The sequence below is a fragment of the Phodopus roborovskii genome, unplaced genomic scaffold (assembly GCF_943737965.1).
Source record: "Phodopus roborovskii unplaced genomic scaffold, PHOROB, whole genome shotgun sequence".
NCBI lineage: Eukaryota > Metazoa > Chordata > Mammalia > Rodentia > Cricetidae > Phodopus > Phodopus roborovskii.
Window position 1 is genome coordinate 6,647,080 of NW_026125444.1, and position 288,358 is coordinate 6,935,437.

At 39.7% G+C, this 288,358-nt stretch overlaps 1 protein-coding gene and 1 pseudogene across 3 annotated transcripts; one reads left to right on the forward strand and one right to left on the reverse strand.

Moving 5' to 3' along the window:
- The first annotated feature begins 5,739 nt into the window (after nucleotides 1-5,739).
- On the forward strand, nucleotides 5,740-6,544 carry LOC127215444 (60S ribosomal protein L7a-like; annotated as a pseudogene).
- An 18,209-nt stretch (nucleotides 6,545-24,753) lies between these two features.
- On the reverse strand, nucleotides 24,754-166,941 carry Cttnbp2 (cortactin binding protein 2). Of its 3 annotated transcripts, XM_051175729.1 has the most exons (24): nucleotides 166,762-166,941; nucleotides 154,219-154,326; nucleotides 104,155-104,376; nucleotides 92,920-94,389; nucleotides 88,370-88,409; nucleotides 86,770-86,973; nucleotides 85,257-85,356; nucleotides 83,183-83,333; nucleotides 79,826-80,077; nucleotides 70,040-70,157; nucleotides 65,451-65,726; nucleotides 63,419-63,514; nucleotides 62,190-62,269; nucleotides 56,979-57,065; nucleotides 56,797-56,896; nucleotides 48,168-48,320; nucleotides 46,984-47,171; nucleotides 41,233-41,411; nucleotides 37,881-38,086; nucleotides 37,375-37,551; nucleotides 35,121-35,184; nucleotides 33,313-33,445; nucleotides 31,908-32,006; nucleotides 24,754-25,875 (listed from the first exon to the last, which is right to left on the reverse strand). In XM_051175729.1, exons 1-24 carry the CDS (start codon nucleotides 166,840-166,842, stop codon nucleotides 25,630-25,632), a joined length of 4,830 nt encoding a protein of 1,609 aa, XP_051031686.1. In that variant the 5' UTR covers nucleotides 166,843-166,941; the 3' UTR covers nucleotides 24,754-25,629. The 3 variants fall into 3 exon arrangements, with proteins under 3 accessions (XP_051031686.1, XP_051031685.1, XP_051031687.1); XM_051175728.1 differs by lacking the exon at nucleotides 88,370-88,409 and having other exon boundaries at nucleotides 92,757-94,389; XM_051175730.1 differs by lacking the exons at nucleotides 24,754-25,875; nucleotides 31,908-32,006; nucleotides 33,313-33,445; ... (2 more) ...; nucleotides 37,881-38,086; nucleotides 88,370-88,409 and having other exon boundaries at nucleotides 41,239-41,406; nucleotides 92,757-94,389.
- Between the last annotated feature and the right edge of the window lie 121,417 nt (nucleotides 166,942-288,358).

The following is a 288,358-nucleotide window of genomic DNA, read 5'->3' on the forward strand; positions in this document are numbered from 1 at the left end:
GTAGATGACGCAGCAAATCTATAGAGTACATGGCTATGGAAGGGTACTAGCAGAATGTGATGATAGAGTGTGGTGTAAGAACTTTGAAGGGCATTTTTGAGGGGGCTTGAATGTGTGGAAATGATACTGAGGAGCACGGAAGACTATTACCCTCCACCTCCAGGTTTTGGTGGTTCAGGATGTGTGGGAAGGAAGCAGCCCACTTGAGAAGGCCTCGGGAAGAAATTGTCCTCATGGGAGTAAAATTTTTATTAACAGGATGTAACAGAGGAAGGAGTCAGCCATTATTGATGTTCTTATGGTTAGTGGTGCATGCACAACTCCAGACAAACCTGGCTGCTATCAGACACCAGCTTTCAAAGAACCCACTTCATTAGAAACAGAAAGTATTTTCTCAATAATCTAGCCAACAAAACTCCTTGACCTCTCTTCAGCTATTTATTGAAACTTTCTGCAAAATGATCACATTAAGAAATGAAATGAGAGACTCTGGTTTTAATCCTCCCAGTTGAGATAAGTTATCCTGGTGAAATGATTGACTATTTCCTGCAAGACACTCCCATCAAAAGCCACCCATCAAAGCTTTCTTTCTGATCATAAGATTGATCTAAATAACAAAAAGTCCTCATTCCATCTTAATCTTCCATGCCAGGACATGAGCTTTTGGTATGGATATAAGTATTTTAAACTACATATGTGTGAGGGAATGGGCTGGTGGCCTCCTAAATGCTCTTTCAATACGTTTGGATTATTTTTATGGATCTAGAAAATATTCTATTTTCAGTGGCTTATATGATTTCATTTGTAACTCCTCTTGACAAATATTTTTTCCAAAAATGTTGAGGGCCATAAAACAGCTAAAAATGTTCAGGATTCTACCCAAGTTCTACTTGAGGTCAGAATTTAATGCTCTCCACTCATGCTATGTCTTGTTTTTGAGTAATTGTCTCATGTATCTGAGGCTTGCCTCATCCTACGTAGCCAACAATTACCTTAATTGTCTGATCCTTTTGTCTCCTCCCAAATGCTAGACTTATAAGCAGTCACTGTCACGCCTGCTATATGTGACACTTGGGACTTCATTTATGCTAGGCAAGTACTCTGTCAACATAGCTAACCTCCATTTTCTTCTTCAGGTTTCCCATTGCTCCCAAAGGTTACTCAATCCTAATCAACAGCAAAATTACAAGTGAACACCAACTCTGAGAAGATTTCCAGTCACTAAAGTAAAACAGGAGACATAAATGTATTTCTCTCATTAAAAGTTAATCTAAATCAAACCCCTGGCTTTTCTGTATAAATCAATGACCTTCATAACTCGAGGGATGCCAGGGGCTTAAGGTGCTGAGCTGGAGGAAACAAAGGAGGTTGATGGGTTGTTTGCAATATGAGGTTCAAATTGAACCCAATGTGATTAATGGAACGATATAGCAATACCCTAGCCAAATCAATAGGCAAGGAAATAGCATTTTTTGTTTAGTTAACAAAGAAAAGTTTCAGAGACTTCGATGAACATATATCATAAGAGTCTTACAACTTTGAAGACAAAGATTTTAAGAATAGAGGTGATCATTGCTCAAGTCTACTGGAATCTAGAACTATTCCTTATTCTCCAAGAGCCTAGCTCATGCTTAAGAGCAATGTGGTTTGTAAGAAATTATCAGGTTCATCTAGAAAACCAAACTCTTTATTTAAAGAAAATAAATGTTATCCTTTTCTCTTTAAGCTGAGAAGGCCTTTAGGACATTTATTTGCATTATGTGCATTTCTAGGATCCAAGTCTTGTAATACAATTTTTAAAAATCCTTTGAAGTTAAAAGAAGCCAATATCCTGTAACATGCTGATATAAATCTTAATGTTCTCATATAAACATGGACTAGAATTGAGTAAAGATGCATGATGCCTGATGATTATACTTCACTGTGGGGTTGGAAGAGGCTCAAATGATGTGTAAATTGAAACAAGATGAGAGGACTGGTATGAAGGGGTAAGTCAAACACAACCAGCTGGCATAAGAACTACTTTAGCCTTTTAAAGAGACTTCGACTCTTATTTAAGTCTTGTCTTTTAGATTGCTATCCACTTTGTTCTCAGAGAGGCTTGGCTTTTCTATTTTATTTGAATACACACCTATTTTGATCGAAGAGCTTTCATTAAATTATCTTGTTACAACCTATTTTATAATGTCTTTCTGTGGCTCTTGATTGATGAAAGATCATTGCCCTGGGTAGAGTGCATCATTGCCCAAGAAAAACATCAAATAGTAGGTCAATTGACTTGAGTAAGGTCCTGTAGAATGACTTGTATTTTCTTTAGAGGACAGTGCACAGTAGCTCAGGGTTTGGGTAATACTAGGTTAAGGAGTATCATTAGCTAATGTGAATGAGCAAAGCACCTCTGCTGTGTGGCTGCTGCCTAGATGTTAGTCATCCACATAATTGTCATCCTCATTCTTTTGGAATGTGGGGAGTTGCCTTCTTTTTCCCTTACATCAAACAGGTCACTGCTATCAATACTTGGATATGAAGACAAGAGTGAACAATAATAACAACAAAAAGCTAGCTATGTCAACCACATTCTATTTCCACATCAAGTTTTCCTTCCTCTAGTGAACATAACCAATGCTACTTTGCCTTGCTAGGTTAGAGTAGTGTGGATTATCCAGATGTCTGAAACAATGAGATTTCTTATGTGCCAGGTAGATGGTGGGTATCTCTTTGCATTTACCTTTAGTGGAAGAAGAGTTTGAGAAAAAAACAAAACAAAACAAAAAACCTGTCATGCTCCTAAGATTGCAAATGGCATCGTAATAAAAATGATAAGTAAACTAGCAAGTACATTAAAAACAAAATCATATGGAACTGGAGAGGTGGCTCAGTGATTAAGAGCACTGGCTGTTATGCTTTTCCAAGTTACATTCCCAATGTCCACTTGTCAGCTCATAATCATATGTAACTCCAGTCCAAATTGACCGCATGTACTCTCCTGGCCTGGTGCACAGACATATATGCAGACAAAAGTACACACATGCAATAAAAATAAAGATTTAAAACATCTTTTAAGAAAGACAAAGTCATATACCCTGTTATGTTAATACCTTTGTGACACTATACCTGTCATACCCTAAGGTAGGAGGGATGTGCCTTGGTCCATGGTTCTAGAGCTTTCAGTTTATAGTACTCAATTCTGCCGATGCTAGCTTGTAGTGAGTGAGGCAGAATATCCTAGCAGTGGGAGCATGTGGTAGAGGTAACTCACCTTATGTCCAAGAGGGAGCAGGGTATGTATATGTAGTTAGATATAGCTCACAAAGACATGTTTGCAGTGACATACATCCTTCAATGAGACCTACTTCCGAAAGTTTCTAGAACCTCCAAAAGTAGTGCCACCGTTTTGGAGGGCTATATCATATCAACCATAACATGAGTTAGAGAAAACAGAAGTAGGAGTATCATCACTTTAGTTTGTTGTAACTGTTACCTTGTCACACTATTGTGTCCCTGATCAAGGACACTGTGGAAAGGGGTAAGGGTTACCCTCTTGCTAAAACTTAGCATACTAAGAAAATCCTCATCTTGTATTTAATGTGGAAGTTAATTCTTTTGTTGGAAAAGGAACAATGCAGAAAGCCACTCCCCTAAAATTTTCAAGCAGACTGTGTAAGGCTGAATACAACCCTGATACCTGATAATTGTTGCTAGACAAAGACATTTATTTCATTCTACATGTATAAATTAGTTTTACATAGTCTTGATGTAGTTGTTCTCAATTCTTTATTTATGGTGCCTTGAACTGAAGAACTCCTTCAGTTCTTTTAGTGATACCTATGTTTTCAACTGATTATTGCAGTTAAGATCATCCCTCAGAGAAAGCTATGTAATGTGTTATACCTGTGTGGGTATGTTATGCGTCACCCTAAAATAAATGCTAACTCTTTTAAAGCCTGCCTCTCAATATGTAGGTCAATTACTTGTGGACAATTGGCTTCCTGTCAGTTGAGGTAATAGCAGGATGTTTTCTCAATTATTTGCTCTTAAAATATCCTCTTAATCCTTGAAATGGGAAATGACTTCTAATTTCTTCAGGCAAAGGGCCAAGAAGCCAGGCCAGGTCAGGTTAGTTCCTTACCCTGAACCCTCTTGTCTCTTATGAAATTCCCAACATTCTCAATGTAGGGTGAGTTTTCATATTACCCTGACATGCCTTTAGCATACATTTTTTTTACAGTGATATGATTATATCTTTGTGTGTGACTGTACATGTAAGTTTGTGTTTAGGTGCTTATTGGTATAGGTGCACCTGTGTGTGCATGTAGAATTTTGACACAGGGTTTCTTGATGGCCCTTGGACTAGACTGGCTGGCCAGCAAGCTCCAGGTAACTGCCTGCCTCCATGTTACCAGCACTGGGATTCCAAACATGTGTCACTATGACCAGATTTATTTTTCTCTGTGGGGTCTTAAGAGCAAATCCTAGTTCCTAAGCTTGCCCAGTGTAGGTACTTTATTTACTGAACTATCTTCCCCGCATTACCCAATCAAGAGACATTTTTAGTTTTCTAGTGTTAGGAATATTCACAGTGTAGTAGACCACTTGACAAACATGCCCAAGGTCATGGAGTTGATCCTCAGGTTAAAAATAATGGCTTGTTGTTGTTGTTGTTAAGAGCGGCATGTGGGCTTTACTAAGCCAGCACAGTTCCTCACACATTCTAAATATTCATCTTTATACCCACATATAAACGGAGTCCTCACCCTCCTCAAGGAGACTTCTCTTTGCCACAGACAGAGACACATCTAGAAAACCGTGACCAATCAAAACGCACAGTTGTGGAGTCCATACAACCATGCCATGACTCTTGCTTAGGGATCATTTCAAAAGAAGGGGATGGAATATTGCAAGAGCCAGAGGAATAGGGAAGTTGCTGAGATTATGTCTGCTGCAAATGATAGAAGCTATATTCAAAAAGTCTCTCTTGACTGCCTAAACGTGAGATGAACAAAAAGACACCAATGGCCATGCTAAGATGGAGGAGGAAAGGCCCTAAGAGAATGGTGTGGTGCTTTCCTAGGGGTATGTGCTCCATGGTTTAAACCAATGGTTCTCAACCTTCCTAATGCTGTGACCCTTTAATACAATTCCATGTTGTGGTGCCTCCTAACCATAAAATTGCTACTGCTATGAGTCCCGACACAAATATCTGTCATGCAGGGTATCTTATAAGTGTCTCCAATGAAAGGGTCATTTTACCCCCTAAAGGGGGTCACAGTCCATGCGTTGAAAAATCACTGATCTAGAAAATGATCTATAATAGCCAACATTTTTGCTTGATTTGGTGTGTTAATGATATAGAACACAAAAGTAAAAGAAGACGTGACTGGATAGCCTGAGAGCAGACAAATTGGGTGTTTACAAGCATCCTACAGGAACTGCCTGGGAATGCTAGGCTGAGACCACCATGCTGGACTTCCTGGCATACAAAAAATTCTTTCCACAAATAAGCCTCTCAAGGCTAAACTTCTAACTAACTTCCCATTCCTACTGTGGCCATTTCTATATCATGGGATAAATAATAATAAGGTCTGTGGGAAATGGCCTATTTTCTGTCCTAAAGGTCACTGTGTTTTTTTAATTGGGTTGTTTTACGTGCTCCTCCCTCCCTCCCAGTCACTAAGTTAGGCTTGTCCATTCCCAGACAAAGAATCCTGGCGGACACTCTCTTTTGTCCAGCCTAGCAAGATGCTCAAGGGGAAGAAGGTGACCCCGGCCTCGGCCCCTGCTGTCGTGAAGAAACAGGAGGCCAGAAAGGTGGTGAATCCTCTGTTTGAGAAAAGGCCTAAGAACTTCGGCATTGGGCAGGGCATCCAGTCCAAAAGAGATCTCACTTGCTTCATCAAATGGCCTTGTTACATCTGCCTGCAGCAGCAAGTGCCATCCTCTATAAGCGTCTGTCTCAATGTACCTCCTGCCATTAACCAGTTCACCCAGGCCCTGGACCAGCAAACAGCTTCCCAGATGCTTAAGCTTACCCACAAGTACAGGCCAGAGACAAAGCAGAAGCAAAGACTGTTGGCCCATGCTAAGAAAGCTGCTGGCAAAGGGGATGTCCCAACTAAGAGGCTCCCTGTCCTTCGAGCAGGGGTCAATACAGTTGCCACCTTGGTGGAGAACAAGAAGGCTCAACTGGTGGTGATTGTCCACGATGTAGACCCCATTGAGCTGGTGGTCTTCCTGCCTGCCTTGTGTCAGAAGATGGGGGCCCCCTACTGCATCATCAAGGCGGTTGGTCCACAGGAACAAGGGAAAGGCCAGGCTGGGGCGGCTGGTCCACAGGAAGGCATGTACCACTGTTGCCTTCACACAGGTTAACTCAGAAGACAAGGGTTCTCTGGCTAAGCTGGTGGCAGCTATTAGGACCAATTACGACAGATATGATAAGATACGCTGCCACTGGGGAGGCAATGTCCTGGGTCCTAAATCTGTGGCTCGAATTGCCGAGCTGGAAAAGGCAAAAGCCAAAGAACTCGCCACTAAACTGGGTTAAATATATACTCACTGCTAAATTTTCTGTACATAAATAGAAACTTATCTTCAAAAAAAAAAAAAAAAAGAATCCTGGAGGACACTTTGAGACAAGCATGCTTGGAGGAGAGTGCGACATGCCACTTTCAGTGTTAGCTTCATAGTGACTTCAGATAGCACATGGTAGCTTTTCACTGTCATGCACACTACGGGCCACGATAACACAGTAACACAGTACCACAAACTAAGTCAGCCGAAGTATCAGAAATGTTTTCTGTCATAGATCTGACAGAACTAAATTCAGTACCAGCAGGACCAAGCCTCCTTCCGTCATCACGAGGTGTTTGCATTCTGCGCTGCTCTGGGTCAAAGTTTCCTGCTCATCTTTCAGGACTTTCACATCTTTATCCTAAAGTGCCTTCCGTGACTAGCAGAAAAATGCAGTGTTATTTTCAAGACTTGCCTAGCTCCACTTCCAAACTATGTGGCATTTCCACTTTTCAACACTGTTGTGATTTGATAAGCTTTTAAAACTTGAATCTGTTAATGACTTCAGCACACTGTCTCGTCTCCAGTGTCCTAGTAGACTCGCCATATGCTATCTGATTGTGTGCAATTCACTGAGCTTTGCAAAGCCAAGTCAAAGCAGCAAGCAAGCCCTCGACCAGTTTTCCTGAAGCGATGAAGTAGCCAGCCCTGGTGTAGAAACTCATAAATGCTTGTGGATGTTAGGAGAATGACTCACCACAGACGGCCTGCCACACTGAGGACAGTGGAGTCGGGTGTCCCGGGAGACAACATTCTTTCAGGGGATGAGTGGAAAGGTTAAGTTACACTCTGGTGTGTCTACGCAGATGTTGTGCTGTCAGAGACATTGAGGCAGGCCCTATGAGAGCTACATGGGGTAAGAAGGAACTCTTCCAATAGTCTGTGTTTCACTGATGCAGGCCAGCCTCCCGTGCAAGACATGAGCTCCCTGGCGTTTACTGGTTCTCCATGTAGCAGGAGGTAGTAGCACAAATCAAGCACTTCCCCTCCCTAACAGCATTATTTGGCAGCCGTGAGTTAACCGCTCCAGGTGGAAGCTATGCACCTCTAAATTGGAGATAAAGATACTATTTCCACACTGCCCAAAGGTGGAAGAGGGACTAGATGGCCCTTTCACTTTTAAGTTTAAGCACATATATGTACTTTATTTGTTAATAGTGTTCCCAGAGTACACTTTATTATTGTGGAATAATATGGATTGGGAAAAAAAGATAGGCTGAATAGATAGATGTTTATTCAGGGAGCAATAACTTACAACAAAGACAGATGAATGCCAGCAGGTTCCAATCCCAAGGATGCCTCCCGGTGCTCTCTGTCTCCATCTAGCAAGCAAGAGAGTGCTCCAGTGTCCCTACCCCAGATCTAGTTCCCCCAGGTCAAATCAGCACCTATCCCCACCCATAATGGGCGTGGTCAATGCAACAGGTGAGGATGGAGTGACTATCTCACTACAATTCCCCTTTTAGTCTAAAGAAAAGATTTAGGCTTGATACAACACTATATACAAAAACAGTGAACAACAAGTATGCTCTAAGAAAAGGAAAATCAAGAACATACAAACTTAAGACCTACATATCTAGTCCTAGGATGAAGGCATAACGGAGTTTACAATAGAGTTGTCCTAAGCTGGAAAGCTTAAGTCTAGTACCTAATATATCTAACTAGGAAGAGAAAATAATAATTGTGATAGTCTAATATTCAACCTTATCAAAGACCTGATAAGGAAGATAACAATACTAGGGGAGGCAGAAAGTGCAGATGGGCAACTTCCAAATGGTACAGCAAGGACAGAAACAGCAGTCTACCTGAACAGTCACCCAAAGTCTCACAGAAACATTGGTGCAACCAGTTTTGGCTAAGGCCTAGAGCATGTGACAGACCACTATAGAAGCAGTGAGGTAGAAAGACTGTCTTACTCTGACTTGGCAAGGTTCAGCAGTCTTCTGTATTTGTCTCCTGCAAGCACATAGGACAGTATGCTCAAATCAGTGGTCAAAGTGGGGGCAGTTCTTTGCCCAAGAGGCCATTAGCCGAGGAGAGGATGGACTCGAAAAGGAGTGACAACAGTGCCCAACATATTTTCGGGAAATGCACGGTGCTGTCAGGAACAAAAGTGCCTCATGCCAACAGAGTACTAATATTAAAACATTTAAATGCCATGTTCTGCAGGTCTATGAAGTGTGTGAAGCTTAAGCAACTATGTCTGACTAATCTCATAGGTATAAGAAACATGGGTGAAGATAATCTGAATACTCACGAACCCAGCTATAAAACTGGTTGAAACTTCCTTGAGTAAAGCAGGGACAAAATCTTAAACAATATAACCATGTACTTATATATACATGTAAATCTCTAAACAAATGTCTTGACGGGAGTTAGAACTGTATAGTACAGCATGACAAAATATCCTAAATTGTATCGATATGCAAACTGTCTTGAACATAAGTAAAAGTATACATACATAGAGTATGGTAAGGATATTACATTGTAAATGGAAAGATTTTACACAATATGACAAAATACAGTATACAAATCATCTAGGAAGGGAATATAAATTTAATTTTACATAGGTTATCACATATAAGAATCTATAACAATGTAAGCTGTATATAGCTAATAATTAATAAGATAATTCATAAGAAGATAGGCTAATCTACCTATATCCTATCTAAACTATACCTTTCCCAATCATATTCTATACCTGTCTAAAGAGACTGAGCATCACCTTCCATACCCAACCCTAAATAACTAAAACCAACCCTAAGAAGATAATATTATCCCTAAGAGCCAAGAGTAGGGAAAGGGGGCATTGTTATTTTAGGATTACTTCCTGCTGAAATGGAACATGGGAAGATGATTGCTCCATGTGATCCTGTAGGAAGAAAAGTTTTAGCAACAAAATTTCTCGATGGGACTGGCTATAACATTTGTAGTTAGTCTCTATGTGGCAGGAAATGCATGACTGAAGTTCTATCTAAAACTCTGGTCAGGGTGTAATAAGAAGGTGCATGATTTCAGTTAGCTAGTCAGGAGTTGTCTTGAGCATAATAGTCCCAAATCAGTTTAAGGGTGATGTTTGTAGTCCAGATGCATCAGATTGAGTCAAGTGGAAATGATGAAGTAGGGCCCCAATTTTTTTCTGGAGAGTTCAAAGATTGCTGTTAGGAATGTTATTATTCCTTGTGGAAAATTTAAATAACAACATCAACTTAAAATTTTCAACCTTTAAGGTGTGCATATTGGAAAAGGCAACAATAATCATGAAAATGTATATGAGGAAAATTAGGATTTCAGAGAGAAAACTGAGTATAGGCAAATAACAGTCCCCAGATTTTCTTTTCTTCTACCTTACACCAATCGGCTTCTTGATATAAGTCAGGAACTATGAATTTAATCTTAACAACATGCTTGAATTTAGAGAAGGAAAGTCAAATCCAACTCCAAAGCCAGCACTTGTTTATATGAAGTGAGACTAAAAGAATACTAGGGTAGTAAAGAGAAATAGATTCCTGTATAGAAATAGTTCACTAGAATTAAATATTTTTACCATATATCAGATTCCTCTCCATTAATTGTTTTTTTTATGGAGAGCTATCTTCTCTTCTGTAGGTATCTACACATTCAGTGCCTTTTGCCTATTTGAAGATGGGTGTTTTCTGTTTTTCTGTAAAGACAAGAACAGGACACTTTCCCTACCTTTGAGAGGTCTCCACACACCTCATGGGAACTACTTTGTTGGATGACTTGTCATTTCTCTTCATTAAGATGTTTCTCTTATTCAACTCAGATCTTTAGCAACTTAGATAGTATCCACAGCTTTTCTTCTCCTGTAGATACAAAGGTGAAAACCCTATCCCAATGTAACACATACCCTGGTATCCATACTGAGGTCAATACATCCTTGAAATACACTGGCTAATTTAGTTCAGAAGTTTTTTTCTATTGTTCAGTGTCTTTTTGCAGCTGTTTTTCCTTTCTCATTAGCATTAAGAAAGTTTAATGCTAATAAAGCATTATGTAATATGTGTCTTGGTTCCCCCTGCCTGTTTATAGACCCTTTCTTTTAAAGTAAGATTATATCTCTCAACTACTGATATCCTATAGATTGTGTGGTATATCGGATATGTGTTTTATGTTATAATATTCAAAAAACTGTTCCAATTTGCTGGAGACATATGCTGGGGGCATTATCAGTTTTTATTTGTTCAGGTAGTGAAATGTCTCTGTCATTTCTAGAGTTTATATACTATCCTTTTGTGGTCTTTGAAGACAGATAGTTATGGTTATAGTTTTCCTTAGTTAGGATTAAAAACTTTAGACTCACAAAGATGGGATAGATGATGGAATATTTTCTTTAAATCTTGCTAAATATTAATGGACTACATATTGTTAACTATAGTTCTTATTTGATAACTGTTTTGTTATTTTACTATGTTATAGTTAAAACCCTTCTTTTTATTTAGACAGAAAGGAGGAGATGATGGGAGATGTCATTCTATAAATACGTTTCTTTTATTGGTTACTGAATAAAGCTCTGTTGGTAAATAAGAAAGCAAGATAGGCGGGACTAGGAGACAAGGAGGAGTCTGGAAGGTGTAGTAGAGGGAGTCAAGATGTAGGGACTTGATAAGAAGGTCTGGACCCTCTCTCTGGTAAAATAAGACCAAGTGAAAACACTTAGATTGATAGAAATGAGTTAATGTTTAAGACAGAGCCAGCCAATAAGAAACACTAGTAACAGGCCAACAGCTTTATATCTAATACAGCGTCTCTGTGTGTTATTTGAGGCTGACACAACTCTGGGACCAGACTGGCGGGAAAACTGCTCATAACACTTTATGAATTAAGGAATAAAGGAGTGGAAAAAATGACTATATAAAGTGACATGGGAAGAAACACCCTTCATAGAAGGTTGGGATCCTTTTAATGTTGTTTTCATAGAGACTTTATAAGTTTACATGTAGGCTTAATGTAAAGAATCAAAGTGAAGGGAGGGGAAAGGGCAAAGTCCTATAGCAATTAAACAGATGGGGAAGTCAGATCTTGGATGACAAGAAGGTTTTGTGTGATTGCAATTGTTTTTATTTTTTTATTTTTGAAACAAGATATTTCCATAGAGTTGACAGTGGACTGGAACTTGATGGTGTAACCCAGCCTGACCTTGATCTTTTGATCTCTCTGTCATATCCTCATGAAGGGATTATTAGCTGGTGCCATCAAGCCTGGCAAGCATTGAAATCTGTGAGTTCCAGAAGCAGACACAACATCTTGCTGGATGTGTTAGAGATTTCTTGGGGAAGAACATTTGTGAAGGGCAAGGAGGCATAACAAGGGACAGCAATCGTGGTGGTGGTGTCGATCCTTCAGATCTTGGTGCAAGATAGAAAGAAACCTGTGAAGCAAGCAGGGGTAAGGAGGGCCAGGTACATATATTTGGATGATTAATGAAGTTCTAAGGAAGTTTTGGCAAGGCCTATGGAGTGCTGAAGTCTGGTTAAAAATGTCTCCTGACTTACTCACAGTCCATGCAAGTGTCACAATGCATGCTCAGTCATTAGCTGACAACAGGAAGCAGAGACTCAAACCTGACCTGGAAGGGAATAGCTGGAATCATCAACTTTGTTTGAGTGGTACTTTTCCCGAAAATGCTGTTATAACCGTGACTATATTTTCACATCAAGGAAGAAACACAAAGGAAAATAAGTTTGTCTAGGGAATGGTCACCTTTATGTTGGAAGTAAGAAGCATGATGGCTTAGTCTGGGTAGTGTAAGAGAACAACAACAGAAAGACAACATGAAACAGAGTAAGGAATGCCTTGAGTGATGAAAGCTTGGGACAGCAAAGGCAAAAGAAAAGGCTTTGTGTTGCACGAGGTGTCCTTGAGAACAGAAGCTGTGATGGAATGTGATAGGTAGTGGCAAAGTATGGGTGTCCTCCAGATGGACATTCAGGAATGCAGAAGATGCATTTTACAAACATTGCCTTATTATCCCCACCTTCCAAGGTTGCCACAGTTGTATAATCCGGAAGCCTCAATAAACTGTCCCTCCTTTAATTAAACACACATGCAAAAGACATTTATTGCAATCAGAAGGATGAGTATCTGAGGCCATACCCATGCTGCAAGGGAAACAGATAGGCAGTATCAGAGATGTCTATAGGACCTAAAAGAAAGTACCTAAGTAGATGGAGGAGAGGGGAGAGCCACTGAGGTGAGTCTGCCTTACAGGGAAGGGGGAGGGGGTGTATGTGACTGTGGCAGGTCTGTTTTCTCCCCTGTATAATAGAATATCAGGCAGTGCTGCTTCTTTTCCCTCTCTGTTCTCCCTGTTTAGGGTCTTCCTTTGAGCTGGATGGTGAAAAACTTCCTCTATACACTGTTAACGAGCTGCTCATTTTGCTTTCTGAATCTGCTTTGTCACATGCTTGATTATAAACACAGCTGAGTAAATCTCAATGTGCATAGGAGACAATTCCAGGAATCTCTCTGCTGAGGTATAACCAATACTACTGCGTTTGTTCTTTTGGTACGTCCCCAAAGTTAACACACTTGCATAACACCTATTGCAGTGAAGGGTTTCCTTCTGATCAAATGTGATATCCTTACCCAGTTATAATCTTGGACATAAATGTACATTTGCCTGTACATAGTAATATTAGTGTATGGTGGTATTAGGTACTCAGTCTGGGGCTTGGAAGGGACAGAGCCCTGCTGTGTTAAGTAATCCTCTTTCACCAGTAAGCAATTGATTCTAAGTACTCACTCTTCACTTTAATGCCTGTATTGGTTTCCAAGGAGTTATTTGAATGATGCTTTTACTTCTCAGTAATCTATAATGAGTTCATCTTCTATCATTGCAATAATAGGTAAAAATATCCTTGGGAATATAAGGCAAATTGCATAGTCAGGGCCTCATCTCATAAAATAAAAATGATTTGCAATGTGTGTGTGTCCATGTGTGTGCATGAGTATGCATGCATGCATGTGTGTGTGTGAGTGTGTGTGTGTGTGTGTGTGTGTGTGTGTATGTGTGTGTGTGGTATATAGATGCACTGCATGCATGTAGATTTCTGTGAGGACAGAAGAAGGCCTCAGAAACCGGGAAGTGGAGTTAAAGGTGGTGCTGAATTATCCAATGTAGGTGTTTGGAACAAACCTCAGATCCTCTGCAACAGCAACTAGTTTTCTTAATCACTGAGCCATTTCTCCAGCCCTCTATTTTGTATTTAGAGCCAATGTTGCTTAACTGGATGTGAAAGTTACCGATTGCCTAGACTGACTGGCCAGTAAGTTCAAGAGACCTGCCTGTGTCTGTATCTCCAGTGCTTTAATAACAGACCTATGGTGCCATGCCCTGTTGTTTTGTTTTATGAGTACAGGGGATTCTATCTCATTCTTTCATGTTTATACAGTGAGCACTTTCTCTGATTTCTTAATCTAGGAAATGTGCCTATTGTATTGTATAATGAGGTTATTCCAATAAGTCATAAGTTCTTTATATAAATTCTACATAATCCATTATTTAACTGTTCCTGGTGTTGTTGTCGTCATTGACTGTGTTAAACAGCAAATGTAAGTCTAGATAAGGCATGTAAAACCTTCCATGGTCAACTGATTTACTTCAGGAGTTCAATGTTCTATTAAAGATACCAATAAATGTGTGAATGAAACATCATAGAGCCCTTATCCAATAGGATTGAGTGCTCCTAGGGGACCTTAATGATAAAGTCTTCTCAACCAGTACTTAGATATTTTGTAATTAATGGCTTTCCCTCTTTACTGGTTTCTATCTAGAAGTAATTTGAGGGAACAGGAACACCAAAGCCAACACTTGCTTGAGGCTCTCCCATTGCTCTATTAAGGGAGCTCTTTTAAAGGAGAGGTATCATCTTTAGGAAATCTTCTCAAGGTGAACAGAATGGAACAGATTTACTTTAGTGTAATCCTTTTGTATTAATAATATTTATCTTTAGGATTATGAAGATGTATCTTCTTTAGACAACAGGCAAGAATGTTGCTACTTGAAAAACAAGTACATGGTGTGTTAGGGTTGGGCAGGAAAATTTCTGTCATAAAGGAAGATTTGCAAGGATGTGAGGGTGCTGAGGGAGGTGTTTTCTCTTTTTTAATATTCTGGAAACTTCCAGGTGAGAATACTCATGAGAAAACTTTTTCTATTCTTATAAGATCAAATTCAGAGCATTGACTTTGCACTTCAGTTTTTTTTTTTTTTTTTTTTTTTTTGATTTTGTTTTTGTTTTTTGTTTTCCCTGAGGGCTTGAGAAGGGGGCTTTCTGTAGAGTTAAGGCTTCAGGTTTTAAGTTCAAAATTCCCAGTCTCTGGCCATTGAATCTGTAGGTAGTAACAATTCAGATGCCTATTTCATCAAACAATTACACTTTTTATTCGATAATACTCTAGAACAACAATTTGGCAGTCCTTTCCAAAATATTTTCCAAACAGTGCTTACAACCATTAGGAAGTGCCAGATGAAAACACAGAACCAGGTGCCTTCTGTCTTCTTTGGCAAGGAAACATTCAAGACTGGAGTAATTGAATGCCCTCATGATGTAGGAAGTTCACATTGCAATCATCTCAAAGGTTTGCTTGTGATCACCAAATCAGTTGTGACATCGAGATGATGTTTTACTTTCAGGTGTAGGCGTCCATCTCACCTACAAAAGATAGAAGGACCACTTGACTGGTGACTTGAACTCATTAGTTGGAGTCACTGAAGCATACTAGCTGCTTCATCTCCAGATTTAATTGTGACCTTTCTCAAGACAAGTTCTTGAGTAATTTAATCTCTTCTTTCCCTTCACTTCTGGGGAGACCTTAAATAGTTCAGTGCCCAGAGTTAGGAACCTGTCAAAGGAATTTACCATGAATCTAATTTAGTTAGATAATTTAGTTGTTTTGACTCTCTTCTCAAAGTTTGCAAGAGGAGGCAGCAGCCCCAGCAACATGCTAGAGAGATAGGACATTTCTCTCCAAGCCCTGATGCACTGGACCAGTCCTACTCCTAAAGATTTCAACTTGGCCCTGGTATACCTCATCTAGAATCAAGCTGTGTCTTCTAACCCACAGAGTAAAAGTTGAATGAATTAGATTTTACACTTACATCAAAACTACATGATGGCACCATTATCATGGACAACTGGGCCTCTTAGTCAATACTGTGTTAGATTGACATTTGGTGATGAAATGTTAACAAGAAGCTAAAAACATCTTTTCATTATGATTGGTGATCAAAAGTTAAATACCTCTGTCAAAGGTAAGATTGCACAATCCTATTTTCTATAAAACATATTATCATCACCATGATGAGAATAAAATAATTGCAAGTGGTTTGTTTTGAAGACACCAAGTATCTGGGTTGCCCCCCCCACTTTTTTGTTAGTGGATTTAGTTTTATTTTTAAAATAATTTATTAAAATGGTTTATTCTCATATGGGAAGAATAGTTTTGAATGTTTTCCTATAAGGTATGTAATTCAATAGTTTAAAAAAATATAGTTAGAGTAATATAGTTATCTTTACAATTAATTGGAGAGCAGCTTTTATTAAGCTGTTTTAATTATAAACAAAATACTAGGTTTTATTATGGCATTTTTATATATGTGTATCATTATAATTTGTCAATATTCACCCCATTACCTTCTCATTTCCATTCTCCTTTCATGTTGATTCTCTTCCCATCTTCAAATAGTCTTCTATTTTCATGTCATGATACAGTTAGTTTACCTATATGCATTCATATTCTTACTGAATTCTAAAATAAAACAAAATATTTGTATATTTTTATCACTTAAAAAGGAAACTTCATATTTCTTAACTCTCAAACTCATATTCTATGTCCTCAAGACTTAAGAAACACCCAACCTACTTCTATCTCTACCTACATATGATGTGTTATGGAATTTTGTATTCAATTGGAAGTTTTTAAAATACTATTTTCCTAGCTTAGATTTTCTCCTTCCCAGTTCCGTGGGGTGAAGAAACAGATATGGGTTTGTCCTTTGATTTTCATATGAGTAAAATAGCTATAGTTAAACACAACTTAGGCAAAACAAACCATAATGTCCAAAGCTTTATCCCATATCAAAGGACAACACAGAGAAGGACAGTAGATCCCTGCAGTGTGGTTAGAGGACTTGTCTGGGCTTATTACAGACTTATTTTTATTTTCAAATCTACATCAAATATGTCATAGGCTGGTAGAGCTGTTTTCTCGTTACTTCTGTTATGAGAGACAAAAGACTAACCAAATTAAAGCAAAGAGAATAGCAAGGCTCATGTGATGATCTTACAGGGTCCTTCACATCATTCTATCTCAGTACTGAAATTAATAATGATGACATCCTTTCCCAGTCTGTCAGTAAGGTTATGTCTTCATATTGACTTGCCTTTCCATGTGAAACTCCATTTAAGGAAGGTTTTCTGTTGAGCCGGAAAAATGCATCATGTTTACCAATTATCCATTTGACATCAGCAATGGAGATGACTTTAACTGAATTAAAACTCTGTCCTAGAATTGTTTGCCTTTGGCTCTGACTGGCCTCACTACATGCAAACTCTTTATATTCGGGAAACCACTGTCTACCTGGGACACTTGAAGAAGAAGGAAAGAAATCATTTCCCAAGGGAAATCTTCATATGTTTCCAGAAGTAATCTAAAGGGTAGATGAGGGACAGGCAAAAGCACTGTGTGATTGAAGAGTGGTTTGATTATGTTATGAACAGGAGTTGCCACCGATCAGTTTTATTACTTTAAGCAAATCACCTAATCTTATTAGGTCTTGATTACCGATTCAGGACAGTTATAGAATTGCAGAAGAAGTCCTGAATGACCTCTAGTTTAAAAGTCCAATCCATTGATGAATTACCTGGACAGTTTGGTATTAAGGAGACATGAGTAAGCTGGGCTCTCTTTACTGAAATTAGTATACTTTTCACCAAAGAGAACGGTATCCTCCAGCAAATTAATCCTCTCTGGAGTCTGTGAAGTTGTATACTGTATAACAGTGAATTTTACCAACCACATAGATGCAAGCTTTCTAATTCATCTTTGAACTATCCCAGCTGCACACAGATGTTTAAAGGTTTTAGAAATTTTAGCTTCTTTATTTTTACAAAATGCCATGCTAGATATCAAGATGTTTCTAACACTTTCTTAATGCTTATACTAATCTTTGAAACTGTCAGAGAACCAATGGATTACTAGAATTACCAAGGACCAATAGGACATGAGCAGGAACAACTGGCCCTTTTGATATTCTCTACAATGTGATGGGGTGTTGGGGGGGGGTGCATGCTATCATCTTGAATTAGGAACTGCAGACTTGAATGGGAAGTGAGTGAGTCCCAAATACTGGATTTTAAGGTACTTGGTTCCTGTCCTCACAAATTAACAGGCGGTTTGGTTAGCTCGTGGTATTATTAAAATGACAGGGACTAACCAGGAATTTTCTGGTTGTTATGCCACATGAACTGCTCTGGGTACAGTTGTATGGCATTAAAGGCTTTTTGTCTTCTAAGTTTTCAATTAAAATTCAAATACATCAACACCTCACAGGTTATGGAGACAAATCTGAAATCAAGAATTTCAACTGTTTTATAAATCCCACGCAAACTTACAAACTGCATTTAAGATTTTGGTGACACAAATTGGACTTTTGACTTTGAGGTTTCTTTGATGTGGGTGAATCATTCATGTAGGGGTTTAATGCAAAGTCTCTTACATTTATGGCATGCTCTATCAGTTTGGATTTGAATTACAGATATCTTGGGAAAGGCAGGAGTTCTTACCCAACCCAAAGTAAATACCAGTCACGTCCAATTCTATGTAAGTGGTGACTCCCAAAGCATACACCTGTCTATGTTCAGAAGCGTTGTGGTTTAGACTCTACTACACATAACTGTGCTAATTCTCAATGGGAGGTGTATTTAGATTAGAAATTATATGGAAAACATTCAAATTACTAATTGCAGGCTTTTTTCTCAACGATCTAAAGGAGGTGATGAAACATACCTGTCAAGTTAGGCATGAGAAGCAAGACGTTAATAATGGATTTCAGCCATCAAAGCTCTAATAGATAGGAGAGCTAGTATATTTCAGTTGAGCAGGGTGTAGGCTTACTCAAAAATAAATAACACAAATCACAAGACTTCTATGACTGACTTGACCTTCCAGTCATGAACATTGAGAAAAGATTAGTTGGTATGCAAGGCTCAAGTACTTTGGGTAAATATTAAGTTTAAAGACAAAGATACTTCATAAGTGTTGGTAGGATTAAGTGAGATATAACCAATATTTAGCACCTCAAATAATGGCAAAGGAGAAAGCATTGCAATTTCACAGAGGAACCTGGAACTTTTCACCCAAAATTTAGTTCAGATATCAAAACTGATGAGCATAATACCAAGAAGGTATGGAATGGTTTACTCAAGTTTTATAAGGTCTTCTGAGGGGAACAGGACAGAAACCTAACTAAATCTAGAATGGATTGAGACAGATGGAAATTGTTGTTTTAAGTTTCTAATTCCTATGTGTGGGTTTGGCTCTCATAACCTGTATGACTATTCACAATCACCTGGAACTCCAGTTTCAGTGGATCTGATGCCATCTTTTGGTTTCTGTAGGTACTACAGGCATGTATGTGGTACACATAAATGCAGATAAAAAATACGCACATTAAAAACAAAAGAGAGTATGTTTTCTGGTCTTTCCCTCATTCTTTAGGAAAGAAGAAAAAAAAATGTGTCTGTCTGAGGGTATCTGGTGAAAGATAGACACAAAGATCATATTAAAAATCTAAGCCCAAGAAGCTAAGCGTCACATGATCAATGACAGATCATTGAAGGGGGAAACAAGGAGTTTTGTTACACCAGTTGCTACGCTCTATTTACTGTATCACAAAATACCACAACATATCACATTTTATTGAGATGATTCAGAAATAAGGAAGAGAAAGACACTGGGGCCGGAACATCTCACTTCTCAAGTTACACCACACAGGTGCCATGCTCACTCCTATTTCATTACGTACAAGGTCAGTCTTCAAATTTCCAGAAGAAATTGTCAGATTGTCAGAAAGACATTTTAGATCTGAACAGCAAACTGGCTTGACTAGTGCACACTGCTTTCACATAAAACGTATTAGTTGGAATAGTAATATGTTTGTATTTAAATACCCTAAGAAGATTTGTCATGGAGAAAATATTGTCTCAGCCCTGCCTCAGAGAGCTAAGAATTAAATGAAGTTAGTCTGTTTTCTGAGGAGGAGAAATAGGAAGGGGAGGAGGAGAAAACCCCAATTAAAGTACAGAAATCAGTGGATGATCAGTACAGGGGAAAAAAAAATTCAATTCTAAGTAAGAGACGAGCACCTGCTGTATCCATTTCAGGGTCAAGCAGATGCTCCATTGTTTCCCATTTAAAGAGAGACATCATGCATTTGTGCAGTTGTTTCTTTCTTTCTTCTTTGTAAAGAAAGTGATTTGGATTGTGGCTAGGACTTTTTTAAATTCAAGGTTTGAGGATTTTTCAGTAACATAATTCACTATTACTACCTACTGACACCATGCTATACAAAAAGTCCCCTGAACTAACTCTTCCTAATTGAAATGCTTCAACCCTTCAACCAGCCTCTTCCCAAACATGCTCCACTCTCTGCTTTTGTGAGCCCCTTTATTCACTTTATAACACTCCATTCCACATAGAACTGTGTGCACATGCAATGTATTTATCTTCTTTGGTTTGGCTTTGTTCCACTTAACATAATGTCCTCTAGGTTCATCCACATTGTTACTAATGACAGGCCTTCCTTTTCTTTTAAGACTGGCTCAGCTGCTGTTGTATATCTGTACCATGTTTTCTTTATCAATTTACTAGTTAATTTCAGATTTTATCTATCACAAGTAATGCTACAGTGGGCAGATTGTTTCTTCAGAAGATGTATGTCATTTCCTTGGAGTGGCATTTCTGGATAATGTGTAATCTGTATTTCAAATTTTGTGGGGTGCCTGTGTACACATGCAGAGGTCAAAAGACTACACCGAGTGTCTTCCTCTGTCACTCTGTCTTATTTTTGGAGGCTCTCAATGAACCTGAAGATTGGCATTTCAGCTTGATTTGGGGGGGGGGGCGGTGGGCAACAAACTTCTGAAATGTCTCTATTCTCTAACAGTGTTTTTACAGTGGCATGCAAGTTTTCCTTCCACTGGAGATTTGAACTCGGATTTTTCCTAGTTTTTCAGGAAGCAGTCTTAGCACACTGAGCCATCTCCTAAGCCCCTGTACTTTTAATTTACTGTACTGTTAATGTACTTTTAATGTACTGTAATTTAATCCACAGTGTTTTCCATAATGGCCATAAACAAACAGCATGGTTTTCAGTGTTCTGCACCTTCAACAGTGCACAAAGATTCTTTTCTTCCCTGTGTTATTTTCAACATTTGATATCTTTTGCTTTCTTGAAGACAGCTGTTCTAAACAGTGTAAGTTAATGTTTCATTGTGGGTTTATTTGCATTTCAATGAACAGTAGTGGTACTGAGTATTTTCCCCCATATGGCATACACTTTCTTTTTCAAAACCCTTCTTTGGGCCCTTTCCCACATTTTTAATTTGACTATTTGTTTTCTTCCTATTAAGTTGCTAATGTATTTTGGATATCATTAAATGTATGATTCATGAAGATTCTCTTCATTCCACAAGTTATGTCTTCACTCTGTTGATGTATTCTTTTGCCATGAAGTAGCTTTTACACTGAATGGACGCTCATTTGTCTCTGCATATGAACAGCAGTTGACACTGCTACTTCTGTTACCACAAATGTGCCTTGATAAATTGAATCCTCCAGATGTGAGAATCAACATCGGGTCCCTGGAGGCATTTCTATCCTAAATTCCCTCTCCATGATCTTTACTAGATTCCATCACACAGCTCTACTGATTTCCTTTATTTGAACATACATAATGAGAAATAATCTTTATTCACTGTTTTGCTCTAGTAGGCTGTAAAGTCAGGATTGGAGGAGCTTGGTGAGTCCTGAAGTTCTCAGTTCCTGGTACAAAAGTGCTTTAAAGAGTGAACAATAAAGCTTGAAGCCACTTGGAATAGATGTAAGAATCTGAATTACCTCAGAAGAAATACATTCTTGATTACCCTTAAATACAACCTAAATAAACTTTTCTGTTTGTCTAGTTGATTGCCTTCATATCACTAGGATTAAGGGATAGAGCAACTGCCAGGGTTTTCTTCTGTTAGCACAGGAAAACCCTGAGCTGTTAGAAGTCAGTGTGTTTGATTACAGGTGAGAGACTGAATTCACAGTTCCTCATCATTAAAAGCAGGTTAGATATATCATGTAGTTGTAATTCTCTCTCTGCATTCTGTACAATGTCTTCTCAGTATTCAGCAAACATCTTATCTTTTGTCCATAGCTCATATTTATTTGATTTAATCAAAAGCAGATTATCAGAGAGTATCTAGTCATTAATTCACTCTGTTGGAACCAGTCAGGGTTTTTTTTTTTTTTTGTTTGTTTGTTTGTTTGTTTTTGTTTTTGTTGTTTGTTTTTTGTGGGGAGTACTGACCTTGCAGGGGAACAGAAATCAGACATGACTGTTGACTTCACAAGTGTACTTTTTTTGTGACTGATCATTGTCCTTAAGAATAAATGACTAAATAAAGACTAGGGCTAGTCAACCTAATTTGGTTTCCTTAAGGATCAACCTCACAGAAATTTGTGTAGTACCAACTGACCATCCAAATTAGCAACTTTCATTAGTTAACAGGTGTGGTAAATCTATTTGCTTGTTTACATAAGCAACTACAAAATGTATTGACCTATTCTGGAAAACTTGCCTTTAAGTTAAAATGAAAGTGAAAAATCACAAGTGTGTTTTGCAGTCACTGATTTCTGATTGTTTCAGAGAACTGAAGTTTAAAGATGTAAGGTTTGTAATGTAGCCGTCGGGATTTACACTTAAACTGTTACAGTTGGGGAAAATGTAGGAATTCTGTGAAGGTTGCTTTTTAAGTACTTGCTCTGATCATTATTGTGCTTTCTGCTTCCTAATCTTCTACTAATTCTGGGCTAAAGTTTGTCGAAAACTTGTTCTGCTGGTTTCTATACTGTTCATTAAGGTGTTATGTTGAGAACTTTTTTTTTTCTTTGTTTCTTTCAATCAAACTCATGATCATTCCAAGTTCTGGGATTATTGTGTGTGCCACATGCCTGGCCTTGAGAACATTCCTTATGCAGATGTAATTTCTATAAGCTGTCTTTCTGAACGAGTTTTTGTTGTGTCCCACATCTCGATATATTGTTTCTATTGTCACTTATCTCATATTTTCCCACTTCCCTTTTAGTTTCATTAGTTCATTGATTGTTCAAGAATGTTAATGAGTATGTATTTCTGAGGCTTCTTCTTTTTAATTTTCTTCACTTACTAATTTCTAGTTTCATGTCATTGGGTTGCAAAAATATTGGGATGATTTAAATTTTCTCCCATAATGACTTGTGGCTTAACAGTGATCCATCTTCAAGGATGTTTTATGGTAGGTGAAATATCCACTGTATGTATATTTGGCCTAAAGAAGAGCTTTAGTCTGGTGTCTCTGTGCTGATTTTCTGTCTTGATGATCTATTCATTATTGAACATGAGGTTTCACAATTTCAATATATAGCCTGCCTTCCCTTTTCCTTTATTTGTTGCTTTATGCATATACATAATGCCACACAAAGTTCTGAAGAAAATTTTGAAATCATCACTCTATAGCCCAAGGTGCCCTCAAATTTTAGCCTCCCCTGTGCTGAAATTATGTAAACAGTAGTTACTAAATCCAGCTAAGCCCCAAGACATTGACTCAATACTTGTTTTATGAATGAGGCCACCAAAAACAATGAAAACAAAAGCTTTACCATGCTTTGATGTAATGTTCACACAGTCTTTATGGGTGTTGTGATCCTCATTTTGCTACAGGTTACACAACCTGTTGCCTACCACAGCAGCTTTTAATGAACAGCAGTACTGAATTCCACCATAAGGTCATAGGTTTATAAGCCGATTACAAACATTCCCTTAAATATAGGTTCCACCTTGTTCTATTATATCCTATTAACATTTAAAGATTTAAGACCATGACCCACAGTTATAATTTAATTCACATGGATATGCATGCATAATCCACATACTGGAGAAATGCTCTACAGTTCTTTTATTGTGATGACCTTGACATTTTCAATTTCATCCTGTTTTTTTTTTGAGTTATGATTTATTAACTATCGTGAACTATTGGTAGGTTCCTACTTATAATTTGAAAGCACTTGATCTCAATGTTCTTTTTAGACATCATGCTGCCAGCCATGCAATTACAAAAAGTACACATCGAATCTGACAAAACAGAGCAGCGTGGATCATTTGCTCCAGGGTTACCCCAGTGTTTCTCAAATTTGATTTTCTTTTCTCACCTTTTTTCTTTGATTATGTTCTCCTCCCAAGAATAGCACCTTTTTGTGAAAATACTTGTGAGTATCAAATACTATCCGGCATGCAGAATTTAAATCCAGTTCAATATAGTTGTTTTTTTCAAGTCTAGACTACCTTCCAGTCTCTTTCCTCCAAGTCTTTGACCCTTGCTCCAATTCTCTCAGTCCACTACACTTTTTTTTTTTTTTTTAAATGTACGAGAGATCAGCACCGTATACCCCCAAAATTGCCTGGTATAGAGAAAGCCCAAACAAAAATAACACTGACACTTGTTGAACTCTAATTTCTAATGTGAGGCCTCTATTTCACCCACATGGTGCAACTGTCACAATATTGTCCCCTATCAGTTGTAGATATCTTCTAAAGCTTAAAACAGTATCTGCATATGTGTATTTAATATAAATACCTACCCTGACCCCTCAAATGGCTCTCAATACCCATAGATGAGTAAAGTGATGCTGCATTTGAAAATTGTGCTTTTTTTTTTAACAGTTGGAACTCTGTTTGTTTGCTTTTATTCCAGCCAAATATCTAATATCATATTGTAAGGGCAAGTGAGTGTGTGGATATATAGTACAATAGCAGCACACAGGATAAATTTTATGAATATCCCTAAGTGGAACATAAACCCATTGTATAAATAAGTAACCAAGTACATCTACAGATAGGAAAATACAGCAAAATAATTTCACTAATTCAAAATTTTATTTGGTGTCAAAGTATCTTTACTGTAAATTGGATAAGTAATTTTAATCATTAATTTTAGAAGACACACTTCTAGAAAATATTCGTATTTTTTAATCAGTATGCTATTAGAAATATACTGAAGGAGTTAATCTCAAATTAATTTATTGACATCTTTATGCAGGTAAGTTTTATATCCACTTAGGTACAAAAGTTTTGTAAGAAAGATAACACTTTTATTGCATTATAATTTCATATTTTACACCTCATAATGCAAACTGAGAAGCACAAATATATATACATGATGCAACCAGATGGCGATGTAACCACTAAAAGATTCAAAATGTAAAACTAGAATTTTAACAGGCAAAATACGTCATATGGCTTTTAATGGAAAATAACTTTAGAAATGTTTTGTTATTGCCCCATTCAAGTCCTTCCCTATCAGGTGAACATAAAATTACCATCTCCATTCAAAATGGTACACTTTGTCTAAGCCAACCTTGTACATGTGTATGCAACTTCTACAAATATACATATATGTACATATGTACAAATAGCAATATACAGTACACAGACATTTCTGTTTTAATACCCCTGAACATCTTCATTAAAACTAATGCAATGTTTCTATTATAAAACTACTTGGAAAGTTACTATAACTTCATGGTACTGAAGTCTGGTCCTACAGAAGTTAACAGAAAAATGTTAGGTTATAAATACATTCTTTACAAAAAATTGAATAGTGGTCCCGCACTCATCCTTTATATTACAGGAAAATGTTTTTGTGCATTGGAAGGTATTTACATCTTCTTATCCTTGGTTTCGGCATGAAATATACAAAAGAAGTTAAGGTGAACATGTTGTAGGCAGGCCTATTGGTTAGGTTTTTCTACTTGTTTGTGTTTGTCTAAGTTCCAATTCTCTTCTTTGGAGTTGTTATTGATTTCTAGTTGCCTTGTATTACTGCTGCTGCTGCTTCTCTTGGTGTTCTGGGAACACTGGGCGGCTTTACTTCTAGGAACAGGAAGAAAAGATTTAACTCTTGAGACACCCAACTCAGTCTTTGATCTACTGTTGCTGCATTCGGTGGTTTGATGGCTGCTGAGAGGACTGGCTTCCTGCAAGAGGAGAAAGCAACAGGTTTAGTAGCTCTGCCCACTTGAATCATCAGTATCACTTCCTCTCCCAGTTTCTCCCCTTGTGGGGAGATGCTACCATCCGACTACTGTAGACTTTCTATTTGATTTTCAGGTACTTGCTTCCTAGCATCACTAAATGCAGCATCAGAGAGGCCAGTGCTGAAGAGTCTTAGTGTCCATAACAATAGGAATTGCATAGAACTTCAGGCCTGAGAACTAGCTCAGTTGTCATAGTCTAGATATTATGTTTTCCCTGCCCAAGGCTCATGTGTTGAAGGCTTGGTTCCCAGCTGGTGGAGCCAATCATTGATAGGCATCAGATCACAAACATTCTGACTTAATCAGTTCACTGGGTTTGTAGTTTGAGAGAATAATTAGGAAGAGATGGGAGCTGTCAGTGGAGCCTCATTGGAGAAGTAGGCAGTTGGATGTGTGTCTTTAATGATGGTATATCTTTAAATTTTATATGGACGTGTATATGAACATGTGAGGATACCACAGCATGTGAGTGGAGGTCAGAGGACAACTTGTAAGAGTCAGTTTTCTCCTTTTACCATGTAGGTTCTAGGAATATCAGGGCCTCTGTCTCTTCCTCAGCTTCTTGACTATTATGGTGTTATGTTTCACCACAGGTCCAGAAACAATAGAACCAGCTAACCCTGGACTACAAACACTGAAATCATGAGCCAAAATATATCTTTCCCTCTTTTCAACAATTTCTCTTAATTATCTGTCATAGTAATGGAAAGCTAACACATCCACCAAGCACTAGGTAGATCTTCATATTATGTTACCCTTGGCTAAGTCATGTTTTTATTTAAAAAAATAAATAGGAATTAGGCCTTTACTAGAAGATACTTTGCCCTACTTTGTCGCATAACTAAGAACACAAGAAAAACACCCTGCTCTACTGGTGTGTACATTCTATTAAAGTAAGGCTCCTATGACCAGGTCACTCAAAATCTTCTACACACAGTCATACTCTGCTCTAATTTGTTTGTGTTGCTGAGCCACTTTAATCACTTGGCCAACATTTCCCACTTTCTCATAAGGACTATGACAGCTAGATAGACGAGAGCATCTTTATAGTCAGAACAAGGAAGTTGGAAATTCCCCAGTGTTTCCCCACTTGTATTCAAGGTCCTTTGGCCTATATTGTATTCAACTGTGCAAAGCTCTGAGACAGTGAACATCAGTTTGACAGTAGTAACGCAACTAGACAGCAATGCGATCACTGAGAGATTTAAAATTAGAAATTTAACAGGAAAAATTGAGCTGACTTGGAGTGGAAAGCAGCACTTTGCCTTAAACTGGCCATGGTGTACACTTGAAAGTCTGAAGCACTGGTTGTTCATGTTGGCCACTATACTGGAACCAGCTGGGCGGTGCTGACAGGCTGACCTCCTAAGAGTCAGATTTAATTAGACTTGGGTGGGGCATGGGTACATGGCTTTAAGACATCCCTTACATGTATAAAGTGCATTCAAAGTTAAACACTTACCTCAGTGCTTTAAGATCCCTTTTTCTGCATTGAACTCCTCAGTGGTGGCACTGAGCTGAGCCTTCTCTATTCACACAGTTGGTGATCCCTCCTTTACTGCCCATTCTGTTTGCATTGATACTAATTAGCTCCCGCTTTAGCTCTCAGTTATGCTTGAGGATTGCATTTTGACACACCAAATCAATATAACTAATCTTGCTCTTTAATCTGCATTTGGAATTTAATCTTTCTAAGATGTCTATAGCATATTACAGATCAACACTGTTCTTTCAACTGAGTAGGAGTCAGTGAGCAGTTATTATTATTATTATTTGATCTGCTTTTCTCTCTTCTACCTAGTGCAACATTGCCTGCAAAATCAGTAAATAATTATTATGGCAATGTTGGTAGAGGAAAAAAAAATGTGTGTGTGGGAGGTTGATTAAAGTTCCAAATTCTTAGGCGTGTCCTGGGTATATCACTAAAGGCCCTTCAGTCCATCTCCAATCTCCTTTTCCTTCTATTTTTGCTCTAGGACACAGTCCTAATCATTCCCCCCATATGACCACTGAACTACATCTAAGTCACTGAAGTGAAATCTACTTGTGCCAGAACTTCAGAGGCAGCTTACTGCTCGAGACAGAGGTAAGTCAGAGCTTTCAACACTTTGCTAATGAGTAAAAAGCATTGAGGGGGCACTGTGAGCTCTAAAGCACATTAATCTGTGCTGTATGTGGCCTGAGAAAGAAAAGTTTTCTTTCAGACAAATTTGTTCTTTAGGGAATCATTAAACATTTGCATTCTGTTGTTTTAGGACATCTCAGCTTGGGTACTCGATGGTGAGAGAATCATGTGCTGAGACATGACTGTAAAATCACAGTAAAGACACAATAACTGAACTCCATGGGGGCTCTTAATCATTGTCCAAGTAAGGTGTATTAGTTTTCTGGTTGTTGTGATGAATTCCAAGCAAATTTGTTGCGGGAACTCATTCCACGAATAGCCTTTGCCCATCAGCCTTGGAGCATGGCTTTTGGTTTGTGGACATGACTGCTTAGGAGTGAAGAGGTCAGGGCACTCTCTTTTGGGTTGTGTGGACTGGGCCAGGTGGTATGAAGCAGCACAAGGTAAGTTCCCAGCTTCATTGGTCAAAATGGAAGGACTGTGCAACTGGATATATCTTGTCCTGTGTCTGTGAGTTTGCGTCCTCATTGCACCCTCCTTAATAAGTGTGTGTGTGTGTGTGTGTGTGTGCGTGTGTGTGTGTGTGGGTGGGTGTAATCATACACACCTTTGTGGTTTGTGTTATAAGTGACACCCAATGTGGGCCTATGTTGAAGAGATGTAGAGTCAGGTTGTAGAGAGAGGTGACTGTGGTTCTGTGCTCACCCTCTCTATTTTATTCAGGCCAGAGCCTCAGGCCATTGGATGGTAGTTGTCCCCCTCCCATGTGTGTCTCCACACAGTTAAACCTTCCTAGAACACCTTCACAGACACAACAGAGGAATGTCTCCATGTTGATGTTAAACTCAGTGAAGACAAGAAGATTATAAGTTGGGGACGGGATTTATCTGATAATTTGGTCTAAAACATGTTAGACTACTTACATTACTTAATGGCACACCACTGTCTAGCATGGGGGAGGGCTGGGATTCCTTCCCTGGCATAACAAAAAGAGCGGACCATGATGGTATCTAGCTATAATATAGAATAAAGCCTGTAATCTCACCATTTCACCAAATTCTCTCTGGTAAAGTAATGAGTTAATACCAAGGTCCAAAACACGAAAGGAAACAACGTAGTATGTCTTTAAGTCTGTCCTTTGGTCTGCATCATGAAGACAAGCAGAATGGCTACACAAATTACTAAAAATTCTCCCATTAACAGGTAAATGTGTTTGGGGCATTCAGGTTGAGTCAGTTTCTGGAGGTATGAGGAGGGGCTAAGGATATGTAGGCTCACTTAGGCTTAGTGTGGGTCACAGAAATTCATGGTTGAAGTATGCAAAACAGAAAACATGCCTAAGGACATTAAAGGAATGATGCTCCCAATACTCTCCCAGCCAAGCATTGGTTTTAAAGTATATCTCCCATAGATCTTCAAGCAGGAGCCTTAAAAACTGTTTAATCCTTCTTGAGCTAAAACTTTGAAGTTGCCCAGTTAACCCTCTAACAAAAACTTTAATTTATTTTCCTATAGTTGTTTTAAATATTTAACCCTAGCAAAGTATTTTTAAATCGGAGCAAGCCATTCATTCAATACTATGCATTTTCTACACACTAAGAAGACATGGTTATCTCTCTAGATAATACAGGTGGGAAGAAGAGGAAACTGTGTTGCCTCCAGCATACAGGACTGTGTCCGGGAGGAAGAGAGAAAGGTCATGGTGGAGGGATACAATTCATATGTAGAAAAGTTGGCTGAAGGTATATTAGCCTCTCTAAAAATCTATTTGGAAATAAAGAAAGAGCATAGAACGTAAAGACAGGACAGAGCTACATTTCAGACCACTAGATATTATGCCTGGCTACCCATGAGATTCCAAGGTCCCATCTATATTTCAGTTTAGTCACACCAGAACATTTAGAGGACAGAGTTCAGGAAGTAAAAATTGACCAAAACCTTCAAGTAGATGTCATTTTGCCAACAAAGATTTTTGCTTTAGAAAGATTAGTCTGTGTTTACATCATTTAGGTATGAGAAAAACATTTACTATATTTTTCATTTCTATTGATGATCGACTTGTTTTTCTGTTTTGATTAAGAAACAGTTATAGTCCCTCCCTGTCAGGGAAGAAAGGCGTTTCACTAGAGCAAGAGGAGAAGGTTCTTGATGGAGTATGCCTTCTGGCCATGAAGGAGAAAGTAATTTCAGTTAATCCAGAGTGCTCTCACCTCTCAAGGGAGTTATTTCCTGATAAGAGGAGAAACTGGGCATGGAACCAAGAAATGCTAGGTGATTTGTAAATATGATAGAACGGGAAGGACTCTGCCAGCTTACAGACAGCTGTGGTGCTTTGCCCTCTGCTGGCAGCTGCTGGGAAAAGCATCTTCTAGACAGGGAGAGTCCTTCCAAGTGTCACTACAGAAACAAAGATCCTATGCAGCTACCCTGACAGACACAGCTAAGCACACATTTAAACCACCAGGTAGTTCTGAAGAGGCCAGGTAGGATAAAGGACATCTTAAGGCTCCCTTCTAACACAAAGTTGTCCTATCTGCCTGTGGCTCATAACATTCACAGTACCAGGCTCTTACGGACAAGGGCTTATTGAGGTATTGTCTAATAAAATCATAAGGGTTCTCCATCAAATATTTAAACAAAAAGCAACATTCCATAGCAAAGAATTTTTTCAGTGTAGACTTTTGAACCTAAATACTTATTATATGTGCTATGGAAGGATTCTACCATTGAGCTATAACCCCAACTATCAGACAATAATATTTTCATACAAAAAATGACTTGGCACTAGAGGGAAATTGCTCATTATTCTATTTTTCAGGGTCTTTATAGCCCTTTCAATTATGCCATTCAAGGAATCCTACGGAATTGTTCTATGGAATCAACCAAAACTCAGAGAAGCCATCACATATAGACAGTGAATTGAGGATTTCAAGACGGCAGAAGGACAACCTATGAACAAAATACTTTCAAACTCCAATGCCCAGTAATGGCACAAGGACTGTGCCACACATCTAAACTGGTCCTTGTAGCATGGTATGTATTTTATTAGGGACTTCAGCTTCCTTCTCTTCTTTCAATAAAGACACCACTAACCAGAACTAGAATCTAATGAAACAATGGAGGCAGAAGAAGTGGCAAACCCAGGACTGCCAGATAACTAGCAAAAGATTAGTTATTTAATAGTTGCACCAGGGAAACTTTATAATCCTGTTCTCTGTACCCCATCGGTCCTCACACATACAGGTCTTTGTAAGCCATTATAAGAATAGATGTGAACAGAATGGGAATGGCAATTAGACAGGGCTTGTTGAACAAACCACATATTACTAAGGGTTCTAGGTCCTATGCATCTTCACAAAGCAATGGATGGATAGAATTGCATTCTTTGGTCCTGTTCCCCAGAAGACCAAGCTCTTCTGTCTCTTTCAGGGGTTAAAAGAATGTGTATGAAGCTTGGCTCTTCTGTTTGCCTTTGTGATTTGATTTTGAAAGATTATCCCTCACTAAAACTCAAAGGAAATGAGTCATTTTTAAGTGCCTAAGATCTTTAGGTTATCATTCAGCCCTTGCTATATTTAATTCAAGGTTCACCAAAATGCAAGAAATCTTATGCCATGCGTCGAACAAAAAAGAAAACAAAGGGAAACCTTAAAAGAAGCAGTGTTTTTGAAATATCAAATGGAAAGTAAACCAGTCAGGTCTGCACATTACAGACATTGTAAAGTCTTAATTGATTCGTGAATGCTTCTTCCTATCTCTCCTTTCAATGTAAATTCCAGAGTTGAGTTGAGAATTCAGTTCTATAATAAGCACTTTCCCCTCTCATTTTGGGGAGAAAAACCTTTACCTTCTGTGGTACTGGCATCCTAAGATCAACAGGCGCTGAAGACCCAGGGTTGGTTCTTGAACTATCAAACTTCCTTAAGTCATCCCCGGAGTCAGCAATCTGCAAAACACACAACTTAGCACAATAGGTCCCCATGGCTCCACCACACCTCACCTTCAGCATAGCCACCACGGAAAAGCCTCAGAAGAGCAGTCACCCACTCGCCTCACCTCAAAAACCTCTAGAAAAGACACCTTCAGACTCTGTCCTGCCCAAGGAACAGACTTTATATTACAGACAGAGGATCTATTAACAACATCTCTTACACAAAGAGAAGAACTTTCTAGAAAAAAAAGTCACTTGGCAAGTTTTTTTTTTTTTTTTTAAAAAAAAAAAAAAAAAAAAAAAGAAGAAAAATTTAATATTTGAATCCTTACCTTGTTTTCCCAGCACGTAAGAATTTCAGTTCATTTCCAGCAAGGCCAAGAAGGGCAGTGGCTTCTACTTTTGCCTAGAGAGTTTAACTGTTCAACTAAATAGCTCAATCTTTCACTAAATCCTGGGCACGTTGTAACTATCTTTGCTCCCTTCCAAGTAAACACGTTTATGAAGGAGGCATGGTCAAATGCATTGCAGATACCAGAGTGCCAAACAGGTTCAACTTGATGCTATTATGTTTTCCTTGACATTTTGGGAAACTGGTTTCTACATTTATTCTCAAGTTTCACAGCTTAAAGACCATGACAATGCATATTATACAGGACCATTCCTTTTCTTATTTGAAAAGAATGTTGTTGTAACTCTGTGTATAACCTGAATCTGCTACGAGACTTGTCTCTTCCCAATAGGCTATGTACCAAAATTGGCAATAAAAATGTCCTAGACATTTAAATTTAGGCTTTTGCATAAAGCTACTTACATATAAAGGTACTGAGTTCAAGGGTAGCCTAAGCTACCATAGACACAGACAATCTGTATCTCAGTGGTAGGACACATGTTCAGCATGCAAAGCCATGGGTTTCATCCTCCATATCAAACACAAACCCTCCCCAAATCAATCAAAAGACTGCTCATATATATATATATATATATATATATATATATATATATGTGTGTGTGTGTGTGTGTGTGTGTGTGTGTGTGTGTGTGTGTGTGTGTGTGTGTGTGTGTGTTGGCTTGATTTGTGCTGATATGATTAACACACAATTTTAAGTCCAGGTGTTTCAGAGAAGAACAACAAAGCCTCTACTATCCAATGGCTTGGGGAAAATGGATTTTCTGAGCAAAGAATGACTTGATTTTCAGCATCAGCAATGACACACAATATGAAATTTCATTAAGGGGATGAGTTTCAGGATGTGGCTCTCCTGTTGTAAAGGTGGGTCTACTGGACAGACCCAAGCACCTAGCCCTGGGGACTACTTACCTTGCTTATATCAGACTCAGATTTGCTGGAGCACATACTCTGGAGTTCTTTGACAAGATCTGCTTCATCATCTGAACCCAAAGACAGTCTGTGGTCCAAAGCCAATGTCAGTGAGAGATCATTCTCTAAGGGCCTATTACAAAGACCAGGGGAGAGTTTTTTCAGAATGAGAACAAACCAGCTACCAAATATGGAAATCTAGACACTGTACCTTCTAAACTTTCTTTGAGACAGAGAAGAGTTTTCAGTATCCTTCCAAGTATCTCAAAAATGTCATCCAATGTAACTATAACCCCATACCAAAAGACAAGATGTCATTAACTTACAGCCAAGTAACTTAGTAGAATAGCAGTTGTTGTTCATAAAGATAGCTATATAGGTGTAAACTATTCCAATCTCCTTTCTCTCTCTCTTTCTGGCCACCAAAATGAAGCTGTACTCCTACAGGTTCATCAACATGACTGCCCATGAACAAAGAGGAAACCAACAGACATGCCAGAGTGAACACAGAAAAGTCTATTCTACAGAAAGAACTTCAGGCATAAACAATGTCCCCAGAAAAGAAAGCAATGGGTTATCCAATACCAAATGCCACCCCTGAAAACATACATACAAGTAACACCACACAGACCGAGCAGGTTATATTTAGGAATATTTACAAAAGAGAGGCCATAAATTTGAAGGAGAGTGGGAAAGGGGTATGTGGAAAAGTTTACAGCAGTAACTCTCAACCTTCCTAATGCTGTGACCCTTTAATACAGTTGTGGTAAACCCCAACCTTAAACTTATTTGTTACTTCATAATTGTAATTTTGCTACTGTTATGAATTGTAATGTAAACATCTGATATGCAGAATATCTGATATGCAATCTCCAAAGGGACCATGAGAGACAGGTTGAGAACCACTGGTTTAGAGGGAATGTGGGAAGGGAAGACAGATGTATTCATTTAAAAAATCATAAAAAAGTTTTTTTTTAAGAAAGCAGGGTTTTTATTTGGGGGGTTGAGTACACATGTCAGTGTGATACACTGGCATAAAAATACAATTCAAACTTGAATCTGCCCTGCACTGACAATATAGCCACAGCCAGCCAGATTGTTTCCCTCTTTGCAGCTCAAGCCTTAATTCTCTTTGGAAAAGAACCCTTACAGCTCTTTCTTAGGGCCACAGGGCAAATTACACAAGTTTGGTGTGCAGTTTTGATGGAAAGACAAAAGATGCAGTTCCCCTACTTCCCTTCTGTAGAGAGGTACCAACTGGGTACACGATGCATTTTATTTGCAAAGTATTTCCATCCCACGACTAACTAAATCTTTAGAGTTCAAACTATGTGTAGCTGAAATAATCAAAAATACCATAAGGCCAAATATAGCGAAATGACCGAAATAAATACAGTTATCTACAGATGTATGGGGCTACATAGGTCATGCTGTCTATATAAATCTAGCATTAAAAATTCATCCACAGATTGTTTAAATCTTCACAAATGTAAGACTCGCCTACAGATTTGATAAATGATCAAGTTTGATTTTCAGAAGTGAGACCTATTTCTCTAGCTTTATTCAACTAAATAAAAGCAAACTGTGCTTTATATTAAACTAATGGAACTTAACAGAGGATTTCATTTAAAGGTTTTTATTAATCCATTGTCTTCAGTTAAATAATATCTATTACTCCAAAATCATACTAATGGTATAACAGCTGCACAGTATAATGTTAGCAGTATATGGGATACTTTGAAATAATTAAAGTTAATTATTAAACTCAAGTTTTCTTTGATGCAAGTGAGACTTGGAAGGGAACTTACTGTTGCTTTGACAGAGAGGTGTTCCTGCTGCAGTTCAGATGTGATATAGTCTTATTTCTCAGACCTGTGAAAAACAGCCATTTCCAATAGAATGGATCATTATCCCTGTGCATTCAGAACTTTGTGTTTAACAAAACTAAACAGGTTCTAGACTCTGCAGAATAGGACACAGTTTAGCATCTACCTTGAGAGGGAATATTCTCAGGACAATGACTCCAGTGTAGTTTCCAACACAGAGGTGGCCGGGAGGTTGGGGAATAATTGATTTCCTTATAGAAGCTTATGCCAAGGTCAATAAAATTAAAGCAACCTGAGGCTCAGCTTAGGAAACTTACCATTTGTTTTTATCTATGGCTCTTTGACTCAGTAATTGGCCTATTGATTTGCTTTTGCTCCCAAAGTACCAAAAGAGGAGCTCAGCAACTGCCATTTCATGATACTGATCTATGCTGATTTTGATGTGTTACCATGTCCCATTGCATGTGACACCAGCAATGCACTTGTGAAAAAAATTAATTTTTAGTAACTACGCATCATTTAAAATTTAGGAATAGCATTTAAAGAGCCATGGTAATCAAACATTTTCCAATCTGCAAATCATGGTCCACTCAAGAAAATAGAAAATATCAGACTGTATGTATTGTTACATTTAAAAAAAAAACATTTATTTGTATCAGGTATACATTGAATACATACTGATCATGATGTGAGGTATTTCCTACTAGAAATGTCTGAGAAACAGCACTGAGCCTTTTACTACTTTTACCAACACACTAAAATGCTTAGCTACTTCTGAGTGAAATCTAAAATTGTGTGAATATCGTTGGCCCAAATTTTCTATTTAAAAAAAAAAATGGTTTTAGGCTGGATTGTAACTTCCTGATGTAATGCTTGCGACAGTAGCAAGGAAAACGTTTTTGAAAAGTAAACTAAATTGAAAATAGTTTCATTCAAAGTAGCTCCCCCAAGGTCACCAGCTCTTCACTCATCTTGTTCTCTGACTGGTGGCAGCTACCAGTGGCATTGCCCTGGTCACTGCCTAAGTACCACAGTGGGCATTGTTGAATGGAAGCCTGTGATCCAGGATCACTGATCTTCTTGTAGGTCTAGAGAGAAATGGGTGACCCTCACTACATCTTGTGAACTTCCAGTGTGATCTGGGAGGTTCTTTCATTTTCCTTTCAGCCATGGACCACTTGCCCACGGTAGGTAACACGTGTATCAAAAATCAAAATCAACTCAAGCACTGCAATTACCCAATGTAATTACTTGAGAAAGTTATTGTTATAAAACAGAACAGCCCAAGTACTTATCAATGCGCCATGTGCTTTGCAAAATTTGTTTTTAGATACTTGTGTTCTGAAATGGGTGTAAATACAATGCTAAAGAGCTGTTTCCTAATCTTTCACAAAATGTTCATGTTTTAAATATATATTTGATACCACAAACTACTCTAAATCAACAAAATTATACGATTGATATGTTTAAGTCTTATAGTATGCAGCTGGCTGGCCTGGGCCTCACTATGGAGGCCAGGTTGGACTCAGAGTCACAGAGATGCTGGGCCCTGACCTACAGCATTGGAATTGAAGACATATGCTACAAGCATGGTTTAATTAACGTCTTATCAGCAGAGCTGAATTTTCGGAGTCACTTATTTCCATAGTGTTGCATCCTTATTTCTTGTATTGACTCTGGTTGTCAACACTACAGCATATGGTGACAATGCTTATGGTTCGGGTCTTTACTTAATTCAAGCTGTTAATTTCTTTTAAAGTCTGTGAGGAGTTTCTGGCTGTTTTCCCTGCTCCATATCCAGTAGCTAAAATTTCACCTGACCCTGTACACACTGCCATGGAGGAAAACCATAGTAGAATTGATTCACTCATAAATACCTTACATTGGGATCAAATATACCTATACATGTATTCTTTTAAGGTAAGATCAACTAAGGAATGGCATGTATGTAAAAAGAGCCAGATATAGTCAAGCTGATAAATTTAATTATGGAGATCAAGAAAACTAATGAACTTTTAAAATGTCAATTAACAAACAAACTGAAGATGAAGTTTCTGTTTCTAGTATGAATGTGGCATCTTTCAGGTGGGAGGTTCCCAGTTATGTTTGGAAAATGATTATGTGGTTCATTGCATTAAGTTAACTGAATAACTCAGGGTTTTGGCAGAATTCAGTTTTAAGAATGAAAGCCCACTCATATTCAGAACCTGGTTCTTGCATGCTTCCCACCCCCTACCTTCTTGCTTCTGGTCTGGCTTGTTCCACGTGGGTGAGGAAAAGTGACCAGGTTTCTTTCGAGGACTGGTGTTCACCTTTCTCCAGGCACTAATGTCTCCTTTCTTCTTGCTGTAACTGGAAACTATGGACAAAGGGAAACTTCCCCCTTTGAAGTCTGCTATATGCTGCTCTAGCTCTGAAACAACACAAACCACATTTGTTTTTCCTAAGGGGAGATATTACTGTTTCATAATGTATCCTGAAACACATGACCAATTCTTAAACGATAGGCTTGTGACCAGTAACCAAGCTGGAGTTGCCTGGACCAGCACAAACTGTACTCAGAGGTCTAGAATTCAAATATGTGCTAGTGATTATAAACAGAAAGAGTTCTGGAACAATGCTATGAGTAGTGCATTCATTTCCCTAGTTACAAGGAGACAAAAGAATACTCCATAAAAACAAATTCTAAACACTGACTGAGAGAATGTAAAGTTCCTCCCTTTGCTGTACAGCCCTACATACCTGCCCTGGGAAGGGGACAGCCATGCAGAACGGCTTTATTGAGCAAGATGCTGAGGGCAGCCTTCACCACAGCCTGCTGTCCTTGGCTAGGGTGCTTCTTAGAAGCAGTCTGCCCAACACCAGGCTGTCTGTTCATGGAGGCTCTCGACAATATTGCTTCTTGAACTCTGGGAGCGATGACGGCATTCCACAGCTTAGACATCCACCTTGCAAGACAGGAAGAAGCAGCCTTTTATGAACTATGTGCAAGTTCACAAAAAACAAAACAAAACAAACACCTTGAGCAAAATTACCAGGCATGTTTTTGTTGGTTGGCTACCTTTGGGGTGCTAATAAATAAAATTATCCACTACCAAATAAATAAATTATCTAATACCCAAACAGTTTGAATCTGTCTCAAGAACAATGTATTTCAAATGAAACTGATTACTTGCATGTCTGCCTTAACCCTAGAATCAATAGTATCTACAGAATTAATAAATGTATTATAAAGATGAAAAAATGAAGGAAAATTGGAAGGTATCTATCCAAAAGTCATCATGTCTCGATGTCTTACATTTGTTTGACATATTACATTAATTATTATATTACATATATTTTAATATTTCAGTTGGGATATATCACTGACAAATTAAATGTCTGCCCCAATGCAGAGGATCCTCACTACACATGTACACATACATGGCTCAGCCCTGCAGAGAACTTGGCCATTCAGCTTCTGCCTCAGGAACACCTCTTATATTTTAGCTGTAAACTATAGGGACTGTGGCTGAATATGGAGCAATCAATGCTAGTAGCAAGGTCAATGTTTTTTTTTTTACAGCATTGCAAGTTACAAGTACTGGAAAACTTGCCTACTATGTATGAAGATCTAGTTTGATTCCTAGTATCAAAAGGAACAAAAGAAAACTAATTAATATAACTTTTAGGATGTAGAAACAAAACCATGTCCCTAAGACTTGAAACATTTTCAAAGCTATCAGATATTGGCATAAAATTTCAGATATTCTTAAAAGCTATTAAAACTCTGGTTTATTGTAAGAATATGTGTTTAGCTATAGATAACTCAAGAAAAATAATGAAACAATACAGACAAACCCTTCCTAGACTCTGAGCCTTGAATATGCTAGGCAAACACTCTACCTAAACAACACCCTCAGCCTCCACAATTCTAGTATTTAAAATTATAGCTATCTACAAGAGTGCTGAATGTGTAAAGATAGGTTTGAAAGCAGGCAGGGTGACAATCATTTTAGGCCTTTCTGTACATCTCAAACCATCTTTTGTTCTGTATTATCCCCCATGACTTAAAAAAATTTAGATACTGTCTCTTTTAGAGCAGAGGGCAAGAGGGGGAGAGACTGTAATGGTTTTTTCTTTCTGGGAGAAAGAGTGGACGCTGTCCAGCATTTCTCTTTGGAAGAGGAATGTTCAGAGTTATAAAGCAAACACAACAAGGCTTCAGTCACTACATGTCAGGAGAGGAGGGAAATCTCTGTAGTCACATAGCTCACTCTGCATACTGGCTATGGGTGACAACATCTCTCTCACCCCATATCCTAACCACAGTGAGGTGACATAGCATCAGATTGCTAAGGAGATGAGATCTCCATGGATACACAAGTCTTATGCAAAGACCATACTCTACATGGGAAAGGCCAAATTGATTCCTAAGAATCCCAAGGCTCTGGATGTCAATACAAAATAAAACAACAGAAAAATAGAACAACCCAGCTGTATTTGATTGTGATGATGGAATAATTATCACGTATACAAGCATATAGATATCAGTTTAATCAAGACAGTACTGTGTCTATTTTAATATCTCCTTCCTTTCCCCCAACTAACTTACTACATTAGTGGCTTTTCCTATAACAGGGTTTGTCCATGTAGACCTCCCTGTCCTAGAACTTCCTCTGAGGCAGACCAGGCTGGCCTGAAACTTAGAGATCCACCTACCTTTGCCTCCCAAGTACTTGGATTAAAGGCATATGCCATGACTGCCTGGCAGATATTGTATTTGTATATTTTGCTTTCCAAAACAGATTTTTGCTCAGCCTGCTAGACTACTCAGGAGCAAACATGCTACCAAGCTGAGCTGAATTTTCTTCCTCTTTTCCACCTCCTCCTGTTTTTCTAATTTATTAGGCTTATTTTATGTACAGCTCTTATATGTTGCGTCAATGGAAGACATGGAAAATGCCAATCAATGACGGAGGAAGTTTGTCAACTCCTCCTTTATATGTGGGTTTTAGGGCTGGTGAGATGGCTCAGGGGTTAAAAGCACTGCCTGTTCTTCCAGAGGTCCTGAGTTCAATTCCCAGCAACCACATGGTGGCTCACAAACCTCTGTAATGAATTCTGGTGTCCTCTTCTGGCCTGCAGGGATACATGCAGGCAGAACATGGTATACATAATAAATAAATAAATCTTAAAAACAAAACAAAAAACAAATGTTGGTTTTGTTTGCTTGGTGGGAGGGTATGCTTCAAATATTTGAAGTTTCTTATGTGAGACCTCACCAGAAAGCTAAATAGCAAGCAACACATGTCTTCTGTCAGGTGTGTGCTGTGTGTCAGCATGGACTCACAGAGAATAGCTATTATCATATATCATATATATATGATTGATATATCATATGTATATACGTATGTATATATATATATATATGACAAGCTGTGGTCATTCTGTGACAGGAGTCCAGAAATAGCATTCTGTGCTAATCACAGGAAATAGCAAAAGCAGTCTTGTCAATAGTCTCTGTCTCAAGCATGCTAAATTTGCCACATGTCCTATTTTTCCTATTACTAAGATAAACACCATGACCAAAGCAACTTAGGGGAAGAAAGGGTTTACTTAAATTTCTAAAGTGAAGTTAGGGCAGGAAACTGAAGCAGGAACTACAGAGAAATGCTTCTTTCTTGCTTACCCACTGTCTCGTGCTTAGCTACATTTCTTAAGATTTATTTTATTTTTATGCATCTCTGTGTACCTTGCGTGTGTGTCATGCCCCTGGAGACTGGCATTGGGTCCCTGGGAATTCAGAGTTACCTATGGCTGTGAGCTGCCATGTGGGTGCAGGGAATCAAACTCAGGTCTGGAAGATCATCAATGTTCTTAACTGCTGAGCTGTCTCTCGACCTCCACTTAGGTAGTTTACTTATACTGGTCAAGATCATCTGCCTAGGGATGGTAACATCCACAGTGGGCTGGGCCCTCCTGCAGTGGTTAGTCTAGGCCCATCTAATCTAGGCAATTCTTCAGTCATGGGTTCCCTCAGATGACTCTAGGCTGTGCCGAGTTGACAATTAAAGCCAACAAGCATAGCATGTAAATCAAAATTGGCACTTACTTCACAGTTGCTTGGGCATGTCCTGGGACTACCGGACAAGACAGGAAATACTTTGGTCCAAGAAGTGCTTCTGGTGTACCCAAGCGGGACAGGCAGGAGTTGAGCTGCCTCCAGACAGACAGGGTCCAGTCCACGATCTTACACACAGGATCACAAGGTGAGGGCGGCTGACCTCTGAACTAGAGACAGGTGGAACACAGAGCTGTGGCTTAGAAAAAGAATGTTTTTTATTTTGCATTTAAAGTTCAAAATTAAAAAGAGTATATGAACTATAAAATCCAAATTTAGCTGAATCTGACTTTGCCTTCACTTAGAGTAGATGGAAGGAAGTTATAAAAGCAAACATTGTCCATTATGTAACTAACATGTTCACCCGAGATGTGTTCACATGTCAGTGTCATAAGTGTTTTACAAGACCTTCTACTACAAGCCTTAATTTTACATATCAGGAGAATACCTTACCCAAGTTACAAAGCTAAGAGGTGTCAAAGCCAAGGCTAGAGCTTATTTACAATTTTATGTTACGGCATAACTGAAAAACAATTCTACTTATGGTATAATGTGATGTTTTGAACATATATGCATTGTGAGATAAATAGTTCATGCTGTTTATCAACCATCTCATATACATAAAATATTTTTAATGGTGAATACATTATGATCTAGTCTTAGCAACTTTCAAGTATATATTAACTATATATGTCTGTTCCTAATAAAGAGAAAAATGGTATTAGGACACAGTATTTAGCAATATTTAATATTAAAATTGTATACCACACTTAAAAGGGTGTTGATCTGGAGAGATGGCTCATGGTTATGAGTACTGGCTCACAGAAGACCTGGGTTCTATTCCTGGCTCCCACATGGGCAACTCACAACTGTATATAATTCCCGTCTCAGGGGATCCCACTTTGGACCTCCTCAGGTGCTGCATGCATGTGGTACATTGCCATATATGCAGCCCAAACCCCCACATGCATAAAAAAATTATCAAAAAATTCTTTTTAATGTTATCATTCTTGCTGATCTCCGCTCAAGCTATACTCCCTGTGTTCAACCATGAGAAGACAATAAGGGATGAGAATTAGCTGTGTGGGGAGGAGAAGGGGGGCCAGCAGCTAGCAAGTGGAGGGGTCCCTTAGCTGCCTCCTCAGAACCACACGCCAGCAAGGGGGGAGCAGGGCAGAGTCCCTACGGAAACATTCTCCACCATCACTCACACAGGGAGAATGAGGTTTTGTTTGTGTTAATGCCTTTTCAATGAACTTTGTTTCCAAGATCCCACTGTTACACATCCTCATCAAGAAGCATACTTTCCAAAAGGAGAATGGATTTTGCCTACTCCTAAGAGCTGAGGAAACAGGTCTCTCTCCAAAATATAGATGTTGCTTATAGAAAATGTCTCACTTTGCAGCATGGCCATTATGGGAAGAGATTATCACTTGATAGTACATTAAAATCTGGTGTCTCCTTCAGGGGTCTTTCTGATAAACTGGTCTCATAGTTATTGTAGATTTTTATTTCCTCAATGCATATTCATTTAGCATAAATACAACTTTGTAGAGATGCTTAGGAACTTAGATGTCATAATATGGTATGCCTTCTGTTTATAAGCACTAATTACCACCTCTAAGGAAAATAAAGCATTATAAAGTCAGGTTTCATTCCTTGTGGTGCTAGGAACCCAAGTCCCTAGACACAAACTACATACTTTCCCACTGAGCTACACCTCAGTGTACCTTGCTTGGCCAGGAACTACAGAGCATAACAAAACAAAAGGCGTGTCCAGGGCTAATGGGGAGTCAGCCCTCAGTTCCAAGGACTGGGAGGTGTGAGCTAGCCCCACAGCATACTCCAACTACCTTCCTTCTGTGGTTTACCATCTGTTAAATAAGTTATCTGGGACAGGCTCACTCACCCAAGACCCCTTCCAGACTGTAATCTTTACAGAGTCAAGCTTCACATATGGTTATTCAAAAGAAGAATCACCACATTACGGTGCAGTTAGGAAACCTAAGAAATGGGATGGAACTTAAGCCGATCTCTGGCAAGATGTAAAGGATACTCGTTAGCTAGGAGAGGCTGAAATAATATTTTATGGGGAACAGAGAAGTGGGAGAATGATTACTATATTCCCAAATAACAAGACAGGTGAAGGGCCTGGGTGACATCCGTAAAGTGCTTGCCATACAAGCACGAAGACCTCAGTTTAATCCCCAGACCCACATAAAAAGGCTAAGTGTGATGCTGTGTGCTCATAATCCCAGCACGGGGAGCTGTGGCCAGATGGACCTCTGAAGCTTGCTGTCCAGCCAGCTTAACCTACTGGGAGGGCTTAGATCACTAAGGGCTCTAGGTTTGTCTCAAAAAATGAAGTGAACACCAACCCATAGAATAGCAGCAAATCTGACCTCTGGTTTCCACATGTGCACATGTACAAATGGGTGATGGATGCCCTTCCACAAATGACCATTCTACCTGTTATTAATTCCAGCTGGCAGATTTGATGTATCTACCCAGCATGTCCCCAAGGAAACTCTCCTCTGTGCTTCAAGCCCCCACCGCATCCGTTCGTCCCTTCATTCAAGATCTGCTGCAACTGCTGTTCCTTGGCCTGAGCCCCCACCTCCCAATCTCAGCTATGGCTTCCTTGGTTAGAGCACTGATTAGCATATCCCAAAATCCTTACATGTGACCAGAAAGAGGACTTCCTCCTGCCCCACTTTCCATGCTAGCACCCACCTGGTTACTGTGACAGATATCTTAGTGCTGTGCCCTCAGATGGAGCCCAGAGTCTAACGTGGTCGTGCTCATCAGATTCATAGCCCTGCCTTTCAGGAAGTGTGACATCTTTATCTGCTGGTCTGAGTTCAGGGTAAAGTGCCAAGAGTCAGGGTTATGCAGCCAGATCCAATATGAGAGTCAGGTAAGCTCACGTCATACACATGCACTTAAGACAAGCTATGGACAGAGCAACAGCTGAAGCTCCCGCTTTATCAATAAAGATTTGAGCTCAGATCACAGACCCTTACCAGGCTCTCTGGCTGAAATGCAGGCTGTCACTTCACAGCAGCAACTTGAGCTTTTGGTGTGTGATTAAAATAGAACTTTACTGTCTATAAAAACAAGAGTACAAGAATCGGGGAAATGTCTGAATCGCAGGATTTGTAATCTTAATTCTCTGCTTTTTAAAAATAAGGCTTAAATGAGCATTTAGGAAGATTGATTTTCAAGGTAGCAAAAGTTCTTAAAGTTTTAAAGGCCAACTAAATTATTTAAGAATATTTAATTAAGTTTAAAAAAAAAAAAACAGTCCCTTAAAGCAACTGAAATCTTGCTACCTTTATAACACAGGAAGACAGGGTTTGGAGATTTAGACCTAAAGCCATCTGGTAGGTGGGGATCCCATACACTGAGTATGTTTTTAAATATATCACTTGATATTTACATCTAAAATACATCAAGTGATATATTTAAAAATCTCTCTTGAATAAAAACAACCCACCATGATTCCATCACCTGGGCAGGGTGGTGACTTGTTAAGACCTTCCTTTCTTAGGGCAGTTGAAGGAGTGTCACTGTGCTTTGGGGAGTTGGCTACTGGTAATTGTCCCTGCCCAAGTGGATGTCCCTTCCCCACCCCCCAGAACAAATGGGCAACACTGATGATGTTATTAACAATAAAAAGGACCTGAAGTTGGAAGGGAAGGCATTTTGGGAGATATTAGAGGGAGTGGTGGATGGATAAGATCAGAATACATCATTGAAATGTGTAATTTTTAAGAACAAATAAATATTATTTACAGAAGGATGAGTGCAAACATTGGTACCTGTTTGTATGGGCTACATGAAGGGGCTGGTTTGGTCAAGGAAAGCACAAAGAGCAAGTCAGGGTTAGCAGCTGTTCTGCCCTGTGTTACCTATAGTTTTGTCTCCTTTATGACTTCTATTTTCCTCAAAAGATTAAAAAAAACCTCTCACTTTCTCTGATAGTCTTCTAACAAGAAACCTCATAGTAGTGTTATAATTAGAACTAAATGTTAATTTCTCTCTAAAATATAAATTATTCTTATTAAATATTAGTAAGAAATTTAGCATCTTGAAAGATATAATTCACAGCATCTCTGAAAGAGTTGTGAGAAGAAATCACTACCAAGCATGAACATGCCTCTAAATGCCTCTTAAGAGTTTGGCTTTATGTGCTGCCAGATTTCCGCTGTTTTCTAGTGATCACTTATTCCCATTGTGTGCTCACTCCAGGGATCCTATTTTATTAGCTTTGGAAGTCATTCCTGGAAAATGAGAGGTGTCCCTTTTCTGCTACCTCGCTCCTCTCAAATGCTATGGATCAGAGCATCAAGAGCTCCTTTGCTGCCGTGTTTATCAGAGAGCTGCTAGGGGTGTGTCTAAAGAATTAAAAACACTTACTAAAACTACCTTTAGTAGTAATTAATCATACATATTAACGAAATTAATTAATTTACATAACATGGCATGTGAAATATTAGTGGTCCTAAAAATTAATGGAAGTATTAGTAACTTGAAAAACTTCTGATTGACACTTTTCTTTTGTCTTACTGGTTAAGAGAATATATTTATGACTGGGCAGTCGATTTCACTAAATAGGATTTTCAGATGCTAATTCAAATCACTGGTGGCAGACTTTATCCACTGAATTACGAAAAGCCGTTCTTACCCACATGGCTCTTCCCATCTGCCCTTCCCACATATTCACTGATGCATGCACATCCACACACTAACAGACAGAACTGTGCTAAGTACTTGATTGAGAGTCTTGGTCTTGTTCAGCTGCTCTAGTTATGGTCTAGCACTATGGGGTAGGCAGTTATCCTCATTAGAATATTAAAGAGAAACTTCTTATGATTCTGCAAGTCTCTAGACAAGATGCTTTTTTCTCCATGGTAATAAGATGTTGACACTACATGTTACTATCCCCTAGTTTCTGCCTCTACATGCCTTGAGGGGAGGACATAGTGTCAAGTATTTTCTGTAGTCTTGAAGGGACAATCAAAGGTCCACTTGAGTGAGGAGAGCTGTTTGGTTATCAGTGGCTTCGGATATGATATTGTTTAAAAAATGATGCTATTCTCTAAATGCTGCCTGTGTACAGGACAGAGACAACTTTACCAAACCAAGTTCTGTTGTATTAAATCTACTCTGATACTCAGGTATCAGTCCAATCCCAGACTATTAAATAATTATATCTTACATTTGGTCAACACAGCATAATTCTTCTATATGAAGATTGTTATTCTTAAAATGAGCATAGTAAACCATTTCCCTTCATAGTGTAGAAGGTGTCTATTTAAATGGCATAAACAGTAGGGTAATATCCTCAGGTTCTAAGACATTAGTGAGTTTTCCTTAGCAACAGTGATTCAAGTTCAAATCCACCTTTGTACAACTTTTAGAGCTTGGTGAGATTCCTTGAGAACCATTGATAATGCCAGTAAAACCTGTTAGCTTCTTCTTGTACATAATATTACCCCCAAATGATTACAACTTCCGCATGCATTCTCTGATAATGAAACCCCACACTCTTGTCCTTGGTTCCATGCAGAAGCCATTGAGAGTTCCACATCCATTGCTCTTATTCAGCCCTGGGATGCTCACAGATTATCCTAGTCAGGGGCGACATGGTAACTGGACCTCAAGCCCAGGTAGAAGCTCCCCTCCTGCCTTGGCGGGTTGTAGCTTCTGCTTTTTTTTTTTTTTTTTTTTTTTTTTTACCTTGTTCACTACTTTCCTTCTCAAGAACCTCTGCAGCAGTCCTTGAATGGGCTCGCAATCCCACCGCAGCTGAACCCAGCGGAAGTGCTGCTGTACCAGCAGGTCAGAACCCTGGAGACACGCCTTGGCAATGGTTCCCACTAGAAAGCAGTTCTCGTGGAAGTAATAGCATTCAGAAGTTCCATTTCCTAAAACAAACCAAGCCATAATTCAACCTCAGCTATTTATGTTTGGTGCAAATGCAAATCAAAACCATGAGGTATATAACTTGGGCTTTGAAGACAGAAAGATTAGAGGCATACCAAGACACGTAAACATAAGGAATAACTTAGCAGCCTGGGACTTCCTTTGGCTTGGGCTAGACACACACTCCTCTCTGAGCAATGTGCCTAGCAACCTAGAACCGGCACCTGTGTTGAGCTGTATACCTGCTTTAAAAAAATGGAAATCATGTAGTCTCCTTAGCAACCCTTGATAAGGCTCTTTTTCTGTTCAAAGACATCCTGGAATACCACCTGAGAGCTACAAGCAATGCCAGATTCAGCCTAGACTTGTTTTGGGTGTTTGCATGGTATGGAAAAAATGAATGTGTCAGGTGAACTTTGAGGGGAAATTCCCTATTTACTCTCTTGTTCCTATGCATAATTGGACCTGTAGTAAAATCAGATCTTTGGGAGGTAGAGTCAGGCGGATCCCAGTGAATTTAAAGCCAGGCTGGTCTACAAAGTGAATTCCAGGATAACTAGGACTATTGCTCAGAGAAACGTTGTCTCAAAAAACCAAACCAAACAAACAAAAAGTCATGCATTGTGGGAATGGGCCTGCAGAATGACAAAAGGCTTATATAATCCAAAACTTTTCATCAAAGTAGAGAACTACCCATGCTACACCTTTTAGCAACCAAGCTCATTCTTCTCTCGAACTTTGTAAAATTAAGTCTCAAACAAGAATCAGGACCCCCCCCCCCGAGCTTCACTCATGTGGACCACTAGAAATCTTGAGCATGTATTCTTCCTTTCTAATCTGTACTACTGCCGTTGAGTAAAGTTTCCTTGCTACTCGGTGAGTCATGGGGGCTTTTTTTTCCCCATTCCTGAATAAGAGGCTAAGAATCTTGAAAAGCATAGCCCCAACCACTGGTGACAACACCACAGCTTGCTTAGTGTGTCCTCTCCATCCTTTACCTTTCTGGAAAGTGCACGGGCTTTCAGTGTTGCGATTTTCCAAAGGTGCCAAGAAGTCCCCCAGTAACTCAGATAATGACGATTTTTCCAAGTTTTCTAAGATGATGATTATTTTCTTCTTCACAGGGGACTGCCTCACTGGGATCAGACAAGCTGCAGTCACAAGACAAACAAGGTGTTAATACTCGTGCACAGCCTACACAAACTGGCACAACATGCAAAACTAAGAAGACAAAGTATTCACAAGCAATGTTGTGTGGAGGGCATACTCTGAAAATACTGGGGTGACAGCTGCAGGTCCAAGAACTTGTGTTGTCTTAACACAGACGAAGAAGAACACAACACATCACCCCTTTTATATGGCAAATCCAGGGCATCCACCCAGCATCCATCAGCAAGGGCTCAGGCAAATAACATGAGTCTATTCCCACCCCAGAAATGACAACTCTGAGATCACAGGAAGCTGTCACAAGCAAGTTATGTACACACAAGGAATATGTATAATATGATTTCATTTTATATAATATTTGAAAAAATCAGTAAGAAATATTTAAGCTATGGATTTAAACCATAAAAACACATTAAGAACTGGAGGTGGAGCTCCACAACAAATGCTTGCCTGGTGAATGTGAAGCCCTTGATTCATCTCTTGAGACCTCCAAAGAATGCTCTATCATTATTACAAATGATAGAGATATGACTGGAAGAAATGTTTCCTGAGCAAAAGGAGACATGTGGGTAGATTCTGGAAGCTGAAGACAAGTTCTTTGCTTGTTCATAATTATTTACTTAAAATTATTCTTTTATTTTTATGTGGTACTTTTTGTATGTTTTGTAATATGAAAAGTTAAAAGCATTAAACGACCTTTACATCACACATGCATAAATGCATAAGATGTTCACAGCATTAATAGGCATGGCTTCGAGAGATGTAAGCACATCCTGGCCCTGAGAGGTGATCAGATTCAAGTTTCAGAAACAGTAAGGAGGAAGCCAAGTCCAGTGTCTCTATCCTTACCATTCCTCCCACGCAGGATGTGCACAAATGTTGCATTTCACCCCAAGCAGAAAAATGCGAGCTAAATGGGAAATTTCTACTAACAGTGAACAAATAAGCCAGGGTACGAAATATGTTCAACACCAGGCATGGAACTACCAGGCTCTCAGACATCATTACTGCTTTAGATAAAACATGAACACAACAATTCCTATATGACAATAAATAAGGAATTACTGCACTTAACTTCTTAGAAGACTATAGAAGTTTTAGTCATAGTCAAATTAAGCCTCAATGAGGAACAATCAATTAAAAGTACTTGTAGAACACTCAACTTGTCATGGATACTCATGAGGAAAAGTTCTGGATTTTCTTCTCATTACTATAGATACAATGGATTTTCAATCTCAAAAGAAGTCTTGAACAATGTAAGTGAACCCCTTCAGCTAAATATCCTTAAAAACTAGGACAGAAATAAGAGCCATCTCTCAATTTCCTGGTACCAGGGGCTGATGTGACCTTCTGTACAGCAATCTGGTAACAATGGGAAATTTTGCTTCTCAAGATTCAATCATTATCTCAGGAAAACTTGTATGTGACCAGCACTGAAGACCTAGGCAGAGTTTAAAGCAAGCCAGGGCTGCATAGCAAGAGCCTTTCTTAAATAAATAAACATATTATACAAGTATATATAAATATATATATGTATATATGTACACATATGTACATATGTGTGTATGTGTATTATAGAAGTATAAGGAATTATAATTGGCAGATGGGGCGGGATGGGGGGGTTGGTGGGAGGAATGGGAGGAGGGGAGGGAGAGGGAACTGGGATTAGTATGTAAAATAAGATTGTTTTTTGAAAATTAATTTAAAAAATTATAATTGGGCTGGGTGATGGTTGCCCAGGCCTTAATCCCAGCTCCTGGGAGGCAGAGGCAGGAGGATCTCTGTGAGTTTGAGGACAACCTAATTTACAGGAGACAATCAAGGATTCACAAAGAAATCCTGTCTTAGAGAAGGGGGGGGGGAGAGGAGGAGGAGAAGGAAGAAGTAGTTGCAATTGGTTAAAATAGTAACAATAAATAAGCCTCTTCTATGTAGTGATAAAAATAAAAAAGAACACAACCTATCTATTGTTGTGGTTTACGTTTCTTTTCCTGTAACTTAGGACTGAAGAAGTCCAGGTTCTCTGTGATTTGTGTTAGGTATATGGCTAGGCCAAGTGGCTCTGTTCGGAAAACTGAAATGCATTTCAACAGATGTTTATTAAAGTGTTTTCACACTATGGGTGCTACATGCCTAATGCTGCTTACATCCTGGGGGAAGGGGAGAAGGAATGCATTCTGGGTGAGGGCTAGTATAAGGAGTGGCGTTTTCAAAGATGCGAGAAGGCCATCTAAATTAAGAAAGGGGAGACGTGGAACTATGGAGGCTGGTTACCGCCGAGTCCCAGAAGGGACTGGTATACTGAATCAACATTGGGGGACTGTAAGAGAAAGGACATGGGTGGTGAATTCAGCGCTAAGGGGTCACACAAATTCAAAGGGCTCAAGCAGCCCCCTCACCTCCATGGTGAGCAGACACACAGCAGCGGCTGTATCTCCACTCTGTACTCATGCTAAAATCACCCGGGCTCCACTCCCTGCATTATCCATGATTTTCACGAATAGAGATGTGGTCTGCCTCGGCACTTCCTAAAAATTCCCTGTGACATGAAAGTCCTGCAGGGGCATACTTCTGCTGCACTGCCCACCAATGACGGAAATGAGACGTGGAAGACAGAGACGGTGAGGGAATCCATCCCCACTCCTGATGAAGAATGGAAGTGTTTAAGAATAAAGAAATGCTTCAGTATGGGGGTAAAGAGATTTCACTCCTGCTCAGAGGTCTCATTCAGTGTACGGAGATTTGCATGAAAAAAAAATGAAGAGGAAAGAGACAGGAGCTCTAACTGCTTATGCTGAAGGCAAGAGGTGAGGGGGGGCGCTCTACCATGGCCCATAAAAGTAGACTGGAATCATGAGCCAAACAGTAAGTCTGCATTCCACATTCAGAGGTGGGGCAGAGAGGAAAAAATGCCAAAGGCAACCTTGAACATTCCACTAAAGAAGAGGCTACAAAGTTAATGGAGGCAGTGAGCATGTGGCCATCCCTGAACTGGGAAAGGGACTGTGATGATGGTGTGTAAGGTCTGATATTTCCCAACTGGGGAGCAGTAGTATTGGAAGGGAGATAAACAAGGAACAAGGAGGTGGGATTCCATTAGCAATAAAATAACCTGAACTTATACTTGTTCAAGAATACAGGAAGATTCATGGGAGAGGATGGGTGCACTTTTGTGATCCACTAGAAGAGATTGCATTTTGACTTAATTTATACCGGACTCTGAGTTTGTGCCTAGAAGAAAGGGAAAGGCTGAGTGTTGCTGTTCATAGGTGTCTACCTCATCTGTGTTCATCATGGTGTGTCATGAGGTACCAATCAAGTTAGTGTGGATATCATTGGTGAAAAGTCTCTTTGACACTGCTGGCCTTACAGCCTCCATCTTTCAGCATCACCAGCTTCTCTCTGTGACCACTTTCCCTAGTCCAGTGTGTGCAAAGGTTAAGTTGGTTCCTTGGAGACACAGCATGTGTCTAGATCAGGTTATTTGGCATAGTTTCATATCTAAATGTTAATAAATCCCAGAAGTGAGTGAGAACTCATTACCAAATTTTGAGTTTGGAGCTTTTCCCAGTGTGGCAGATTTCTGGAGATATGAATGAAAGCCACTCACCCATTTTATTTCTGTCTATGGACTCCTTTTATCCTGCAGCTTGAAACCCGACCCTTTGAGACCCCTTCACTCTATGCTACTTCAAAGCTCAGTTCTGAAACTATTCTTTATTTCTTCCAAATGCAAAGTGTCCTGGCCATGTTCCTCTCCTGTAGAGACTGGCACTCTTAAATGGACACCGGGTTTAGATCTAAATCTCTGCTCTGGATAGCCTTCGATTAAAATCCTACATGGTCAATTCAACAGCAACACTCCTTGGTTTGAAAATAGTTAACGTATCACAGTTGAAGCTAACCCCCAAGTTTATAGTCACCCCTTGGGGACTGAAAAGAATACCTTTCATAACTGCCTGCTCCAATCTGTAAGGACAATGTTCTGGGCGTGACAAAGTGATGACTGCAGGAAAGGTCTTCAAAGAGTCTCCAGTGATGCAGGACCAAATGAGGTAAATTCAATCATAGAGACCTTAATTAGCATATTCATTTACCATTACTACAGTAATTTTATTCATTTTTTTTCTTTATTGCTGAACTGGAAAGTTCTCCAAGGAACTAAAAAGTGTTATTTGAAAATATTGATCTAGTGTTTCAATTTTTTTCCCTCCACATTGTGTCACATGTAATTTAAAATACCATTTGTCTCAATGACCCAGCTTCATGCCGTGTATTGCAGAGGAACCCGAGCCAGTTGCAATATGTATTCAAGCCCTCCTAGCCAAACAACAGAGTCATGTGATGTGACTCTCCCAAACAGTAAAATGAGAAGGAAAAGGTCATCTTGAACTACACAAAGTGATTTATGCCATTCTACAAACTCCCCCCATGCTTCCTGGAGTTCTTTGTTCTTATTCCTTTCTTCACTGACTCCATTTTACTCTCCATGTAAGCTTTGGATCCTCACAGCTAAGTGTTTCTGGCTGCCTCTCTTCCTTTATGTGCTGCTTTGCTCTTTTATTCACTTTCTGTGGCTCTCTTCACATTTTACCACCACCCCCACTTCCAGACACATAGACAAGAGCAAACATGTGCATTGCTTGGTAGAAGATAGATAAAATTCACCATTCTGATGGTGGTCAAATCCAAGGCACAGGACATACCTTTGGAGAAAATAAGATTTAGACCCATTAGCACACAGCACATCTGCGAGGAATCAGTGTGCTACTCCGTACTGATCACTTGCACTTCTTGATAAGAAGGGCTAAGTTGACAGACAAACCTTAGATCTCATTTTTCTGAAAGCTAGAGCACAACAGGGATCTGCCCTCCTTCCCCTCAAGGCCCTCCATCACCTCTTCACCAAAGGATGGTTCCTGACTATCTCCTTCTGCATGAAGAAAGCAGATACCTACAGACCCTACAAACCCTTCCTTGGGACTCACTGAACACGCCTTACACTGCTCACGAGCCATGGTATCCCTGCCTACTCCACGGAGTTACATTCCACACCACTTCTTTATTGGCCACTATTCAAAAGCAGTGGGTCCTACTGAAAGGATGAGGTGGGGAAGAGAGTTCTGGGCATCCAGAGAAGTAGGTCCAAGATGACAAGCTAGATCGCCATGTTCTTGCCATAATATTCTAAGAACTTCAACTTCTATTCTGGAGCCTTCAGAGTGTACCATCAGTAAAAACTTGTGGAATCTTTTGTCTCCCAGAGTGATCCTCCAAGAATCACCAAGGAGGACTTGCTGAAGAAGCAACAGCAGGGAAAATAAGGAGGGCAGGTGTGGTCTCAGAGCCACTCAGAGAGCAGCATCAGCATCGGTACCAGCAGTAGCAGCAGTGAGCAGGAAAGAAAGGTCACTGAGGGATCCAAAGCATTCAGGCTGATGACAGGTCACTATTCAAGAATGCAGCACACAAACACAACCATTTTGATCTTCATTTTGCTATTAAAAACCAAAGGAAACTGTTGATCCTTATAAGTCACTAAGCCAAACACAGATTTCCTTCTGTATTTAGCAATGGCACAACCTTTCTTACTCTTTCCTCTTTGAATTAGGAGTAAAGATTTCTCTCACTTACTGATTTATTCAAGTATATTGTTCAAAGTGTTCATCGTGGCCTGTGGCATAGCTCTGATCTAGCAGCCCAAGGCACTAGGTTTGATCCCAAATGCTACCATAAACAAACAAAACTTCCAAGCACTACAGTTTCCGAAGTCAAGTTACTCTCTCTTGTGGCTTATCACTTCCTGTCCAATCTGGTTTTACATCTATCTCCATTTCAAGAAAATACTCATGAACAGGAAAAATAATTGCTTTCTTTTCTTCCTCTTATCTTACCAGTGCTACCTCCTGCAGTAGGATATCCATTCAGTCACTCAAGCAAATAAGAGTAGAATCAGCAGGGCGGTGGTGGTGCACCTTTCACCCCAGCACTCCTGAGGTACATGCCAGTGGATCTCTGAGTTTGAGGCCAGCAAGGTTTACAAGAGTGAGTTTAGGGGCAGCAGTACTATACAGAGAAACCCTGTTTTAGGAAAATAAAAACAGAAAGAAAGAAGAGGAATAGAAGCTACAGAAGTAACTTTCAAGAGGCTCATGACCTGACATGATGGAGTGGAGTGCAAGGCCTCAGTCCCAAGAGTTCTTCTACTGCTTAATCTATAGTTAAGTGAGACCTTGAGATAGGAATAAACTCTGTGGATGTTTCCTGGCAGAGCATCTCACCCTAGAAGGGTCAGGGAAGCCTTCCAAGGGGATCTCAGTGTTAAGACAAGGGGCCTTTGTCCAAGTTTCCAAGCTTGGAGAGGTCTTCGTAAGAAGCTGCCAGGTACCAATTCTGCAGTACTGGGCTGGTCCCCTTTGCATCCTCCATGCCTTACTTCATTGCTTCCCAGTTTCTGTAGGTGTCTACATTTTCAGCAGAGTTCAGTCTGTACTTGACCATCTACCCTGATAGGTCAAGAATTAAACTTTTTACATTCTTAACCTTGAGATAGCACAGTCCAGAAAGCTGAAAATCTGTAGGGGACTTTTATTAAATAATTAAGGAGAAAAATAACCACTAAGCACAGGGACATTTTCAAGAGTCATGGTTGAAACTGATGAAGGCCCAGTTCCCGCCAGACTGTTTGGGTGTGAGTAAGTCTTAGTCTATGTTCTTGCTGTGGTATCTCTGGGTAGAACTTGCAACATCACCTCATGTGTGTTCAAGACTACCAAAGAGGGATACTGAGTGGTCTGTCACAGAGCTGTTAGTTACCAAGACAACTTAAGAACAAGGCATGCAAGAATAGAAGTTAACAAATGTTATCTGTGATTAAAATACCATGAAAGAAAATAGTGTTCTGCATCTATTTCCTGGTCACTAGCATGTACAGCAGCCAGTCACTAAGATTCTAGAAGATTTTCCTACTTCCAAAAGGTACTACAAGGCTTAAAGGATCCTCAGTTTTTCTTAAGAATTGATTTTAATTTATTTAATGACTTAAAATCCCAGGGTGATTGAAGCAGAAGGAGAGATTCACAGTTGAGTCACACTCCTGGAGTCCAATTGTAGAGAGGGAGGAGTGATGAGCAAAGGGGTCAAGCATGCTGGAGAAACCCACAGAAACAGCTGACCTGAGCAAGAGGGAACTCAGGGACTCTAGATTGACAGCTGGGGAACCAGCATAAGACCCAACTAGGCCCTCTGAACATGGGTGTCAGTTAGGAGGCCTGGACCATCTATGGGGCCTCTGGCAGTAGATCCATATTTATCCCTAGTGCATGAACTGGCTTTTAGAGCCCATTCCCTATGGAGAGATAGATACATTGCCCTGGCTAGATACTGTAGGGAGGGCCTTGATGATTCTCCATGTGAAGCCTCACCCTCTCTGAGGAATGGATGGGGGATCTGATGGGGAGATGGTGGGGGGGGGGAATGGAAGGATGGGAGGGAAAAGGAACTGAGACTGGTATGTAAAGTAAGATTGTTATTAATTTAAAAATTTTAAATAATAAAAATGAAGATGATTTCTATCTCCCTAGACTAAGTTAGTCTAGAGCTGAGCCCTGAGCCACAGGGTAACCTCACTCATCACAGCTCCAAAGACAAAACACAACCCTCTCTATTCATAGGCAGAGTGTCTCAACTCATCTTCTTTGAATCTTACAACTTTCCACCTAGGTATGTCTGTGGCTAGACTCCTTTGGAACTAAAGTTGAACCCATTTCAGCTTTGTGTCACAGCTGTGCCATGCAGGGTTATGACAACTGCATTTGTGGTGAAACTTGCGGTGTCAAGCTGTAAAAGGTCTCATGAATAATTTATCTTAATAAATGTTCACATGTGGTTCTGCTACCCTACTTGTGGGAACAGATGCAATGACAGCTACTTGCAGAGGACTGTTGTAGAGATGATAAGAGTTAATGGGTACATGCAATGTATTTGCCAAAATGCTAGTCAATGGCACACTAATAGTCAGCTGAAGATAGAAATTTACTCTGGGTATAGGAATAATGAGTACAGCATTATAGGCAAATTTTACTACACATCAATCTGTTCCCCTTTATCACCATGCAGCAGCAGTTCTAGGCAATGTCAAAATGCAATATGCAGTCCTACTAAGGAGACCTGCTTCTATTACCTCTTCTCTTGCTCTCTTACTGTGGACAGTCAAATTCTATGTTAGAACAATACATACACACATACACACACACATATGTGTGTGTATATGTATATATGACAATTAACATAGTGGCATTGACAGAAATATCATTTAAGTGTTCACTTGGGATTCCAATTTTCAGTTTTGCCAGTGGGAAGAAATTAAAAAGTTGCATGACTATAAATATTTCCCTGGAATGTCTTCAGTGAAGATTATGCCTTTGAGTTAACACAAGCCAGTTCTCTGAAAGATCTTACCGCTACTGATGAACATGTCTATTAGCTGTTCCTTGGAGAAACCTGGGTCCACTTCAGCTCTCACTATTTCGCAGGGGAACCCTGCCGCCATCTGTCTGTGCTGTGATAACAGAACAGGGACATTAGCTTTATAATCCTCCCAGTTTTCCAATAAAATGAAATGGTGTGAAAATACATAATACCTTCATGCAGAGGGCAAGCTGATGTGCTATGTAGTCTTGCAAGCTTCCATCTGGGCCATGGAAAATGACATTATGATATTGCTCAACCTGTTCAAACCAAGAAGAAGCCTGGGTGAAGATGCTAGTTTGACAAGGGAAAGGTGGTGTAGCAGGACAGAATTGCCAATTATCCTTAGGCATCCAAAGGAATAAAGCTACTTGAGATTAGCAGCATTTACCAGATATCTGAGGTCTTCAAAAACTTGAACTATGCCTCCCCTCCCTAGGAAACTAGGACATGATTAGAGAAGCTAAAGAATATATTCAGGGTAGAGGATGCATAAGGATTGCCTGGCAGCTGTTACACTATAAGCTAAAGAAGGTCATACTTCAGGGGTCCCTTGATGGTAAGTTTGGGACTGGGTGTTAGGGTATGGAAAGACAATGTTTATGACAGCCATGAGTGAATTTTCTCTAAAGTTAAATTCTATTCTGCTATTGGTAACCCTTCAATAAGAACTTACTAATGCCTATATAAGGAACAATAATGGCTACAGCTGCTGAGGGAATGTAAGGATCTAAAATTCACAGGAGTGGCAAGGCTGACTTCCATGGTATTGGTGGCCAGTCAAGCCAATGGCAGATGTTCAGGCAAGGGCCAAGATTGAAGCAGGGACTTCTCAAGAAACACAAGAGAATATTCTAGAAAGTACAGCTGAGGTTCAGTTTCAGGGCTCAGGTATTACCCCAATCTAAGCTGAGGATTCATAACTAATAAGAAATCTCTGTGTCATTGTTTGGGAGCTGGCTAGTGGTCCAAAAGAAAGGGGAGAGCCTGGTATAATAGAGACCTCAGTTCTGTTTTTTTTGATGTTTTGTCACTTTTCAAAAAGCACCTTAGTGAAAAACTGTGGATGAGACATTGCTATCCAGGTGTAATTCTAAACCAGAACTCTCCAGCTCTCCAAATTAATCCCAAAGTGCTATGCACAGCCGGACAGCAATTCTTTCACAAGGAATGGATTGTTTCACACAAGTGAAATGGAATCCAGATTTCTAGGATTTACTGAACATTCTACCCCTGAGATTTTCAACTGGCCTTGCGATTTCATCTTGTTTTACTTCTGAAAACAAGGGTGCTCTATTCATTACAACTCTCCTGTCAAGCTGTCTACACTTCCTGAAAACAGAGTCTGAAATCAAATAAAAGCAACAGATCCAGCTTCAGAGATAAGCTATCTTTAACATCACACCTCATCTGTTCTCACACATTCATTTCTAGGGAACAAGGAACAGGAAACACTTCAAAACATATTGAATGGGCCTTTTCCTCGAAAGGCCCTCCTCCTAAGAGTAAACTTGATATCATCCTCCATGAAGTACAATAGAATATAAACAAGCACATTTACTGTGTAGGTAAAGAGAACACACACACACAGAATTCCCACGTGTTTGCATTTTAACACATACACTCCAGTAATAATCTCTTCTCATTACAGGTATTATCAGTTCTTTTGATGATTCTTTTCTTTCATCAAATGATCTACAGGTATATCAATTATCATTTATAATCTTAAGCAGAAATTAATTACTAAAGCAAATTATAGCTAGTCAATTGAGGTTGCTATACACATGGAAAGCTTGGTCAAAGAAAAACTATTCATCCATTTTAGAGTTACCATATCAACTTTCTCCAAATGTCAAACTCTAAGGTATAATGTAAAGTTGTGTCTCATGCACCCTGCTTCCAGCAGAGGGCTCTATAGCTAGAAAGACTGAAAAGTAAGCTAATACTGTTTTGAATGGGAGAAAGGTTTTTGTGCTGAAAGGAAATCTGGTTGAAAATGAAATAAAATTCAACTTCTAAAATTATAGCCTGAGTCACAGTCACCAGAACTGTTCTGCTGCAGTATATACTTTTGCTTATTAGCAAAGGGATACTGGCCTCATTGTAACAACTGATAGTAACCCACTTTATTCTTGTTTTATCTTCACATCCTATTGGAGTAGCACATCACATGTCAAGCAGGGTTCTGTGAGGCACATCGATGCCGGAAACAAGCAATCTGGACAATGGCCCACCCATTCTGTCATGTTCCCCCCTCCACAAGGTTTTTCCACAGAATGGAGGTTAACTCAAGGGCTGTGGTCTCCATTACTGTCTCTGCAGCACTGAGAGGTGTTTGCAGATCTGTGGTATTTTAAAGCAGCAAGACCTTAACTTGTGTTTGGTGCTCCACTTGATATACATATCTGATGGGAGATGTCATTCTGTAAATATGTTTCTCTTATTGGTTAATGAATAAAGCACTGTTGGCCAATAGGAAAGCAAGGTAGGCAGGACTAGGAGACAAAGAGGATTCTGGGAGATGTATTGGAAGGAGTCAAGATGTTGGCTGTGAGAGGAATAAGTGATCCCAACTCTCTCTCTCTCCTCTCTCTCTCTCTCTCTCTGTCTCTCTGTCTCTCTCTCTCTCTCTCTCTCTCTCTCTCTCCTTCTCCAGTAAGACCATGCAAAAATACTTAGATTGATAGAAATGAGTTAATGGCTAAGACAGAGCTAGCCAATAAGAAGCTCTAGCCATTGGCCAACAGATTTATAACAGAGTCTCTGGGTGTTATTTTAGGAAGGGCTGGCGGGAAAATGCTCCTAACACATATTCTGAGTCAGAGCTGCTGCCCAGAGACAGTTTCAGGCCAGCTATGTTAAGACATTAAACATAAAAAAGAATGGAAGAATAAAAGGACTTTACTGTTTCAATAAAATTGGGATAGCTGTTACTTAAAGTTGCATGGTTTACAGCTAGAAATTTCTTTTTGGCTTGTTCTGACATACAATTTCAAAGCCATTATTTGCTGTCTTTTAGGCATGAATGGCTGTTACTGTCAGCTTAGTCACATAAATGTCCCTGGAACTTCTATCACTGGTACCAGAAGTCACTCTTAGGCATGTTTATACGGATTTGAAATAGTAGACATGCAACGATATATTATTGGATGGGAAAGTTTAAAAACTAATAACAGTAATTTGTAAGAACTGAAATGTGAGAAGACCTACCAAAGGGTTAGAATGTATGGAATGTCTATAAGTCTGTAAAACTGGCATTTGGGATATTAAAGAGACAACAAAGCTGAATTCCTTCATGTTTTGTGATTTGGGACCATTTATAGAATAGATACAAAGATGTAAAAGGAACACAAGAGAAATTACAATTTATATATGCAAAGTCAATACACACACACACACACACACACACACACACACACACGCTTATTTACTAAAACTACAAAAGCCAGTATTATCAGTAACATCAAATAAAAAAATCTCTCCTCTCTTTTTGTTGCTTTTTTTTTTTTTTTTTTTTTTTTTTTTGCTGTTTTGAAACAGGGTCTCATTTTTGTGTAACCAAGGCTACCCTTGAATTTACAGCTTTAGCTTTAGTTCTATGTTTACAAAACTGTACTCTCCTATCAGTTCCCTGGGGTGTTTATCTGTTTAATGGAATCAAGTGTGCTGGCTAGTTTTATGTCAACTTGACAGTCATTTGAGAGGAGGGAACCTCAACTAAGAAAATGTTTCCATAAGACGGGTCTATAGGCAAGCCTGTAGAACATTTTCTTAATCAGTGATTCTTGCAGGAGGGTCCAGCCCACTGCGGGCGGGGCCATTCCTGGGTTGATAGGCTGGGGTTCTAAAAGAAAGCAGGCTGAGCAAGCCAGTAAGCAGCACTCCCCCACTACAGCAAGCAGCTCCTGCATTCAGCTCCCTGTTTCTGATGATGAACTGTGTGTAAAATAAACCCTTTCCTCCCTAAATTGCTCTTGGCCACGGTTGCTCACCACAGTGCTTGTAGCCCTAACTAAGACATAAAACCTGTCAATATCTTTAAACTTGGCAGAGTTTTAGATTGAAACAACTTTGCCCTTGGTCAAAACCATGCTTAATACAGAGATGTTGGAAGGGGAGAAGGAAGTGGCTGTACTCACAGCCTTAGGCTCATATTCCTGATGAGGTCTACACCCTCATCTTTTTGAAAGTAAAGGAATAAGCTGGAGCTCTTCCTCTTGGGCACACTTGATCATGCTTGATGCTTTGTGTGTGTGTGTGTGTGTGTGTGTGTGTGTGTGTGTGTGTGTGTGTTGGGGGCAAACAAAAGCAAAGAGAGAAAAGTGAGTGTCCCATAGACAGACTTGCTATATGCCTGCTGGTACAAGGTAGCCAGACTTTATCAGTGTCTGGATTTAAGAAAACATTGAAACACTGACTTACGTCTAATGGATACAATTAGTATAAACAGTACAGTCAGACTCTTCTTAAATAGTGGAGCTTTTGTTGTCATCTTGTGCTATTCATATGCATTTCAGTAGACCTCACTTAGACACAGGGTACCTCAGACATCCATAATTTGGGTTCTATCAGTGACTACATGTATTGCTTTGATGATACGATCTGTTTAACCTCTCTTTGCCTTACTCATTTAAAAGAGAGGTAACAGTATCAATCTTGTTGAGATATTATGAATAAATAACTAAAAACACTTGGCATACTATCTACAGCTGTGAAGTATGTAATGGATACAACATATTTACTTGTCTTTTTTTGATCTAGATTTACTGCTTTCCTTACTTCTGCTAGAAACAAATGGCCTAGTTTTGGCAGGGGAGATGATTACACACAAGAGAGCACATTCACCAGCTGAGTAATGGCATGACCTAAAATTCTGGTAACATGAGGATATGGAGCTTGGATTGTGGAGCTGTTATCCTGACTGCCCCCCCTCCCCAGGCCCTCTCACCTATGGTAATGTCAGGCATGTGAAAAAAGTAAACTTCAGTCTTGTCTGAAACCAGTCTAGTCTGGATACCAATTATTTTGTTCCCAGAAAAGAAGCCAAATCAATATTCTAATTGATGTGAACTTATCCATTCAATGTTAAATCATTAAAGCTCACAATAAGCCATTTGATATACATATCTACTCCTTTCTATGTCTATGGTTTGATGGCAAATCCTTGTTAAGGGGTAGGTAATATGTTCCCACCCAAGTTAAAATGCTTTATTAATCATTCACAGTCTCCCTGGGTCAAAGAAATGGACATCTGGATCACAGTGACAGAAATCCAGGCCAGTAATGGACAGCCTACCAGGAAGAAGGGTTGGGGAAAACAACATCATAACCCAGAATGCAGGTGGGTAGGCCAAATGGACCACCTGATGGATATGCCAACCTACCAGCCTGAGGTAGTTCTGCAGCATCTGGAGTGGAATCATGGATGCATAAGTCACACTACTGAGGCAGCCTTCCTGAGGACCTGTGAGAAATATACACACAGAAGGGAAATTCACCTTTTTTTGTTAAACAGAGAGATCAAGACACCACATAAGCTACCATGAAAGAAACAGGACACTTGTGGACTTATAGGAGATGACATTTGGTCAAGAAGCATCAGAACAACTTTGACACCTCATAACTGGTTACTAAACAGCTAGTGCCCCTGGGAGCCCGAAAGCTCAGCAGTAGATTCTTGCCTCCTCCAACAAAGACCACTGACCATTTTAGTAATTATAGCCAGGACCTCTGGAGTCCAGCTGCAACCCTGGAGCTATTCCTGCTGGCTCCTGAGTGCTGTGTTTCAGTGTTTACTACCAAAGGTTGTCACAGAAAACCAGTCTTTGGAAAGCTTCAGCCTTGCCTAATATTAATGTAGAAGTCCAGGGTCTCCCTTTAGGTTTTGTTCCCATGCCAACTTCTGCCACTCTCTTAACACACTGGTGATTTTTTTTGAGGGGATACTAAACTATTAAGAAAAATTGTCATAAATATAATTCATACAACAAAAGTTTTAGTCAAGACTTATTTTTTGAAAGTTCATCCCTACATGTGGAAAATATATGAAGAAATCAGCAGCCTTTTAGAATCCAGGGCTGAGAAACAGTAAGTAGACTATATACTAATAACTAGACATCACATAAGAAAATCAGTCTGAGCCTCAGGACTGTATATAAATTAGAAGTAAGCAGAATGCAACTCAGTGGACTGCTATGATCATGAGAGACATTATACCTATAATGTGTCATAAATACAAACATAGCCTAAGAATAGTAGATTCTTTCTCAATATTAATGCATATCATTACAATAATCAGACCAGACAAATACCATAGTTGACAGTAACAATAGACATTTTTCTTTTAACACAGTCTGTCACTCCATGCAGCATGCCAGTATGCCTCTAGGCTGTTTCTAATGAGGGACACAATGGGAGCAGCAGGAATCTATGAGTCAGGAAGACATAACCGAGGGTGACAGAAACATGACTTCTGCATCTCCCCTCCCCTTAAGGAGATACTGCTAGAAGCAAGAGAACAGCATCGCTGAGGGTGAGAACCTGGCCCTCCTAGCGTCTGCTGTGAGGCACACACTCCTCAAGCATCATTCTGGTTTGCAATCTCACTCATTACCTGACAAAAGCACGGTGACCTGCTCTACCTTCTTCTTCTTCATGAAGTCCCATGGGGACTGGGGGAAGCTCTGGCCAGTTGACCATGGCATACTTCCTAGTAGAATAAAGGGAAATGGAATGTCAAGGAGAGGCCAAATGATGCTTTCATAAAGGCAATCACATTCTCCTCTGTGAGATGCTACTGAATCTAGTGCTTCCGAGGCTAAAGGTCATCCAAAGGGCAAATAACTCCACAAGGACATCTTTGTTGAAGGTCAAAGGGAAAGATGTTAACTCTCAAAAACAGTAATTTATGGAAAAATCTAAAGAACAAGAATATACCCAGGTTACTTCGGTTACTTCCAAGGTTAAGTTCTCAGAATCTCATATGCTAAACCTACCTCCTGCTCTCTAAGTCCCAGCACTTTGGAGAACATCTAATTCTTCACTATCTAGTCTCCAAAGAATGTGATCCAGTTACTGTCCAGTAAAACTTCCAGAACTTTTTGGAAGTTTCAAGAGTCTCAGATGATCTATTTCAGATTCTCTATCTCAGTGTGACCCCAATATTTGTACTGACCCCTAACCCTCTGCACCTCAGTTGACCTGAAGTTCCCAGAATCATGGACTCTGAAAATTCACATGTGAACATTAAAAATAATATCACAGCATCAATTATGATCTGGCTATAGAAAGGCACTAAGATAAGCCCTCTGGTCACTGAACTTGATGACTTTTAGGGCTAAAAGTATGCTTGGGCATGTTACAACTGTGATAAGAGTGAACCTTCAGCAATCTGGCATCTACTGTTCTGAGGCACACTCACTGGCTGCTGGGAATATCCATTTACCGCCACCAGTTTCCAGACTAGCTGGGAACACCAGGTATAGGGCCACCTCTTTCTTGTCTTCACTACAAGACTTCAGCATGGAGGCTGGCTCAGCCCAACACTGGGCTAGGTGGGTGAAATGTGTTCCCGACCATCACTCATGCCTTATTTTCTTAATGCAAATTTAAAATTCTATAACGATGGCTCCATAACAACATTTTAACTATCATGCCAAAGTTGTCATAAATAACTTGCTCTCATGCTAGTGGGAAGATATTTCAATGTAGACCTGCATCGATGAGCAAGTTTGAAAAATAACACCATATGTTTTAAATGGATACTTAAAAGCAACAGTAAAAATTTGCCTTCCCTTCACCTTGACTATTCTTTTTAAATGTGGTATTATTGGATGTGTATGTGTGTGTGTGTGTGTGTGTGTGTGTGTGTGTGTGTGTATGTGTGTGTCCTTCTCAGAGAGCCTGTGATCTGAATCCTGACTGGCTTTGCTCATTGGTCTTATACCTTTGGGCAAGACCTCTCATACCTAGTTATTGTACAGTGTGGCTTTGGTGTGGACTCTTCATAAGGTAGTGAGCACAGATCATGCAGAGGATTTCTCATAGATGTTAATCTGGATCTAAAAAGAAAGAAGCCAGCCAGGGGCAGGAAATATTTTGTACGCACTTACTGTGCACACCAGAAAAACAGGCCTCATCTCTTTAAGCTCTTTGTAATGTCTGTCAAGTAGAAATAGCCAGTTACCACTCTGACCCATCCCATGTGGGAGCTTTCAACATATCTAAATTAAAGCATCTCTTTCAATTGTAGACTTCATTGGACCCCCTTGTCATGGAGGTTAGGCATTGACATGGCACAACACAACTGTCACAGTCTGAGAGAAAATCTGGAGTTATGTTTAGAAACTACCCACAAGCAAGCTTAGTTTCTTGAATTTACCCTGAACACAAGTGTAATAACAAGGTCTCATCAAAGGCTTTCAAGTTATTTACTCTCTAATGTTACTTGAGGCATAAAAGCATTTTTATATTAACAGGCTACATTATGTAGTGGCTCGCTGTGAAGGCTCAAGGTTTCCAGTACTGGCGGCTGCCACAAGCCAAGCCTTGAGTGTATTTCATCAGTGGAGTATCAGGCTATGAAGCCTACAAGCATAAATAAACCCAGACGTTTAACTTTCTTTTCAGTTCAAGGCTGCTTATACCTAGCATGATGGATTGTATACTGCTGGTGTTGAGACCGATGCAGGAGTCGGTAGTGTTATTAAATGTCCCATCTTCCAGACTCCACCATCCATCAGAAGAGATGGCTTGGAAATGATTTGTCAGAGCTTGACTCACTGCTTTCGAAAAATCATCCCATGATGTCAGTTTGCGGACATTTAAAACGCATATTGTGTGTTCACATTCAAAGTCCTCGGTACAATTGTTGCTTGGTGGAATTTCACCCACGGAAATCCGTAAGGGTATTTTAAGAGCATCTATTAGAAGAATAAAGAAATAGAAATTTAGAAACAGCCTTGATATAAAATAAAAACAAACAAGCTATTAAATAAGCAGATATGAAGATTTTAAAGGCAAATCAAAGGATAGCTATCTTAGTCAACATTAAACTGAGCCTTCTTGTACTGGAGCAAATGCTGGTCTCCTAGACTCACCAGGGTTTCTTTGGGAGCATACAGGGTGAACTATTTATCATTCCTTGTATCTCAGCCTTTTCTACTTTATTGATTTTTTTCCCCCTTCAGCAAGATTCTCAGGCTGTTTAAAAAAAAAAAAAGTAGGGAAGACCAGAGACCTTTCATCTAGAGTTTTCTACATTGTCATCTTCATGAACAAGTTAGGATACAGTTCCAAAGGTCAGTAGGCTTACAGGAGTTCCCTAAAGTCACACAGACCCAGGTCCGCGCCTCAGAGTCTACTTTCTCCCGTATGTGAATTTGGTACATGGTCCTAGTCTTGCCGTCCCTCAATTTATTCCATGAAAAGGAAGAAAATATACAGAGAATCAGCATGGAGAGTAAATTAATTTATGACAGTAAGAGATGTAATAAATTCAACCCTGTAGGTATTACATGACGAGTACTAGTGAGTGTTTGGTAAGGGTTCAGCATTGCATCAGGAACTCTTGACTCAGAGCACAGGGATATAGCATTGCAGTACTTGACTCTACTCCAGCCCCAACAACAGCGACTTCATGTGACCTTCCAGTCTGTATGGTGCCTGGAGCTGGCACTTCTGTTCTTAAGAACTCAGTCATGTTTACTAGAAAATAACGAGTGTTTGTTCCTGAATCTTCTATAGCTGATGATCACTATAATTAAAAAAATTTGGAATATTTAGTAGACTTTGAAATACAAATACTTTAATTATGAAAGCAAATTTGAAAACTTTAGAGATATTCAGTGAAAATGCTGATAAAAAATGTTTACCCACTATGCACAAGTGAAACAAATGTATAAAATTATAAAAATGTAATAGTCTCTACACAGATATCACCCTGAGTTCACCTCCTAAGCATGTTCAGCTGCTCAAGTACTAAAGTCTTGGAAGATATATTGAAGCTGTATTTTGTTTTACTAGGAATTTATGGCATTCATTGAGCAGAATTGTATTAAAGACTTTCTCACATGGAGAAAGAATCACATAGCATGCTGCAGTACTAAAATAAAATGCGTTTAAGAGATGCCCAAATACCCATGTCTATATTGTCAGTACTTACTAGATTCAGTGTGTTATTTTTTTTTTTAAATAAAAGAGGAAATGAAGTTGGGAGGGGGTCATGAGAAAGGTTATCTAGGATGAGTTTGGAGTGGTGGTGAATATGATCAGAACACATTGTAGGCATGTGTGAAACTGAATTAACAAATTTAAAAATGATATAAGAAACAAGTAAATATTTAATTTCAATAACTAAAAATATAAAATCTAATGTGTCTTTTTCCCTTTCTTAAATGGCTTTTGAACTCATTTACCATTATTTTCCTTTCCAGGTGTCAGCTGTGTTATCTTGTCACCAGCTTATTGATGTTACCACTTCTAATGTTAGTGGCCTCTGCTCTTCTCCCTTTAATAGTCTTCCTCTGCAGGCCCCTCTGCTTTGTCAAGACTTTTTAATGACAGACTGTTTCAGAACTGTCTTCTGTTCTTAGTGTCATTCCTGCAGTGACCTCCCCTCATCTCTGTCTGGTAACTTTAAATGTTTCTGACAAATTGCTGACTGTCAAACTTACATATCCAATACCCGCTTTTCCTGAGAGTTCTGCTGACATGACACAGATAGCTCAACTGCATGCATCCAAACAACTCCTGGCCTTTATTAGCTAAGCCTGTTTCAGCCTTGACAGCTTCCCCTGGGTGGTGACAACCACATCCTGGCAGTTGCTCAGGCAGATCCCTTGAAATGAGCCACAATTTCCTTCTTTTGTACTCTACATTGTGTTCAACGTGGAGTTCTGCCCCTTCCTTCTGTATCTTTGGAACCTATGCTCTTTCTCACGTACCATCTGCTACAATCCTCAATGTGGCCCACCATTTTTCCCATTCTCCTGGAAGATTTATGTTTTCACAGCTGCCCTTGATTTTGTACATGACGTTTTACAATCTATTCCCAACCAAGTAGCTGGTGAAGGCTAAAATTCACATCACCTGTTACTCTCTGCCCAGAATAAGTTCTTGGGATGAGTGTCTGTTGCATTTCTGTTGCTGTGACAACATGAGAGGAAAGGGTTTTCTGGTTTACAATTCCTATTGCAGTTCTTCATTTCTGCTAAATCCAGGCAGAAACCCACACGCTAACATTCAGAGTCAAGAGCAAAAATAAACAAACAAACAAAAAACAAACAAACAAACGCATGGATCCTTGCTTGCTCTCTTCTTTGTACTAGCTAGAATTTTCGTATATTGTTCAGGACCTTCTGCTTAGGTAATAATGCTGCCCACAGTGGGCTGGGCCATCTTAGATCAATTAACAGCTAAGAGAATCCCCCATAGGCATGCACATAGCTCAACTCGATCTAGATAATTCCTAATATAGACTCTCTTCTGAAATCTGCTAGCTACAATAATCACCAAACTGAGAAGGTAGGCTTATTGAGTACAATAGAGGCAATGTATGATTTGAGTGTACTAGTGGATTCAGTCACATGGTTAATTAAGACTTGCACTATGGAGAAAGGGTTCACAAGCACCTACCTCTAGCTGAGGAACTCTGGTATCAAATTACTTTGTGATATGAAACCTATTCCATGGGAGAAAATACATGGCTGGTGCTGTAAATCTGACCAAGAATCCTTAAGAAACTCATAGTCTCCAAGAGTGAACCTATTATTTTGCTAAATGGGCCTTGAAATTTTTATCTCTATACTTACAAGTTAGTGTGTATCTCAAACCACAGTGGAGAATTTTCTTTATGCATAGGTCAGCACCAGTAAATGCAGAACTCACTACTAGTCTAAGTTAAAAAAAAAAAAAAAACTATTCTCTGTTGAGTGCTTTGTCATAAATGGGGCATTTTTTTTGTCACATTCCTTTCCAGAGCCCAGGAAACATCATGGAATAAGGAGGGGAAATGTAAGATCCAGAGGCCAAAGAGGACCAAGGCAAAATAGCCTTCTGGACTTGACAGGACTTTACACTCATGAATTCACGGTCACTGTGGTTGCCTAGGTAAGACCTGCATAAGAGCAAGCCAGCCAACAGTCTGCCATCCATGGAGGAGGGGCTTATGGGCACCTCCCCCTAGCTGAGGAGCTTTGGCCAGTTGAACATTGCTCTAGGAAGGGAAGTCCGTTTTATTTAAGGATGTGGTTGGTCTTTGGTAGGTCAAAATGGTCCAGTGATGTCACATGCCCATGCATATATGGGCAGCACAAATTATTCCCTGCAGGTCATTAAGTTGGGAGAGGGGTTAAGGAGTAGGGGGTGGATCTGGGATACATGTCTAACATAGCTCTGGTGGTTCACATCTATTACTACTCTGTCGGTTGAGGCAGGAGGATCACTGAATTTAAAGACAGTCTGGTATACATACTGAGTTTCAGGTGAGGGAATGCTACAGAGAGATGGTCTGGAGTGAAAGAAGAAAAGAAAGAAGGGAGAGAGGGAGGGATGGAAGAAGGGACAGGAAGAGCGAGGAAGCAAGGGAGGGAATGGATCCATATCTTAGTGTAAAATTAGAGGTTAAAGCATTATTTTGGATTTTAAATTTTTGCTTATCCTAAAGAGTAATTATTGGAAAGATTGGTTTGATGGCTGAATGGAGAAGTATTTGACATATTATAATATTTTCTGTGATCTGGCATACCATATTCATAAGCCTACATGGGAATTTTCCATAAAATATACTCAGGAGTATGTTCTTGTAGAGCTGAAGGGGCCCCATGAGATCATCAATTATCTGCAAGGATTGGTAGGTAACCAAGAGATGGGAGGCAACCCTCTTGCCAGGCTCATAGAATCAGCGATGCATAGAAACCAGCAGGGATTTCTCACCTGGCAGTCTAATGTCTCCGGAGAAAGGTGGGGGGTGGGGGTAGGGCAATCATTTAGATTGTTCTCTTGGGCTGGTCTGTAAAATCTATGAAAGAGCTAACACTATTTGTGTGGCAAAGGAGTTCTGCAAACTCTTTTCACTTGGGGGAAAGGTGATGACATATCCAGAAGTATTTTTGCGATAACTAAGCCTCAAAAGAAATAAAGAGGGTGAGTCCACGAGGGCTGCACTGATTATCTTTCCCAGTGCTCCCGAGGCCCCAGTGCTGTAGAAGGGTGAACAGGCTGGAACATCACTCACGCAGATTCTCCAGCAAATGCTTGCAGTCATCAGTGGCAACATCATGCACAGTCCGATTGCACTTGTCTCTCCTTTCCGGCTCTAGCCCTCCATGCCTACACAAGATTTCTAGGCAATTCTGTAAAAACAAGAGCACTATTATATCCATGCCCAAATCAACAAACTTGAGTGCAAAACCCAAGAAAATAAGCCAGTTAGTTGCCTGTGGCTAGCCGATCAAGAATTTGTAGTTGGAGGCTGGGCACGGTGGCACATCCCCATACCTCGGAGGTGAAGGCAGGAACATTAGGAGTTTGGGGCCTGCCTGGGATATATATGGCTTGATACGGTCTTACCCTTACCTATCATGGCACAATCCATCCTTAGCTATACAGAGAGAAAAGAAGAGGAGAAAAACAAACAGGGAAAAAATGGGAGTGAAGATGGCTCCGTCAGTTGAAGCATCAGTTGCCAAGCCTGAAAACATGAGTTCTATTCTCGAGACTTAAATGGTGGAGGTAGAGAACCAAGTCCCAAAAGCTACCCTGACCTCCACATATATATTTGCGTGCGCATGCGCGTGCACACACACACTGACCAGTTGTTTTACAGAGCGAACTAAAGAATGAAAGGACTTCAGCAGACTATATTCCTTTCATGTTAACGCGGCAATACAAACCTACAAACCACAAAGATTTTTGCTTCAATTGGCTGTTTTTTGTTGACTCCTGGTTAAGTTATTATTATTTTTTACAAGAATAATGAGAACACTAAATAGGCCAGGAACAATAAAAGGTATTGGATGCCAAACTAGGCATTGTCCTCCCTAGTATTCCCCTCAAAGACAAGCAGGCAGATATATCTCTATCTATCTCTATCTCTATCTCTATCTCTATCTATCTCTATATCTATATATCATCTCTCTCTCTCTCTCTCTATATATATATATATAGACACACACACACACACATACACACACACAAACACACACACACACACACTTAGATCTACCTGGGATAAACCTGTATATTTGAGTTGCTGGATCTGAAATATCTGTACCTGTGAAATCTTTCTTTCTGTTCCTTCTGCAGTCATTGAGGATGGAACTCTTGGGGCCTGCAGATGCCAGCAAATGTCTCCACCCACCCCCACTCCCTACCTTAGGATTTCATAGACAGCCAGGCGGTGTGCACCTGGGCACTCTGCAGCATAGTCAAGCAGACGTTCAGTGAAGCCTCCTCTACTCTTGGTGCAGAACTTAATTTTTTTTCTTTACGATAGTCTACTTGCAGTATAATATCCCCTTGAAGAACACACTGCTATACACCATGGGAACATGACTGAAGAGTGAGCCTCATTTGAAAGGAACCTTTTGCTGCCAACCTGTACCAGCCTCCACCTCCATAGCTATTTTCTGATTTTCAACATTAGTGATTGCTCCAGTTTATCTCTATACTCTGCAAAAATGGAAGCATATGGCAGGTACATTTTTACATTAGCTTCTTTACTCACTATAACATCTAATATTCAACCACGTGTTATTAGTCATAATTGAATTTGAGTTAAACGATACCACACTATGGTATTTCTGAACGTAAGCATGCCACAAATTACTCACTCATTCTCTGTTGATGCACATTTGGGTTCTCCTATGAACTTTCTAGGGTGTGTCTTGTGGTGCACAGATGCAGGTATGTGCACTAGCCCAGGACTGATGCAGAGCAGGCAAGGGTCTGTGATGTATTAGGACACAGTGCAAGCACTTTTCACAGTGGCTGTATCAACTCACACTCCCAGGAGAAGCATGTGTGAGTTCCAGCTGCTTCCTATTGCCTCCAAATTTTACTTTTAAATACAATACAATATGAGTTCATGAATTCAGGGAATTTCTAGGAACCATAAAGAAAAGCAAAAGGGAAGTTGGAACTACCAATTAAAATGAAATGTGACCAGAAGCCTTGCTGATCTGAGGGCACAGGTGATTTAGAGGGCTATTTTGAGTATGCATGGGATGCAAGACTCGACCTACTAACTGGAGGTTGAAAATCTACTTCAAAGAAACACACTGGAAATATCTGTTTCTCTCTGCTGGCTTTTGCTTAGGTCGGAGGGGCTATATCATCAAAGGTCTGTGGTCTATGGCTCAGACTTAGAAAATCACTAAGCTAAAGAATTAACTGAAAGCAACACCTATTTTATAAACTAGTTATCAAGTGGTTATTTCTGAAACTACTATGACACCAATTAAGTGAACAGGATAGCCGATAAAGAACTTGGATAACAGGAGCTGACACGGTACTCAAATAGGCTTCAATAGAATACAATATGGGAAGAAAGGTTTGCAAATTTCAGGATCACAACAGGATTTTTAAAAGCTACAATTATTCTTTCATTAGTACCTCTGCCAAAGACAGTAAAAATTGAAGCAGGCCTGGATTCAAATCATGCTAATGGAGACAGTCATATGTAAAAATATGGCGTGTGTCTTTATAACATTCCTGCTTCATTTTTTTTCTATGTGCTTCAAATAATGTCTCTCATAGGACTGCCATGTGACTTACACAAAAGCTGCAGAGTTCTCTAATGCTTGGAATGAACTAAACTCCCAGTGTTTACCAGCAGCTGCAATTTATTACAACCAAGTCATTGCCAATTAGAAAATGTCCTAGTGAGTTAACTGATAAGGTATCAGTTAACATGGCAAATATTAGTCTAAAGATAGTTTAGGCACTGTAATTTTAAATTATTTTTTTAATATAGAAAGATATAACACAGATCTGCAAGTCTCTCAATTTAAGATTCTTTGATTCCTGACCTTCAAAGTGGGTTGCTTCTAGTTGTTATTTGAAATAGGTAGGGCAGTGGGACCTAATGTGACAAGTACTACCTTTTTCTTGAAGGGAGCATGGAAGGTGTGTTCACAAGGATAAAGGCATTCAAAGACTGCCCCAAATCCAGCCCTATGGTACTGTGCAGACTTCATGGGAAACACAAACTAGAGGAGGATGCTGCATAAACATCATAGACTGCATTTCCATATACTGAGATGGCTGAATGTCACTAGGAAGTATAATCTTACTGCCATCATTATCATGTATCTTATGAACCAAGGACTGAAATACTGTTATGTGGTACAAGACTGACATGATACTAAAACATGCATATGTAAAGTGCTATCCCTGGCCACTATGTTAAGGCCACAGGTTCCGAGGATAATTAAGGGACCAGTTCCATATATCGTGGAGAAGGGTAAAGTGCCATGAAGAGTTTCATATGGGACTGGGAAATAGCTCAGGAAAAAAGGGCTTGCCTAGTAAGTGTGAGTACCTGAGTTTACATCTCTAAGAACCATGTAAAGCTGGATATGAAAGTTTGCATTCCAGCATTCGTATAGCAAGAGCAGAGGCAGAGCCAGGTACTCACTGGAATCTCAGTCAGTAGTGTAGGTAGTGATTAATAAGAGAGTATCTCTAAGAAGGTAGAAAGCTAGGCACAACACCTGAAGTTGTCCTTTGCTGCCTACGTGCATAAATGACATGTATGGATCCATACTCACACACATGAACACACACAATGCACATATACAGAAAATTTCTTCTGTTACATATGGGAAAAAGTATGAAGAAGAAAGGGCTGGCAAGATACATTACTTTAAAAAACACCCATCAACACTTAAAAAGACAAAAGGTTATGTGCAGGCTGTTTCAGAGATTCCCAACCTTAGTCAGTTGCTTGTGTTGCTGTGGGTTTTTCATTAGGTGGCAGATAAAGGCAGGGGCACGGAGAAGAACAAAACTGGGAACCTTGTGTTGACTGGGAAGCAAAGGAAAGAAACAGGAAGGGTCAGGGTCCCAATATCCCCTTCAAAATAAAGGTCCTATGTGACTACAAGATTCCTAACTGGATCCCACTTCCTAATGCCTCCACTGCCTTTGGAAAACATTCATTTAAACCACAGCAAGAAAGGTATAGATGTGATAGCAGGGAAATTTTGCTTTACAGAGAAGCAGGAAGAAAGAAAAATGGAGGGAAAAACATCTTCCTTTCCCACCTTCTGTGAGGTACTGAGGGTACTGAAGGAAGAGGAAACATGCTGTGATGAGAGTGTGTGGAAGAGAGCCTGAACAAACAGGGCATCCTAGCCAGGCATCCAGATGGATGGTTTAGACTGAAGTCTTATGGGGACACATCTGTTATCACAGAGACCTGTGCCTTGGGCTTCATCTGTCATTCACATTCTGTATGTCAGAATGTGATCTTCAGTTCTGACCATGAGCCCAGGGCAAAATGTAGGGATTCATGATCACAGAGAGCAAAGAGAAGAGATGCTGAGCATCCTCCTCCCCTGTCATTTTATTAAGGAGAGCTCCAAAGCAAGGAACCGGTGCCAAGGAGACAGAGTACAAACCCCCAAGTTCAAAGTGCTAGAGATGAAATCAAATTCCGGGCAGAGAGATGGAATTTGCAATCGGTCAGAAGGAGAGAGAGAGAAAGAAAAGTTAACAAATGCACAGAAAATGTCCAGCTACGTGCTGAGAACAGCCTTTGGGTGTGGGTGTGCCCACTGCTCTGCAGGCAGGGGAGGCAGAAGCTATTAAGATAGACACACTGGCATAAGCAAGTAGGTAGACGTAGGTGTGAATTGGTCAAAACAGAAATTGTCAGAGGGCAGCTGTAATGCTGCACGCTAAGCAGCGTGGGCGCTCTTCTGTAGACGTGGGTCTGTGTGCGGGAAGGAAGGAAACGCTATCATCAGCTCTGTTTCAGAAGCTGATGGATGCATTGAAAAAAAATATACCAGAAAGGAAGAGAGTGGGAAAACAGCACTCTAAAAGGACCACACTGTTCATTCACCTGTTGGTTCAAGAACCTACTTCTGCATCAGGGTCTCTGCTCAGAACAAAAGTGGGAAGAAACATGCAAACAATTACAGGAAAGCACAAACCAAGCGAGTGACAGGTGAAGAAGCACCCTGGAAACACTCTACTCCTATCCAGAAATGTCTACCAAGATATCTTCCAGGCAAACAGGGTCAGGACATGTGAAGAAGCCATTTGCGACTTTGGGGACAGTAGATGTGAAGCCAGGGGGCGGTCAGTCTGTCATGTGGGTTATACACAGCACACACTAGGAAAGGTGACATGTGCTTATTGTTTGAGGCCAGTAAGAAGGGGCTTAACCATTATATTAAGCAAACCCTACTCTGAGGGTGACATAGCATTAAAGGATATGTGAAGTAGGTAGGTTATATCACCAGCTAGCTGTTAGACAGGTCTCACCCATGCACAAATAAGGAGGAGACTGCAACAGAGTGGAGAATGCTCTGGGAACTTCACCATGGTGGCCATGCATGTAACCCCAGCACGTAGGAGGATATAACTTGCAGATTTCTGGGAGTTTAAGGCTAACCTGAGCTATACAGGCCATTCTAGAGCAATCTGGATTGTAGTGGAGATCATATCTCTTTGTTTTGTTTTGTTTTTGGTTTTCATGGAGACAGGGTTTCTCTGTATTGCTTTGGAGGTTGTCCTGGAACTCACTCTGTAAAACAGGCTGGCTTAGAACTCACAGAGATCTGCCTGCCTCTGCCTCCCAACTGCTGGGATTAAAGGTGTTAGCCACCAATGCCCAGAAGGAGACCATACATATCTCAAACAAACCAACACCACCAACAAAATTTGAAAAAACAAACAAACAAAAAAAACAAACCCAAAAATAAATGATAAATCAATAAACAAGTTTTGTCTGGGAAACATAAGCTTTTACCAGTGACAGAGACACTCACATACAATCTCATTTCTTCAGCAGGACCTCAACTTCTCAAAAGTCTTACAACAGGAGACGGAGCCTTACTAAGAGATTCTTACTAGGAGTTTTCCCCAGGGCCATCCCCATAGATCCCTGAGAGTTTTCATTGTACTAGGTTTCTATCTCATCCCTGAGATGCTCTCCCCCTCCCCCCTCCACAATTCAGGGCCCGAACAACCTACCTCCTGTAACCAGGCAAGAGTTCCATCAGAGGGGCTGTGACACTAACCCATCCACCATCACCTTGGACCTACAATTTGTCCTGCCTACAAGGTGTGCTGTGTTAAAGGTGGCATGCACAGAAAGTGTGAGAGTGGCCAACTATTGAGTGGTTCAGCTTGAAACCCTCGCCATGATAGGGAGCCTACCACCGACACTGCCTAGGGTGCCAGGACCCAGAGTCTGGATGACCCAGAAACTTAGGATAGAACCAAACACGACTGGCATAAAAACATAGTCACTGAAATGATTCCTGATGATATTCTGCTATACTTATAGATTATCACCTAGCCCAGTTATCATCTGAGAGGCCTCATCCAGCCAAGTGATAGAATCAGATGGAGAGACCCACAGCCAAACATTAGGCAGAGCTGGAGGTAGGCAATCCTGAGGAAGAGGAGGAGGAAGGATTGTAATAGCCAGAGAGGTCAAGGACACAAGGAAACCCACAGAACCAACTAACATGGGCTCGGAGGAGCTCACAAAGACTGAACCAATAACCAGGGAGTCTGCATAGGATTGACCTAGGCCCCCTCTGCATATATGTTACAGTTTATAGCTTGGTGTTCTTGTGGGGCTCCTAACATTGGGAACAGGGTCTATCTTTGACTCTTTTTTTTCTGGCTTTTAGGACCCCTTTCCTCATACAGGGTTGCCTTGTTCAGCCTTGATATGAGGGGAGGTGCCTAGTTTTATTGTAACTTGATATTCCATGATTGGTTGATATCCATGGAAAGTCTGCACTTTTCTGAAGAGAACTGGAGGAGGAGTGAATAGGGGCAGAGGGCAGGTGGGGGGAGTTACTAGGAGGAGGGGAGGGAAGGGAAACTAAGGTCATGATATAAATAATAATACATATATGCAAAAAGAAATTGTTTTGTTTGTTTGTTTTTCTATTTCCAGGAAGCTAGGGAGACAAAGAAGGGCTTGTCTCTGGGCCGACCTTCTCTGTGGAGCATTCAGAAGCTGGTCTGGGAGAAGACTTCCTGTGGTATGACAGTAGTGTTTCCAATTGCATAACCTATACCCACACACATGCATATATCAATAAAAAACCTAGGATCTGCGTAAGAGAGAAAATATGTGGCAGGTGTGTTTCTGCATTTGTTGAGCAACATCCATCACCAGCTTTATACAGACTAGAAAAGCATATGTGACCAACTGAGATCATTTTTAAGGACCTGTTGTGGTTGGAGTAGAATGAGTCTACTACCCACTGATGGCTGTGATTTACTGTATCTGAAAACTGGTCTTAACAATTTATTATAAATGGATAATCTGGGAAAGATATTTTAGATAGAATAGAAACATTGTTTTAGTCAAATGACACAGATATATTTTATAACTTTGACTAGAAAGGAAGAATGTAGAGTGAAAAAGAATAACAGAATCAGGAAGTCGGGGCTTCATCCCCAATGACTATTAAAGCCTCTCAGGCTTAGATGTCCTAATCATAAAATGAAGAGGTCAAAATGGAAGATTAAATGCCCACTCCAGAGCTAAACAACAACAACAAAAATCTATTATTTAAACAGCTTAGCAGTGTGTGTTGTCAATCATTCCTTAAAATCTTGCATCAAAAATTGATCTTATGCTTTTAAAAATAAGAGGATACAGAAGAGTCCTACTCTGAGATAAGGAGGTCATATTTCCTGTTACACAATGAAGGCACCATCTACTGTTGTAGGGTTGAGGGGATCAATCAAAACTCTGGGACTAAGAAGAGTTTATACTAAAGTGACCATGTAGCAGCCCCATCATTCCCCGAAGGCTAGCTTCCCAGGGGAGGAGGTTTCTTTTGGCCAAGCAAAGGAGGTATGAAAGTATGATAGGCAAACACCTTAGGACAGAGATGATCTGCTGTTCCCGTGTTGTGCCTGTGGGCTGAATGTATTCAGAACCCACTCCTACCAGCTACATCTCACATTACAGAGTTTTGTTGTTGTTGTTGAAGAAATGCTTGTGAGCAACAAACTGCCTTTCCATGAACCTTTTGTCACTGAAACTGCCAGTCTTTGAGTAGCTGCATTTTCAAATTTAAATGACTTACCCTTCCCATTAATGTCTCCTAAAATTTTTATGCTATGTGCCTTCCATTAAAATGAAACATATACACTGAGCTCTCAGAATTTTTATTCCTTTTGTGTCAGAGAGTATAGGGGGAAACCATGAAGCTAACAAGCACTGAACAAAATCATGTTTTTTTTTTCTCTTCCTATTCATTTTAGAAATCAAATTGTGATGTACATGGTGTCTGCAGCAGCTCTAACAGTTCCCTACTGGTATTTCCAAGATGGCCCCTTTGGTCTGAGGTAGCAGTAAGGCTAGTAGTTGGCCAATTTGCTTCTCTGATCTTCAGCTTTAACTGTCTCTAAGTTTGTATTATTAAGACCAACTAGAATTCACTAGGCAGATATGCATATATGTGCATACATTCTTGCCTGTGTGTGTGTGTGGTGTGTGTGTGTGTGTGTGTGTGTGTGTGTGTGTGTGGTGTGTGTGTGTGTGTGTGTGTGTGTAGGTCAAAAATTGACTTTGGGTGTCTTTTGTTGCTCTCCAACTTATTTTTTGAGACAGAATCTCTCTGTGAGCATGATATTCAATATTTTGGCTACACTGACTGGTCAGAAAGTCCCTGGGATCTGTCTGTTTCCACACCGAAGTACTGGAGTTGCAAGAGCATGCTGGCACAGCCAGCTTTCATGTAGGTACCCTTTATCAAAGTTCGGTTCGTCATGCTTGTGCAAAAAGCACTTTACCCACTAAACCATCTACAGCCCCGTCCATGACCATTACTGTCTGTAATAATTCTCATTATTACCATTGTTCTCACCACCTTCTTTCCCAAATGGTCTAAACAGTATTGCTAAATTAAACAATCCAAACTGGATAAACCACTTATCTTGTTTTCCTAAAGCCTGGCTGTTTATTCACCGGTAATTTCAGGTCAAGCCCCTTATTAAATGTTACCAAAGCCAACAATGACACTTCTAGTGTCACTTTATTTCTATTGGACCTTAGCTCAGCTGAGACTGCTAGCCACTGCTTCTATGTCTAGTCTATATCTCATTTTACCTGAATCATTCTCCCCAAAGGTCTACAGGACCCCACATGATTTCTACCTCCTTTAGAATGAACAGTCCCTGAAGTGAATATTCTTAAATCCCAACTCTTTGAAGTGCACAATCTCTGTTTTTCCACATCACTGATTGAGGGGCTGATCTGACGCCTGTTCATCACTTTGTGCTCGCTTTTGTCTCCCTATCTTACATTTGTGACTTGTACCCTTGCCACTGGTCTAAGAGCCAATTGTTTCTTCAGCTATTAGTATGCATAGTGCTCTGCACTCCAGAGTGTTCTAATACCTTATTATTGGTAAAACCTACTGTGACCAATAGGAAGAGCACAAGAAAATAGCCTACAACCTGAGACTCCCTCTAGAAACCAGTTCTTTAACTAGCATGTGGCCTTTGTTGTAAACTACCTGTGAGTTACAGTAATACTAATCTTTCCTTTCTAACATAGATGAAATAAAGCATTTGAAATTACTCTTGTGTTTCTTGTTGAAAGACTCCAAATAAGAGATTTTTTTTTTTAATGAAAAACATCTGCTGGACAGGAATGAATGTCAATTTGTACCAGCAGCAACTCATCATCTTCTGCAATGATAATTACTCCGTTTCCAATTACTCAGTCTAAACACACCAGATCAATTGCAGATGACTACGCCACTCATCAAATTTACAACTGGGTGATGAGGCCAGCTGCTAGCAGACACACCTTGAAACCTTTGGAAGCAGCGATATGGGCAGCAGTCCAACCTTCTTTGTCAGCGTGGTTAATGAGATCTGCAGGAACCACAGGCTTGGATGTACCTGTGGGGCTCTCTTCCCCATTCGAGGAGAACAAGCCTGACTTGGGCTCTTCTGCACTCAAAGAGTGTCCATGAGCTGGCACTCTATGGTACATTAGGAGCTTAAGGCTGTCCACATTACCAGTGTCCACAGCTGCGTGAATTGGTGTCCAGCCATCCTGAAAATAAAATGACCAGGGGGAGAGTGTTGATAACAACATTAGTGAGAACAGTGTTGTTTTAAAGTTCACCTCTAAATGCTCTTGGTCATGAATCACTGTACCAAAGAAAGGAGGTAGTTCACCCCTGAATACTCCTGATGAACTTAAGCTCTCTGACTTTTCCTGGTGACACTGTTTTCCATAACTGTGATTCATGTTTGCTGTTAAATCACCATTTCCACTTAATAGTCACCATTGGAATCACTTAATAGTCACCATTGGAATGAGCAGGTACTGCCTGGTCTCCTGAGTATTATGCTTGGCCAACCAGAATCTCAATGCAGTATTAAAAATGGAGTGAACTTTATCCTAATGAGTTTTTTTTTAAATTATATTCAATAATAGTGGTGTTAGTAAATTAGTAACACACTGATGAACACTACTGTAATGAGTCTTACTTCAAGGCCAGTGACCTGACTTGAATGATCTAAACATTTTTATGCCAACTATTCCAGAAGGAAAGATTCTAGGTAACAGGGAAAAAGTAGGAATGCAGGAAAAAACAAACAGATTGATCATTTCTCTGGACGTCCATACTGCCTTAAAAAACATTGCACCTAAAAATCCATTGTTCTAGAATGAATTGTGCTGACCCCCCCCCCCACCTCCCACTTAGCTGGCTTTGAGTGTACTCAGGGCGCAGCCTCAGTACCATCTGGGACTCTTGTTAAAAATGCAGACCCCCCCAAGCCTCTTTCCAGACAAGCGAATCTGTGGGGACCCTAGTGGGGGAATGCCCACCAACCTGTAAAGCATGCCCACGAGTGAATGGGACACATTTAAACCTGAGGAGGGAGCACTGTTCTAAGGTGAGGTTCTGCTCGCCTGCCATCCTGACACAGCTGGGTCCGCCCACTCACTGCACAGGAATTCTTGTCTGTCTTTAGAGATTTTTGTCAAAGATTGACTTGTCTTGGGGCTTTATTATTTTTTTTCTACCTTTACAATATAGCTTTAACATCATTTTCATATAGAATTCCATACTGGTCAGTTATGGTGGCACACACTGGAAGGATTTGCTGAAGGAGGTGGAGGCAGGAGGATCACAATTTCGAGGCCACCCTGGGCTACACATTAAAAAAAAAATAGAAAAGAATTCCATATTGTTATATTAAATATATTTCAATGAGCTACAATGCTTTCTGTTTTTTGTTTGTTTGTTTGTTTTTTAATGTGTATTTTGAGAAAGGGTCTCACTATACAGCCCTTGCTGGCCTAAAAGCTGATCCATTGCCTCTGACTGCCGAGTGCAATAAGCCTATACCACCATAGCACAATTTTTTTTATAAACTAATGTTGTAGAAGCTAAGAAAATTAGCCAGTAAGTGGGAATCATCTCAATGTACACTAAGTATTGTGATCCTTTCCCAAAGCTGACCCTTGAGGGCCCTTTTCTGTTTCTGACTCTCATGCCAGGAAAGTTTCCTTGACTCCGGCAGGACAACACAGCTAGTAACTAGAGCAGGGCATAGTCTGCATTCCAGTCAGGGAAAGCTGGTCCCTGCTTTCTTCTGCAGTGTTAGGACAGCAACCTTATGTAGGCCAGAGAGAGTCAGTGCTGATCACCTTCCTAATTAATAGAGTCCAAACAGGCCTTCTAGGAAGCAAGACCAGACAAAAACCTTTCCATAATCCACTTTCTCTTGGTACCTTAATATTAAAAGGCAAACATAAGACATCATTATTCCCGACAAGACCATCTATGAATTATACTGTGCACTTCTGTGTTTACAAAGATCCTGTTCTGACCAACAAATCTAACTAGGGGGCATGGATCTCTGTTCTCAACAGGATGGGGTTTAACCTTCCCTGTTACACTTCTTACTCAGCTTGATGATGCAAAATTCATTTCTCTTTCATCAATAAGGTAGGATTTTGTTATATATATATATATATATATATATATATATGTGTGTGTGTGTGTGTATGTATGTATATGTATATATGTATAAGTATATGTATATATATGTATGTATATAGATATATATCACATATTTTTTTGGATGAAATACATAAAATGACAAGAAAATGTGAAACTTAACTACTTTTTTTCAGACTGAAAAGAAAAACAGGATCTGGAGAGATAGTTCCATGGCTAAGAGCACTGACTATTTTAGGGGACCTGGGTTGATACCCAGAACCCACACAGCCCCTTACAACCACTGTAACTCTAATTCCATGGGGTCTATGGATTTCTTCTGGACTCTATGGGAACTGGGCATGTAAGTGATTCAGACATACCTGCATTATTATCTTTGCTTATATTGGTAATTAATGATTGGTTCTTGTCAGTGAAATTATGTAATAACATCAAAGGTCTAAGAATAGTATTTATTCAATGAATAAAACTTTCTTTTAATTTTTCTTATTTTACATATTGATCCTAGTTCCCTCTCTGTCCCTCCCTCTCTTCCACCCTCCCACACCCCCGACCACCCTCCCATCCCATTTCCCCCCAACTCCACATGTAGGGTGATGCTTTCCTTGGAGGGGTCATCCAAATCTGTCAAGTCAATAAATAAAACTTATACTTTCACTGTCTCTAATTCTGAAACACTAATAGCACTATTATCTCTTTTTTGTTGTTGTTGTTATTTCTAGCCTAAGATTTGAATGACTGATGAGGTAGAGTGGACATAATTTTTAACTAACAAGCTAGAGACTCAAAGTAAGGTCACTTTCCAATTCAATATCCTTAAAGTAAGTCAGAGCTAAGCAGTCTGTTTCAATATGCAGCTGTCCTTTAGCATTTATAGGGGAATAGTTTCAAGGCTACATCCCACCCCAGCCTGGCCTCTGGCATTCCTGGAGATGCACAAATCCCTCGTGAAAAATACTGTGGCATTTACCCACATCCTTCCCCATTCTTAAGTCCCCTCCATATTACATATAATATCATCTAATGTGCAAATGTAACCAGCTGTTAGACTGCTTTATTTAGGGAATAAAGAAAAATATCTGCATATCTGTATTAGAAAAACACAAGTTTATGATTTTTGAACCAGTACAGCAACTAGTTTTCAGACACAGTATGAATGACAAATGTCCCAGATGTGTACTTACTCTAGTTTGTATACTTGGGTCAGTGCCAGCTTCCAGCAGGAGCTTGATACATTCTTTGTTTCCATTTTTACAGGCCAGGTACAGAGGTGTCTGTCCTCCAGCAGCAGCATGGTTAACATTGGCATCATATGCAGTTAGTAATTCTACACATCTGTGCATAGGATTGCGATTAGTTACACAGAAATGAGATGTCAGCTTTGAAGTGTTCCCTGGTCACTCCCAAATCTAGATAACATGCCCAAGAAAGCCTGTATATTGACATATGTCATTTATTTTCATTTAGATCAACTTGGTTATTATGAACCTTATTGCATTGAGATCACTTTCATAAGACTAAAAAAAAACACTTTAGTCACAAATTTATCAAATCATATTTTAAGGATGCTCAAGCGTCCGTCATTTATGATACACAAGGCCAACTTTTATAGGCATTGTCCTTGGAGCAGGCTTGAGTTACAAGGTTAGATGGCCTGATTGTACTTGGTATACATACTATTCGTAATTTGAAATAGTTTGGGCCTCAAAACAAACATGGTGCTGCTGATTCATTCTGTGAATTTTCTTTCACTCCAGAAAGTGATTATAAATAGCATAGACAGCCGGGCACCATGTGTCTCTGCTATAAAAAGTAGCAGGGGGCTGCAGAAAGGGCTGCCTTGGGAGAAAGATGGAAGAGGCTATCTCTTTGGGTGGTAGCTGGCTTCTGAGGACACTGAGCTGCACAGGAAAAGGAAAGGAGGCAAACCCAAGACTGTGAGTAAGTGACTAGTTCAACACATAGAGACAGAATTTGAACAAATAGAATTAGGGGAGTTAGGGGAAGTCAGTCTTCCCACCCCCCTATATTTGGCTTACATACATTTTAAAATAAGTTACATGCTGACATATTTGTGTAACATGTTCTTTACGTTTACTGATCCCTGAATTATCCCAGGGTTCCTCCTTCAAAAGCTGTCCATGCTTCTGACCCATGACAGCAAGGAGCCTCACAGATAGCCTGGTAACACGGAGGTTGGCAAAGGCAGAAAAGCTGAGTGGGAGGAGAGATGTGCTTTGTAGGACACAGAATATAACCCAAAGAAACAAGAGAAGCAGTGTCTGTAGTTCCCAAAACTAAACTCAGGCTGATGAGATGCATGTTAGATACCCCAGCGAAAATGACACTAGACACAGAAGGGTGCATTTGGAATATTACAAAATAACTTGTAATTAATAACACCGATGTGAATTCTAAACAGCCTTATTTTAAGAATTGTGTAGTTTGAGTTGGAAGAACAGCTCAGCTGTGGAAGATTAAGACTCAAAACCAAAATGCCATGGATGTCTGCTAATTTGTTCGAGAACATTTCTCTCAGGACAGATGGGTTGTAAAGGTGGCAGCAGTATATATTTTCTTCACAATCTGCCCGCTCAGCACAGGCTGCACAGCAATTGGGCTGTATTCTATTACTAAAATATGACTTTCCATCTTGAAAAGTAATCTCTATAGTTGATGACTTCCACCTCCTTTAGAAATCATCATTGAAGCCACGTGCCTATTAATTAACTATGTCGCTTTGCGCTAGAACTACTTTCATTTGCAAAAGCCCTGCTTTGATCGTTCACTTATTTGTGAATGAAGCAAGATGAGGAGGACATGGGGCCTAACTATCAAATAAATAACTTACCGGGAGGACAACAGGGTTATAATAAGTAATACAATGCTCTGTCTTACTTTTAATGGTAGCACCAACAAACACTTCTGTATGAAAGAGGAAACAATGGCATGCTCAGCATTCCTTACTAGACCCTCTCTCCAGAGCAAGTTCACTGACATGTAGTGCAGACATGGACACATACACACGTCCTTTAGATACAATACTCAAACTTCATTACGAAGAACAAATCTATGGCTCTGCTTTGCGTTTTGAACCCTCAAATTTGTTTTGTGGACTTATTTGTCAATGGATGTTAAACACTCCTTTACATACTTAGCAGTAGTAAAATGTGTGTATGAATATAAAAAGGCGTCATTTTCAGAAGAAGAAGAAGAAAAAAAAAAAAAAAAAAAAAAACCATGAGGAGCATCACTTACTCAAAATGTCCCTGAGCAGCTGCAGCGCACAAGGGTGTGAAGCCATTTTTATCAGCAGCATCGACGCGGGCTTCTGCGTTCAGCAGCAATCGCACACAGTCTATGGGTTTTAAACAGAAAGCCACTTTAATTCTCCACCTGGTGCTATGATGAACCGATTCCCTATGAGCTGTGGAAAGATCCTAATGGCTCAAGGCCCTTCCCACTGATCTGACAGCTCTGTCCTGCTGGATGTGGCTGTCATGGAGTTTTCATATAGAATCCATCTCTTTTCCTGGAGTTGTTGGAGGCTAAAAAAGGAATACCATACACCAGAAAAGTACTTTGCTAGACTCTCCACTAGATTTTTTCAAGATAATGTTTTGGGGCAGATAGCCAGATCCATTTACCAAATTGTATTTATATAGTTATGGTCTTACTGCGTGATAGATGTTAATTTAATCATCAAAGTGCCTCTTTGTGGGTCATCCTACACACATGAAGATCAAGAAAGGCTCACAGAAAGTCAACTGAGACATAAACATCACTAACAGAAACGTATCATAAATAATATTGTACGGTCTAAATCTAATTTCTCTACAGTAAAGAAAATTCCCTAGTGCTTCTGAATTCTGACATGCTTCCAGACTACAGTCTTCTTTGCTTAGCAAACTACTGCATCTATCTGAACCATCATAGTCTATGGCTCACATACACTGTTTAAACTTAGTCAAGCCATCACTTTTTCTGTACTACCGATGATTTAGTATACTTAGCTACAAGATTTGCATTTTAAAGAGTAAAAAGAATTTAGTCTCCACTGATAGATCTTTTATAGTACCACAACTTCTCAGTTCTCAAAAAAAAAAAAAAAAAAAAAAAAAAAAACCTAAATAACTATAAATTATTCCAGGGTCTTCCTTCCTAACTAGTAAAACTTACCCATACCCTAGCCCTAACAGCCTGGATGCTCGGTTCTTCTTCTGTAGCATAAATCAGGTTTATTCTCTCCTGACAAGAGTGAGCCCAGGTAGACAGCTTGATTCTAAAGTGTGATTTATAACTGCTATGTGGGCAATACATTTTGGTGTGCACAAATGAAAATTTATTTTGCTACTAGCTCTACCTTTTACATTAAATAATTACAGAATTAGGCCCTTAAATAGCCATAAGACTTTAAAACTCATGTAAAGGACTGGAGAGATGACTCAGAGGGTAAGAGTACTGGCTGTTTTCCAGATGTCCTGCGTTCAATTCCCAGCACCCACATGGTGGCTCACAACCATCTATAGCGAGGTCTGGTGCCCTCTTCTGGCCTCCAGGCATACATACAGGCAGAACCCTGTATATATAATAAATAAATCTAAAAAACACAAGACAAAAAAAAAAACAACAACAACTCATGTAAAAAAAAAAATTAGCCATTTTACCCATTACTCCTTTTAAAAGAAAAGTGAAATTTGGGTGGATCTTTTGCAAGTATAGGGTATGGTTAAGGTTAGACCTGGTAATGTTTTATGTTTGTTTGTTTTACCTGTATGTCCATTCTTAGCAGCAGAATACAAGGCAGAATGGCCATCTTCACAGGAGTAATTTATGTCCAGTCCTTCTTCATTAAGCAGCATTGATAATAAAGTGACATTTCCCTGGGCAGCAGCTTGCTGAAGAAGGGTGGGCCTGCCAGCCAGGGAGGCAGGACCACCACTCATTAGCAAAGGGGTTAGGGAGGGTGACCAGCCTGTAGGTTAAAGTGACCCTAGTTAGAAAGTAGGAAGGGCAAGAGAAGACAGACACTACCATTCCTTTTTGAATCACACACACAGAGACATGAACAAGTATCCCTAGAAGATTAATTACAAGGTGTCTAACATTATCAATCTGTTAATACTCTTAACACAATTCCATACTGTTATTTTAGACTTTCTATCTTCTGCAAATTAACATTCATGGTGACAAGTTATGTTTAGTTGTCAGTCTTGCACAAATAAGAGTTAAGTGATTGGTTTTAGTTAAGTGATTGGCAACCAAGATGGCTGCCACACATTACAAACTTAAATTTCTATTTGGATTTTAAAAGTATTTCAATTTGTAAAATTATGTAAAGGTTACCTCAGTTCCAATATTTACATGGAAACATCAATCAAATAGGTATAACATAGCACAATAGTTAGAAACAGTTTCTTCAACTATGTTTCAAGACAACTATTTTACATAAGCTAGAAAGTGGGCCTCACTCTATCAAGAAATTTATTATGTCTCTTGAATTTACTTATTTGGGAAACAATAGATTTTAAGAGCTAACAGAAAAAATATATTTGGCTGTATTATATGACAGTACAAGGCCCAATAACAGCTTTGAAAACCACCACCTCTTGCCATCTACAGAAGAAGACTAATGGACTTTCTAACTGGCCAACAATGTAGGACACTCTACCATATACGTTCAACAAAAACTATAAGAGTTATCATGGTTAGATAGTTCTCATCAGTATTTAGCAGCTTTAGAAGACAATCTGTTAAGAGTGAGAAGTCGGCTGCATATAGCCTGGAAAATTTTCTGAATCCTTCCTTGATCAAAGGGCTGTAAAAACAGTAAAATACAAATGTTTATTTAGTTTGTATTTGTGTCTATTCAGTTTAAATACACAAGAAAGCCATGGAACTTGTAATCAGTGCTGCACATAAGTATACATACACATCCCTCAGGGTAGACTTTCTGCTCAGCAAGACGCAATGGATGGACACTTTCCTTTCCCTGTACCAAGTTACACTACTTTGAACATAATAGTCAATTCTCATGATTTAATGCCAAGTTTTTGGCCTCAAATTCTTTCAGGATATATACCAAAAGAATACATATCAGTGAAATAAGTCAGAATATTTAAAATTCTTTATAAAAAGAGGCCATTTATCAACTGAAACTATACTGAATATTAAAATCTTGAAATATAAATTCAATTTATAACCAATTATCTGAATCCATGGATAATTTATTGTCTTATCATAGCAGGACAGCAATGACTGACAAGATTAAAATTTTTATAAAATTCAGTATTTCTCAAATCTTTATAATATTTCCCCATTGATATTGATAAGGTCTTCTTAGAAAAGTAGTATTTTTACTTCATACTTACAAGAAGGCTCCTCTCTGGTACATTTTACCTTTTGTATTTTCTTTAAAACAAACAAACAAAAAAAACAGGCCCACAAAAATTAAATCAGTACTTATTAGAAATGGATGATAGACAGAAATCTATAAACACCAAGGTTGGACACCTTGACTGTAAGGCAAACACAGGCAATAGGAAGGCATCACACTACTGTCCCCAGCATGGGGGCGGGGGTCTGCTTCATGCTTTCTACACACATACACACATGTACCACACACACGTGCACTCATACACACAAGGTACTCTCTCTCTCTCTCTCTCTCTCTCTCACACACACACACACGCACACACACACACACGCACATGCACACACTCATTCTCTCGTCTCTAGATCTCATTCAAGGAATCTTGGTTCTGGATACTCTTCATGAATACCAATGTGTACATACTAAATTTTGCTATTCTTTAAAAGTTTGTTTTCATTTTTCTTTTTCTTTTTTAACCACAGTTCTAGACTTTAGACACAACAATACAAATTCATATTTCTACTTGTTTTATATGGAAACATTCAATTATATATTTAATTTTCTGGAGGACCCCACTAATGTGAAAGGGAAAAATGTTTTATTCAAAAATAATCTTCGGTCATGAAGTGTCATCATTCCTTTTGTGATATTCAGAAGCAGCTTGCTCAGCTTCCATAAAGGACTGAAAAATATACTTTTTAAATCTTCACAAAAGAAATGTGCTTTGTAAATATCATACTCTTAAACTTCAAACAAATGCTGTATTTTTAACTGTTGTTTCCAATTTTTTTTTTCCTAGCACGCTTGATCTTTTAAAGAACCCTGTTATAAATATGGGGGAGGTAAAAATAACAACCTCATCACAACACTAGTATTCATCTGAAACTCTCAACAATGAGAGAAACGGTAATATCTGGTTAACTGGATTAGTAATGACAGAATAGAGCTGAATCCATCCAGCTACTCTACGGATGTTAGAAAGTCATTCAGTTGTGCAGCATCATAGGCAAACATTAGTAAAGGTGAGGACGTTGCATGGCAGGCCACGAGACAGAGGGGACATGCAATGGCAGAAGAGGAGGAGCTGAAGACAGCTTCTGGCACCAGCTTCAGAGGGTGGAGAGGGTTAAGGTCACAGCCCAGACTAGTCTCTTTTTTTTTTTTTTTTTTTTTTTTTTGATTTAGCTTTCAAGCCAATCATACTTGAGGATACTTTAAAGAATATATTTCAGGAATGAAAAAAGTCTGAACCAAATGAGATAAAATTTATGAAATAAATAAGAGTAACAAGGAAAACAACAAGAAGAAAGAAACATGGAAAGGTGCAAGGGTTTGGGGACTCGGTTGCCCGGAGTAATGCCTGCTTCAAGCTTCCTCATCTAATCACTGACTGACTACATATGCTCATTTGACCAGTTCAGGAGGGGCAAGAACTTCTAGTTCATTTGGAATAGAAAACACAATTTTCAAAGTTCGTGGTTTGACACGAAGTTGCCTCTGCTTACTGCAAGTTACAATGCAAGCCATTAAAATGAGAACCTTCTAGCATTCCATCTATCTTCTGGGCTTTCAGGTCTTAACTGTTAGACACAGAAGATGACAGAGACACAGGCAATGTCAAGAGAAAGATCACAGGGCCCAGGGCAAGCAGGGACAGGCAGTAAACAGTCTTACCCACCAGGAAAAACCAGGACACCCTTATGTTGGGAAATAATCTTAATTTTTGCATCCAAGAGTTTAAGTTTTAGATGGCAAAGCTAATAGTGTAGAAATAATGTCTCTCTGGGATCAGAACTACAAAAGGGCAAAAATTAACTAAATTTGTCATTTGAAGTTCAGTGCTTGCTCAAGTGATCACAGAAAAGGGGATTCGAGATCTGCCGGGCACCCAGCAGACACACACTGTCCCCGGGCCTTGTTCCTACTCACTGCAGTGGAGTCGGTCAGTGGAAAGTTAATGACTTCCTATGGGCTAATGACCTGGAAAGCCCACCTAGGCACAGCCAAGTTAAGAAGCAGGATGGATGGAGCTGCGGTGCTGTCAGGCTGAGCCGGGTGTGGTAGCAGTGGAGCTCGGAGGTGGAGTGCTCACCCAGCGTGCACACAGCCCTGGCTAGGAGCCCCAGCACCACCCAAATAATCTTTACAACAGAGGAATTGGAACAAACTAAGTGCAATGCAGCTGGAACATCATTCAATCTGGGGAGTTCAGGACGGCCTACACCTGCAGTTGAATTCTATAATTACACAAAGCATGCACCAGCCAAACATGGTTGCCCTCAGAGCACATGAGGAGGCCCTTATCAAACACACCTGCTGAAGGACTAAAACCTCTGGTGCCACCCAGCTACCCTAAAAAGGCACACCTTATAATAAAATCAACGGAGGCCTACTATTCCATCGAAGGTCTTCCTACAGTTCTGAGGTGTCTATGGCTAAATCGAAAGACCGGGTAACAGAAAACAAGAAACTGATTGTATACATCTTCCATGGTGGCTGTTTTCGTCAAAATATTTATAGTCTCCTTGGCACCTCAGACATTCGCAAAAGGCATTTTGTTTTAGGGTCTTGGCTTCTCTATCTAGAGTTCCACTGAACACAAAATAGGTTCTTTGGGCAAACGTTTAATAAAGTAGGGATTAGGCAGCTTGCAAAACTTCACTCAAAACCCAGTGACCAGATTGCTCTGCGGTCACACACCCTTCCTCTGGAGCTTCTCTCGAAACCTTAGGGGTGTCTGCAGCTGGATTTGGGATCAGTGCCTACCTAGGCAGCAGCCAGCAGAGATAAGGTATCAAAGAACAGGTGGCTCTGCAGCTATAAACAAAGCCAGCTGATGACACTCATGTGCCCTGGGAAGTGCTGTCTATCATGCCATCTATACATTACACCAGAGCGCACCCAGGGCTCCAAATGACTTTGGAGCTGATGCTTTCCAGCATCCTGTGGGTCTATGTTTAGGGTCTTCTGGGTGGTACTATATTTATCCCTTCTTAGAGCAGGTTTAACCAACACAATTCTGAGCAAAACCAAGAGATACAACCATATCGGAGGGAAATAAAAGGGAATCCCAAATGCCTGTAAAAACAGTGCAAAATGACACGAAGATCAATTGTAAAGCCAATTCTCCAAAGTGCTACAGCAACACTGTTAATTATGCCATGACTGCTCAGGCTGCCCCAAGTCAGTGCCATGCCTTGATTCGTCATGGTCTCTGGGACTCCTTCCAACTATCCTCCCTCTGAGCAGTATACACTCCAGCTTCAGGAAGAGACAACCTGCTCATCATCAAAAATGCAGCTATACACCACAGAGCCTCAACTCTGACATTGATCTATAGCTCCAAAGTCCAGGGTGTTTCTGGTTCTCAGTTTTGCCATCAGCAATGAAAACAACCCCCCCCCCCAAGCTGAATTTCAACAGGGACAGCTTGTTCTACAACCACACCATCCAAAGCACTTACCCCCCTCAAGGACAGTGTTACATGCTCTAAGTTTTAAATGGATGCTCTTGAAATTTTCCTTTCCTTTTTAAGCCCCTTCTCTTCAGAGCCAAACAGATCTGCCAATCCCAACGTGTGATGACAGCACCGACTGCTTTGGGTGCTAACAGAACTCTGACACCAAGCATATCACTTTGGCCTCGTTAATAAAAAGCAATGATTCCATTAAACCACATACAACAAAAAGAAAAATATCTAGTCCTTTTGCAACCCCCACCTCCAGCAACTTCAGGATGCTCTGATGCAATGGGAACTTTAACATGACACAGAAGCCATCTGTGTGCTCAAGTCTTGGAAGACACTACCTTATCAGATTGGGTACATGGCACTCATTCATGGTCCTTTGTTGAGAGTAAGACGGGAACATTCATACCAAACCAATATTCACCCCCAATCCATTAACTACAGAAAGAACCCCTGTCGACCTGCTAAACCCCAGTGGTGTGGACAGTGACCTGAAAGGATTTTTCTTGTGCCTCCTAGAAGGAACAAACTGAATGTTTACTGAGGATGACCCATCGACACTGAGGTCTCCTGAGATAAATATTTGATAAGAAGGGATACTCTATCCTCCCCTGGAAATGTTAGTCTCTCTAAATTAATGGCCTTTGTGTGCTTCAAACCACCATTTTCAGGTTATTTTCAAGGGAAAGCACTTAGCGTGATGGAACCTCATTTCATAGAGCAAGATGAATCACCATCACCCTGGAGCCTTAAAGAAAATTAAAAAGAAAGAAGAAGAAGAAGAAGAAAACCAGAGGAAATAAATGGTGAAATGGGGAGGGGGTATTAAAAATGTTCCCAGACAACGTGAAAGGAAATAGGACAAGTGAGAGAATAGGCCACGTTCTTTCAAAAGGTGGTAAGATTTCAATCCCTTTACCTGATGCTGTTACCAGGAGGCTGTCTGAGGCACCGGGGCTACGGGATGAGGCACTAACAGGGTTTATGGAAGAGCAAAAGCCAATGGTGGTGGGAATGTCAAGGGAACTGTCTGAACATGCAGATTGGTTCAGTCCAGGGGTTTCAGCAGGCCAGGCACCCACCTGAGACGCAGCCAGGGCCGAAACGGGACAGCCCGCAGGTGCCACAGTTAAATCTATGGATGGTTTTGGTGGCAGCTGAGGGGAAGATGACTTAGGGGCGTTCTCCTCAATTATTACCTTGGTCCCTTGTGGCAAAGTGGAGGGAGGTGAAGCCACAATTTTGTTATCAACTTTGGCCCCTGCATTGGAGGCCCTCAGTTGGGGGTGGGGTGGAGAAGGAGTTTGGGAGAGCCCTGGTTTTTTGGGAGGGATAGGAGGAGGGTTTCCTCTGTCAACTCGTGCTGCCCCGGGAGTCTTTAAACCCGTTCGACTGACTGGAGGGCAGGTGCCAGCGTCCCCTCCTGGAGATGTTCCCAGGCGTGGAGAAGCACCTGCTTGAGGGCTGGTGAATCTTGACAGTGCCTGGGTCACAGTATTCCGGGCTAGCTGCTTGGCCACTAGGTTGTCACGACTTGTAGGAGAGACATCTCTCGAGGGAGGACTTTGGGTGGTATTTCCATTCTGGTCTGGGTCATTTGCATTGCCCTGAAATCTAAATCTGGCTGCTTGGATTCGTGGGTTGAGACCTGGATGCAAAGGTGTGTTGGCACATGGTGAATGTAAACTGTGCCCAGGGGGAGCCTGCGGGAGGTTCTGAGGAGCTGTGCCCGGTGTCTGGGCAGTGGCAGGGGCAGTGCCGCTGGGGGTTGTGGGTGTGCTATTTGATAGATCAGGGACAGAGCCCGTGCTTGGTCCATTTTCCTCAATTCTATTTGCACTTGGTGGCGGGGCAGTAGGTAGAGAGGTACCCAAGTCACTGTTGGAAGCCTGCCTGTCAATACCTGGTCTAATCAGTAGGGCACCGGGGCCCACATTCCCTTTTGTGTTTGCGGGAACTAGGGGGCTCCCTGTGGAAGGCTTTATGGGTACAGTCAAAGGCAACTTCTTCACAGGGTCAGTGCTTTCTGTCACTGTATCTGTCTGGCAAGCAACAGACCTTGTCACGGGCCCTTCTGTCGCCACAGATACAGAAGTCAGGCGTCTATCTTTTGTCTTCCGTGGGAGGGAGAGGCCTGGCTTGCTGTCATTTCCCTTTTTCATTTGCTCCATCATTTTCTTCATCTTGTCTATCTCCTCTTGGAGGTCAGTGGTGTGTGCCTCTTCCCGGTTCAGCTTGGCTCGCAGCTGTTCCCGTTCTGTATCGAACTCGGAGAGCTGCCTCTCCAGCTGAGCCTCCATTCCAGCGCTCCTCTGCTTCTCCGCTGAGAGCTGGCCTTCTAACTCACTAGTCTTTTTCTTTTCCTCCTCCAGTTTCACCATGACTTCCTCCAGCTTCTGGGCCTCTTCCACAACTTTGCCCGAGAGCAGCTTGCACTCCTTCACCAGCATCAGGACCACATGCTTGTTCTTGCCCCTCTCCTCCTCCAGGTGGGCAGCCAGCTTCTTGTGCTCCTGTTCAAGGGCCTGGAGCTGAAGCTTTTCCATCTCCAACTGGAAGATATTCAAAGGGAAGCCTGGGTTAATAGACACAATAGTCTTTGTATCCTAGAAGGGCTTTTTGTTAATTTCTGAACAAAGGCATGATTTGGGTTAGAAAAAGTGCCACATTTTGTTATGATTTTTTAAAAGGGTAATGTTTAAAGACTCATTACGATGAGAAGATTGCCATAAATGGCTTTATGAGAAACACCTACATTGCAACAAAAGGGAATTGTTTTAATCTATTAAAGTTAACTACAGTGCGAGAGAATAATAATAGGATGCTTCAGATCACAGCGCAGAGTTCAAAAGGGGTTGTTTTGATGAGTAGAGATCAGTGAGAGAATGGGTGCTACTTAATGAAGGTTCAATGGCTACAAATTATGAACTGATCTTTGAGCTACACAATCGGAGTGCTTAAATTCCAAGCCCCATATTTGCTAATGGTGTTCTATCGCTAAGTTATTTAACCCCTTTGAGCATCTTTTGATGGGCTGGAAGTCATATGGGATCACATGTAAAGGGATTTTTCAAATAAAATTATAAAGAGATAGCAGATTATTTCCTTATAACTGCAAGCAATGCTAGAGAGCCCAGAGCCTGACCTCAGCCTTTCCTTGGATCCCGCTTTCCAATTCAGCTATTTCATCCTTCCTGGCGTTTCTTGAACTTGGCCCTACCTCCTGTGTCAGGATCATTGACCTTGTTGTCCTGTCTGCCTACACACACGCACATGCCTTCAGGAGGATCTCCTTCATAAAGAATGCTATGCACTTTACAGAAATAACCAGCAAGCCAAACCTCCAGCTCCCCTGATCATCAAACTTCTTATGTGTGGGGTTGATCTGCCTTTTCTTCAGCTAAATGTATTGGCTGCTCATGAAGCCACAGGACCCAAATGTTTGACATGAGAGTAAGCTTATAAACTTTTATGCCTCCAGATTTGATGGGAGGGCACCGAACCCAGGGTTATACCCATGATAAAAGTGCCCCACCATTGAGACACACTTCTACCCTGAGGTAAGATTCCTTCATATTCACAAATATCACTCAGCAGCAGAAGAGGCTGGCTCCTTCAGGCTTCTGTTCAGCTGTAACCCTTATAGTGAGGCCTGTTGTGCTGGCCAGTTTTATGTCATCTTGATACAGGCCAGAATCATCTGGAAAGAGGTAGTCATAGTTGAGTAAGTACCCACATAATACTGGCCTGTAGCCTGTGGGGCATTTTCTAGATTGACGGTTGATGTTGGAGGGTCCAGGTTACTGTGGGCAGTGACAGCCCTGGGCTGGTAGAACTGAGCAAGGCAAGAAGAGCAAGTCAGAAGGCAGCAATCTTCCACAGCCTCTGCATCAATTTCTGCCTCCAGGTTCCTCCCTTGAATTCCTACAACCGACTTTTTTTTGATGGTGGACTGTGATATGGAAGTGTAAGCAAAATAAATCCTTTCCTTTCCAAACTGCTTTCTGATCATTGGTGTTTTCATTATAGCAGTAAAAACCCTAAGACACCTTCCTTCACCTCCATAGAAAAGCCCCTTTCCTGTCGCCTGTATCGTTTTTGTTTAGTAACTACCTATCTTCTTTACAATGTGATTTCATGAGGGTGAAGACAGAATCATTCACTATGTCCCTCAGACCTACAATAGGGGCTGGCACATGGATGTACTTAATAAATTGTTTAATGAAAGAATGAAGTTAGCATTTCAGCTCTATAATAATTTACTAAAACAAATAGCTTTTTTGAGTGCATGAGCAAACATTTATAACTGCATTTTTATTAATGGCTATATATTATATAAAATAACGAGCTTATGATTTTTCAAGTATGCATATTTAACACATTCAATCAAATTCATCTCCCATTATTTTCTTTTGAGCCTCCACACCAGTGGTCCTCTTCCTAAATAGTTCTTGTCATGGGGAATCTTTGTTGTTGACTTGGCTGGGTTTTGAATCAGCTAGGAGGTATGGGTACCTCTGTGCATGTCTTTGAGGGTGTTTCTAGAAAGGAAAGCTCACCGAGAGCAGGCACCACCATCCCATGGGCTGGGCTCCTAGACTGACTAAAACAGGGAAGCCAGCTGACCAGAGTCACAATGTGACCAACTGCCTCATACTCTTGCCACCTTGCCTACCAGGGCATGAGAGACACTAACCCCTCAAACCCTGAGCCCAAGTAAACCCACCCTCCTTCAAATCACTTTTGTGAAGAATTTTATCAGAGAAATGGGGAAAAGAAATAAATAATGTCTTCTTTATGATTTCATGTCATTATTAGAAATGCAGATTCTATAGGAGGGGAAACATGTAAGTTTCGTCTCCCTGGGCTGGCTTATTTGGTTTAACATCATGCTCTCCAGTTCGCTTCACTTTCCTACAAATGACATCATTCTATTCTCCTTTAAGGCTGGATAATACTATACTATGTACCTTTACCACACTTACTTTCATCCGTTCATTCATTAACAAGCACCTAGGCCAAGTCTAGTTGTCTTGAATAGTGCTGAGGTGACATGAGAATTCCAGATAAATTCTGTATGCCACCTTAGATTCTGTCAGGAATTATGTATTTAGAAGTAATAGCCAGTTACATTATTATCACAAGTCCTAGAGAGTGTTTATTTTCTACTGAGAAGTGTGTGTCATGAAACTATGAAAAATTAAGGGTATACCATGGGCTGGGATACAGCAGAAAGGTTGGCTCATCCACCTCACCTGTCCACTAAAGACTATTTTCCTGTTGGTCCGACAGTACCTCATGGCTCATAGAGGTCAAAGTGGATTTAGCTGCTTAAAGATGAAGACAGGCCATTTTATCTCCTCTAGATGTTGAAAACAAATGTGGGCATAACTTAATTGCATTTTGTATACTATGATTCATAGATATTATGGGGCTTATCATTCTATGAATGAAGCAACATTATTAAGGGAACTATTTCTTCCTCCCTCGATAGATAGTTCTAATAATAACAATTTCAAGTTGTGTACAGTGTTTTTAGATACAACACAAACTCATAGACTATAGTATAGAAAGACTTGCATGCTTTGGGAAATGAAAAAATTTCTGTTACTTCAAGATTGTCTACAGTTTAGTGGTGTAGACACAAACATGAAATATATTCTCTGTAAAGTCAATACTTGGCTCAAGTCAAATTTTAGCTATCTACAGCAGAGGAAGGCAAAGATGACCTAAGAACCAACAACTTTGAGTAACTCTACTGTGCCCCTTCTGGGAGAATCTGCTCCTCTATTGCTCTGACAGTGAAACCATAAGAAGGCCTCTGCTCAACCAGAGGTCACAGTTATTATTTAGTTTGGTTGTTTCAGATATGTGGGGTATGTGTGTCTGTGTGTTCTATGTATACATGTTTTCATGGGCGTGTGCATGTGTTCTGTGTGTGGAGGCCAGAGGTCGATGTGGGAGTTTTCTTCAACCACTCTCTCCCTTATTTTTATGACAGAGTCACCCATTAAAGCTGGCGGTCAGTGACTGGGCCAGACTGGTCAATGAGGTCCAGGGATTCATCTCCCTGCTAGTGCCGCATATCTCGACCATGCTGTCTCTTCACTATGGATTACCCCACATTATTTCTTTTGTTGCTCAGGATGAAATTTGAGAAACCTCTAAATGAAAAACATGCAACTAATCTCTGAAATTTATACCCCAAACTCCACTACTATAAAAGTATGCACAAATCTTTTGTAATTGTTTTTCTCCCATCAGTCATGCCTCTTCAGTTCTACCTAGACAGCAGGATAGCAACTCAATAGGCCCCCACGGTTACCAGCACTCACTCTTCTCCACTGTTTTTAGCTTCCTTGCCACTCACTACATTAGACGTTTCAAATCTTCACCTCTGGTGATGAAATGTTACTGATGGCTTCTCAGAGGACTCCTGGTACACCTTCACAGATTCCTTTACCAGAAAAGTCCGCTCACTGGGAGAATGGTTTCCATCTGTCCAACCTTCGGCTTTCTTTTAGTAATTAACTTGATTCTTTCCCGTCACCTCTTGGACTTGCTCCATCACTTATCACATTTCTCCTTACAAATAACAAACATCTGCTCTGGTAAATCTTCCCATTGGGACAGAACAAACTCCCATGCCTTGTGTGTGTTTCGGAGATGAGGAGATGTAGTGCCAAGTCTGATCCCAAGCTTCTGACTTGTGTGACCTTGCTAAGTTATAACTAGAAAGATTGGTTCTGTGTGGTTCCATTATTTGCACAATAGAGTACAAAAGCAAATACATATTAATCGGGAATCACATGAGACCAGTGTTATAAGCTCCTGTATATAATGGAGACACAGTACAATTCCTTATCACCAAACAGAAAACTGTTTGAGCTCACCTTCCAAAAATTCAGGCTCAAAGGAACAAAGGCCAAAGGCTCAGTGGCAGAACACATGCCTAGCATGCAGCAGACCCTGAGTTCCATCACATCACCAATGCCCATTAGGGAGGGAAAGAGGCAGAGGGTCTGACTCAGAGTGTTATCGTTCTCTGGTCCTTACCTTCCAAGGAAAGGTACCTTTGAAGTAGCCAATTGGCTTCTGTTCCCTTGCTTTTGCCCTCTACTTTTTCTCTGCCCATAAAACAACCATCAACTATTTGTCATCCATCCATCACTCATTCTATTTTTATAGAACAAACTAGAATTGAAAACAAAATTAAGGCTGGACAGTGTAGGTGCGTGATTTTAATCCCAGCACTCGGGATTAGAGGCAGGTGGATCTCTGAGTTCTAGACAAGCCTAGTCTACAGAGAAAGTTCCAGAGCTACACCCAGAGAACTACATATGTGAAATTAAGAATTTTAAATAAGTCATTATAATTTTATTGTTCCACACTTGCAAGCACTGTGCATAGTGCTGGTGGTTTAAAATAATGTTTTCAGTACATAATATGATAGTTAGTTGTGTTGTTTAGGAACTACTGTGCGTAGTTCTTTTTACTTAAACTACAAGTTGGAGAACTGACCACATTAAACACATAGATCTAGCTAAAGAAATAAATTGGACAGAGTATATTCTGACAATCACAGAATATGTCACAGGAAGTTTTACAATGAATAATGGAGAAGTAATGCTTGCTCAGATAGCTCTTCTAGAGAAATAAATAATAAATCCTTCAAAAAAAAAATGTATGGCTTGAGGGTCCCTGAGAGGAACGGAGAATACAGGCAGGAAGACAACAAAGTTCCTCCAGAAAAGAGCCACTAACACTAGCTGTGACTTCATCTTTGTATGTCCCCTCTATGGGACTACTCTCTTTCTGCTCCCACTGGAGGTACTAAACTGGGGGTACCAGAATTTGGCCATCATGATTGATGACTTGGGTTCAATTCCTAACATGACAATTAAAAAAAAAAAAAAAGCTATGCCTTTTCAATCTTAAATCTTAAGAAATGTCAGCTTAATCAAAGGGGCTGAGGAGATCCACACAGTAGCATCACCCGGCCCTTTAGCAGCCATCAGAGAATTGTGTGGAAGAGCCTGGAGGACTCAGCGAGAAAGCTGGTGGTGGCTCCAAGAATAGCACCCAGGCTGGAGCCATGAATGAAGCACCTGCGTACATAGAGGGAGTGGGGAACTCTGTAAGTGTGAGCTCAATGGCTCCATAACCGCAATTATCTCTAATTCACAGCAGAGAACAGAGGGGTAAATAACTGTGTCCATTTACAAAGGTGACTATGTGCTTTTTGCCTTACTGCTGTCTAAGTCTTCCAACCCTCATTGTATCCTAGTGTTCGTTACTTTATTACCCTGCCTATGTGCTCAGTTCTCATAGACAAATATGTAACTATATATGTGAAAAGGTCTATGATTTCCCTTTTCTAGCTCACTGAGCCTATAGCTGCCGGTGTGGAGTTTTGCAGCAGCTCTTTCATTGTAAACCTATCACAGGAGGGGAAGCAAGTCCTTGGAAGACAGGGTTTTGCTACTTTCATGTACAGAGCAAAAGCACCTCACGTAAAAATTTCAGCTCAAACCCACAGATCGGAGTCTCCTGGGTCCCCTTCATAGCTGCCTTACAATGTGCCTGGGGCATCATAGTCTATTTAAAATGCAGTAAGACATTATACAAAAAAAACCCTGGAATGAGCTACAATTATCATTCATGTGCAAAAACGTATGGTAAATACTCTTCCTAAAAATGGTGTTATGGATGGCTGTCTCCTATGTTAGTAATGGATAAACATCTACAAAGCAATTTAAAAGATAGTTATATTTGATAAGCTAGCCAATTCACAACGAAACAGCACTGAATACAAATGGCAGGATAAAATACAATTATGCAAAACAGGAAGAAAGGGCATGTAAAAAGAAAATAACCAGAATAATTTGGTTGGGGGTGGGTCTTGTTATTTCTTTGTCTACAATTAGAAATCACTTCCTATAGAAAATTCTCTGCTTTATGAATCCACTCTACAGGGACTGAATATGTCTACCAATCACTTTCCTGATCTTCCATGAGGCTGAGGAGAGAGTATGTGGCCAAGTTTGAGCATCACATGTATTTGTTTGCGGCTTCCAAGAGGAAGCATCAGGGACAGAAGGCACATTCAGAACCTTATGCAGTGAATACCCAGTGTCCTGCAGCAGCAGCAGAACCAAGGAGCAAGCCCTAGTGTCCAGGTTATCAGCAAGAGCCAGTGGCTGCCAAGTCGCTCTGCAGAGAACACTTGTCCACGATTCTGACTAGTTAGAGCCCATCCATCCCCTAACATTCCGACCATACTGAACCATGCTGTGAAATGACTGACACTTATGTAAACCAAGTAAACCATGTATGCCACACCCTGTCTGCCTCAAATCAGGGCCCACTGGTGTCACGTGGTGAAAACTAAGGCTTCTGTGATGCACACTTAATGCTACAAAACTGACCTGTTCCTTTGAGTCTGTATTTTTAGAAATTGCATCTAATATAGAACTGAATTTTCACTGGCCAAAACAGCACTTCTCTGAATTTCTGAAGATATGATTTTGGCTTGTTTTTAAAAGCCCTGCTCAAACTTTCTATTCCAGTGATAGAAATCATACTTTCAAAGTATAAATAATATATTTGAAAGTACATAGATTTATTTTCTTCCCAGATGTCCAAATGGATTAGAATGAAAGAGCTATTAAAAGAAGAACAAGATAAAAAAAAAATCCCAAATTTCATTTTACCCTGTGTTCCTGGCACAGGACAAGGAATAGATTACCCCAGGCAAAATTCCTCATGCTGGCTACTCATTAGCTTATTCAAAGTGGTTTTAAAGGCTCAGCCTATTTGCCAAATTGACTCCTGCCCAAATTTCTCTGGCACACAAAGTACCAAACAGTTAACTCTCCTATTAGTAGCCTCAGCAGGAGCCAGCACATGCATGAGCGCAGATCCCAGCAGCACACGGGCCAAATGTCTCAGAATTACCAAAGCTATGTGATGTGCCAGTGTCCTATAACAAGTACTTGAATCACAGATCATGCGGCCTTTGCCTTCATGAACTTCCACAGCGACTGCTACGAAGGCGATTTAATGAGAATAATGGCTTTCTCCAGCTACAGTTTACTTTATAAGGAGGGAGTTGAAATCATTTGGTTAAAATATTTACTTTCCAGACTAAAGGTGACATAATTTTCTTGTTACCAAAAAAAAAAAGATGACCGGAGTTTCTGGTTTTGTTAGTACCTTCTTTATAACATACAGAGGAGAATACAAAATATAAGTCTTTTCACACATTGCAACCCTACTGGAACAGAAGATTCTTTAAACATACAAAAAAAGCAGCACTGTCCACCCAAATGCCCTTCACTGAGACTTCACAGCCAATGAATCTGACCATAAAAGGACTCCTGTATCCCGTTAGACAGAGGAGGCAGACCCATACTGGCTTGTTTCATATGAGCCTCTCTGGGCCCATAGGACAGAAACTATTTCCTTTCACTCCCAGCCAGGTTGGAAATGACCCAGTCATTCAGAGACAAACAGGATATACATTGATTTAAAAAAAAAAAAAAGCCAGCTAGATAATAAAATCTTTGATTCAACTACAAATGGCTCCTTTATTTCCTCCTAAAAGTGAAATGCTAAAATCCAGACTATAAGGAGAATTTTGAAAATTATACATTTCATGTAATAAATGAAAACAAAACATTTTCTTAAGTTCTGATAATGCAGCATAAAATCCAGCAGAAATCATTTATTATTATCCAGCTCATTGGACATGTTAAGAGCATAATTGAAATGTATCCTCTCCAAGAAATATAGATGAGTTTCAGTGACATCAGCTGCAATGTGCTGGCTTTTGCTTGTGTGGTTTGTGGGGAGTTCTGAAAGCCTCCAGAGACCTCGGTGGTTATCTGAGGGATTGATAGAAGGCTTCTGAAGTCCAGAGCAAGAGTGATTTGCTTCCTACCAGGAGCATTCTGCTCTCCTCTGTTCTTTTTTTGCCAGGTGCTTTTGTTTTCTGCCATGTAACATACTGATTAAAAGATCTGCATTTATTCCACATCTATGGGAGCACACTGACATTCACATGTTAAAGAGAGATAGAATGGCAGCAAAAACACACGGCTTAAATAATAATGCCATAAACATTTACAGTAAGGCACATTCAGGCTGTTGTCTACCAGGTGTTAAATGTGGATGTAAAGAAGTCTTTGAAAAGGACAGGTGGAAAAATGATGGCAGGGAGGAACTGCCTATGTTAATTCCAGTTACAGCAGAGAGCAGCAGGTTCTCAGACTTCCTGAATGTACTCATAAAGGGAGCAATGGTTTTGGCAGTTTATTGGGACAAAATAGAAACTTCTATTTCTTTATGGCAGAGCTCAGTGTGTGTGTGTGTGTGTGTGTGTGTGTGTGTGTGTGTGTGTGTGTATGTGTATGTATATGTGTGTGTATGTGTGTGCCTGTGTGTGTGTGTGCGTGTCTGTGTGTGTATATGTGTGTGTGTGTGCGTGTCTGTGTGTGTATATGTGTGTGTGTGTGCGTGTCTGTGTGTGTATATGTGTGTGTGTGTGTATATATATGTGTGTGTGCATGTGTGTGATCAAATAAGCCTTCTTTGAAGCATACACTCAAGTGTCACAAGTGTGAGTAGGCTTGTGGAAGAGGGAGGAGACTTGTTTAAGTGAAGACATGTTCCAGTTAGAGTTCTGTGGCCATTAAACCCCAGAGGTGAGTTGGCCACCAGCCTGAGCTTTAAGAGGACATTTGGTGACAACCATGCAAGCTCTCAATCTCTTTAGCTACTTTCCATTTTGTTCAGAAAGACTAGAAAATAAAATAATGAAAAGTTCTACTTGCAAAACCATTTTTAATTTTGGTTTTTGTCTTAGATTATAGTCTCAAGTAGTAACTCAGGATAGCTTCATCTTTCCATCTTCCTGCCTCAGCTTTCCAAGTACCTGGGACTGCAGGTATGACCCACCATACCTGTCTGCAAAGAAGTATTTTAAATAGATCCTAGATCAAATGAGTTGAGGTTGCTTGCATATGACTAGAGGGTCCTGGTTTACCTGAAGGATGAAGCCACTGTGTGGCTAAGTGTATTTTACTACACTAGGGAAATGAGGCCCACTCTCACCAAATCCACATTTTAAAGAAAGTATTAAATATCCCAGGAAAATATTCATTTGCTATACTTTTATGTTTAGTTATTTTGAGTTACATTTTATACTATAAGAACTTACGCTAATCCTTCCTAAAAATGTAATAATCAATACTCAGCCACCACCTGAGATGGTTTTGCTGGTCCACTACAGGAAAAACAATCGAATGGCTCAGTACCTTTTTCTGCCTGTTCTCAGCGGCAGCCAGCTGTGTGGACATCCTTTCTTGCATTTTTCTGCAGTGGGCCATGACAGCTTCAAGGATGGAGAGTGGGTTGGTGCAGACTGGCTTCTCTTTGTCACCAGCACCTGCTTCATAGTCTCTCTGTAGCGCCAGGAAGGGGTCGTTTAGATTAAATCTCCCATACCGTTCCTGGATAAACACCTCCTTCCTGCGAGCCTACAACAGAGTTGGAGAAAGGCATTAAAGGAATAAATGAAAATAACAGAAAGAAATTTATCCAGAAGTATTAAGATGTCTTTTCCAAATGGTACTCAGAGCTACTCTAAAAGCTGACAGACAGCTTGGTGAGCCCAAGGTGAGGAGGACCCCAAGCCTGACAAGCGTGGCAAGCCATCTGGCCTGTTTCCAAAGTTTCTTTCCACTGTTACCTAGATCTTGGGTGTACCAAAAGACCCACATGAGGAAAGATCGGGGCGCAGAGTTTGATGGTACTGGGAAAATCTTTAGAACAGTGGTTTTCAACCTATGGGTTGCGATCCCTCTGCGGTCCAATGACCCTTTCACAGGTGTCACCTAAAACCATCTGAAAACACAGCTATTTACATTATGATTCCTAACAGTAGCAAAATTACAGGTATGAAGCACCAACAAAAATAATTTTATGGTTAGAGGCCACCACACACGAACTATTCTAAAGGGCTTAGCATTAGGAAGGCTGACAACCAAAGCCTTAGAAGGTGGAGGGGAATCAGACTGCTGGGAATGTGTGCTTGAGGGTGGTATTAGGACCAAGACTGCCCCTCGCCTTTTCACTTCACTGGCTGAGCTCCCACGACAAGCAAGTCTCTTGCACAGCAGAGTCCCACCTTGATGTACCACACCACTGTGACTGTGGACCGACACCTCTGAAACTGACCCACAAGTCATTGCTCTTTTTAACATGATTGTGGCAGGTATTTGCCATGGTTGCTGAAGGCATTAGCACTTCCCGTTAGAACAACGCTTACAGTGGTTGGAAGATTGCTCAGTGGGTTAACCATGCTTGTTCCTCAAACAAGGGGACCTGAGCTCAATCCTTAACATCACATTGTGAGCCGTCAGCACACAAGCCATGAATCCACCAATCTGAGGGGCTGGGACAGCTGGATCTCTGTGGTGTTTTTTGGTTTTCTTTCTTCTTTCTTTTTCTTTCTTTCTTTCTTTCTTTTTTTTTTTTTTTTTTTTTTTTTTTTTGTTCTTTTTCAGACAACCTAGCCCAAAGGGCAACAAGCTTCAAGTTCAGGCAGAGACTATGGGAATAAGGGAGAGAGCAACAGAACAGGACATGCAGTCTCCTTCTCCAGCATCTGCATATGTACACATAAACAAGCACACATACATGTGCGTGCACACACACACACACACACACACAGGGGAGAGGGGAGAAAGGGAGAAAGGGGAGGGGAAGAGATACACAGAGGGTGAGAAAGAGAGGGTGAATATGAATGCCCTTTACACTAAAATTGATATAAATAAGACTTTTCCAGAATGCTTTATTCCTTCAAGGGTCTGAATTATAGGTGTAGTCTTTTCAGTTTAACATGAAACCCATGAGGCTGGGGAGATGACTCAGTGTTTAAGAGCACAGGCTGCTCTTCCAGGAGGCCTAGTTTTAATTCCCAGCACTCACAGGGCAGCTCACGGACAGCTTTAACTTCCTGGCTTCCTAGGGATCCAATGCCCTCTTTTGGCCTCCCGAGGACCACGAAGACATGTGGTACACAGCTATACATGCAGGCAAACCACCTATACATTAAATGCATAGATATAGACAGACGGACAGACAGACGGACAGGTAATAGACAGGTAGATAGATAAAATGCTTAGAATGGTTTTTTTTTTTTTTAAAAAAAAAGGTAAGTTCATTATCATTGTCAACCACACTCATGTATCAAATTATTACTCTGTCTCCATACACTTCTATAACTAAAACAATTTTAGACCAAGTAAAATGAGAAGTTTTGATAATAAAAACCCCTTAGGAAAAATTATTTTTATACTCATAGAATTTATATTTTAAATGGTAATCAAGCTAAGTTACAGTCACAAATATGTTTGCTCATTTCTTCCTAGCCAGAAGGCATTGTAAGGATATTTGATGAACAAATGAAATAAACTATAACATTCTTGAGAGAGAGAGAACGAACATAAAAGAGGGAGCCATTATTGGACTGAAGAGAAAACTGAACCTAAAGAAAGGTCTAGAGACCTACAAGACTGCCGCCAACTAACAATTTGAGCAACCGTGGAAAGGCTACCATAAATGCCCTTCCCGGAGAGTGAGACCAACAACTAACTTATCTACCATCATGGAGCCCTCATCTAATACCTGTTGGAAACAGAACCAAACACCCATAACTAAACACTGAGTTGAACTAGATTCCAGATGCAGAGAGAGAGGACAAGACCAGGTGGCAGAAACACATAGAAACCGCTGACCTGAACAAGGAGGAGCTAACAGGCCCCCAGACTGATAGCTGGGAATCCAGCATGGGACTGACTCAGATCCCCTGAATATGGGTCTCAGCTAGAAGGACTGAGCAGTCTAAGGGGCCTCAGACAGTGGAACCAGGATGTATCCCTGGTGCACAAAAGGACCTTGCGAACACATCCCCCATGGAGGGTTACTCCCTTAACCTACAGAGAAGAGAGAAGTCCTAGTCCCTACTTCAAATGACTTGACAGATTTACATGACCCCACCTGGATGGCATCATCCTACATGTGGAATTGGGGTGGGGGGATGGGAAGGGAGGGTAGTCAGGGTGCATGTGAGGGGGGAGAGAAGGTAGGACGGAGGGAGGGAGAGAAAGGGGGAAGGAGGTGGAACTGGGATCAACATGGTAAAATAAAAAAAATAAATAAAAACAATAATGAAAAAATATTCATACTTTTTAAAAAAAAAAGTTTGACACTAAAGTCCTACAGAAAAGTTGAGAAAATAAAATTAGATCCTTATTGTTGAAAGGCAATAACATATATAGTTCACAGAATCCCAGGAAATAATGCAACCTCGTTTTACTTCAAATGTCAGCCCATCAGCGACAAAATTAATTTCACACTTATGTAATGAACACCAAATGCAATTTTCTACAAATAGTCTACAGTGGTCTTTGTATGAAATGGAAAATAGCAGTAAAAATATATCAAAGACTACCTACATCCCTGATTCAGGTCATTCTGAAATAGCTACTACAAACATTTACTGACACTGAAAAAAAAATAATAAATTACAATAAATCAAGACTAATTTTCTCAAATGTCAAAAGTTTTCTCAAGAAATATTGCACACAGTTCCCTTCTTTAGCATAGCAGCATAGAACTAAGTTTTTCCATTTTTAGGTCACTGTCAGTAAGCCCAAACCAGATAAATACGAGTGCCTTGACATGGTGGAATCTAACATGTTGTTTTCTATTACCAAATTAGACTAAAAAGTAAGAAAGCATAACAAGTTCAGTTTCCTTAAACTGCCTTTCAGTACCCTTCAGAAAATAACTTTAAATTTAAAAAAAAAAATAACAAGGTTTAGGAATTAAAAGCATTTCATGCTTCTAGGTTCTTCAAAGTCAATTACATGATCATTGCATGGGTTAAGTATCACTTCAGAGATTGAAGTTCAAAATCAAAGCCATTTTGTACTTCCTCCCCCCCCTTACTATTTATGTGATGTAACATGTATCACCCCTGGTTAAACCTGGATATGCCTGTGGTTTTCCTAATTGCTATTACTTAATGGAAACCCAATAGTCATTTTTAACTTAATGTCATGCAGCAAACCAACTGCCATTATATGGGAAGGAGGCCCTATGACAGTCTCTCTCCTTCTAGCCAAGCTGTCCCCTCTCCATTTTGCCCTCTCTGAGTTGAGAGCATTTGAGGTGGGTGTCCATGAGAGATGAGGGAGCCATAGGTGCCCTGACTGATGCTTTACCAGCCTTCACAAAGTACTTGGTCCCATTGTTGGGGCCCTTCCATCTAGTTTCCTCAATGTGTGCCATGATTTAAGACATGCTACCCAATCTCTAGGGTTCATTATGAAATGGAAGATTTTGCTCAAAGTCCATGAAATGTTTCAAGGTGGCAATGTCATAGCATTAAAGTATGTGTGGGTACGGTGGCTCTTCTAAGTGTGGGGACTGCAAGGCAGGAAGCCAGCCCTGCCTGTGTTCCTTATAGTGCAGCATTTGAGATGCAGCTTCTGTGACCGAGGCCCATGTTTTTCTCCAGGCTGCCATGGCAAAGGGACCCAGTTTCGTCCCCCACGCTGTCCTGCCCACCTGGCCTCTGAGAAAAACTCATTCATCTTTATTCAAATAAAAGATCTCAGTTTCTATAAGATGACCACACTAGCCAACTTTCCACTTCCACAAAAATAGCTGCCGACTCAACTGCACCACCTGGCCCACCAGACCTCCAGCGTCTTCAGTGAGTCATTAAGTTGTGTGGTGATAACTTGCTTATGCTTTAACAAATGAAGCTTGCCTGAAGGCCAGAGAGTGGAGCTAGCCACTAGCTAACCATAGACGTTTGGAGGTCTGCACAGGTCGACATGAAGTGAGATGGCTGGGCACAGACAGGAAATAGGTGGGAGGAGACAGGAATTCGGCCTCCTTTTAGTATGAGGATTTTGGAGAGGCTGCTCTGCTTCTCTGATCTTTCAGCTTTCACCCCCTAATATCTGACTCCGGCTTTTATTATTAAGACCTTCTAGAACTAGTGTTACAAAGTTGGAATGTTTTATATGTTACTGGAGGTTGAATCCAGGGCCATGAACATACCAGGCAAGCACTCTACTGTCATAAACTAATATCTGACTCCGGCTTTTATTATTAAGACCTTCTAGAACTAGTGTTACAAAGTTGGAATGTTTTATATGTTACTGGAGGTTGAATCCAGGGCCATGAACATACCAGGCAAGCACTCTACTGTCATAAACTAAATTCCCAGTCCTAAAAAGCGAATGAGACAAGTCCTCACTAAATTGTCCAGGCTGGCCCTGAACTTGTAATCCTTCTCGGCCTCCCAAGTACCAGTCCTGTTCCACCATAACTAGCTAAACTGTTCTCTTGAAGTCATGTTCTTTCTCTTTCATTAATCTAAATCAGGCTTTCTTTCTTCTCTCCCTTCACCCACTCCCCGAGATCTGATGGGTTCTGGTTTTCCTCAGTGCTTCCTGTCTGCTGCAAAGAGAGGTTCCCTTGATGAGTGGTGAGGACAGCATCTTATACCAAGGGAGAAGCAACTAAATGGGACAAGAACAAGAACACAATTCTCTGGAGGGAGATCCTGGGTTTAATTTTTATATAACCAAAACCAAGGAACAAAAAAAAAAAAAAAAAAAAAAAAAAAAAAAAAACCCTCTCACCCTCCCTTTTGAATCTCTTAACAACTACATCATATGATATTCTTAAAGAAAATAAAATTTAAAAAAAATCGAAACAAGATTTCAAATGTTTCTTCTGTAAACGTGCACCCTGTTCATCACTTCAGTACTTCATATTTACTGTGCACTTCCTATTCTAATTATAGACACTTTTAGGATAGCCATTGGCCTGTGTGGCAAGGACCATGTGTGCTGCGTCTGTGGAGGAGAAGTTGCAGGAGTTTGTTCTTTCTTTTTACCATTTGCATCTCAGGGAACAGAGCCTATGTCTTCAGGCTTACTTGGCAAGCATCTTTACCACTGAGGCATCTTGCAGGACTCCAGATTACATTTTAACAATCTATTCTTTTTTATTACTGGACATCTACTTTTAAAATATTGCATATTACTCATAATAGTAGCTTAAGTGATTTCTGAACACATGATCTATTTTGAAATCTGAGTGACCTTTTGATTATTGAACTAAAATTAATTTTTGAATCCTGTAAAGTATGTTCATTGACATTTGTGGCTATGTAACATGGGTGGAACTGGAAGATATTACATGAAGTGAAATGAGCCAGCAATAGAGAAATGTTCCGTATTCTCACTCGTATGCTGAAGCTAAAATAGAATGGACTAGAGTAGTGGCCACTGAGTGCTAGGAATCATGGGCCAGTGAGATATAGAAGAAAGCTGAGTAACAATGAGTACCAAAGTAGAGGGAGGCAGGCAGATCATCTCTCATGTTCGGTAGTCTAGCTGAGCACAGTTTGTAGGTATTATGCATCTCAAAATAACCAGTAGACAGAAGTTCAAAGATTCTCCCAGTACAAAGAAATAATAAACATGTAAGAGCTGAAAACATCAACAATTACCCAGATTTGAATGTTACATGCCATATAGAGGCATCAAATAAACAAAACGTCTTCCATAATGATGCACAATAATTTGCAGCAAATAAAAATGTAAAGATTTAGTGGCTTTAATGACCTAATTGTGGCATTTTAGAATGATAAAAATCTCCCTTCTGAAAATGCTGTGTAACTATTTATAAGAAAATCATAAAATAGAAGTGCTAATTATTTTGCTTTATAAATATGGATAGACACTAACCCTTACAATGAAGTGCAAGACACATATATTAGATTCCTTTCCATCCTTTAAGGATGGAAACAGCAGTTATATCATGTTGCTAAATATATCCATATTCCTGGCATCTATTGATTTTAACTTGAGAGAAATCAAGGAAGATTCACAAGTTACATAAAAATTTACCTTTAGGCACTAAACTTGATCACATTTTTTCATGTTCATAAAATCATAGACATGCCAGGTGTCTTACAGTTTTTATTGCTATGAAGAGATGCATTGACCACAGCAACTCTTTTAAAAAACATTTAATTGGGTTGGCTCACACAGTTTCAGAGGTTAAGCCCATTATAATCATGGCAGGGAACATGGCAGCATTCAGGCAAACATGGCACTAGGGAGGTAACTACAGAAGCCCACATTTTGTGGGCAATAGGAAGTCAGCTGTCACACTCAGAGTCGCTTAAGCAAAGAGACCTCAAAGACCACCTCCACAGTGACACACTTCCTCCAACAAGTGCACACCTCCTAATGGTAACATGCCTTGTGAAATTATAGGGGCCAATTACATTTAAGCCACCACACTGGGCTTCCATGAATGAACATCAAAGAGTATGTATTCTCTAAACTAACCCCTGAACTCCTGCTGGTATTTTTAGTTTTCAGGTAATAACTTCATTCTATGAACATACAAAAACATCTTTGTATGTTATACATATTCTGCATTCCTTTTAACATTGATCCAAGAGTTGGAAGTCACACATTAAATAAGAGCATGAACTGAAGAGGACAGGCTGCAATGTCTGCTACACCTGATCTTAACCAAAAGCCAGAGAAAGGATTGATGTCAACTCTTAGTGCATGCCTCCAATAATATACAGCAAAGTATCCATGCTACAATGACTTTAAAAACATCTTATATTTACTATTAGCATGCTGTGTCATGTTTTGGGGGCTTTAAAAAAATCCTGACATAAACAAGTAAATGTAGAGAGGGTTTTTTCAGGGATTCATCATTTCAGCCATAGGTTATCTGCTCTGCTCATTTTGCACTTGTGGTGAGACAGAACGACATGGTGGCCAAGCATATGGCATAGGATGATCATCTTTGGCAGACAGGAGAGAGGAAGGATGACCCAGGAAAAGATCAACCCCTAAAGAACTTGCTCTAGTGACCTACTTCCTCCAGTTGAAGTCTCAGAACCTTCCAAAATAGTTCAACGAGCTGGGGATGAACTCTTTAGTACACAAACTCTTTCCAGACTATAACAAATGTCTTTCTTTTTTTGCACTGGTTGTATAAGAGTAATGGTAAAAATATATTTCTATATCCACATGTCCTATCAAAAATGGATGAATTGTTTTTTTTTTTTTTTCTAGATGGAGTTAGAACATGGTTGATCCAATTAGATACCTTGGAAGGTTTGATAACCTAGAAACTTTGAGTTCTCACTACTAGGTTGGTAGGTATCGTTGACTACTCAAATGCCCAACAAGGTAAGCAGCAAATGTGGTATATATTTGGCATGCATGCTATTGGCCAATGTGGAATGCCAAACTACTATTGACAATGGTGTTTTAAGTTTATAAAACAAGCACAAGAAGGTGTGGTTCATTTTGCTGTATCACACACTAATTCACCTGGTTTGGTCAGTAAGATATCAGCCTTTAATGTCTAATTTCTACAAAAAAAAAAAATCTACCCACTACAAGCCTCATTGGGCTATGTCTTCCCCTAGCATTTTCCTTGGAGTTCTTCTCAAATGGATTACTTTTATTGAACTCATCCACTTAACCCAGCATAAGGAAAACAACACATTCATATGTATGTTTATTGCAAGGCTAAAAATAGCACTTAGCCAACTTAAGCAAACAGAATATGTAGCCCAAAGCCTCAGGAGTAAAGAGCTCACAAAACAGGGTCAAAGTCAGAATCGTCAGCACAGAACTATTTCTAGATGGTGGCAAGTGAGGGCATGTTTACCACTTGGCTAAGACAGAGCCAGGGGGTTGCAGGAAGGAGACAACCCTTTGATCTAATTTTGATCTGATGTCAGATAAAAACAGTTTCAGGAACACCACAGGGGGCTGAAGCAAGTGTTCCCTGTGTTACTTCTTTGTGTGTATATGATGGCTTTCTTTGTACTCTCAAAGTGGATCCAATATAATGGGGACTCTGTCAGTATAGCCTTTCTACAATAGAGTCTTGGCAGTCACTCTGCTATGAGCCTTCAACACTGGATATTCATAATTACCCTTATTCCATAAGCTGCTTGGGACAGCTCTACACCTCCAAGTATCTCCTCCTGATGGTTCCTGCCCACTGCCTTCACTCTTGCATATCTCAAAAACTCCATTTGTAGCTGAATATATGTCCCAGCCATTTAAATAAAAAGTTAACCTACTTTTCAACAAACATACTTTAACATTCTTATACAAAGTTCATCTTTCTTAAGACACTGAACTACATAATAAAGTATTTTTAATGTCTGTCTTGTTTGAGCCATAGCCTAAACTGTTCTGGAACTCTTTGCATAGCTAAGGATTATCTTCAACTTCTCCTACCTCCGACTCCCAAGTCCTGGGGTTCCAGGTGCACACCACCACAGCCAGGTTTACAGGGCTAGAGATCAAACCCAGAACTTTCTGAATGGTAAGCAAGCACTCTACCAACTGAGCTACACCCCTAGCCCACATTTCATTACCCCTAATAACAGCAAATCAACAGCTGGGTGCAGTGGCATGGTACTGACTCCCGGTGCTCAAGAGACTCAGGCTGAACTGATCGAGCTTGCGAGTTTGACCCCAACTATGGTAACATAGAAGGATCTCATTTCTTAAAAAGAGCAGTTAATAAGGGTATGTCAGCAATAAAGAATACTAAACATATGCAACAATACTGAATATATGCTTTTATGTATGAAGAGACCAAGTGACAAAAAAAAAAAAAAGAAAGAAAATTACTTGAAGAGGATTTTGCAACAGGTCAAGGAAGCCTTTTTCTAAGGAGGAACAGCTACAGGTTCTTTGATTATGCTGCAGAATTACTTGAGTGTGAAATGCATTTCAAGAAAATGAGCCATGAAGACAAAGACTAATTAGTTACTTACTTAGTCTCTTAGAGGAGCTCTTAAGTCTAGCCTGTTATTTAATTTTCTGTTGTTGTGATTAAAAACACCATGACCAAGGCAACTCAGAGAAGGAAGAGAGTTCGTTTTGGGTTTACAGTTGCAGAGAGGTAGAGTCCATCACCATCACGGTGTAGAGGCATGGCAACAGGCCCCGGGCATGGTGGCAGAGACAGCAGCTGAAAACTCCCACAAAAAAACAGCAAACAGGAAGCAGAGAGAGCATACTTGGAAACCTCAAAGCCTGCCCCAGCGACATAACTTCCTCCAGCAAAGCCACGCCTCCTAAGCCTCCACATAAAGGGAGACCAACTGGGGACCAAACATTCCTGTGCCTGAGGATATGAGAGGCATCTTATTCAGACCCCTACATCTGAAAGATAAGAAGTCTCAGAACATGAAGCTTTGTGAAATCTTGTGGAGAAATCTGCAGGCAAGAACTAAAACATAACTACTGCTATGATTGCTTTTCAACATATACTATACAGACTTCCTTTGGTTTTCATTGCGCCAACAATCAGGTAAGTTGAAACTGATTTGAAAGAAAAGAAGAAATACTTAAAATGTCCAGTTTTTTTGGTTTTTTTTTTTTTGTGCTGCCATGGTTTGAATTTAGAATGTTCACCACAACCATGTGTTAATGGCTTTGGTCTCATCTTGGTGATATAGGGAAATGATGGACACTTTAAGAGAAGGGGCTTTGTGTCAGATTTAATTAATATATCATGGCATGGCATACTTTGAAGGGACTGTGGGAACAAAATCTGTAAAGCGAGTTTCTGGTCCAGCTGCCCTTCAGCCCCAAATAAACACTTTGTATTAAGTATAAACAGGCCAGTGACTCAGGCTTCTTACTGGCTAGCTCTCTCTTAATTATTAACCTATAACTACTAATCTATGTATTTCTACATGGCCTTATCTTACTGGAGAACATTCAGCATCCTATCTTCCCAACAGCTACATGGTGTCTCTCTCGCAGTCTCTGTCTCCTCTCCCCAGAATTCTTCTCATCTGGTAGCCCTGCCTATACTTCCTGTCTGGCTACTGGACAATAGTGTTTTATTCATCAACCAATAAGAGAAACATATATAAAGAAAGACATGCCCCATCACAATTTTCTTCATCCTTTTTCTCATTTAGTCAAGAGTGAAAAGTTCGTTAGACAATACACTCCAACCACAAGGCAGTGCTCTGTGCTACTCCACATGTACACCACAGGTCTAAAAGCACTGGGTCCATTTGCCCCCTTATTGCCTGGAACCTCCAAAACCATGAACTAAAATACTCAAGCATTTCAATACAGCACTAGAAAGCTGGCATACCTGCAATCCTCCTGGGAAAAGAAACTGAAAGCTACTCTGTGATTTGTATTTATAATGTTATAAAAAATATCATTGATCCATACAAAAGCATAAACAACTTCAATTTATCTTATGAAAAGTGTACACATCATACGTAAGTAAAACAATAATTTAAAAATAATAAAAGATAATCTTGTCAAGAGCTTAATATTCCCTGTTTGTTATTTTAATTAACTTCCCCCTGATACATTGGCCTAGATGACAGCCAGTATTTTCATTCACATTTTATAGAAAGCAGACTAAGGCTTAGCACAACTCACTATCTAGCCCTAGGTCACTCATCTGGGCAGTTATAGTCAAAGCCTATACTTCTGATCACTGAAATATAATTCTGACAAGAATATTTTGGAAGACAAAAAAATGACATCAAAGACAAATACTATATAGAACTCTACTTAAACCATTACAAAAAACAAGGTTTGAAAGTCAGAAACGAGCCAGTGTTCAAGAGGTTGGAGCATTGTGTGTACTGTTATGTACACCTGCCCATCTGACCACATGGTAACAGATTTTATCAGATTTTGCTAGTTCTCTTAAGACTCTTACAGAATAAATTGTGCATGTATAAAATAAGACTTGACACATTGTAGATGTCTTCCCCCATCCAAGCCTTGATAACTTTGAAACTAAAACCACCAGACACCAGCATTAATATGCATCATATAACTTGCAGACTGCAGAGAAAATCTGTTCTCAGGTCTGGACAACCCAACATGGCTGTCATTGCCTTGGGTACCAATGTTTAACAGGCCAACAGTGATGCCTGAAATGATGAGCCCAACCTGAGAAGGTGGACGGACTTTCAGAGTCAGAAATAAGAGAAAGGTCATAATAAATAAGAAAAATAAGCAAGTGTGAACGATGGTTTTAATTAAGATCCCATCCAACACGTGAATAACTAAAAGGACACCATCACCCCACACATAAACAATACACCCTCCCCTCAACTCTGGGCTCTATTAATACCAAGTGACTGACCTGGACTCACTTTTCACTGAAGAATACAAAGAACGACCAATAGACCAAAGCAACAGTGGAGGTACTAGGGATGCCTCAAAGAGATGATTGACAGAGGCACAGTCATGCTCTTTCAATATCTGAAGGAACTTTAAAGTTGTATTTCACGAACCGCCACGGCACACCCCACAATTAAGCATTTTGATTTTCTTTATCAGTTTAAAGTTGAAAGATATTTTATCATTAGCCCATGCTGCCTAATGAAATGTATTATGGTCAATATGATAAAGAACTCAAGAGCCAATACTATTTCCAAGATACAACAAGCTGCATGAAATTGGCATCAAATTTTCATCTCTGGCTGTGCTTCAAACAGGCTGAGAAAACATGCATAAGAAATGTAACACAGGGATTTACAAGTCAGAGAGGCTCTTGGCTCCTAAACTGTTTCATTTTCAAACCCCGAGCTATTATGATTCAAAACTAAGATGGGGAAACATAGATTTCTCTTTCCAAACAACTAACATCAAAATTAAATTAAATCTGTCTTAGCAGCAAGGAGTTCGAGCGCAGAGAAATCAAACAAAAGAAAAGAATGCAGTGAAAATCTCAGTTGTAAGTGCAAGGGAAAGAAAGCCCTCGGAAATTATTCCTTCAAGAGGAGTGGAGAGCCCAGGCGTCTCTTTCCCTGCTCACCCTGGCATGTGCAGAGGGTGGTCATAGTAAACAGTGGAAGAGCAATGTAAAAAGTCACCCATATTCTAGAAAATTATAAGTGCCAGCCTCTAATGACCAGCCTCTAATGATCAGAGCACTTTAAAATTCACCAGGTAGGAATAGAAATTAAATTCTGGAGTTATGAGTAGAATGCCAATTTACCTGAGGAGTTCCTTCCTTTTGGAGACAATGCTTCCATGAATGAAGACATAGAGCAGATATAGATGTAAGGGGGGAGGGGTCATGCATCACATGATCCTCCCTGCAATGCTGGGTTATTCTAGGGAAGAGGCAATTTTTTAACTGTGGCCTCTGAGCTCCACCCTTTGCCACACAGTCTTTCTGCCACCTGCTCAGAGACATCATTGTGCATGTGCACAGACAGAAATTGTTATGGTATAAATAGCACAGTGTGTATTATAAATGAGAAATCGATACTGATTTACATGTATTTGGTTTCTAAGGCTAAACTCTGGAAGGCATGTTTCAATGAGCCTTTTATATAGCCCATTTTAACAGAACTTATAAATCAGATTGTTTTGACAGACACAATCTCCTCTTTTGACTTCTCCCAAGGCTTTCATTTTGCTATTACAGCATCTGGTACAGATTTCTCAGAGCCTGCTCATCTGTTGAAGCAATGCTCTCCCCTCTCTCCAAACTTGGTTAAGAATGGCCTACACGTACATACTCTTTTACTTTCCTACCAAGGGTCAGAATTACTAAGAACTCAGGAATTGTCCCACATCCTATCTAAATAAATCACACTAAGTAGCCACTCCCATCAGACCTGGGATGAGGGTGAGCAGATCTCCTCTACCATGAGTACGGAATCCTATGTTAACTACAGCCTTCATTCCTTCATGTCTTTATGACTTGAAGAGTCACTAGCAGGAGACTCTCCACATGGCAGTTATTTATAAGGATGGTAGAAGAATCAATCATTACCTAAAAAAAATTATCTAAATGAATATTTAATATTAGAGAACATAATCTTAAATATAACAGAAATTATTACTTGATATTAACAAAAGAAACCCAGTCTGTATTGTTTAAAACTTAAAGCATTTAAAATGTCTTTGTTTAAAATTATATGTTTACTGAATAAATTGGGAAAACACTAATAAAATGAAAACAAAATCACCCACAATTCAGTTATCAAAATATGGGAGCCTTGTATTCCTCAAGCCATTTTTTTTCCTAAGGATATATTAAAAGCCATTATTGAAGACTTCAGGAATTGTATTTTATTTCCCATCATATTATCTAAGTATGACTCATTTAAAAATTAATCTATTTCAATGTTTTAAATACAAATTAATAACATTTCTAACATATTCCATTTTTATGTATTATTTACCGTTTAGGTTGTTTTCAAACTGCTTTAACCAATCTGTGTGTAAACACGTCATTAATAGATATTCATGAAAGTGATATGACTGGAAAGGAGAACCAAAATATTTTTGAGCCTTTTCAGATGTATTACTAAGTGACTCAGATATTGCTAGTTTAGCAAATGGCTTACAGAGATTGCTAGTTTATCTAGCGACTTCCAGAGGCTGCTAGCTTATCAGCCACTACATATGTAACATTGAGTAATAACACTTCACACTTCACCTGTTCCAGCCATTATCCTCTCACCTGGTTTGTTGTCAGGGATGGTAGTGATGGTTGTTGTGGGGTATTCAGCTTTGTGTGAGTCAGTATTCCTCTGTAACCCAGAAGAGCCTCAAAGTCAGGATCCTCCTGCCTCAGCCTCTTGAGAGCTGGGACTGGAGCCTATACCACCACACTGGGCTCACCTCACCTTTGGCTATCATTGGTGAGGTATACACCCTGCTCTTTCTAACAGAGGCACCAGGGGACTATTGAGCTCTAAGAACTGTCTATGTATTCTGGACATATGTCCTTTTTCATGTGTGTCCTGGATATTTGCTTCAACTCTAGATACAACGTGTTCATTTTCTTAGCTACAACGTTTGAAGATGGTTGTTATCCATGTTTAATATTTTTAAGTTTCATGGTTTATGATGTCCTAAGAAAACTTTACTGGACGCCTGAGTATTTTCTTCTAATAGTTTTATAGGCTTTGGTCTTATACTCATCCATTGAAAACAAATAATTACAAAGTTTTTGAAATTAAATCATAATTAAATTGATTTCTCCTTTCCTTCCCAAACCCTCCCCTTAAGGCTCCCTTGCTCTCTCAAACCCACGAGGCTCAGTTTATTTGTTCTTTTACGTATGTATATGTGCATATATGTATATATGTATACACACATGCACACAATCTGCTCAGTGCACCTAAAGCACCTTTAATGTGTATGATTTCATACGCACCTATTTTGACTGAACATATGCTTATAGTTTTTCAGAGGTGGCTAAGTGGCAGAGCATGGGCTTAGCATTCACAAGGCTGTGGGTTCCATTTCAGCATCTGCTCAAACAAATCAACAAGAAGGGGATCTTGATGTCTGATTTCCCTACATGTAGATCTGGTTTTTAATCATTTGCTGAATAAGGATATCTTTTCCTTAATGTTTTTGTGCTGAAAATGCATGTGTAGATCAATTTCTGGGTTCTTTATTCACTCTGCTGATACAATGTGCATATTTACTTGATTTATAATAAATCTTGCAATCAGATAAGCTAAGTCCTTTCTTAAAAATTCTTTCAGAAATGCCTTTCTCATCCCAGGGCTATTTCTATTCATTCTATTCTAATTAAATATATCAATTTGTATTTAAAAGCCTTCTACAATATTGATTTGCTTCAGTGATGCCTTTATATTCTTGACAATTTTTTTTCTTCAGTAAAACAGCTCTGTGTCAGCAATCTTTCATTAGGTTAATTCCTATGTATTGTGTGATCTGTATCTCTGCTGCAAATAGGAATGTCCCATTTCGATTTATTTACTCTTTACTGGTATAGAAAAATACAAATAAGTTTCTAAAATGTGCTTAAGATTTTACTAACTGTGAAATTTTTCAAGAATACACAACAGCAGAGACTATAATCAATATCCATGTACCCATTACTTAGCTACAGTATATTTAAATATTAGATTTGGTACATTCCTGTAATATCAGAACTCAGGAAGTTAGGGCAAGAGGATCACAAATTTGAGGACAGCCTAGACTATATAGTGAATATCTGCATAAATAAATAAATCTTTGTATTCTGTACACTTGACACAATAATTTTAGTCAACGTTTTTGCATAATTCCTTTACAGTTTCTCATATCTGAATGTGACACACATCCTTTTATCTTATATTTCTCATTACTGCCACATTGAAATGAGGGTGATATCCAGCATATTGTTTAACAGATCTAGTATAAGTTGGCACTCTTGCCTTATTCTGCACCTCAAGAGTAAGACACTAAATTACACAGCTCAAATATCATGATGTCAGCGTACAGCTGGCTTGTGCTCAGCTGGCTAGTCTATAATGGCTTGAAGTCTTTCCATGTGCCAGTCAAGAAGAGCCATCACTACTTATGAAGCAAGATGTAATCTATTCTCCCATGGACAGACATAACCTCATAGCCTAACACTTAGAGAAGCACGCACAAATATAATACTGTGGTTAGAGAAAAACAAACAAGAAATTTATTATGAGACAATTTTGAGGGAATTAGTGGGGTCAAGAGAAGACACTTGGGGCAACCAGCAACAGAATTCTATTTCTACAGCAGCCCTTAATACATGAGATCAGTTCAAACGTGGGCAAACAATGAGTTCTAAAGCACCACATTTAGAGAAGGGAGCTATTGTGAGGCTGCTGACGTTGTAAGCCTTGCCTTAGGATTGGACGTGTTTCTCAGCTTTCAGAGTAAATTTAGAGAGAGACATAGAAGTACTGATTGTAGTCTTAAAATAACAATGGAACACAAGCTGTTCATTGTGGAAGTTCTAAATCATACTCGGTTTTCTACAGTTTTCAGATAGTGGGTAAATTGGGACAATTTTCTCACAAGTGATCCCATCATAAAACTTAGAAAAATCTTGTCATTTACTGAGCAAGTAAAATAGTACTTCTTATAAAGAGATGATTTAGTACAGCCAGAAAGTGGGTAGGCATGGATTAAAATGAGGGCCAAATCTCTGACTGCTCTTTGCATTCACAGTCAGTGCTGGGAAAATAAGACTTCTGAAGGGTGTGAAATTGTTTAAAGAAATAATCGCCACCTTTGGGGAACCGAATAGCCCTGAACGGAGCATTCAGGAAGTTAGTGGATTTTGCCGGACCAAATTCTGTTCTGAACATTTCCACACGGTTTCTGTGAGTGTTCTTCCCATTATGTCACTCCACAGAAGCATTTGTTTTTGTTTTATTATGATTTTAGCATCAAGGACATTTTCACTAATAACAACAATTACAAATGCCTTGCCCATATGAATGATCAGTGGGTATCAACATAAACAAGCAAATAAAAGGCCCCAAGGGAATACAAAGCACGGTCCTTAAAATAGCTCATTATTTTGGGAATGACATAGATAATTCTGGAAACTTCTAGTTACTATGGATTGGGGGGGGGAATGGAAATAGTGGTGGGTGTGGGAACAATATTGGGTTAAACATCCCCACAAGAAAAACATGTTCTAAAAGTGAAAATTTCAAATAAGGGCAGTGCCATGTCTACTAGAGATAATAAATACATAGACAATCTCTGTGGGAAGACCTTTTGACTACAAATTTAAAAATTGTAGCTCAGGGAAATAAGTTGTCTTTGGTAAAAATAAAATTCTCTGGGGGGACAAAGAACATGGCAGTGGGTACCTTATTATCATTGTGGTACCCAGCTGCCAAGTCCTGAGAGAACCAGCCTGACCTACCAACTAGGAACTCATCAGTCAGAAAAACTGCTAAGCATCTGGAAAAAATAGACAGAAGGCAGTCTGCTTCCCCACCGTGTACCAGTCGAAGATGAGTCACCATATTAAAAACAATCAAGGGAAAAGGAATGTCAATGGTTTGGATGCACTCTTTATTCAAAGTCTGCCGGTATTTTTACCACCATCAAATGATCCCCAGTCCTTGAGAAAATGAACTCCTCCTGCTGCCCCCCCTCCCAGGGTAAACCAGAAAGCTTCTCAGGCTGCTTGAAGTGGTGCTCTACACAAATGGGCAAAACCAAAGCCTTTGCAAGTAACTCGGCCCCATGCCTGCTATGAATCCAGTGCGTGGCTTTCAGACAGTGCCAAGCGTGTAGGCATGAGTACGACACTACCTTCAGGTCAGAGGTAGAAGGACTTGGGAGAAGGGTGAGGCCCTAATCTAGTTCCAGGCATAGACAGATCTCAGCAGGGCAAGAGTTATTTGCAAGAACTGGAATGGATCCATTTTGGTTTACGCAGTATGTCTTGCTTCAAGGTTTGTGATATATTACCAGCTATGAAAAAGGCATCATGAATCAAATTCACTGAACAAGCTCGGTGCATTATTCATGTCAATGTGAACAAGTCGGTTGTCGCTGGACTGTTTATGTTTGTTCTTGTCATTGAAAACTGGTCATCTCTGCTAGGCGTTTTGTTTTACATTACCTCATCTATTTATCAAGCAATGACTACACTGCTTCTCTGCAGCACCAAGCTCCCCTTGCTTTTCTTATTCTGGAGGGCATTCGAGAGCAGAAGAGCAAGGGGGTGGCAGAACTTAAATCATCTGTGATTGTGAAAAAAGTTAGAGGAAGCTGCAAATATAGGCTCCACATGGCAAAATGGTATAATGCAGGATCTACCTCAGAAGAGTTCAGACCCACATGGAAGGCGGCCATTTCCTGAGTCTCAGATACGATTTATGACTGCCTGCAATTGGGTTTTGAATAGAGGAAACCTGAACTTAAAGTATAGTCTTGTAAGAATCTGCTTTCCTTCCTCCAAGCTACATCACCCACTTTCCCACCAAATGTGGAGCTCAAGCCTGTAAGCTTGGTGGCAAGATGGAAGATGACATCACTCTTCTGTGTGGGAGGTTTATTGGAGCAGCTGCTGAATTTCACTGCAGGAGGAGAAAGGATTCTGAGTATCCATCCCTGCTCCATGCCGGGCACTAACTGAAAGCGTCTGCCTCTGCTTTATGGTAGTTTTAGCCTCCCATTAATATTCCTGCAGAACACACGGATCGCAAGAACAAGTTAGCATGGGTCCAAGGAACTCAACATCTGCCCCAAACCTGCCAGTTCGTAATGTTTTCCTGATTACACAGAAGTGCACAGTCAGTCCACACAGGCAGCACAACTGGTTCAGACTGACAGTCCTTGTTCCACTTGGGAACATTTTCTTTGTATCGGTGAGATGGTGCTGTGGGACTCTGGCAATAGAGCAGGACTACAGGGGAAGTAACCCACTGGCTCTTACCCTATTCCTACACATCCTTGTCTCTCCATATGGCCGGCTGGCAGAAAAGACAAGGATATAATTTAACTAACCTTAAACTACAGTTGAGTACCCCAGATAGAAAACACATCTCTGGCTGTGGTCACACAAACCTATACTCAAACTGACAGATCCAATTGCACATGAGAACTGTCAGAGCACACAAGAAAGACATCCTGATTGTTGCCTGAGCTGACAGGACACAGAGGTTTACTTACTATACTGCAGAGGAGATGAGGAAATCACAATAAAGGAAGAGCAATCAAATGCTATTACAAAGTCATCAGCTGCTCAGTGACTGCCACCTTCCCCGATCCCCCTTCCTAGTGATGTGTCATCTCTGAGGACAGCCTTTTCTGACTGTCCCAATAGGATAACAGGGTCTTCTGAGTGCAACATGTATTGATTGCACTCAGAAGACCCTGCTATCCTGATACTCTGCAGAGATTGTTTTTGCCTCTGTGGACTGTTGTTAAAAACTGGTACTAGGCACATGTTGTTAAAAACTGGTACTAGGCACATGGTACTGCAGCTGGGTCTGAGAAGCAAAGGGTAACCTGTATCTGGGAGCACCTGGCCATTCCCTACCCATTCCATATAAATAGCAATAGAACTCATCAAAATATCAATAAGCAAGCAGACAAAATCAATATACACAAATATCTGAATAGCTTATTTCAGAGATAACTCATTTTGAAACTTATTTAGCATTGCCAATAGTCTGAAGTAAGTTTGTAGTGATATATTCGTTCCCCCTCCACACACACACCTGAAGCATTGACCACACCCTTTTGGGCATGATCACAGGTGCAGGCAGACGTGACAGGTTAAAAGTAATAGGATTGGTGCTCGGAAGCCCCTTCAGGTCGCATCAGGGTGGCAGGGTCTGCATCCTTGGAGCTGGAGCGACTCAACAGTTCATTGGTTCCTGATTTTGCTTAGAATTTACATAATCTAACAAATTAGAAACAATTCAGACCAGAGGAGAGCATCCTGCCACCAGACTCGATTTGGCCACATCAACACCTCCTTTCTGAATTCATTAAAACAGTAATGACTGCTTTTGCTTCCCAAAGTGTCACACCAGGAATTTATATTTAAACTTCCCTTTGGGGATGAATTGCTTAGAATATCAATGGTCAAAAAGATCCTACTGGCTAAGACACACACACACACACACACACACACACACACACACACACACACACACACACACACAAATAAATCTTTGAAGGAGGGAAAGTGTAACTCTCATTGCGAATGAAAAGCTATTAGCTACTTATAGCAACATTCCAGAACCCAATTCACAATTTACAGACAGATGAAAACATAAGTGGCTTTTATAAAGCTGAGTCTGCAAACTCACTGAGAACAGTGACATTACCCAGGAGACTCTAGACCTGGTAGGTAAGCAGAAAAATCAAGAGTCCATAGTTTCTTAATAACCTTCACTGGAACTGGCTCTCCGAATCACTGTGTCCCTGGGTTTCAAGGCTATCACAAAAAGCCCTCGGTGATTTCTTGCATTGGCTCATCTTCCACCGCCCACTTTTTCCATCCACTGTAGAGATCATGTTTTTTAAGACAATTTCAATCCTCAGTCACTGCCAATCTCTTCCTTAAGACAGCCCACACACCATCTACCACCTATGTTCCCTCTAAAGCACCCAGCAACAAATCAGAAAGGGCCATGCTAAGGTCTCTAAAGTTGCCTTAGCACAAGCAGCCAAGACTAGTATGCCATCATGAATTGTTATCTGTCAGAGGGAGGCCCATCCCTATCTGTGGGTTCCCAGTTCCATGCCATTCCAGTGATTGAGAGTAACGCCAGCCCTCTCTGTCTGCAGCCTCCACTGCTAGATATCTATCTGCCTTGGGTTGAAAAGGAACAGATACAGGCTTTTTTACTTGTCATGATTTTCTTAGCATCCCAGTACAATATTTTCAACCATATTAGGTACATAACCCTGAGATGATTTAACTTACAGAAATTATTTAATGTTCAGACTGAAGTATATACAGACTATGTTTAAGTATCATGTGAGCACCCAATGTTTTTGATACCCACGGGGAATTTAGAATCCGTTCCCTTCAGAGGCCACCACCCACTACTGACATTAACCTTGCTTTCTCCTCTTGTTGGGAACAGGCTTATAAATACTATTCAGAGCCAGTTTGTATACTACTCACCACTGTTTCTTCCATTAGCTATTTCTTGCCCCCTCTCTAATGTTATTAATCATATCTGTGTTCTGCCGTTCTTCTTTCTTTCTCTCTCTTTCTAAAAGCAGTACCTTGTGTGCAAGTACAAGTAACAGAACTTTAAGGCAACTAAATATCTTGCCTTGAGTGTTTTACCTTGATCCTGAACAAGTGATCCCAACTAAGTCTGTTACTGTTTCCACTACACACCCCTTATCCCACCTCTTCTGAGCTCTGATTGTCACTCTGCCTGGAACTCACCTGCAGTCTGGGCTTTAGTGAGACATCACTTTCCACTTCCTGACCCACAGCCAACCGGACAAGGCTATCCTTTCCTCCCTATCCCACTGATCATTGTTTATGGCCCTATTCATTATCATTCCTGATAATGCTCTGCTGTCTCCACATCTCTATACTTAAATGCCTCTCTAGTCAACGAACTTTGCTGCTGAAAAGTGGATGATGGCCCCACAGCACAGGACCACTCTACATTTCTCAGTTTTGGAGGGCTCCTCGAGACTCAATAAGCAAGTCCAAATATGCCTCAAGGCTTTCTAGGTGACCACCCCTACCTTCTCCATTTCACCTCCTAAGCTTTTGATGAGACTTTATTTCTCCTTTCTGCATTCTCCATGTTCAGGCACTAGAGCACAGCTGATGAAGAGACTGTTCCTTCAGGACTAGCCAATTCTAAGATTGAGAACAACTCTGTATCCAGCCTGTGCTCATCTGCAAGCCAATCTATGGTCATGCAGTCCCTTTATTCCCCCCACCCCTTGTTTTTGTTTTTTTGAGACAGGATTTCTCTGTAGCTTTGGAGCCTGTCCTGGAACTTGCTCTATAGACCAGGCTGGCCTCCAACTCACAGAGACCTGCCTGTCTCTGCCTCCTTAGTATGGGATTGAAGATGTGTGCCACCAATACCCAGTTATTTTTATTGAATTCCCAGGTATGGTCATACAATATGCTTGTCTTAAATCACTTAGAGGCCAAGTATTAGACAGAAAGAACATCACCTATACAAAACCATGGAGCCAGCTGGTCAACCCTAAGCCTGAGTACATGGCCTCACCAATTTCTTCCCATTTAACCATGGTCAAAGCTCTGGCTCTCCCATTCCCAATACTTCTCCTTGTGGTCCCAGGGAGGTGCTTTACTTTCTACATATAGGGTCCTTCATATAAAAATGTCACCCAGGATATATCAATGCCTGCACGTCTTATCATATCTAATTAAAGCAAGCCCTTTATTCCCATACATACCAAAATAATTCTTAACTCTAAAACTATTTGCCTATTTTGGATTTGCCATGCTATGTCATGCCTGTATGGGGCAATGGAAAGTCGTAGTCGTAGTCATCTTGTTAGAGCCTGTATCTCTCTCCTCCATCTCTCTCTGTAAATTCTTTCTTTATGAGTCTGATGTCGAGTCCCTTCTCTTTATGAGCTCCATTGTACTCTGTGGCTAGCTCTTTACTAGGTCCTTGCTATTCTACGGCATCATTATTTTCAGTCAAGTCATCTCTTCTATGCTCTAAAGATATACTGTACACTATAAGAGAGACCTGGGTTTACAGATGTTTTATGAACCCTTGGCCTAGCATGTCCTAAACACTCCATGCATTGTGCAATGTGCATTGCTTATGGCAGCATCATATCAGATAATGGTAATGATTAGCTTTGTGGCTCTGAAATAGCTTTTAGATGGAAATTATCAGCAAAGAGGAAAACTATTATTCTCATAGCATTATCATATTAGGTGATGAAATTCAGAGAGGATTTAAGTACAGGAAAGAGGGCATGTATTGATTATATGCAAATACTATGCTAGTTTATGCCAATTAATATACAGGATGGGAACACTTTGGGTATCTGTGAGTAGATCTGGAATTAATTACTGTGACTAAAGACATGGTTTACTTTCAGTCACTTAAACCATCCAAAAAATAAATACAGGCATCCTGTCAGTGGTCACTTAGTCAAATATACTCACTCTCCAATCTGTGTTCTCTGGATATTTGAAGTGGATATGTGATTGATTTTAGTTCTTTTCTTCAATACACTGGGAACCAAACTGAGGTTCTCAAGCGTATTATACAAGTTGCCCCTCAGCCTCATGTGATGTCACTTCAAAATTTACAATGCTGTTTCCCCAAATCAGAACATTTTTCTCTTATCTAGGAGCTTATACTGATTTCCTTTACATTTTCCCACTTAAGACACTATTTCAGCCCATTCTATTTAGGAAACATACCGCATAGCTCTAAACCAACGGAAGGCTCCATCCCTGTGGGAGACAGTTTAAGATTTAAATCCAAAGTTGTCAGAATTCCAGGCAAGCACAGTTTGAGAGAGAATGTGCACCTACTTCAACTTTCAGAAGGGCACTAAAAAATGTTAACTCTTAACAATGAATAAGCATTGCTTTTAAGAGCATTCAAGTGTATTCTTTTTAATATATGAAGAGACTTTTGTCATCTGTTCTATTTCATTGGGACCAGGAAGAGGAATGCACATGCCAGCCAGCTCACATGGAAAGTACTGTGTTGGTTTATGTATGTTCTAAAACCCAAAGGAAGAAATTCAAGCAAGCCACTTTGGGCTTTACTTGTTTTCTTTTCTTTCTTTCTTTCTTTTTTTTTTTTTCCCCAGAGGAGCCTCTTGGAAGTACATCAAAGCAGTCCTGAAGCGCTTCAGTTTTTCTCCTCTCTTCAGACAGTTGCCAGCATCAGTGAAAGGAGACAGAGTTTACAATGTGCACATCCTCCGGTGGAGTTTTAAACTGGAGTGTGGCAGCTGCCATGTGGACGGATGCTCTGAATACCCAGCCCAGACAGGTTCCATGCAACCACATCTTCAAAGGAGCCACTGGAATGATTCTGTTTCCCAGGACCGAGGGCAGCATGGAGAGCTACCAGTGGCCCTTGTCCCCAAGATGGAAATGCACAGTAATTCACAGGTGCCATCTGGCTCAAAGGGCTTTTGGGAAGAGACTGGGGATTAGAATGGGAGCTCTGGTTTGTGACTGGCTAGATTTCATGTTTGTCTCTACTGTTTCCTAGTCCAATGATGTCTGAGCCTTGGTTTCTCCTGTGCAAAACAGAGAGTGAGTGACTCCCAAGGCACAAGATTGTTAAGGAATGGATGTACAATGCAGCATGTGTCTTGTTGAACACCACAGGAAGTGTCCATGTCTGTCACATTTCAGATGTGAAGGTCAATGGCATGATACTTAGGATTTACCCAGACTGAGTTGATGGTTGGTCAGATTAAGCTTCTCTGCCAAGGCTGGTGTTTTCACATTCTTATCCTAGCATAAAGCTAAACACAAGTCATATTCTTAGATCAGTGGGCCAGAAATGGCTGCTAACTTTTTTTTTTAATCATGTCATGACTTCTCCCATGTGATTTTCTTTATGAAATTGAACAAAGTGTTAAGAATATTGACTGAGAGGACAAAATGTGTTACATTTATTTATGCTGTGGAATATTTATTTAATGGTGCAAAGATCTGTTGCATTCTTTTATGCTGCAATTGTTTAACTCTGTGGAGCTATGTTGCTTTGCCTGTCTAAATCACCTGATTGGTCTAATAAAGAGCTGAATGGACAATAGCTAGGCAGAAGAGAGAAATAGGTGGGGTTGCCAGGCAGAGAGAATAAATAGAAGGAAAGAGAAAGGAGCGAGAAAAAGGAGGAGAGGAGGAAGCCAGGGACCAGCCACACAGCCTCACAGCCAGCCACTGATTAAGAAGGAAAGAAAGTAATATTGAATAGATAAAGGCAAAATCCTAGAGGCAAAAGGTATATGGGATAGTTTAAGAAAAGCTGGCTAGAAATAAGCCAACCTAAGGGCAGGCATTCATAAGTAAAAATAAGTCTCTGTGTATTTACTTGGGAGCTGGGTGATGGGCCCCCAAAGAACAAAGTAAAAACAATCAACCACAGTCTCCTCCCAAAAGTCCCTTAACAATAAGGCCCTGAGCCCCACATTTCCACAGTGCTACCAGCCTCGGGAGAACAAAACACTCACTTGCTAAGCTTGCATCTTCTGGACGGCTCTGACTGACATCCTGCCAGACACTGATATTTGCTCTTCGTACATCCTGGTTGCTTTCTTACTTGTATTCTTCCTGACATTTGCCCAAACCAGTCTCTCTCAGGCAAGGGAATCCAACTACCTGATTATAAAGGATGTCCTAGGAGCCCCAGAAAAGTGGCATAAACCTCTAACCGTGGCCTTGTACAGTGACCTACACCTTATGGCCTTTATTTACTTCTCTGCTAAGAGCTGGCCTAGTCCAGTTAATTTGGAGACCTATGAAGATGAAAGCACTGTTCAACAGCTTATGGTTTTGATGGACATTCTGTGTCCATGGGCCATTTTATTCTGAAACTGTCAGTTAAGAGATGTAATTTCCTCAGGGGAGACAGACCTCACCTAGGCTAAGTACCACACAGGGTGCAGGGGAGAACACAGGAATGTTCCAGGCCTCCACTAAACCCTTACAAGCAGCAGTTCCCATGATTAGCAAGCTTGAGGGAAAACTTGGGAAACAGCAGCAAAACAGGAAACAGTTTACATGCAATGACCAGATCTCTGCAGTGCTGAATTTCCCACACAGGAAACCAGTGCTTATTATAAAGACTGCCCAGTAGAAAACCTGACAACTCGGATCCCTATTGCTAGTGCCATTATTAGTGAGGGGCATAAGCAGCCTTGTTGAGGGTGACCTAGAAAGCTCATAAGCAGTTCTTCCTGACAAAAACTATTTGCTAAAAATAAGTATTTAAAAAATTCATTAGCATATAGTAGCTGTGTTAATCATAGCAAGAATCTTTGAGACTTCTTGATATTTAAAAATAGAAACAGATTAAGACACCTTCACAAGTTTATACATATTTATGTATGTGTATAATTATATTTATTTATAGTTCCTACATAGTTATATGTAAGGTCAATTCATATATATATATATACATATATATATGTATGTATATATATATATATAGTGACTTTCCTTTTTATAAATATTAATAGAAATAGCATATAAAATACAAAAATCCCACAATTTACCATATAGTAATATAAATTTATATAGCCACTGAATACCCCACAATTCTTTTTACATCTTTCAAGTATATATTATAGTTTTGTTCAGTAAAGTACATAAATGATCCTATTACAGCATTTTTTTTTAAAAAAAAAATCCTCCAAAATGGAATTCTACAGATTTCTAGTCATTTCCTAAAGGAACACAAATGTCTAATTGAAGGCTTTTCCCAAACACCCCCTGTAAAGTGGTAATTTGTTATTCTCTGAACACAAAATCACACCAGTTTGGAAGTATTCCTAGTTAATCTCACTGCCAAGCATACCATACCAGCCCCAGGTGTCAGCAATAGGGAATTTCTCTATTGAGTACTGACCACATTCAGCCATTTTTGTGCCATTTGTTATAATGGTAAATAGACTTAAGGAGAAAAAAAGTTTCTTAAAAGCATAAAGTTCATCTGTATTTATTGTCTCAATGTCATATATTAGAACCACAGGACTGCATTCCCAGTTCATCTAACAGCTCAGGAAACCCTGTCCTGATAGCTAAAAGGATTAAATGAAAATTTTCTACCTGCTTTCTCAATATAACAATTTAATGTTGATTTCAATTATGCCATTTAGCCTTGTTACTATCTTATCATAAGCAATTTTAGCATGCAACTAGTTTAGTAAAGTTGCTACTTCTAACCTGGCATGCTTGTGCATGATTCTGATCTCAGTAGTGGAAAGGCCAGAGCAGTGAGTTCTAGACTAGCCTGGATTCCATAGTGAGTTCAAGGCTAGGCTGGGCTATATGGCAAGGCCCTGCTTTAAAAGTAAATAGCTTTAAAAATAAATAGACAAATGAATTAAATAAATAAATGGATGTATACCACATCTACAGTGTAAATACAGTAGTGAGTACCCCCTTTATCTTTGTTTTTGTTTCCCACAATTTCTGATGCCCACAATCCAAAACTGCTACATAGAAAATTCTAGAAACCGCTCATAGCCTTAAATCAATATATTGTTCAATAACCTGTGTTATTTTAAAAATTAGTGATCATTTTTTGTCTTGCTGTATGCCTAATTTTCAAATCATGTTTTATCCTAGGTATATAAGCCAGGAAAAACACATGGTTCAGTACTGTCTTGAGTTTCCAGACATCTAAGAAAGCATCAATCATGACCAGAGGGTAGAGCATGCTGGATAAGGTTGAATGTCTGATGTCAGCAGATAGAGTGGTGGGAAGCTAGAGTCCTACTCTGACTCTACCTCCTGCTGTGGTATTAAACATGTGGGGGATTGTTGGCTGTATCACCCACATCTCTATACCTCAGCCTTATCATCTACGTTTGATGACAACAGGGCCTCACATAGAGAACCATGTCTATTTTAAAACCAATTTCTTCAAGTAATTTTTTTATAATAAATGTTATCTGACAAATATTTTATAATGATTAACTCTAACAATGATTAAGTAATCAAATCTAATTAGCAAAAAAAAACTGAAGTTATGACTCAAACTAGTTTCTTAATTCTTAATAAACTCAGTACTCTAGATTTATGTGGTAATACACACATACATTTATGAGTAAATATACACAAGTATATACTCATTACTTCATACAATCTTTAAGTCTCCACAGCACACTTAAAAGGTTTTCAAATACTATAGCCACAACTACACAAAACCATAACTGAGCATCTGGCTTTACTGAATTTGGGGACTTTAGAAACCTTCCTAAATCCAGAAACAGCATCAAAAGGAAGAAAGTATCTTTTGCAGAAGAGAAGGGTCTTCAGCAACTCTGTCAAAAGGACTCTAAGGTGAGGAGAAACTGCTATTCCTGTGTGTAGCCTTGGCATCAATTTAGAGGTAGACACAACATAGAATCTTGTATTTCCTTTGCCTGGTTCTTCAGCGGTATTCACACATGAGCAATATACCACATCCAGTGAAGCACATGCTGGGTACATGGTAGTCATTGGCTGTGGTACAGGAGAGTGTCAGTTGGAGGAGAGTCTGGGCCTGTCCACCAATTATTACTAGTCTCTCTAGAAGAATCTGTGCTCTCTAGAAAGAACCCTGGATGATGTGTGCAGATTCCAAGTAATAAGAAACACTGCTCACCTCCTTGGAGGATGATTGAATAATCACCCACAAAGAATCTGGAGAAATAATGGGACAGCAGGGCCACAGCTGAATCTAAGTAAACTGAGTTCTACAAGCAAAGTTCTATGGACTAGAGCTTACCTAATGTTCTCCTCTCTGGATCCCTTGGTGTCCATAAAACTCAAAGACATGAAGAGCTATTATTTATTTGAGTAATAACTAATGGTGATCACCTTGTTAAAAAAAACAATAACAATGAAAACTTTAAACTAATTTTTTATTTTAAACAATAATGCAATTTAGCACATATTACTATGAAACAAGTTATTAACAACATATTATTTCCTACCTCAGAGAACTTAACTGATATGAGAAGCACCACTCTGTATTCCTGAATATGTCTTTAATGCCTGCCTTAATAAGGGACATAAGCTCTTTTGTAATCCTCTAGAAAACTACAATGTTCCCTCATGACACAGTGAAACTAGGAAGAGAAAATAATAGATCTATTGCTGAGAACACTCAACTGACATCAAAGAATTCATAGAAGTCTTAGGGGCCCTTAGGACCTTGAAGCACAATCTGAGGGTTATAGGTCTAATCTCTGATCTCCTGTGTTTATTTTCTTTCTGCTCCATCTTTTCTTTCACTAAACCTCCCCCAGAACGTCTCAGCTTTGAAACAGTTTTGCCATAAGAATGAGGAAACTCTGTTTAATTTATCCCAGAAAGACAATGAGAGAAAGGCAATATGCAAACAGCCAATGTCAATGCAGGCATAGCTTCAGGACCCAAAGCAAGCCATCCCCAGACCTTGTCAAAGACAAAGTGAGTCTCTGATACAAAGCTAGAACATTTACATAGGACTCCTCCTACTCTTCAGTAATTATATGCAGAGAACTCCGAGGGAAGAAGGCTTGATGAAAACATAATTATGATGCTACACACATAAAGACACTATCAGCTGGTATAATCACTTAAAAGGTCCCAGTGGAAAGATTATGAGATATTAAAAAGAAGAGAAAGTCAGACTGAAGAGATGGCTCAGAGGTTAAGAGCACATACATGGCTTCCTGAGAACCTGAGTTTGATTCCCAGCACCCATATCACTTGGCTAACAACTGCCTGTAACTCCAGTTCCAGAGGATCTGATCCCCCTTTGTGGACACTGCACTAATATGCACAAGTCCATACATGTAGGTAAACCGCACATAAACACAAAATTTTAAAAATCTTTTAAAATAAATAAAAAATTAATGTGAATATACACAATATATAAGATGTTGGTAAGTACAATGGAGGTAAACAATGCAATAAAATAGGTGTGAACAGGATTTCAATTTACAAAGAATGGTCAGAGGGCATCTTGCAAAGACGTGAATAGTATGGAGAGCTAGATGCCCAAGGCTTATTACTCAGAAGCTCTCTCAGCAGAGAACACAGATATAGAGGAAAACCCCAAGGCTAGTCTGGGCAAGCATCTACTGGGGCTACAAAAGAACAAGGACAACATACTAGGACATTATTCAGAGATATAAAGTTGGAATTAAGGTACATAAGGGGGATATGGCATAGCCCTGAGGTCTCTAGGAAGTCCTGCGCCATGTAGTCAGAAAGAGATGGTAGCCACGCAGAAGCTATGAGCTGAGAAGTGACATGATGGGATCTATGTTTTAAAAGGATCACTGTAATCTGTGTATACATATATATGTTAGGTGAAATTTATCCATTTGGGCTGACACTGTTCCTCCCAAGAACCACAGACTATCCAACACTGTGGTGGCTGCCATGTAAGTAGAGACTGTAGGGAAGCAACTACAGGAGAGACTAGTTAGGATACTACAAACAATCCTGATTAGGTGGTGGAACAGCAAGAACAATGCACCCCAACCCCCAGATGTCTGCCCCTTAATTCTTAGTTCCTGTCAATATGTCCTCTTACACGGCAAGAGAGACTTTGTAGATGCAGTTAAGTTGAAGAACTTGGGATGGGAGAGATCATCTCATATTATTGCAGTGGAGCCAGATGTTATCACAAGGATCTTTGAGGGAGGAATATAAGGTGTGTGCACGCGCACGCGAGCATGCATACACACACACACACACACACACACACACACACGGGGGGGGGGGGAAGAGAATAGAAGTCAAGGTCAGTAAGATTGGAAAATACTTTGTTGTTGGTTTTGAGAAAGAGCAAGGACCATAAGCCTGGGAATGTAGAAAGCCTCTAAAATCTGGGAAAGATAGGAGATTGTAAAGCAGATTGACACCTCATTTCAGAATGCAGTCCTTTACAACTTTATATAACAAGTCTGTGGTATCTATTAGACGGTGAGTTCATTCTAGCTTGCTACAGTGGTAAATGTAGACTAATACAATGCCACGGGAGAGAGTGAGGTGCAGAACATGAGGGGTGTATGTGAGAATTAGAATACAGAGAGAAGCCAAGTTTTACTCCACACTTGTTTTCTCAACAACTACAACGATGGATTGATTCTGGCTCCAACAGTAATAACAAAATCCCGATTAGCATAGATGCGTGTAGAATGGAAGGGATGGAATTGGCAATAGGAAATAGAAAACAATTGTGGATAAGTTTTGTTTTTGTTTTGACACAAAAGGAAACAAATGCAACAGCTAGAAGGAAGGAGAGTCGGTTTGAGGAAGCTTGACGGCAAGGGAGAGTGGAGGACTCCTTACGTGTGTATAAGGGGTACAGTGGCTAGCCTAACCCAAGCTGTGAGCGTGGACAGCCTGCCCAGAGCAGAAAAAAAAAAAAAAAAAAATGGGAGCATGCGAGCCAATGTGAGAGTGAACTGCTAGATGTGGCAGTGGGACAGGCTAAAGCGTGAGTCACCTTCTTGACTTGTGTCAAACTCAGAGAAACTAAATCAACTCAGAGCAGAACAAAGGGGAGAGGCGTGGAAGGTCTCAGAAGAGAGAAGAAAAGTAAAATAATCTGGAAGAAAGGGATGAGTAATAGTGGCAGGAAATGTCATCCAAATGCCAACTAGCAGACAAGGCCAACAGGAGGACAAGGCCATGCATTTAAAGTGAGAGCATACAGTGAAGGCAGCTCGTCTCTATCCTTACATAACCCTGTGGCCATGGGAATAATGCAGGCAGAGTGCTTAGCAAGTACCAGGGCGCTGCTGAGGACCAAGAGAACTTGGGCATCAGCAAAGGAGGAACAGAAACAATCCCTCTTGCCATCTAAAGAAAGGGGGAAAAAATGTCAGATGATCGTGATGTCAGATGATCATGGTTTCATTAATGTTGGGCAGTGATTGAATGTCTCAATCTTAAAGAGCATCTAAAGACGCCACTACAATATAGAGAGGAAAAAAAGCAAGGGGCTCAGCTACTACTCATCTTTTGAGACAGGGATTATTTGTGTTCAATAATGCATGGGGGAAAGGTTACTTTTGAATGATAGAAATTTCCCTTGTTAGTGCCATATCAGATTTGATAATTCAAAGGAAACTATAGGTGGTTTCTTAAATAGCACACGTGGTACGGTTCCTGGAAAATGATGCCAATTACAATTTTGTACACCCACAAATTACCTCTTTCAGGTGGCCATAATGTTGAAGACAGGTGTTATCACCAGTCATTAAGATATGAGATTTTTGTATATACATAAGCGAATGCCACTGACTAGGCTGAGTTTCCATACCAAACCTTACTAACTGATAATTATCTCACAGCAGCTGACGCTGTCTGTACCGAGCCTGCATAAGACTGGACTTGTCAGCAGTCAATTATGGACAGGGGAGGGGCTCACAGGGCCATATTCCTTCCTGCGGAAATACTGGCTACTGGTAAATTCTGGTGGGGGGCCAGTCTTTGTCTAAATTCCCTATCTACTAAATGTTTAACCACAGAGATGGCCCTGGTTAAACTTGGGGAAGGTGGGATCACAAAACAAAACAGAAAGATACAAATATGAGAAAAGTACTTGTAGGGAAAATTGGGGGTGGATAAGAGTGTCAAGAAGTGACAAGAGGTTCAATGTAAATTGATTAGAAAGTGTTATATGCATGAATGGAACATTCTAAGATGAAATTTAATTTAGGAAGAAAAGATAGTTGTAGAAAGTGTGTTGCTCATCAGTTTGACTTCTGGTGATAACTAACACATGTAGGTGCAGCTCGTCCTGGTTACTTAGGCATCCTTTCTGATTTGCTGATGGTTGTGTGGGTTTTGTTATTAAACACTTTGAGTATCCTCACAGCTAACAGGAAAAGTTGATGAGACAATGTGGGAATTAGTAGGGTTGACTCTCAAGCCACAGGAAATGTAAGGCACCCAAGAAGACTCTGATTGGAGATTGTGAATCTGATCAAAATACATTTTATGAAATTCTCAGAGAATTCATGTAGATATTACATTTTTTAAAAAAGGAAATGTTTTTAAATGCTTGGTTGAAAAACAAAACAAACAAAAAAATTAAAATTGTGTTAGGTAAGCTACAATTTTTAAGTCAGTAATTTAGAGAGAGACAGACACACACACATACACACATACAGAAAAAGAGAGAGAGAATGGGGTCATGACTTTAAAATATCACAATACTTGAGCGGGGGAACAAATGGCTTAATGCTTAAGAGCCCTTGTTTCTCTTGTGGCAGACCTGGATTTGGTTTCCAGCAACCACATGATAGCTCACAAATGCCTTTAACTCCAGGGGATCTTATACCCTCTTCTGACTTCCACAGGCACCAGGCAAGCACATGGTACATATATACATGCAGACAAAACATTCAGAAGACAAAAGTAAATAAATCTTTGAATAAAACTATAGTAATTCTTTCTCTCCAGTTAAGAAAACTAAAAAACATTAAGATAGCTGGTAGAACGCAATGCTACAATTTAAAAAGCCAAGATAAATGTTTACTTATCATAAATATTTTTGTTAATAAAAATATTAAAAGCTCTTAATTACCATTGTTATCTGGCAATCTCCATCCCTCAGTTAAACGAATCACAATTTGAAGGCAAACTTCTTGAAGACTATGCCTTTTCTATGACAAATATTTGTGAAATTTATCATCTTCTCATGAAAGTGCTCCTATCTTAGAGGGGCAGCTTTATTTTGTTATGAAAAAAAAAATGGTTTTCAAAGTTCAGCAAAAGTTATACTTCCTTACAGTTTGAAAACAAAGTGACTTACAGAAAATTTGGGAATGTTAAAGGCCTGCAGAAACGTCTAAAAATGGCGCACACAATTCTCTGGAGGACAGAGAGAAATGAATGACACACTTCTAGGTGACAGTGTTAACGAAGAGCTGATAACGTTTTTTATTATTTGAACAAATGCACCACACACTGTTTCTGAAAGCCATGAAGAGTAGAAACACACAGGCAGCTTGTGAGTGCAAAGGTGAGGGCATGAAAATCTGCTAAGTTATGAACCCATGAACTTCCAAATCGAAGTCAGGTGGTTGGAGGAAATCCCTGAAAATACTTAGATGGTACAGGAAAGCAGTCTGAGGCCAAGCAGCAAAGCTTAAAGACTAAGTAAATCCATCAGTCCACAACACAGAAACATTTGCATCACAGGCAGCCATCATGCATCCTGGGGAAAGCTATTAGAAGCTGAAGTCATTGACATCAGCTCTCATTTTCTTTGAGACACATTTCACATACCTGTTCCCGTGGTTTTGTTCCGTGTTCTATTATTATAGATACAGATTTGCCTAACCATATGTATTTGAGTATAAATGATCTACTTGATCATTGGAAAGTGAAACAGCAAGGAAGATGGTATCATACTGGCCAAAGATTAGAAGGCCACACAGCCCATCTGCTTTCTTAGATGACCTACTGCAGACCCAGGGCAGTGCAGACCATGGAGAGTGCCACCCCTTCCCATAACCCTCACCCTTTGCTCTGCCCAGCACCCTGCCTCTCACACCCATACACAGTATGCAAAAGCACCCATTTATCCTTAGATGTGACATTTTTACCTGGCCATGCCTTCATTTTGAAGAGGAACAGAAAAAAAAAAATTAGATTAGAGTTTGCCTTGTCTAAAGAAGTAGGTTTGTTTTCCATGTTAAAAACAACACAGGGCATTAACTGACCCTGTTCCTGTTTGCTTTTCCCTGGCAGGGAGCCTAAGCCCCAATCCTCTGCTTTCCCGTTGCAGCTCAACCTCCAGTGTTTTTGTCCTGGGCCTCAGGTAAGATGTTTTTAAAAGAAAAGGGGCCGTCTAAAAGATTTTTAATGTCTGTTCTAGTCCCTAATGTTTATAATATATATAATTTTATAATGTATATAATACGTATATAAACATTATACACACTGTGTACAATATAGATAATATATAGCAATTAATATAATACACACTTCCCGCCCTATCATACTGTGCACACAGAAGCTTTAACATGACATTTTCATACAGTGTTTTAGAAATTCTTTGAGACTCTCATACATTCAAGTGATGTACTTTGATCGCATCCATCTCTACCAGCCCCAGACTCCTTCTCTTCTTTTTGAGACACAGTCTTGTGCATAGCCCAGGATCCATTTCTACTCCTCTTGCCTCAGCCAGGTCTGTACCACTATAGCCAGGTTGCTCAACCAACCAACCCCTGTGCTCTTCTACTCAGTTACTTTTCCTTTGTGCAGAGCACACATGCATCCTGCACCAGGCTGTTCTGATTCAAGAGTTCTCACTGGTCTCTACTGTACTCAGTCTTCAACAGCCTCCTCTTCCCAGAGAGCCATTTACAATTCACCTTTGTCAGAATCCTCTCAATTGTACTTTTATATTGCTTACACAAGCCTGCCTTGCATTATCATTAGTAGCTATTATCTAGATCTCATTCACTAATTATACAGGTGAGCAGTTAAGGAGATACATCAAAGCCAAGTTTACAAGATACTTTGCCACTTTGCCGTGTGAACACAGTACTTGACCGTGAGCCTTGCAGAGATAATAGTATGTCTTTCTGAAGGTACTTGTGGAGAGCTAATTCACATAAATTACTAAACAGCTCCATTAGCTGGTAGGTCTCACCAGATAATGGTAGTAGTTTCCTGAAAAAATATTAAATGCCCTCATTCCTGTGAGGTCTATCTACCTTCAACCCTATGGGTATGATGGCTTGACCAATAGAATGAGACAGAAAGTGGCAGTGATCTAGGCTCTAAGGAATGAACAGTCTAGCTTCTGCCACCATGGAGGCTCCCCATTGGATCCTTGCACTTGTGACATGGAGGCCCTAGCTTGTAGCTGTTGCTGAGCTCCCACCAGACAGAAAGCACTTGCGGGAACTATGTTGAATGTAGGTGGTCTAACATATGCCCCTTGCCAAGTGAGGTACAGGCAGTAAACTGTCTTCACTCAGCCCTGCCAAACCTGTGCATTTGAGAGGAGAGTAAGTGACTTACTGTTTAAAATCATGACATCCTGGAGTGCTGGTCATACATCTGTATTCTTTCTCTCTTTAAGCAGAACAAGTCCACAGGTCAAAACCCTAGAGGTTTCACCACAGGATCCAGACATCTCTAGAGGGGAAAGCCCACTCTGGGGATCACATTGCACGAGGAGATGTACAATTTCCTGAGAAAGAATTTCTTTTAAACCCAAGAAAAGTGCTACCTTAGTCGGGTGGACTGAAATTCTCAGATAAAAACCTTGTTAGATATCTACATGATGGGCTGACTTGTTAGGATCTTGGAAAATTATCTTGCACTTACGAGGGTGGAACTTGTTAATTATGGCCCATGTCCTTTCCTAGGTAGTAATTGCCATACAAAAAGGATTGTCTAGTTGGTGCCAGTTTCCTAGCAGCCAGCCAGGTATGGCAGTATACCCTGAAGGAATGTTTATTAGTTGGATGTTGAATGACAGTTGTGGAAAGGTGTTTTTAGTGAACCAGAGTAGACATCTGACTTCTTTCCCCAGGAGACACAAATAAAAAGTCCTTAAGGAAAAACAAAAGCAAAACCTTCTGGCCTTGTATCAAGTTGCTTTATGTACCATCATTTTCTCTTAGAAGTTAAGAGCCAACATACACTGTAATAGTTATTTTTACTTTCAATTCTGGGATTGTTCAAGATCTGGAACACCACCCCCCCCCACACACAAATACAAACACACAATGTTTCATCCTCACTTAGAACCATCACTGGGAATTCAAAGCTTTACACATCCACTCTTCACAAATGCCAATTGTAACTGCTGCCTTAGATCCATTTTCTCCCCTTTCCTGTCAATCTGTTTCCAAAAGAGGCCAACATAATCTCCCTTAAACACTATTTTTACCGTATCCTTTTCCTACCCCAGAGCCTAAGGAGGATCTCAACTGTCAACTGCTTGGAATTGAAACTCATTAAACATTTAACACACTAACAATGCCTATTAAGGTTTTCTAAAATTCTTCCACTCAGTTTTCAACCAACCTTTCCTTCACCAAACCCAACTGATGTCTTATTCCACTTTCCAAATGGGAACAAACCCTCAAGGAACTATTGATATAGCCAGTGAGCTTATATTATTTCCTCAAGACACACCAGCAGAAGTTCAGTGCTTTTATTTTATTTTACTTTATTTGGTTCTGGACACACAGCCAAAGACTCACTATTCTCTAGCCTCAGCCTCCAGTGTTAGGGTTAGGGTTACCTGTATGTGTCGCGACGCTTACCTGATGTGTTTCAATGTGTCACTCCAGGAAGTGGGGAGTGGTTCACCCCACTACCAGTCATCATCAACTTGATAGTAACTTTCAGAGGTTATGTAGAGACTTCTTAAAAGTAATTAAGAATTTACTTGGCTGGGCCTGGGGGATGGAGTCGAGAGAGGGACAGCCCAGCAGTTAAAGGAGAACATGTTGCTCTTGTAAAGGACTGAGCTTCAATTCCCAGCACCTCTACAGTGGCTCACAGTTGGCTCTAACTCCTGTTCCCAGCCATCTGATGCCCTTTTCTCTTTTCTGACCTTCACCAACCAGGCACATGTAGGGAAACATACATACAAGCAAACATTCATACAAAAAAAAAAAAAAGATTTTAAAAAATACAAAATAAAAAGAAACATTTCTTTAGTGAAAGATAACTGCATTTTAATACTCTAATCACTCTTGCTCTGGACATCCACCTTCCCTAGATAGTCATAGCTGTTAAGTGAGGTGAGTGCCTTTAGGGGACACTCCTGACTTAACCTCTTCACAGAACTCTTTCATTTTGATTATGAAAAAAAAAAAAAAAAAGCAACCATCTGAGAAAGAGAGCATGACATGGCCACAAGAGTCCAGGCTAGGCAAAACCAAAGATGTGTCTGCCATTTTTTTGTCTTGACTTTGCATTGAGCATGCTCAGGGATACTCTCCTGAAAGCAGCCCACTCAGGGCCTGCCGCTACAGTGGTTTCTATGCATAGGCTTCCTGCATAAACTCTCCACACACTGTGAGAGAAAGCACTACTTCAGAGAGAACTCCCGTGCCATCTCTTTACCTGCTGCCTGCAGTAAATTTTCTTTACTTTTATTTTGTGGCTGTGCTTGTTTTGGCTTTGCATTCATCCAAGAAGGGAACCCATTGCATTTGGTTGCATGGTCATTTCTAATTGGAAAAAAAAAAAATCAAAAGAAGATATAATGAAGTCAGTATAGGGCTGAGGGAGGGTGGGGTGATAGAGGTGTAGTGTTAGTGTATGAAGTTCTCAGAAAAGAAAAACTAGTGCAACGGTCTTTTATAGAAAACAATCTAGTCCGAATTTATTGGCTCAATGATTTGGCTGTTGTGTTTCTCTCTCTCACTCTCTTTCTCTCTTGTTTTGTTGTTTGTTTTTCAAATTCAAAGAAAAGCCAAGAGGAGAAAATATTCAATAAAGAAAAGAGATGAAACCTAACAACAGAGACAGGTTCAGTCTAAACTGTGGGAGGAGGGTTACGAAGGAAGTGCTGTCGGCTGGCACTCCTGTGTCCGTTCACAGATACCACTTTCCCTAAGGCACACTTGGGGAGAGTAGCATTCTTTCACAGGCACACTCATCCAGGGATGACAAGATCATATCCTAAATACAGAAATGTACAAACTCTATATGATAACTGAAAAAGAGAAAACATTAATAACCAATGATGTCCTTTTACAAGGTCAGAACTTCCAATAATCAAGGAAGATCTCAGGAAGCTTCAGAATCGGTTTCTGTTTATAATTACCCACAAGCTCTTGAAAGGGATCAGCGAATGACTAAACATCAGAAGAGAAGCAATTCTTTGCAGCTACAGTTTCTGTGTCACTTTTGTATTTACAGCTGATGAATGCATGGGGGGGGGGGTGAGGGGGTCCCCAGAAATTTGCTTCACTGAGGGTGAAATGAAGAGCCAGGTCTAGGAAAATGCTTAAAGTTGCTAATGCCACCAATGAGGATGCGCCTGTTGACAGTGGAGGGTGGAGGCAGACAGAAAATGACATGCTCAGTCTTGGCGGCTCCATTCCTAAAGCATGGGTGTTACCGCTGATCTCAGGGGATTTCACAGAGATAAGAGATAATGCTTGTGAAGTGCCTGGCTTATAAACAAACTCTAAAAATGTTAAGTCCCTTTCCTTCTCCATATGCTTAAATTTCACCCAGCTGACAATAACAATAAAGAATCCACCCTTGTTGGATAGGAGGAAGAGGTTGCATGCGGGAAAGCAACTGTTTGGATTAAAAAGAACAGAACATCTCCCTCCGTGTTTCCCCCTTTTAGACGGTGGTCGTTACAAACACAATTATTCATACACACATGAAAATAATCAAAAGATCTAACATAATATAGAGTATATTCCCAACATGTAGAAATGTGGGGGAATAGAGTGGCGGGCCAGGGGATGCATACATACAGTAATTCACAATTTCACCATGACCAAAGGTGACCTAACAGTACACTAGCTGCAGCCATGTGGGGAACAGCGCAGCAAGGCAAAGACAAGTATGTAGAGTAATTCACTGGCCTAATTTTCACTGTGTTGGTCTTCGCAAGTCGACAACTCCAATCATTTTCAAAATTCCTAAGTCCTACTCACAAGGAAATGGTTTTATTTAAAAAAACAATGCTGGCTGACAAACTGTAACAAAAGCCATTCCTCTTCCTAGAAACCACTCTGGATTGACTACCAGGCCTCCAGACAGCAGCAGCTCCCATGTGTGCAAATGATGCTGGCCCTTATTTTCTCCAGCCTATGGTGAGACATTCCATGATGTCTATCTGATTCCTCAGAAGGAACCAGTTATCTCCCAGATTGCTGGGAGGAAAGTAAATCAGGTTGATTGCTTTGGTTCTTATCTGCTACTCTGGTTTGGAAAAGTGTTAATTCTGCCCAGAGGAATTGGAGCAAATAACCTCCATAGGAATCAGGAAAAAGGAAGGAACCAATATCTGCCCTACAATTTTCATGGTTCACTGAGATAAAAGGCTTGTGGGTAGGGTAGGGGGAATCTTCTTACCAAAACATCTGGAAATGTATTTTTCTCAAGCACCATGAACTTGACTACAGGTTGGGTTCTATGCTATAGGACACTGTTTAATCTTATAGTACAGACAAGTACATTGTGATAGGCCGGAAGTTTTGATAGTAAAACATCTCTCCATCCTGTTCATGTAAGTATTTAAAGGCCACCTTAACTACATATGTCATATGCAGAACTAGATTTAAAAACCAAAATGATACTTAATATCGATGATAATAGTAAACAAAAGATAAGAAAAAGGAGGCAAAGGGCTATTTGGGAGGAAGAATACCAGCGGGTAAGGGTGTTTAAGAGGGAAATCCATATGGAGGCATAAAAGACAGACATATATTCGTGCAATCACAATGAAACACAATGTTTCATTATTAGCCACTAAAACAACTAAATGTTTCATATTAGCCACTAAAGCTTAGTGCCAAGCTGGCCATGATAGCATATGCCTATATTCCTCCTGTACGTGTGGGACTAAGGCAGGACGATAGATAACTTGAACCAGGGTAAGTGAAGACAGCCTAATGAGGTCTCATCTCTAAAACGAAGGAGTGAAAAGAAGACAAGATTCTTGAAGAAAACACAATGCCCATCTGAGATGCAGTTCCATTTTCACACAGACATAATACCTGGGTCAGGTCCTGACACTGTGTTTCCCAGAGTGATTTACCAGGATTCCGGGCTGATGAAAAAAGCTTGTTTATTCTAACGTGTATTGCTTGTATGGTGCTCCACTCCACCTACTGCCATTTAGCCCTTGCCTACACAAAGGAGTTTAAAGGAATTTGAATACAGCAAGTATGTTCTGAATATATAGTTGGCTTACATTCTTTAGGTAAGGCATCAAAAAATAATACCTACATAATTTTAAAATCTAAATACTGAGGTAAACCAGATTTGGAGAAAATTAAATCGAAGGCAGAACTTTGTCTTTCAAAAGATGCCTGGTGGGGAACTTTCCATATCAATCTTAATTTAAACCAATCTCTAGTAACACTCACAGTCAGCTGAATTTTAATGATCTGAAGAAAAACACTTTGCTGCTAAGCATTAAAAGTGATGGAGAAGACGCATGGTTTGGATGTTTTGGGAAAGGGCCCAAGAGACTTTTGATTCTCATGTGACCCCTGAGGATTTGCTGTCTAAGTACTCTGGCTCTCCTGAATCTCTCCAGCAGTTTGGGACTGGTGATGTAGTTAAATTATTTACATTTAAAAAAATTAAAACTTTTATTGCGTAAGTCAATGCATTACGATTTTTTTTAAATGATCATTTAGAAAATGCACATCACTTCCTCATAGTTAAACATCCCCATGGCCTCTCGCATGGTCAGGAGGATACAATGCAAAAACACCACGCCTGTCACAGTCTCACCTCAGCCTGACTCCTCATTTACATTCAGTCTCCCTCTGCCCTTCTGCAGCTCACACAGAGGCTGACCTCCCCCTGTGAACACTTCCCACCTTTGCCTGAACCTTTTCTTCCAGCTGAGTTCACAGTAAGTCAGGTCTAGGGATATTTCCTCCCCTCCACTTCCCTTCCCCTTTTCTCAGAGCATTTGCTCTTCTCCCTACATCAGTCATTTGGATTTTTTGTTTTGTTTTGTTTTTTGAGACAGGGTTTCTCTGTATTGTTCTGGAGCCTGTCCTGGAACCAGGCTGGCCTGGAACTCACAGAGATCAGTCTGCCTCTGCCTCCCGAGTGCTGGGATTAAAGGTGGGTGCCACCAACGCCCAGCCAGTCATTTGGATTTTAATATGTTTATTTGATTTTTCAAAACAAGCCAGTTGCTAATGCTACTAGCATGAACCTATTTCCAGACACTGATTTCCTATGTAAGGAACCACAGTCAAAGAGTGTATGTAAACACACTGAAAAACTAATTTATTTGAACAAGAAAAACAACTGAGTGTCAACCAATCCTGGACAATCAAGCCTTAGCCAAGTACTAGTTGCCAACTGGTCAACATTCAAATAATAAAATCCACATTCAAATAATAAAAAAGGACTAGCTGAAACCAATCTGGCTATTTCTGCATTGTTCTGTCTATATAGACTCAATGCCCACACTGCCGTGTAGTTACTCGGAACCTTTTCTGCTTACCCATTTCATAAGCCATCATTTTGCTCACTGTGCATTGGAGAGATACATCGCTGAGTTCCACAAGCCTCATTGGAAGTTTGTTTATTTTCATAATGTGTTAATATTCAGGAAGGAGGTTTCACCTAGCTAATTCTCTGGCTCAGTAACTGGTCCAGGACTGGTAACATCACCACTGTGGTAGAAGAGTAGGGGGTGGAGAGAGCAGCAGCCAGCTTGACATAGGACAAAAGAGACTAGAACCCCTTGTCCACCTGGGCTATGCACCAAAACCCAACAGGTGCAAGAAAAGCCCATGATATAGAAATTAGAAAGTAGGCCAGGTTGTGGTGGTGCACACCTTTAATCCCAGCACTCGGGAGGCAGAGGCAGGGGGATCTCTTTGAGTTTGAGACCAGCCTGGTCTACAAGAGCTAGTTCTAGGAAAGCCTCCAAAGCCACAGAGAAACCCTGTCTCAACCCTCCTCCACCCCCCTCCAAATGAGAAAGTGAATTCTATATGACTGGCCTATAAAAGTCATGATGAGCCTGGTGGTTAGCACTTTTTTGAGGGATACTTTTTCCCTGCTCACCAACCTACTCACATTCTCACGTGTCCTACCCGCGTCCTACCCTTTTCTTAATAAATCATCTCTGTTTTTCACTACATCACCACATGGCCCTGGTACAATTATTTACTGCGATAGTTCTCAGGCTGTGGATCGTAACCCCTTTGGCAAACCTGTTTCTAAAAATATTTACAGTAGTATAATCACAGTTATGAAGTAGCAACAAAAATGTCTGTACAATTGGGAGTCACCACAATATGAGGAACTGTATCAAAGGGTCACAGTGCTAGCAAGACTGAAGATCACTGCTTTACTGGGACACAAGGGGCAGGAAATATCAGTAGGTGACCACTGCACCCAGACCTGTGCTCATAACATCAACTGCATTTCCTAGACCATAAAACAGAACTTTTCTCTTGCATTCTATTGTTTTTTTTTTTTTTCAAACTAATGGTGACTATTCACTAAAGGAAATACAATTTCACAGAAAGAAAATTGTTAGTTTCTGTTTTTGTCTTACTGGACAAAATACCATAGAATTTTTAAATTACTGGCTATTTGTACTTCATGAAAACTGATTTCTCTGTAGGGATAACATAAGGCCTGATCAATCCTTCTCTTTTCCCTAGACATGGAAAAGTCTTATCTCCATGGACAGAAAAGGAAAGGAATAAATTTATATTTTTGGGAATTCAGTCATGCTCATCAAATCCACTCATTAAAATGAACAACACACACCCACACAAACACCCTTTAGTTAATCAATTGCCAGCAATCATAGGGGAATTTTGAAAGACAAAACCCTTTATGTTTTGCTTAGTTGAAACCAATGAAATAGCCAGATTAGTATTCTTTTATCAACTCCTAGCCCACATGCTGTACGAGGCATGCTCACACTATGCTGCCATTCACTGAGAACTGGTTTTGAAAGTAGAGGAAAGTACATTATTCTATCTGAAACTAAGGGGCCTCAGTCAGTGGAGGGTGGGCGCCTGCTTATTCTGTGAGTCCCATATGTTCTATATCAAGATTCCGACTCTGAGCGTTACGATCATAAGCATATTTCACTTTGAAAAGTAAAGCACTTAAGTTCTGGAAGAGAAGCTATACTGCAATTTTTAAATAGTAAAATATGTGATGTGTTTGTAAAGGGGTCATAAAATTTGTTAAAATGGGCATTTTCAGATTAACCTTTGGCTTTGAAGTGTCAGTATTTCACAAGGAAGACTGTGTCACAATGGGTCCAAGTCATTTAAATTTTTACATTCATTTTGTTCAAATATAATTTCTAAAGTGACATTACTAGTGGTCAGTACAACTTCAGAGTGGTGTTGCTCCCATGGGAGCAATTCTGTCCCTCATAAGAGACCTTCCTTTGAGGGAGAAGGGGAGGGGGAGGAGAACATGAGGGATCAGGAAGGTCGAGTTGGGGGAAGAATAGAGAAGGAGAACAAGGAAAGAGATACCTTAATAGAGGGAGCCATTATAGGTTTAAAGAGAAATCTGGCACTAGGGAAATGTCCAGAGATCCCCAAGGATGACCCCAACTAAGAATCTAAGGAAAAGTGGGGAGGCTACCTTAAATGCCCTTCCCCTATAATGAGATTGATGACTACCTTAAATGCCATCCTAGAGCCTTCACCCAGAAGCAGGAGCAGAGATTCACAGCTAAGCACTGAGTTGAACTCCAGGAATCCAATTGAAGAGAGGGAGGAGTGATGAGCAAAGGAGTCAAGACCATGCTGGGGAAACCCACAGAAACAGCTGACCTGAGCAACCAGGAGCTCATGAGATCCCAGTTTGACAGCTGGGGAACCTGCATAAGGCTGAACCAAGTCTCCTGAATGTGGGTGTCAGTTGGAGGGCTTGGTCAGTCTATGAGGCTCTGGCAGCGAAACCAGTATTTATCCCCAGTGCATGAATGGGTTTTGGGAGCCCATTCTAGATGGGCTAGATACACAGCGGAGGGCCTAGGTCCTGCCCCAAATGATGTGACAAACTTTGATGATTCCCCCATGGGAGGCTTCACCTTTCCTGAGGAATAGATGGGGAGTGGGATGGGGAGATGGGGGGAGAATGGGAGGATGGGAGGGGGAGGAAGCTGGATTGGTATGTAAAATAAGATAGTTTTTAATTTAAATAAAAATTAATTTTAAAAAAGAGAGAGACCTTCCTTGGTCATCACTGCTAGGTAGACCATTGACAAGGATGGGTGGGAAGGAGGTCAATGTGGGAGGCTGCTGACCACATGGTAAGATACTCGAGGCTCTCCTCCTCACAAAAGAATCTGGTCCCAAATACCAACAGTGCCGGAGGTAAGAAAACCAGCTTCTATTTGAGTCATACTTAAAACCATAAATTCCTCTGCATTTTGAACCCAATGAGTAGATCAGGATTTTTTTTTTTTTTTTTTTTTGCTTTATGGAGAATGAAGATGAAGCTAGGAAATCTCTGAATGCACTCAGTGACAGTTTTCAAACAGCAAAGTCTGGCCCAAATGGCACTACTGGAGAGAACTGATTTAAAAATATGCAAGGTCAGGATACAGCATTTTTCTGGAATGTTTGGTGTAGTATGTCTCTCCGTATACGCCTCTATTTCACATTTCTGACTGGCATCCAGTAGGTATTCAATTAATATAGTTTTGTTTATCTTTGACAGGAGTGTATTATGTAGCTGGCCTCAAGCTCTCAATGCTCCTGCCTCAGCCTCCTGGACAGCAATTACATGTATTTGCTACCCGGTAGAGCTCGACAAACTCTTGAGCAAGATGTGAAGAAAGCTGCAGGCTGAAAGCTTGCAGGCTACCTTTCCTTTTACTGTACATTAGCATGCAGGGCTACCCCAAATCAGGCTTCCACCATGCACAGGAATCCAACTCCCTCCGGAGAGGCGTAACACAAAAATAATCCTGGCAATTAGCTGCGCACTTGGCCGCCTCTCCAGCTCCCATCACTCATCTTCACAACGTTGAAAGAGAAAAAAACATCCAGTGTAATCTGGGTCTTTTTTATGCAGCTGTTTACACAATCCCTTCTATAGGCATTTCTGTCATCCGATAGTTCCCAGAGGTTAACAGAGCTGGAAGTGCATTCTATGGAAAGTAATGCTAAAATGTCAAGCACTGAAAATTCCAGTTTGCCTATTTATGAAATTTAAGAGGGGGATTATCTATCCTTCATATAGTCAATTTCATTGATCTTATGTAAGAAGGGGAAAAAGAGACATACAGGAAATCTGTGCACACCGATGGGGAGTCAGCACTGCTCTTTTTAAAATATAAATTTCTTCTTAACAAAAATGCATGTTCTTAGAAATGAGAATGGTGATGCATGCTGGCAATCCTAGCATCCAGGAGGGAGCTGGGGCAGGGAGCGTACAAGTTCATAGCCATCCTGGACTAAATAGCAAGACCATGTCTAAAAATATTTTTAAAAAATGTTAATATGAATACTGTTACAAAGCTATGGACTTTTTATATTAGAGGTATTTTTTTTTTTTAATCTTAAAAAGAAGACAGCTGACCTGAACAAGAAGGAGCTAATGGGCCTCTTGACTGATAGCTGGGAAACCAGCATTGAACCAACTCAGACCCCCTGAACATGGGTCTCAGTTAGAAGGCCTGGACAGTCTAAGGGACCTCTGACAGAGGAACCAGGATGTATCCCTGGTGCACAAAAGGACTTTGTGAGCACATCCCCCATAGAGGGATACTCCCTTAACCTAGAGACAGAAGGGAAGGCCTACTCCCTACTCCAAATGACTTGACAGATTTTGTTCACCCATCTTGGAAGGCATCACCTCCCTGTGGAGTGGGGAGGGGGGGAAATGGGATGGGAGGGTGGTTGGGGGGCATGGGAAGGAGGGAGAGAGAGAGAGGGTAAAAAGAAGGGAGGGAGAGAGAGGTAACAGGAATCGGAATTGATATGTAAAATAAGAAAAAAATAAATAAAATTCAGTTCAAGTTAAAAAGAAGAAAGAGGAGGCAGAGGAGGAGGAGGAGGAGGAGGAGGAGGAGGAGGAGGAGGAAGAAGAAGAAGAAGAAGAAGAAGAAGAAGAAGAAGAAGAGGAAAGCAGCAAACTGGAGAGATGGCTCAGACGTTAAGAACACTGACTGCTCTTCCAGAGATCCTGAGTTGAGTTCCAAGCATCTACAGGGTGGCTCTCAAGGATCAATTATGAAATCTGGTGCCCTCTTCTAGCCTGCAGGCACACAGAATTCTATCTATATCTGTATCTATATCTATATCTATAGATATACATACTTATATTTAGGCATTCTTCTCAAAAGTCAACTGCCACCTAATTCAATGAACAATGTAATCATTATGATTGAAACTCAAAACCATCAGGGTCATGTGGCTTAGAAAGTGAAACAGCTTGGTCTGAAACACATTTTAAAAAAAAAAAAAATTTCGGCCCCCCAGGAAAAAAAAATCCCCCCCCCTAAAACCCCCGAGGGCACAAAAAAATTACCCCTTTTTCCAAAAACAACCCCCACCAAACAAAAATTTTTTTTTATAAAAAAAAAAAAAAAAAACCCTCCCCCACCAAAAAAAAAAAAAAAAAAAAAAAAAAAAAAATATCCTTAATTTATAGATCAGTTAATCTGTTAATATGAAATAAACATTTTCACATCCTCCCCTGTTCTTAATTTCTTCTGGGCATTGATCAGTCAGTAAGCCACACTCTGATGCAGAGTGAAGGAAAAGGCAACTTGATCACAAATTTGGGTCCAGGTAAATATTTGACTAGTTCCCATCAAATGCACAGGGAACAATCATCCCGGCATTTGAGTCTATTCCAGGGTCCCCAGGTATATGAAAATGCCATTACTACCCATTCTTCAAAACAGATAATCTAACATTGAAATAAATCATAAACATCAATTTTTAAAACGCTTTTGAGAAGATCTCACACACACTGAATTCCACAGAGGGCCTGTGTGATAAAGGAAGCAGAGCACTCCTATGTGATGTGAGCCCATGTGTGGTCCTGGCTGGACCACCTTCTCTCAGGGCTTCCCTTGTTTGATTTCGATCTCTACATATAAGAGACTGGTCTCAGCACTTCTCCACAGGCTTTGTTGGAGCAAAATAGAACATTTTTGTTTTCTTGTTAATTGTCTCTTAGTGGGCAGGGAGGTGAGTCTGCCACACATCTAGGAGCATTTTTATACTTCTTTTCCTTTTTGTTTTTTAAAGACAGGGTTTCTCTGTGTAGCCCTGGCTGTGTTGAAACTCACTCTAGAGACCAGGCTGGCCTTGAACTCAGCAATCAACAAGCCTCCAGGAATATTGCTCAAGTCTTCCCCAAACTTTTAAATGCCCCTCAGTTTATTCCTCTCATTAGAACTTTCAATATGACCATTTTGAGGCAAGAGGGGATGGAGGAGTTCCTTTTTATCAATACACAACTTACATACATTATTCTAACATAATGAATTTTCTAGGGATTGAGTTCCCATGTAAACATACTTTTCCCTCTTTCTTCAATCATTCTTGGTTTTGTTTGACACTGTGTCTCACCATGTAGACCACACTTGCTTTGAACTTAGGCTGGTCTCATTGCCTCTGCCCCTCTAGTGCTGATATTCATCACAGGCATGCACCACCAGGCTAAATGTGTGATTTTGTTTGGAACTTTACCAGAAGTCATTCACCGTTTCAGTAAAACCACCTTATTGTATCTGAGTCATACTATTGTAGGCTTGGGTCAGGATTCTCCTGCAACTGCATTTATAGCAATACTATGAATAAGGACAATGGGACATCAAGGTCATAGTATCTTCCAGTAAACATACATAAAAATGAAATTCATAATTTCTATTTTTCTTTTATTAAAAATAGACCTTTTTTCACTCATTATATTCTGATTGCAGTCTCCCATCCCCTAACTCCTCCAAGATCTTCACTACTTACTGTAACTTACTTTTCTATTAGACATCAGGAGATATATGTCATAACTGATTGAGAATTTCTCTTTTAAAACTTTAATACAGTATACTTAAACATCCAGTTATACATAATGTCCCTGACAGGTTAGCCAAGCACAGCAGAAATACTTTATGAGCATGAGAAATAAGATTTGATTAGGGTTTAAACCACTGACTGTGCTGGGCAAGTTTCCCCATAATTGAAACTCCAATCCTGCAGAAGATATCCACTTGATCATTACCTTTATCCTTCCAACTGGAAATGTTGCAATTAAAGAAAATGCATGTGCTTTCTAAAACATAAAAACAAAGGCTCTGTTAAGTGTTCAAGCATGTATGTAAGCAGTGGGAGGTTGCACAGGGCCAGTGCTACCACAGAACAGAAAAACACAGAAGGGCAGCTGGAACCCTGCATTTCCATTTGGTTTCAAGAGGTGACTGCATTCTGAAACAGTGGCACAAATGGTAGCACTATTTCCTCAATGGGGAACAGGACAGGCCACACTCACAACCAAACTATGCAGACAGCCACTTAGCAAAGCTAGGTATCCAAAGAGCTGTGGCTCCACTTCAACGCCGGCTTGCAGACGACACAACCAGGCTCCCAGTTTATGAGGGAATTGTTCTAGGTCACTGAACTGATGGTAAGTAGTACACCTACTGCACCAGTTTCCAGTGTGTGGAATTCAGGAACTGTTTCCACGCCCACTTGGGACAGCTGGCTACACCATCTACATCCTATGTGAGCATCTACCCTTCCTACCTCACTTTATCACCACAAAAGCTCTTGTCACAGGCAACAATGAGCTGTATTTTCACATTTTTTACAGTTTCTCATATGTTAAAATAAGACCACAGGACAAAGTTTAAGGAAATAATACTTAGCAACATAAGATAAACCATGTAATAATTACAGTTATCTTTTCCATATAACTGAGAGCCAAGATCTATCTGATCACATACAAATGACTGTAAAAGAGGGAAAAAACAAACCCAAACTGAAACTTAACAGCTGACTGATATACCAAATCAAGTCAAGACGTGGAATTTCCAATGAGAAAACGGCATCAATACAGTTTAACATTACTTCAAAAAGAAAAAGTAATAGAGGCATCTGATATATTCTTTGTAAGGTATTATAGAAACAATTTTAAGTTATTGAAAACTGGTAAAAGTAATTTGAAGGTAGGAACATTTTCATTTTATCTCTGAGTTTCTGAAGATGAAAACCATCATTCATGACTTACATAGGAAGTGAAAAGATATACCAATATGTTCATGAATGATTCTCTTAATTCTCCCCCACAGCTATCGTATACATGCAAGATACCAAAGTACTAATTTTCTAAGATTGTATAAGGTCAAACAAATATGCGGTATATGCCAGAAGTACTGATTAACACAGAAGACTTTCAAATCTCCCATTTTCAATCGTTTATTCTCAGCCTCTGTCATCTTAGCACCCATATGACTTACTTGTCTCGTGTAGATTCTAGGTTTTGAGTGAGGAGCATACAACAGCCTAAGGTAGCATTTTAAAACAATTGATTAAGAAACTAAGAGGAAAGGTGCCTCTGCCATTGGCCTTCTGAGAAACGATAAGGACATTCCCCCAGAAAGTTCTTACCCGCAGGGCCTCAATGACCAAGTCTCGGGCTTCTAGTTCCCCTTCCATCACACTGAGAAGCATGCGCAGCTCTGACTTGCTGAGGTTATCCACATCAAACTCTTTTTTCTGTAATGTAAATTGAAAATAAGAGTCAATACAAAACCATTCCCGAAAATATATATATATATATGAATACCTACATATATGTGTGTACATAAACATACATATATATGTGTGTGTACATATATATATATATATATATATATATATATATATATTCTTGAAGCCAAATATGGTGGCTACAGGATATTCACCTCAATACTGGAAAGAGGAGGCCAGCAGTTCCCAGAAGCCCACTGGCCAGCCAGTCTAGCCCTAACAAGCTTTAGGCCAATGAGAGACCATGTCTTTACAAAGGAAAGGATGTAATGCATGAAGAATGATACCAAAGATTGTGCTCTGGTCTCTACATTCTTGTGTATTTACATATACATGCACACTCTTACCCATAAATGTATACATATGTACATACATGCAAAAGAGAGCAGTAAGAACAGACATGGACAACCTGTGGATCATTTCTACCCAGTGGCTTAGTGGCCAGGCTGATGTTTGATCTCTTAGAGAGAGAAAACCATATAATAACATTTCTACAAATGTCCCCTCAAAAGAGATGTAGTTGTCTGTCTGTCTAAACATCTAGACTTAGAATCTCTCCAAATTATGAAGCACAAATTTAAAAGTCCCTGTAGTCTATGTCAAAACAGGCCTAGCCTTGGGGTAGGGGGCTGGTTTTGAGAGTTATAAGAAAGCACAGATGTATTCCTTAGAGGGTCTCTGACATAATGGCTCCTGGGAGGGTATTATAAATTCCAGGGCATCCAATAATAGCAGGTCTTGTTTACAGAACACTCTACAGCAGAGGCTACCAGCGGGCAGTCCATGCCCAAATCTGGCCTACAGATGTGTTTCTTGGGCCATGACGAAAAGTTTCACCTTCCATTCAACCATTCAGCCAACATTAGAAAACTTGAAAATATTCCTAAAATTTCAGAACTCTGTCTTCTCTTTAAGTCAGATGTCTGGGAATTCTCAGATTTACATTGCCATACACAAGAATTCACAGTCAAGTAACAATTGCCCCTTCCAAATGAATATATTCTTCATAGTATCAACACTTTCTATGCTTTTAATAAGCCTGAACCATTGCCCATATATTATCTTGACCTGTGGTCATGTCACATTGTAATTGTGCTATAGAGATAAATATACCTATGTTGCTTTTTGCTCTTTTTTAAGAAAGGTTAAGATATGGCTCAAAGGCTAGAAAAAATAGGCTTCTTAGAGACCCGGGTACAAGGCTGTGGTAATCCTATTGTATACTCCACTCTCTTCCAGACCTATCACTTCTTCCTACACAGCCTTTCCTGTTGACTACTTCCTAGCTCTCAGGCTTACATAAATAACCACTGACTCTAAAACCTTGTCCTTAACCTAGCCTTTTCCTTATGAGTTCTACATTGAGGTCTTCTGACATCCATTTTAGGGATGGATCTGAGAGATGATCAGTGAGAACGTTAACAGCCAGGACTGGGTTAGTGCAGAGACTGAGGTTCTCTGCAAAACACTCAGTGGTCTCTCGACCCTGTGCAGACACTCCTGATGAACTCATCCATTCCCTAGCTCATGAAGATAACCTAGTTCATCACTAAAATGTGTCCCGACACCTAGGCTCAGAAGTTGTTAAAGACATTGAAGAATTCAGCTGCACATTTGTGAAGCAGGAGGTGTTATCCAAAGTATTCTCAAAGAACTAAGTTTAAACCGTAGGACAGCATCACCTCTGAACACATACACAGATCTTGCAACTAGTAAACACCAAACCAGGATGCACCCCCTGTGCCTGTGCCTGGCTTGTCTGGGAATGTGGCACACAGCACCAACATTCCAGAATGGGCTGTGTGAGCATCAGATAAAATGGGTGCATTCTAGCAATCAGCCAATGAGAAATGGTTTGACAGTTAAGTGTCTAACACCAGACTATCTATGAATACTCAAAAGAAAGCATAGCAAAGCCCATGAATTCAGGGACTGAGATAAGATATGACCAGACCAGTCATATTTCAGTCCCAAGAAACCTTTAGGAAAGAGAACCATGATTTACAGCGGAAAGAGACCAGACCCAGATGGCTCTCCAAAGAAAGATGTTTAAATGTTCCTCCTAGTTAAATGGATTCTTTTTACACACACATGAAACAGAGCAGTTATTGGCAAGGCAGAGCCTACAGATGGGGAGAGAGAAATAAATCTATAATAGACCAAGCCTGTGTAGGAAAACCACTGCCCAGCAGGCAACTATAGAGATGTTACTTCCCAATAAGTGGTAAAGTTCAATATCCCATCTGAAATCCTGTTTCCACTAACAGTATTATCACATATGGTTATATAATCCAATGGTTCTCAAACTTCAGCATGAGGAGGGAACACCACGTGAGACTTGTTCTTAAAACACAGCAGGGCTCCACTCCTAAAAACCTGATTCAGGGAAGGTGGTATGAATTTGCCTAACAAGTTCCTGCTGGGGTTGAAGAACAGGGCTCACTTTGAGAAGCATTCCATCAAGTGATCTGTTTTCTCAGCCACACACTAAAAGCCCTAACACCTGTACAGTTCTTCTGAGGACTGCACAAGAACATATGTATAAAATTAAGCATGGAGTATAAATGAGCAACTGCTATTAATAACCAAGATGCTTTGTGCAGAGAGGAGCAGAGTACTGTTTAAATGTCTATTTCTGTTTTAAACTCTACCAACCCGAGTTCAATAACCTGAGTTTACTGACTATGATGAAAGACTTTTAACCTGGGTTTCCCCACGGAGACTGCAATTCCTGTGCGCTTTAGAGGATAATGTTTTATTAATGCTGCTGCTGCTAGTTCTAAGGATTTTAATTAATTGTGTGTTTTATTGTTCTTGTTTCTCTGAAACTTCATGAGCAAAGCACTCTGCTTTAAGGCTCATCAATTATAAAAAGCCAATGCCAAGATTCTGATTCATGTTAAGAGTTAGGAGGGCTTGCCCTGATTCCATCATCAGCATCATCAGCACCATCAGCATCGTGACATGTGACCTGCAACTGGCTCTTCTATTTTTCTATGCATCGTGTCAATAAAGAGGAAATTCATTAAAGGGGGGAAAGTACTGCTACAAAGTGTTCTTGCTGAACCACAAATGCATCATACAGAATGATAAAAAAAAAAAATATATCTTCTACCACCAAGTATTAAGTGATATATTATTTTGAGCATGCAATGTGTCTCTTCTCTTCCTAGCTACATCTAGCTCCATCCCTGCTCAATAAAGCATTACTAAGTGCTTGCTTCTAACAGTAAAATTACACTACTATTTTCACATTGCTATTTTCTAGTACCTGATTCTTTCGTCATTGTTCTAGTGAACAGGAGGAAAGAAAGTACATGAAAATGTGGTGGCACTCTGAAGACTCCAACGATTTTACAAAAGCACTCCGGAGTGTCTTGCTATAAGGTAAAATAAAGAGGTGGGCAAGGCCAGAAGCCAACACTGGGGAAGGAAGTGTAGGAGGGCTGCGTGTAGGGTGATAAAACTAAACGCGTACAAGAAAACTTTGTTACTGTACATGCTGATTAAAACATTCATACATATATACACATACACACATATATAAAATGGATTAAGGGTCTCCTTAATAATGGGAATAAATGGGGGGGCACTTTTACTTCTAAGGTTAACCCCAGGCTCTGTGTAAAACCAGTGCTTTCCTATGGAACATATCCAAGCCTTCCTTTTACTTTCTATTTTGAAACAATGTCTCACTGAGTTGGCCAGGTTAGCCTTGAACTCACTCTGTAGCCCATGGACACCTTGAATTTGCAATTCTCCTGCCTCAGTCTCCTCAGTAGATGAGATTACAAGCATGACCCATGTGGTGGTTTGAGCAGGTATGCCCCCCCATAGATGCCTGGGTTTGAGTGCTTGGCCCACAGGGACTGACACCATTAGGATGTATGGCCTTGCTGGAGTAGGTGTGGCCTTGTGTGTCACTGAGGACCTGGGCTTTGAGATCTGCTATGCTCAAGCCATGCCCAGTGTGACAGTTCATTTTCCTATTGCCTGCAGAGCTCTCAGCCCCTTCTCCAGCACCAAGTCAATCTATATACGGTCATGCTTCCTGCCATGGTAATAATGGACTAAACTTAACTGTAAGCCAGCCCAATGAAAGGTTTTCCTTTATAAGAGTTGTCATAATCATTGTCTCTTCACGGCAACAGAGACACTAAGACAACCTAGTAGCCCTGGGGTTTGAGGGAGGGGTGAGAAACAAAGAAAGTCCTCTGGTGGTTTTTCACTTGAAGTGGCTTTGATCCCATACACCTATAGCACAAAGATCCTAGGTATGAAAAAAAAATCATTAATGCATCTTAGTTTAAGCCTAAAATGAATTGCCCTACATCTTAGGATATTTCTTTGAAAACTACCATCATAACCTAATTTTCAAAAGGATACAGATGACAGAAAATATTGCTATCCCCATAACAACATTAAGATCTTCAGAGCCCTGATGAAAACAAGGGGACTGCCTCCAAAATACTGAGAGAACGATTATGCTGTATTATTGAACTCCAATTAAAAAAAGAATGGGGCTGGAGAGATGGTTCGGTGGTTAAGAGAACAGGCTGCTCTTCCAGCAGACCTGGGTTCAATTCCCAGCACCCACAGGACAGCTCACACCCCAGGATCCAGCACCCTCACACAGACAATCACACAGGCAAAACATCAACAAAAATAAAAATGAATGAATGAATAAGAAGCTAGTGCTTTAAAACAAAACAAAAAGCCACCACAGAACAGACAACAAATCTAGGTCACATTTTCAATGACAAAAAGGGAATAAAAATGATAATGAAACCAACAACAATGTGATGAAACTGGTCTGTCATACTGAGTTCATTATTTTCAGAAAAGACACATATACAGGAAACTCAGTGTTCTGAACACCTACTGTATAAAAAATTGACCAAGTCCAGTAAAGGAGAAAAGGCATTTGTCTAGGGAAATAACAAGTCACACATATTAGCTTATGGCAAACATGTATGTATGTATGTATGTATGTATGTATGTATGTATGTATGTATATTTATCATGAAGACAAGGTGTTTACTGGCTTGCTCTGAGGCTCATAGTTAGCTTTCTTACACAGTCTACACCCGCCTGCCTATGGGTTGCACCTCCCACAGCAAGTTCTTCTACATCAATTATCAATTAAGAAAATGCCTCAGGCCAGTCTGATCAGGCCAACTCCTCAGTTGTAGTTCCCTTTCCCAGGTGACTACAGGTTTGTGTCAAGTTGACAGCTGAAGCTAACCACAGCAGTTGCCCAACAATTTGCAAGGGATATTCTGAGCTACAGGGGCTGGAGTGTACCTCAGACATTTGTCCAAACACATCACTCCTTAATGAAAATGTAATCAACTATAGAGCCAGTCATTTTGTATGGCTATCCCCTTCAACACCAAGTTCCTACTTTCCAGTTGAAAGTCATGTGACTAATGCCTTTGTCAACATAGGTAGGAAGATACTTGAGAAAGAAGGGGGCTTGAACAGGCCAGAGACAGGCACACAGGTGTGGGGTAGGCCAAGGGAACAATTACTGAAGAAGGGCAAGTCAGTTCCACCTGTTTGGTTCTCCAGCTTCTCCTAAGTAAGAAGAGGAGGCTGCTAGACTTAGGAATCTCTAGACCTGGGGGGTGGGGTGGAAATATAGTCTAGGCAATCTCTAAACTCTCCTCAAATGTCTTGATTTCATGAGCCGTGAATATAACTGAATATTGTACCCCCTGCTTGGGACTAAAAGCGTTTGAGAAGTACTTGAGGAAACTGGATTTTGCCTCTTTGTAAAGTTAGCAAAATGTGTTTTTCCTGTTTTAATACATTATGCTAACAACTAATTGCATTTAGTACTCTGTAAGCAAGCATTTCTTTGAAGACAAATAGAGGCTAACCAGAAGGGGAATCAATGAAATATACTGAAACTTCAAAATCTTGAAGGTTCTATGAATAAAAAAAAAAATAAGGGTGGGATGGGGGAGTGCAAGTGTTATCAGGAAGAAGAGGAGAGGAAAGGAGAGGGGAGGGAGGGAGGGAGGGAGGAAGGGAGGGGAGGGGAGGGGAGGGGAGGAGTGGGGAAGTAAGGGGAAGAGAACCTCTCTTGCTTTGCTCATTTGGTTTGTGCCTTTCTTCAGGAGCAATCATGATCACCTTCATGTTTGTATGCCCCTGAAGATTCCAGAAACCTTTCCCCTCCTCAGTTCAGTTTAAGAGTCTACTACATGGTCTCATGTGGCAAATAGTGGCACCCTGCCTCATGTAGTTCCACAAAGTTTTAAACTCATCTTTAGAAAAATCTATTTCCTCACCCTTACTAGCTGTCAAGACAGAAAAAATACTACATCTTTACATGCGTGTGTCTAATATGCCTCTCTCCATGCAGTATAAAAGAGAGGGTATGGCCGGGCAGTGGTGTGATGCATGCCTTTAATCCCAGTACTTGGAAGGCAGAGATAGGTGGATATCTGTGAGTTCAAGGCCAGTCTGATCTGCAGAGTGAGTTCCAGGACAGCTAGGATTGTTATATAGAGAAACTTGTCTCAGAAAACCAGAGAGAGAGAGAGAGAGAGAGAGAGAGAGAGAGAGAGAGAGAGAGGGAGACAGAAAGAGACAGAGAGACAGAGAAAGAGAGAACATGTATGTTATGGTATCAGGTGCAATATTACAATGGCAAACAGTTAAGGAAAGCATGGAAGACTTGCTGAGAGCTCAGGGACCACCATGTACCTCAAGGCAGGCAGCATCATCTGGATACTTTCATGTAAGACAAGCAACTCTGTTGGAGGAGTTAATAGTGATGAGAAAAGAATGGCAGGAAGGAAACCTGGTAATGGGTCTAGCTAATTTTAACACAGAGAAAGTTGGAAGGAAAACAAAAGTGGCTGAGGCAGAGGGGATTAATTCAGCCTTTTCCTTCTCTTAGATTTTCTCTTCTTTCATTTCCTTTTCAGGGGAAAGAAGGACCACCATTTTAGAAAAACAAAAACAAAAATTAAAAACAACAACAACAACAACAACAACAACAAAAACAAGTATATTTCCATCAGAACTCAGATTTCCACACACCCCAACCTGAGACTTGAATGAACCCCTCGGCGAGAAGTCTTCCACATTTAACAAGTGCCATTAACAAGTTTGTACACCCCACAGAATGCCATCTTGATTATCTGCAGGTGGCAAATGCCAACATGATGATTTTCAGATAAACCAGGCAAAAACCGAGTCATGCAGTTACCAAACCCCTCTGAAGGAGAGCTTTCATCTTGGGCACCATCTTGCTGCCTTTGGGGGGGGGGGTATACAGAAATGCCAAAACACAGTCTCTTACAACTGGGTACCCACTCCACAAGACACTGAAGTTACCATCGCCTTCCAATAGATCCCCAACGCACTTACTTGTTAAAAGTAAACACTTTTCCACTCAGCCCACCATTTATACATGGACCACAACATGCCTGCCATACACAGCATTAGTAGCCTTTAGATAAGTTACTTACAACAGGTACAACTAAAATCATGACAATCTTTCACCATTAATGCTACCAGCACCATTACCCTCGATAACTCATAAACAGAGAGATGAGACAGAAGACAGACACACAGACACAGACACACACACACACACACACAGAGCAGAGCAAGGTCAACCTTGGGTGTCACTCGTTGGCACGTTGTAGGGACAGGTGTAGCACTGGTCTGACCCTGGGTTAATACATATCACCATGCTGGGCTTTCTTGAGGCACTTTCAAGCTCTTCACTGACTACAGGATCACTCCATCACTCCAGCCCAAGACAGGCTTCTTGTTTTGTTTTTTGTTTGCTTTTTTGTTGTTTTATAAAGCTTGTGTCTTCAAATAAAGTCTCTTTTCAAATGAGCTGAGGTAGCCCGACCGACCTAAGAGGCCTGGGCAGAGAAATGGCTCCATCCCAGCCAGGCACTTTTAAAGCTGGACTCTAATCCTACATTCCATATCCATCTTCACTATCCCAAAGCCTTGCCCAATCTTTTCCAGTGCCCGAACATTTTGGATTTTTTTTTCTCTGATCCTGTCAACCATCCCTTCTCCTTCACATCCAAATGAGTGGCATGGCTTTGACTTTAATGCTGGAAACTTTCTGGAAGGCAGTTGTATGGTCTGTCACCGAGAAAAGCAGTTTAGGAAAGGGAGACATAGAAATCAAAACTGGATTTAGCAGATAGAGGCACTTGCCTCAGAAGTCTGAGGACATGATTCTGGCCCCTAGATTGAGACAGAGAGAACCAACTCCACAGGGTTGTCCTCTGACCTCCACACATGAGCTGTGGCTCGTGTACCACCCCCACCCCCTCCACCATACAGTAAGAAATGGCTGTTTGAAAACTGAAATTCAAAGGATGAGGATGTAGCTCAGTGGTAGAGCACTTGTCCATCATGTCCAAACTTCAGCACTGACAAGGACGGAAAGAAAGTCCGTCTGTTGATTCAAAGCCTGAAGCGTCTGCAGCGTTGTTATAAACCACAGACCAACAGCTGCATTATAATCTTGTAACGGAGAGTATATCTTCCAATCAGCTGGTCAAGTCTAAGCATTCTAACAGCTTCTAACGAGCCTCCTCTGTTCTCTCCAGGCCACAGCCGTGATGGTCACATGATCAATAGCTGATATCTGTTGTTGCTGATGATCACATGATCAACAGCTGATCTGTTGTAGACTGATGTAGACTGATGTAGACTGATGCTGTAAAACAGATTTTTCAAGGTGTAGACTTATGGGAGACACGTGAGAATGGAACCAGTGGTTACTTAGCTTTGATATGGATTCAACCACAAATGGAGCAAATGCTTTTCTTAACACAAAATTACTCCTATGATAAATTTAACAAGAGCAGCGATAGCAATAAAAGTAAACAGAACAGGTGCAAACAGAAACATGCAAGCCATTGTTTAATCTTTTAAAGACCGGGCAAAAATCTAAGCTATTTTCTAAAAACTATAGCCAAGATGGTGCTGTCACATCTTTGAGAGTCCTAGACATAGGTCATCTGTGAAGGAGGCTCAAGAACCCGTCATGGGCTCACACCACTTCATGACATCTCTGTTCATAATCTCTCCCTTCAGGCAGGCCCAGTGCAAATGTCCTCCACTATGGAGTATTTCTAGTGCCTTCCAGAAAACATGTCCAGACCCTTCCACTAGGAATCCTCTCTTGGACTGTTATTCCTACAACTGCTCTCCACATTATTTGTGCCTGTCCTGATTTGCCCCCTCAGTGTCCTGCAGAGTGTACTACAGTCAGGCTTTAAGGGGTTAAGGGCAGTAAAGATGCTACCCATGATGCTTGTACCTTCAAGACTGATAGGTGATGTGGGTGTTACCCTCTCTTCAAATTATTCTACCAAACCTTCAATATTCCACAGCTACTAAGTCACTACAATTTCATTTTGTCCAGAATCAAAACCAAAATGAGCTAAGAAGATCCTTTTTATCATGTTTACATTCAATACTGTTACCTAGAAAACAAAACTTTCCAGGTGCCAGTCATTAGATGTAACCCCGATGTACAGTTTTTTTAATGAAAACAATACCGATGTTTTCACTCCCACAACAAAATCTATACCTACACTTTGTATATTAGCTAATCCCAAAAGCCCGGAGTGAACAGAATGCTAGCTGCCTCCCCCAAATACAGCTCTAAGTGGATCTCCATTTTCTTCTCACTCCCAAATCCCAGTGACAATAAAAAGCAGACTTCTGTTTTCCATACTGCTTTCCATAAGAATTGTATTCTGAGCAGAAATAGCAATATGGCCTATAAAAGTCATCACATTTGGCTAAGGTACTGAAAATAACCCAGGCTCCCGGCATGGATCACAGAGTAGACTATTAATATGATCCTATTGAATAATGTAGCTGTTATCCAGCTTTACACTCGAGGTGCTTTCAGGATTTAAACAGTGAAGAACAAGGATAACAAACTAAATTTAAAACACTCCACTGGAAATTATATTAAACTGCAAACTATAAATTAAACCAGTTCCTAAGCAACAATCTAAATAGAATAAAAAAAAAAGCCTTCTAAAAACATGCACTTGCAAAAATAGCCAACTGCTTTGGAGGCTTCACTAGCTTGATTCTGCCAAATGTATATATAAAATTCCCCAAGATATAAACTGATTTGAAAAGAAATAAATTTCTACAAGGCAAAAAGAGAATTCCTCACTATAATTAAAAAACATATATATTGAATCCTTTGTTGGCAAAATACAGCTTTAATTTTTAACGATTAGATGAAAAACAAGTATGGCAAACAGGATTTCTCTAACTAGCTTTTCTTCAATAATAATGACTAACCCCAGCCTTTAGGAGGCAGAGAGAGGGGAAACTCCTGAGTTCATAAGCTTTAGCTACATGAGACCCTCAAAATAAATAAATAAATGCCAGTTTACTTAAGTAGTTAATATAAGAGTCCGCTTTTCAAGTCCAACTACTGGTAAAAGGTAGTCCAGTTTTACTGAATAAAAGCCACCACATTTTTACTTAAAAGAAGACAAACACTTCAAAAACCTTAGCACTGTTACTGCAGGTTTGAAGCCTAAGGAATCCCTTGGGAATAATGGAGGAGGTTCCGGGAGATTTTGCCTGGCTAGTCTCCTAACCAGAGTAGAATAATCAAGCTTCCAATTTAGCAGCCTTTGATTTGGGCTTCTGACATTTTTAAACAGCCAACAGAACCCTGACCTTGTTGGCACAGAAGTATTCTGACAAAACAATTTCATTTACAATCTTATATACCACACAGCATAAACCACATGCTTGTGTTGGTTTGTCTGGTGGCCGAAATACGGTGTGGGCACAAAGCAGTGTATTCTAAGTAGATTAAACAAACTATCTACCCTCTTGGGAGAGAAGCATATTCCCCCACACCTCCACTTTCCTGAGCGCAGGACACTCAATAATTTCAGCTTCCCAGAGGGACTCTTGTTTTGATAGCCACTTTCTTCGTTGCCCACCTCCACCCCACCCCCACACACACTGAATGAAAGTAACTTGCAAGTGGAAAGGTTTCATTTGAAATATTTTAAAGTTCTTATTAGAAAAAAAAAAAAAGAATGCTATTTTCCCAAAAGCTCTAGCCCAGAGTTTTCCGTTTTCACCAATGGGAATTAGCACCTGACCCCTCCCATTCTCCTTTCTCAGGTCTTGCCCCTTAGGCTTCTTCCTCCAAACCTCTTCCTTCTCCTCCTGGCAAGCCCCACCTGCAGAGGTGGGAGGAAATTAAACAGCCCAGGTTGTTTACCCCTGGTCCTGCCCTCTACTGCCCAGACTCAGTCTGGGATCCGGAGATTCTGCTGCCCAGACTCAGTCTGGGATCCGGAGATGCGAGATGCGGAGGAAGCCAGTCTCACGCCAGTATCAGTTCACTCGGTCCCAGTCCCAATCGGAATCCTCCGAGATTGCTGAGAGACTTGGCCAAGACTGGGAGGCGTTCCTAGACCTGCCTTTCTTTGCAGATCTTTGCCGATCTATCAAAAGCTGTTTCCCAGACCTGCGAATGTTTTCCATTCGCTTTGTGGGTTTTGGATTGAGACCCTCAAGTAGCGCAGAGAGGGAGTGGGGAACCACCGGGGAGTGTCTGTGCGAGCAGTCACTCAGAGTACCAAAGAAGGGAGCAGGTAGGCGCTTTCAGCAAGTGAGGACGCCAGGGAAGCGGAACCATGTGTGGACACCAGGTTCAGAAACCCCAGCTCCGTGCTACTTCGCCTAGGGAAGATGGTCCCTGTCGATGACGGACCGAGCCAGCAGGCATCTAGGATCCAAAGTGCTGGCGCTCAGTTGCAGCAGCGCCCACAGCTGGGCGCGGGGCCTCTCCCACCCGGCGCCCCCGAGACACACGAACCCACACACACAAAGAGCATCTCCACACCTGCCTGGCGACGGTTCGCCTTCCCTCGCTGCTTCCCCAGGTCTCCCAAGAGGTGTCAGGCACCCCGAGACCAGCATTTGCTCTGCGCCTGGCAGAACTGAACAATGGGGGTTGAGATCCTCCGTGAGCACCCCAGCAGTGGGCAGACGGGTCACCAAGGACGCGTGCGGGGAGCTCCAGCAGGACCGACGGACCCCTAGCGCCTCGGGGACGGCGGGGGTAGAGTCGCCTCACTCGAACCCGCTTCTGGCCTCGGGGGACACCCCAGGGAAGGGATACCCGAAGGGCACACCCCAGGGAAGGAAGGGGCATCCTGGGGAAGAAGCACACCAGGGAGGGGGCACCCCCGAGGACGAAGGGGAAGCCCCTGGGAAGGAAAGGAGCCCCGAGGAAGGAAAGGGGCACTCCAGGGAAGGACAGGGCATCCCTCGGGGAGTGTCCGGCGGGGACCGGGGCACCACCCCCAGCCCGCGTCTACACCATTCCTGGAGCCCAGGGAACTCGGTTACCGCGGCCTCCGCCGTGGCCCCCGCCGGGTCGTCCGGGGCGCGGGACAAGTCGGGCTCGCAGCTCGCGCCGTCCGTCGCCATCTTCCTGCTCTAGCGGATCCGAATGCGAGCTCGGAGCGGCGGGGCTCAGCTCTCGGCGCGGGCGGCGCTTAACCCGCTGCAGGCTGCCGCCGCCGCCGCCGCCGCTCTCAGCCCCGGAGCCCGGCCGCCCCCTCCCGCCTCCCCGCGCCGCCCCTGCCGCTTAACCCTGTGCGCGCTGGAGACGCCGGCGCCCCGCCCACCCGCTCGCCTGCAGCAGCCTCTCCCACGGGACCAAGAAGCTGCTAGCGAGCTGCGGTGGCCTTGCAATGGGGCTGGGGAGACAGACACCCGGGATGCAAAAGAAAACAAGCTTCCTCTCGGGAGGCGATGGGCTGGCAAACTCTTGACTTTAGCTAAGCAGCAGGACACAACCCAAACTGTTTGCCCTGGATGATAAGATCGAGGAACCACCATCCAGGTGCCTTAACATTTCCCAACTCTTGTCTCCTGGACACTCCTGTCCTCTTAATTTTTATACACGCAGCTTTTTTTTTTTCCTTTCCTTTTCTTTTTAAATCGGCTCTTCGATGCTCTTCCTCTCTAAAACCATCGACTTTTGGCTGAAAGTCTGTGTTCTGCTGTTTTTAAGCACCCCTCAGCTAGGTGTCTTTCTTTTGGGTTCTCTTTTCAAGGAAGGTGAAGAACCCTGAGCCCAAGCCTAAGGTGCATCCAGGAAAACTGCCAAGTATCAGTGATACCTTAATACTTTTGAGAGAGCAGCAACTCCTCTGTGCAGGTGAGGACACAGGGGTACACACACAAACAAACCTTTGACTAAATGGACGTATAGAAATACATGGCTGGAAGTTTGCATGAATGAATTGGGCCAAGGCACTTAACTTCCCCATCCTGCCTCTGATTCTGTTCTTACCCTTTCCTGCCAACTCCCAGAACCTGAAAATCTATCACCTTATTGAGACCATATGGTAAAGACACCCCCAAAGTTCCAAGTTCCTAAAGATGTGTTGAAAGCACAAATAAAATGAAGGCGTTCAAACTGTGCCTCTGTGACGTCAGTCAAATCAGTCAAATCAAAAGACAACCCAGTCCCACACTTGAAATTCTGGAAGATGAATGACTGGAATGTTCAGTCCAAGTGCACAGATCAAAGCCTTAAAACAAAACAAAACAAAACAGCCTGCTCCTAATGAGAAGTTGTGACACCTTAACTGCTCAACTTCCCAAACTGGATCTGAGTATGACACTCCAGAGAAAAACCTTTTCTACAAAGACACTGGAAGGAAATGGTCAACGAAATCTAGAAAGTTGGCCCTCAAAAGAGAGGTCAAGGGAATTTTCACCTGGAATTCTGAGGTTAGGGGTCAGAGTTTAGGAAAGATGGAGGTTATCCAGAGTCAGGCTTTCCTCTGTGGCTTCTCTCAGGTGGCTGGTGAAGCTGGGTTTGTACTCTGGTTTCACCACACCACTGTTATTATTCTCCTGAAATTGCACAACATGAGATTCTCTAGATTTCTTGTAAGATAAAAGAATTTGACAGTAAAAGATTTTGAACTGATAGTAAATATTTAAAATGGGAAGCAAGGATATTTCTTATTCTTTTCAAAACTCATTTTTTTTGCACATCACTAGGTCATCAGTTTTCTTAATACCGATGTTGAATTATTAATTGAAAAATTAGCAGACATATTTCTAGGGAGATGCAGGAAGATAAAATAATACATTTCATTCAGGGACTGAGAACAAGGTGTCTAAAATTCCTTACTTCTGGGAAGCAAGTCTTCTGTACTTAGACATGCAGCTCAATTTTAAATGCCTCATTTATTTGAAGGTATTTTATAATAACATTAAAAATGTAACTACACTTTGGGAAGAAATAGTTTTCTTTCTTTCCAAACAGATACATATCAGAAAAGCGATTATTCTTGAATATTTTTTTTGCCCTCTTACATATGTGTATGTGTGTAAATGAAAAATATACAGGTATAAAAACCATGGTACTGCACACACGTTTTAACTGCCAAAACCCAGGACATGGGAAAGAAGCCAATACTTTTGCTTCTGCCTTAAAATTGCCACCTCTGAGGACTGGCTGAGGGTCCCAGGGCTGCTTAGATCAGAGGAGGGGTTAACTCCCACACCAGTGGCGAAGCCTGGAGCAGCCTTGCCACTGGGGGATACTTGCTTTAAATCCTGTCCTGAGAATTAGTTTCCATCGCTATTGTAAGTTAACCATTTCTGCACAAAGACTGTCTCTATTGCAGTTAAAGCAAATAGATGTGAAAGGACAGTAATTTGATGACTCCAGAACATAAGTCTTTTAACAGTTTGCTAAATAGCTAAATAATAACCATGAAGGACATCCCAGGGCCAGAATGAAAACTTGCAAAAGGCATAATAGAAGTAGGAAGCCAGAAGTATAAGAGAGAGAGGAAATCCCTATACAAGAAATGAATCAGATTCTTAATCCTTGGTTCTCTTCTGCATTAAGATGGAAGGAGAGGTACAGAATATATTGCAGAAAAAAATTTACAGTAATGTTTCCTTTGAACATAATAATGATGATATCTTTCTGACAATGAATCTGAGGCTCATTGTTTTCCAAACTGTGGGAGAGGGGTGTTTGTGTTGAGCAAAGGCCTCTTTGTAAGACCAGAGAAATGAGTTGTGAAGGCTAGGAATGGAGATAGTGGTTTGGAAACCAAGTGGGTTTTTCTGAATAAACCCTGTTCTTGGCCTCACCTCTTCCAACTCACAAAGCCAAGAACCTAGATAGTTACACATCATGATGCAGGTGGAGGTAGGGAGACTGCCTTCCACATGAAAAGATGAAGAAACATATGACTATCCTAAAACCAGCCCCATGGAAGAGAATTCAGTCAAATGACAGCATTCATGATAATCCCAGAGAGCAAACCATATGCTCTCATGTCTTAGCTTTGCCAAATGACAAAATTACTGAGTAACAAATCATTCCTGACTATGCCCCAAAGACTATAGTTATACAATTTAAATGGTCCCTCCCACTTATTCCTGTCTGCATGAAGTGACCAATCTAGGGAGCCCTAGATCTTGACTTCAGAAATTCTGAAAGAAAGAATGAGGACTAGCTCCCACCACCCTATCTAACACATGATTTTGAAATCAAGGCATTGCCAGAAATGGGTTTTCATATGACCTAACTACATTCCTTCATAGATAACTTGCCATTATCTGCATGTGCTAGAGGCTCTTTGTGGGCTTTTTTTTCCCCAGTAAATTTAATTTGAATCTAGTTAGCCATTCTTGTCAACAACCTATGGATTTGGAAGGCCTTCTTACCAACTGTAGTTGGTATGTGCCAAGGGAATGCAAGCTAATTTTACCTAAGCTAAAGTAAAATGTAATTAGGACATTAAATCTGCTATGTAGGAAGCAAGTCAAAGCTAAATGTAAATTATAACCACCCCTAACCCTTTTTAATACAATCTGCATTAGTTAGGGTTCCCTAAAGGAATAGAACTAACAGAGAATGAATCAATCTCTCTCTCTCTCCGTCTCTCTCTCCCCCTTCTCTCTCTCTCTCACACACAAACACACACACACACACACACACACACACACACACACACACACACACGGAATTTATTAGAGTGATTTGCTATAGGTTGTGGTCCAAATAATCCAACAATGACTGTAAGGCAAAAAATCTGGTAGTTGCTCAGTCTATGAAACTAGATATCTCAACAATCCCAACCTGGCCTTGAGATTCCAGAGGATTCCGAGAGAGCTGTCAGTCTTCAGTCTACATTGAAACCCCTAAGAAGAAGGTCCTAATACCTGGAAAGGAATATCTCAGCAATAGGATCTTAGATGAACTTGGCAGAAATAGTAAGGGTAATCAGGCAAAAAGCAAATGCTTCTTTCTTCCAAGTCTTTTTACCTGAGCTACAACTAGAATATGTGGCCTAGACTTAGGGTGAGTCGGGTGAGTCTTCCTATCTCAAATGACTGAATCAAGAAAATCACCCACCAGGTATGGTGTAGCACACCTTTAATTCCAGCACTCAGGTTGAAGAGGCAGGAGGATATCTGTGATTCTGAGGCCAGCCTGGTCTATAAAACAATTTCCAGGACAGCCAAGGCTCTTACACATAGAAAAACTGTATCCAAAAAAAAAAAAAAAATGCCCAGATGGTACAGTTTTAGCTGATTCCAGATGTAGTTATGCTGACAACACAGATTAGCCATCATGTCTTCTTTAACCATGATTTATATCTAGGGATCATTCATTTGCCCAAGTGGTATACAAATGCCAGGATCTGTGGGATTGTTGTTTGTTTGTTTTTCTTTTGAGATGGGGTCTGATTATGTGATTCAAACTGGCTTCCAACTCAGGCTGGTTTTGAACTCCCAATTTTCCTCCTTCAGTCTCCCAAGGACTGTGATTACAGGTGTAAGCTTCATACCCACCTCAGATACTAGATTTTACTGAAGTACAGCTATAAAGAAATGATAAGAACATCCAACCCTGATCCAGTCCCTCTAATAGACACCAGGACTAGTTCAGAACACCCAGATAGAGTCAGTACCATTCTATTGAATTTTTTTCCATCATTACTTGCTAATGTACATTTCCACCTACAGAAATCACTTACAAGAGCAAGTTGTGGTGTACAAGGATGTTTCAGTGCAAAGCCATAGTAGAAAAACAATTTTAACAAAAGAATCTGACCCACAGCTGCCCCTCAACCATCTGAATTGGAAATGGATCTGAGCTTTCCCACTTGTTCAGGCTCTTTAGCTGCCCCACAAGCTTGCAGTATGTAGTTACTAGGCAACCATGAAGGCAGAAGTGTTTATACCATTAGGCATTAATTATAGCAGAACTGTATTTTTCTTAGAAAGTTTTGAAACCATATAAATAGGTTGTGAGATCAGCCCCTCTTCCCTTTGATTATAAGCACAGAGCCCATTATAAAATCAAACCTTAAAATGTCCCGTTAATGCTGGGCATGTGCTATTCAATACAAAAGTACATGCAGTGTTCAATGAATTTGAAGGGAATTTAGGATGATATTTTTCAATAGTAATGATTATGCAGAAAGTGCTTGTGCTTGACTCAATTACAATTTGCTTAGGCTACAGGTACCTCATTCTACATAAAATTATGAGGTGAACCAAGACCTTTGTACTCTTTAGAATAGCACAATTTGTGTATTTGTAGTTAATGGAATTTCTAATACATTAGATATTTTTGAGACATAAATTTCACATTGCCCCAAATCTCAATTTATGGCAATAGTTACTTTTATCCTTCAAGATACAAACAGAAAAACAAACAAACAAAAGCCACTTAAACAGTTCATATTAGGTGGGCACATTTTAAAGCATTTGGAAGTGAGATGACATTCCTTGAGAGGAAATAACATACATATTCATACAGAACTTGAATAACCAATGAATAAAAACACAATTTAATTCATAATATTTATGAAACAATGTCATAGAATTGAAGGCTTAATTATATTTGTGATTCAAGAATTGAAAAGAAAAACATCATTGGTATCTCTAGATTCTGGGGGGGGGTCATTTGCAGAATAATAAACTTACACCTGGGAATCAACTCTTTCCTACTGAAAATGTTTTATGTTAACAATATAATGCATGTATTTGTTTATGGAAATCAGGGTTAACCTCATACCAGGTATGACTAACTCCCTTTTATCATGGTATCATCATCACCTAATATTTATTTATCAGTTTGAGCATTAATGTCTTCTAAAGAATCAATTCAGTTGAAATATAAATCATTCCACTACTGTTTTCTCCCTTCGTTATTTGCTGTGTTTTCACCCAAGGTCAGCTTTCAACCTCACCCTCCCACTGACCATTCATTCAGTCAACATGGCACCATTGCAATGTGGCTTTGCTTGACACCTTTCTGTTTGGATCATTCATCTACACCCATGCACTGTGGCCATGGATGGCCACATGGATATGTGGCAGGGAACTCCACTGCCAGATTTTTAAAACCGAGGTGTTGGCAGGGAAGGCGTCTAACTTCACTGGATCTGGATCCCTAAGTTTGAGCAATGGGTAAAGGCATCTCACATATAAACCATTCTTCATTGTTCTGCTTTGACTACAGAATCCCATTATAATTTTTAAGACAAAAACAGAACTATAGATTCAAACATGAGCTGTAAAACAATCATACATCTAGAAGGAAGCTATTTTTATAAGTATGCAAATCAGGTCAAAACTTGATCTTAATGGAACACAATTTCCCATCTCTTTCATAACTATGCATGTATGCCCATATGTATAGCAATGTGCTGTGTGTCCTGTTGTGTTAGTTAGGATTTTTATTGTTGTGAAGAGACAACATGACCACAGCAAGTCTTATAAGGAAAACATTGAATTTGGTTAGCTTGCTTACAGTTTCAGAGATTCAATCCATTGTCATCACTGTGGCATCATGCTGAGAATCCTACATCTTGCAGAAAACAGGAAGCCAACTGACACACTTGGCAGTGTCCTAAGCATGGGAAATCTCAAAACTTACCCCCACAGTGACACACTTCCTCCAACAAGGCCACCCCTCCTAATACTGCCACTTTTAATGAGCTTATAGAGCCTAATTACACTCAAATTACCACCATCTGTTTACGATCCCTACCTCCTCTTTAGTTCCTTCTAGATCCCACTATCTTTTGACTTAAAATCCTAGAGGAAATCGAGTACTCAATATGTGGATTCTCTTCTCTGAAGTTTCTTCCAGTCTAAAGTTCAAGTCCCAAGCACTTAGGCAAGCTCCCAAACCCAAGATTGCCTCTTTAACCCAGTAAGGCATATCCATACTTTCTCAAACCATTCCAACTACCTCTTAAGAATCACAGTTTCTGAAGCCCTGTTTGAATTGGTGTTTACTGATGGTCGTTTTGTAAACATGGTCCTACTTTATTGTTGTTTTAGTAGAAGGGTTGGCTCAACACAATTTACTGTGTCATAATTGGAAATGAAAACCATATGTGCCTACTTTCAAAGAAAGTATTTGTAACAAAACTATCCTAGCTTCTCTTGCCTAATTGAAGTGCATCTGGGCCTATTGTTCTTGGATTTATATCTGGGAGCGGCATAAGCCTAGCTTAGATTCCCTTATGTCCTTTGACAAATAGAATTCAGGTACTGATTTATGACCTCATCTGTAGTCTGATACAGAATGCCAAGCTGGCAACAATGGTTAGTCTGTAATTGTGAAATGTATAGCCACCAAGTAAAAGTCCTGTTGACAGTTTTTAAAATGAAGGGGTGTTTCTCTTGTTCCCAGGAAGTAGCCTGTCTGCATGGGTTTAAAAATTGGTAGACAGAACAAAAGAAGCTAAGGGTAAATGAGTATGTTCCAATGATAGAGGATACTCAAACATCCAGATTCTAAACCATACTTTGAATCTCTGGCAGATTTTCTATGAGTCAGGGTTAAATGAGGATTGGTTTGCAGTATTTGACACTGAACCAGCATCCAAGTCAACTATAAAACTTTATTCCAACTTGCTGAATGGTTCCAGTATTTAGGCAGGTGGATCCACAAATGCATATTCATGTAAAGTGGATATTATTTCTTCTTTTGTGTCATGGGCTCCTTTAGCATTGTGATAATAGGAGCTCTCTCAAAAAGGGAACTACATTCATAAAATGAAATACATAGGATAGGTTATTATGGCATGAGTTCTAATTTGTCCTAATAATAAAAAGCAGGAGTAAGATATTAGGGAGTGAAAGCTGAAAGATTATGGAAGAGAAACAGGTAGCTCTACTAGAGTTCTTACATCTAGAAAATCCTCAGACCAAAAAAGTAGCTACCTCCTGTCTCCACCCACCTTATGTTTCCCTCTCTGCCCAACCATATCACTTCCTGTTTCTTCCTTACTAGTACTGGGATTAAAGGTGGGTGTCTCCAAAGTATTGGGATCAAAGGTATGAGATTCCTAGTGCTTGGATTAATGGTGTATTCCCCCACTGCCTGGCCTCTATGGTTAACTAGTGGCTAGCTCCGAACTCTGATCTCCAGGCAAGCTTTATTTGTTAGAGTACAAACAGGATATCACCACAAGTTAGGAGTGGGACATTGCTCCAACTGTTGGTTTGATCTCCAACACTACAAACAGGAAAAATTCAAAAGGATTTTTAAAAAGCTAGAAATATTAAGTATATTTAGAGCACATTTATAATGTAGTGATTGAGGCATTTGTTTACTAGAACAGTAAATAAGAAGATGCAATGGTAACAGCAAGGTTCATAATTTATGAACTTTCTAAGTTTTCATGAAAACAAGGGTACTTTGAAATCTCTCCAATAATATACTGATATTTTAAAATATCTCTATTGTGACATCCATCATGTCAAATGTTTCCAGGTATGTTGCAACCTGGTACTAAAGTTCTTAGTTGGAACAAACGTTAAATATGGCTAAGAGCTTAGTGAAATGGAAATATAATTTGGGTGTTTATGTGTTTCAGGTGGGGGGGGGCAAGAGTTCTTTCCACCCTCACCTTAGGGTCTGTCTCAGGGACCTAGGGTTTACTGATCAGGCCAGCCTGACTGGCCAGTAAGCTCCAGAGGGCCTGCTGATGCCACTTCCCCAAGCAACACCATGCCTGATTTTTTACATGCATTAGGAATGAACTAGGGCCCTCTTGATTCCAGAGAGTGTCTACAGGCAAAGGTATTGTCCCAACCTGAAGACATGCTTTTTGAACTATTCCAAATATTTTCACTTTTTAAATGCCATTTTTTTTAAAAAAAAAAAATACCTATCGAAATTGCCTATTTCAAGATGATGATCAAACTCTACATTTGGTGGGCCAAATAAGGCATCCTAAGAAGAAACAAAACAAGCATGTGACCTGCTATGGTGTGTGTATAGAGTTATTTACCTTAGCCCTCCTCTGATAATTTTAACACTCATTTCTACTCCAGGCTCTTCCTATACTTATTGAAGAATTAATAATCTCTCTAACGTACATGCAGTTTTGGAGAGAAATTTATAAAATTTAATAAAATAGTTGCATGAATTTATGACAGTTCTAACAAGGCTGTTGGTACAAAATTTTAATTTGAAACCAAATATTACATGATACTCAACTAAATATTAAAAACCCAATATGAACTTGAGAAAGTCTAACTAGCAAAACTCTAGAGGATTCATTTAAATCAGAAAGGCAAATTGATTTTTGTGGCAGGTCTATTTTAATTAAATGAGGAATGTATGCATGTGTGTGTGTATTCCTCTGTGTGGTGTTGTGTGTATTCATATGTGTCTATATGGATATCCCAGAGAAGTTAATCTTCCTCAATTGCACTGGCCTAGTTAGGATTTCTGTTGCTATGGTGAAACACTATGACCAAAAAGCAAATTGGAGAGGAGATGGTTTATTTGACTTACACTTACACATTGTAGTCCATTATTGAATGAAGCCAAGACAAGAGCTCAAACAGGGCAGGGATATGGCAGCAGGTGCTGATGCAGGGACCATCGAGGAATGCTGCTTACTGTCTATCTTCTCATGGCTTGCACAACCTGCTTTCTTACAGAAGAATCCAGGACTACCAGCCCAGGGATGGCACCACCCACAATGGGCTGGGCCCTTCCTCATTAGTCCCTTATCTACAGCCCAATATTATGGAGGTATTTTCTCAGTTGAGGTTCCCTCCTCTCAGATTACTCTAACTTGTGTCAAATTGACATAAGACTGGCCAATACACGTACCTTCTGAGGTATGACCTTTCAGTGGTCCTGGTGCTCAGAGATTCTGCTAGACTGACTTGTGCATGAGTTCAAAGGGCCCGCTTGACTCCACTGCCCTGTGCTGAGGTTATAGAATGCCCCGTACACAGTTTATATGTAGGTTCTGGGGATCAAAACTCAGATCTCCATACTTGTACAGCAAGCATTTCACTGACTGAACCATCTTCCCAGCCTCCCTCTGTTGAGTAGGTTAACTTGTGCTTTGCTATCAAACGGTATGCCAATAATTTATAAGTGTTCCACAATGTCTTCACTGACTAGCACATGGTATTGTGTTTGTAATATTACCAGGTTACGTGGAGCTGGTGCCATGGACTTTGATCAGATTCAGGGCATCAAACTCAAATATATCATAATCTAAACCTATAGAGTAAGCAGTGTATGCCTTATGGTTTATATAATGACTAAAAGCACTTAGACATCACACAGTTATATAAAAATTTTCTACCTTATAGTCTTTCAACAATTCAGAAGACCTGAGTTCACTGGCTCATTCTGAATCCCTAGGATTGAGGCAAAGACTTTTGGTTCCTTGAAGCTTCTCCTTACTCTGCTGCCCTCATCTCTCATAGACACACTATGTGATTGACTCCCACATGCTTTTAGTGGAAAGCACTGTAATTGAAATGTGGTTACAACATTCAAAGTGCACGCGCGCGCGCGTGTGTGTGTGTATGTGTGTGTGTCTGTTTAACAAGAGTGAGAAATATGGGGAGGGAGGGAGAGGAGGGATGGAGGAAGAACTTCTTGTTTAGTTACTAAACGCACGAGTCTCTACCTTCATGATCTAGTCCAGCCCTAGTTATATCTCATTGGCTCTTCCCTCAAGCAATGACACATTCTGGGCTAGAACTTCAGCACACATATCTGGGAGGATACTCTCACTCTGAGAAGATTCAAAATCAACATTTCTGTGTCTTCTCCTTTACTTGATTTTCAAGGATGTTTGAGTGAGGCCGAGTCTACTACAAGATACTCAGAGCTTCCAACAGGTCTCATTTGTGCCAACAGTGTACTTACTATGCCAACGTCCTCCATCAATGTCACAAGGCTCAAAACACCTACACTCTTGGGGGGGGTGCCACCCCATGTTTGTCTGTGGACATGGGTTCCTCTACCTGAGAAGCTCACTGGAAGGCTGGCCTAGGAACCTGAAAACCCTGGTCAGTTAAAGTGCAGGGATTTTTTTTTTTTTTTTTTTTTTTTTTTTTTTACTGCAAGACTTGTTCCCATTGTGGTGATTTCTCAAGAAAATCCCTGGTGTTCAGCAAGTTGGTTTCTGTCTGCATAAAATGGAAATAATGATTTGACTACTCATTCTACAGGATAGTTGAAAGGATTAAGTGAGATGAATAGGTGTAAGTGCCTTGATGCCTAAGAGCTATCACATAGCTATGCACTTAACCTGCTCTAGAACCCTGACACCCAGGATTCTTTTGTCTAAAAAGTGCCCATCTTATTCTTACGAACATCTACATCCCTGAGTTGAGATGGGCTACACTGGCCCTTCTGTCTTATGCACACATACAATTTTGAGCTCTTCATTAAGGAAATGGTTCCCAGTCTGAAGCACAGAGTGTCTTTCTCCTTCATTTCCACATTTTTTTTTAAAGTGAGATTTCCCCTGTCAGAACACATTAAGATACCATGGTGACAATTGCTATAGAAATGCTACATTTAGAAAGGAATGAAATTTCAGTTTTAATTCCTAATATCTATGTTCAACAACCTAAACTGAACCTATGTGAGCTACAAGGCTGAAAATGACCATCTACCTCAAAGCCCTTGACCACTCTCTGCTCCAGGATGCCAAGTTTCAGATTGTTGGGCTTCTCAGAAAATTATACACAGATGAAACACTGTCTTAAAATGTTTCCTATGATACAAATAAACTGGATTGAATTTGTTGAGTGTTTTCCCCTTAAAATATAATTATCTGCTTGAATCTAGGTCAGAATTATTAAATCAGTGATTACAGGGTCAGGTACACAAGATATGTGACTAACAATACCAGGGTTCAGTAACAGGGGAATAACAGGGTTGTTGGGCAAGGCAGAAGCAGAGGTTCTGTTTAATGAAAGAAAAAACAAAGCAAAAATTAATCTCTCAACATGTTGTATGAAGAAATGCAAACCTGGTGATGTCAGAACACCCTTAAGAAAAAGAAAATAAATGTTCATGGAAAAACACATATATGTATTTTTAATCTAAATATGGTGTCTGTTTTCAAACTGTAAACATTGGATGATTCAAATCAAAGAATTAACTCTTGTGTTGCTTAAACTTCAGCATGCATTAATCAGTTACACATTTTAACAAGCACTGTTCAGAGCCACCCCTTGTCACACACTCCTAAAGAAGCAAGTCACCCATGAGTTCTCCATTCATGTCTCCTGGGCTGAGCCCACATCTTCTGAGGGAGTGTATCCCTCTGTATCTGCGTCTTAACCTAAGAAGATCGTCAACAAATATTTGCTTAACTCACTTTCTTCCTATGGGTTTTGACATTTAAGATCTCCATACATACATGGAAAGAACACGCGACACTGTGATAAGAGAGGAAGACTGGAGGAGTTAGTCGGAGTAAGGGATCCATACACAGCAACCCCAAATCCCTAAGACAGAGTAAAGGATCTAAGATACCAGAAAATGTTTAACAGCTACAAACTATATGTTTTTACAGTAGAAAATAAGTATATCCTGAAACTGTTGCAACTGTCAACTATCTCAAGTCTTTTTATTTGTCAAATTAAATTGTTACTTATAAATTAAATATGAACAGTAACAGAAATCTTCAGTGAAAATTATTAATATTTTAATTGTGACTCTGGATTTTCCTATATTACTTTTCTCGCAACTCGTTTATACACTCCTCTGATTAACTTTTACTCCAAAGAGTATCTTTGGAGCAATATTCCTTGTTTCTCAGAAGAGGGATAATGAATTTTTAACCGGTAATGATTTGCGGGAAACATCATAGAGGATATTATAAAAACTTAGACTTTTCCAAATTTGCCATCCCGAGGGTCAGCAATAATTTATAAACAGCAAGGAAAGAACAGTAGAAAAAAAAACATCTGCAAACACTTTTAGCATGTCTTTATGAATTATAGTAAACATCTTTCCCTCTCTCACAGTCCTCTGAGGAAACTACCCAGGATCTCCTTGTGCTGGTTGTGTGTCTCCAGGACCTGGCTATGGGATCTTCTTACAGTTTAAACTTCAGTGGCCGGACATTTCTTCACCCAGTGACACTATGCAACTATTCTAATACAAGTATTGACCAACTTTTCCCAAACGATTCTAACCAATTAATACTCCAGATAGGATGGTAGAATATTCTATTTATTTCTGCCATTGAAATGTAAAAACAGATTGTGATGTAAGTGAAGGGGTGTGGTTGCCTTTTAGTAGAATTTTATGTATAAAAGCAGGTGTTGGGCCACAGTTGTCCTGAGGAACTTATTTTTCCTGATATAAAATGATCTACTTTGGGGCATCATTTACAATAATATGTGTAGTGGGATATTCACTTTGTCTCCTTCTGTGGCACTGACCATGCCCATTGGGGGGTATAGCCAGGGGTGGAAGTGACCTGGGAAACTAGATCTGAGGCAGCACAGGGTCAGGAGCACTTCTGGAGGCATCCTTGGGACCAGGAACCTACTGTCTATGTTGTGAGTTATTTCTCCCTGAATAAACATCTGTTCAGCCTAATTGTTTATCCAGATCCTTATTAAACATCAATATATATATGTACGTATGCATGTATGTATGCATGCATGTATGTATGTATGTGTAGATAGAAAAGCATGTATTCTGTCCCTCCCCATACAGTAGAAGTTAACCACAAGGTTGTGAGAATCAGTGGTGTCGGTGAATATTTATTCACCGGTTATTAGCTAACTGATTCTCATTTCTGTGGCAAAAAGCCTGATAGAAGCAGCTTACAGGAGGAAGAGTATTTTTAGCTGGTAAATTCAGAGGACATCAGCCCAGCAAGGCAGGGAAGGCATGGCAGTAGGAGCTTGTAGTGGGTCTGGTTCACATCCCAGATGGATTAGGAATGAGAGAGCAGGACTGGGAGCAGGGCTAGCAGTAACTCCTCCAAAGCCCCAGTGGCTTATTCAGGCCATGTTTCAAAGGTTCCATAACCTCCTTAAACAGTACCAGACGGAGACCAAGTGTTCAAACACATGCGCTGGTGGGGGATATTCCACCTTCTGCCTGTTACAGAGGACAGTCTATGAAGATGAAAGCGGTTTTCAATGAACCAGGCTTTCATCCACCCTCTGACTTCACAGAAGTAAGGCCCAGATGGGATTGTTATCTTGGCTCTGCAGCAGATCCCATGTTATCTCTCCAAACATAAATGCAATTCCCGTGATTCCAACATTATCAGCCTTCTGCTAACACGCAAATAAAATAGCCTGCACTGCCATCCCCCGTAGACTTGGTATGTCTCAGACCCTCTTTAAATCAGAAAGACTTCCTGGGGTATTTTCAGCTGCCTGGCATTTTCCACTGCAGATCCACTTCCTCTTACGCACTTATGTCATACTTTCCTATTTTTCCCGCTCAGTGGAGGAGCTCTCCACAGATATCCCCCTCAATTAACAGCAAGCAAGCAAATAAACAACATCTTTTAGATTCAATCACTTGCTGACTCAAATGGATTCTTCCGTAACCCCGATGTCAGTTACCAACATTTGTGCATTCCCAGCTGCTAACATGGGAGAATTTTACTAATAGGAGTTTAAATTAACAAAAGCAATTGTTCTGTAAAATATCACATTGTATGGCTATCATAAATTTGCCTTTCCTTGCTATAAATGCCTTACGCCCACTGCCCTTGCCTTTGGAGATTATGATTCTCAACTCCAAACTCAGAAATCCATGACTCCTTGGTGGGAACTGCAGCCAAGGATGCTGAATATAGCTGTAAAACTGGCAGAAAACCCAAAGGAAATGCACAGAGAGAGAAGGCTCATATCAGAGAGGAGCTAGATTAGGGTAACATTCTGCTACCTCTGTAGTCATAGCCACGGCAGGCAGACGATCTTACACATTCATAAGAGGGAGGTAGAACAGCCCCGGCACCATTGGTGCTTAGAGTCGACTCAGAATGGGGGCATCACTGAAGATGTTAGAGGTCCTGGGAATAATAGGAAGGGCTCTCACCTAAAACAACAGCACCACACTGTAGGTTGGTGATGATGGCTGAAGTATGAGGATCACAGCTGGTTTAATGGCTGGGAACAAAGGGTAGGCTAGGAACAAACGGTATTTATTCTCTTATTTGTTCCTAACTAAGATGACCACTAAATTCTTACATTGATTTGATGTGAATAAATATCACTACCTGCCATGTGTCATTTGTGGCTGGTCTTCGAGTACGTGGTGTGGGAAGTAAACGTTCATTCCACATTCCACATTCTCTAATTCTCAACCAATATGATTTATTTTTCAAATTTTAAATAATTTCTCAGTGTAGTCTTGGGAACCCTGTAACTCATTCTGTAGACCAGGCTGGCCTTGAACTCAGAACTCCTCCTGCTTCCTGAGTGCTGGGATTAAAAGCATGGGCCGCCCCCCCCCTTCACCCTCTGCAGCCTAATGTAACTTCTGACATAGCTATCTAAACTGAGGGCAAACTGGGTAACAGTCTTTCCTCTTTAAAGTTTATCTTATGTCTTCATGTACTATTAAAGCTATGTTGAATATTTTATTTACCCTGCATCAATCGTTAGCCTCAGTCAAGCACCACAATCACACTCCTTATGACCCTTTATCGTACTAAAAGGATGGGTGAGGAGATACTGTGCATTCTGTGTCATTTTATTACAAGGGAAGGTGGCTCTCTGTACCTCATGGGTAGTTATATTTGGCTTATATGAGTAGCTAGCTACTTGGCTATTAAAGGGAACTGACACGCTCTTTCTAGGCCACAGCTAGAAAGTGGCAATCATCTGTCTCGCTTCCCTTTCCCAGAGACCTATATACCAACAATTCACATGCCAAAGCTAGAAAGTGGGCCTTTGAGTCACTGTGCCTCAGAGAGTTATCTCCAGGAAGCTGATTGTGTTGTCTCTGAAACGAGGGCTAGCTTTAAATGCAGTGTTACTGAGTCTATCCTGAAGAATATGGAAAGTGATCCTTAAAATGAGATAAAATTGTAGTGTGTTTACAAAAGAAGACAGTGCATGAACTTAGGAGGGGAAAGTAGTTGTAAGGATGGGCAGGGACTGGGGCAGGGAGCATGGAGGATAGATTACGTACATGTATGAAACTTTTTAACATGGAAAAATTTGAAAAATAGCAAAGCCGAGTTTTAAATAAATTATAATTAAACATCTAAGCAACTCATGGCAGCACATTCCTGGAATTCCATCAGTTAGGAGGCTGAGGCAGGAGGATTGTGAGTTTGAGGTCAGCCTGGGCTACATAGCTCCAGGATAGTATGGACTACGTAGAAAAACCCTGTTTCAAAAAAAAACAAAAACAAAAACAAAAACAAACAAAACAAAACAAAACAAAAAACCCAAAAAGGATGAATAAAAATTAATAAATTAAATTAGGGAACATATTAAAAATATGATTTTATGATTCTTAATCTTGGGCTGCCCCTGACCTCAGAGATCTGCCTGCCTATAAAGTGTTGGGATTAAAGGCATGTGCCACCATGCCTGGCTTGTTTTCTGTTTTCTTAATGAAGGTCATTCTGAATGGGGTGAGATGGGATCTCAACATAGTTTTAATTTACATTTCTCCTGTGAATATTGGAGTTGAACTTTTTTCCTTTTTATTGACCATATGTATTTCATCATTTGAAGAACTGGCTCTTCCTTTCATCAGCCTAGTTACTGACTGGGTTGTTTGATTTCTTGCTGTTTAGTTTCTGGAGTTCTTTATATATTTTAGATACTAATACTTTACCAAATATATATCTATCTACAATTTTCTCCCATTTTGCAGACCAACTCTTTACTTGGTTAACTGTTTTCTTTGCCATGCAGAAATTTTTAATTTCATGAAATCAACTTGCTGGCTTTAAACAATATTTCCTAAGCAACTGAAACCCTATTTAGAAGGGACATATGGGGTAGTGAGATGGCTCCAAGGTAAAGATGTTTGCTGCCAAGACTGGTGACCTGAGTTAGATCTCTAGAATCCAAGTGCTAGAAAGAGAGAACTTCTGCAGGTTTCCTGGCATCCATACTTCACATCTCTCCACATTTATGTCACACAGAATAAAGTTTTTAAAAAGTAAGTCTTTCCCTATGCACATATCTTGAATTATTTTCCCTACTAACAGTTTCTGATTACTGGATCGTATATTACTATTATTAATTATTGTTATTATTTATTCATTTGTAGTTGACTTTTAAACAGGACAAAAGATAAGTATCTAGTCTCATTTTTTACATGATGTTATTCAGTTTTGCCAACACCATTCATTGAAAAGATTATTTTTCCTTCCATGCATATATTCAGCATACTTTTCAAAAATCATATATTTATAGGTATATGGGTTTATTCATAGGTCCTCTACTTACATTCTTGTTGTATATGCCTGTTCTTATACAAGTAACATGAAGCCCTGAGATGAATTCCCAGCACCACATAAACTGTGTGTGCAGACAACCAGACCTGTCACCCCAGCACTGGGAGATGGAGGCAGGGGGATGGTAAATTTAAATTCAAAACCATTTGAGGCTGATCTGGGTTAAAGACTCTGTCTATAAAATCAAAGGAACCCAACGAAATAAACAAGAAATAAAGAGATGGGCTCTGTTTATGTAAAACTTAATGGCTGTGTCTCAGGTGCTTCAAAGGTTTAAAATTTTTTTTAAACTGTTATGTGAATTGTGATTTTTCAATAAGGAGAGTCAACCCTTAAAACAAACTCAAGTGTGACTTTATGGTAACCTGTTATACATATTGACAATAACATTCCTTACAAGATCGAAAACATTTAATTTGAAGTATATCATACATCACATAGAAATTATTGACTTCATGGTGGTTTTTGTTGTTGTCATATTTTTAGTCAGAATCTCATGTAGTTCAGGGTATTCTGAAATATACTATGTAGCTAAGGCTGGCCTTGAACTACTAATCTGCTGCCTCCTCCTACTGAGTTACAGGTGTGCACCATGTCTGGCTCACATTATTTGAAGCCTGGCTGTTTCTTGAACTGCACAAACAATAAATCATGTGAACCACAGAGATGGTAATTTCATTGACATTTCTTAAAACTGGCTTATTAGACAGGACTTTGAGCAGAGGTTGAGTAACTCGAGGACTTAGACTACTTTAGGGAAGGATAAAAGTCTGTGGGTCCCAGCACTTGATATACTGAAGCAGAAAGGCTGGTGTGAGTTCGAGGCCTGCTTGGGCTACACAGGAGGACACTGTCTCAAAAACCAAAAGCCGTAACCCAAACCAAACAATGTCAAGACAAACAAAGCTTCTTTTCTAGACTTCCCCAAGATGAGTTATTTTTTTTAGTGATCTAGTCTGTTTTTTTAGCCCTCAATTCCTGACAAAGTAAATCTTATTTCCCCCCCCCCAAAGCTCTTCAGTACTTTATGCTTCCCCTTTGAAGCAGTCATTTTCAGATTAACTTTCTCAAATGAGATATGCCTTCTCCTCACACCACACCGATTCCATCTAGAAAAAAACTACCAAATAACTTGAAAATGGATTTAAATGGTAGAGATTTCTGCACGGGCTGCATAACCACCCCTCATGGACGGGCTAATGCGCAGGTGCTTACAACACTGGGAGGAGGGAATTCTTTGCTGGTTTGAGATGGGTGTAAATATCAGATCCGGCAATAGCCCTGCTGTCTCTGCCCAAGAATTCCCCTGGACTGGGACCTTAGGACCTGTACGTTTACCTCTGCATAGTCTAATTTTAACAAGAATGCTGGCCTGTTTTACAAGAATCTCCTTCTACATCTGACCACGCTTGATAGTCTCCACTGTACCTGTCCCTTTTTTCCTTCCGTGAGTGAGGTCTGCTCACCCTGTCTGATCATCATCAAAAATCCTGTTAATTCAGTTTAGCCTGCTTACCTGAGGTGTACCCTCTTGGTAACTTTCTATTCAGTGGTCTCCAAGGCTGTCCCTTGGGCATAAATCCTCATATGCCTTTGTTGAAACCAATACCCTTTCTTTCCTGCTAGACCATTACAGTGCTCTCTTCAACTACGACAGCAGCTCCACATTGCATATTTTCTTACTATCTCCCTTAAGTGCATGAAGAATGTTTGTTTTTCCAGGTTCTTGAAAAAACACCAAGAATCTGAAGTCAGAAGCTATAGACCTAGGGTTGTAGACATTTCACGTGGGAAGACCTAAGCCGGCAGAAGAAAAGATGACAGAAGATGGGCTTCATAGATCTTCATGCCAGCCCTCCCCAGGCCTGCTTCTCAGGGAGTAGGCACTTCACTCCCATTGAGAAATAAACCATGCATCTTTTGAAGTTAAGTCACATCAATCAGTGGTTTGTAGACACTGATTAACTGCCTCTCTCAACAAGAAGGATAAGTTCTCTCAGCACAAAACAAACCAGTTTTTCAGCACATGAATTAACCTGTTTACTGCCAAACATTTTTTTATTGTTGTTTTATTTTGTTTTGGTAAGAAAATCAGAGAAATAATGTGTCCCAAGAGATGAATGAATGGGGGGGGGAGCAAAAACCAAAAGACTGATTTATCTTTGGCTGTACCTCTGATGGATATCCTTCAGATCTTCACCTAACAATCCATAATGACTACTCAAAGCACAGAAGTGCCCACGGATTGGAGAATTTACTAATTCACAACCTGTATGTATTTGGCAGCCATCTGACTCCATTTGAGAATTGCAAGGAACTAAGGTGGCATGGATTTAGAAGACTAGTGCATGCTTGATGTTTAGGAGAACTGTCTAATTTTCCATGTGGGGTTTGCTATTACAATGCTTTGTAAACTTAACGTGCCTACAATTCACTATGAGAGCTTATTAAATTATTAAACTCCTAATTCAGAGTGTCTGATAGATCCTGAGATTCTGCACTGGGGACAATAATCTGGCTGATGCAGACACTGCTGTTTGATGCAATGTTATCTTCACTCTCTACCATGTGATGCCTCTTCTATGTTTACAGTTTAATTTTTTTCTTAATTTTTACTTCTTTGGGAAGGGGGATAAGTACATGCTGAGGACAAACTGAAGTATTCAGTTGTCTCTTCCCACCATATAGGACTGAATTTAAGTTATCAGGCATAGTGGCAGTTACCCTCACCCCCTGAGCCATCTTACTGGCTGCAGCCTCTACTACTGTTAACCTCAACTTTAGCTACACAGAATCAGTAATGGCTCTATCCTAAGTGTGCACTGTTGTTAGATTACTCGTCAGTGGACTGAGCATCCAGGAACATTCTTTTCAAAAAACACAGGAATCACTTCATTAAACTTTATATAAATTTAAAGACATTGAGCAGAACAAATGGGAAGAAGGGGGAGAAGACTATTCCGTACTTTCAAAAGTGAATATAAGCATGCAAACTTTCTCACTCCTTTGGCAAATGCACAACATATTTTAGATTTACAGGCTGGAACTTATTTGTGGTGTTGCACAAGTAACCTACCCAGTTTTGCCACCGGATTGCTGCCCAAACAGGGAGCAGTAATGAAAGCTTTCATTTTTATAGCTACAAAGTACCAACATTATCCCTTTAATACCTAGAGTAACCATCTGAGATGTTTGTGTTATTCTCATTTTACAGGTTAAGTAACAGACGCTTGGGGGCTAGATGCCTAATTTCCCAGAGAGCATGTAGCAACTTAATTCCAAGTTCTAGAACCTGCATCCTTTCCTAGCACCCTACATAGCTTTGATACTTCACAGGCCTGAGTGCAAACTGACCTCCCCGGGAGGGTTTATAGAATGCTGATACCCAGCTGTCACTTTGCAGATGCTCTTAGGTAATTGGTATGGGGAGTAACCCTTGTATCAGAATTGCTAAAAGCTTCCAGATAAGCCTTTCCACCATAGGAAGAGAGACATTAGATATTGGGGGGGGGGGAGAGATAGCCTTTCTTTGAGAATGGCAGACCCTGTGGGATATTTACTAGCATCTCAGGCTTTTATTGTCTAGATTTTATAAACAGTGTCTTCATATATTGCTTAATATTCCCTGCAAGGAAAAATCACGTAGTTGGAAATTGCTTAATGTATACTCAGAGTGGGTGATTAACATTATCAGCAACAACTATCAGCTTATTTATCCTATTTATACCATAGGTAGTGTAATGACTCATCATATTTGCCTTTTCTTAATGCCATCAATATCAAGAGCCATGGAGTTTTAAAGTACTGTGTTTATTGGATCATTAATCTGCATGAAAAGGCTTTGTTCATCTCTAAGTTTATAACATAGCCAGCTATATTTATTGGGTGAACTATGTACAGATGTGTTCCATTTTTTTTTTCTGATAATTCCTGATGAGCCAACAGATTGGAAAAAATGTAACCCAGAAGTACACAGTCAAACCTGCAGAGAAAGTAAGGGTAGTTCAGGCACTTAACAAATTCCTCCAAGTAGTTCATATCACAAACTTCTGTCTTATCTTCCTCATAGCTTTTGATATAATACTTGTTTGTTGTTTCTTAGTCCCCCCTAATAGATCATAAGTTCCACAAGTTTTGAAACTTAATCTTATTCCCTGTCAGAATCCTTGCATCTAATAAAACATTTCATTTCTCATACAAAGTAGCTGCTTATTAGATAATTGCTGAACACTGAACAGGTTATGTTTTCTGTTAGATCCCTGCTGTTCTCTTGTAGGCTCAATGTGCTCCTCATTCATTGTCTGTATCTCTTTCTGGACTGTCAGATTCATTTAGACAGGGATTGGTCTGATTTATTATCTATCCCCCGGACCAAGCAGATGGCACGTGCTTAACAATCATTTAATGAATGAACACACCAGTGAATAGATTAGTGAATCAAAGTGGAAGGCCAGTAGATATAGATGGCTTTGGTCTCCCCCACTACTGACATCAGTGTCAGCACATTCCAGGAATAAACTGTCTTGCAGATCTGCAGATGAGGGCAGTCAGCTCTTCTAGTGACAGCAGTAACAATACAACAAATGAATTGGCTAATGAGCAATAATTCCGGAACACTTGAAGCAATAGGGAAAAAGTTAAAAAAAAAAAAAAAGAATCCATATATTAGTGACAGGCAACCTCATTGCCATAACTAATCAATGCAGAATGCAGACCAAAATGAAAGCCTTGCAAGTCAGGTAATAGAGGAAGCTAATGAGAATTTAGCAGAGGCAACAGAGAGCAAAGCCCCCTTTTAAAGAAATAGGAAACCTCATAAACACGAATGGAGGTTGTCCATGAAATATTTGTCTACTCCCAGAAATAGGCATGCCATTCTCTCAGTTCTAACAATATTTTATATCAACAATATACTGATGTATTCTCTGTAGACCACTAGATGTGTGGTGGGTAGATATCATCCTTTATCTTACCTCTCAAAAAGAAAGACTTTTACAGGGTAGACATTGTTGAGACACTCCACAATGCATTATTTTCCTCATGCCATGGGTAGAAAATGGTATTTGCCTGTTATCCTTGGATAAACAGACAATGCTATTGCACTTGTGCCTCAAGGGCAGAGGAGAACAGTATGTCAGACGCACCTGGAAGGTATTTGTGACAGCCTTCATCCAGCATCTTGTTCTCGGATGTTTTAAATAGGCATGGTTTGCAACAATTGTAGAGAACTGGAAATTTGCTATATTCAGTATACATCGCAAACATAATTTGAGCACCAACTGTGTGTCAGGCATGTCTTAGAAGAAAGAACGAAATTAACAAAACAATGAACTCTGTCTCATGGATGTATGAGTTTCATAAAGACAGCATGGCCCTTCATCTAGTGGCAATAACGTGAGATGAATATAGCAGAATGGAGTAGCAGCGGATGGTGTGCTGGCTGAGATGTGAGGGATTCCATACAGAGAATGGGAGGATGTCCATCAGTGTCCTATCGCTGCTGTGGCAAATCTCATAAGCCTGGTAGCTTTAAACAATAGCATCCCATTCTCCTATGGCTTTGGAAATCAGAAGTAAAAAATGGACCAGCAAGGCCACATTCCTTCTGCAGTCTCTTGAAAAGAATGAAGAGAATTCATTTTTCATTCCTTTTCACTCTCAGGAGGCCTTTGCCCCAGTCCTCTGTATTTAAATCCAGAAAAATAACATATTCACATACCTGTCCCCCTCCCTCTCGTTTGTCCTTCTCATAAGGACTTTGTGACTATGATGGACTCCCCCTAACAATCCAGGAAGATCTCCTCATCACAATAGCATGGCAGCACTAATTTAGCCAGCCCCACAAGGTTTCTTTTCTATGCAAGGTAAAATATTCACAGGATTCGGTAGTTGAAATGTTTGCTGTATTAGTCTGCTTTTTGTTGTTGATAACATAATACCACAGACTGGGCTTCTCATAAAGAAAAGTGGTTTACGTTGGGTTATAGTTCTGGTCCAAGGGTCTGAGGTAGTACAAAGAATCACACAGCAAGGACAATGAATTCGTGTCTATGTCTTCTTGGATCTCTTTCCCTCTGCATAAGAAGTAGTGAGTATTCAGTTATGGGGGCTCTGTGTTAAAGACTTTACCTATGATAACTAGCTTCCAGCAGCTACAAGCACCATATTGGTATTAAGTTTTCTCTTCCTTAATACCACAGAATGACCATTTATTAGAATAAGTGTTTTGAGGGTGAGAACATAATCAAATTCTGTCAGATATGGGCATCTTTGGGGGCTATTGTTCTACCTACAACAATACAGATGCAAAATAGAGGGTTCATTGGGGCCAGAATTATGTGTATAACCTCAGTCAATGCTTACAGTATCCAAATGAATTAGTGCTATTAGCCCCATCTGCCTCCCTGTCTCCCTCCCTCCTTTTCTCCCTTCCTTCCTCCCTCCCTCCCTCCCCCTTTACTTCCTTCCTCCTTTCATTTCTTCCTTTCATTTTTCCCTCTCCCTCTTTCCTTCACTCATTGCCTTTTTTTTTTTTTTTTTTTTACGAAACAAGGTTTTGCTGTGTAGTCCAGGCTTCAAAGTTTCCATCCTCCCATTTGCTAGGGTTTCGGGTGTACACCAGTATACCTAGCTCACTTTGATTCATTTTCAGTGTAAGAAACTGAGACTCAGAGATGCTGAGTTCCTCCTGTTCCAAGTTCACATCTCCCAAGTGGACCGACCACCAGATCCTAGAGATTTCATACTAGACCCCTCCACATTGATGCCTCTGCTTTGAGATGTGAAGAGAACACAGTGAATTGACTCCACACATCCTGATTTAGAGGAACAAGAAGAACTAGAGAGAAAATACCCATACACTTGTGAGTCAGAAATGCAGTCATGATAGCGCCATAGTGTGACAATGCACAGGGATCAAGGCCAGAGAGCTGCCTTCCTGCCCATTCCCCAGTGACAATCATACCCTGTAGCTTCGGGGAAAGTACCTAAAATTAACCTAGACAACTCTTGGTCCTTAAGGTTTACTTCCTATAAAAATAGCAATACAAAGTCACAAACACACTTTACTATTGGGAAACTAAGAGATTCAGACCGAGGTGAATTTTCAAAATGGGAAACTTAAGACTTTATGCCAACAGAAGCCATTCTGTATTCACAAAAGATTTTCTAAGCTTTCTTTATAATAATCTCTCCCAATGCATTCACTTACCACACATTTCCTGAAAATTGATTGACAACCCTTTTTTTTTTTTTAATAAAAGTACTGATCACCAGGAATGCATTTATTTTGCTCTGCCTACATTAGTTCTTTAGCAGAGAGATTCTATCATGCTCCCTGCTAAGGGACCAGGAGTCCTGGGGTGCTTTTTGTCCATGGAAGTAAAATGGGCACAATCATGTTTCTCTTGCTGGGTTGCCTGATAAGTTCTGGAGAAGAGCACAACATTTCCAGAGGCTTTTTAATTTCAAGGATGTCATTTCCCTCCTCCCGAGCTCTGTGCCCCATGAGTGCAGCGCAGGTCCATTTACAGGAACAGTCAAGCCCAATGTGGTCAACGTTGCTTCTGGAATAGTCCAGCTGTGTGAACTATTTACACGATTACATGTTTAAAGAAAATAGAGTGATGCCGAAGCAGAGCTGCGTGTTCCTTCCAACCACCTTCCTGGCTGTTCAGAATAGAATTGTTAAGCATGGGAGTCAATTCTTTCATTTCTTGCATTCACACTCCCACACATAGCTTTGAAAATTCCCGTGTGGCATCTACTTACAGTAGACAAATTGCAGAAGCTAAATGATGTACATTAGAGCCAAATGGGTCCCTTTTGCCCTTCGTGCTTTTGTCATTTTGTTAGGAGTCAGGGACCCTACAGGGACACACATTATCAGTAAAACTGCACAGAAGCAGGAAGAGTGCACAGCCTGCCTTAGAAGTCATAAAGGCTTCCTTATCATAACTCCCTGCTCTGCCTCAGGGCTCCCCACGCCTTTCTGCTCACCACTACCTCAGGTCCATGTTGGTGCCTTACCATGTGAAGGGTCCCCGGCTCTCATTCCCGAGCCCTCATCTTGCCACTGGGGATTGTTTCAGCCCTGCCAACAAAGAACAACATCTAGAGTCAGGCTGGGACCAGGATCTTGGGGAGAATTTTGCCTGAAGCCACTTCGAGGGAAACTGAGCAACAGAGCAGAAAAACAGGAGTCTGGCCCTTTGTGAAGAGGAAGTAAAAGGGTGTCCAGATATCTATTCCATACTTAAAGTTCCTCAACTTGTTAAAACTGGATACATTAGCATACTCTCCAACGGCTTCAGGGACTTACGTGACTTCTAGCACAGCTTATCTGATTTCCTGGCTTTGGCAAGCTTTCCCCGTCTACCTATTGGAAGAATGAGACCATGAGTAGTAACTTAACCATGTGCAGAAGCTTTCCATTCCCAACTTGTGAACTTGTGCAGACTGTGTGTGTTAGTATTCAGGCATTTGTATTGGCCTGCCCTTGGGGTTCTGATAGGACACTCACTCAGCTGCAGGCACTAAGAGCCCCACCTGTGCACATTCACTACATTCCCTTTCAAAGTGTCCCTGCCCTTCGTCCCTCCCCCTCTGCCTCTCTCCTCTCCTGTGACTCCTGTCTCCAGAGGCCAATCTCTCTCCTCTGCTTTTCCCATTCACTTTCCCCCAATAAAACCTCTCCACCCAAGCTCTGTCGTATGGGGTCTTTCTCTCCAGTGCAACTTTTAAAAATTATAACACTGTGCACTTCTAAACCTGGGTTGCAGTGGCTAAGTTAGCTAGAAACTGTTACACAAGCATGACCTGTCAATATTAAAAAAAAAAAAAAAAAAAAAAAAAAAAAAGGCACTGGCCTTGATGTCATTCACAAACTTTGTGCTTTTAAAACATGGCAGTGTTCTATTCCTTCATTTCAGGTGGTGTCTATATCTTGTCAAGGATTGATGTGGTTAGAAACTGCCTCATTGTCAATAGTATTTTCAGCTAACTGATGGTATTGTAAACTCTAGGGTCTAGAGGGATGTCTTTGTGAGTAACAGTACTTGTTGGCATGGGCAAATATATAGGGTGCCTGGGGCTTGCTTGCTGCCAGCCTAGCTCTAAGTTCAGTGAAAGATCCTGTCTCAAGGGAGTAAGATGAGAGAGTGTTATAACAAAACACTTCTCTGCACACACGTGTGCATATGCCACACTCACACAAATGCTACCGTAACACACATACATATGCACCACCACTTTCACAATTTAAGAAGAAGAGCTTCTTGACTGTGTTAGCTACAATGAAAACAGCACAACTATGGAAGCTGTCATGTTTTGAATATCAGACCAAATAAGAGGGTTGATTTCAAGGAGAATCGAGTCTATCAGAACCAGGGTTGGGCAGTTTTGTCTACAAAAGACTTGTTTCTTTATGTGGAAGCTAACTGTGTTAGGGCCAAGAAAGCCAGTATTTTCCCATTAGTTAGGATTTGAATGTAGCAGAAATGGCACAGATAACATGCTAACTTCAAATGCTTTGTGTTGTTTAATAATAGCTGCTGGTTGCTTACTATAAATCTAGTTTCAATAGTTTCTGGCATTTTTGCTCTATGAGCATTAACCTACCACTCATTTTTATTCATGTTTGTACTTTTTTTTAATATTCTCCTCTCTTTGCTTTTATTCCAAAGAAAGACTCACCATTCAACATATCATCAGTCATCAGATCAACTTAATACGCATGTGCTCTTGAAATTCTGGTCTCCAATAATAGAGCATTTCCAATGATGTGCCCAGAATACTATGAGATTATGTTCTATTAAAGAGAGGCACATACTGGCACATTTGAGAAAAGAGCAAGAATTTATGCTAAGAAAAAAAAATTGAGGCAAGCACACCTGTTCACTTGACATAGCAGGAGTTGAAGACAGAAAGGCTGGTTGACACACTAGAAATACATCCAGGTAATCTAGCAAACAACACTGGCTCAAATTAGTTGAGTGACCTTTCACAAGAATTCAAATCCTGCATACACCCCTAATGGAATATTTCTCACTTTAGCGCCTTAGACAGGCAAATGTGTGAGGAGACACAGAACCTGTATCTTTCTCCTTATTATTATTTTCCCCTTTTATAACTTTCTCCATTAATTAGAGTGGTTTTCTCCATGTGCTTGAACTCTTAGAATTTGAATAAGGAAAATGTCTTAGAGATATGATTTAGTGCAGGAATACAAAATGTTCAGAACTAGTTAGAAAAGACCTCTTGTACTTTTCTTCTGTTTTCATGGCCAAACTTTGAGAAAAATAGATGCAAATACTTTAAATTCATTTCTCTGGAACTCTGAAGCCTCAGGTGCCACTATAAAAGTTGCTTCTCCAGCTCCAGCTTCTGAAATACCAAACATCTACACTGTATGTCATCCAGAAGCATATAACTGGAGCATTAATTTGGTTTTCCCATTGCTTGAGACCTAGCCTAACCTTAACAGCCAAGAATTTTTCATATTTTCTCATATCCTTGAATTCAATTTACAAAAAGTACATTGAATTTAATCAAACTATCAAGCTTAGATGGAAGCATAGTAGGATCTTCACCCAGATTTATGTTTTTCTTATTGAAAAAAAAAAAAAAGGCATTCTTTGCCTGCCATAAAGAATGTCACTAGGCTGTGAATTTTAATCCTAATCTTGATCTGTCAAAAACTCACACACACACACACACACACACACACACACACATACACACACACACACACACACAAAGAGAGAGAGACACACACACACACACACAGAGAGAGAGAGAGAGAGAGAGAGACAGAGAGAGACAGAGAGAGAATCCCAGGGACAGATATTGGGGTTCAAGTGAAGATCAGAAAAGCAAAGCAGCCAGGCAGTAGCTCTTACGTCTACCAAGGCTGAAATGGAGACCCTGTCTTCCCTGTGATTGGAAGATGAATTCACACAAGAACCTTCACATCTTTCTTTTATACCTCTCAAACCTTGGGATTAAAGGCCTGAGCTCTGATTCACTCTCCTGTAGCCCAAGGTCTTGAACTCACAGAGATCCATCTGCCTGTCGTCTCCTGACCCTAGGATTAAAGATGTCCACCACCACTACCTGGCCTCTATGGCTAGCTAGTATGGTTGCTGGGATTAAAGGTGAGTATCACCACTGTCTGACTCTGTGGCTGTGGCTAGCTTTGCCTTTTTATCTTCAGTGCTTTATTAGGTCATTTAGTAGAAGAGAAATATTTAGTCTAACTTAAATTAGGAACAGATTCCATTATTTATGTTGAACTAGTTTTAAAATTACTAGAAGAATGTATCAGGAAATGCAGACAATTGTTCATTAAGTTCATAAAAAAATATTAAATAATTTAGAAAGTATAAATTAATATGCAAATCTGTGGCCACACAGGCATGCTAAATATTCAAACAACAAATGCAGTTCTACTGGAAACCTTGGTGCATTTTCTTACCACAGCTGTTCGGCCTCTGCTGTACTTACCCCTGTGTCATACATAGGTGGTTACGTCCATCCCACGTCAGGAAGTTACTCTGCCTGTAGTGCTGGACTTCCTGACGGTGGTTGAGTGGCTTTGCCTACTCTGTCTTGCTCTCTTGTGGTTCAGCTGCACCTGTGTCCTGTCCCTGCTCTCCATGTATCATAGATCCTGCCCTTCTTTCAGGATTCTTCTCTCTCCCTTTCTACTCCTGCCATAACTCATTCCATGCTGTATCTTAGCTCCAGGGCTTGAAACTAACTACCTGAGCAGGTCGGGCTCCTGGGAAGCTGTCCTGGTTAGCTTTAACTGTCTAAAGTCATCTGAGAGGAAAGTCTTGACTAAGAAATTGTCTCCCCCAGATTGTCCTGTGGGCCTCTCTGTGGCATGGGGGGGGCATGGATTCAGGGGGACTTTCTTCTTCTGTTATGTTCTGTTTTGTTTTGTTTTATTTTATTTTTGAGACTGTCTTTCTATGTACACCGAACTGGCCTTAGAGATCTGCCTGCTTGAGCCTTCAGAATGCTGGGAATAAAGGCCTTCACTAGTGCATATGCTGGGCCTACCTGGATTAACTGGTGCAAGAGGTCCCAGCTCACTGTGGACGGCAGCATCACAAGGCAGGTGGCTCTGGGATGCATAAGAAAACTAGATAAGCATGCATCAGTGCGCCAGCCAGAAATCAGAACTCTTCCTCTCTGTTATCTCCAGGTTCCTGCCCTGACTTGCCTCAATGATGGACTGCAGTTCAGAAGTGGAAACAAACCCTCTTCCCCTCAGTGGTTTTTGGACAATTATTATTATTATTATTATTATTATTATTATTGGTTTTTGAAGACAGGGTTTCTCTGTGTAGCCCTAGCTGTCCTGGAGCTGGATTAGGCTGGCCTTGAACTCACAGACATCTACCTGCCTCTGCCTCCAGAGTGCTGGGATCAAAGGCATGTGCCACCACTGCCCGGCATTGATCAGAGTATTTTATTACAGCGACAGAAAATAAGACAAAGCAGGCCTTTGGCTATGGCTTTTGCCCTGGTCTCCATGCATGGGTATCTCTGCTCTGGGAGTGAGATAAGTACCAGCATGTCTGAGGAAGCAAGGAAGATTTCCTGAGCATCTTCTCACTTAGGCCTTTGGCTTGTTGAATTATTTCTTGAAACTTCACCAGGAAGCATCACATTAAACATATTCATTCATTAAAGGGAAACTCTAAATCAAAAGCTAGTTGGTCATGCACTGGCAAGGTCACGTTAGATCTTGTATTATATAAAACCAGTTTATGGGCTCCAAAAAATAAAAAAAAAAAAAAAAAAAACAAAGAAGGAAACTATGTGCACATGCATGCTCTCTTCTTACCTCAGAGGATGTCTAATATTCAAATATTCAAATACTTCTCACCAATCAACACTGTCAATCCCTTTCCTTTCCTTTTATTTTTCATTAAAAACAAATTATGTGGTGGTGATGTGTGCGTCTGTGTGGTGTGTGTGTCTATGTGTGTGTCTGTGTGTGTGTGTGTGTGTGTGTGTGTGTGTGTGTGTGTGTGTAGCCTATGTGAGGGCCTGAACATGCCATGGTGCACATTTGGGAGGTCTTCTTTCCTTCCATCATGACTTCTAGGGATTGAATTCAGGTCATCAGGCTTGAAAAGTAAGCACTTTTACTCACTGGATCATCTTTCTGTCTCTTTATTCCTTTCAATTTTAAAATGCTACTTGTGTTAGGCAAAATTCAAGTTAAAAATGTGAAGGTATTCAGTGTGATTATTTGACATCAGGTACAACAACTCACAATTCCCTCACCCTGAAGTTATTCAGTTTTAAATTAAGTATGCCTTTTAAAAAAAAAAAAAAAGTAAAATCCCATGCTTAGAAGGACTTGAGCTGTCAGTGCGATGCATCTATTTTAACCCTTCAATTCCTTTCTTCACTGACATGTCCTCTATGATCTAAAAAACTACATCTCTCTCATACTCTGTCCCTTTGCATCCTCTCTTCAAAGTCATCTCTTGCTCTCCTGTTTCATGCAGCTCCTCCCAACTACACACACACACACACACACACACACACACACACACACTCGCAAAACCTCTCATTAAATCCTTCCTCCAGATCACAGGTTCAAGGCCAGATAGAGCTAAATCATAAGACCCTGTCCCCCAAAGCAAGAACAGCAAACCAAAAACAAATAAGCAAACTTGTTCAGATAGTCAATTGTAGAACCCTACATGCTATATTTTGTTTGTTTGTTTTCTTTTTGACATCTAGTCTCAATATGTTGCTTGCCTAAAACTCATCATGTAGATCAGGCTGGCCTTGAACTTGTGGGAAATGATATAAGTTTTGACTCCAAAACTCTGGGACCATGTTGAAACCATACCTGGTTTTCTAGACACAGTTCTTCAGCTAATTGTCCAAGCTGCTTTCTTTGTGAAACTTTTCAGGGTTTATTTCTCTCTCCTTTCATTAAATTATCCTCATGTGTTTTCATTGGGACAGTCAGTACTTCAATCACCTGATACCCTCAATCCTCTTTCTTGAGCCCCGGTAATCCATTTCTGTGCTCCCATGTACTGAGAGAAACTAGGGTGATGGAAGGTCAACTTCTAATGTGACCCACATCCTGTCTGTTTCCATGGCTCTTTCTTCCTTTTCTCATCTTGCGATTTTTTTCTTCACTTACTTTTTCATTTATTTTTAATTGGACAAGGACTCATGTGTCTCAGACTTGCTGTGTAGCTAAGAAAGGATGACCTTGGACTCCTAATCCTCCTGCCTTGGGCTCTCATGTGATAGAAATATAAGCAAGGCTATAACATGCTGTTTATTGGAGGCTAAACCCAGGGATTTGTGCATGCTAGATAAGCTACAGAGCTACCTCCAGTCCATAAATGATACTCTCTTAACTGCTTGGACCTAAGATTTGTTCCTCCTTGAAAGCCACATATTGCCATTCCCTGAGCTCCATTTTCCCGACTCCTAGGTAATGTTTTCTTACTCCCCATCCCTTGCACCCATGTCTAGCTCCACACTCATGCCCAAGGGAATGGCTTCATTTGTTTACTATCATAGGTGTCCCTCTCTGCGACTCTACTTTTGGCCTCCTTTACTGCCTGAGAGCTGCTGGAGTGACATTTCTAATTCTCTCTCAAAGTCCAGATTCTACAGGCATTTGTATCTGCCCTCTGGTAAAATCCTGAGCTACACCTGATCACCTCTTTCATGACCTGGCCTCTGGCCAGCCTCTAGTCATATGTGCTTGCACCCACAGTTTCTTTCCAGGCTTAACATTTCATATTCCAGGAATAGGTAATAACTTCTCCCCAAATCATTTCATGATTTGCAACATGCTACATCTGGTGCATGCCACCTCTTGATTTGCCTGCTTCCCACCCTCTCAAGGCTCAGGGAAGCTTTCTCATCACGGACAACTTAGCTTGTCTCTTCCTGATGGACCAAGTCCAGTGTACTTACATCTTGCACTCATAATAGTAGGAAGGACCTGTCCCCTTCTGTTGGCCTCTATTCCTCTCGGAGATGCTATACTTCTCGGAAGTAAAATAATGTTTTTCCATCTATATATCTGCATTGCTTATGGCATCTAACATATAGAAAGAAGCACATCATTTGTTAAATCAACAAAGAGCTAAATGAAGAAATGAGTGAAGTAACAAGTAACTAAGAGTTTGAAGGCTTTGTGATTCCTGAAATGCCTCCATGAAGTGTTTCTGCTTTTGCTTATCTTCATTCTACACACACACACACACACACACACACACACACACACACACACACACATCAATTATTAAATCCTGGGCACTTGACAAACCTGATAGAATATTGTTCCATTTTGACTAAATGAAGATAAAACATTTGCATGCAAATGAGACAATGCCTGTTCTCAAAGAAGCACTAACCTCGGTGCTGCAAATAACCTCCATTACCTGTAGGGAGATAAATGACAATGAGTTCACCTCAGTAATAGCTTTTCAGGACAATTTTCCAAGCAAGATCTCATTTCTAGTTAAAAGTAAGTATTCTCCTGGTGCTTATGAAACCAGCTATTGCTTATGACTACACACGTAGTGAGAATGAGTTCACATATCATCAAGGATCCAGGAAGTTCAAAGTGAGCCCTGAGTAGGCATAAGACACCTGCTGTTCTACAAATTCCACTGGCTCAAATTCACAATCAATTACTTAGGTTTCCAAAGAATTTGATTTATGAAGGCCCGTATATTGAAGTTTTGCTCGTGTTTCTAGGTGACAAAATATTTTTAAGCCCTAGCAATTGAAGCATGTGTCAGGAAAGCAGAGAAGCACCCTCGTCATTTAGATGACATTAACTCTGTCTTCCTCCATCCTCTTTCTCCATAATTCCCCCCTTCTTCACTTTTCCCCTTACAAGGTCATTAAATTCCCATCTAAAATGGGAGATGGCAGAATGTGAAGATTTGTGCAGGCCATAAGGCTACATATGCTTATTTTAAATGAAATTTAATTGAATTTCATATGTCTGATGACCATTGTTATCCCTTCCAGGTGACAGAGGAAGAAACTGTAGCAGGCATAGGGTAAACCACAACGTTAGCTGGTAATGGCTAAAGCCAGTGTTTAAATTTGGGTCAGATTCCACAGTTTTGCCTATTATTATTATTATTATGGTAGTGTACTATCTCGTCCAAAATGTGATTAGAAGTGTGTGAGAAAGAACATGAATCCGGCTCCTTTTGTATCACCTCACATTCTTTGTAGTAACGATTCTATGCAGATATACAGCAAGCGAGAGCGATTCTAGTGTGTGAGTTTTAACAAGTCATTTGACCACGTTGTGTACGCCAAAGAGAATGGAGTAGTGAAGTTTTCTACTTTCCAAACATGTTATTGAGAAACAAAATAAAGCTGAAGAAAATGAAGAAATTTCACATAAAGCTGTCTTGGCAAACCTTTTAAGTTGTGTGTGTGTGTGTATATATATATATATCATACAATGTATTCTGATCACAGTTTCCCCTCCCTCATCTCCTAGATCCTCCCCACTTCTCCACCCATCCAACTCTACACGCCTTCTTTCTCTCTCTCTTTAGACAAGAATCAGGCACACAAACAAACAAGCCAGAATAGAACCAAATGGACAAACGGAAGGGGGGAAACAGAGGAAAAACAAGGAAGGTATGTATGAATGTAGACACAGGAACACCCCCAAAACACAACAATGGAAAACATAATATGTAAGCAAAAGACAGGGACTGAAAAAAAAAAAAAAAGGGAAAAAAAGCCGAGACAAAAAGCATCTCAAAACAAAAACAAAGCAAAGCAAAAAACAAAAACAAAATCAGAGAATAAATAAAACAGTGAGTCCTGAGTCCTGTTCTGTGTTGTTCATCTACTGCTCTACCTGGGGCCTCTACTTAAGTGTGGGCTGTATACTCAGTGAGTCTCCTTTGGAGAAAACTAATTTTACGTTTACAAGCTGTTGTTAGTGGGTGATAGATTCTGGGTTAGGGATAGGAACTTGTGTCCACTTCTCCTTCTCAGTGCTGGGCCTTCATCTGGCTTAGACGTGTGCAGGTCCTGTGCATGCAGCCACAGTCTCTGTGAGTTCCTATGTCTGTCAGTCCTGATGGTTCTGGGAGACAATCTTTTGGTTCCTCCAACACTCACACTCTGGCTCTTATAATCTTACCTCCTCTTCTGCAAAGTGTCTTGAGCCCTGAGGGGAGAGGAGCAAAACTGTTTTTTTGGGTGGGGGGAGAATTTCATTTTTTTTTATTTAAATTTGAAACAAGCTTGTTTTACATGTCAATCCCAGTTCCCACACCTTCCCATCCTCCCCTGTTTCCCCTGATCAAGCCCCCATCTCATCCCCTTTCTGCTACCCAGGGAAGGTGAGACCTTCCATGAGGAGTCTTCAAAGTCTGTCATACTTGGAGCAGGGCCTAGTCCCTCCCCCATGAGTTTAGGCTGAGGGAGTATCTTTCTATGTGGAATGGGCTCCCATTCCACAATTTAAACTAGGGTTAAATACTGACCCACTACCAGAGGCCCATAGACTTCCCAGTGCTCCTAACTAACACCCACATTCAGGGAGTCTGGGTCGGTCCTATGCTGGTTTCCCAGCTATCAGACTGGAGTCCACAAGCTCCCCATTGTTCAGGTCTGCAGTTTCTGTGGTTTTCTCCAGCCTGGTCTTGACTCCTTTGCTCACCACTCCTCCCTCTCTGCAACTGGATTCCAGAAGTTTGGCTCAGTGCTTAGCTGTGGGTCTCTGCTTCTGCTTCCATCAGCTACTCGATGAAGGCTCTAGGTTGGCATATAAGGTTTCATCAATCTCATTATCGGGGAAGAGCACTTAAGGCAGCCTCTCCACTATTGCTTAGATTGTTAGTTGGGGTCATCCTTGTAGATCTCTGGACATTTCCCTAGTTCCAGATTTCTATTAAAGCCTATAATTGCTCCCTCTATTGTGGTATCTCTTTTCTTGCTCTCCTCTATTCTTTCCCTGACTCAATCTTCCTGCTCCCTCATGCCTATCTCTCCCCTCTTCTTCCTCCTAACTCCCTCTCCCCTTCCCATGCTCCCAATTTTTTTGGGATATCTTGTTCCTTTCCCCTTCTGAGGGGGACCATGCATGTCAAGGTCTTCCTTGTTTCTTACCTTTTCTGGGGGTGTGGATTGTAGGCTGGTAATCTTTTGCTCTATATCTAAAAACCATATATGAGTGAGTGCATACTGTGTTTGTCTTTTTGTGACTCGGTTACCTCACTCAGGATGGTTGTTTCTAGTTCCATCCATTTGCCTGCAAATTTCAAGATTCCATTCCCCCCGCCCCCCCACCGCGGAGTAGTACTTCATTGTGTAAATGTACCACATTTTCTTCATCCATTCTTCAGTTGAGAGGCATTTAGGTTGCTTCCAGGTTCTGGAATATTACAAGTAATTCTGCTATGAACATAATTGAACAGATGTCCTTGTTGTATGAATGTGCATCTTTTGGGTATATGCCTAAGAGTGGAATTACTGGATCTTGTAGACTGATTACCAATTTCCTGAGGAACCCTCATACTGATTTCCAAAGTGTCTGTAGAAGTTTGCACTCCCGCCAGCAGTGGAGGAATGTTCCCCTTTCTCCACATCCTCTCTAGCATAAACTGTCTGGTGTTTTTTATTTTAGCCATTCTGACAAGAGTGAGATGGTATCTCAGAGTTGTTTTGATTTGCATTTCCCTGATGGCTAAGGATATTGAACATTTTCTTAAGGGTCTTTCAGCCATTTTAGATTCCTCTATTGAGACTTCTCTATTCAGTTCTGTAACGCACTTTTTAATTGAATTATTTGGTGTTTTGGTAACTAGCTTCTTGAATTCTTTGTACATTTTGGAAGTCAACCCTCTGTCTGATGTGAGGTTGGCGAAGATCTTTTCCCATTTTGGGGGCTGCCGTTTTATCTTGTTGACTGTGTCCTTTGCTTTACAGAAGCTTTGCAGTTTCAGGAAGTCCCATTTATTAATTGTTCATCTCAGTGTCTGTGCTACTGGCATTTAAATTTTATTTTGAAACTTTGCATTTGTATTATAGTCTCTCTCTTGCGGTTATTTAATTATGCTATTATGACATAGGAGCAGCAGCAGACAATATGTAAATAAATGTGCAGAAATGTGTTCCAATTTGGCTCATGAGCCATAGTGCTTTGTTTTCTGCTTCAAAGCATCCAGATATGTATATTTTTCACTTTATAATTCACATAAATATTTGGAGTTGTTTAAGCTAAGAGTGAAGCATGAAGATAAACAGTAGCAGACCAGTGGCATTTTAGGGGCATCAAGACTGTTTTTGTAATTCAAGGCTAAGCCCCACTGTTTAAACTGTAAGGGTTAAGTTGAAAATGAGGTGCCCTCTCTGCATGCTACTTCAACTCTGGAAGGAGGTTGTCTGTTAATTTGTGGCACCAAACAAGGGAAATTCAGAAAGGGTTCTGACAGCTTTGACATTATGTCCGCACAATTTGGAATTACAGCCTAGGTCTGCAGGGTTTCAGTTCAGACTAAAATACAGGTAACGCAAACATGGCCACTGTGAACCTCGGCAGTGGAAGTAACAAGCAAAGCTAAGCATAGCAGGTTCACTGTCAAAACTGAATAGTGGCATGTTTCTCCTCCAAAGCCATCTCGAACAAGGATAACTTCAGAACTGTGCACATATCAGTTTCTTGGCTTTTTTTTTTTTTTAAAGAAAGTTGCTTGATTTTAAAAATGGCAGGCCAACTTGAAGATGTTATTGTTATTTTTAGATAGATGTAGAAGTGTCCAGAGATGGAGATTGACCAGCTGTAGACTGTCACTACCCAGATGTGCTCTTAAACCTCTCCATGCTTCCACAGAAAGTTCATAGTACAGGCCTGGCAACTTCCCAATAAATGTTTATAATGATGGTATGTCTCCTTTGACTTCCTCTGCCTTAAGGGATGAATCTCTGTTCTACTTAAGAAAAAAAGGAAAGTCAAATCTGAATGTTTACTTCCGACCCTGACTCAAAAACAAAGCTGAAATGCTTTTAGCATTTTCAAGAAATCCATCCTGTAGACAGAATCTCATACTCTTGCTAATCTTTCCTCTTAGTCTGTAGTGATTAAAAGCAAAGAAAATCTTTCCCTCTATTAAAAATAAATCATATATAAAGTTAATGCATGCATTCAACACTAAAGGAAATGTATTAGCTCTGTGTGTGTGTGTGTGTGTGTGTGTGTGTGTGTGTGTGTGTGTGTGTGTGTTTATGTCTTTTGAAAGAGGGATAGGGAGGGGAGGGAAAGAGTCAGGGAGGGCGACATGGAGAGAGAGAGAATGAAGGAGAGAGGGAGAAAGGGAGGGAGGCAGGAAGGGAGGCAGGGAAGGAGGGAGGGAGGAAAAAGGAAGGGAACACAGATGCTAGTATTTAACTGGATTTCATAGGTTTCCACTTGCATCTTTCCTCTTTAATAACAGGGGTATATTTTTATGTACCATGCACAAGTAGTATACAAGTATCTCACACAAAGATATATGTGATACTCCCATTTTTTTCTCATCAGAGATGCTCACCAGTGGAACCTGCCTACAGTTTTGCTCATTTCCAATTGTTTGCTTGGCCTTTACTTGTGCTGTGAGGAACTTAACAAGTATATATGCTCTGGACCATAACCACTTTCAGTAAGTCCTGTGAATATCCTTCCAGTTTGGGACTGGCATTTCCACAACTCGGGTGGTGTGCTTCGATACATTCCCATTTATGAGGAAGTCAGGTTCATTAACCTTTATTATTTCTTATTAACAACTTTTAATTTGGGGGCCTTATTTAAGAAAATTGCCTCTATCCAGGGTTATGCTATTATTTTTATATATACCTCATTACATTAATTAGTGGTGTGTGTGTGTGTGTGTGTGTGTGTGTGTGTGTGTGTGTGTGTGTGTGTTTTCTAAGCTTTTGTGTGGAGTCAGGGGAAAACTTGCATGAGTTAGTTTTTTCTTTCTAATTTGTGGGTCCTGGGGATGAATGTGGTATAATTTGTGGTAACTATGGTGTGGCTCAGTCTTTCTCTTGTGTAGCTCACCCCCCCCCCTTTTGACTGTGATGACTATGGTCTATCTTAGCCTTTCTCTTGTGTACCTCACCCTTTCCCCCACCCCTGATTTGACTGTGGTGACTATGGTCTATCTCAGAAGTTCTCTTGTGCACTGGGAATCTCTGATTCATTCTCTATCCTTATAGATCTGCTTTTCTCTTTTTCTCCCTCCCACTTTGTTCCACACAGCCCCTTTCTTTGTTTCCAATAAGACACACCCACATTCCTGTCATTTCTGACATGGTATCTTTACACAGATCAGTTAGCCCTGTGTGTCTTAGGTAATCCATACTTGTTGGTCTACAATTTGTCATCCTCCTGTCTCAGGCTCCCTGAATCACAGGATTATACAGGATTATAGGTGGGTGCCATCCTACCCAGATCTGTTTTTAACAATTATTTTCTGCCTAGGACAATGTGTTTGTGATTCATCACATTCTTGCATGTATTAAGAGTGAATTTCTTTTTATTTCTATTGCATGAAATCAACACAACTTATGTGTTTTTGCCCAGTGGCAGGGCATCTAATTGTTTTTGTGGTTTTAATAATTATAAATGAGACTTCCACGTACATGCGTAAAGGTTTTGCACTGATGCCATTTTTTCCCCTCACTTGGGTAGAGACCCAGGATTGGATAACAGGGTTGTATAGAAGGGACAATGTTGTTGCTACTAATTGATTTGATAAGTTCTTTTCTTTCAACTTCTAGAGGAGACATGTGAAGTTGGCAAATTCTCTTTTTAAATGCTAGTGAACCCACCCTCGTGGAAAATAATCTGGGTCTAATTTTTAAATTTTATTTCTTGGAATCTCGTCAACTATTGAGGTGGTATGAATAAGAATGGCCCCCATAGACTCATGGATTTGAATGCTTGGTCATTAGGAAGTGGTGCTACTTGGGGGATTAAGACCTGTGGATAGCTATGGCCTTGTTGGAGAAAGTGTGTCTCTGGGCTTTGGGGTTTTAAATGTTCAATCCAGATACACCATCTCTCTCTTCCTGCTGCCTGCTTATCCCAATGTAGAATCCTTAGCTAACAAGTCAGCCTGTGTGCTGCCATGTTTCCTGCCATTCTGGTATTGGGCTAAACCAATGAAACTGTACGCCAGACACAATGAACTGTTTTCCTTTATAAGAGTGTCTGTAGTGGTGTCTCTTCACAGCAATAGAACAGTGACTAAGACAACTATACATCAAAGTTATCTAAGAAACATAAGAATGCACAGCCTAGTACCTGTTAGGTAACCTTAGCTACCTTATGTCTCCCAAGAAAATGCTATATTTCAACAGGCATGGTGGCACATACCTTTCATTCCAGCACTTGAGAGGAAGAGGCAGGTAGATCATTGTGAATTCGAGGCCAGCCTGGTCTACATAGTGAGTTCCAGGACAGCCAAGACTATGTAGAGAGACTTTGTCTTAAACAACCAACAAACAATAACAACAAAACAAAAAAGAAAATGGTATAATTCACCCAAATTGAAGATATATCATCTTGGAGTCACCATTCTAGTTCCCTAATATCTTGACTATAGAGATGACTCCTCACTTAAGATGCTGGGTTTGCATTGTTTCTCTTCTTCTTGGCCAGCAGTATACAGCTCAGCAGCTTTATCTAGTTAAATAGGAAGTTTTGTTTCTATTGATTTACTCTATTGTTCTTCTTTAAAAGAATTTATTGTTTCTTAATTTTGTCCTTATAATTGATGTTGTTTTATAAGCATGCATTTAAGTGGCTTTTATAAATTCCCTAAAATGTAAACTAGGTTATTGATTTGAGAATTTTTTTCACTTTATAAAAGCAACATTTTTGCTCAAAATTTCCTTGGAGGAAAACCTTAATTATAAGTCATCAATTTTGAAACATAATATTTTAAAAATTCAGTTCAAATATTATAAGATTTACTTTGCGGCATCTTTGCAGCAGCAGGTTTATTTAGAAATATGTTAATTTTTTTAATATTTTGAGATTTCAAAAATATTTTTGCAATAATGAATTTTTATTTTAGTTTCATACTTTGCATGACTTCATTTGCTTTAAATCTGTTAAGGTTTGTATTATGTATTATGGATGTGTTCTTTTGAATATTTCATGTGCACTTTAAAGATAATGCGTATTCTGCTGTTTTTGGCTGAACCAACCTTTAAATGTCAATTAAGTCAGGTTGGCTGATAGTGTTCATGTCTCCCATATGCTTTGAGAATTTTTTCATCTACTTGTTTCATCAAATACTGAGAGTGAGTGCTGATGTTTTGAAGAGGAATTTTGGAATGATCTGTTTTTCCTGCCAGCACCATTGGTGTTTGCTCTATTTACCTTGAAATTATTGTTAAGTATAGGCTTGCTTGTGAGATGGTTACAACTGTTGATGGGTTAAGTCTTCTATTATTAAGATTATTATATTTGTATGTGCCATTGTTTTATAAAGTTATATATATGTGCATATATATCATATTTCTACCATTCTATCATTAAGCTATCCATATAACTATATTTAAAGAAAAAGTTTCATAGATACTGTATACTGAGTCTTTCTACAAGTATACTCAACAGTCTCTGCCTCTTATTTAGTGTCTGCATGTCATTTATATTTAATGTAATTATTGTTACAGATGAATTTAGATCAATCACCAATTTAAAAATATTTTTTTGTTTTCTGTGTATTTTTTCTACCTTTCATGTACTATATCCTTTTGAATGATGGTAAGTTTTATTTATTCACATATTTAGAACATTCTAGCACAGTATAGCTATTGCTTTGCTACCGTTTTCTTTGCATTTATTACAAGTTGCTCGAGAAACTTTAATACACAGTTTGCTTTTCTTTACAAAGAGCTAATATTTTGTTATTTTAGTAAAAGGCAGAAGACTTATCATTGCACATGTATTGAACTACTGTAAGATTTAATAATTGTAGCATATATTACATGTCCATATACTCCAGATAACGAGTTTTTGTTGTTGTTGTTGATCTGAAATGTCTTAACTATTTTAAGAAATACAGTCTATTATTAATTGTTGCTCTCACACTATTTCTGATACTCTGGCCTCATTCCTGAAGGAACAAATTTCTTTCTTTTTATGTTCAGGCTTAATAGCTTAGTTCTCTTATCTCTCTCATGAATGAGAGCAAATGTAGTATGAAAATAAAAAGCTCAGAGACAGATATTGGGGTGCAAGTTGAAGATCAGGAAAGCAAAGCATCCGCCCACTAGCTCCTTACCTCTACCTCAGGCTGAATGGGCTGATCCTGTCTCCAAGAGCTCTCACCAAGCCTCAGACTGTAATCTCTCCTCTGTGTGGCTGGAGAATGAATGCCACCTACTAACTACATGCTCCTGTCTTTTATACTCCTCCTAGTTTCTGGCTGCTGAGATTAAAAGTGTATAACGCCACTGCCCGATTTCTATAGCTTCAGACTGACTTTGCTTTTCTGAATCCTCAGTCAAGCTTTAATAAATCATAAATAATAAATGACTACAAGTAAGCTTACTTATCCTTTATTTGTGGAGGATATTTTCATTGGCTATCAAATTCTTGGCTGGTACTTCCTTTTGTTTTTCATTTTAAGATGTTTCACTGTCTTCTGGATTCAATCTAGTGATAGATATGTTATTGTTTACATTATATATATATATATATATATATATATATATATATATATATATTTCCCAAGGCAGCCTTAAGAATTTTTTCTTTATCTTTGGAATTCAGTATGCTTTGTTTAGGTTTGTCATTATTTGAGTCACTAACCTGTCATTAATTTGAGTTTGGATGGCATGGTTTGAGTGAATTGTTCTATGGTTCATGCATAGGACACTTGGTCTTCACTGTAGTGATACCTTAAGAGGCAAGGTGACTATATTGCTATATGTACAGTCCTTGGGAGGGATAAATATGGTTCTGAAATGCCTGGGTCATATATTAAAGGTACTCTCTGCACGAAGGAGATCAAGACATGAGGTCTGCTTATAAGTTTGAGGCTTACACAACTAAATAGTGAGTTCCAGACAAGCCAGCACTCTAAATGTGACTTTATCTCAAAAACCTAAGAAAGAACAGAATAGAATAGAGGTGAGCTTATTCTACTTGACTAGAAAAGAAAAAAAGAAGAAAAGAAGGAAAGAAACTTGACTATTAAAAGGACTAAGCCAATACAGTATAGTTCTAGATTGTATTCTATAACACAATAACAATTCTTTAGTCAGACACAATAAAAAAAATTTTGCAGGGTAATTTTTGTTTTTGTTTTGGGATAGTTTCATCACATAGGCCAGAGCGGTCTTTAATTTGAGATCCATCTAGGCCATCCTTGCAAGTATTTGGAGCATATTTAAACCCCAACATGCCCTGTTACACAGGTCCTTAATATAAATGTAATTCCTTCAATGACCTTGAGTTTTAAATGCCTGAGAATGAGATCAGGGGAACCACCAACATTTGAACGTTCATGAACCAGAAAGTCTGATATTCAAGATCAGGAAATGGTGGATAACTCATCTCAAGAAGAAAAGGGAAACTATTCCTCCTTGTTTATTTTCTTTTTAATATGGGTTCTCAAGGAATTGAATGAGTCAATGGATAAGGGCAGACATTTCTTACTCAATCTACTATTACAATTCTAAAATCTTCCAGAAATTATAGATACACCTAGAAATCAAGTTTTAACAGATACCTGCATTGTTTAATGAAAACCTGCCATTTTAATAAATCTGAAAGAGAACAAGGTTGGGTATGTGGAAGGGTATGGAGAGATAATAGGGGAGGGGAAATAATGTAATTGTATTATACTTCAAATTATTTTTCATTTATTTATTTTTCTTACTTTACATATCGATTCCCGTTCCCTTTCCCTTCCTCCCTCACTCTCTCCCTCTCTCCCATGCTCCCGGGATTACCCTCCCTTCCCATACCCCCCTACTCCACAGGGAGGGTGGTGCTTTCCAGGAGGGGTCAACAAAATCTGTCAAGTCACTTGGAGTAGGGACTAGGCCCTCCCTCCTGCCTCTGGGTTAAGGGAGTATCCCTCCATGGGGAATGTGCTCCCAAAGTCCTTTTGTGCATCAGGAATACATCCTGGTTACACTATCAGAGGTCCCTTAGACTGCCCAGACCTTCTAACTGAGTCCCATGTTCAGGGGATCTGAGTCTGTCCAATGCTGGATTCCCAGCTATCAGTCCGGGGGCCTATTGGCTCCTCCTTGTTCAGGGCAGCTGTCTCTGTGGGTTTCTGTATCCTGGTCTTGTCCTCCCTCTCTGCATCTGGATTCCAGTTCAGCTCAGTGTTTAGCTGTGGGTGTCTGCTTCTGTTTCCATCCGCTACTAGATGAGGGCTCTATGATGGTGACTAAGTTAGTCAGGAAAGGGCATTTATGGTACCCTTTCCACTGTTGCTCAAATTGTTAGTTGTAGTCTCTGGACATTTCTCTAGAGCCAGTTTTCTCTTCTAATCTATAATGGAAACCTATATAGCAAAGGATCACCAGCCTATAATTCACACCACCAGAGAAACTAGGATACAAGGAAGAATCTCAGAGATTCGTACAAGGTCCCTCACAGAAGGGGAAAGGAACAAGATCTCCTGAGTATATTGGGAGTGGGGGGGGCATTGAGTGGAATGGGAGCTAGGAGAAAGAGAAGGGGAGGAGAGGAAAGCATGTGGGACTAAAAAGATTGAGTAGGGGAGGAATAGATGAGAGAAAAAAAAAGAGAGAGAGAGATACCATAAAAGAGGGAGCCATTATAATTCAAATTATTTAAATTTTTTAAAAAAGGAAACAGATAAGATTAAGTTACTTTGTTTATTATTTAGATGAGCATTCAAATATAGAATATATTAGTTATGAAAAATCATTACAGACTTATTATTTATTTTTGTTTTCAGACTATCTTTGATAATATGGACTAGTCACATTTCAAGGGCTTAATGCCTTGTGTGCATCAGGTTTTGTTAGGGTGGCTCTTAGAATGGAAGCCGCTGAAACATGCCTCCCCTGTAGTTTCCCTGTGCCTGGCTGGCTGCCAGCCTCTCTGGGGTTACATTCTTAGCTTCATCCTCAGAGAAGAGAGGCCACCTCTGCATGTCCCCACTACGGCTCTCCTAAGAATTTCAGCTCCAGTTCGAAATATCTTTAGGAGAAACTGATGACTGTGTCTTTTCCAGGTTAGTGGCAATACAATGTGGTTGACAACCTTGGGAAAAAGGATTCCCTGATGGAGAAGTTTTCCTCAGAGCTCTCTAAAAGGAGAGAGCATCCAGGGACAGGATGAAGGAAACAACGAGCTGGGAGAGCCCAAAACAATAAATGCATACCGTCATGTCCATGGAAATAGGCATTTTATGCTGGTACTGTGAATGCCTACTTATGGATAAAGTAAACACTGGCATGTAGATAGTACATGAGACTTTTGTGCAAATATTCAGTGGGAAGGTTCAAAATGTCAGGAAACTAAAAATGAGAGTTTTATGTAAGAACATTTATTAATCTGCATCCCATCCCCCCTTGTTAAACAATAATCAGGAAGCATAATACATTGATTTTTCAGTTTAATATTAGATTGTGAAAGATTATTTTTCCTAACTAGGAATGAATGGGTGGTATGTATGAATAAGAAACCTGGATTGTTAGAAATCAATCGCATGTTTCTAGAACCTGGTCACGTCAGCTGTTTTACAAAACAAAAAGATGACAGACCCTCATAAACACTGACAAGCAGCAGACCCTGCCAATTCCAGAGCTGTGCCAATTACTGTCATTTCACAAAATCCTTCCTGGAAAGACTGACTGATATGTGAGTAAAACCTTGGACCATTTTCAGATAGACACAGAACAGATGATGCTCTGGCTGCTGGGACAGGTGCTCATTTTAAGGTTAGGGATGATGACTATTTATCCTACCCTGTTAGGACCCATCAGTGGCTTTCAACACCATGATGACATGGCATCAGTGTTCCTCTCATATGCTCTGGCTGATGTAAAGAGTAATGTAAAGACATCTTTCTCCAGGGTAAGTGGAGTCCTGACATATTGTTGCTGGGCTCCTTCCTGAACTTGATGTAAACTAGTACTGACTGCAAATTGGTGTGACTTGATAACTGGAGAATTGGTCAAGTTCTGGAGTTTTAAGACAACCCGGATGTGTGTGTGTGTGTGTGTGTGTGTGTGTGTGTGTGTGTGTGTGTGTATGTGTGCGCGCGCGTGCACACACATGCACGAGCATGCACACATAACTGCTTCAGTTCTGTCTGTTTCACATGGTGATGGAACGTCAAAAGCAAAGTTCACTGTGATCACTCTCTGGTCTGAGTGCATCACAGCTAGCTGGGCACCCGTTTAAAGCCTTACCCAGAGAAGAGCGCATCCACTGCTTGTCCAATATCAAATTGTCAGCCTGGAGAAAATACATACAGGTAGCACTGACTGACTGGGCAGGTTGTATTTATGAATACATATGTGTGTACATGTATATTCATATACATATATACATGTAACAATTAATGAGAAAAGAAGCCATCGGTTTGAAAGAGAGCAAGCAGGCATATATGGGATGATTTGGAAGGATGAACGGGAAGGGGAAAATGGTGTAACTATATTATAATCTCAAAAATAAAAGGAATACTAAAAAAATGGATCTTGCCTGGCCCCACTACTAGAGACTTTGAATATATCTTAGGAATATGGATACTTTCTAAGCTCTACTAAGGACACTATTATAGATCATATTTTCAGATAACCTGCAAGAGGTCAGAAGTTTCACCACTCTAATTCACCATTCTGATAGTAGATGGAGAAATAAAAAAGTTAAACAAAGCAACAGTTTCCTGTACCTCTCAAAACTTTTCAAGTCCAGGGGATTTCCAGGGAAGGAAGTTCGGGTGATGCTCCAGGTGTGGTCCTCCTCAGAAGACCTTTGCTGTTTTCCACACCTGTGCACCTTTCTGGAGAAATGACTCCAGAGCTCACACAAGATCTCAAGCACAACACCCATTAATGCCTCTCCACTAACCACTCCTTTAAGTGTGACTCTGCCTACTTGGTATCTGTGACATACAGAAAAGTTCTTCTCTATATAGTCTGGTCAAATAGATCACTGGCTTTTCCATGAGTATGTTCCTCTTTCTGAGCCTTTGTCTATGAAGTCCCCCCCCCCAGAGTACCCGTTCATTGAAGTACACAGTTTTCTGTTGCCCACTTAGATTCTATCTCTTCATTAAATAAATTCCACTTTGGATATGTCTGCTTTCTCCATGAAGACTGCGAAAATTTTTAAGAAAAAATTTTATTTTATTGTTTGCTTTTAGAATTTCACACATGAGTATAATGTATACCCCTCTTCCATCCTCTCCTCTAACATCTCCTGCATCCCGACCCATATCCTCTTTTCAAAGTCATTCCTTATTGCTCTATAACTATTATCGTTATGTTTACATATGCTTCATTTGAATATATTTTGTTCTAAAGTTGTACTTTCATATATTTTCTTCATTTTATTTTTGCTACTCCTACTTATAGCCCTGCATAGTTATTCCCATATAAAATGCTAAGTAAGTATTTGTTAGTAAAACTAAAAGTAATCATCTTTGGGTATTTTTTAAATACCAAAACATTTTGTCAAACCGTTTAGGAACCAAGAGGAGAATTTATCTCCCTGCCCCCGTTTATCAATCAATTAATCCATCATATATCTATCATCTTTCTTCCTCCCCCACCCGGTGTTTGTGTGTGTGCTGTATATTCTTCATATGTATATAAGGAATCAGTGATCTTGGAAAATCAATTATTAAAATTTTATAAAAGAAATATGTTCAAGAATGTTGTAGTAAACTTATTTAAGAGGGAAGTTCTCTTTTGTATAGGACCTGGCATCTTCTGGTTATTGCAAAATTGCATCAGGCACCTCATACATATATATTTCAGTGCTGTTACTGTGTCAGTTTTCTAGGGTTTCTATAACAAACTGCCACACATGTGGTAGCGTTCATGACAGTGGAAATGTATGCTCTCAAAGTTCTGATATCAAGAAGTCTGGAATGTGTCATTATGACTGGGCTAGAGAGCATATTTCCTTCTTGGGCATACACTTCTAGCTGTTGTTGCATTCAGGCTGCGTCATTCACCAGGTATCCATCTTTTAGTCACCTCCTATTTTTATTTTTATGTGGTTCTCTTCCATGTATTTATCATAAGGGTCAGGTCACATGCTGGTGAATTTAGGACACACTTGTAATAAAGAGGATCTCGTTTAAAGATCATTAACCAACTATGCAAAGAGTCTTTAATCAAATTAGGTTACATTTAAAGGCTCCAGGTATCAAAATATGAACATAGCATTTTGCAGTCCGCTATTCAATTAATGGTAGCACATTGTCTGTTCTGTTCCAAGTTACATCTGTGCCATGTGTGAAGCACATTTCCCCTATCCCAGAAGTCTTCAGTCTCCTAACCCATTGATAGCAGCAACTCTAATGCAAGGATCTCATCTAAGTACCGTCAATTCAAGGACTTCTAAATCTTACATTGTAAAATAATTCTGTTCATGTGGATGTAAGATTTTGGATTCTGAAGCCAAATTGCTAGTTATTGATGTGAAACAGAACAGTTTATGAGCTCTGGAGATGCACTGATGGGTCAGACACAGAAGACATTTGTGTCCCCAACAGAGAACTGGAGGAGTACAGTCATAAGCAGCTAAGGCAAGTTGAAAGCCCACAGAGAGCTCTGTTTAATGTTTGTGGTTTAAGTCTGTGTCCTCTGCCTACAGCAGCTCTGTCAGTCACTGAACTAAACAAGTTTTAGTCTCTGAACATTAAACTTCAGCCTTTATTTTCATGACATTTGGCATTAGCTATTGTGGCAGAGTCATTCTGGTAGTTCATTCATTATGTGTTCAAAGTTTGGAAGCATTCTAGTTCCCTTTTTCTTTTATCTGCCCCTTTAGATCAAGCTGACAGTGTTTTTGTTTGGACAGTAATTTTGAAAGCATTATGGGTTACTTGTATATGTCATGAGGGACCTGGATCATTAGACAGAAGAATTCTTCATGGTCTTTCTTTGATTATTTTTTACCCCTTTGGATTTGTTTAGATTCAGACACATTCAGCAACAGGCTTCACCAAAAGAATGTTTAGCCAAACTTGGATTTGTCTTCAGAGCATGAGTTTGCAATGGGAAAATGTTTAGTTATAGGATTGTTTGATATCTGAATAGGCTGATTACTTCTCAAACCATCAAATGTTGGCTTCTGTTTGTTTGCTCATTGTTTGAAATTATGATCTCATATTTTTACTGTAAGTGGCAAGAAGGAAGCCAAGCTGCACCATGAACACTTTCCTTGGAATTCTCCTCCACTAAACACTGAGTTCACTACTTTAGAGTCTGCCTTCCACACAAGTGTATACAACTACAGAAAATTCAGCCCTTACCGCTTTTTGATACTAGGTAACAAGGATTTCTGCTCCAATGTCCAGTGATACATTCCTCAAACGTAACAAAATCTTTCTCTTTTATGTTTACTTTTTACTTCTGAGATATCATCTTTCCCCACTCCCATTATTTTATTACTTGCTAAATAAAAAGGGAGCTTCACAGTTACATGTACAGACATGGAAGGGCAAGGCACCCAGCAGCAGAGCAGGCATTTCTCTTGATTTCGTAATTTTCATCAAAGATAAAGCCCACCTCTTCCCGTGTATGAATGCCTGAGGGACACAAATAGCCACACAGCTTAAAGTCACCTTGTGAGCATCTGCCTCACTGGCAAAGTTCTAGGTCCAGTTCAAGGCCAGTTTTGTGCCATCTAGTAGAAAATAATTAGTAGCAAAAGGAAGGGTGGTGAGATTTGGAAGTTAGTGTGTGCTTCTCATTGTGGATCAGAGTGTGAGGCAGCACTTCACCACAAGAAAATAGACCAGAGAGTCTAGCACTGCAGATCCTGTGCTAATTTCTCCACATCCCAAGGGATCCCCGTTGGAGATCTCCATCTCATGCTTTAGTCACCCTGGTGTTCTATGGTGTCTTGACGTAGTGCCGCTGACTGGATGAAGTCCTGTTCTTAGGAATGGCATAATAAAGGTCAATCCAACCCCGAGTTGTTCAGGGTCTGGAACATCACCACAACACCAGGACAGAGGATTCAATAAAGATAGGAGATGGGGTTTATCTCAGAAGATATTCTTTCATCGATCTAATAGCCAGACACACCTCTAAGAACCTTCATGAGAGGTAGATTAAGTGTCAATGGGCTGGGCAGTGGTGGCCCATGCCTTTAATCCCAGTACTTGGAAGATAGAAGCAGCTAGATCTCTGAGTTTAAGACCAAACTTTTTTACATAGCAAGTTCCAGGTCAGGCAGGGTTACAGAGAGAAACCCTGTCTCAGGAATACAAAAGAAAAAGCATGTCAAAGGTATATGACTATAGTTTGAAACAGCCCTATGTTGTTCTTTCCTTACAGTTATAAGAATAAAAGCTGGAGAAGGGGTGGAGATGAGTGGTCCCGGGTGAGGGTCCCAAGTGAGTGGGGTCCCATTTGGGAGAACATAGCAGGTTCCATAGCAGGTGAGGGTGACCCAGGCGGGAGGGAATAACACGCCAGGCAGATAGACCTTAAATGAGGAGTTTATTTAGAAAGGGGAGTGAGGGAGAAGAGAAGAGACATAGAGGCATCGGGAACAGAAGAGGAGAGAGGGGGAAAGAGAAAGGGGAGGGGGAGAGAAGAAGAGGGGGGTTACTGGTGGCCAACCAAAATCAGGAGAGAGAGAGAGAGAATGAGAGAGAGAGAGAGAAAGAGAGAGTGTGTGTGCAAAAGAGAGAGGGTAAGAAAGCGTAAGTGGGCAGGGGTCTGACTTTTAAAGGGGTCCTTTATACCTGCCTGCAAAATAGTACTCTTGGAACCCTGGATTGACCAGAGTATTGCCTGAGTGCATTCTGACAGGTGACAGGGACAGGCCAGCATAATGCCTGAATCCTTACACCCTATGCCTCTGTTATCTCCCAGTCCTGGACACAATTTAACCATGCTGTAACTGAGAGAATGTTCCAGAGAACAGCTCCAGCTGGAAACAGGCTGCAGAAGAGAGCTCCTGAGCTGGGCTCTAGTCCTCCCAGAGAAGAATATGCATATTCAAAATACCAGTAGCCAATGAAATGGGGGCCCCATCATCTGAACCTTAGAGCAGCCTCTGGGAGAACCAGCTCATGTCTAAGACATGCACTACCAGGGACTGGGTCACAGTACAAGGATGAGTCCACACCAACAGTTGTTGTTATCGTGGGCTGCACAGCACCAAGTGAATGCTGGTGATGCTGGCTTTTGTTTCTCAAACCAACTTGAAAATATAACAACCAAAACCTGATTATAAAGGTGGAAAATAGGTGAGGTATCAGTTCTCGCTGGTCCTGAAGCAAATACTTGGCCACACCCTGGCCATAATCCCAGGTCAGGCACTGGCCAGCAGGTGAATTTGGGATTGGTGGGGGGCTTTGGGGGTGATGTAGAAACCTAGTGCAGTGGAAACTCCCTGGAATCTACAAGAATGACCCCAGAGAAGTCTCCTAGTAATGGGGGATACAGAGACCCAGTTGTCCATCTTTTCTAACCAGGAAAGACCCTAGCGGTGGGACTGGGACATCAACCTAGCCACAAAACCTTTGCTCTGCAACCCGTCCTGCCTGTAAGACTTGCTGGGACAATGGTAGCACAAAACTTTTGGGAGTGGCCAACAAATAACTGGTCCAACTTGAGGCCCATGCCAGGAGTGGAAGTCCAGCTGAAGACTGCCTGGATGGTGAGGAACCAGAGGCCCAGGATAGAACCAAACATATCTGGCAAAACCAACACAACTCAATGAAATGATTCCTAATGATACTGTGCTATACTCATAGATTGGTGCTTAGCCCGATTGTCATCAGAGGGGCTTCATCCAGTAACTGATGGGAGCAGATGCACAGACTCACAGCCAAACACTAGACAGAACCAGGGAAACCCCTGTAGGAGCAACCTGAGAGTTCAAGGACACCAGGAGAAAAGACCCACAGACAGAATCAACTAAGCTGGGCTCATAGGGGCTCTCAGAAACTGAAGCTACAAGCATGAACCCTGTCTGGTGGTCCTGAGCTAGGTTATCCGCATATACCTTATGGCGGTGTAACTTGATGTTCTTGTAGGACTCCCAACAATGGGAGCAGGAGGTATCTCTGACTATTTTGCCTGCACTTAGGACACTTTTCTTCCTACTGGATGCCTCATCCAGCCTTAATATGGGCATCTGTGTCCAGTCTTATTATAGCTTCTCAGTCCATGTTCAGTGGACATCCCTGAGAGGCCTGCTCTTGTTTGTTTGTTTTGTTTTGTTTGTTTGCTTCTTTTTGTTTCTTAAGAGAAATAGAGGAGAAGTTGATCTGGCAGAGAGGGGAGGTAGGGCTGGAGGGACTGGGAGGAGTGGAGGGAGGGAAAACTGCCGTTGGGATGTAATATTTTTTCTATACATAAAAAAATAAATCCTTATTCTACCATCTTTTCTATTCAATTTGTGATTCTCAAAATTTTTTTTTATCATTCTCAAAACTCTAGTCTCCACCTGATGCCAACCCTACAAATTTAGCTTAGTTTTTTTTTTTAAAGAAAAAAACATGGTTATTTAAAATTTTTTATTACATTTATATACTGACTGGTGAGTGTGCGGAAGAAATTCTGATTGTGGCTTAATACAAGCTCCAGCTCAAGAGTGTGTAGCCTTCCTTTCGTGGTATCTTGTCTTAGAGACACGTTTTACATTCTCTGCTTGCTATCACTACCATTACTTGTTGTCTCTTTGGGGCTCCTCTGTAGCCATTTATTCCTTTTAAACATTTTATCACTCAGACAGAAGAACAGGCGGGGAGAAGACAATAAGTGTGACTACCACATTGATTATACAAACATTTGCAAATGGCTACAAAACTCTTCCTACATGAGTGAGTACATACCATGTTTGTCTTAGCTTCGGTCCATAGCTTCAGAGTAGCTAGATAACAAGGTGGGCCCAAGGAGAGATGCATGGATTTCGCTGGGAAGGGGAGAGAGAAGAGATCTTCTGGGTTGACTGGGGACAGTAAGAATGGGAACATGAGGGGTCAGGTTGGGGACGGGAGGAGGGGGAAGAATACTGAAAGAGATGTCTTGATATGGGGACATTTAGGGGTCAGGTAGAACCCTGGTGCTAGGGAAACTCCCATGAATCTACAAGGATGAGCCCAGCTAAGACTCCTAGAAATAGTTAATAAGTATGCTGAACTGACCATCTCTTGTAATCAGATTGGTGACTACCCCAATTGTCATTAGAGAGCTTCCATCCAGTAACTGATGGAAACAGATGCAGATAGCCACAGACAAGTACTGGACAGAGCTCAGAATCCTGTTGAAGAGAGGGAAGAAGGATTATAAGAGCTTAGAGGGTCAAGGTCATCCCAAGGGAATCCACAGAAACAACTAACCTTGGCTCATGGGAGTTCACAGAGTCTGATGGACAGCTAGCCTGGATGCGACTTAGGCCCCTCTGACAGTTGTGTAGCTTGACAACTTGTGGGACTCTTAGCAGTGGGAACAGGGCCTGTCCCTAATGATTTGCCTGGCTTTTGGTAACCTATTCCTTGTACTGGATTGCCTTGCCCGCTTTTAACACAACAGGAGGAACTTAGTCCTTCCTCAACTTGATATGCCGTCCTTTGTTGACACCTATGGGAAGCCTGGCCCTTTCTGAACAGAAACAGAGGGAAAGTGGGTTGGAGAGGCAGTGCAGAGGAGAGGTGGGAGGGGGAGGGGACATGAGGACAGGGTATAGGGGGACTTCAGTCAGGGTGTAAAATAGATGAATAAATTTAATAAAGAAATCAGTAATAAATATATATTGAGGGTTATAAAACAAACAAATAAAAATCCCTTTACGATCTTGGTCTTTGACTGACAGTTTCCAGTTCAGTCTGGAGCCAGAAAACTTCACTTATTTAAGGGAGAGGCCTCACCAACCACACTTGTGAGTAATTGTTGCCTTTTCCTAGGCCCTTTATTACTAATTTGAAGGTTGAAGAAGCAATAGATTCATTTTTGTTTAGTGAGACCAGTTCTTTTCTGAGAGGTGACTTTGTCCTTGACAATTTTCTCACATGTTTTCAGCTGACAGGGAAAATTACACAGATTTAAAATTATAATCATTTTAATATTGTTAATAAGTAGCATTTTTCTAGTCCACCAACATGATTCTGTAAAAAAAAAATATATCAATATTCACAGCATGGCTAACAATACCCAAGCTCATCATCACTGATTGCATTTTGAATGGTTCATTTATTCAGGATGACCACAAGAAACTTTCCAGAATGATTGCTGTGGGTATTGTGAATGTGACGGCAGCCAGCTGATTAAAATGACCCTAGAGAGAATGGTAAAAATTTTCTCTACCCTCTAACTCTACATAAGGGAAGATAATTTTATTGCAAAGAAACAAATTCCAGGAAGACGCTGTTAAAAAGAAGTGTGGCGAGTCTGTTTTTAGATCATTACTAGTAAGTTTCAGGCTTTTATAAATAAATTTAGTAAAGTTCCCCAGACCAGTGTGAATTAATATCCAGACTTTGTCTCTGTTGCCACTCAAAGTCAATTAAGTACAAGAATGCACAACGGTTTAATAAATCCTGGGTTTTGCAATGTAGGCAAATCATGTATGTAAGATGATATGACTATTTTTAATCAAACTATTCTGTATTAACCATGAACAGGTGCTGCCATTTCTATGATGCTTGTCCAATTCTGATAAGTGACAGCCCTGTCATTACAAAGGTAGTATCCTGTGCTGTGGGAGGAAACATGATACTTCATGACTATAAAAAAGAATGTGATTTTCTATTTTTAAGTCTCATGACTGCCCCTAAATCCCTTGTCTCATTTCCTTCTAACAGCTGTCACTGAACTGGAAAAAAATAAAAAGAAAGAAAAAAGAAAACCAAAGGTGTACATGAGAAAATAAGGTGAAAAATGTCAAGTTCTTCTGGCAATTGTAAGCATCTGAACCCTTTCATGTCAATCATTTGCTTTATAAGATTTAAAGATATATGCACTACTCAGGTTCATGAAACTTACCACATGTCTGGCCTTTGCAGTATAATAATGATCCATGATTCTCAAATTTAAGTAAGAAATCTCTTGAGGCATCTGAGATGTAGCTCAGGTATTTGCCTCTCATTCATGAGGCCCTGGGTTTGATTACCAGAAGCACTGGGAAAACAAAGCAAAAGGAACATAAAAATAATGAAAGCATTTGAACAGATCCATCTGCCTTTTGAAGAAGGAATTGTAAGGATGAACACATACACACTAAATTCTTTCTATAAACAAGTAGAAGTGGACTTATTGATCCATTAGGCATTTATCCCCCTACTAGTTTTCTGACTGTGAACAAACCATCTGACCTCTACGGGGCTCAGTTTTCTCATTTATAAAATGGAGATCACTGTAAAATGTTTACTTGGGTGTTATTCCAAATGTGCTCAATTTTCAGTGTAGTGCATGCCACCCGTGAGTGCAGTTTGTGTCAGTGGTAGCCTGTAGTTGATAGGATTATAACTCAGCTCCTCCTTCAGGAAGCTGCACGGGTGGTGAACACAGAAAGGCCACATCAGAAAGTCCCTGAGAAAATCCTTGTCTGACTGAGAGAAACGGCTTATAAACAGACAGGTGTACTTCACTGTTCAACATGTACAAATTGAAATACAGTGTTTGAAGTCCTATGGCCATGCCGAGTATCAAGTATTAACTTTAAATAAGATTATCTTAAAGAATGGATAACTTCCAAGCTGAGCCTTGATGAATGAAAAGAACACTTAAAAAGTAGAGGTTGTCTCAGTATAGAGTGATTTAACATCTGAGAAGTGAGTATGAGCCTTACACATAGAATAGGCTTGTAGCACTGAAGATGTGTTAGAATTAGTTGAGATAGGGACTATGTAGCATTAGTCACTTATTTCACTGCTGATTGTCTCTCTGCTTTTTTTCACTTTAATTTTAATTTCATCAGGACTGCCAGTAGCTTCTTGTATTTCATTTTGTGTCCCTCAATGTCACAATTAGATTGTGAAGTGTTCCTCGTAGTCTCCTGTGTTTTAACACTTGCGGGGACAGCTGGGAGCACACTCTTTTGGGAAGTCATGGACTCTTGGAGGAGTTTGACTTTGCTAGAAGAAATGAGTCAATGAAGGGAGAGAAGTGGAGAAAAGGGCAGGGACTATGGGCTAGAGCCCTGCCTGGCTCCAGACCATTCTTTCTGTTTCCTCTGATACTGTGGTAGGTTCGCTCTTCCTTACCACCCACTTCTACTAGCAGCTTTTTCCACCTGTGCCATGCTTTCCTGCCTGTGATGGCTGATGCTTATTATACCATGAGCCAAAGGAAACTTCTCCTCCCTACCGTTGTCAAGTGTTCTGTCAGAGACACAAGAAAAGTGACTAATACATCCAGCAACTAAGTACAAACCATCCTAAATGGCACGGCGAATATATCTTAATTGACCCAAAATACCCACAATCATTTATCTATTAATTTACCCACTCCACTTGCCTCTAATGTCTTTCCTATCTCCTTCCATTTTGTTAGCTCTTGAACTAAGCCTTTGTGGCATTCTTATCTCCCTTCTGTATTAGAAGTTATTCATGAAAAGTAACCATTTATCATGGTGGCTGCAAATAAGTGCTTGCCGAATTTAAATATTTAGATATAACAAATGCAACAGACTAGAGATTTAGAAGAAGGAGGAAGATGCAGAAGGCCAGGGCCCTTTGCCTCATGACTGTATCTGGGCTCTGCTGTCATCTGACTGCAGACAAGGAAGGAGGCACATGTAGGTGTTTTATAGCAGGTGTGGCTACTATGAAGCCATAGGCATAGTGAAGCTACAGGATATATTTAGGTAAGAGCTTTGAAGTGTGTGTGTGTGTGTGTGTGTGTGTTTACACCTATATAAAGAGTAACTCAATTTTGGTAGACCCATTGCCCAAACTCAACACACATTTGTGGATAATTCTTGCTCCATAAAGAAAACATTTAATATTTAGCTATAATTCAATGAGTTAAAAAGGCCAGCATTGTCATTCTATTCAATGGCTATCAATTTGCTTACAGCAGACTATTCCTAGAATTTTACAGACATTATCTTCTCCCTCTCTCTCCTAAAAAGACATGATGTTTGAAGAATGTGTAATCTTTGCCCTCCAGGATTTATAACGATGGAGAAGAGACCAGTTTGATAAGAGATAAAATTACAGACTTATGAGAAAGCCATGAGCAGACTCTAACATCATTTTATCACATTGGCTTAGACTGGATGTGCCAACATCTATCAAAGTGTTAATGGCTATGCATTTTCAATTAAAAAATGCAGGCAATGAAGGCATCTGTTTCTCAATTGCCAGGAGTCTAATGCAATAAAGAGTAGGTATCTTGAGTGATAGAAAAAAGATGGCTGAATAAAAAAGACACTAGAGGAGTAAGGATTACAGAAGAACATTCCCAAGGATAAACACTGCTAAAGACTTACTAAGTTCAGTTATTCCTAAAGCTACAATATAAACTCATGATTGCACAGTTTAAACCTGTCAAGAAAAAAAAATTCTCATGTCAAAGATGTCTCCTAATTCTAGAAATAGAGGAGAATAACTTAAGTTATATTACAAATGATAGATGAAAACATTAAACACAATAGTTTGTTTGGTAAAAATTCTTTCTTGTCCATATAGTGAGAATTCCAGATTGATTTTTTATTATGAATTATTCTCTTTTGTGTGTGAAGAGTATATTGTAGAAGTGACTGCTTTTCGCTGCTTAATGGCTGAATTATTAAATACTATTTCAAGTACCTTTGACACCCTTTGTATTAGAAAATGGTTATTTGACAAGATACCCTGAGTATGCATTAAGGCAATAAAATTATCACTAGTCAAATGTCTTTGCCATAAAGTATAGGGGATAAGACAGCATTTTTTTTATTTGTGTGTTCATGTGTGTTTGAAGGTACATGGGTGTATGCAGCTATGAATAATTAGCACATGGATGTGGAAGCAAAGCTCACCAATTAGGATAGGGTGACTAGCTAGAGAATATCCTGTCTCTGCCTTCATAGCACTGGGATAGCAAGCATGTACCACCATACTAGGATTTCTATGTGTTGGCAATGAAAATGAGGTTCCCGTGCTTGCAAAGCATGAACTTGTGGGACTTACAAAGCTCTTTGGAATTCTATAGAACAGGACTTTGTCTTCCAAGATTGCAACTGAGTATGCACAGTTCAGTCCTGAACTTTTAGCATTTAGCTGAATGAGTGCTGTGATGTTTTGGAGGATAGTAATTATGGCCATGAAAGTGAAGACCTAATAGGAATTATCAGTGGAACATCTTAGGAGAAAATGACACATGCATAAATGTAGCAGTTTACACAGTGCAGAGTTTGTTAGAGGACACTAGGCTGCTGGTATTCTTCTGAGAAACCCAGAGAGTGGGACTTGGAAGCTCAAACCACACTTGGCTATTAATCCAAAAGTTAGTGACACTCGGCATTTCTATTCTAGAACTTCCATCACTGTCATCTCTTCAAGCCATTGTCTCGGTGATTGCTTCTAGACAATTCTTTATGTTGATGTATTTTTCTATATAAGTACCATGCTTCTATATCTGATCACATACTAGCTCCATGAAAGGTTGGAAGAAGTTCTGACTTCCAACTTAGAGAGGTGGAACATGATACAAGGAATACTCTGAATAATGGGAAGATGACTCAATAGATGCTGGCTGTGTCCATGAGAAAAGAGTATTGATAAGACAGTAACCGTTCCCATTTTCACTCACCCCAGACAGTGCAAGATTTCAGCCCTCTACACCACAACAGAGATAATATTAATATTTAGAGGGTCTCATTTGAGAATCTTCTACACATTAAGAAACAAACTGGAGGCCCAATTACACGAGGGTAGATGTTTATCAATTCTTGTTAATACTTTGTACTGCTAAAAGAATGTCAATATGTTCTGGATTAATCACTAAATCTCACTGTAATTTTGACATAATGTATCACTCAGTAATTAATCACAGTCAGATCAATATTGTTATTACTGGTATCAGAGATGAATTCCCCAGGGGATGGGACCATTACAGACTCTAAGTGACTTTGAGGTTTTTATTGTCTATGGTGATTGGAATGAGAATGGCCCTCATGCTCATATATTTGAATGCTTAGTTCCCCAGTTGGTGGAACTGTTTGGGAAGTATTAGGAGGCGTAGACTTGTTAGATGAGGCATGTCACTGGGAGTGGACTTTGAAGTTTCAAAAGCTCACACTATTCCTAGTTAGGTTTGTTTTCTCTCTTTCTGCCTTCTGCTGTGGATTAAATGTAAACCTTTAGTGATTGCTTAAGCAACATGCATGCCTGATACCATTACATGAACTCTAACTCCCTGGAACCGTGAACCCCCCAAATTAAATGTTTTCTTTTATAAGTTACCTTGGTCATGGTATTTTGTCATGACAATACAACAGTATCTAACACTGCCTTTACTCCTGTGGTGGTTTGAATAGGAATGGATACCCCCCATAGACTCATGTTTTTGAATGCTTGACCCATAGTGAGTGGCATTATTAGGAGATACAGCCTTGTTGGAGGAAGTGTGTTACTATGGGGATGGATTTTGAGGTCTCAGAAGCTCAAGCCAGTTCACTTCCAGCTGCCTACTGATCTGGATGTCTGGATGTCACCTTCTCAGGCACTATACCTGCCTGCATGATGCCATGCTATTTACTATGATGATAATGAACTAAATCACTGAAACTGTAAGCCAGCCTCAATTAAATATTTTCCTTTATAAGACTAGCCATGGTCATGGTGTCTTTTCACAGCAATAGAAACCCAAACTAAAACAGCCCCCATTATCATTGCCTTTACTACTGGATCAAATGTTTTCCTAAATGCTGTTTTTGGTTAAAAAAAAAAAATTCCTCATCCCTCCTGCAAATAGAATCTCGAATGACTTACCAAAAATATCCAGACTGTTTAAGACATTTTTGAATTCCTCTTTAGAGACTAGCTTGATTTTGTGTTGTATATATACTTTATATTTAGAAAGATCACTCTTGCTGGGTATAGAATCCTAGATTTGTAGGTTATTTCTTTCAGTAATTTGAAGATTCATTTTTGTTAACTCATTGATTCATCTACTCAAGAGCTGTATATTGAAAAGGAAAGAGAAATGATCTAGTTCAATGCTCCATTTTTTTTCAGGCTTGAAGTGATTCTGATGAAATATTTACTATCATTCTTACTGTGTAGTTTTTCTTCTGTTTGAAGATTTTTGGAGTTTTCTTTGAGTTCCAAGTTTTTAGTAACTTAAACATAATATTCCACGATATTATTTTCTTCAAATAGTTTTGGAGAAGTTGCACTGCTCTTTCAAAAATTTAAATGATGTACAGGTATTTTTGATTATATAAATCCTTAGAGTTTATTTCCAAACTGGCATGCACTTGCATTATGGGTTGTGGAAACATGTCCAGGTTCATAGCATTTTCAGATTTCTATAGAGGGAATATTGCAACAATAATTGATTCCATGTCATCAATTAACGATTCAGCCCTGAAGACAGAAAATGGAGGGAATACATACAATGGGCTCTTGCAGGACTATGTGAGCTGGCTATAGCACTTATTGACTGTACTACAGGAAGCATCATAGAAAAGAGCTGGGGTGGAAGAAAAATGACAACAGTTGGAGACTTGCATTTGCATAAAGTAATTTTAAAGACCTTGAGGAATATGTAGATAAACATTAAGTATTCTCTTACTTAAATGCTTTAAAATATAATTTGTTTCTTCAGAAACAATTTAAGCAGCTGTCAAAAACATGATGAAGACACCAAGAGTAAGGAAGAACAGATAATAAGTCAATGGAAAGATATAGAAAATACAATCTATAAATAAACCATTGCCTCATTCCTCAAAAGGGAAAGTATAGAAAATAAAATAGATAGTGTAGTTAGAATGCTTAAGCTTGACAATGTTATTACATCATTGAAATACTCCAGCATAGAATACCAGATTGCAAGAAAAGCTGACCAATCTCTATGCTGGTTAAAAAATTTTTCAACATTGGGGATTGAATCCAGGTTGCATACTGAGTCTTCTACCACTGAATTACACTCTCAACCAAATTATATGCTATTTTTTAAGAAAGCCACCTAGTGTATAAATTCTTTATATTTGAAGAAACTTATCATCTGTTTTTTTGTCCCAAAGTAACAGATACTTGTAATTTGTTCAGCTAGGCATTGAGGTGAAGACACAACAACTCGAATACCTGATCCTTAAATAAAAGAACAAATTGATTATATTCTAAGATTTGAAACTGGAATCAGAATATATTGGTAAAGACTACCAGTTCTACATTTTACTAGCTAGCTGACATTCTCTAAGACACACCTCCATAAGACTCAGAAAGAGAAATTATCTCCACTAGTGACTTCTTTAAGAAAACCAAAGAGGGGACTTCGGTTTTACCAGATAGATGCTTAAAATGTTTGTAAGGCTTATAACTCTTCCAAGCTTCTAATATGCCCACAGGGTAAAATAGGAGGTTCTTGGTCACCTGTATCTGTGTTTTGAGAACATTCTCCACAGATTCCAATGAGTAATTCCTTGATCCTCAGCATACCTGGCAGGAGAAGATTACTGAACTAGGTCATTCATTTTTTCTTTTCAATGTAAGACTACTGGGCTACATCGATGAGTAAATAAACAAAGGAAGGAATGAGTAGTAGTTTCTGCCAGTAAGCTATGCATTACATTTCTGTACTATCCCAGACTATGTCTTACTTTGACACAGCTGCTGTAGAACTATAAAATAGTTTATTAAACTGGGCAGCTCCATAAAATTTATGTAGGACTGTGGATGCAATATATATGAACTGACCCACATGGTGGACAAGCTCTTGATTTTTTTTTTTAAATGAATGTAACCAATTTAATCTTGACTGAAAAGCTTTCTATTAAATATACATCATCCTCAGTGATAAACTGGTATCCTTTTCCCCCTGACCATGGACAAAACTGCTTCTAGACTGACAGTGAATGTCACAATTGTGGACTGGCCTCATCCACGAGTTTATGAAATATTTATAAGGTATATTTTAGGGAAACTAACACAAAGTTTAATTTTAGAGTTTTTACATTCTTGGATTACAATTTATTTTAACACATGTTAGGGTTATTTGGACGTCAACATCATGTACTAGAGCACTAAATTAATCTATTCTACCAAGTTTCACAGTGGTATAACTCTGCCAACTCCAAAGTCCTTTCTACATGTAGCATTTGATGGTTCTCCATTTCATTCAGAATTAACATTTGGTTGTTCTCCATGTCCTTAAAATTTCAGCCACCTATCTAGCCCCCAGATTTGGCTTCATGTCATCTTACCATTTATTTTCAGTTGATACATTATAAACGACACTCTGTCACTATGGTGATTTATAGACATTTCACTTCCAAGTGAATGCATAGATCCCATAAGGGATATATTGTAGAAGCTCATATTTTGTTGTTTATGCAATTGGGTTCAGTTTAACAGATTTGCTTAGGGACTGTTCACTGTTGCCTTTGTCCAGGGTGGCTAGCATTGACCTGTTGGAAAAAAATCAATGAAATCTGTGTTATTGAAAAGAGAGCACTACATTAGATTTACTGGTTCAGAAAACTGGAAAGTAGGTCAGTGCCCAACATTCCTGTAATTGCTGCTGGCTCAGTTGCAAACTCAGTTGCAGCCCCTGAGGACCAGATGGCCATCCATCACATTGGGGTCGGGGAAGATGAGTCCATGATAGATCATTCTAGCCATGCCTAGTCTTTGTCTAGACCAGACCCGTCCTTGTAGCCTTTATCCAGGGTTCTAGGAAAAAAAAAAAAACTCTGGCACAGCATGTGGTTTGTTTTAATTTTAGTATGTCAGAGATGCTTCCTCTAATTATTTTCTCATTACTTTTTGCCTTTTATAAAAGATTATACCCTGTCTTTCCCCTGAGATTTCTTGGGGACTCTGTGTGATTTCATTTTTAATATGATGTGTTTCAATAGACCTGCAGAATTAAATCACGACAGAAAAGTAGGGGGCTAATTAAGCAAGAGTGGGTCATGTTCTAATTTCTTGTCCTCAGTCAGAATGAAGGTCTTTTTGATTGTAAGATTTAAGTTAATGAACTAAAATTTTAGTCTAATAATAGTGAGTATCGCCATCTCACATACAGGTCACTAATGAAACCTTTGCAAATCCCACTGAAGAAAGTCAATGATTATCTCAGAAGAAAGAAGGAAAGGACATGGAATGACAAGTCACAAGCAGGATTGGCCCAGGTTTGGTTAAACTCTCTGTGATATATAGTGTGTGACTTTTGTGCTCCTTGGTGAACACATAACTTATATTTAACCAGAGACAGGTCTTAATGTATTTAAGAAATAGGTGAAGCCTTCCCCGACTTCACATTGCATGTTCTGCTCTCATTAACTCTCCTCTCAGTATCTTTCCTTCCTTTCTCTGCTCACTGCTGGTCTCTTATTTACCTGCTGGTCCATGAGCTTAACCCATGAGACCTCACTCAGAGATTCAAGTGGTAATGTTGCCAGGGCAACACTGCAATCTGTTGCTTTTTCTCAAAGATTAAACAGCCTTTCTGGAAGAAGAGCCTCACCCTCAGGGGCAAATACTGAGAAACCTGGCAGGGAGAAAGAAAGATGATTTGAATTGGTAGCTTATAAGTATAGCATCATCATACTGTAGAGGATCATGAATCAGAAAGCCCTGACAAATGGTCCTTGGACCATAGCAACCTTCTTAGACCATTCAATGTATCTGCTATAGAATAAGGTGAGGAAAGAACAGAATTTGGCACTAGGGATTTTTGTAAAATTCTCTAACATACATTGATGTGTTTATGCATCTAAAAAATCATATATAACCATACCACTTGTGTTAAGTAGGAACTAAATTTGAAATACACAGGAATCCACATAATATTCACAAGTGAGTTTTACCATAAATCAAGTATCCTGGTCCATTATTCATGTGTCAAGTCATGTGTGCATATATGTGTGCATGTGTGTAGGGGGGGCAGATGAACACACTGTCATTGTCATTAATATACTTTTTCTATTTGAAGTAGAAAGTTCCCTTTTGCAGTAAGTCTACTTAAAGCCATAAAACTTAGCTACACCTCCCCACCATATACCTAGAAAAGAAATATACATTTCTTTTTCATCTCTTAATCTTTGTCCCCTAGAAAGAAAACCAGAAAAAAATACCTACTAATACTTTTGTGTCTATGCAATCTCAGAGAATGAAAGTTAAATGAAAGTGACAAGGCACATTCAAAGAGGGAATGTTTAGTGGACCAGGTGGCTGCCTCCCAGCTCTCGCTTCAGAAGTGATAGGGTTACTCTTCTAGGTTACAATTGCCACTTGGAGGGACTCCTGGGTTGCAGACACTTTTCAGGTATTGCCTTAGCTGAAGGGAGATGTCTGAGATGGTAACAGTCTTCCTTGAGCTACCCACAAACGGCAACTCAACAGAATAACAGTGCAATGGTTTAGTCTGCTCGTTCTATTCAAGGCAACTTTGAAGGGTCAGCTGAGGTCTTAATCGTGGTGCCTCATCACGACGATCATCACCACGATCACTTGGCTCATTGTCCCTACTCCCATCCCTACTCACGATCACACTTAAACTTCCTTCTTGGTGGTCACTGCCTCAATCTGCTTCCTCAGAAATTCAAGGCAGAAAACTATATATTGAATTCTGCATCAAGGCTATGTTACATCTCCTGACTTCTGTCATCATATAGTCAAATGAGAAATAGGTCACCTGACCCTCTCAGATGATATAACTCTGAGTGGATTCTCCAGCAGAGGTATCAATGGGCTAATGCATTGATTGCTCTTTGAGGCTAGCACCTTCTGGACTATATTTGGCAATAATCCTATACCATTTCTGGCACTTCTTTTTACAGTAAAAATTGTCTCATGCAATATTGAATGATATTGAATCTCATGCTAGTATATCAGACACCTTTTTGGTATGCATTTATCATATGGAAATATAAAACATATCATAAAAGAAAAATGTATCAGAACATGTTTATTTCTGTGAAAATGAGTAGGTGGCTCATCCAGACTTAGAGGACTAACATAGACAATTGGACACATTATTCAGTGAAAATGTAATAACTTATGGTTGGTCTGTATATATGGAATCTTGGACATTTGGCAAAATCAATAACAAATTGAACAAGGCATTTAGGAGTATATGTTACTGAGCTCATGATTTTGTGCTCTGTTACTATGCTTACTTTGATATGTTCTCATTCAATTCAGCTTTAGATATCTGCTCACAATATATTTTTCTCTTTTCTTCAACAGGTATTGGTTGCAGGAATAATCCCCAATTATACATGCCAATAGATAAGTTTTTACTCAGAGTCTGCTTCCCAAGGACTATGACATATAACAAGCAATATAAACATAGGAAACTCAAGCAGCGGGAATGTGTCATCAAGATGATCATGTTGGTTAGCAGATGTGCTTTCTTTCTTAGTTATTGTAGGACATTTCTGGAGAAATATGAATGGATTGCATCTCAGGAGAATCACTCAGAGGACTTGGAGCTAAAGAGGAACAAAAGGCTTCTCTTTAATCCCATTGGTTAAAATCTGCCCTACTGGACAATACTTGCATTCTTCTAAGTTGGCCACTCAACCAAGCCAGGTGACCACCTGGGAGATAGATCATTTTCCTGTCCACAGAATTTTGAAGAATGGCTACTAAAACTCTTTCATTGATATGCATGACATGAAACTGGATTTTATACTGTATTGCTCAGAGAATGACAAAAACACATGTGTGTTTAATACTGTTGTAGTTGTTTTTCTAAGTGTTTTTTTTTTTTTTTACCCATTCTTGGTAGAATCTGCAGAAGATATAGAGCTTAGACCACAGAGGGCTGGCTGAAGTAACAATAACAAAGCATATGACAGCATCTGCAGTTGACAAAACAGACAAATATCCTTTATGGAGAAGGAACTATAGAACAGTTTTCCCTCAGTCACCCCAAATATTTCAGTGTGTTCTCTTTTACTAGAGGAGAGAATGTGATGGCTGGAATGAACTGCATTTATCTCCCTGAGCTGATGGGAGGTTAGGAAGAAGTCAATGGTGCCCAGACTTTGAAGGACATCAAAGGTTAGACATAATCTACTTTGTAAGTCAGGAAGTAGATCCAGAGGGAAACATGAGTTCTCTGTCAGCTTTCTCATTAAGAGGAAATCATTAAGAAAAAAGTGATAGTATTAGTGTTACATTAAGTGATGCCCTCATTAAAGCCTCATCTCTCACAAAAGAGACAGGCATGGCTGGAGGTTTAACTTCTGCTGGATACCCATTATATTCTATGGATCTCACATTCATTATTCTCTAATTAACTAATTAATTTTCACAAGATGCTAGAAGGTCGATGTAATTTCACCTATGAATTGAGAAGTTTGGGGCTTATACAGGTCTAGATTAATAATTAGTTGCTGTTGGAATCAAAACCTGGCATCAGATTCCAAATATTAGGCTCATAAACCAGTCTCATAGTCCAGAAGTGAAGTAGTTAAAGAACAGGGAAGCCAAGGACAATGGAATTGTGGTTTTAATCTTAACATCTTATTTCCATTTCCTTTTAAGTAAACTTAAAACATCAAAGATTGTAAAACAGTGGCTTTCCCCAAATAAATAAAACCTACTCATCTGTTTAAATCAATAATATGCTGGCTTTAACATAGTAAACACACCCAGAAAAGGAGTATTCCTAATCGCCACACTCTACTTGTGGCAGCGGCACCTGGCTCTTCCTATACCAGGGTCCCTCTGGGTTTTCAAAATTCCTCCTGCCTGGAAATTCAAGTATTCAAGAGAAAGAAGAAAGGAAACCCACTAAAAGCTGGAATAATTCTCCCTCTCTGAAAAGTCTTTAATAATTCTGAGAATAGCAACACACACAGGGAATGGGGACAAAAATCACCAAAATACTGACATAGTGCCAACACAAGAACTGATTCTATGAACTGGAACAAGCCATGGCAAGCATCCGGAGCTGTCTGGGTTATGTGGTTTATATTGGCTCATTTCACTGCTCATGTGGAGGCAACATGTGATATTTCTAGAAAAGTCATAAGCAAGTGTAACTGTGAGGAAGAATGGATTGATGTCTTTAAATACTACTGCCTGACCTTTCACAGTGATAGTTAGTTTCTCTCTTAGCTAATTTTTCGGACCTTTCACCTCCCTTCTATTCATTTTTCTGTGATGCTAAATATGCATCAGACAGAGATCTACATGTGCCACAGATATTAACTTTTGGAGTCTCCTAACAACTTTACTGTTCCTTTTACTTCATAGATCAGCAAAGAACACACAAAATATTAAATATTTATCTTTATTCACACAGCAAATGGTATTTGAGGCAGAATACAAACCCTAGCAACCCACTCCACAGTTTATGCTCATAAATGACAATGTTATTTTTGTCATGTTAAGTTACAAATTGTATATGATTCTTGTATACCAATTTGGTTAACCAATGTTCTTTTTTGTTTAGAAAGATCACTAAAAGTACTTGCCCCAACCCAAAGCTCTTCAGTCAGCTTTTAGCCTACTTCCATGCCTGAAAGATAGCTGCAATGAAATCACACATCCCTAACAGCATTACTAGACTTCGGTTTGTAGATAACAAGGTGTACTTGCTTTATTCATTCATTCCTTCTTCATCTCTGGGCATTGGATCATCCTCAGCCATCCAGCACCCCATGCTCTAGCCATACCATAGGATTTCCTACCTTTGAGTCTGAGCCCTGATACTCTACAGCCTACTCTGCTCTTCCTTCCTTTCTAGACCTTGGGGACACATTCTTATCTTTCTAGCCCTTACAGGAATTAAGTAATAACACAATTTAGTTGTGAATCCTTTGTCCCCGCCAGACTGTACTTTCCTGGAGGAGTTTTGTTTTTTGAATGTTATTTCCTGTAAGATTTATGTATCCATTAAAGGCACAAAATTAACATATGAATCTTTTTGCAAGAAAAACTGAAATGCAAATAAAACACTTTCAAACACATAATGATGTTAAAATGTGTTGATAATTCCTTTTGGGAGAGATTTTCTTGAGTAGAGTTCATAATCTTGTCATGTTTACATTAAGACTTTCAGCCAGCCAGGAAAATAAAGGCATAAAGATGAAACAACAAAAGAAACCACACAAGACTAATATAAACACATTATCATGTACAGTCCAGTATGATTTATCACAAATTGTCAAGAACCTGTAGGTTATTACTTCTTATTTTCATGATGCCTAGTATAAAACCTTAACTGGAAGAGACACACTTTCCTAGAATTTTCAGATTTAAGAAATTTCACAATGCAACCACCTAAGTTTAACTAGGACCTAAGAGAGGGCCATAAAGAAATTACCCAGTGTCCAAGATAATTGTCCCATCACAAAACTGTGCCTATCTCATGTCTAACCCTTTGTGTCTAATTAATCTCAAAGATTAGTATTTCCTCCATGGAAATGACAGATCCATTAAGCAAAAGAAATGTGCCTTGTAACCAAGAAACCTACTCTTAAAGAAGTGGACTATTTCTTCTCCAGCTTCTAAGAAGTCTAGCTAGGGGTCTGGCACACCCACCCCACATCAGTATTATAGGCTGTTACTTTTTGAATCTAAGCTCTTTTACACTTTGGATTAAATAACACTAAAGACCAGCACTTTTTTGGAGCACTGGTTTTCTTCTTCCCTGGGCCAGTCAGGGGGCTTGGGAAGGGTATAATTTTCTACAGTATTCTTTTCTCTCTCATAGTGGGAAAAGATAATAATCATCTTAACAATTCTAAAAGAATTCTAGTACCTAGGTTGAAAATATTAAAATTTACTTGATGAGGCTTACCTACTTGATTTCATGTTCTTTGTGAGGAGAAAATGCTTAACAAAGGAGAGTCTTCTACTGTAGAAAAGATTGTTGAGGTTTACTTGGCTTAGGTTTTTTTGGTACCTTATAAACCAGAAATATAAATCTAAAAGCATATGTTACGCTCTGCTTATCTGACCTTTGTCATGCTTAGAGAGAGCTGGAAAAGTCAAGCGAATCAGGTTAAAATGGGAAACTATTTCTCATAGACTCTTTGCTGTTCTTTCCATTACTTGGCAAAGAACAACTGCGAAGAGGTGGGCCCAGGTAAGTTCACATTAAATAATAATGTGGATAATGAAAATGTAACTTTGTGGAAATACCAATGAATACTGATGCAAATATTTAGTTTCATGAAATAATGTTTTGTTTATTCAATATGTGCATTGTTTTTATTCTATTGGTACAATTTTGTTATATTTATTTTACTAAGTCAGTATGAACATAACTAACACGATACATGGATAGACAACAAAAACTATAGAAAGAAGAACAGAGTCACAGGATTGTTGCTTTTTTAAACTTCCACTAGAGATGCTCTAGACTACACTGAGGGCCTATTTTAGGAAAAAAGATAATGTTCTGTGGTAGGAAATCCAGTGAGCATTGTTTCTCAAACAGAAGAAAATGTGGACTATACTCACCCCCACTTCCCTCAGCCTAACACAGATCCACACACTTACCCCACAATTTTGAAAACCAGAGTTTTTTCATAACTCACTTGGTGCCAGTACCTGAACTAGATTTCTTGGTGACAAAATCAGGTCTGGATGAATATGAAGCTATTTATAGCATTTATTTATCCCACTCAGAGTGAATTATTTATATATTTCCTGGCAGAAATAGCAATGTGATGAATGTGTTTAATTTGGGGAATCTGCCTAGATCTGGAAGAAAATGTTTGCTATTTCTTTGTTTTTGAACTCTGCATCCTCTAAACCACCTGGTGGCAAGGGCTTTAGGAATTAGAGGGAGGGATGGAAACAGCCAGCCAAGGACTTCTCCCTGAATGTCCATTCTCTTGCCATCCTACAAGAAGTGGCAATGAACCATTAGCTCAATGCTTTATTCCCTATTTTCTGAAGTTTATTTTGTTATTTTTCATGGCTATTTAGTAAAGCATCTTGATTTGCTAAAATACTGTCTTCTCTACTCAATTTGCTTAATCTATGCAAGGACTAAGAAAAGGGAGTGCTATTGATTTTGTATTTTCTATTCTACCAACCAATTTTTAGGTGAAGCATACATGTGGCAGTTAGGAGGTTCTGAGAGATGAAACATTTTAAACTCTGGACAAAGATGGAACATGATCTCTTTTTGATAGAAAATGGTTTTGAGACAATGGTATATGGATTTTGCCCTATATATGTAGAAAGTGGTGATGATAAAGTTGCATTGCAGACACTCAAAATTGTGGGTTTGCCCTAAAACTTTCCTCTTTTCTTCTCCTTACTTTATTATTTAGCAGCACACAATTCTACACAGAAGGTGCTGTAATTTAAAAAGCAATGCAAGAGAGGAAGATGGCCATGCTACAGAGCTCACAAGGGTTTTTTTTTTTAATTAGTTGAAAGGGAATGGGGATGAGGGGAGGTGTGGGGGGAGACAGGCCTCTAGGGACAGAAGCAGCAGAAAAGAGAGGCACCAGGGATGGGGGAGACAGAAATCGGTCGAAAAGCAGAAAAAAAAGAAAGATGGGAGGTGGGCAGGGCCCTTCTAAAAAGTAATGTAGTGAATGTGCACAGGTGTGGGTGCTCTTAGTGGCTACAACTGAGGACGTATCCTGTCGGAACCCCAAAGGCATGCCAGTACAGATACCTGGATACTAACTAAAGGTCAGTTGTAATCGGACATTTGTTAAGGCATCAGAAAAGGGACTGGAAATGATTTGGAGGGATAGGATGTTATTTGAGATAAACTAAGTTTGAAAGAAAAGGAATACATGTGGTCAAAAGTACATGAATGAAAATATCTTCATGGATGGAGAGATGGCTCAGGGATTATGAGCATGTGACACTCTTGCAAAGGACCAAAATTAAGTTCCTGGCAAACCCACAGCTGCCTTTAACTACTGATCCAAGGGATCTGACATTTTCCTGGACTCTGGGACAACTGCCCTCATGTGTGTATACCCACACAAAGTAACACATATAGACCGTATAGACTGAATGAAATAGCAAATGAAAATGTCATCATGAAATCTATCACTTTATACTATAAATATGTACTAATAAATTTTTGTAAATCATTTTGAGCTAGGATTAAAAATAATAAACCTTTATTTACTATTGCCTCAAGTCTTTTTTTCTAATAAACATTTTTAATGTTTATTATTAATTCATTTAGAATGAGGTCTGTCTTTTTTGGTAAGGGGTGAAAGCTAAAGAAGGAGGAGGGAGAGAGAGAGAGGGAGAAACAGAAACAGAGACAAAGAGACTCACAGGGAGAAAAAGAGATATAGAGAGGCAGAGAGTGTCTAGCCCAACTGCTCTAGATAGAACTTACTATGTATGCCAAATTGGCTTTGAACTCTTGATCCACTCCTTTTCTTATCTGGAATTGCAGGGATTATAAGAGTGCACTACTAATTTGAGATATTCATCTTCATGTGACGATAAATACATGTATGTGACTGTAAAATAAAAGTTGCTTTCCTTTGTCAATTTGAATAGATCATTTCATCGCTGTTTGGCATTTATTTATTGTTGTAATTCATTTTATCCTTAATCATCAGGAAAATGCAAATCAAAACAACTCTAAGATATCATCTTACACCTGTCAGAATGACTAAGATCAAAAATACTGAGGAACACTCCTCCACTGCTGGTGGGAGTACAAACTTGTATAGCCACTTTGGAAGTCAGTATGGCAGTTTCTCAGAATCACTTGGGAATCACTCTACCTCAGGACCCATTGATATCACTCTTGGGAATATACTCAAGGGATGCTCAATCATACCACAAGGAAATTTGCTCAACAATGTTCATAGCAGCACTACTCATAATTGCCAGAACCTGGAAACAGCTTAGATGCCCCTCAACGGAAGAATGAATAAGGAAAATGTGGTAGATTTACACAATGAAGCACTACTCAGCTGTAAAAATACAATGGCCATGAAAAATACAAATACCATGAAATTTGCAGGCAAATGGATGAAACTAGAAAAAATAAATCCTGAGTCATTTCATTAATCATTTTAGGAAGTCTAAAAAACCCTCATGTAAATCATTCATACTGACTCTGAACAGACTGCTTGATTCTATTAAAGGACTACAGGGGAGAAATTATTTTCATAAGGAGAGCTAACCCATATGCCATCAAATGCCCATTTATAACTAAGTAGTACTCATCAGTGACATCATCGGTCCTTAGGTATTTTGGAATGTGTTTAAGAGCCTGGAGTAGGGAGTCTGGAGTTTTTGTCCCATGTAGATAGAAAAGACATAGATGTTTAGGCAATTGCAGTGCTACTCTACTTACAATTATCTTGAACTATTTCTGCTTGGGACCCAGATAAATGACACATTTTTAACTTTAGCCATCTTTAAGCATGCAATGGTAGACCACTGAAGCTTTAATTGATATTTCCCAATGACAAATATAGTTCAGCATCTTAGTATGTACTCTTCTGCATTCTGTACAATTTAAAAATTTAAATGTCTTACTTATATTTAAAATGTTTTTAATTGGAATAGAATTGCATCTCTTCCCCCTCCTCTTTCTCCTTCTAGCCTTTTCCATCTACTTTTTCTTGAAATTCTTCCATGCTACCCTACTGTCAAGTAGATAGCTTATTTTTAATTGTATTTGTTACACATATGTGAGTACACATATACATACACATATATACATACATATATACTACATCCTGCTCTTGTTTGCTTTTATTTTTGTGTGTATATGGCTTCAAGGCTAACCACTCTGCATCTGTTCAATAGAAAAGTACTTTGCTCAATACTAAAATTATTAATATTGTTATTTATAATTTTACTATTAATGTTTTAGTATCCTAGATGATAGATGTTAGTCCAGTAACAACTACATGCTTCCAAGTATTTTTTCCAACATTGCTTTATCTTTACATTGATTGATAACACCAAATGGCAAAAATGTAAAATTTTAATGGTACTTTATTCATCAAGTTTTGAAATTGTATTCATTATGCCTTCAATGTTTATATAAGAACTGTGAAATACTCCACTCTGCTTCAAAAAAAAGTTCAAAAACCAAACAAAAATATTTTAACCTCTACTTTTTATTTATTTATCAGGTATGGTTCAATATGAACTCCTATTGTAGAGGTTAACCCTAAGTGGTAACATATTAATAGTATTTCCATCAATAGTTCATTTGCTTAATACTCATACTAATTATATATAGAATAATTGGCTACTTTTCAATTAAGTGAAGGAAATGATTGACCATGCATGAAGTATTGCTCTGTGCAGACCAGTATGTAAATCATTCGTATTGACTCTCAGCAGACTGCTGGATTCTCCTGTACAATTGCACTGGGGAGCTTATTTGCATAATGAGGTTCAACCCATATATCATTGAATGCCTCTTTGTAATTAAGTAGTGCACATCTGTGTGGTTTAAATAAATCAGTGCAAAAACGATTAGTAAATTGAAAATATGCTGTCATTTTATAAAAGCATCTCTAAAAATATATTTATAAAAACACTAATTATCATCCACATAATGATGGCAAATTATGGGTAGTGTTTTCTAATATCACTGAAGACTTCAATATACATTTGCTTCCAAGACCCAGAACTGAAAATAGTATGACTTCAGTCACTTTCAAGATAAAATGGAGAGTATGTTTCTTTGTGACATAAAACAAACAAACAAACAAACAAACAAACAACCTAAAGCTTCCTTTGTAACTAAAAATTGTTTTTGGAGGAGACAGACAAAAATAATAACAGAAATAAAGTACTTCACAGTGAGTGAGGCAGAAAAATCTGGAATAAATATTAAGTTTGAAAACTGTAGGCTACTTTAATGTCAACTTATCTGTTGTATAAAAATTCTAAAAAGCATGGAAGAAAAAATACTTCTCGAATTTTCATCTTTTCTTGGAAAGTCATTGCCAACAATTTAAAGCACTGCTATAAAATGATTCAAGTCAACATTTCCCTTAGGACGTGACTTGAATGGCAGACACTTATGCTACTGAAAACTTTGTCCTGTAAAATGAGCACAAAAATGAACCTGCTACTTTGGGAAACAGGAGACTATGAGATCAGTAGGAAAAGCAGAGACACGTTGGGTTGCTGGCAACTGCTTAGTTCCCTGACATAAGCTTTCTCTGTCATTCCTGATATTCCCAAATTGTCAGTAAATAGTGCATGAAAAGTGGATAATGTACCATAATCTGTACTTTATGAGCCAGCTGAAGCCCTCCATCTTAAACTATATAACAGCACAAATAAGCAGAGGGTCCAATCAGACAGCATGTACAGGTCATCATAGGAGCCTAAGGACATCAATGAAGGACAAGCAAGCATCACAGGGTTCCTCTCAGAGGAGTGGAGTTGGGGTTTGGATATAATCAAGTCCCTAGGAGTAAAGGGGTTCTAAGTATCTGTGCTCCATGCAGTTACTAAAAAGAGAGGGGTCAGCAGGGGTGCTGGTGAGATGGCTCAGCACATAATAGCACTGTAGTAAAAAATAATGACCTGAGTTTGAAACCTAGAACCACATTGCAGAAAGAGATAACTGATTCCTGCAAAGATGTAGAGGTCAGAGGATAACTTGCAACTCCTGCCCACAAATAAGTGTTTAAGAGAAGGCAGATCTACATTAACTGACATAAAAACATGACCTCAAAATACTACAATCTAGAGAAGGCAGAGTGTAATGGTGTCTTGTTTTTCCTGATGCATCTGTTGGAAATTGGACCCAGCAGAATTTAATTGACAGGCCATATTTACATTCAAAATGTGTTCTGATTCAAAAAACAGGTCCAAGCAGTGTAGATCAAGAAGGCCACAGCAGATGATGAGGAAAGTCAGCCGTAGAGGAGTGAGAAAAATAGGCTATGCATCCTAAGAGAAGTAGGGACAGCAGAGGCAACACAATTTGCAAGATCAAGCAAAAACATCCTGTTAACATTTTATTGGTAATTCCAAGATATGGGTCTTAGTAATGAAGAGAGCTTACTGCTCTTTTGTAGGACCTGGGCTTGGTTCCTAGAACATACATGATGGCTTAAACCCACCTGTAAGTCCAGTCCCATGGGATCTAGAGCATGCACATGGTGGACATGCAAGTGGTGCACAGACATACATACAGGAAAAACACTAACACACACACACACACACACACACACACACACACACACACACACACACCAAAACTAAATAAAACTAAAAAGTAAAAAAGAACAGAACTCCAAGACAGCAGCTGCAGAGCATTAAATATTGTCCCCGTGGAGACTGGATCCCATCTGAATGCATCACCTGCCAGGGAAACATGGTCTATTGTATGATTCCCCTTCCCATGCCTTACTGTAACTCTCCTACTGTTTCTATTTCGGTTCTAGCTGTTGAAATAGAAAAAGCCCTTTTCTCCAAAGGTAACACCTGACAAGACCATGAAGATTTATTTGCCCCAGATTTACTTGCTCACTAGTCAACCCTTACAAATTTTCTTCATGGCATTAACAAGACCCAACCTCAAACCCACTCAAATTCCATTAGCATATTTATTTCATGTATATTTTTTAAATGAAGCTACAGTTCTACCTGGTTTTATATAGTGTGATGAAAAGAGCAAACATTCTCAGCATGTATTAGCTTCTCAGTACTTCTTCCGATACCAATGAATCAATGAAAACTTGACTCTAGTTCCTGTATTAAATGTTCCCAAGGAAAGACATTTAATATTGGAAAATTCCCATTTCATAAAAATAATGAGCTAAGTAATTTTCAATATAAAAACGGCTGTGGTTTAATGTACAAAAGGGATTTAAAGAGAGGAGACAGAGGATGAGGAGAGGGTATTTCCAACAGGTTTTCCTGGTTTAGGAGAAAGCAATACACAAGCTGTTGGAATAGGAGTGATCACACAAACACAATTTCTAAATGTGTAGTACATGTTCAGTTAATTCACTCTCTGTTTAACACATCGACACCACCCTCCTCTCCTCTCTCTCCCATGCTTTCTTGCTTTTCCATGTACACCTCTGGTACTATGAAATTTCCTTTTGGATGATGTGGCTAGAAAGTTAAGATATAATGTTGGTCTAATGTTCAGACTATTTATTGAATAATCACTGAGGTCAAAGTGTGATTGTGTTTTGGGGCATGCCGGAATGAATTCACTGTCAGGAGCCATCTCTAAGTACAGTGTATACCTCAGATCATAACATAACAACTGCTCTTATTTGTTAGAGAAACAAGCAAAAAAAAAAAAAAGAACATGATCAAGAAAGCAAATGGCTCTGAAGAAGATTCCTTGGAGAGTTTAAATGCAGTTTCCTGCTGTGGGATAATCTTCTGTATGCTGAGAATATGTTTTGCTCTCAGGCTGCTATGGCTTGGCTTGGAGCAAGGCTGAGTAAGGCTAGGTGAGAAAGCCAAAACAAAAAGAGAGAAAGGAAGAAGAAGAGATCCAAGCAGCCTCAGGGGAAGGAAGATGCTAGAAGATTAGGTAAAGCCATTAGAGGGGTGGTAAAACACAGATTAATAGAAATGAGCTACTTTAAGTTGTAAGGGTGGTTGTAATTGGTGATAAGCCTTAATTAGAGGCCAAACATTCTGTAATTAATAAGTTTCTGTGCATTTATTTGAGACTGGGCGGGCAGGACAAAAGAAAAGCTGTGCCTCTGTTTACATTTTCCCTTATAATGAGACTCTCTATCACAGATATAAAATCAGAAAATTTTAAATTCAGTAAATTCCTGATTTATAATTAAATATCCATCACTTTACTCTTCCAAAGTAGAGATACAATAAACAAAATCCCAATCCTTCCCAATAAGATCTCATATATTCAAAGGGAATAAAAGTGGATAATTAAGTAGGTGCTTCCATAATCCCTAGCATTCGGGAGTCAGCGGCAGGATAGGCTACATACTAGGTTTGAAAACTAGCCTGAGAAACTGAGTGAGATCCTGATTTAAAAAAAAAAAATCAAAATCAGGGTCTGGAAAGATGGCTCAGCAGTTAACAGCCCTGGACACTCTTGTAGAAGACTGGGTTTAGTGTGCAAGAAACACATGGCAACTCAAAACCATCTGTATGTCCAGTTCAGGGATTTCATGCACTCCTCTGGTCTCTATGGGCACCAAGCATACATGAGATGCACACACATACATATAAGCAAAACACTCATACACATAAAATAAAATAAAAAGGTTTAAAATCAAACCTAAAACAATAAGGATACAATCTAGTAGTATATTTAGAACATTAGCTCAATAGATTACTTTTCATCAGCAGATACTTTTCAGATCAAACATGACAGCATTCCCCTCTCATTTCATTTGTGCCATGAATGACTTGGGAAAGAGAAACTTATCTTGGAAAATGTACTCATTTCAAAAATATCCCATGCAATTTAGTGAATTAAAAAATAGTTCATATATTTTAGGAACACAGGAACAAATTCAGAGCCAAATGCCAGGTAATGAAGGTAGACAACTTAAGGTACAGGGGATAGTAGAGCTATGCTCAACACACAATTTATGCTTGCATGAAAAAGTTCTTCTGTAATACAGAGTAATTTGCCAGGAATGTATACAGCGAAAATTGATTTGGAAAAATAGATGAGAACTGAAGGTTGAGGGTTTGAACTATAGCTTATTTACTATTGTGGAGGTGGTCGACAAGTTTTTGAAAGATCATAAGTTTCCTCTGTAAATGAAAACAATATTGTCAAGATCACGAAAGACATCATAAAACCCACACAGTAAGCAGCATTATGTTTGCTATACAAATAATGTGCATTTTCCATGATATTAAAATACAGTACTATGTGTCCTCTTTTGTGCAATTAATATGTGAAAGGAAGTCATTTCTGTAATCATGCTGTCTTTTCTTTATAAATAGTACTGATACACATATGTATATTTTAAAATGTTGATTACAGGAAACCATGAATGCTACATCTTATGGAGTATAGGTAACTTTATCCATATGTGATAAAACTTTGGAATGTACTCCTCATCTAAAATATAACTTCACAGGATATAAAAACATTTGTGAAACTCTAAGACCATATGACTATATTCTTAATATTTATATTTTTACTTATAAGGGAGTAAAAAATACAACATAAGAGAAAAAGAGAAATAAAAACATTAAGATTTTCTTATTTTATTTTTGTTCCTTATCCATGATATTATATTAATATTCTAGGTTAGTGTATGCTGCTTTTAATCCTTAAAAAGTAGATTTGTATTCTACATTTTAATACAACATGTCTTTTAGGTCTAGAAAACAATGCTTTAAAATGCAACAAGGTCATATATGATGGCAATGCCTATAATTTTCCACATGGGAGGTACAAACAGGAGATTCAGAAGCTCAAAACCAGTCTTGGCTACATAAATGTACATATTCATGACTATGCCTCAAAAAAAACCCCCCCAAAAAAACAAAAAAAAATTGAATATCTAAAATTCCATGTTTATTGCAACTCTATTTGCAATCATCAAAATTTGGAATTGACTGGGGTGTCTACCAATAGGTGACTCTATAAAGAAAATGTGGCATATATACCCAAACAGAAGTTGTCCTTCTATACAATATAATGACATTTTGTCATTTATGTATCAATAAATGGAGTTGGAGCATATATACTAAGTGGAATAAGAATATTCATAAAGACAAATATTTTGTGCTCTTATTTATATATAGAAGTTAAAATAGTTTACTTTAAACAAAATAATAAACATTAAGTCTTGGAAAGGAAGGGGTATGAGGGACAGAACTTTATGTAACAAATGCAGTTAGATATAAAGAATAATTCTAATGTTGAATAGGACAGTATGGTGATCATCATTTACATATGCATATACGTATGCATATATATATAATGTATATGTAAAAGAAGTTTAAATATCTCCACTACGAAGAAATGCTAATTACTTACACTGAAGAAATAAAAGCATACGTGTGTGTATGGAATTATCTAATTTTACTATATAAGAATGTATAACTATTGTATGATAGAATAAAAATACAAGACACATTATTAAACTAGTAAAAAATAAAATTGAAATAACCATGTCCTTAGAAAAGCACCTACTTTCTATCGACAACCATGGAGTGAGAAGATAGAAATAATCTTCCCTAGGGAGGGGTACACCAATTAATTATCCAATACTAAATTTCAGCCCTGAAAACATGCATACAAGTAACATTTCATGGACTGAGCAGGTTGTATTTACATATTTAGGAACACACACACACACATACACACACACACGTGTGTGTACAAAAACACAACAGCTAAAAAAAAAAAAAAAAAAAAAAAAAAAAAAAAAGCCCATGAATTTGAAGGAGTATAAGAGGGGAGTACAAGGAAGGAAAGGGGAAAGGGTGGTAAGTAGCCTATTATTCTCAGAAACTTATCTATTCCTGGAAAAGGGGCTGAGGTCATGAGATGGCAAGGCGCCACAGCACCTGGACTTCTATGGGGTCAAAGGAACAATTACAATTTAAAGATCTTAGTGAGCCTCATTCAAAATTCTAGAATCAGGCATGTCATCCCATGAAATAGTGTAAATACTTACATCCGCAAGGCAAACGCAAGTGGTTGGTGTTACAGACACAAACGTCAACTGCAGACTGGCCATTTTGATCTTTTCTTTTGAAGAGAGGGACAAGGAGACAGAATAAAACAATAAAGTTTGCCAACTTAGAAAAAAAACACTTTAACAATTAAAATAATTATATTTTTAAAATGGGGAAATGGATAGAGTTAGTAATGCTATTACTTGTTTTGATTTCATGAAAGATAAGGGAAGATAGAAGACAAAATCCACCTAGTTCCTTAGTTTTATTTCAATGTTCCATGTAGCACGAAAAATAAATGAACACAGAGACTGATATTGGGGTCCAAACTTCAAGTTGAGTATCAGAAAAGCAAAGGAGCTGGCCTCCAGCTGTCACCTCTAGCTAGCTTGGGCTGAAAGTGCTGATCCACACACAAGCTCTTAACCAAGCCTCAAACTGTTGCCTCTCAGTGTGGCTGCAGAATGAGTGACTCCTAATAAACATTGAAGGCCCTGATTCTATCTTTTATACCCCTCTAGTCCTGGATTTAAAGGTGTGTGTTCTTTTAGAGGGATTCAATCTCGTGTATCCCTAGGTGGCCTTCAACTCAGAGAGATCAGACTGCCTCTTAATCCTGAGCCCTAGATTAAAGGTGTGGACTACCACCTCCTAGCTTCTGGCCATTGGGATAAAAGGTGTGTGCCTGGCTTCTATAGCTTGTGGCTGACTTTGCTTTCTGAATCCTCAGTCAAACTTTAACAAATCATAAATAATATATTTAGTAGTCATACTAGTTAGTTTTAAAATAATAGCCTTGTTTTAAATACATTGAATAAAAAAGTTTTGAAGATACAAGTAAAAGAATAATAAGAATCTTCACAGTCGTTTTGTACTTACTAAAATGTCTTTAATAGGCTTTTTTTTTTTCTGAAAATGAACTAGAATATCTGTTTTAATGAGACATAAAGAGAAGTTTACAGTATAACATACCAACTGTTATAGCTGTGGAAGACCTGAAGATGACTTATAACTATTTTAGGAACTTGACACTGGAATTATGAAAAGTATAAGTGGTCTCTGATGTCACACGTGTGCCTTGGAGAAGATGGGACTCAAGGCTGAAAAGCCAAAACCCTCTCAAAGCAGGCTCAAGGGTAGGTGAGACTGCTTGCTCATAAGCTCTAGCACTGCCAGACTCGTGGGAAACATCACATGCATCAGGGCACTTAAGTACTACTGGAAGGGCTCCAGAGTAAGTAAGTATAGAAGCCTATAGAGAAGTACAGTAGAGTTCGAACGTTACAGCATTTTACGTTTAAGCACACAAAAACACAAGAATGCTATGTGGTAGCTTCACATGATCATAGTATTGAATGATAACCAGCCACTCCCCCTTGGCTTTGTTTCTGCTTTTGGTAGGCTGAATGGGCTTCTTTGTGTCTCACTCCCATCACAAAACTTCACAAGAGATGATGTTTTATCTTTCATTCTTGGCAAGGCATTATTCAGGAATAGCTATTGTCCTGAATTTATATGTGGCATGTTTGCATTTGGGAATGTGGTTCAGGGTTTGAGTGAGACAGAGTTTGAGTGTGAATGAAGACCCATCTGAAGACACCCATTTTCTGAGCCTCTGGTTCCTCTGCTGTGGAATGAAAATGATACTGCCCAGTGGATGTGTCGATTAAATGAAATGTGTAAGGTCTTAGACAGAGGGGGCACTGAAGTAACCTCTTGTGCCCTAGGCAGAGAGTTTCTCACTTCCCTCAGAAAAGGATATCAACTTTAGAAAGAGGAAGAAACTTCCTTGGAAAGACGTCTGTTTGAATAGCTGCATGGCTGCTGTTGCTTTTTAATTCTCCATGTCTCTGGTCATTTCTAGAACACTCTGATAGGGACAGTGCATGTTTTTCCGAGGAGAAGCTTCCTTTAAGTATATATCCCTGAGCACTGAGTGGGATTTGAAGCACAGGATTATCACTCTGAGAAGATTAGTGTACTGAGCTGTTTCCCTTGTCATTTTTCTTGTTAGATGAAGAGCTTTTTTGTTTTGTTTTTTAGAAGAAAAAGTCAATCACTACGATACTTGTTACACAAGCCAAGTCACCATCTCTGATGGTAGTATTCCTTTTAGCAGGTCCTGTCCTCATCAGGATACTTGTTGGCTAAGTACTTAGCTTCATCCTTTATATAATCAAAGGTGGATTTGACTTTATCGTTCAGTCACACAGCATAATCCCAAGTAATGATAAATGCAGATGACAAGTATCATTAACCTTTTAGGTTAGCTCACAAACAAGATCCTGGAGGGAAGAAGGCATTAAAATATCCAGGTCTAAGAGGATAGTAACCAAACCCAGTGTGCCAGAGGCAATGCTTGTTTACTAGGACATTTCAAGGGGATAGTTGGCCTGACTTACAAAAACAGAGATTGACTAAGAATACAGAATGTGTTTGCTTCTTGAAAGTAAAGATACTCTAAGACTTGGTGTTGTCATGCTGGTTTATCTTAATTTCAGCACAATTCAACTTGTCTACAGTGAAGGTAATGAACTGCTCAGCAGTGATGGGAAATGGCCCGAGTCAAATAAGGTAGAAGCAAACTTCTCAAAGAGCTTCCCAGGGCACTCTAGCTGAAGATGAATATGTCCCCGTTCCCCTGCTCTCCTACAACATCATCAATATCCCTTAGAAAGAAATGGTTTATATCTATGTCCTTTCCTAATCGACAATGCTGGAGAACAGTTTCTAGGGGTGGAGAATTATTCCACAAATGTCTCTGTGCTAAAAGCTTGGTTATCAGCCTGTGGTGTGAAAAATGTTGAGACATGGGCGAGAGGAATGTAGGTCACTGGGAATGTTCCCTTAAAGGGGATATTGGGCTCCAGCCCTTAGCTTTAGCTCTTTCACACCCCACTGTCTATGGGATTAATAGCTCCTTGCACTTGGTGCTTCTGCCATGATGCACAGCCTTACCACAGGCCTAAAGTGATGGACTGCAAATTCCCAATACCTTGAGACCAAATAAACTTTCCTTCTTGTAAGTTGACATAGCTCAATTATGCTCAACTATTATGTTATAATAGTTATATAATAATAATAATAACCTAACAAACAATGGCTACATTTCTAAGATATTTCCATAATGCCTTTTATAGATACAATAGTAAAATGTATAAAAAGTATGTATAAATCGATGCATAAAAGTATTGGTTTGGACCCATTCAAAATGAATAAACACAATGAGAGAAAACAAGAGAAAAATTAGCCTGGAGGTTTTTTCTGTTTGTTAGAAAGTATGATATTTTTTTTTCAGGCCTATAAACCCCTTATTCTGTCATAAATCAGTTTCTCTTTCTTTCTTTCTCAGTGTGTTTGTGTGTGTGTGTGTGTGTGTGTGTGTGTGTGTGTGTGTTTTATTCTAAGGCATATGTGTACATGCATGATAACATATTTTGATTTCTTCAAAATTTCCTCAGACATATATTTTTAAAGTAATTTTTATTTTACCTCTTTGTCATTGTTATATAAATTAGCTTGCTAAAATTTCAGGGAAACCAAAGAGTTCCCAGCTTCATTAAATTAGATCATAATATTCAAGTCAGCCAGGTTTTCTTTCCTTGAACTCTGCACAGACATCTGACTCCCTCAGTTAAGATTAACATTAATAATGTCAACTATTTCCTTTTGGATTTGTTTGACAAATTCAATAAATTAAAATCAAAGGTTAATTTTGTAATGAGCATGTACATTGATGCAAATTTAGTTTACTTTATAATTTGACTGCCCCTTACTTATAAATTGATGGAAATGATTAGTCTCTGTATATTTGGGGAAGTTGAGGTAAGGTACAGAGTCCCAAGTGAAGTCAGGAAAAATGCAAAGCCGCAGATTCCTAAGTTACTAGACTCTGTTGTCTAGGTCACCTGCCTTCGTATAGCATCCTGTGGAGCATTACTAGATAAAAGAGGCATGCAGAAACCTATAGCAAATATTAATTACTACAAGCTTGCAGTATAATTGTGGTGAAAGAGGGACTAAAAACTCACAATCTGACTTCCCAGATTTTAGAAGGTTCTAGAAGTTATCCCCCTGACTCCTTTCTCTGGACTTTCATGTCTATTATGCAGCTTTAAAGATCTGATAAAAGAAGACTATCTTTTAAATGGCCTTAGGTGCCATGTCAAATCTGAACTCTTGGGGTGGGGATGGATGAGCAACAAACACCACTTCTTCTTAACAATTTCCTACTTAGAATATAAAAAAGAGAGTATAACATTTATCATCTGAGCATAACCAGGAAATAGGGAGACAGTGACATGTTTAATCCATAGACCCAAAGAGGCTAAGTAACAAGGAGAGATATAGGGGGAATTCATGAATCTCCCTGGGAAGGGGAAAGAGAATAGATTTTGTTGGTGGACTGGGGGAAGGCAGGGATGGGAACAGGAGGGATGAGTAGAGGGAGCAAGAAGGGAAAGAGTACAAGAATGGGAAAAGACAACTGGAATTGGGGGACATTTGGTGGGTCATGTAGAAACTGTGCAATGGAAAACTCCCTGGAATCTGCAAAGGTGACCCTACTGAGGATTCCTAGTAATAGGGGATGTGGAGTCTGAACTGGCCATCTTCTGTAACCAGGCAAGTTTCCTAATGGTGGGTGTGGAACACCAATTCAGCCACAAAACCTTAGATCTACAATCTTTCTTGCCTGCAAGTTGTTCTGGGCCAATGGTGGTACAGAACTTGTGGAAGTGCCGGACCGATGGCTGGTTTAACTTGAAGCTGATGCTGTGAGAGGGGACCAATACCTGTCATTGCTCAGATACCCAGAAAACAGAGACTGCATATCTCAGAGAGCTAGGACAGGACCAAACATGACTGGCAAAACAGCAAACAAACAATGAAACGATTCCTAATGATGGTCTGCTGCATTCATAGATTGGTGCCTAGTCCAGTTGTCATCAGAGAGGTTGTCTCTGGCAGGTAATGGTAGGAGATGCAGAGACCAACAGCCAAACAATAAGTAGAGAGACAGAGACCAAGTCAGAGGTCTCCACCAGTGTCTCCCCTTAGACCTTGAGGAGCCCAGAGGAAGTGGACAGTGAGGGGGAAGACTGTGGGAACCAGAGGAGTTGAAGACACAGGGAGAGCATGGCCTGAGTAATCAACTAGACAGGGCTTATAGGGGCTCACAGAGTCTGAAGTGACAATCAGGGTTAGGTGTGGGTTGGTGCTAGGTCATCTGCACATATGTTATGGTTGTTTGCTTGGTATTTTTGTAGGACTCCTGACACTGGCAGTGGGTGTGTCTCTGACACTTTTGTCTGCTCTTGAGACAAGTTTCCTTCTACTGGATTGTCTTGACCAGCTTTACTGTGAAGGTTTTTGCACTGTCTTATTGTATTTTGCTTTGTCGGGTTTGGATCTTGTCTGTTGGAGGCCTGTTCTTTTCACATGGGAGATGGAAGGGGTGTGGGGAGGTGGGGGTGGATCTGGGAAGAGGAGAGGTGGGAGGTGGGGATTTTGGAGAAGTGGAGGTAGGGAAAATTGTTCAGGGTATATTGTATGAGATAAAAATAAATAAAAATAGAAAGAATAAAAAGGTGTGCTGTGCCTTCTTAGCACAGAATTGTGGGAAATGACATGGGTGATTTACAAGCTAGTTGAGTAGTAGATCAACAGCAAAATTTGAAATCAGTAGTTTCTTCCTAGAGATGTTCCAGATGCATTTCAAACAGCATCATGTAATAGAAGAAGCAACATATCAGCATTTATGGTTTTCATTATCATTGTCTTTTTTAAAATCAAGGTACCTATCAACAAATATCAAAACTCAAAGCTGTTTCTAGCAAAGGAAGAATTTGCACTATTTTCTTTCTTCCATACATGGATAGTCATAGTGGTTGATTCTGCGAACTGTGATCTAGTAATTCTGTTTTTTTCCAGGAAACAACGGAATGTTTAGCCTTGTTTACCTAGCCTCCCTCAAGACAGGAACACATTGTTAACTTTCTTACTCTCTGAAAGCCATGTGAGAACCACGGCAAGTGGATGGCGCTCTAAAGCTACCATAACCAGATGAAAGGACTGCCATTCTTTCAAGACAGTAACTACAATATGATCTGTATTTATTTCTCAAGCTTTAACATTGCATTCATTTTCCTTAGTCACTAAATGAAAAATGAAGTAAGCCTCAACTGATGTCACATCCTTGTAATAACAGCATCCCAGGTATTCCTGGGCTATCAGCATAGGAGGTCACACAGCAGCACATAAACAAAGCTGATCTGGCAGACAAAATAACAGTTAAGATGTGTTTCTACACCATAGAAAAATGTCCACTTGGTTCCAGTCAATGCAATAAAAACAGGGTAACTGCTAAGTTTTAATGTTCAGAAGATGAGAGGTTAGGATGCAAGAAGAAAGTTGTGTTATACAAACGGTTCCAGTAAGACAGTGCAGGCAGCTGGCCCTGTGACACCACAACTAAAACATTTTCAGACGGTGTCTTAGACTTGGGACAAGAAAGGCAGGTTTTCTAACCCTCCCAGAATATATTTAGAAAAAACTGAAGAATGATACAGACTTTACCAGAGCATACTAGCTTTCTTTGTTTTTAGTCCAATTGGTGAAATTAAAATAAGATCATATCTCAGAAAGACATATTTGGGGAGCTGAATGCCTGTCAGGCATCTAGATATTTTTCTAAAGTGTTACAGAACTTCATACATGCAAAAATGTGTTGATCAAACCACTCCCTAGTCCTTTGGCTCTATCTACTACCCCAATCTCCAACTTAAAAAAATATTTTTTTATTTTAATTATGGGTATGTGTGGGTATCTGGGTGTGAGTATATGTACATGAAGACAGGTACATGTGGAGGCCAGACATGTTGAATCCCCACAGAGCTGGACTTACAGGTGGATATGAACTACCCAAATAAAATTTAGGACTTGAATCTGGATCCTCCTCAAGAGCAGTATGTAATTATGATATTTTGAATGAAAATAACCCCCACAGGCTCATCTGTTTGAATTCTTGATTCTCAGTAGGTAGGACTATTCAGTAAGAATTTGGAGGTGTGGCCTTGTTGGAAGAGGTGTGGCTTTGCAGTTTTAAAAAAATCTCATGCTACTTACTCTCAGTTAGCTCGCTTTCGCTATTTCAGGCTTATGGATCAAGATGAAAGCTCTCAGCTGTTCTTGCTGCCTTTGCTCCATCATCATGGACTCTAATTCTCTGAAATTGTAAGAACAATTAAATAATTCATTTGATAAGTTCCTTTGGTCATTGCTATTTTATCACAGCAATAGAAAATTTTCTGAGAAAGAAGTGGATACCAGGGAGTAGGCTATTGCTGTAAAAAGACTTGACCAGGGATTTTTGTTGGTTTTGTTTTGTGTTTTGAGGGGTATGGACAACTTTTGGACACTGGACTAGAAAAGTCGTTGAATGCTGCAAATGGAAATTAAAGGGCTGTCTTCATAGAAGCTTAGAAGAGAGCAATGTGGGCTGTGAAGGCCTAGCTCGGGAGGTTTCAGAAGGAAACTGCATTAGCAGCTGGGCTAGAAGCCATTCTTATGATATTTGGGCAAAGAATGTAGTTGTTTTCTTCCTTTTTCCCAAGAAAATTCTTTGGCAGAGGCGACTTCAAGCCAGAGTAATACCGCCCCTGTCACATTGTTATTGCTAATCACTTGCATGCTGCAAGCCTACAATAAAGAAAAAAAGAGCAATTGGGACAAAAAAAAAAAATGTAAAATTTGAAGAGAAAAGGCACCAAGAAATTTAATGTTGCAACCAAGGCTTGTGCTGAAAAGAGATAAGGACATTAGGGAGAGGCTTGATCCTAAATAGAACAAAGGGTACCACCCAACAAAGCTTCCAGCCTGTGCAAGTAAAAGAATTTTCTGCTTCTAAAAAACAACAACAAAGGAAATCTGCTAGAATTGTAGGGAGCCAGCTCTATCCCAAGTGGGCAACTGAACTTGACAATATTGTCCATGTGGTTGTGCATTTAGAATTGAGGAAGCTCTAGCAAAGGGGTCATGTAATCTTTCTCCATGATTATGCTGAGTGGTTGAGTTCAGGTATGTGAGTTTGTACGCTTTCTTTTTTTTTTTTTTTTTTTTTTTTTTTTTTTTTTGCTGTTAATGTCTAGCTTTGTTCTTTTGTGGTTAGATAGACTGTAAAAAATATTATGTCAATTTTCTTATATTTGTGTTGTTATTTTCCTGTATTTGATGAGACTTCTTTTCTCTCCTTCTATGTGGTTGACTTTGGAGAAAGTTCTATGGAATACTGAGAAGAATGAAGTTCTTCCAGATTATTTTCAATAGGTATCATTACTATAGGATTAGTAATTTGTGTGATAAATGTGTTATCTTGAATTTTCATGTTATTTCTGTTTGTATATTGACAGTTGTGTGCCCAGAGTTGAATGGCAGAATTCTTTCCTTAATTTTTTTTTTGTTGTTGTAAATATCTATATTCTTCTAGTGGGGGTATTTATGACGCTCAAGAGAAGATCATATCATAGTGGGATTGAGATACCCAGTTTCCTCTGTAGGGCAAATGTAGGAAGTTCAGTAGAGCCATAGGCAGGCCTAACAAAAGAAATGGGCCCTTCTACTTCTTTGGGATGTTGAAGCAAAAATTTGGGGGGCTACAGGCAGGCCTAAGTCAGATGGCTGGTGGGAGGTATCTGGAATATAGTTTCTGGGTGCTGTAGTGGGCCTAAGCATTGGAAGCACTATTTCAGGGGCCATGTGTGCTGACTACTTTTGTAGAAGATTTCTGGGAAACAGATGATTCCAAGAAGGTGGTTTTCTGCTTGTTGCAGTAGATGCTGATACGGGTGCTTCTGATGCAGGAAGTTACCAGGAGTTTTAAAATGTGATTTTAGAGCTGATCACTTGTTCTTGAACAACCAGCTGGGAGTTCTCCTCTGGAGAATGCTATTTTCTTCTATTTTCAGCATTCCTTAGTTGCCTGTAGTTCTTTATTTAGGACTTAAGCTCTGTGAGATTTCCCCCTTCCATGTTAGCATGTGCTTGTTCAGGCCTTATTAGGCAACCATGCTGATGAGACTTCATTAACACTATGTGTATTGAGCAAATTATATCTATATACTTAAGAAAAAATAATGTATGCAACACCAGTTAAAGAAGAAAAGACCATGAGTTTGAGAGAGAGTAAGGGGTGGTTCATGGGAGGGGTTGGAGAAAGGAAAGGAAAATGGGAAAAAAATAATGTAATTGTGTTTTAATATAAAACGTTTTTAATTAAAACAATGTTGTGACTAAACAAAGGGTCAGTAGTAAGGCTCTAATACAAAAGGTAACATAAACTTCCTGTGACTTTAGAAGCAATATTTTATGATTTGTCTGTTCTGACAGTGAGTCTATAATATTTACATGGGAGCCTTGAGGTTTAGTATATTTTGCACATGGTTTATGAATGAAATTTGCATACATGTCAAACATCACATAGTGATTTATATAAGTAGCCATCATTTCTTTTTCTATGCATGTAGAATAAGGCACAAGAACTTTAGGTGTGAGCAATAAATAAATGCAATACATCTGCAAAGTAATTTTTTTTAATGGGAGTGGGAAAATCTAAATTTGCACAGAAAATGAAAATAGGCTAGGGGAAAGTGTTAGAGAGAATATATTACACCCAGTAAGGTTATAAATTTCTACTTAGTTGTGACAGCTAAACCAGGAACTAGCTCTGAACTTTAAACTGACAAAGTCACAATAAAAATGACAATAAATGCTCATCTGTCACCTTGCTACTGGTCCCTATATGTGACCACCAAATGAAGCCCAGCTCTCTCCCTCCAGAGGGCTGCAACCCATTAGTGTCTCTCACATCTCTTAGATTCTTGATTTGTATCCGTGCTTCAGAGCCCCTTTGCTGTGTTCATGTGAATTCATATGTGTCTTTTAATGGTTGTTTATGAAATATTTTATACATATCCATATTTATTGCTGGCAGATATTCCATATCTTCTAATCCATCCTTATCCTGAAAGCAGAAGCTCAGGCACATTTCCTTTCTATACATATTTTTATCTTGTTTCTTGGGATAGGGTCTTAACATATAGCAAATGTTGATCTCAAATTCATAATCTCCCTAAGTGTTGTACTTGCAGTTTTTGAACCTCAAAGTTCTATTACTAACAGAAATTAAAAAATTGAGCAATAGGGACAATTGAGGGTTTCTGTAGAAGGTAGAGCATAAGTTCAAGGCAGATGTGTAGGTCAGGCAAATACACACATGTATTTGTTGTTTATGTATTAACAACATAAACATTCTAAACTTAAACTTCAGATTTTATTATATAGGAAGAAAAAATGATGGAGGTACTTAAGAAAGAGAAAAGGCTTTTCATGTCATATGAGGGGAAGTAAATCACCTTTCAGAGAAAGCAGATACAAACCCATACACAGAGGATTTGAAAATTTCACAACTTAAGCCAACATTTCCTAACCACATGTTCTCTTCATGTGCTATATGAGAAAGCATTTCTGCATCATAATGAACCTACTTTGAGCTTGGAGGCCCCTTGAAGTTTCCATATGTTCCTCGCCCAGTCTTCCACTGATGGGTGCTCAGAAATGCTAAGCTTTAACTATCTACCAAGCTTAAAACTAAAAGATAGTTGGCTAGAGTTGACAGAGCACCTTGATAAAATTGTTGAGTTATAATTTAGGTTTTATCAAAAATTGTGACTTCTGTCTTAGGTAGTAATAGAATTTTCTTCACTCACAAAGGTTGAAAGAATATCGTTTTAAGTTTCTACTAACCCTGAATAGATGCTGATGGCTATGCTTTTCTTGGGCTCTGACTGTCTTTTGAGTTTGTCTTGTATGATGAAGGCAGTGTTTTGCATCTATCATACTTCTAAATCTCCTTCCCACTTATCAACTACAAAAAAAAAACCACATTTCTATCATTATCATGTTTATTTTTTTACTTACTTGTTTCTTATCTGCAAAAATGTTCTCTTTGCAGTAAAATATGTTCAATTACAACTTTGAATAATGGACCCAATTTTACAGCAAGCTTTACAAATTGTCATTTTTAGAGCATCTAGTAGTGGCACAAAAAGGTTCCTGTGACACACTGGACTCCATTATCTATTGGTTGATGTCCCTTAAAAGAAGTTTCCTGACATTCACCACAGAACGCAACATAAATTCAATTTAATGTTCCTCTTTGTTCTTAATATTCTCTTGGGTCATTTCTTAAACAACAGATTAGTTAATTGGGTTGACATAATAAATTAGGAGTAATTTCATGTGCACTTCTTTTGTGAATAAGCAAATGATTGTTCATCATCTTCTCAATTCTCCAGTTGAAGAATTTGACCTATGTGCTAAGTGTTGTTATGGAAAAGTTTTAAAAGAGAGTCAGAATAGTTCCTTCTAACTACGATGTTCAGCATTTTCACACGGGTATTTGCAAATGATTTAAGACTTGACTGATGTCTTTACCACTTCGCTTGCTCAGTGACAAGGAAGCCATGATGTGAGTTGAATGTCTAAGACAGTCAGTATGAGGAAGCTAGGGATTTTTGTTTGCTTTATATTTGTTTTCAACAATTATCAGTTAGTGACATGGAACTGCCCAGATTTGATCATTTTTGTTATTGATTAACCAAAATAATCAGATCCACTTACCATGCTGGCTCCCACAGGGGCTGAATAGACTGACACATGCCATCATTTGCAGGGAAGGAAAACGATTACTTAGTCACATTCTGTGATAATAATTGGTCCAACTTCACAAAGAATTCACACCAATTTCATTTCCTGCTATTTGTGAATGATGGGCCATTGAGGTTACAAGTGATTGAATTCCAATTCCTTTGACATGCAAACCAGCCAGATAGAGCTGCCATTGAGCCACATGTTTCTGAAAGTGGGATCGGGCACTCTTAGCATGATTCTCTTATCTACTGTCTTACTTCTCACTGCTTACTCCCCTATTCTATTTCTATGTGAGCACATGATAATTCATTCCTTTTCATACTTTTGCCCTTTTCCCAGACTGAGTCTACTTTGTCTAAAGTTTTGAAAGTAAAAACAAACTTCAGTTTGAGGACTGGCATATTACATATTAGAATAACAGTTTTGATGTTTAGTTTTTCAGGAGAACGGGTTCATATAGTGACTATTGTTTAGCTTTGTCCTTGGCCCTGTTTTTGTATTTTTTTTTTTTTTTTTTGTCTTTTCCTTCCCATTGCTCTGCTTTCCTGTATGCAGAAAACCAACTTCTAAGGAAGTGAAGAAGATAACTTGGTCTTTTGGGCATATGGCTTTTAATCTTTGCAGAGGAGTTGAAGTTACCTCCTAAACCATACATAATTATGATCAGAACTTTTAATGTCCTAATTACAAGCACTGCATATGATGGCTGTTTCCTCTCCTGGATAAAGTGGAAAAGTACTTGGCCATACACTTCATGTATTATTGATGCCGAATGAAAACGGTATAAAAATATTTTTATTACCAACAAAGGCATGCTTATACTGAACAACTCATCTCTCCTAGGATTTAATATTTCCTTTGCCTTATAAAAACTAGTTGAATTAGCACTATTCTTAACAACTATCTCCTGAACCACATACACACATGCAAATATATTCACACAAGCATGCGCACACACACACATCAACACACACTACATTCACACAATGCATGCACACATATGCACATATCAAACCCCTCACACAGGTGCATCAACACATATAGGTAGATATGTGCACAATATATGTAAGGCAAACTCATATAAATGCACAGAGCAAATATGGTCACACATGTGCGCATACACATACCAAAAATCATATAACACACCTACAAAGATAAACATGAACATGCATGCATATGTAGACACACGTACTCATACATACATAAGCAAATGTATGAACAATACACATGAAATGGACAGATACATATAAAACACATGCCACATGCATACATACATGTTTATTCATGTCATACATATGAGTAGGTGCGTAAGCATAGCAAAGCCACATGTGCACATATGTACACATATATGTGCCCACACATTCATAAATACAAACACATGTCTAGGTACATATATACTTACAAAAATGTACACATACATGTTCATAGACTCACACACACACACACACAGACACATTTTTTGTGTTTTACATTTTTTTAAAATATTTTTTTCTTATTTTACATATTGATTCCAGTTCTCTCTCCCTCCCATCCTCCCATTACTCCCACAGATCCCCCATCCCATCCCCCATCCACTCTCCTGGGAGGGTGAGGCATCATCAAAGTCTGTCAAGTCATTTGGGGTAGGCCCTAGGCCCTCCCCTGTGTCTCTAGGCTAAGGGAGTATCCCTCCATGGGGAATGGGCTACTAAAGTATGTTCCTGTATCAGAGATACATCCTGGTTCCACTGTCAAAGGTCCCTTAGACTGCCCAGGACTCCTAACTGAGACCCATGTTCAAGGGGTCTGTCTGGGTCAGTCCTATGCTGGTTTCCCAGCTGTCAGTCTGAGGGGTCCATGAGCTCCCCCTTGTTCAGGTCAGCAGTTTCTGTGGGTTTCTCTAGCCTGGTCTTTACCCCTTTGCTCATCACTCCTCCCTCTCTGCAACTGGATTCTAGGCTCAGTGTTCAGTTGTGGGTGCACCCACATTTGTGTGCACGTGCATATTCCTATACAAATACACAGAGGCATACAAATGCACGTTTATGGACAAATACATGAAAATGAATGAATATCCATACCCATACACATGCATACACAAACACATGCATGCTTACAGACACACATGCTCACATATACATATTCATGTACACCTGTGTGCACACATGTATACATGTTTATGCACACACATGCACATGCAAACATGGGCATGTGAATACATGCACATACACACACAAATTTATTGAAATGAAACATTTAAAATGCAAGCTTTTATATGGAAGCATCTAGAGAATTAAAGATTTAAAGACATATTTTTAAACAAAAATAACTCGCATAAAGCACATGCCAAAGCTTCCTTTGTGGAAGTAAGTCTTTCTTCCTAACTTACTTTTGCTTTTCCCATAAAAGTCTGCATTTTTTTCTGGCTTATTTATGTTTTGATATTAATATTTGTCCTTGGAATGCCATATAAAAATAATGAAAATGTGTTAATTGATGATTCTGCCATTATTCCTTTGGGGCATAAGAGTGGAAGTAAAGAAAGAAGTTGCTAATTAAACATTTGTTACCTATGCAAGTGACATATGCCAGGCTTGAGCTTGTTTGTGTTTAGACGACGTCACTCTTTTCCGGCTCAGCAATTTGTCGTACATGGTGGCTGTGCTAAACTCTGTCTTTTTTGGCTCTGGGTACTAGAGAGTGCTAGGAGGGGCCTAGAGGAGAGGAGGAGGAAGGGGGAAGCTAGGACTCTTCCCTCCTTGCTCTGTCCCCATTTCCTCCAGACAGGCTGCCTTACTCCCAGCATCCTCTGGGTGCTGCTCACAATTGACTTTGCTAGTATTGGAGCCTACTTTGTTATTTTACGGTCAAAGTAGCTTTTCAGGTTAGCAGACTCAGGGTTGCATCTTTGGTCCTTCTCAGAAGAGTTATACTCCATGTGTGAAATTTCCCTTACTGAATTTGTTCTGTTTTAATTATTCTAGGTTATTTCTGTTTCATGGTTGGAGCATAACAGACACATGTTTGATACTTACACTAACCTCAACAATTGCAATGCCTTATATTTTCCCCAGATATGTACTTTTATGGACATACAGAAATCTGTGTCTACTATGCTTTAAAAAATGTGCCAGAGGGAATACTTGGGAAAAGAAAGGGGATTAGGAGGAGGAATAAGATCAGATAGAGGAGGTTGGAAATGAGCTACTGGGGGAGGGTATGGTCACCATATATTATATACCTGCATGAAAATATAATGAAACCTAGTAATATATACTATTACAAGTTTTAAATGCATTTGTTTAATCTGTTGAAACTTAACACCATCTCAAAACCTTACTACTTTTTTCATGTGGGGTTTAATTTTTCTGCTATTGTGTTCTTAAAAGGATGTACACCATACTGAGATTTTAAACTAGCTGTTACATTACTCTGTAGAAAGCACAGGCATTGGCACTCTGCTGTTTCAATGTTTCAGACTGGGGTTATGCTTTTACCCACAGACATCACATCATTGTTCCAAGCTCCTCTGACAGATCGTCTTTTCCTAAGTCTTTCTTTTCTCAAAGAAAGAAATTGAGTTTGGGGCTATGTTAGGCTTGGTTGAAATAATTCTAGCCAAGGGAAACTTCTGAGTCAATAAGTGGATCATTGCTCTTAGGAGGCCAATAACATTTATTTCATGTTCATCACTGGCAGCTCTGAATCACATATAGAAGAAAAATAAGAATGCAGCCCCAGGGTAGGAAGATCATTTGATCTCCTGCAGACAAAGATGCAGAAAGACATGAGCAATAGCCAGACAAAAAGGGGTGGTTATTTCAATGCTGTTACCTTCCTCCTGAAATGAATATGTGAACAGACTGGCACTGGAAGAAAGAGATCAGGCAACTTGAGTAGAGTGAGAATGAAATGATGTTTCCAGGTAGAGGAAAGGCACACCCTGTCTTAAACATATATACAGGCAAGAGCAAACGGACTAACCAGGGCTTGAACAAGACGGAGAGCATCAATTATTAAACATGGGGCACAACAGGGGGAAATCAGAAACGCGGTGCAGAGTCCTGTGAAAAATTAAGGGAGAAATTGATTTGGCTGACAAAGAAAGGATTCCTAGCTGGAGATAAATAGCTTCCACCCTTATCTCATTTCTGAATTTAGTCCAGGAAACCTTAATGTGTTTGGGGCTTTGGGGAAAGGTCCCTGGTACTTGAGACTATAATAGAAAATTGTGTGTTTGTTGTGCTTCTTGAGGAGGCTTAGATACTTGGGTAATTTGTGCTTGAACTGTTTAAATTCAAATGGCTTATAACATCTGGGGATTGATGTTGTCCTTATCATGTCAATATTAAAAACAAAGCATTGTTTGCTGGTACAGAATATTGAAATGAATGGATAGCCTTTCTGATTCTAAATTTGAATGGAGTATTTATGGTCTGTGTCTTTTGATGCAGCCACTCACATTTTCTAAGTCTTTCCATCATCTGCCGCATGCGCATCAGTTGTGACTACTGCATCCACCCTCCCATTGCTGCCTGCGTGCTGTGTTCAGATTTGACTGCACTGCTCTGATGTTTGCAGTGAGTACTTTTCCCGTATGTCAGGCCTTCTTTTTTGGTATGGCATGTGGGTGGGAGGCCAGCAAATACAGCATAAAACACTCAGTTAAACTTGACACTTTAATAATTGAGTTTTAAATAAAAGTATAGGTACTTTCTGTGTCATATACATGACACACTTATACTAAAAAAACCACAGTAACTTACATGAAATTCAAATTTACCTTGGTGTTCTGTATGCCAGTAACATAGTAACTGTAACTATGGAATCCCATCACCCTCCCTAAACTTCTCTTGCATGGTACCCCCTCATTGGTGGCCAAGATTCCAGTCCACCAATTTTAGATGTTTAAGTCTTGTGACCTCAGAACTCACTGGAGCATCAGGAGCTCCACTACATTCTACTGTCTGCCTCAACTAGATTCCTTTGTCTAAAGCCCAGATTTGAGAATTATGGAATACCACAGGGATATGATGCAAGAAGGGTAATTTCCTGTTGCTTTGCCTCTGTTATGGTTGGGGGCAAAAGTCCTGTGTGAAGAAATTGCACCAGGAGAGGGTTGACTATCAATGTTTCTAGATGGATATTTTCAGAGTAAAGAGGCTTTGCCAGGTTCCAAACTCCAGAGCCCAGAGCCATTTCCTTCAATTTTATGAATTTGATTCTCACTCAAGGCTCACCTGAGAGCACACCGTCTCTGTGCAGCCCACTTTCTAGACTGGCCATCCCCAATGGAATTCCTGCCTGACTTAAGCTATGCCACAGCCAATCTGTTCCCTCTTGAAACCTCAGTATGGAGCTGAGTGAACTGCAGCTGATGAGACCCTGTAGACCAGGCTTGGAGATGGAAATAGGAAGAGAACAGTAATGGAGGTGAAGTATCTAAAGCTGCTTTTATGAGCCAGCACCAAACAACTTGACCAGGGATTTCTGTTTTCTTTAGAACTACTTCAGAGCAAGTAGAGTGAATCCACAGGGACATTTCTACACCTAACACTATTTGGGTTTGCAAATTAAATAAGGACAATACAGAGCAAGTAAGAATGGGAAGAGCCACAGCAGACTAATCAGCATTGCTGTTACATAAGCTCCTTAGGGAAATCTACATTTGTTGTTAAAATAAGAAGCAGAAAGGAAACCTCATTTTTTGAGGAAAGAGGACACCCAGATCTCTAAATGTTTCCCATTTCTTTGTAGTCCTTCATGCCTCACTCATGAAATAGCTGACTCTATTGCCTGTGGTCCATCAAACCACTTTCCACATCTTGCAAAAATTAAGGGATATTATTGGATTAGAAACAAGCAAACAGTGTACTCATTCTGTCAGGCTGGCATAATGTGCTGGGCTCAGAAAATAGGCTGTGCTCATTTTCATTGATCTATTTAGAAACTTCTCCACCAAAAGGTCGGTGGAGGTTTAGTAAGTTTTTAATGTAGGTGGTAGTGCAGATGTATTGGGCTGGATTGGTGAAATATAATCATTAACAAAAAACCCAATATCTCATCCAGAGCACATTTTAAAGTTGGTAATAGGACCTAAGACTCATCATTTAATGCCGTTACTCTCGGCAGACTTTTCACTTGCCATGGATAGGTTAGTGATTTAGCTCCGTGCTATGGGATGTCAAGAGAATTTATTGATAGGAAACAGATCGATTCGTATAAGGAAACAGGCACAGGACTAGTGCATCCCTTTCCTAATTTGCTTTGTATTAAGCAGAGGGTTGAAATCATGGTATCAACATTAGACTCCGCCCCCTTCCCTGGAATTGCATCCTAATGTAAATAGCAATAAGATCTAGGAATTGTAGCAAAAATGAAAACTATTTCTCTTTATGCACACAATAGTTTCCAATTCCATAAAAGCTCATGAATCCTTCCAGTCATTTATCACATGAAGACTAGATGTCTAAGTGAACCCTGTATCTTTAACGAGATGAATATCTGTTTATTGAACCGCAGCAAAGGCAGCCACGGTGAATCCCTGCTGTCATGTTGATGCTTATTTCCATGGAAACAAGGCTTACAAAAATAGCTAATATTATATTTTGTTTATAAAGTCATGTTTATAAGTTACCTCCCACGTAACTGCTTAGATTGCTTACGAGAATTGTCATTTAATTTAAGATCACTTTTAAGGCTGTGTGATGAGTGCAGTGTGGGGAACTCTTGGGAACTGGGATTCCTAGTTTGTGTTACCCTCTGGGCAGGCATCTGTTTCCTAAGCCAGCAGTGGTAACTGCATTTCAGCTTTCCTTCGAGAAACACGTATCCCCCAGATTTATGGTCAGATCTGGATGACTCAAACAATCCTGCCTTCATGGGCACATGATTTTGATCCAGCCAATTAGAGAAATTTTCCGGTACTTAGTTAAGGAGTTACACGAGGGAGGGCCTTACTACTGTTGTAATGAGGCACCACAAGACACCTCATCCTCTCCAAAGCACACTCACTACCTCAGCTCTAGAGAGGTCAGAAGTCCTAAGATCAAGGTGTCAACACAACTTTTCTTCAGAGGTTGAAGGGAAGATGCTTTTCCTTGCCTTTTCCAGCTTCTGCGAGCTTCCCCTATTCCTTGGATCTAATGGTCTCCTCCTCTATCTTCAGAATGAGCCTAACAGTATCTGTCATGTTTCTCCCTGGCCTGTTTTTGTTAGCACATCTACTATGACCACAGCCCCACTTCCTTTATTTAACAAAATCAACATTGTGGTTACAGTGAGATTGTCTGAATAATGTAAAATATAACCAATCTTTCTGATTTATGATAAACTTGATGACATTTGCAAAGTTTCTTTTGAGATGTAAAGTAACATATTTATAGGATCTGGGCATTTAAGGTCTGACCCTGGGGAGGCATTATTCTGTCTTCCACATATGTGTTCATGTAATCTGAGATGATCCAATAAAGTAGGGTCCCTAAATTCAACGGGAAGTATTAGGGAGGAGGTACCCTCTTTCCTCTTAGGTCTAGCATGATAGCCCTTTTAAATTGAGAGTTGTGAATACTCAAATGCTGTCCCTTGGGAATGTCTGCCTGTGAAAATACAAGGGAGGGAATGTGGGGGTAGTGTCAGCATTGAAACGGCTGGCTGAATGTTTTCCACATTTGCTTCCACTCAGTAGAGCCAGCACACCACCCTCCAAACCTATAGACCAAGTTTGATCTTCAGGATATGGGAGAAGGAAAGAACCAACTCTTGAAAGTGTTCACTCATAAGAATAAATACGTCATTTTAAAGACAAAATTACAACATTAAATTTTCACTTGAAAATAAATAACCATCATGTATGGGAAGTGTGTTGGTTGAACTAAGATGGACCACAAGGATGAAGGACTGATAAGCAGAGGATCCCGGCTGAGTTCCAGCTCTCTGCCTTCAGTGACTGGTTGGCCATACAGCACAAGGATGTTGGACAGTCACTGTATTGGAGTTAGATAAGTTTACAATTTAGATGGATGCCATTATTTTGAAATAAAATAGATTTAGAAAAGAAATTTAGGAAAATATTTACATGAGGTAACGACATCATAAAAGTTAAAAGAAGAGATTTTCAAGTTGGGGCAAGCGATAGGAACTTTAGCAAACACTGCCATGAAGACAAGAATGGCAAATGGAAGGGAAATGCTGACCCAGGAGGTAAGCATTCCCAGTACCCTCTTGTCACATTTTCTCTTATCCTAGTATGTTTAGGTGAGGACTCTTTTTGATCTCAAGGGTGTGTTTTTACATTATAACATCTAGTGATGCTCTGACTATGATCCTTACCCCATAAACATGCCAGGAAACAAATCATCTTAGAAAGGGTATATAGTGATAGGGAAAGGCGTCTACAAGATTCTGAGATATAGACCATATCTAAAAGGTGATTGATCCTGGAGGATGGGACAGCATAGCATGGATTGGCACAGAGTGCCTTCCATGTGCCTCTCTATTTAATATATGGGGAAGAGCCATTGGTTCAGTATGGCAGCATATAGGGTTCATGTGAGTGTGTCAGTAGACTTAGAATACTGCAGATCTCTAAGGACTTGAGGATTTTTTTTTCACTCATTCTTTCAAGTCAAGCAGCTGAATATGATTACTGAACTCAAATTCAGGTCTCAGTTCTGAAGCTAAGCAGAATTCTGAGCTGCTATTAGAATGGAGTGGTACAGAGGTGAAGTGGGATTGAAAATAGAAGTATTTACAGCAGTGAAAATGCTGGGGAACTGGATGATCAGCACGAGGAAGGTCATTCCCAAAGGTTCCTCTTTGGTTTCTCACCTCTCTATCTCTCCAGCCACAGTAAAAACGGACTGACTGGCAGAAACTGAAGAAGAAAGCTTCCCTCCACTGAACAACTCTTTGGCCCATTTCACGTGCATGTGTTAGCCATCCAAGAGGGAAGGTGAGCTGGACACAGCCACACCTTCTGTTCAGGTATAATTCACAGGTTGAGCTCCTCTGATTTTTCTTGTTTCTCATACTGATGATGCTCATTTCTATTTTTTTTTTTTTTTTTTTTTTTTTTGAGACGTCTCCAAAATAATCAACTGGGAAAAGGCTCAGCAACTGCAACCGTTAAAATGAATGCAGCTTTCCGGGTATTGCGTCCTTCAGAATGTGGCAGAGAAACTTTACTGCTATTTGAAAGGGAAAGGAGACAGGCACTCTAGGCTGGGTTTCAGAGCTCATCTGTAGGAGAGAAGACTGACAGAACTCCAAGGACCAGCGTGGGAGACTTACTTCATATCTTTCCATCCTCAGGATGACTCATTTGTCTCCCTTCCCCGGCATGCTCAGTTTGAGATGCAAATGTCATCTGAGTATCAAGAGGCAGGTCTAGAAGCATGTTTTCCATTTCTACTTCTGTGTTCACTGATTGACCAAGCTCTACCCACACTTTATGGTTTCCCCAGTGGACTCTTTTTTTTTTTTTTTTTTTTTAGTAATTGGTTGTGCTTCTGTTCAGTAGGCAATCCACAAACATGAAAGATTTTATGTAATATAGGAGGGGTTCACATGGCACAGAGAACAAATGTAACACATCTTCAACTAATATTCCACAACAACCATATACTCCAGATTGTTCTCAAATTGGGTGGAATTCTCCTGTCTTGATTCTGTCACTTCTGGGATTGCAGGAACACATGCCACATGAACCCAGGGCCTCTTGTATGCTAGGCTGGCACTTGAAAGTGCCAGAATTCATTTTTTTTTTTTTTTTTTTTTTTTTACAGCTCTCACTCTGTCTCAAGTGTTTTCTCATTCAATAGAGCAGGATTTACTCCAGGTAAGTTTATTTCCCATACTCTCTGGTTTATTACTTCTTCTTTTTCTATTGAGAAAAACAAATGACAAGTTTAACAAACTGACCAACGATGGCCTTTATCATAATCTGTTCCTCTTAACACAACAAGAAGTTTCTCTTCACTCATGAAAGCCAAATGCCCACTCACCGTGCTTTCTACATCTTTCCTCCTTGACTTTTCTAAGATTTTAAAGTTGATGGCTCTTTTTCTAGCACCATTTATTTCTCCCTGAGTACTAGGGTGAAAGTATCTGTTCTTGGGTTTCCCATCTAAAGCAAAAGTCCCTCAGTGAACCAATTTCCTAACTGTTACTATAGAATTTAATTTTCTTTATAAACAGTTTTCCTATTCCTTCAGTGTCTCCACTTCCCAATTTCAAGTAATTCACCAACTCATTGCAGTCTATCTTTCCTCCTCAATTTACTATTGAAAATTAGAAAACCCAATGGGATTTATATGATTTCTCTTGTTACTGCTTGTTAGTTTTAGTTTACTATGGTCTAATAAGATGCAAAGCTCCTTGATCTTCTATATTTTGGCTTATGAAAGCTTACAGTGAGGGCTGTGGTGTGATCAATGTTTTCATGTGCCATTGAGAAGGATGGAATATTCTGTAAATGAATACTAAACCTCATTGATATGTAGGATATTTCTATCTGAAGTTTTGTTGTTATTGTTTCTGAGGACTATATTAAGATGAAAGTGTGGTATGTGACCCTTTATTCCCTTCTGTATTTGCATTATGAAATTGGGAGGCCCCTAAGATTCAATATATACATATTTGCAATTGTTATACCTGCTTCATGAATTCTTCTCTTTTCTAATTTGTAGCGGCCTTCTTTATTCCTTCTGGGTTGCTTCATCATTTTATGTCTATTGCATCACATATGAAAATCACTAAATCAGTTTGTTTATGGTTTTTGTTTGCTTCCTAGGTTCACTTTCACCTTTTGTCTATCAGTTTAGGGATGTGTTCCCTGTAACATATGTTTCTTGGAGATAGCAGAAGAATCATATTTGTCTCTTCTAATTCAGCTGTCTACATCTTTTATTCATTGTAGGAGGCCATTTTCATTTAAGGTTATTATTGAGCAGCATTTTCTGCTTCCTGTGATTTTTGTTTGTTGTTCTGATTAGTTGAATTATTAACAGTTCTTTTCTTTCTCAGTGTTAGTATCAGAGTTTGTTACTTTGCTGTATTAGTCATGGTAGATTACTCTCTGGCTCTTCCCATACATCTGTTTCACTTAATGTACTGTGTGGTAGGATCTTGTGGGTAATGATATCTTTATTCTTCTTGTATATTTAGTATCCTGCTGAGCATTTTCTTCAGTGATGGTTTGTTTATCAAAAACTGCCTTAATTTGTGCTTGTGTCTTGAGATAGTCTTGTTTCGCCATCAATTCTAAGAAATAGCCTTTCTGCATCTATCAATCTTGGTTGGTAATTATTTCCTTTTGGGTCTTAAAATATGCCATTCCATGTTTTCTTGGATTTTAGGATTGCTGATGAAAACTCTTGTGATGTTTATGCCTTCGTTAGTATTAGTCATTAGTTTCCCTTCATAACTTTTAATATTGTTTCTTGACTACAATATATCAAGGAGTTGTTTGTGTCAGTCCTATTTTAGGTTCCAAATACTGCTTTTGTTTTGATGCCCATTTTTTCTCTGGATTTGGGGAATCTTGTGCTATAATTTCATTGAATAAATTTCTTATGTCTCCAGACTTTAATCTCAGCTCCTTCTTTCACCCCAAGGATTCTTTGATATGCGTACTTGAATGAATCCCAACTTTCAGATCCTACCTTATTCTAGTCAGAATGACAACCATCAAGAAAACAAATAGCAGTAAATTCTGATGAGAATGTGGGGATATTTATTCACCACTAATAGTGGTAAGCCTGACACCACCACTGTGAAAGTCAGTGGAGAGATTTTTCAACATATTAAAAATAATATTATCATATATACAAGTCCTGGATAGATATGCAAAGGATATTATATATCCTATTGCAGAGATATTTGTACATCCATGCAAGTTCTGGACTATTCACAATAGCAAGGGAAAGAAACCAGCTGAAATATCATCAACAGATGAATGGATAATTAAAATGTGGTACATGTGCACAATGGAATTTTATTCAGCTATAAAGGAAAATGAAATCATGAAATTCACAGGAAATGGATAGGTCTGGAAACTATTATATTAATTTGAATTAACTCAGACTCAGAAAGAGTCTACCACATGTTCTCTGTCATAAAAAGCCTCTTATATTTAATTTTTTATATACATGTATGGGTACAGGTCATCAGAATAGAACAGAGACAGTAAGAGGGAGAAAGAGATGCCTTAAGGAACAGGAGAAGGAGGTGGAAAAAGAGGGTAATATGATACAGGTGACAGGAAAGTGGGAAGGGGACAGTCAAAGTGGGGTTAGGATGCAGATCCACAGGGAGACTGAGCAGAGGCAGGAGGATCAACAATAACAAAGTAAGAATACAACTACCCCATAAAACCCATTGTATTGTATGCTAATTACGAGTACCAGAAGAATAACTTGTCTCCTCATCTTCCTGACTTTAAGCAATACCTGACAAACCAGTCATTCCCCTCCCTCCACACAGGCCTTGTCTTTCATTGTTGTTTTATGCCATCTTTGTCTTAATTCACTTTTCAGATCTCATTCTTTTCTTCAGGCTCCTTGACCAGATGGTTTTCATATACTCATTCGCTGATACAAAATGTATTCTACAGCATTTAACCTTGGCCCCCTTCTCCACTTTCTTCCTAAGTAGTACCCAGTCCCATGGCCATAAAGACTGATGACACTCAAATTCTTTTAACCATTTTCAAGCTCCCTTTTCTGTTCTGGGCTTTAATAATAAAACATTACTCAACATTTCTATTTAAACGTCTCTGAGGCAATAGATGTAATACTTAATATGCTCCAAACTGATTTTATTATTATTGATTATTAGGTTTATGAGAGAGGTCTTGCTGTTTAGCCCAGGCTGGTCTTGACCTTGCAATTTTCTTGCCACAGCATCACCATTGCTGGGTTAGTAGCAATATAGTTAGCTATCAATTTGGTTTTCTCTTTTAACAATTTTTAAAATTTAAAAATGACATATTAATTAATTACATATTAATATGTACCATGTGATATTTGTACATGTGTATACATTCTGTCTACAAGATGGAAAATTGGGAAATTTTGATTTCCTTAATAAAAACCCGACTGTTTTCCTCATACAAATCAATGCTATTGCCATTTTTCTCAGTTCTCAGATTCTTGATTGTTCTATGTTGCTCATTATTGACATTGTACCGCTTATCCCGTTATGCTGCTTCTTCATCTAACATTTATTAAAGCCTACATCAGCGCCCATGTTTATTGCCACCCTATCAAGGCCAGTATTACTTTGTTACTGCTAAACTATTACAGCGTCCTACTTACTCTCTCTCCTCTTCATCATCTCCTTTACATTTATTTACAGAAGCCAAAATATTTTAAAGTAAATTGATTATTAAATAGTTTACTTTTTTCTTCAAATAGGATTTATCCTACAAGTCCCCATATTATTGCTTATGCCTACAACTCAGCAACTCTACTGTTCATTCAATATGGCTCAGTCTTGCATAAGACCTTCCTCAATTACTTAAATATGCGACTCATCTCCACTCTAGGAGACTTTCCAATTGCTGGTTCTACCATCTGAATTATTTGTTTTACAGTTGGTAACATTTGTTTTCCTTTGCTCAAGGTTTTTCCTCAGAATACTCTTTCATCCGCCTTGATGCCCATTCACATGGGCTATCACAGAGTTCCTGACTCTCTGATTAGCTTCTCCATCCCACAAGACCAGTACCACTGTTTCTCAGAAGGTTTCAAATTGGAATGCACATGGTATTTTGGTTCACATGAACTGGATTGCAGCCTCGGCATAAAGACCTTTAACAGCTCCCCAGTTAGTTTAATGGGCATCCAAGACCTAGATGCATAGGCCAGGACCATGATTTCTTAAATGTAGTGCCAGATCCACAATCTCAGCACCATCTGTGAATCAGTTAGAAATGTAAATTCTCTGGCCTCTACCTCAGTCTACTGAACTAGCTCCACGTGCCAGTTTACTCACAAGTATATTTTTGTGAGTCCTTTTCCTTGATGCCCAGACATCGCATTACTGACCTAGTAGGCACAGTAGCTATCAACAAATGGCTTCAATAGTAAAAATCCATACATACAAACAAATTACACAAATGGGACAATGAACTGTCTTGCAGAAGTGAATGGAAATGTTCTGATTGCCATTGCGTTTCTTTCTACTAAGAAGTAGGGACGAACTTATTCTACTATCTCTGAGTAAAAGAGAATATAACAGAGGAAAGAGAAGAGCAGAACATAGTGTGATTCCTGCACTGCTTTCCCAGCAGTTCTATTTCTCATCCTCATTTATACTGCTCCTAACACTTTAGCACTGGGTGTTTTGACAAGTGTGCTATTTTCACGTCTACCTCTGATCCAAAGATGGCAAAGTGGAGAGGCTATTTATTATATTTCATTGGTAACAGATTAGCACGCACATTTGTTTTCTTTTAATTTCCCAGTGGGTGGGAAACTAACAACCTGCACCATCAGATTAGAGGGTACTTGCCTTTTCTAGGGTTGGCTTCTGTGCTTTGCATGAGAACAGTTCTCCATCAGAAGCCCCATTGCTATTACCTGCACCTCCTCCCCAGCACCATCTGGAAATGTCACCATTTTCAGAATGCAAGGTGCACCCTTCTCTCCATTCTTAGACATTGTATCATGCTGAGAATGTTCAGGCACTCAGAGACCTGTCATGATTGACTTGCTGAAGGAAAAAGGAGCAGATTATCTACTCTAATTCTAGTGTGAAGTTGGTACATAAGCTAGAGAGAAACAATGATATTAGTTCAAGCTGCTCAGAAGTGAATTGTGCCTCCCCTTGGATAGTGTTCCTGACAAACAACCCAAAAGCTGCTCATGGGGGTGGATGCTAATTTTGTAGCTCAGACTTGTTTCTGCTATTATTTTGTGTAATGAATCATTCTCCTAGACCTCAGGGAAAAATAAGGCAACAGTCCCATATTGGCTGAAATGCCTTGAGTACAGTCCCCATGCCAGGGGGTTTCCGTCCAGATCAGAAGGGCCTAGTAGAAGCACATTTCTATGACTTTCCTGGAGGGGAAGCAGTTTTGAAGGACATACAAGGACTTTAAAAAATGATGCTTTTCCCTCTCTCCTTCTGTTCCTCAGTCAAGAAAAGGCTTAGCTGTAACCACCCCTTTAGAAGTCAGGAGGGAGACACTGTTGGGAGATTTCTTACTGCCTTATTTGTCTCCTTGTTTGTAGTTTCAAAGTTACTTATTGTCAGCTTAATACAGATAGGTCTTTATTAAATCCTGGGGGGGGGGAGGGAAGAAAAAACATGAGATCACAAACACCAGCACAGATTTTCCTTGTCTCCTTCTAAGAATCAGGAAAAGCAGATACTTTTGCACAACAGGACAAAAGGAATGTATACATGTCCAGAAATGTACCATGCATCTGCTAGATGGTTCAAAAACAGGGTAGACACAGTTTGATGAGCATCCACTCCAGAAACTGATCCTACAATTAGCAAATTCTTCTGAAATGATGAGCAAATGAGTGGGAATGTAGATTAAAAAGGTCATATGTTTATTTTGGTAGAATTTGTGACAGGATGGGCAGTTTGGCTCAATGTCTCTAGCTGAGCTGGCTTTCCTTATTTTCTCCTACTTATATGGAGGAAGAAGAATTCTATTGTATTTGAACAGAGGAAAGGAGACAGGACACAGGGATAAGGGATAACATTCACCTAACTGGTCATTTTCAAGGGACAGTCCTGGCTGGTGGTGGGCTAGGACAGTATGAAGGTGTGCTTATTTTTCCCCTCACCTGTGATGGAAGATGGTGGAGAAAAGTTGACACCCAGAAGGGAATGAGAAGCCACCAAGATAACCATTTATTTTCTTGCCTTTCAGTCTGCAGCCAAGGTAAGCCTTTAAAGCCCCACTCCAATCCTCCCACTTGCTTGTTTATCTCTGTGACTTCAAGTTGCTTTTGCAAGAGAGACACGCCCTGCTTGAGCCCTTTCCTGCTTGCTTCTCCAAGCTCATTCCACAGCCCTGCTGTGTGTCTCTTGTATGTTCTGTATTTTATAGATCATATTGCGATTCTGTTTTGATTAACTGTGTAATTAGTTGCCGAACATCTATTTCCATCAAATTGCAAGCTTTGGGGTGAAAGGGATTTTATCAGTTTTCATCAACACTGCATTTGCTGGTTATGCAATACAGAATCTTCTTCATAGTAGATGTTCATAAATTGTTGAATGTGGAGAAAGAGAAGGTTGGTTACAAAACATAGTGTGTCTACAGTCAAAATGCAAGACAGGATAAAAGCAAGCAGATAAATATTTCAAACTGAAACACTATGTTTTCCACCTTGGAGTTTTGCTTGTTTAAGTGGTAAATTCTGTGTCTTGAAGGGTCTGAGTTTTTAAAAGTTTACTTTTTATTATGACAAGCCTCAGGAAGCATCATGGGAGAAGGAAAGTAGGAGAGAGCTGGAGGCTGCTTTGCAGTGCTATCTCTTGCACTCAGGAACTCACAGCATCTGTGGGTATCCACCGAAGATCTGCCCAAGATCAAGCTAGACAAAATCACCACATAGATAGGATAGATAATTTCAAGTTCAACCCCATAGTAAGGAGCTATTTGCATTTGATATCTTCTAGGGAAGGTGAAGTCATTCTTCTTTGAGGACATGGCCATTGGTACATTTGCCATATTCTAGTGAATGACATCACACCAATATACACGGGAGCAGCACTAATTGGTCATCTCCTAACAGAAAAAAAAAAAAAAAAGATGGCATAAAGCTAGGAGAGGGAAGCATTGGCTGGTATGGGTGGAGTTAAAGGAAGAAAATGACAGTGGCTATTATCATTTTTCTTTGTATACATGGATTAAATGCTCAAAAATTAAACACGCATTATAAAACCTAAATTTATTAAAACTATAACTTGGACTTGATTACTTCTCTTTCTAGCCAATAAACATAGCTAAAGAGGTAAATCAGTATTTGCTACTTGAGACAAGGAAAATATTGACCAGCTCTAATCTATTTATACATACTATCTTTGACCAATTCTAATCTGTATCAACTTCTTTCCTACTAAATTACTATGTTTTGAAAGTCTCCTTCAAACTCATGCTGAAATCTAATGGCCAGTGAGACCTTTGAGAGGCTTTATCTTCAGGAGTGGGCCTGCTCCTGTTGTATGAAGGGAGTCTGCCTGTTTACCCTGTTTTTTCCACCTTCATTCTGCTTTCTACAATGAGATGACATAGTAAGAAGACCTCTGACAGATGCTCATTCCAGCCTCTATAATCATGAGCCAATGAATTTTATCTATTACAAGTCTATTATAATACATGTCATACATAATAATATAATGATATGAATCTATTATAAATTAGTTATGTATTTTTACAGTAGTATAAAATGGTCTAAGATGTAAACAGAATGAAAGATGATCTTCAACTGATGTCTGGATATTGTCTAGGAACTTTAAGAAAGTTTCAAATCTCATATTTCTTGGGATCTTTGGATGATTTAGAGAATCTACATATTCAGGAGTTATATATTAGCATAGTAGTATAGCTAACAGAGAAGCTACATGCATGTATTATTAGAATATCCATTTTATTTAAACAACACTGAACTCAGAAATTATATTTTTGGGATATACATGCAGAAGAAACAGACTCAAATATTTATAAAACTGACTTAGTTGATTAGAAACTCAAATGAACATCAACAAAAGAATGAATATGAACATGAATCATTAAGAAACAAAAATTATTGACGCAGAAAAATCATGAGTTGACTATCACAAACATCATTCATACATTATAGGCCCAGTAAAGAAAAGTTCAATGGAAGGCAAAATTAATCTGTAGTGCTAGACCAGAATCAAGATAGTGATTTTTCTCTGAATGGCTGTAGATAGAAAATTGACAGGGAAAAATTTCTTTGGAGGTAGAGGGTAAAGAAGTATTCTATATCTTTATCTGGGTGATTGTAATCTGAGTTTGTCAATATGTCAAAGGTCATATGTCAATTAGCAACAGCCATGGAGAGTAAATACCAACAACAAGAGAGAAAGAGCAGGCATTTATAAGTTCAAGTAACAAGAGACCCAGAACTAGTGAATGGGATAGTGATCTTGCTCGGAACCAAGCCATCACTTGAATATTGACAGTCAATCTGACCTCTGAATCCGTTCATCTACTGCACAGTTCACTGCCAGAACTGAGAAGGATATAGATTAATGCTATGAAGAAAGAAAGCAGCAGGAGATTAAAATGAAAAAAAAAATCTGGTTTTACTGAAAAAAAAAAAAGAAGGATATTTGCTCCACCATGACATTTAATGATGATGAGCCTGAGTTTTTGTTTTTGTTATTTGGAGACAGGGTATTATATGGTCTAGGCTGTCCTCATACTTGCTATGTACCTACACAGATATCCTTAAATTCCAGATCCTTGTTCTTTTTCCTCGCATCTTCTCAGATTACAGATGTGGTACCATGCCTGTATGCTAAGAGCAGCTTTATAAAGCATTGAGTTTTTTTCTCCTGTATAAATCTCAATGATGGATTTGCTTTCCTCATTCCTAAATGCACTTGGGACACACCCCTTGGCTAAATATTAATCACTAGTATATTAAGTGTGGAATCACGAAAGTGGTAGAGAAACCTTTCTTGCCCATGAGATGGAAAACTAAATGTAGCCAACAGAGGTACCTCATACAAAGAAGGAAAGGTTCTAAAGAGAAGGCAAGTCTAATGGATACCGGCTGTTCAAGGTTCACCATTACCATAAGTGATAGAAAAAATAGGATACTCCAATTTCAGCCAGTCCCCATTCCCTCCATCTGGTCAACCCCTATTTTTGAGGACCTAGAACAGAAGCAGCTCCAATGCTCCATCTGTGCTATCTTCCCACTCACGCAGAACACAGTCATAGCCATTTGGCTCCCTAGCAGGAGAGTGGAGAAAGTAGAAGTCCCATCAAAAGGCAAACCAGGAAGCCTCTGTGATGAAGAACTGGCAATCATACCTTAGGACAAGTGCATAACTTAGGATAAGTTCTCATGAATCTCAAATGCAGTTGTGAGTTTTGGTGCATCGGTGATTGTTTGGTAGATGGTTAGGCAGTGGGAAGAAATCCACTTTGTCATTCTATGTGAGTCAGAGGGTGATGGCTTAGAGATTTCTTGAGAGAGAATCTATTGTTTAAACTGAGCTACCCTGAGGGAGTAGGAACAGGAACAACCATGAGTCAGGGAGCCTGAAATTAATCTGCCATAGCCCCAGGGCATGAGACAGTCCTGGGAATCAGTTGTACAGAGCAGAAGGCCAGATAAAGACAAGCTCAAAAGTGTAGGCAGCAGGAAGCTCTGCTCAAATAGAGTAGCACATAACCTATCCCCACTGGTGAGGAGTACAGCACATCAATGGAGTTTGGTGGTACTGAGTCTGATTAACTGCTGGAGTCACCTATCTGTCTTTCAGTGCTATAAAACTGAGAGTTCTGGTGAAAGGAATCATTCCATCAAGGCAAACGATTCTCAGAACATCTTAAAGCAACAAAGCCAGGTCTTCTGTCCACACAGGCCTGTGGGAACTACCATGGAACCCACCCTAAACATTAAAATGACAGTTTCTAAGTTTCTGGGATTCAAAGAAGTCACTCCAACACACCATGTATGTATGTGGGGGTAGGGGTGGAGATGAACACATACATGTGTGCATATGCACATACATGCCTCAGTTTTCTTTAAAATTTTATGTGCTTTCTTTGTTCTATTTTGGCTAAAAATTTAATTAAATATAATTATATCTGTTTCCTTTCCCCCCTCAATCTCTCCCATGTTCTCCCAATCACTCATTCTTGAACTGCCAGTGTGTGGTGTGTGTGTGTGTATTATGTAAGATAGAATACATATATATGTGTATATGTAACATATACATATACATACATACTTACATACATACATACATACATACATACATACATTGCCGAGTCCATTTTTCCCTTGTGTGTACAAGATTTTAGGGCTAAACATTTGGACTGAACAACCAATAAGAGACCTCATCCCTGGGAGAGGCTAATTTTCCCTCTGTGCAGTCATTAGTTGCTTATATTTCTTGTTCTACAAGTGTCACCTTAAGATTTCCTCCATTCATATTAGCAAGTCCACTGAAAGTGTCGTTGTCTGGGTCTTATTTAGGCAACCATACTGTTGAGGTAGCATGGGTGTAGCTTCCCTGTAAGTTCTAGGACACAAAAACTCACAGAAGACTTTCTGGTCCTATGACTCTGAGAATCCTTATCCCTTCTTCTTTGTTCTTTTCTGACCTTATATACAAGAATTGGGTTATATTCTATTGTAGACATATCCACTGAGGTAGGCTCCCCATGATCCACTGATCTCTACATTATAAACTGATATAAATTTCTACAGTGGTCTCTACTGTTTCCTCTTTGTTCTTTTTACTATACTTTTAGTAATGTTTTTAAAATTATTTTATTACATTTTGAAATATTTATATAATTTCCCTTTTAGAAATGTAACTACTTTGCTTTGCATATTTTTTCATAATTGGGAAAGTTTTCTCACCTCCTCTTCATCCTCCTTCTTCCTTTTTTCCCTGTTTTGCCCCATGTTTCCCTCTTTTGTGTGTGCTCTCATATTTTTAAGTACTATTTTGACTTTATCTTTTAGTAAACTCATTTATTTTATGTGTATGAGCATTTGCTTGCATGTATGTATGTGAACCAACCATATGCATCCTGACACCCTAGAGGTCAGAAATGGGCATCAGATACACTGTGACTGGAGTTAGGTGGATTTAGCATATGTGTACTAGGGACAGAACCTGGATCCTGTGCAAAGCAAGTGCTATTAGCTGCTATGTCATCTCACCAGCCCTGATGTGTGTGTGTGTGTGTGTGTGTGTGTGTGTGTGTGTGTTACAATAACAATGGAGAATAATTCATGAATGACTAGGTCATGGATTTGAGACAGAGCAGGGGTATTGGTAATGAAGAGGGAGAGGAGTAGAAATTATATAAATACAGTACTCAAGTACTCAAGTATGAGGTTCTCAACAATGGAAAACTTTAAATTTAAAAATAATAAGGCATAGAGCTTTCTAGTAAAACTTGCCAAAAACAGTGGGATAGGACAATAATGATCATAAAATTATAAGAATGTATAGCTGTGAATTATACAGATTCAGTGCAATTTCTATCAAAATTTAAACACAATTCTTCACACAGATTGTAAAAAGGACAATTTTCAGTTTCACATAGAAATACATGAAGTCCAGGATTGCTAAAAGCCTTCTGAATGATAAAGAACTATGGAGGTATTACCATTCCTGATCTCAAATTGTACTACAGAGCTATAGTAACAAAACAACATGTTATTATCACAAAACCAATGGAATAGAATTGAAGACTCAGAAATAAATCTACACACCTATGGATACCCTATTTTGCTTTTATTAAGAAGCCAGAAACAAACACTGGGGAAAAAAAGACAGCATATTCAACATCTGGTGCTGGCCAGATTGCATGGCTGCCCCATGTAAACAAATCTAGATTCGTTTCCCTGCATAAAAGTCAACTCCAAATAGATCAAAGACCTCACCCTCAACAAAAGACCTCCATACTCAAAGACCTCCAACTACATCAATAGATGAGAAACTGGAAAATAATATTAAATTCAATAGCACAAGAAAAATTCCTGAACAGAACACCATAGCATAGGTACTAAGATCAAGAATTGATAAATAGTACCTCATGAAACTGAAAAGCTTTTGCATGGCAAAAGACAACATCATTCAGGAAAAGTAGGAATCTACAGATGGGAAAAGATTTTTTTTTTACCAACTATACTTTAATATATAGAGGACTATAACAAACAATTGGACATTAAGAAAACAGACAGCCCAATTTAAAAATGGTGTACAAATCTAAACAGAATTCTCAAAAGAGGAATCTCAAATAGTTGAGAAGCTTAAAGAAAAGTTCAACTACTTAGTCACCAGGGAAATACAAATCAAAAATACTTCAAGATTTCATTTCACACCAATAATAATGAAAAAGACCAATCAAGTAGAAAAGCCCATGCTGGCAAAGATGATGAACAAGGGCAACATTCATCTACTGCTGGTTTGAGTACAAACTAGTAGAGTTACTATGGAAATTGGGGGGGTGGTTCATCAGAAGCATAGGAAATCATGTAACTCAAGACCCAACTATACCACTCTTGGGCATATACCCAAGAGATGCTTTGTCCTACTACAAAGACACTTGCTCAATCATGTTCATTGTTGTTCTATTAATATTAACCAGAAATTGGAAGCTACTTAGATGTTTATCAATGGATAAAGAAAATATGGTACATTTATACAATGGAATATTACTCAGCTGTTAAAAAAATTACATCATAAAATTTACAGGTAAATGGATAGAACTAGAAAAAAATATCCTGAGTGAGGTAACTAAGTCCAAGAAAGACAAATATTGTATTTGCTTGTATATGTATGTTAGCTGTTCAGTGATTGATTAAGCAAGCTACAATCCATATAACCATGTAGGGTTGGTACAGAGTAAGGGAATATGTAGGAGGGATGGCTTCCTTAGGTAAGTAAAATAGAACAGATATTATGGGTGGAGGATGGGAACTGCAATAGAAAAATTAAACAGGGAGGTGAAAGAAGGAGCAGCAAGGAAGGGATCATGGGGGCGAACAGCTAAAACTAAGTCATTTGAGGAGTCATATGGAAGCCTAATGCAGTAGAAGCTTCCAGTAATGCATACATATACGGAGACAATCTAAATGAAATTACCAAATAACAGAATGACAGAGCCCCGACAAGACAGCTTTTGTCACCAAATTAAATGCCAGTTCTGAGAATGGCTTTCATCTAATTGAATTATTGATCAAATGGCTCCCATAGGAGACCTTAAAAACCCAGGCTGTTGTCAAGGGTTATTGATGACTCTCCACAAACTGACAGTAAGACTCTACTGCTTAAGAGAACCCCTACATGACTCATAGAACAGGTAGAATTTGAGTTGGTGCCTACATAGAACTATCACCCCTATAGACTAGTGTTCATGGTACTGAAAAGTACTCTGCAGCTACCCAAGAGGAAAGATAAATAAATATCAACTGTGATGGCTATACTTGGTTGTCAACTTGACTACATCTGTGATTAACTAAAATTCAAAAAATGGAGGGCACACTAGCAAGGGATTATTTGCTTAATTTGAAGCAGAAATATCCAATTCTAATTTGAATCTTGAAGTGGGAAGACACATGCCATTAACCCAGACCTTGAGGCAGAAAGGCATATCTTCAATCTGGGCCACACCTTCTGTTAGAAGTCTATATAAGGATATGGAAAAAGGAAGCTTTTGTTCTTTGCCTGCTTTCTCTCTTGCCAGCAGGTCCATTATTTCACTGGCATAAGAGGCTACATCTTCAGAATTCTACCATCTACTGAAGACCAGCTGAGACATCCAGCTTCATGAACTGAATGACTTCTGGATTCTCTGACTTTCCCTTCATAGGCAACCATTGTTGGATTAGTTAGACCACAGCTTGTAAGTTATATATTAAATTCTGATCTATCTATCTATCTATCTATCTATCTATCTATCTATCTATCTATCTATCATCTGCCTGCCTATCTAGGGGGAGATTCATACTATAAGTTCTGCTACTCTCAGAACCTGACCTAGCTACAAACCCTTTGATCTACAAGAATGACCTGTCTGTAAGATGCACTATTACAATAGTAACACAAAGCTTGTAGAAATAACTAACCAATATCTGATTTGTGTTAACATCTACTCCATGAGATAGGCCCCATAACTAATGCTGCTTGCGTGGTCAAGAACATGAGATTAGATAGGCTAGGGTTGTATAGGAAAACCAAATACTACTGTTTAACAAAAGAACATAGCAGTAAAATGACTCCTCATGAAATGCTGCTGTACTCATAGATGAGTGCCTTGCTCAGCCAGCATCAGAGAAGCTTCCTCCTGCAGCAGATGGGCACAAACATAAGAGACCCACAGCCAGACAACACGCAGAGAGTAAGAGACCTTGGATCACTTAGCCCTAAATGGGATGCCTCCATCAAATCCCTTCCCTCAGAGCTTAAGGATCCCCGAGGAAGATGAAGCAGAAAGATTGTAAGAGCCAGATGGGTTAGAGGACACCACAGAATCAAGTCCTTCCAGACACAACAGGGCTGGTACACAAATGACTTGCAGAGACTGTAGTAGCATGCACAGATCCTGGACAAGTTTGCACCACGTGGTGTCCTAGAGCTGAATGAAGAAGTGGACACATACCCATTCCTAAGCCAGAAGCTATCTCTAATTGATAGTTGCAAATGAAAGGTTAGTGTTCTCCAAGGGAGTCTCAACTCTTAAGGGTAACTCCCACACCCAATAGTAGATGGCCAACATAAAATGAACTCAATGGCATCACTGGAAGGTTTTTGTCTCATAATACTAAGTCTAAGTCTAGGCACGGTTTTGTTTTGTTGTTTATTTGGTTTTTTTTTTCTTTCTATCTTAAAGGTCATTTCTGTATACATGATGACCTCCGTTTTGTGTTTTCATGGAATTCCTGAGTGTTTGAACATGTGTGTATTTGCATCTACATGCATTTCTTGTGTTTTTCCTTTGGCTCTTTCTCTTGCTTGTTTTGTCAAATTCTGATTCATTTTAATTTATTATTATGCTTTAGATGCCTGTTGGTTTTCTAAGGAGAGACAGAAGGAATGTGGATCCAAATGGACTGGGAGGGGGAACCCAGAGGCATAGGGGGAGGGGGAAAATGTAACCAGAACATATTGTATGAAAAAAATATATTTTCAATAAAATACAAATGTAGCTATGAGAATTTATATTAAAATATGAAAGGACTCTCAAATAAATAAACTTAATGATGCATCTCATACTCTTGAAGAAATAAGAACAAACCAAATCCGAATTAAGTAGAGAGAAGGAAATAATCAGGATCAGGGTAGAAATTAATGAAGTGGAGACTAAAGGAAAAATACAGTAATTCCATGAAACAATGAGATGGTTTTGAAAAGCAAACAAAAATAAATAAGTAAAAAGAAAATCAACAAACTCTTTGCTAGGCTAATCGAGAAGTCAATAAAATGATGCAAAGGGTATTGTCACAACAGAATACAATGAAAGCCATAAGACTGAAAACATTTTGAAAACTTTTTTTCTAATACAATGGATATTATAGAAGAAGTGGTAAATTTTCCAGATATATATGATCAAAAAAAAAAAAAAAAAGTCAAATCTAGCAGATAGAAACAAAGCAAATAGATAATGATCAACAATATTGGAGTAATTAATAGTTCCACATCAAAGAAAATGGTCCAGGATTACTTGGATTGACTCCTGAATTCTATCAGATCATTACAGCAGAGATAACACCAATGGTTGTCAAACTGTTCATTAAGTATAAATGAAAGTAGCATTTACAAAAACAGTTAAATGAGGTAGCATAGTCCTCATACCCAAGCCAGATCAGGACACAGTAACAAACAATAAAGAATGAAGGAATAAACTATGAGCAAATTTCCTTTATAAATTCAAGTACAAATGTTCTCAGTAAAATACTTTCTGACCAGATTCAAGAGCAAAGTGAAGAGCTATTGGTCTATGGTCAGGTGGGTTTCATTCCAGGAATATAAGGTTATTTCAATGTGCACAAGTCAATGAATATAACATAAACGGTCTCAGGGACAAGGATCCTTTGATTATGTCAAGAGACCAGGAAAGGCCTTTGAAAAACACCTCCAGTTTATAATAACATAGCTGGAGCTACATGGATATGAAAGCGTAATAAATGCTACAGGGGATCCAAAACTGCTAAGATGGCACATGCTTGCTGATCCATAATGCAAGGCTGAATTGAAACAGATCCTTGAAACTCCCACAAAGGTGAAAGGAGAGAACAAACTCCAAGTTGTCCTCTTACCTCTGTGTGTGCATGCCACCGCCTAAAATAATAAATAAAATCTATTTTTAAAGCTATAAATGACCAACCTACAGCTAATATCATACTAGGTGTGGAAGAATTCTCAAAGCATTCCTTATGAAATTGAGACCATGGTAAGGGTATACCTCTTGAAATTTTTATTAAATATGGTGTTTGAAGTCTCAGCTAGAGCAATAAGACAAGAAAGGGGAGCAAAAGGGATACAATGAGGGAAACAAACATGAAAGCAATTCCATTTCCAGATGATATGGTCCTATTTCAAAAACCAGAAAGATCATTGCTTGGCTAAACTCTTGAAATACCTGAGTAATTTTTTTTCTTTTTGATACATTTTTAAAATTTAAATTTGAAATAAGCTTGTTTTGCATGTCAATCCCAGTTCTGGAACCCTCAGGTCCTCCCCTTTCCCCCCTACCAACCCCATCCCATCCCCCTTCTGCTCCCAGGGAGAGTGAGGCCTTCCATGGGGGATCTTCAAAGTCTGTTATATCATTCAGATATAACAGGGTCTAGGCCCTCTCCTATGTGTCTAGGCTGAGAGGGCATCCCTCTCTGTGGAATGGGCTCCCAAAGTCCATTCATACACTAGGGATAAATACTAATCCACTACCAGATACCCCATAGAAGGGGGTGTTAATTAGGATTTCTTTTTTCTTTTTATCTCACTTGTATTTACCTTTTAAAGCAGAATGTGTCTTAGCACTGTGTTTCCATTTACAAGCCTTACTGAGTTACAAGACCAGACCTAGGAAAGCTTAGGGTTTTGTTCTCAGTATATTGGAAAACAAGCCACATGGTGAATTCCTCTGTCAAGTTGTTTCAGCTTGTATTCTTACATCTAAGATGGGTACATGCAGAATTAACTACGGGGAATGAAATTTTTAAGATGAAATTTAAGCTATCTTAATTTTTTTCCCTTTTAAACATTAAGCTATAGCTCAGAATACTTCAGTGATGAATGGTTTTATCTACTAAGGACTCCTGAGTTTTTAAAGCAGTTTTTATTTGTTCCATGTTTTTTTGAGAGCAGGTCTCAAGCCTAGGCTGCCCTTCAGCTTGTTATATAGCTGAAGATAATGTTGAATTCCAGATCCTCTGGCTTCAGCCTCTCTGGTGTTGGGATTGTAGGCCTATGGCACCAAGCCTGGATACATGTTAACTACAATAAGCCTTCATTTCTTAATATAATGGAGGTAGTATCTGGCTTCCATAAACATGTTCTAGACATAGCATAATAGGCTGTTTCTGCCTGCTTGTTCTGGGGGTATTGTATAACTAACACATTTACTTTTCTCTGTTGTGGAGGCTAAGAAGGTGTGTGCCAATGGGTTAGGTGACTGGTGACAGCCTTGTCTCTGCTTCCAGGATGGCTTTTTGCATGTTGCATAGTTACATGAAAAAAAGTGGGGAAAAATCACTACAGTACTTTTTCAACCTTGTTTGTTCATTTCCTTTAATCTATTTTCTAAAGCTGTGAATTCTTTCATGGGCCAGGATCTTCCTGCTTCTTGTTACATTTGGGATTAACTTTCAACAAACATTTAATAAATGACACCAAAGGTGATCTTGAATGCAAAGCCCTGTGCAAATAAAAAGTCATTTTGCTGTTTCAGTTGTGTGCTTTAGGTACCAATTCTTCCCTTTCTTCATATGTTTATGCAGATATTACCTGCAAGGCTCTAAACCCTAGTCTTTTGTAGTGAACCCTGCAAGGCTCATCTTAAGAAACAAAAGTAAATCACCTGTAACAACTCCTTAGCACTTTTCCACTCCCAACTTAGGAGTATGTGTCTACAAACTCTCTTTCTATCTCTCTCTAACTTGGGTAAAATAGGTCACATCTCCTTTGGTATGTTCAGGAATTTGTTTCTATTAAACATTGTATCTCTGGCATGTAGAGCAAAGATAGCATGTGAGAACAGAACATGTGTTTTTTTCTTAGATAAATACAGTAGTTTATGAATATAATGCAGCAACAATGTAATTTGGTTTTCTCAAGCAGGTTTTTATACATTTTCTGTATTGGTGAATGAGAAAACCTGAACTACATAGAGATAATTTAACTTGCTCTGATTACTCAGCTAGGTCACTGATGGGGATTCAGCTTCACATTTACCAATGGTCATCTTGCCTGTGGTCCTAACAACTTGTTTCATATTTCCAAATCATTAAATTGTCTTTTATGTATTACATTTCATATTTAATCTAAGTCAAGTCCAGCTGGTATAAAATAGACTTCCTCTTGACAGAAAAAGTCTTCCTTTGCTGATTGAGCTTTCTTTGACAGACAAGTACTATGACAGATATCAGAAGGTTTAGGTTACATGACTTGAGCATGTCTCTACGAACTTGAACTTGAGGAGCTGGAGCAAATCTCTGAGCCTTCATTTTCTTCTGCTAACTTCAGGAATACCATTTACACATTTAACATCACAAAATAGAGATGATTATAGAAATGAAAGTGTTCTATGAAATAAATGAACTGTGCCATAAGAATTTTTAAAAAGATATATCATTGTGAATCACTTTAGGGAAGTGGCCTGAATTCAAACATGTATTTGAATGGGTTTCATTGAATATCTGCCTGTTGTTCTCCCCCCTCACCTCTCTGTGTATGTGTGTGTGTGTGTGTGTATGCACTCCATTTCTCCCCTCTCCTGCCCCCTCCATATACATAAAGATAAATATATACACATAATAGAACCATATATACACATAGGACCATATGTATGCATTTATACATATGTGTGCTCATAGTTTTCTATTAAAAATCTTCTTAAAGATAACTGTGGGATAATTTGTAGAGCCTTCTAAATTGAAGTTCTTTATCTTATTATTTCCAGTTGACTAAACCCAATGGACTGGTTCACCAGTTGAGCAGAGAGGCCTTGCAACCATGTGGCCTGCTAATGTAAGCAGATGGAATAACACATTCGGTGCTAATTAAAATCTTTAAAGGTTCTTCAAAGGATAGCAGTAATATGTATTTCCCTTATTCAAAACACTAGCAGACGAAGAATGCTTTGTTTTCTCCTTAATGAATATAGGGTTCTCATCTGCTGTCTTTATGAAAATGCCACATGTAACACAGAACAAAAAATCAAGATGGATCCGGAATTAGAAGGACTGTCATTCTCTTTCTTTCAGAGGAAGCCATTCTTTTCAAGAGCCAGATGGCCATCCACTCCATCTCTCTCTCTCTCTCTCTCTCTCTCTCTCTCTCTCTCTCTCTCTCCCTCTCCCTCTCCCTCTCCCTCTCTCTCTCAGTAATTAAATTTCTAAGCCACTGGAAATGACTTGGCAGTCCTGATAAAACACAGCCCAGTAGACTTCTGGGTCTTCCTATTGGAAGGCACGTGTTGAAAGCCCCAAAAGATAGGCTTAGTATCCTCCCTCATGCTAGAGAGACTGAACACTTAGAACTCACTTGAGTCTTCCATATAATCCCTGATGGGAGAGGCTAGGATGTGGGAGTGGACATCATGAGAAAGGAGTATCTTTTCATACAGACAGGTATAGAGACCTTGTTTCCTCTACGATGAACCTATGGAGTTTGTAATTTCTAGTGTCTGGTTTGTTAGATGGCAAATGGTGGGGGAGGGGGCTGGCAGCAACCCCTTTGCAATAAAAACTCTATGAGACTGTTGAGTATGTTTCATACTTGTTTTTATGGTTGGTGGTACACAACTTTACTTTTTTCTGCCCCCCTCTGGAGATGTTTGAGATATAGCGACCATCTTTGAAAACATAACAACTGTGTAACAGCTATCTAGAGCTGAAGCAATTGCCTATAACATGTATAATTAACACTACATGGGAATGACATACTTCTGACATACTTTGTCAAACACTGATTGCTTACTCAATAACCATCTCACCTTTTATTAATAGAAGACCATTTTGTAAGAGTAATAATGTCTTAAGCTAAACAATGATATTCCCTATCCTCTTCTGAAACCAAAAATGTCTGGGTATACAATTGTAGACAAAAGAATGTTGATGGGAGCTGTCATTCTGTAAATATGTTTCTCATACTGGTTAATGAATAAAGCACTGTTGGCCAATAGAAAAGCAAGATAGGCGGAACTAGGAGACAAGGAGGAGAGAGGAAGGAGTAAGGAGGAGTCAAGATGGAGAGTCTAGAGAAAGCAGAACCGCCGTTCCTCCGCTCTCAGTAAGACCACATGGAAATACATAGAAATGGGTTAATAATTAAGACAGAGCTAGCTGATAAGAAACTAGCACCTGGCCAACAGCATTATATCAAATACAGAGTTTCTGAGCGTTATTTGGGGCTGGCACAGCAGCGGGACAAGACCAGCGGCGGGAGGAAAAACCTTACTCCTTACATATGTCACCCATGTGGCTAATAAGAACTTCCACTTAAAATTTAACAAAAGCTTAAAAAGGGATTTTACAAACAAAAGAAGAGAGACAAGCAAGGATTCTTGGTAGCAGCATTTTTCTCGGCTGGACTCTGCTTTGCCAGAAACAACTAGATAAGTGCAAGGCTCCTTTAAGGGAAATTTCCTGACTCAGCATAAGCGGCAAAAAATCCGCAGGGCTTTAAAAAAGCACTGCT

Excerpts from the sequence above, each read along its gene's own strand:
- Cttnbp2 (XM_051175728.1), bottom strand. The coding sequence starts at position 166,842 with ATGGCGACGGACGGCGCGAGCTGCGAGCCCGACTTGTCCCGCGCCCCG. Across the intron at positions 154,327-166,761 it reads GGGCCACGGCGGAGGCCGCG|AAAAAAGAGTTTGATGTGGA; the intron begins GTAACCGAGTTC and ends TTTACATTACAG. Across the intron at positions 48,321-56,796 it reads AGACATGTTCATCAGTAGCG|CTTGTCTGATCCCAGTGAGG; the intron begins GTAAGATCTTTC and ends TTGTGACTGCAG.